Raw genomic sequence first — 277,787 nt, 5'->3', positions numbered from 1 at the left:
TGGCTAAAAAGTTGTAGTTATGCTTAACATGGTTGTTTTTCAAACTTTTTGGCACCATTTTCTTTCAGTAAGAGCAAAGTTTTCAAGCCTTGCTCTAATTCACATTGGAGGTAGTATTCATGTTGAAGATAAAGTAGCATTTATGAAAACCCAGTGGCTTAATGGTGAAATAGATGACCTTGTTTCTCTGTGAGTAACATACTTCGTAGAAGGATTATGAGCCAAACACTTCAGCCAGAGGCGAAAGGATTAGGCTCAGACTAGGGCTCAAAAGCCTGAAGGTCTTTAGGTCTGCTTTTGTATCTTTGCTCTGGTTTGTTTTCGTCTCAATTTTTTAAAACTCCCTCCTTTCTCTCCTCAAAGGGCTGAAAACAATGAAAGGAGAAGCAGAAAAAAATATTTTTTTTTCTGACAAGGACTTTTTATGATACCTGAATTCCAGTTAGAAAAACTAATTTGGGGTATTCAATATAATTTTGGATCTCAAATCTAATGTGCTAAATCAAGAGCTTCACCTTTGTAAAAGTAAATACATCCTCTTCTTATTGAATAGAGAAGTGATGAACTGCCTTTTCAAGCCTACTTCTCTCAGAAAACAGGCCCCTGGCTTACAGAGTTCTCCCTGCTCTAACTACAAGGTCTGAAGAGCCATATAACTCATGCATATTCTGCATGGCACCTTGAATGCTTGGGCAGCAATATGGGTGAACCTACACTCCACAGTTCCTTTTCAGATTGCTCAAATGAAGGGATAGAGACATAAATATTGATTTCCTCTAAAGCATGCTTTTGGTTTCATAAAGCAAGCTGATGCTTGCCCACCCAAATTTTCAAATATTAGTAGGTCCAACACCCAAGCTGCCATATTTGCCATTCACCTTAATACAGATAGGCCTGTACCAGTGTCTAAAAACTGGAGTGTTAAGATAAGCTGTGACAACTGCTTGCAGCTGACTGCACAGGGAACTCAACAGTACCAGCTCTGCCTACACTGCTGATAGAGCTCCTTTGTGCCATCTGCCTCAGCTCTATGGCATTCCCTCTGTCAGGGGGTTTGAACCTCAGTGTTTCTTACTGTAGGTTCAATTCCCTGGGATTGTTGTAGAAGTGGTAGAAATCTGCACTTTTTTGGCAATATGTCTAATACCTGGAAATATCTGGAGTGAGATTGTGCTAGACTAAAGTTAGCAATATGTTGTAATGGAAATTGTTTCTCTGATCCTTTAGGACCTATGGAAATCAGGAACTGGTGGGGTTTAATGTGAGTACTAGTTTGGAGAAAATAGCTTGCACAGAAGTTCCTATGGGAAGATCAAAGCTGCTGCTGAAAATGGCATGACACTCATGTATAGCATGTGCAGGGGGAATGGCTGTAGAGCACAGGATGAGAAACAAGGTACTAAAAGAGACACAGGCACTGAGCATTTGGATTCCTGAGAGCTACAGCATCCCAGTTTAGGCAGTCATGCTATTCTGACCTGTAAAGAGACAGGAAATTTGTATCAAATTTAGAAATACTAGTTTGGGTAGAAGTAGAGCCACAGGTGGTCTTCACCTGACCATGCTAGGAACCAAACAGAGGACACTATACTCTGCAGGGAGCAGCATGCACTTCAGTTTTCTTCAGTCTTTTTTCCTCCTATCTTTCCTTTGGAGATGAAGATACCCATAAAGCTGTAGGTGTTCTGCCAGTTTTTGGCTAGAAAGGGAAGGGCTCAGACTGAGAATCTCAGCAGATGGTAACGACAGAAAGCCAGCTGTATCCTGGGCTGCATCAAAAGCAACGTGACCAGCAGGTCAAAGAAGGTGATCCTGCCCCTCTACTCTGCTTTCGTGTGACCTTACTTGGAGTATTGTGTGCAGTTCTGGTGTCCTCAACATAAAAAGGACATGGAACTGTTGGAACAAGTCCAGAGGAGGGCCACAAGGATGATCAGGGGACTGGAGCACCTCCTGTATGAAGATAGGCTGAGAAAGTCGGGGCTGTTCAGCCTGGAGAAGAGAAGGCTGCGTGGAGACCTCATAGCAGCCTTCCAGTATCTGAAGGGGGCCTATAGGGATGCTGGAGAGGGACTCTTCATTAGGGACTGTAGTGATAGAACAATGGGTAATGGGTTAAAACTTAAACAGGGGAAGTTTAGATTGAATGTAAGGAAGAAGTTCTTTCCTGTTAGGGTGGTGAGGCACTGGAATGGGTTGCCAAGGGAAGTTGCAACTGCTCCGTCCCTGGCAGTGTTTAAGGCCAGGTTGGACAGAGCCTTGGGTGAGGTGGTTTAGTGTGAGGTGTGCCTGCCCATGGCAGGGGATTTGGAACTAGATGATCTTAAGGCCCTTTCCAACCCTAACTATTCTATGATTCTATGACAGACGATTAAAAAAAAAAATAATAATCTTTGTAACCCCTTCTTATTTAAAAGGTACAAAAGAAGGTAGAGAAGCATTGCTTTGTGATGCCTGGATTTTTATGCTGAAGGTTGCAATGCAGGAATTCAAAGTATAGAATAGGTACATTTTTCTGAACAATATGTATTTTCACTTGGCTTAAATTATTTCAGTCCATAAGTGAATAATTTTGAAACAATATGTCATACTCTATTATACAAAGATGCAGTAATTTAAGTCACTAAAGGGGTCAACTTGGCCCTTACAAAATAAATATCTGAACTGACTTAAATAACATATTGGGGTAAGGATAAAACTGAAATACCCCTCAGGAATAATTCTGCCGTATCACTGCCATATCACAGTAGGCTCTCACACCTGTCCATTGCAAAGCATACTGTAAAGAGAATAATCGGTCCAGCAGAAGAATGTATTCATTACACTTTACTGCGTTTCTACTACAATCCTTTTTCCTGCCTAATTTTCTTCATTGAAATTGTCAGCTGCTGTTTGCATAATTAAAGAGTTTGCATTCCTGTGGGTTTAAATATTTAAAGCTGCAAGTTCTCAAGAGCTAGACCTGGAGACTCATAAACAAGCTGATACATGTGTCCATTGGAACTTTCTACCGTGCCAGTGCCTAATAGCAAATATTGAAGTTTAATTTATTCCTGTTTTGGTTTTTTTTTAATTAGAGGATTGAAATATTTTATTGAAACTCATGGTGTAAAAGAAACAAAGATTCAAGCAGGCAAATGTAGGGGTAAAAATTTTACTGCACCTCATAAGTCTGGGCTCACTGCCGTTTTGTGACTGTTAGTTTTATACAATCATCACAAACACAAAGCTGCAAAAAATTTCTGGAAGTTAACCCTTTCTCAGAGCTTCTGTATGTCTAATATACAGAGATAGACACATCCATCAGCATTACTTGACACTCATAGTAAAGCAAAAGCAGTTGCCATTCCTATATTTTTATAATTTCCATCTAAACTGTGTTTTGGTGGAAAAATTAACAATATCTTTTTTATAGCACTTTAATTTAAAAAAATGAGAGCTTATTTCAGGTATATTTTTTTTCTTTTATCTGCTAATTGTCTGCTTTTCCCTAATAGCTGGCTAAGTACAGCTAAATACCTTGTTTCCAAATATCAAAAGGAAATACTTTCAGAAGTATATAGGAGAGCTTTCCTGGGGAGAGAATTTCTCTGCACTTCAAAGTAAAATCCCCACCGAGCAAAAAAGGCTGTATAAGCTGACTCAGTCTTGAGGGTAATGTATACTTAAGAAAATTTTCAAATCAAAGTGTCTTCATTCTTCCTCCTATCTGCTGCATATATAAACATTTAACAACCTACTGGTTTATATTTGTATTTGTACCTTATATCTTACTCTGTTCATCTATTAAATCTATAGCTTTTACCTTTATCTTTTTATCAACGTACTGATGTAATCATTGACTCTTACTTCGTAAGTTCATTTTAAGGTTTTATTAGATATTGCTTTCCAACCAACAGCCAATACTGCTTTCTATTTAATGATCTCCTTATCTTTCATTGGACACAATATATTTATGTTACAGTGGTGTCATGAAAGCACTTTGAGAATACTTTTTTTGTCTGAAACAGCCTTCTAAGTGGCAGGTTTTAAGGTTTTTATAATGGGACTTAATATGTGTAGGGACGAAAAGATTGTAAGATGCCTTTTATAGTAGCAAAATTCTGTGTCTCAGGGGGTGTCTCCCATTCCTATATCACAAAGAAAGGCAATAAATGAAAGTACTGACATCAGAGACTGAGGTTTGCAAGATGGGGTTAAAAGGGCCTTAAATTTCACCTACTTTTGAAGAGTTCCTTCATCTCTTCAGATCCTGAGATTAACTTGTATCTCTCTTACATGAATTGTGCGGCTGCCAGGGAATATTAAGCAGGCATATGGTATATTTTTTGGTGATGACCAGGCACAAAGAATAAAAACACTGGTTCTGAACACTAGATCTGAACCATTTGATGGTGGTTTGAACATGCCAAATGACACACAGACCCAGGGTATGTAGCAGACTGGCACAGCGCATAAATCATAAGCTCATATTTGCCGCCTGAATGATAGGAATACATTTTTAAGTTCAAATGGTGTTGAACTGTTCTTGGTGAGACTGTATTTTGTCAGGTTTTGGAATTACATTGTATTCTCCCAAATGAAATAAGTGTAAACATGATATTGCTTGAATTCTTGCAATTAATCCACAGGCTCATGGATGAAGGGACACCAAACTGAGGCCAGGCTTCTGAGGGAAATAGCTTATTCTTCAGTGTCTGATACCTTGGGCCAGCATAGACAGCACTTTCTTAAGCCCCATGCAAATTCTGGAGAGTGGCAGAGTTAGTGTCACTGCTTTACTCAAACAAGGTTTTGGACTGAAGGATTTTTCTAGTCATTTTTCATTAAGACTTGAAGGCATTACTTATAGTAATAATCTGAAAGCATTTTCTTTTCAGTGCTCATTATCATCCACTTCGAATAATAACAAGAATCACTGCTTGAGTCACACTCTTTATCTTTTCGGCACTTTACTGACTTTTAGGGAAGAAGCAAGGAACTCGGAGTCTTATTATCATGAGAAAAAACAGTGTATTTCAAGCATGGCTTCTAGTTCATTAGGCTAGAACTGAGCTAGAATCTCCCTGTACTCAAGAGATCCTGGAGACCTCACAATATGGTGAAGACTAATGTGCTTTGACAGAGAAGTGAACTTTGTTTTCATATATGTGTAAATTATTATTGGAAAGAATAGAGATGAATTCCAGGCTGGTTTATGTTTGAAAGCAGGGAACAATGCTTAGAACTCCCAAAATTAAATTATATGCCTTTAAATTTGTAAACAGAAATGAAAAGCAGATGCCAATGGAAAAACTTCTCTGAATAAGTCAGGGATGAGGAAAGAAACCTATATTCTTAACAGAACTAGTGATCATGGAAATGACAAAAGCTCCTGGATATGACTAAAATGTAGAATCTAAACAGAAGCTATCCTAGAGTTCTGGAGGGAGAAATATAAGGCAAAATAAATTAAACAAAAGAAAAAGAAAGTGAGTCCAAGATGGTATGATGAGTGACAAAATGTATCATGCAGCATACAGATACAAAATTCAGAGCATATTTTCTTTCCCAATTATAAAAGAATAAAAATAAAAAAAGGGGAAATAAATAGGACTATTTCCAGATATGCAAGACAAGCCCACCTGGGACCTGCAAAAAACCTGCTGCTTCAGGTGTAAGCTCAGAAACATTAACCCTTTTTTTAGTGAATAAAACACAGTCCTTTCTGTTTTCATTATTTCTAATTTTTCCAAATAAAATAGTGAACTGTGTTATTAATGAACATTGATAACTGGGGAGGAAAGGGAGGGCAGACATGGGGATGAGGAAAGAGGGACAGAGAAGAGCAGAAGAAAAGGTATGTGATGTTTTCAGTAGACTCTGGTGGACTAGGGAGGGCATATTACAAGGCATCTTTCCAGTTGGTGTTCTGCCCAGAATAGAAAACCCTAAACCAGAACCACAATATGTGAAGCTGGTTCAATAAATCTGGCTTACACAAGTGTTTAAGTTTACTAAGACTTCACTGCTTGAAAGCTACTTGGAATTATTGCTACAGCTGGGTTATAACATTCTCTCACTGGTCCAGTATTCTTTCCTCCATGGAAATCTCATAACTTATGTCTACTCCACCATGATGATTGCTTGCTTTGAGCCAGAGGAGGCACATGTAGGATAATATTTTTGTCATGAGGAATTTTTATTTTTAAATCAACTTAAGGTCTAATAATAACTTGCAACATGATATTTGCAAAAGATCTCAAGGAAGATGAGATCTAGTCAAAACTTCCACTAGAAGAAGCTGTCTGTATGCTAAATCTGTCATTCCTAAATAGAATTTCTGTCACTTGTTAACTAAAGAAGATGCAATGGTTAACAAGCCGAGTTGGAGGTGACCTTGAGAGTTGACTTACTCTCTACAAGATTTAGCACTCTTCCTCACTGAAAAATGTAAATTTATTTTACCTTCTGGCATACAGTCCTAAGAAAGAAGGGACACAAAGATGGGGAGAGAATTATGAGACTTGCCTAGGCACAACAAAATCGGTAACATCACAGCTTTTAACCAAGCTATTCCAATCCTACCACACCTTGGAAACTGCGTTCTGGTATCAGGATTCATTGTGTTTCTCTGGCTGTAGTCTTTGCTAAAAAATGTGTGCTCTCCACCTTTTTACCGAGTCCCCGTGCAAACTGGGGCATGTGAATAAAGAGAGAAGTGCAGTTTGTTTGATTAGGCTGCCTGTCTGGAAAAACAAAATTTGAAGTGGGAGGAGAGCATGTCTATTCACTTCATTGGCTCACAGTCTGTGAGATACTAACTGCCAATATTAGGGGCACAATATGAAGTAAAGACTGTTAATGTTTTGCGATTATTTTTCTCCAGTTCTAGACACATTTACCCATACAAGGTTTATGTGCAAGATTGAGTGAATTCAAGCAGCTGTTCTTGAGGGCAGTATGTGCTCCTTACTAATATTAATAAACTTTAACTTTTCCATGATCTCACTTATATTTTGTCTTCTATGCTCTCTATATTCTGTATTCTGTTTGTGTAGAATCTGAAGTCACATTTAGACAGATAACAAATGGCTAACAGACTGATCTTAAAGGAACTGTCAATGACAACTTGCTATTGTGAGAATTGTTGAAAAAGGACTGTAGCAATTAATGCTTTTAAAGCCTACTAAATTTTTTTGATTTATGATTTGGGAGTATAAAGTTATTGCTGGTAACAGTCATATTAAGTAACCATAAAAATGTGGTAATCATCATATGGATTATTTGATGACCAGACTGATTTAGAAGACTGGCCTACTTTAATGATAGCAAAACTAAAGCTACAAGACTTGAAATATGGAATACAGACCATAAATACAGAGTGAAGGATTACATCCTGCACACTCTAGGAAGAGTTCTAGATTCTTATTAGTTGTGGCAAGAAGCCTTATACTGAGAGACAAAAGAGGAACTACCTTTGCAATATGTTGCATCACAGTGTTTATCTTATCTTTATAGCCCCATATTTGTAGCCTATCTGCCCAGCTCCAAGGTATGCAGATTTCTTTCATAAGTGGAGAGAAAGCAGGGAAGGAATACAAATGTCTGGGAGCTGGAAAGTATATGTTAGAATGGCAGAATTAAAGGGCTTAGTCTGCCTAGTTGATTTTTAAAGGCTACCAAGTAATGAATGGATTTCCATGTTTAATTACTTTCCCAAGGGAAAGGCACAAAGGGACTTCATAAATTTGTATGGAGAGGCGCAATAAAGACCGAAAAGCTGGAAGCTGGTGTTATGCAGATTCAGATTTGGAATGGCCCTAAATCACTAATGATCTTTTCAAAAGGTATGTTGGATTCTCTGGAAATATCAGGAAAGAATTAAAGATGGAAGCTTTTCTAAAAAATGTACTAGGCTAATTCATAAATTATTAGGCATAGTAAACAGCTAAATATATTAAGACATCTTGGCCTACAACACATAAGTTAGTCTAATGATCCTTTCTGGCCTTAAACCCTATGCTTTTCACTCTGCCTGTTTCTTTCTAAATAGGACTTCAGGAGGTGACTGGCAACAGCTATACTCTATAATTAGGTAGTCCTGAAAAACATGATAGGCCTGCCTTTTTCCACAAGAAAATGCAGTTTTATTGATGCTGTACTTATAGAATACAAATAACCTTGATGTATCTGAAATTTAAGAGGCAAAAGCACTTCTATCAAAAACTACTTTGTTGTTGCAGGATAAGAAATAAACTAGTTTGATTGACATTTCTCCCCTGTTACCTAAACTATTAAAATTAAGGTTCTTTCTTGACAAATTTGTTCTAGCTACAGAACAGAATTGAAGAAGCCAAATATCCCTGTTACATCATAAAGTTTTGGTTTTCCCTTTTTGTGTCTGTGTATGGGACAGGAGATAAGGTAGAAGAAACAACTGTTCTGTGTAACTTATTCTGAAGTTGACAGAACACAGTGAATGTTTCTTTTTTAATTTAAAAAGATTTGAAACACTTCCATGCTTTCCCACCATTATTCTAATGCTATACTTGCTGTGTGTCTTTTGTGGCTGACTATGAACAGCTATGTGAGCCCTGTACCGTTGCAATGGAGAGAGAAACGGAAAAGACAATGTCTCTCTGCAGTGACCCAGGCTACAAAACACCAAGGAATTCTTGCTGTACTGTGACATTAAATTGCCTGAGGATGAAAACTAGGCTATGATTAAAAATGAATCCAAGAGTTTTGTAAATTTTCTGGTATTTTAAGAGTTTTCTTTTTTGTTTGTTATGTTTTTTTTCCTCTACCTGTCGTCTCTACTATTACATACCTGGTCACTACAGGAGAGGAAATATCAAAGTATTGCCAATGAATAGCAATGTGGCATTTTATGCACTGAATTTATATATGTCACATATATATGGGCAAATATCTCTGATGGCTAACATAAAAACAGAAAAAAGGGAGTCCTGCTAGCACTATTTACTTTGGCTGTCATGGAATAGGTTATGCATCTTCTTACATGCTGAACTTCTACATAAAGGTCTGCTAATGTCTAGAACAGTTCCCACAGTCTTGGCTTGTGATAAAAGTAACCTTCTCTCTGTGTCCTTCATGGCCTGCTTCCCATTTGGCCAGATCTGTGTCCCTGCATGCCAGAGATCTGTGCTATCTATCCTTTGTATATCTGAATCATGACAAGGATCAGCTGATATAAAACATGAGGACAGACATAAAGGCCATGTTCACAGGAGTCTTGTGACTGCAGGGGGCAGATTTGCACTAATTCACATCAGCGGTGTGTGCCTTCAAAGAATGTGAAGCTACGGTTATGTGCAGAAGAATATCACATTAATGTTATGTTTATGCCATCTGGCACTCAGCAGCACTTGTCCACAATGTTTGCTAGACCTATTTTGCAATGCTAACATGTATCTTTATATCTTTACCCTTTGATCTTATGGATAATTATATAGATCGTCACTGCAGAAAATGTTTTATTCTGTAGCAAAGACATGACTTAAAAACAGATTAATCCAGTGGTCTAGATCATCAGGATTGACTGCATTGCCTTATGAAGGATATTTTGATATTTCAGAAAACTGCAATAGGTAGATAGTCTGAAAATTATAGCATAGTGTGGGTTTGAGCATATCATTAAAGAACAGCAATGCATGTAGTATCTGAGTAGTTCCAGAACTTGTTTTGGTAACCTCCACAGAAGTTGTGTTTTTGTGTTTTAGTTGTGTCTTCTTGTGTGTTATTGTCAAGCAGAACTGTTTGAGTACAGCTGGCCTTTTGCTACTGATATTTCATGTAGCGTAAATAGTTTACTTCCTCAGAATAGATCAATTAAATGCTAGTGAGCTGCTAGAAAGAATATATACTACATAAATTGAAGTCCTGTTTTTGTTTAGCTACTTCCCCCTATTTTTATAGGAATGATTTGCTTCTTCTGTGTGACCAATGCTAAATGTTTTAGCTGCTATTTCCAAATAAAAGTCTGTTGTCAGCCACCACTTGTATTTTAAAGTAGTCTGGGTTTATCTGATCAGCTCAGAGTACTTTCCTGCTATATCATAGCAGAGGTGGAAAGATTAGTGTCTACTTTGAAAATGGTAAGGAAGTTTAGGAAATTAGCTTACACAGTAGACAGAATTCAACACACTAAAACTTTGTTTCCAGATATCTTCAATGAAGTATAGGAAAGCTGAATCCTATATCTGTGTAGGAGAGCTATTGTTCAGTATCAGAAAGGTACCTGAACATGGTCCAAAAATTTCTTTAACCTGCCAGTGTACGTAGAAATTATTGCCAGTGTAGTCCATTCTGTGGGTGCTCAAAAGGAAGTGAATTCTTTTGTCGCTGATTTTCTGGAAAACCTTTTGTACTTTTGTGAAAAAGAAGTAGTAGCATTTGTTTCTTGTATTTATACTACTCTAGTTCTTTTAACAATCTTTGAAAGAACAAATTTTTTTCTGTGCTCTGGGCTACAGAAATAAAAAGCTCATGCAATTTGAATGCTTTTATTTTCTCTTATGTGTTACTTGTTGAATAATTCATGATGATTTATATGACGGGAAAATTATGTTTCCAAAGTCCCTAGACTGTTTAGGTTAAACTTTCAGTAGTGTCACCTGACTTGTTGCCCATCTTGAGAAAGCTGTAAAGTCTGACAGCACTTAGTTACTTTTGTCACTGGCTGCTTTACCCAGAATCTATTAGCAAGGGTGGAAAAATAATTTGGGCATTCCTTCTTTTGTCTATGTCTATCCTCAAAAGAAGTACTTCAAATTCTATAGATTGAAATGCATTCTCTAATTATCAGCGTTGCTGGGGTTGTTGAGTTTATTCCTGGGATTTGCCCATGTGTTTAAGGCTGAATGCATCCCACAAGGTTCACTTTGTATCCTTGGCACCCCTCATATCCTACTTCCTCCTCTACTTGTTTTCTGCATACTTATCCATCAGTAATTTTTCACATACACATACAAATGTATATGCATATGTATACACATCTCTATGGTCTAGATCTGACTTCTGTGTTTACAGACCTCATTTAGTACTGTCAGTAACCCAGCTCTGAGAGACTGGACTACACCTACAGAAGTTCCTTCAAGCTAGGGTTTCTGCGATTTTTACATTTTCATATGCACCTCACTATACTCAGTTTATTGTGCAATGAAATAACTTCAAACAGAGAGAGAAAGCTACCCATGCTGAAAGATCCTTGTGAACAACAAGTATGGATTCAAATCTAGTAAGAAAAAGTGAAGCAGTAATACAGATTTTTTGTGGGGGATATATGTAAGATAAAGCATTTTTGTCTACTGGAGCTTGATAAAATTGCATCTCTTTCTTACCACCTTGTGCTTTGTAATGGAAAGGAATAGGCTGGTGGCAAAATCTTCCAGGAAAAGTCTTGTGGGTTTGAGTCGCGGTTGCAGACAGTGCTCTTCCTTTGTAGGAAGTCTGTGGGGAAGTTTTCTGCTTCCTAACCTTTGATACGTAACTTAGATTCTCTTAGTAATAAAGGGAGCAAGTAAGTTCCACTGAGTGTTGTTGTAGAGCACAGTTTGTCTCCATTTGCTTTAAAGGAAGTGTGAGGAGACTGGCTTATTACATTCTCTGCTTAAAGTTGTGAAATAAAGTTATGAAGTAACTGTGCGTCTCAATGACTTGAGAGGCGTCAGGAAATTCACTACAGTTGACTCATGCTACTTGAATTTTTACTCAGCTAACATTTTGAAAAATATGTATTTTGGAAAAGTAGGAGTTTAGAAACCCTATTGTAAAAACATGTTTTTAAAACAAGTAAGTGAAATAGTTCAGGGCTAAACTCAACATATTTTTTTAAACTTTGCTCATATGACTTTCTATGATGAAATTCTGTAGGCCAATGAGGAAGAAAACCATGATGCTTTCCAGGAAATGAAGATTGAACCCTGTTCTTATAGAGAAATGAAACATTTGAACTGAAGCTCCCGGGTTGGCGACTGGCTGAAACTCCCCATTTTCTGCAGAACTGGGTGCTGCTGTATGGATAGGTGGCCACAGAGTGATGAATTTGCTCCTCTCATGCACCTGAACCAACCCCCATGACACACTGCACAAGGGAGGAGAGGGAAGGAGAGAGAACATAGATGTCATTGGTAAACACTGCCCTTGACAACACATCTCTGCTTTGGGTTTTTGACATGCTCACTTTTGGACGCATACTACTTTTTTTATGAGGAAAACCCTTTTCCCCCTGCCTTTTATATGTATATATCTATATATTTATATTTTTTACTTGGAAATTATTTTCCTATCTCTAGACTGATCTAGAAATACTTATTCTTATGTAGAAAAGTTGGTTTGCCACTGCAGGTACCTGAGCTTTATTTGAGCTCCTGGCATCTGAGCTTTGCTTTGTTACTAGGCAGAAGAAATCATCACATAACTTTTGCTTTTCAGTTTACGTTATATTTTAGAATTGACACAGAATCTGGTTTAAATGCTGTTAAATATATGGTAAATCTCAAGAGGAATCATCATAGACTATTCAACATGCATTTGATAAAAAGAAAAACTTTCGTGATATTGTCTTAACCATTTTATGTGATGGAGTGAGATTCACAGAGCTGATGAAGCCAGCTTTATTTGTAAAGCCGCTTGCCTTCTGTGAAGTTTTTTAAGAGGATTCTAATTTATTTGGTGGAAGGAACATTATCTCTGTCAAATTTCTAAAAGTTTAGACCTGAATTTCAGATATCAAGTTTGAAATAGTCTTTGGTGAAGGAAGAATTTTTGTGTTGAGTGGGCACTTCCCCAGGACTAGTGTAGGACTGTGTCAAATGAGACTTTGCTTGAAAGCCATCTGAAGGTCTGTTCTGGACAGGTTAGGGATCAGCCAGGCCAGGGATCAGCCAGGCTCTAATTAGCTGTTGAGAACAGGAAAAACTGAAACCGAAAAGAAGTTTAGGCCTGTCAAACAGCAATTAAAATTTCAGTACTGAAGGGATGTTTGAAAGTTGTTTTTTTTTTTGTTTTGTTCTTGTTGTAGCTGTTTTTTAATTTTGAGTATAAAAGTTCTTGAATCTGATTCTATAACTTTCAGAATGAAGCTGAAGCATAAGAAAATAATATATTGAAGCACAATTTCAAATTTTGTACAGAGGAAAACAATATAGACTTTGATGCAAAATATAGTGTGTGTATCTTAAGACTCACTTGAATCGCTACTCACTTGTTGTCTTCTCTTCAAATTCAAATGTGAAAACCAGTGTTTGAATTAATATTGTTATAATTACTTTGGCAAGGATATAAATTTGAAATCTACCTAAGTGCTGTAGGCTTTATGTATTTCTCAGGGGAATAATTCTACCACAATAAACACTTGAGCATGGATTAAATTAATAAGATGAAAATAGGATAACAGTAATATTTTTAAATACAATAAACCCAAGCTTTTAAATTTTCTTTCAGGGAAAAAGGTACTCTTTCTAAAACATTCAAAGGGCATAAAATATCATTCAAAACAAATACAGTAAATCTGGGCAAACCGTCATACATATGGGGCAATGGTCTATCTTTCATTTTCCATCTCTTCTGTGGATGTTTACCTATCAGAGATTTTCTTCACTTGTTTTCTTTAATTTTGTATCACCAGTTTGTATAACAGGATCTCCTAAATAGGCTTTTTACATGCAACTGATACAGGATTTTGCTTATGAAAATTTATAAAGCAATTTGAAGATACCAACTATGAAGAACAGTTGGATATATGCCAGCAGCTTTCATAGGGCTCTTTGCAAAAGAAACTATTTTTGCCACAAAAAGCAAGCTTAGGGACTGGGGAAGACAGCTGAAGTTGCAACCTTACTAGGTGAAAAGAACATTTCTTGAAAAGTGGGGAGAGAATTACACTGAGTTTACTCTTTTAGCTTTTTGCTTACACTTTCAGGGACATGGTAAGTAACTGCATATGCTGAAAAAGATGCTTGTTTGACAGTGAATAAGGCAGATGCAACGTGGTTTTTCATAGGGAGTGAATACCAATATTTGGGTACATTCTGCTAAGTCAACCTTTCTTCTGGCCTTTTATTTCAGTCTTTTTACAACTTCCCAGCTTCTGTGCTTGTTCTGTATCCTTCATACTTCAGGGTATCTACTTTGTTTCTCCTGTCTTATGCAGATTTGTATAACGCTATACAAGTATCTGCACAGGAAATATTGCTATATCAGAAGCTGACTTTCTAGGGAAGAGTCCTGTGCTAAAACTGGCCCTAGAAGTATTGACAGGAAGATATAAAGAGGCCAAGAGGTTTTTCTCTGTTTAGCATTCTTCAGCTTCTTATTTTTCCTCCTTTGCTTCTCTCTTCAGAAGCTGACTTGGAGCTACAGTGAAGTGTTTCAAAAGCAGCATAATGTTAAAACCATTGAGTGATACAACTGCCCCTTAAATTTTTAGCATTTGTATGAGTATCTTTTGTTTTAAATTGGGGAAAGAGGAAAACCATAAAAACTAAAGGAAAATTGTGAACTGAGGTAATTCAGTTTTTCATTTTGTAGAGATTTCTGTTGAATAATTTCCCAAGAAACACAATGAAAGACTTACTGCTTGAATATTTTAATCTTGATTGAATAAATACTCAGGAAAATATATTGTAAGACACACTCCTGTTACCAAAAAAGTGGGTACCATGATCAAAAAGTCATTGCTTCTGAATTAGATTCTGCTCTCAGAAGCTCTTATCACCAACAAGATCTTGCAAAACCTATCTCTGCTTCACATGTTTTGTGCAATGGACTTGATCTGGGTATGAGTCTATGATTTAAGTGTTATTCAAAATAGTAGAGTATCAATAGAATGTGTTGTATACAAAAAGCTCTGTATGTGAGTTTAGAAGGAGCCCAATGAATTTTGTATTAATTTCGTTTAAATGTCTTTATTTTCCATGTGATAGTCCAACAACGGCAGCTGATGAGTGGGTGACATGCAATGTCAAAAAATAATAAAGATAACAAACACATCAATGAGCCTAGGTGATTAGAACTTGAGAGGATAAGTGTTATTAGTATATTTATGATTTAAAGACAGATGGTGCGGAGTTGAGCTGAGAGAGAATGAAAAAATACAGTTGGCAAGTAATGTCTCTATTTTGGTTGAGACGTTCAAGATTGCACGTGCTATTGCAGAGCTCAGTTTGATTACATAAGAAACATAGAAGATGGATAAAGTTAAGCTTTTGCGCACACTGGACTCATTTCTCATCTGTCTTCACAGAGGCCTGGAGATAGATGCTCTGTTCTCATCCCTGGCCTAAGTCGTCTTCCCAGTTCTTTCCCCAATCCCCTCCAGTCCCTTTTCCCAACCTGCAACAGAAAATGGACCTAAGGAGTGATTGCACATGCATTCCCTTGCCTTAGGGCAGGCTAAAAGGATTACAGGACTCTCCCAAGCTTTTCTGGCCATTTTTCTTCCCTGCCCAGGATGCAAACCCACAGAAGCAACTGGGCAAGTAATGGCAGGAAGGAGAAACTGCTGTTGGTTGCTCTAGAATCTTGTTTCACTCCTTGGAGCACTTTGGTTTCTGTTCAGTAATTTGGCCTGTGCTTTGCCCAGAGTTGTAATTGCTGCTTTAGTTCTAGGCTCACAGTCATCATCTCTACAGTGCTCAACAGTAGAGCAAACACTTAAAATATGTCTATGTTTGTATCATTCAAACTGTATGCTTTAAAGCTTATAATAGCATAGGAACATAAGAAACAGTAGGGGAGCAATGCTTCCTATAATTCGGTAGGAATCTGTTAAGATGCTCATTGCTCAATAATCTGTTTCATTCTCTAAGATGCCTCATGGAGGGTTATGTTCCTGAATCTTAGTAGCAGTTTATTTTCAGTTGTATCTCACTGGTACTGATCTCCTGCAAAAACATTGTCATATTTTACCTTAGACTGCAGATCAACTCGATCTTTTGAGTATTTTAAACTCCAGTAGTCAAACCCTTGGGACCAAGTATATGAATAGCTTTTGGCCAGCTTGACAAAATGTTGGATGATCAGATTACACTAGTTTATACACTGTTTATAAACAGAATATTTAATCTAAATCCTATTCAAGGTTATAATGCATTAATGTGCCTTTAATCTAACGTTATTCAGCTGCTTAACAAAACTATGGAGTAGGTGCACAGAGGAGGCAAATATGCTCTTGTTCTAAGCACTTACCTGGCACCCAAACCCATTCCTTTGCCTGCAGAAGACTAGATTTCTCTAGGTACTAGAGTTTTTAAGCAGATACTTCCCAGGGATGCCTGTCCATCTATTGCCAGGCATGCACAGCACTGTTGGAATCTTGGCAGAACTGGTGAACTCTATTAGCCTAAATAGCTGAGGGACTTGCAAACAGAGGTAGGTCTCAAGAAAATACACAGGCAAGTGATCTTGTGCTGTCCATACTGCAACTGCCTATGTTTACCAACTGCAGTCTAGAAGCCATCTAGATGTTAACACAGCTCTGCTGAGGCAAGAAGCTTTAGTTTGTGCCCAGGGCCATGTTAAAATGGATGTATAGATACCAGGCCCCAGCTGGCTTCTCTGTGAGTTTTGAGGGCTGGAGGAGGAACTCTCAGAAGTCTTAGGCAAATGTGTATGGTAGATTTGTGTTTCTCCAGATCCTGTGGAGAAGAGAGTCATTCTGTTAGATAAGCATATAATGCTTACCCCCAAATAGAACTCAGGAGGGGAGAAAAATATAACCTGTTAGGTCAGTTCTGATCACTGTAAAGCTCATTCTATAATCACTCAGTTTCTTGGGATGATTCATATTCCTCATTGCCAAATTCATACTCCTCGCTGCCAAGTTAAAGGGCAAAGTTGTATATGGACAGGGCCTCAGCTCTTTTGCTTGAAACTGTTCCATTTAGGTGTGGGCTAATTCCACAGAGAAAAACTGAACTCAGTGATTCAACATCTAGAGTTGCTGGTGTGGTGTGTTAGGTGTTTCACGTAGAGTAGGACAGCTTCACTGATAATGAATAAGCCCAAAATTGACAGCTTTTACTAATCTGCACATTTCTTCATATGACATTCAAGAGTTGCACACAAACTCTTGTTTAAAATGAAAAGAAAAAGATGCTAGAAGCTCACCTGTAATTTTCTGTTAATATACAGCTTTCTTTTCATTTTAATGAAATAATATACTACATATGATTTTAGGAAAAGTAGTAAGAAAAGAGAAGTTCAGCAGTTATTTCCCTGCAATAGGTTTATATAGCTGAGTGGTAAATCTATTTCTTTCCATTATGCCAACTCTAGTTAATCATGCAGGGTTAAATCCTGCAATAGATGTTTTAACCTATACCAGCTTAGCATTTTACCCCAAGGCTTTCATGCAAATTTTCAGTATTTTGAGAACATTACAGGGCTCGACTAAAAGCTCAATGTGGTCTTTATTAAACAAGAATGTTTGCCTTAAAACACTTCAATACAAATAGCTCTCTAGCAGCCAACATGACAGGCCTAGTTCTATAAGGTCTTTAAACTGGCAATCATGCCATTCCTATTGCCTTTCATAAAGCAAGGACAGCACCATCAAGTCCTTTGTGACATTGTCCATGAATATAAAGTACCTGACACTTCTGACATGTTCAGACTCTCCTATAGAGCTTAATACCCTGCAGCACCACTGAAGTCTTAAGAGTTGTCACGCTTATAATCTGCTTTCCACCATCAAGAAACTGTCCTTTACATGGTAACATGGCTAAGTTTCAAGTGCAGCTTTGAAACACTGATAGGACCTAAACAGAACCGTGAACATTGAACATACTTGGAGGAAAATAAATATTCCTTTTTCTTTAGCATTGACGAGGAAAAAATCATCGTTTCACATGAAAAAAGCTGTCAGGTGCCATTTGATCACAGAACTAAGTTACTGTTGCAAAGTGATGTAGAAGTATCCCAGACAAAAGAATTTATCTGCCCCCATTTTCACACTCACACCTGAAAGAGGAAGTGTTATTAAAACAAAAATGGTATAGCTTCATGTTATGCAACTTGACTAAAAATTATTTTTCCACTGGCATGAATTCATGCAAGTCCTTTTCTCTTATGATACACATTTATAGTATTTCAGACATAATACAGTCATCTATTTATGCTAAGCATACATGACTCTGCAAAACCACATACTGTGTTTATAAAATGTATTGTGAATAAAGTGTGTGTTACAGCAGGGAATCTTCAAGAAGAACTTGAAGAGTCCTGGTTAGAAGAAAGTTAGTTTTTTTCCTTTGTGTGTGGTGGATATCTGCTCTTGAAGTATCAAGGATTTCCAGCCAGCACATTCCAATAAAACAGATTTTTGAAAAACATATGAATTCCTGGAACCCCAAAAAGCTACACTCTAAACCTCTTGTAAAGTCCTGGAAACCCCAAAAGGTACATTCTAAACTTCTTGTTGTAAGGCAAGAGCTGAATGAAGTCTGTCTGGCAAGTTTAATTCATGCCAGAGGAAAAATAGAAACTACCTGGTTCAAGCTCCATATCTGCAGCCCTCACTAACACAATTAGTATATTAGTATTAGGGGCAATTCAGTTACTTGCAGAACAGAGACTCCATGTTTCTTTACTTAGAACCTGTGTTTTCTTAATGGAGGGTTTGAGTTTCAGTGCTGCAACTTACAAATGACTTCTATAAAATTAGGGCCACAAGAATGATCAGGGATCTGGAGCATCTCTCTTATGAGGAGAGACTATGGTGCTGAGGATGTAGTTCAGGGGAAATGAATGCACATACAGGTAGAACTGGCACAGTATTCTTAGTGCAATGAAACTGTGAATATATAAAATAAAAATTTAGCTGGATGTTCAAGTTTAGAGAGAATAAACAGTTAATAAATGGATTTTTAATGATGGAAAAAATCCATAATATATACTATACTGTAGGAAAAATATCCTTTAACTACTTACTCAAAGTGTGAAGCTGCATGTATTTTTGGACACTTTTAAAATGAGAATACAGTTTGGCAGAAGAATTGTTATACAGGAAAGATAGGATTACTAAACTCTAGGAGGACATGCTTCATTCTGAGAAAAATTTTTGTCAAAGGGTCAAGTGTAGCTTGGCTGCAAAATTCATATATAGAGGAAATGTGTAATTGTATTTTCCTAGGGATAGAAGATTAAGCTTTTTTGATTCATTCATAATAAACCTTTGATTTTCTGCTTCCTCAGGCAAACAAACTGGAGAGGAGATACAGGTGCCCATGGGAGCAAGTGGAATTTGGTACAGCTTGCATATCCGTACAAAAAATGAGACAGCCCTTGGTGGGTTCAGAAATCGTTCAAAAAAGATGCTTATAAGACCTGGTTTATTCAGAATTTTAGTTTCAGCTACTTTTGTGTTGGAGAAGTAACAGAAGTTAATTATGTCATTTTCCCATATTTTAGTGTTTAATAAGATAAGCACTTCTTTTCAAGGTGTGAAATTCGTTGGTGTTTACAAGATAGATGGTTTTGGAAGGGACCTTTGGGATTATATAGTCAAACCCAATAGCTCTTCATCACTAACTGGTTATGGAGACAGAACACAAGGAGGAAGAAATGGTCTTAAGTTAAGAAAATGCAATAAGAATATTAGTTAAGTTGGAGTAGAAAATGAACTAATCAGTTGAAGTATCAATTTTTAAACATGATTGTATTTCTTACAAGGGATAAGTAAATGGGAAGCAGGGTTTATAGAATAGAAAAGCATAGCTATCTGCTCCTTACAAGGGCTGCACACTAAGGAGAGGAAACACCCCCAAGTCCTTCTCCACAGGGCTGCTCTGAATCTCTTCTCTGCCCAATCTGTAGCTGTGCCTGGGATTGCTCCCACCCAGGTGTAGGACCTTGCACTTGGCATGGTTAAACTTCATGAGGTTGGCATCTGCCCACCTCACAAGCGTGTCAAGGTCCCTCTGGATGGCATTCCTTCCCTCCAGCGTATCAACTGAACCACACAGCTTGGTGTCATCGGCAAACTTGCTGAGGGCGTGCTCAACCCCCCTGTCCACGTCACCAACAAAGATGTTGAACACGACCGATCCCAACACCAATCCCTGAGGGACACCACTCGTTACTGGTCTCCAGCTGGACCTTGAGCCATTGACCACAACTCTTTGTGTGCGGCCATCCAGCCAGTTCTTTATCCACCAAGTGGTCCACCTATCCAACTGATGTCTCTCCAATTTAGAGACAAGGTTGTAAACTGACGACATGCAGTGTCATTCCAACGGTGGCAGAACAAACATAATTAGGGTTCATTGATTACTCTTGAAGGACAGACATCTCAGACTGTTACCCTTCGGGAAGAAGAGGGTATTTTTAAACTTGTGTATCTAATATTGAACTATATGATTTAAAAAAAACAATTAAAAAAATAAAAGCTTTTTCCTGTCCCTGTGAAGAGTACCTCCAAAATAATGATTTTATTGTTATATTTTCTTGAAACCATGCAAGAATTACTAATATTTAAAGGTTCTTCCACTGTGCTATGGTATATTTCATTGTTTAGAGTTTTTCTGTATTTTAAGTTTGCTACCTGTATGCCTGCCTTCAGTTGACTATTAGTGCATGCATTTCCCTACATTTATTTCTTTGGCTTTGGTTTAGATAATTAGGCTCATCAGACCTACTTAGCAAGTATTTTGGTTTCTCAGTCAAATCTAACTCTGTCCCTAATACTTTTAAATCCATTAAAATTGCATTCTCAATTGGATATTTTTTTTATTTAAAAAATGTTTAAAAGCTTTTAAGAGTCATGTCTCAATGCATTTTCTAAATACACACATTATTTTTATTATTAAAAATATGTAGCTCACAAATATGAAACATTTTTCCTCTCCAACTAACCTAATTTTTCATTGAAGTTACATCTATTTTTTATATAGGCTATATTTTTCCCTGATTTTAAAGTCACTGATTGTTTAAATATAGAGCTTCCTCCTAGATACTTATTTGAACTCCATTGAGTTTTATTCAGCATTTTCAAGAGTTCAAATCTTACTCAGTTATTCATTTCTTCCTCTTGGTAGTACAACATCAAGCAATCTCCCAAGGCAAGCTGCTTAGCGTGCATGCCTGAAACATAATGCGGTCAACTGCCTCCACGTGACTTCTTCTGAGAGTTTAAAACTACCCTTTTCAACAAGTCGTTTTCCTCATCCACACATGAAGCCAAGGAGACAAATCTTAAAAGCTTTTTCTTCCTTGCATAGTTAGTGGTAAGTATGTGCCAGCAAGGAGGGAAGAACCAAAATGGATCACACGAACAGATGAAAAATTACTGCAGATTTTCTCCTTTTGTTTCTTTTATATTTCTGAAATTGTTATTAAAACAGTTTCATTTTTCAAGGCAAAGGATGTAGAATTTGATTTTAAAAAGGTGCTTGATATGAGAGAAAATGACATATTGAGACTACAAATGACACCTTAAGAAACTTTGCCATAAAGCTTTGTAATTGTATGAGTTCAACTAGTTAGAACAATTTATAGAAAATTGAAATGTAACTGCAAGAACAATAAAAGGTTTTAATTTTAAATCAACTGAAATAGTTTTCATTTGAAAAAAATGAGTTCAGGAGGTTCTTAAGTTCAAAAAATGTGGATAATCACACTTTGACATCATCAGAATATAAGCTCTCTCATAACTGATCTTAAAATGAAATAAAGACAAAAATCTGGAAGATCTAATAAGAAGAGTGCTAAAATTGGAAGTTAATAGCTTTTTTCCAATGATGAGGAATAATTTAGATTGTGTTTTTCATTCTGCAATTTATTTGGCCACATATCTAGTATTTTGTGTAATTTCCAGTTAGTAGTTTAAAAAGCAGATAAAATAATTGAGGAAATAATTTATACAGAACCTGGAGTCTTAAAGGTATTTATTTTCTAAGCTGTGTGCTAGGTGAAGTAGATTAAATTGTACACCCATTTCTTTGAAGAACTTTTAAGGAGTGATGACAAAATCACGAAGGTCAGCTCAATTTAATGTGGAAAATAACAAAATCAACCTCCATGATTTTGCCTGAAGAAATTTCGAAGAGCTCACAGAATGCCTTCCAGCAGTACATTGTATATAGTAGAGGACGGTTGGGAGATGAGGGAAAAGGAGAGAGGCAACAAGCATCTGGGGAATGTGCATTATTCAAGCAACACAATTAGACCTCAGAGAGGGCATGAGTCTAAAGTGTACTGGCTGGATCTGTGTGTGGCACATCCAGCAACAGCTGCTAAAGGTGCAACTACTGCCAGATGACACCACAGTCCAAGGAAATTGAATGTATGGGGTAGGGAAATTACTGCAGGAGGGAAGTAAAACTGAGCAGCAGGAGAGTAGCTGTCTCTATACCCCATTCCAGGAATAAATATTGTTGTTAATGAGCTCATTCCTATGCCGATATTCCTATGTCACTAAAGGGAATTAAGTGCTAATCCACCACCAATTGACCCTTCAACTGCACAATATTTTTGTAGAAATTCATTTTGAGAATTCTGATACGTTCTTGGGGGGGGGACAGAATTAAGCCACTATGGCTAAGAGGCACTTGCTGCCCCTCCACAATGCCTGCTTCTTCTTGTTGACCAGATATTTTTATTAGCTTGATTGTATAATAGATAGACCAGACAGATAAAGATGGCCTAAAGGGACTAACCCAAATCCTGATGGCCAATGGTTAATTTCCTTGGGAGCGTATGCAGAAGTGGTTAGTCCACTTCCCTGATTTTGTAGATGTTAGAGGGGCTGCAGTTACATTCTGATGTCATGTCATGACTTTTCTTTCTATTAAAAAAAAATAAATCATGTTGGTCTTAACTTAGTTTATGAAGCAAGGACTGTTCTCTGAATCATTCAAGCAATCAAAATCCACTGATGGAAAGATGTGTGTTCGTCCATGAGAGATTCGCACTCGGTGCACCTTATGATCTAACTGAAAGGAAGATGTGTCACAAGGGGTAACATGATGTTCACTTGGCAGACCTGTTTTCTGCACTCTACCTTCATAACTTAGCTGAATTAAATCTAATTTTCAAATACAGTTGGTCTCTTTAAAAGAGAATTAGAACCTAACCACTATTAGAAAGTGGCAGAAATCAAAAGCCCAACTCTTCACACCCATCACTGAAGACCAATAAGTTTTGATTCTCCAAACAAAGTAATCACTGAAATGAGAAATCATTAACAAACTGCTATGGAGTATACTGGATTATTTGTTTATGCCAATTCTGGCAATGATCTTTTGAGATATTTGTATGAATAAGCCATAAAAACAGTATTAAATTTGTGCATGCATTTTAACACCTGTACATGTTAGAAGAGAGTTGGTGTTACTGGGAATTTTTTTCGGAAATCTTGGAGATGTTTTAGCACTTCCCAGTAAAATATGATGGAAAAGCGGTATTTGGTGGCTGCTGGCCTACAGTATAGAACCATCTGTAAGTAACTGAAAGGCAGAACCAGTAAAGCTCATAAAGCTCATAATGATGGAAACAGCAGTGACAAGTGGATTTGTTTTTTATGTTAAAATTTACAAGAATCAAAATTTTTGACCTACTGTAGTGAACAGCAAGAATTAAGGCAACAAAAGAGTGACTAAAGTGGAATAGGTTAGAATTAAGAATAAACAGATCTTTATTCTCAGTTCTCAGGGTGCAAATATGCTTGCCAAGAACAGTGTAAATTCAGCAGAACGTACATCTGAAGAAACAGTTTCTTCAGCAGAGATTACTGTCACTTTGTGGCTTCAGTTGTTCTCTGTTTTATAAATGCCATGTTTTAATTAATTCCAATAAAATTATAGTTGTTTTAGAGGGAATTTTTCTATTTACTGATGACATTTAAACCTTATACACCAGAAGCCCAAGAGTTTATAATACCTTTAATTGGTTTTCTGGATTTTATTAATAGTAAAAATATGGATGATGATTTGTCATGGACTTAGAACAGGAGAACAAGATCCTTTACTTATATTTGAGCAGTAACTTTGGAAGTCCTGTTTTAACTTGCTCATGCAATATGCTCTAAAAGACTGCGTAGAATTTTGCTTTTTTGGATTTCGTGATCTCAGGATAGTTAAGCCTTTGTATGTAGATTAACAGAAGAGACAGAGAGCAGTTCCTTTCATGTTTCTCTCAGTCTCTCAACAGTGTTTTCTTTTTTTGTCGTACTTTGTATCTTGCAAACAGACATGGTAAGCTAACATTAGCATGTTAGCATGTACAAAAATGCACTACTGTAATTTCAAGGCTTGATGAAACAATGAAAAGGCTAAGTCAGTTTGTATCTATATCTTGGTGACAAAGATCCCTGATGCTATTATGATAAGAGACATGCAAATTCTTGAATAGAATAGGAATCCAAATCAATCTGGCTTGATTGTACCAAGTAAGTACTGACATATAGTAGACCAGCACCAGTTAACACATATTCTTTTGGAGCATTCCTGTACAATTCCCAGTATTTTGACACCAAAATATTAGCAAAAAGATGAGTTTCAAGAGTTAACTGAAGGATAACATCAAAGATTAGAGATTCTGTAACTGAACAGCTCATGAGTTCATTCTGTATTTTCCACTTGGTCAGATTTCCATTGAGTTAATGGGAACAGTTCATTTAAGTGTGAATTTGATTTACAAATATACTTAGAGACTGTATTCAAATGGTGGCATATTCAAACTACAGTCCTTTGCATCTTGATTTGCTCTGGTAAGTAGCAGAGACATACCTACTTTTCAGTGCTGCTAATGCTTACTGCAGTTCTCTATCCTCCTGTCCTGTTCATCACGCTCTACCACACATTCACAAAATCACTTTCTTCCTTTCTTTTATCACTTCTTTCAAATATATCTATGTGGTCATCTTCAGCACCTTAAAAAAGAAGTTTATAAGTCAGTTTACCTTAAGGAATTTTTGCCTGAGCTCCTACAGAGCATTGAAAATGTAGTAAATTCCAAAGCAAACCCAAGGTACATCTCAGTGTGTGCATCTTGATCTTGAAGCTGCTGTTGTCAACTTAAATATTTAGTGAGAATTCAAAAGCTGAAACGTTGAGGTATTTTATTTTTGCTTCCAAAACAAGACTTGTAGTTCTGCTTAATAACAAGACTTCTTCTTCATAACTAGACTATGTTTACTTAATCTCATATTTTTTTTAGCCAGGCAAAGCATGATATGTTCATATATACTAATATTTAGGATTATACCTCATAATACACTTCTTCCCTCAGGTATAACTATTTCAAACAAAAAGGCAAGTCTTTTGAGCATGTTCTTAAAATATGATCATTCCCTCCCAGGAATGCTTTGAAGTCAAGTGTTTATGCTTAGTTAGATTTAGAAGTGTCTAACACAAATACATCAGTTCCCAAGATGTATGTTATGCTTCAGCAAAATGATTCGTTATGAAATTGTGCATTAATAAAAACAGTTGGTTCTCTTTGTAGCTCAACTCCCTTTGCCCTCACTCTGTATACAATAATGTCAGATAGCTCTCTGCAGTACTTCTGAATGACTATAACTATACTATAATCATAATATGTGAATTTATATTATGCATGAAAGGTCATGGCCTATGAGGAAGTCAGTTTCTTTTCATGCATGTACTCCTTAAGAGTTAGCACTTATGGAAGTGAGGCAAAAGTCAAAAAAGAACCAGGCACTGCAAGGAGTGTGATCTAAAACCTTGATCCTGTAAAAAAAGCACATATATAACAAGATATTTCATGAATAATGAAAAACATGCATAAAAAGATTCCCATAGATCAGGAAAAAAATGAATTCCAGTACCAAACACAGGCCTAGATCTTGTAACCCAAATGAAAACACAGGACTATATCATACTTCTATGAGATTGCCCATGTCAGACACAGAATTTACCTCCCTCCTTACTAGTGTAAGAAATGGAAAGATTTACACTTGCATCTCTTATTCAAAGTACATTAACATCAGAACACCATGAAACTTGTAAAGAAATAACAATTCGAGAAAGAACAGTAATAATTTAAAGATTTTGGCATGTTGTAAATGGTGTGATTTTAAGAGAAGTATTACTCCTCTTGATTTGAGCTGTCAGCTAAAAATTTTTATATGTATATAACCTGAGACCAAGACAAAAGATGTTCTTCTGGCAAAAGGTATCTATGTTGAAGCACTTGTGAAGGCTGACATGACAGGTGAGTTGCAAACTTCTGAAATATAATGCAAGTCAGCATTGAACAATGTGAGTGATGAAGCCCAAATGTTTCTGGGTATCTGCAAGAGAACCACATACATATGCTGTTAAAAGTGGCTCATATGGAGGTCCTGAGACCAAAGTATAGCTTGAGACCTTGTCTACCACATCTTGGAGAATGAGAGAGAACAGTTATTAGCCTTACCTGATGACGACTTTGTGTTCAACAGATAATAAGTTGTTTTCTTCAGGCAGCTCTGCAGAGTAAGACCTGTGGCCTGTATATCTGCCATAAGCTGGAAACCAGCTATGGTGCAGGAGCCAGCCATAAAGGAGGCAGTGAAAATGTTACTGCTGGCATTCACTCATGGAAAAGTTCAGGAGTAAACACTGGCATTTTGTAGAAAGAAAGAAATATACTGACTCAAGCAGCTTGGTTAATCCACCTCTAGTTTCTGGTGGAGACAACAGCATATTACTGTGGCTTGCAGTCACTCTCAGTGGCTCAGCTTCTTTTGCCTAAATACTGCTTACTGCTTCCCTAAGAAACAGAAGAATTCCCTAAGAAAAAGAAGTATTTCTTTCAAAATCTAATCTCATGACAAACAAATATTCTATAACAGAGATATGCCCATCTCCCTTATCTATAGCAGGAAAGATTTGAACTGTGACACCTTCCACTTGCCCCTCATCTTCTGCAAATATGTGGTATTCATTTTGCTCTTGTGGATCAGGCCTTCCTATCAGTTCAGCTGATCTGTTGTTTCCCTCCCATTTTTCATGTCTCCAAGTCACCCAGTCCTTCTCCTGATCTTTTCCTCAACTGAGTGGTATAAGATGGCTTTCATTATTAAGCCCACTTCCAGTCTTACTACACATCCATTTTTAACTTTCCATATTCTCCTCCCTACTCTTGTTCCCCACAACAGAATCTCTTTCAATGATTTGTGAAGCTTATAAACCTCATTAAAATTCCCCTGCATGGCAGAGAGCAAGTCTGGGAGGTTGTTAGCCTCATAACACGGGCACATATGTGTTTTTCTAAATTTCTTGCAAATGTTAGCTGTAATAGGAAATGTGTTTAAAAGCTGAAATGAGTACAGAGCAAAAAAAGGAAATGAAATTGAGAAAGAGTAGTAATCCATAGATCTCATACGAACTACTAAAAATCCTAGGCAGAAAATACCTCAACATTTTTGCACAGTTGAATGACTTTTCCCTAATGAGACTATATCTCAGTCTAACACTTACTCTACATGTATGTCAATTAAGCAGTAGAAGAACTTGCAGCAACATGTCCCAGTATTCAGAGGCTGGGGGAGACAGCAGATGGAGGAGTCACTTCTGTGGAGATGAGAAGGCATTTATGTTTTTATTCACTGTCAGCATAGCTCCTGAGTATTAAGGGACCACCTGTATTTCATGTTTGCTTCCATGCCTCTTAGGGAAATCCCATCTCATTGCAGTACTGAAATGGAATATTTGATCTGGTGAAGAGGCTGGAAAAGTGATAAAGACAGAATCTGAAAAAGGTCAGTGAGTTTTTGAGTGAGAGCTAGGTGAAGAGGGTTTCACATTAGTAAAAGGAGCAGATTGGGTTTTGTGTGATGGAAAGAGCCATGGTATGCTTCACTGAAGACAGGGTTTCAGGGGAACTAAAGATAGGGTTGGTATCTCCTCTCCCCTACCAATTCCTCTGCCTGTGTAGGGCTCATGCTTTCATCCCTTTCTTGCTCAAGCCTGCAAACCTTTCCATCTCCATGAATTATGATCTTCCTTTTTCTCTTGCCCCTGACTTTTACTCACCTTCTTCAGATGGCTTCACACACTCTTCCAGGTTGCAAATACAGAGCTAGGGAGGCAAACAACTTGGACTGGGCCTACCTTTGCTGGGAAAGAGGCAGAACCACACTCATATTAGCTGACTGGTAGGATTGGGTTCTTTCTCCCTCTCCGCACTGCATCAGCAGGAGCTAGACTGCAGAACCTTTCCAGGTATCACCCTCTTGGTATCACCAGCAGAAGTAAATACCTTGCTGCCCAGACAACTGCCTACTTTACCCATCCCTGCATCTGATCCTATTGGTAATAGTCTTCAGGAACTTTGCAATGCATTGCCATGTTATGACTATGAATTTGCAGTATTAAAAGAAGGTAAACTTTGTTTATATGTTTTCTGTGAGACAAAGGTTTCATTTTAGTTGGTACTGGTGGCTTTTATACAATAACCTCAACAGTGCCTTACACTTAAGTTTATAAAAATACAAATTATTTTGTAAATTATACAGATGGGAATATATGCATTTAAAGATAAGAAAGGATTCTCTTCCAATTATATAAAAACACAAGCCCTCTTGATGTTTTGAATCTCTGGGTCATACTTTTCGTTTCAAGCAATAACTTCTCTGGCACTTACATTAATGTTTTAACCAAAACCATTAAAGTCAGGAAATAAACAAATGAAGGAAGGAAGCAATCATATTTTTACAGGCAAATATACATAAGTGCCAACTCCAGAAAAATTAACTAGCAGATTTTGGGTCTCCCTGTGACTGGAAATGCGCCAAATGGTTTGGCAGATAATGTGTAGGAGCAACACCTCCTGCTAAGGAAGAGGTAAGTGATATTCATTGGCTAAGGGACAGAAAATTTAACTTGCATCTAGTGTAAAAGCTTACAAGAAAACATTTTTACCATTATTTGAGTTTTCAAAGCACATGTATTTCAAAAGCTCACATTTGCATGCATGTATAGAAAATACATGAATACCTAGCTAGTCAGAGTTGTAAATTCCTTTTTCTTTTTATCTTTAGATAAATAAGCATAGCAGGTTTAAAACTGTATTTCAGGTAAACTTTGAATGTTCTTCCATTTGAAAATTTATCAAAAGTAACACATAAATTTAACTAAATTACAAAATAAACTAGATAATACATTTGTTGAATTCAACTGTATTTTTTTCTTTCTTATTAGGAAAATCCCATATTTATGTGGTATAACATTATTCATAATCGTGATTTGTCATAGGATAAAAAAAAATATCATTTGAATAATTACTAAAAAAGCAGTATAATATTTATTTTTGGCATTATATTAGAAAACCTATGAGGATATTCCAGTTATTTACTTTACTGTTAGTAATCTCATTTTAATTAATTCCTTTAATTTTCATTATTTCTTTATGTCTTATCCATCATTTTTCCAGGAAATCATTTTCTTTGTGTTAATGAACCTAATTTTTTATCTTCCCTTTTACTGTTTTGGTACAGTATTTTCCCTTCTAAAGCACAGAAGTAATGTTCAGTTCTTAAAATTCTGGTTAAAATTCAGAAGATGTTGCCAGGTTTTTAGCATATTCTCTAAAGCTTTTAAATGCAATTGAATATCACGAAACTTAGAAATGGCTTCCCAAGGAACTCACATGAGGTTGAAAACAGGTGGGTCCTATGGCAAACCAGGTCCTCCTTCTTGTCCTTCTTCAGGACAGATGTGATGTCATCATCTCTTAATCATCAGGACTGAGAAATTACTCCCAATTACTCTGACATCTCAAAGATGATAAAGATACAAGAGCCCCAGCAGCTCCTCTAACACCCTTGGATGCATGGTCATCTGGGACCACAGTTTTGTGTATGCCCACATGGGCTAAGTGATCTCTTTCTTTCTATGAATGCTGCTTCACTCCCACATCTCAGGGACCTGGGAGGCCTGAGTATATGCCTTATCAGTAAAATCTAAGGCAAAGAAGCCTCTTTTAGCTCTTTCTCAATCCCTTTTCAATAAGTACACTGCCCCACTAAACAATGGACTGGTTGTGGTTTAAACCCAGCCAGTAACTCAGTAACACGCAGCCACTCACTCGCATCCCTTTTTCCCCCTCTCCAGGTGGGATGTGGAGGAGAATAGAAAGAATGCAAACCCCACAGGTTGAGGTAAGAGCAGTTTAATAACTAAAGTACAATATGCTACTATTACTAATGATAAGAGAAATAACAAGGGGAGAAAATATAAAACCAAAAAGGGGAATGAAGAAAACAATAAATACAAGTTATGCACAATACAATTGTTCACCACCTGCTGACTAACACCCGGCCCCACCTGAGCAGCAATTGGTCCTTTCCAGGTAGCTTTCCCCCCAGTTTATATACTAAGCCTGACATGGAATATCCCTTTGGCTAGTTTGGGTCAGCTCTCCTGGTTTCCTGTGCCTGTCCTCCCTGGCAGAGCATCAGGATAAGTACTACTGAGCAACAACTGAAACATCAGTATGTTATCAACATTGTTCTCAGACTAAAGCCAAAACACAGCGCTGCGTCAGCTACTAGGAAGAAAATTGTTCCAGCTGAAACCAGGACAGGTCCCTTCCAAACCAAACTATTCCATGATTCTTTGATGATCCTATAACACAGCCTAGAGCTGTAGAAATATCCATCACAAAGCACTTGTTACAACACTGCCTTCAAAGTTATCCTGGTATTTCTGTCATTTTTTTTGGGAAGTCTCATGTGTAAGAGTAGGTCAGAATTCATGTTTCTTCCATTCATGCTGTCTTACAATAGACTGCCTGGCAAAACTGAGGTAAATAGGATTTTGTAAAAATTTTTAAAAGTGGCTTTTCTTTGTATTTGTATTAACACGCAAGTAAAGATAATTGTTGATAAGCAGGATCGCTTGCTGTTCATTTTTTCCATATATAGGTTCCCTCCTCAAGTTGGAAAGTTGGACAGATGTGATGTGCATAACCAGCAAGAGGCCATGAAGATGAGAACTGTGAGTTGAGAAATGAGGTGTTCTCCAACCAAGTGTAAATTATTGAGTAGTTAGAAAATGTGCACATTCACAAAGCCCATAAACAATTGAAAAGAAAATAAACATTAATTAAGCATTGCATTCAAAACAAAGTCTCACATATTGTAACTACTTCTGTGGAATAAAAAAATTGAATAAAACATACAGTTGGTTTCACATTTCTTCTTTAGTTTCTCCATTCAATTTCAGCATGTTAGGTAGAATAGTGCGTGGTTACTGTTTTCTTTGGATGCTTAGGAACTGTAGGTCAAACTAACCTTGTGAACTATTCCAAAAGTTTATAGTACTCAAATAGAGAAAGCCAGAAGTGAAAGTCCAAACCTTACATCCTCTTTTCAGAACATATTTGGCTAGCACCTCCGCTAGTCAAACAACTCTTGAACTCCTATGGTTTAGTATCTCTTTTGAGCAGTGCTCTGAATGACCTCTTTCTCCATTCACCAGAGAGAAACCTAACAAAAAAAGTCTATTAAATCACAGCTTGTCCTTGTGAATACCTCCCTAAATGAGTTACAGCCAGGATTAGGCTTTCAAGGCATAAAGGTTGGATCTGTAGAGGAAATTCGTGCTTCTAGTTTAAAGGAAACCATAAAGTAAATATCCATAACTGTATGGCTATGATAACATGACCCAGCAACACTACTTTCAGTGGATAGCATGGTCTAAAAAAGCCACTGGAGCTGCCTTTTAGACAGACTTGTAGGGAATTGATTTCATGAGATATTCAGGTAAAAGCTTTTGTACTTTGGAAAAATGTCTAAGAAGACCAAAAAGGTTTTTCAGTAGTTGCTGTAGGGACATAAGGTATTTATAAGATAAGCTAAGAAAGTAATAAGATAAGCTAAGAAAGTAATAAGAAAAGCTACACTAAAATCCAAAATATATTATTTATTATAACTAAATGATAGTATTCTCTAGCACTTCAAAATACTTCTGTACTCCTTTGAGGAATATATGCTGTGCATCATTTGTGATTTGATTAAGTAGTGTTAGATACATATGACCAACTTGCTCTTTTGGTTCATAAAGAATAGGGCACGTGTTGGCTTCCTGATTTCCTAAGGAAAGGAAGTTTGCGATCACAGTGTCTGGAAGGGACTGGACTATCTACTGTTTAACTTTTGAACTACCAGTTTCAGTTAAATTATGATATTGTATCTTCTAACATCTTCATTTACCACTGTGACCTTGTCTAGCTTTCTTGTTCTTTAGATTTTTTAAAACTATATAACAGCGACTCAGGACCTATTTTAAGCATTAGCAAAAGCACAGACTGCAAAAATCTTTTGGTTTTGTTACTTGTTATAATAACTTTTTTTTTCCTTCCTCATCTTCCAGGTTCATTGCTTAGTAACTTTTAGCTTCCAAGTAGATGACCCATAAGATCTCTGACCTGCCTGTTTCCATAATTAAATCTCTTGTAGTTGAGAATTATTTATCCTGCTTACTGAAACTACCTTTGCTAAAATTTTTCTCACCTAGCACTTTTGTCTCTCATCTTTCAGTAACTCAGTTCTTCCTCTCCAGCTGCCTATGAAATCTCTTCACAACCATTCATTGAGCTCCTGCCACTTCTAGCTCAACACCGAGTTCTTATTTTTGCACTGACCTCCTCCCACTCTCCACTTTCTTCCATCAATACTTAGCACAGTCATTTTCTCTTGTAGTTAATGAATGCAATTGCTGATCTTGTTTGTCTTGATCCCTCTTCATTACAAGTCACCTAGCCAAAGTAATTGCAAATTCACCTCTCATAACTATTTCCTCTCCTTGTTTTTCTTAACCTTGTGGAAAACTCAAATTGGGTGACCCTGCTTTGACTGTTCTTAAGTGTGTTGCCAAATTCCAAGCCAAACCCCCTATTTATCCTCAATAAGCTTTGATCTTTCATGGCATAGAGGAAGATTTGAAGAATGAATGTTTCTCCTTACAGAAGACTTAAATATCTTCTTCCAAGAGCAAATTGCTAAAATGCTAAGTAACTTTGCTCTTGCCTTTGTCTTGCCTTCCCTCTACTCATCACAGTTGCTAATCTGGTAACCTCCTAATCCAATCTCATGCCCCAGTGTTTTTGTTCCTCCACCTGATCTCTCTCATTCTCTCTCCTTTTCTCGGCCTCTCTGTCTCTCCCTTGCCTCAAAATAAAAGCAATTTTAATATCTTTGATGTTTTTGTACTAACAAGCTTCCCAATTTCGTGTCCAGCTACCAGTTCATCTTTGTTTTTTAAGCTCATAAAAAATGTTGTGCAGAGAAAAAATGACATGGTAAATCCACCAGACCATCTGCAGTTTCCTGAGTCCACTGAAACTACTTTTAACTAGTACTTTGGATCTAACTAATGACAGACCTAGGACTCTTTCATTAGTACCACTTGACTTTTTATCCTGTTGAATTTACTTCTGAAATATTGTTCTCATTTCTGTTTTCTTTTCTTTTTTTTTTTTTTTTTTTGTTGTTCACTGTCTCAGTCACCAAAAAAAGGAAAAATAATTTGGGTGGATTGCTACTTATTTTTGTTCTCAGAATGAATGTCAGTCAAATTCTCAGATGCTTGCTATGTTTCTGTCATATAATTTAAAGTCTATTCCAAACTGTAAACTTTATTTGAAAAGTTTTTGAGAGTCCATATTAGTCAGTTTAGTTATATGAGCTGTCTGTGTACTCTCTTTACTGCTCTATTTCCTTAGAAACGCTTGGTGTTGGGATGAAATTTGCTGTTGATTTTCACTCATTTCCCCATCACTTCAATGTGTTCTTATGAAAAATCCACAGACTTGATTAACAAACTTGCATCACAAAAGATGAAGCCGAATCCTGACAAAGGATAGTGCTGGTGCTCACTGGTAGATCATTTGTATTTACTTATCTGTGTCTCCTCCATCAGTTGTTTTGATTTTGGGGGGGATTTTTTTATTGTGTTGTTTTGTTTATTGGGTTGTTCTGTTTTGCTTTTCTCCTGGGTTCAGCAGTAGCAGTCATTTTATTCCTTCTTAGTACCTGATGCAGTGCTGTGTTTTTGACTTTCAGCCTGGGAACAGCGCTGATAACACCAGTGTTTTTAGTTATTGCTGTCATGTTTACTCTGACCAAGGACTTTGTGAGTCTCATGCTCTGCCAGGGAGGAGGGGAAGTCGGGAGTAAGCAGAGACAGGACACCTGACCCAAACTGACCAAAGAGGTATTCCATACCACAGCACATCATGCCCACTATATAAACTGGGGGCAGTTACCTAGAAGGGCTAGATCACTGCTCGGTTGGGCTGGGTATAGGTTGACAGGTGGTGAGCAGTTGTATTCACTTCCCTTGTTATTTCCCTGGAAAAGAGAAAACTAGGAAAATCTTGCAAACTAGCTAAATCTATCTGGACAGAAATTTCTGTAGGGAGAGCTTTAGTATGAAATTATAGTAGTCTATCCTTTGTTTATTAAGAAATGAGCAAGAAAGTTTGTATGATTGTATCTGCAGATATTAGCTTCATTGTGTTCATCTTCATGGACAGTTTGCCACCCAAAAAAACGTTAAAGTTGAAATAAGCAATAGCCACTGCTTCCCCTCATTCACCAAGCCAGCAGTCTCATTTTAGAAGGCATAAAGTGTTTTGGAACCACTGGTTGTGGGAGTGAAACAGCAGATTAAAAATCACTGGTTAAGTGTTTTGGTTCCTTTTTATGTCCTTTTCAAAAATATCTATACAAGAAGACAAGCTATTTGTGAATGGTAAGAATTATTGGCTGAATTCGGCAAAGAATGCAAATTATTCTATTTTAAAATTGAATTTAAGTCTCCATATTGAGCTCTGGGTTTATATTCTTAAAAGCTCTTCCTGTTCAACGTTGAGAAATAGGCTACTGACTACTTTTAGTGTTTTCTTTCAGAGCATACTGTAGTAGTGTTTTTCCCAAAGCCTTTCTAAATAGAGAAGAAAAATACAGCCTTGATTTTTATTTTCCATAAGTGGCTAACGTGGTAGCACAGCATTTAGAGAGAGATTCTGCTGCTTAACCAAACTTCTGGTTTCATGTCTTTCAATCTATACTTTGATAAATGCATTTTTAAAATGTTTTCCTTCTGTGTTTGTCCACAAAGACATTACAACCTTTCTAAGGTGTGTAAGGTTCCAAGAGGTAGGAAATGTGTATTCCATAATGCTCAAGGGGAAAAATTAGATTTCACTGAAGCCACTGGCTCAGAGACTTCAAAACGTTTGGATGTAGTTTGCCATCTAAAACTAGATCACCTAGAAAAATCATTAAAAGGAGAGAATGATCAAAAAATTAAAACCAAATAAAATATCATAGAATCATAGAATCATAGAACAGTTAGGGTTGGAAAGGACCTTAAGGTCACCTAGTTCCAACCCCCCTTCCATGAGCAGGGATACTTGACAGTAAACCACGTCACCCAAGGCTTTGTCCAACCTGGCCTTCATATCTGAAAAGGTTTGCTAATCTATCATTTACCTGTATATCTGCATTCAATATGCTGCAGACTAAGCTGGGAGGACCCTTGCAACAGAGGCTATCCCAAAACCTGTGATTTGCCATTTAGTCAGCTGCTGATGATTCTCAAAACATCAATGTGATTATATATTATGATATAATGATGATTAAAACATCTTGTGCTGTTAGTTGTGAAGTGTCTTCCAAAACAGTGATAGTTTGGCACATCTAGTTTTTAGTCAAATTGGCACTTCTTCCAGTATTTTATGCACATATTTATCCCAAAATCATGCAAAATGTATCAGTAGCTACTATACATTGCTGATTAGACTGCCAAAGCACTTACTTTTAGATGCTGACTGAAGTTTCTCTGGCATTTGCCACCTTTAAGAATCTAAAATGTGGACTGAATGGAGAGCATAACTGAAGAGACAGCTTCTCTCTGTTTCCAATTTAGGTTTTTTTTTTCCCTGAATCTTACTTCTAAAAAGAATGGACTTTCTGGATAGTAACTGCTATTTCAGTTTCCTGCTGCTGCTGACATTAGTTACTGGCTTCATTAGCTTTTTCTTTCATAACCATGTTCCAGTCTTTGGGAAAGCACCACATGTCATTCAGGGTTCAAATTGACTTTAATGGTTAGTTAAATACTGAACTGTTACAGCTGAACTCAGGACAAATACCTTCCTTTTTTCATGTGACAGACATGACCCTTCAATAAAATAAAGATTTCTAGTCCAATTCCTTGAACAAAACTAAAAAAGTGAAAGATGTGAAATAGCTTGCTCTCTGAGCAGTAAGAAATACTTGTAAATCTCACTTTTCTCAGGTTAGAAAAACAAATCTCTACTTAGGAATATATTTCTGTGAATAAGTCACAAAATATTTCACATATAGAGAAATCCCATCAAATTAAAGAATAACAAGCATTAAAAAGATTTCTCCAGACCCTTCAAAATCTCTTTAAGTTTTCTGAGCTATTAAAACTGGTTTTAATTGTTTAATAGAATTTTAAAGCAACTGTGAGAAAGTTCTATGATAAAGTGTACCATATTTTAATGATACTTGATTGATTCTTGTTCAACTTAATGCTATGAATTTTTGCAGTACTGCTTTTAGTATCCTGATTTAGTCCAAAACTTCAATTTACTCTTGAAAAGCCTTTTGAAACTTCACACCAAGAGCCCTGTGGTTTAGGTAGATCTAGTTGGAGATCTAACTCCATTAGATCTAACTTAGATCTAATCTAAGAGTTCTTAATATCAAATTTTAATCTCCTTTGTTGCAAATTTTGTAAATTATCTCTTGCACTGTCCCGGTGAACACAGACAACAGTTGATAACTGTCCTTTATTGAGAGGGCATTACACATATTTGTAGACTGTGATCATGGCCCAGTTCAATCTTTATTCATCTAAACTAAACAAGCTCCATTATTTCAACCTTTCCTCAGGTAATTTCTTCAGCTCTTGCAATTTTTATTACTCTTCTCTGAACTCTATCTGTCTAGTTTGTTTGCATCTCTCATAATCACTCAAACTTGGTTTGTGTTCACTAACAGAACTACATTCTTCCTAACGTAGTCAAGACCTCATTTTAAAACAAACAGTTAAGATTAAATGGTTTGTTCACAAAGTGACTCAGGTGTAAAACGTTTGTGTGAGACCTATCATTTCCTTATTTAGGCCTAAACCAATACTTGTACAATTCTGATAAGCAAGACAAAAAAAAAAAAAATGTATGGTTTGTAACATATGGGAATGATTAAACTAATCTGGGAAAAATTGTGAAGTTCATTCTGTCATTTCTGGCTACTTCTGTCAGACAGGATCTGTCTACACAATTTTACTTCTTTTTTTGTGAAAAATGATTGATGTTACTCCTGACCTACTGCAGTACTTAGGATTTGCTGCTTAAATGCAGACAGAAACAGCCATTGTCCAAATAATTATAGCAATCACTTTCTCTGTAGTTATTGAAAATTACGTTTTCTTAATAATATATATTAATAGAACAGCATTCTATTGGGTCCTACTTATTTAATGGTTGGGATTTAAAGCATGTCTATATGAAACAAGATTTACAGAACTCCAAAGAATTCCAAGACTTCGGTTTAGCAGAAGTTAGCATATCCTGTACAAGTATGCAGTAGATAACACCTGGGTACCGCAAAGTATAACTGTTTGTGACTACTGTGGTTGTGACGTGTTGTTATAATATTGTGTGCAGTTTCATCCTGGTGCTTTGGGAAGATAATTATTGGAAATGTACTTGCCTGTTTCACTTTCTTGGTGACTGCTTAGTGAGAAATGCTTGTAGCAGCTGATAACAGACCATGAATTTTTATCCAGAAGATATACTTTGGATTGAGAAATAATTACCAATCATCTCTATTTCTCTCCCCATATTATGTCCTAACTCATCCTTTTCTCTATATTTATAACCTGCTGGTACTTTTCCAAACAATTTAGCTACAGACTGCATACTACTCAACTATCAATATCCTCTCTCCCAAACACTTATTATCTTATTTGAATCAGGATGGTACTGCACCCCTTTCGGATTCATTGGGAAATTTGTTTCTGAAATTATAATACATGTTCAGATCCTCATAGGGCACAGGAAACGTATAGCAGACCACTAGGATGTAATAACTTTAAACTGAAAGAGGGTAGATTTAGATGGGGTATAAGGAAGAAATTAGTCACTGTGAGAGTGGTGAGACACTGGAACAGGTTGCCCAGAGAAGCTGTGACTGCCCCATATCTGGAAATGTTCAAGGCCAGGCTGGATGGGGTTTTGAGCAACCTGGTCTAGAGGAAGGTGTCCCTGCCTGTGGCAACAGCGGTTGGAACTAGGTGATCATTAAGGTCCCTTCCAAGCCAAACCATTCTATGAGTCTACGATTCTACTAATGTTCTTCAGACCTTACAGCTAGTAAACTGGTCTGATGAAATCCAATGGTCAGTGCAAACTACAGCCAGAAGTTTGGGAGAGGGGCAGAAGGGATTAGTGATTAGCAGAACAAATAAAAATCACAGAAAAGGAAGAAAGGGAAAAAGTCTGGAGATAAAACTGCACTGTGATTTATTATTTTTTTTTTAGTTATTACTGATCACTTCTTGTTTAATATTTCTGGTCTTTACAATTTTACTAATTACTAAGTCATTATCATTGCTTTTTACGTAGAGGCAATCATTTAACTTTCAGCTGCCTGCTAGTCATACGTATGTATAAGACATAGGACATGACTTTTTTCTTTTGCTTTTCTTCTTTTAGCAATCACTTAAGAACTAGAAAGCTTGGCTAAGGCAGAGAGTCAAAGGGATTTTATAACATCCTAGTTTTGCAAATATTTAAAAAAGCTAATTTTCCCCCTGGTCTCCAAAGCTCAGCTTTTGACCCTGTGAAGCTGGTAGATTCCACTGAAAGCTAGATTCAGTGTTTTACGTCATTATTCCTAGCTCCCCTTATGTTCATCCTTGTTTGTGCCAGGCTTAATATGCAATGTCGGTCAAATTTAACTGAGTGCAATTGCACATACTGAGTGCATGTCCTTGGGAAAAAATAAAAAAAAAGAATATATTTTTTTTAATCATACCTAACTGAAACTGTGCTTTATTAGTCTGGTGATTTTTTGGTTGTCTTTGACCTGTGTGTTGGCAAAACTGGTACAGCACTGACAGCTACCTAACAAGTTACACGTCTTTTGCTCTGTGTCCAGTCTAACATGGGATTCAGCTTGAGACTCACAGCTGAATTTGGTTTTCCAAAGCATCATAGCTGTCTGGGCTTCCAGTGCGGTGGAGATAAAGTCATTATCAGTGAGATCTTAATATTGAGCTTAATTCTGCCCCTAATCTTATTTTTTTAAAGCATTTTTTCTGTATGTGCTGAGGCTTTAACTTGAAAGCCATTCCTAAACTGATGAATCTTTTCACTAGAAGAAAAATATTAAACTGATGGAGAAGAGAAAGCTTTGGAATTTCCCTTCATTTAGACTAGGGACCCAGAAGTTATATACCCAGCCAACACTTCCACCTCTCTCAAACCCATAAAATTAGAATAGGAAACTCCTGCCAAGTTCTCAGAGTATTTCAGCTTTTTCCAGCTCAGTCAAAACTGTAAAGGTGAGTTCAACGATGGAGGAAAAGTCTGAAGACAGTATCAGTCATCTCACTCACAAATGGTGATGTTTCACAATTTCAGTGGAATGTATCTGTTCATGATACATGGGTTTTTTACAATATCATTTAAATAATGAAAGTGATTGATTTTTTTGAACTTTGTAAAGTACAGCCTCCTTTCTGTTTCCTTGTCCGCATTTACATTTCAGAATATCTTGCAGCTTGGAATGGTGTATGGCATATTCTTGCATCTGAAGAGCTAACAGATGGCCTGAAACAGAGGCAATAGATTTTGAGACACTGTGTACAAAATGAAAAAACAACAAAAGAATCTGAGAACAAAGAAACACTTTTTTCTAACACTATTTGATCAGTTCCTGGGAGAAAAAAGTCTATATAGATTTCATAGAGTTCATAATTTCTGCTGGCTCATAGCTCAGTACTATTATTTGAAATAAAGCACCAGGTTTTCCTTGAATATGTCCATCAGGAAAGATTTAAAGGAAGTGTATACAGGGGTATATTCAAGTGTAGTCAGAAGCTTAATGATCAGGCAGATTTTTTTTCCATTACTGTTAATCAGGAGGTAGTTATGCAGGCCAGTGATACAACCAGGCAAGCTCATGTGTCTTGTAAGCAAGCTTTTTAGTCATGCTCTAAACCTTAAAATAATCCTAAATACTCTCTGTTTTTAGCAAGAGGAAGGGGAAAAGAGGGAGAAACAATCAACCTAACCCCCAAGCTCATCAGAATTTTCTGATGTTTCCCATTCTTCATTCCTCAGAGTTTTGGAAAGAAAGACTTACCACCTTCTGTCAGGAAACATGTCAAGGGATTCTTATCCTTTTTCTGGCAGTTTGCCAGAAAATGGGTTAAGAAGAAAAGCAGGCTAAAGGTAGGAACGAGCCAGTTTTGGAAGCCTGCCCCTTGCTAGTAAGGTGCTGGGCAACCAAAGGCACCCTGCTGTCCTGAGCCCTGCAGGTTGCCATCACAGGGCTTAGGGCCTGTACATTAAATGCGCTTTGCCTATTTATCTCTTTTCTCACAAGCTTATCCTCTGCAGTGCATTTTATCCATAGATGACAGCTGTGTATAAGACCCACTCAGCTTTCAAAGAAAGAGACATTCCATGTACTATTTAACTCAATGTGGGTAATAGGTAAGAACAGCATGCCCTTTCATAGTACTACCAGCAGACCACCAGATGTTATACTATGATAAAAAGGGCAATTTCTTTATACCTGGAAAGTACTGCAGTACTAATCTTCCAGAAAAGGCACTATCTGTTCAGGCATCTTCATCTTAAGATGTTCAGACAAGCAGAAGGCCACCCTTGAGCAAGAATGTTCTGAGATCTATTGTAATCTCTTGCTGAGCAATGAGTTACTAACTTGATTTCATCTCTAAATTACTAAAAGAACGTGAACGAATGTACCCTCGAGCCCTAAATCATAGCTCTCCAGAAGTTGCAGACTCAGTGGAAGGGAAAGGAATTGCACCAGATCATCCAACTAGAAATTCATTTCTATCATCTATTTTCAATATATTCTGTGGTTAGCAAGAGTGGACCATTAATGTACCAAACCCAAGAAAGTTTACTGCAACTCTCAAACCTCTCACTCCATGCAATGAGTACGTCTTTGAGTGTTTCTATAACTTACTGCTCTTTTAGATAAAATGTGCTTACTTTGCTGCGGCACAGTTTACTTATCAGAACAAATTTTATTTACTTTACCTTTAAAAAGATTGTAAAGTTTTTCATTTAGTTTGATTTTTGCCCTGTGTTGAGGTTTTGTGTTCTTCATGCATTTATAGACTGTAAACTAATTTCTAATAATTTTACAACTTGGCTGCAAGAAAACATTTCTACAATTAAAATATAAATACTGTGTGGAATTACCCTTTCTTTAGTGTTTGTGAAGAGAAGGAGAAAATTTCAAAGTGGAGTTGTCAAACACTCATGTTCTAAAAGTACTAGAGGAAACATTTTGTGCTAGTTAAATAGCAGATCTGAATGGACTTGTAAAAAGGATCAAAACACCCTGTGACAGCCAGCACAATGGCTTTGAGCATCCATCTATGTAAACACTCCAAATCTAACTGCATTTCAGAAAAGCCAATGTTCCAAACAGTGAGAGCTATGGTGCACTAAACCTAGATGCTTTGGGTAAGATTCGTACAAGTTGCACATAGTAGGTTATAAGTGAGATGATGAAGACAGGAATGGAAATGAATGCAGAACCAATGGCATGAGATTATAAAAAATAGTTGCCAGTACCTTGGGTTCCATACATAGTAGTTTTGTAGAAAACTGGGGGAAATGGCAAGTAAAAGTTAATGTCAAATGAAAGAAAAATAACTTTATCGTTGAACGCTTAGATGCTTGGCTACACAAGAAATATATTTTTAGACCATTCTAACAAACTTATCAAGTTTTGTTGGGCTCTATTGTGTCTTGGGACTTTGTTTGCTACTTTCTTAAGGTTTAGAATGTAGAACATAGTAATTAAATGTGAAAGGAGGTAAGGGGTAAAATGTGCTTTCTGTGTCAAGATACTTAAAAGGCATATGAAGAAAAAAGTGTCTTTTTCTCTCCAAAGAAATATCAAATGAAGTTGAGTAAATGAGAATCAATGCAATTATCTCCTCCACCTTTCTATTGGAAAAAACTTTCACTGAAGAATTCCTTCTTTACTTGAAACTAACAACTACATCACCGTTGTCAACAGTACAAGAATGGCTAGTCTATTTGTCAATAGGTTGGAGCAGAGCTGTGAAAACCTGGAGATAAACTTTGATGTTCTGTAGGACAAAAAAATAATTGCTGAACTGCCTTTGCTCTAATTTTGGATCCATTGCAGTAATCATTGTAATATTTATTTTACAAAATCCCACAATATTTTCATCAATATATTATTACTAAAATTATTTTCCACCAACTCCAGAATAATTCTGAAGAACTCCTTACCCCTTCACTATCCTTCAGTATTTGTTAGCAAGTTATGGATGATTTTAAAAGACACTATCACATTTTTTTCTAAACTGTGAGTTGAAGAACTGTTGTTAGAAGCTATTACTCAATGTGTCAAGGGTTTTAGCCAGATTTGACTCAGGTAACAATAGCTATTAACTCTAATGGATCTACCTAGAGCTACCTAACCAGTTTGCGACATCTCTAGAAAAGGCCATTGAAATTTCATTGGAAGGGCTTATCATTCTCCCTTGTCCTATTGCTACTGTCTCTGATGAAGAGTCTGTCTCCGATGTCCTTATAGGCCCCTTCATGGCAGGGGGTTTGGAACTAGATGATCTTAAGGTCCTTTCCAACCCAAACCATTCTATGATTCTATGTATTCCCTGTTTAGTCTGATATTTTGTAGATTGAGTAGTGTAATGACTAAGTACTAACGTACTGACTACTAATACTTCTTAACAAGATCATTTAAAAAACAAAAGTAAATGTAGAAACATTATAATGAATAATTCCTGACTTTAAAAATATATCCTTCCTATTTACTATTGTGGAGTATGATAGGGAGAAATAAAGGTTTGAATGGTCTGTTTACCATTTAAAATGCTGGAAGTACCTTAACCTACACGGAAGTCAAAAGAATGTAGTAATTGAATAAGAAGGAACAAAAGTTTACCCAGTGCAAGGTAAATCTTTCTTCCTGTCCTGACCGCTCTTTCCCCTCTCATTCTTTGACCAGATGTACTCTATCTTGAAAAGACTTATGCTATTCAATGATGTTGGTAAATTAACTTCACACTTGAGAAAACAGGAGGAGATAGCAATGTGCTAATTATATAGTGGTCATTATATATGGCACAGGGCAGGATTAATTTGGTTGGAAAGGGAGAATGAACAAAAAGCCCCTGTTGAAATAATTTATATTACACCTTTTATATATTTCTAACTATATACTCATGAAAAGGAACTAGAGGAAATACTTTAAGTGATAGTTGCATCTTTCTAATGAATTAACTTGAAAATTGACCTTTATATGTCGGGGGGGCATTTATTGTTTATTAAATATATTTAATATTTAATAAATGTTCCAGTGAAATTTTCTGAGGATGCAGGGCTAGGAGGTGTGATCCATATAAAAGACATCTGAGATGTAAAAGATGAAGTAATATTAAGATGATCTTGAAGCCTCAAGTAATAGAATTGGAGTAGAAGTGATTAATATATAATGTACTATATAAGCTAAAAAGTCACTAACAGCAGATGTAAAATGGGAGCTTTTTGGCTTTCAACAGCTGGAGAGAAGGACATGAAGTAGTGATTCAGTTATCTTGTGAGCATGAGTCATGTCACAGTGCCAGGAGATGGTAAATTTGATTTCAGTTTACCTCAGTAGAGGTAAGCACATGTAGCATTGTTGCAGGAAAGGCAGATAGGAGTTCCTCTGAAATGCTTTGCAATATTATAGCCACTGATACTCAAAAAAAGCCCAGCAACTCAGTTTGGAGTGACTGTAGTGAAGGACTATTAGGATGAAGCAGGGAAGAGATCTGAAGGTTCTTGTTTGACCAGATGTTTATAAAATTTCACTTTTTGTTAACACTGTCTATAAATACATTAGTGGAAGGAGAGCTATATGAGATAACATACAATAAGCACAGTAGGAAGTGTGTGATAACTCATCAAAAATTACTTTAGCCTGAAAACTTGATAACATTACACAGTTATCACAGAAGTGAGGTTCCAAACAATCCTCTACTGAGAAATTTGTAAAAATAGGACATAATGAGAAATATGGTCATAGGCAGTAACCAGGAAATCAGTCAGGCAATCTTAAAGGGACCTTTCTTAGTCATTTTAACAAAGGTAGATGTATGGTTCAACATGCTTTTGGATTATGTAGGCATCCTCAAGCTTCTCCCAGTTCGTATTCTTAAGAACTTAGTTTACATTTCTCAGTATTTCAGACTACTCAAAAACTGTCAGTGCAGAACACTAAACAAAACATTAATTACAACATGCCCTCCTTCTGTCCAGACAGCCAAAGTATATACTGGGAAGAGACTGACTTAAATGGACGAATGGCAGTCTTCCAAGTCACAAGAAAATAGAGTGCATGACTCATAATTTGTAGTTTACTATGTAATGACCAGGATTACGAGAACAATGACTGAAGTACATTTCACTGGCATATGTAAATTCCTAAGATTTTAATTTTCTGTCTTTGAGACTTCCAGTTTCATATATATCCAAGTATCTGTCAGCCTGAAAGTAATTCTTTGACATCCTGTGCACTTAGAAAAAGCACCTCTAAAATAGTAGAGATATGAATTGGGTGACTGATCACTTTAGAAATATTTTAAAAATTACTGGCAAAGGTCTGAAATTCAAGTTTTTTATCTTGTTGGCTGAAAGCAATTTTAGCTTGCTTGATGGTTTTTCTTATGACTAGAAACCCCCTTGAGTGGGGGTGGAAGGTCATGATTCAGATCCCTGGCCCAAAGGATTAAAGAGCTTAGTTTAAACTCAGGTTTCTCATCTCTCAGACAAGAACCCAAAATCTGAAGTGCCGTTTAAGATTATCCATTAATTCCTTCTGTGAGGGCTGTTCCACAAGGTAGTCTTAGGAATTGTCAGAGGTTTCAGTAAAAGTTTAATACTTAAAGTTCAGAGCAGAGTCAGTAGCGGCAGCTGAAAGCTCTCAGCTGGCCTATATGTTGAACAGTGCTTTCATGCAGGTTAGTTTACCACCATCTAACAGAAGCTGAACTCTGACTTCTTGTGTTCTGTAAGGGTCCTTATCAGAAAGGTACAAGCTGAGGTGGAAAGGTGTGCCTTAGTCTAAAACAGGGAGAGTTTGTTCTTTTTGTTTGTTTTGAAGAAAATTCCAACATTTTGAACTGGGGGAATTAAAAAAGAAAAAAAGACCACCAAAATTACAAAACCAAAATAACAAAGGCAAAAACTTCCTAGTGTTTTAAATTAAGGTGAAGGTGTTTATTCCACTAAATATTTTGGCTCTGCAAATCTTGTCATAGTATCCATCTCAAATGTGTTCAGAATCTGTTAAAGAGACTTCTGAGGAAGCAGTGAATTTGTTTTAACTGAAATTGCTTCTCCAGCCCTATACATACACCAAATGCAACTAGATAATTTAACAGTTCATTTCTTCTTTTGGTTTCAGCACTGTTTTATCATTTCCATATAAATGAAATTTGAAAGGGTGTTAATGTAATAAATTCAATATTTAAACACATAAAAGGAGATTCTATTTCTTTTGTCTTGCATAAAATCGCATTGTTTTCTTATCATGTCTAATCTAGTATTAAAAAGCCCAAACAACAAACAAGTTTTATACTGAAAGAAAAATGCTGTACAGGAAAATGGTGTTTAAAGCTGAATCAATAAGACAATGTATTTACCTTTTTACCTTTTTTTCTAAATAGATTGGATATCAAGTCTTCCTTTACAGTCTTTTTCAATAATGCAGAAAACTTCAAAACTGTAATTTATATACCACACTTCTTATCATTTTTGTAACGGAAAATGTCAAGGCCAGGTTGTTTTTGCATCACAAAAAATAAGAAGAAATATTTAATTAATGCTTATTCTGCTAGATTTTGCATTTTTGCTTTAAACTCTTCCTTAGAACAGTTGAGAATCAAATAAAAATTTTTTCATTAGTGAAAACAATGTTGTTAACAAGTGAGGTGTTATTCATCCTCTTAGAAGTTTCATGACTCAAAAATTGTAATATCCTGACTGATGGTGAGACTACCTTGAGAACCTGTCCTTTGATCTATTCAATAGTTATTTATTTTGTTGCCAAATTATGATGTAGTAACTATTTTTGATGGACCAGGAGACAGAAATAATTGCTTTAGCCTGCCTGCAGATGGAAAAAACCCCTCTGGAATGTTGTATTCCAGTCTGCCATCCCTTCTGTATAATAATTTTTATTGTTTACTACCTGTCAGTCTCTGAATAATGGTGAATTGAAAGAACTAGCCTCTCTCAATTTTTTTTTAAATGTAACAAGTGGGTCTGAACTGCAGTATTTATAAGGAAGTTCCAGTCCATCAATGTTGGAAGTTTTTTGAGGAAAAATTTCCATTTTTAGAAGTGTAATAAAACCACAGGGATTTTAAAAGGGTCTACCATTGTAAAAAGAAAAAGGATTTCATATTTCTAATGATTCCTACATAAAACTGGCAATAACAGGGAAATGGGCTGGAAAAGCTGCTGAATTCTTATGATGACTAGAAATCTGAATTAAGTTAAAATTTGAATTCCTGTTCAAAAGATTTGATTAACGTTTTGGAGCAGAGAATCTTCTTCAAAACTGCTGGTAAAGGTCCCATTAAATAAATGCCATGTAAGTGGGTGGAATGGTGTATTTTTGTATTATAAAAAATGGTGGTGGTGGTGGTGGGGGTATAACAATTCCCAGAATAAATTCCTCTTTTCTATAACATTTAATATTTTTAATTCTGGGTATTGTATCATGGAGTCTTTGACTGAGAAGATCAGACTAACTTCTGTGTTTACATAAAGGTTGCAGTGTCTTTCCTTGTGTCTAAAATGGCACCCTATGGAACTTAAAAACAGTAGGTGAATTTATAAGAGATTCTTTCTTGCAAGGATTTTAATCACAAAGGAATGAAATGGTATAAGCATCAACACACATTACTTGCACTGTGTAGGACCTCTTTTAACAAAAGTAGCAATCAGCCACTCACCTGCATTTTGGGTACCTGGACGGAACTTTCACCTCTGGTGTGCTCGCTGGTATGAAACTCTGCTATAATGAATGACAAAAATTTTTGCTGGAATCTAAGTGGGCCAGAAATGTTCGTGCAGAAGTTGATTTTGGCAGTAACTCTTGCCAGGCGTGCATCAGTTTTTCCTCTAATGCAGCAGCTCTTGCATCACAGGTACCAGGTAATGTTGCTGAGCAATTTTAAAGCACCAGTTAGTTCATTTTCCCTGCTCCCCTATGCTACTCTGTAGACCTCTTGACTTTTGTAATAATGTTCTAAACTGCTTAAAATGTTCTGCTGCTGTTAAGTCCATCTGTTCCTTGCTGACAGTTGTCTGACCCCTTCTGTTCACCATATTGGCAATAGTTAAATTAATGCTAAAAATGGCAAAAATGTGTTACCTTGTTCTCCTGCCTAGCTGTCTATCTTTCCCTTGTTTATCATTCTTTAAATTGGAAAGCGAAATCCTTGCTCCAGATGCAGCCAAATCCATCACTGATCCTACTAATAATAGAAAAAAAAAGTAATAAGGATGATATTTCAGTAAACATGGACCTGATTCAGCAAAAGGGTTTAATTTTCCCAAGGACTGATATCACAGTAACCCAGAAGTATAATACATAAATAACATAAATAAAACATGGAATTTCAAAGGCATATAAATACCATCAACTCACACTTTTGTGGAGTAAGGGTACAGAAGGCACGACCAAAATCCCCTGAAACAACAATAACATGGATAGAGAATTGCTCTGACTAGTTTGGGGTTTTAATATGAAAGAAATTCAAATACAGCATTTTGCTTTGAATCAGCTTTAAGTTAAAATTTCTGTCAGTTTAAGGCTAAATCAGACAAGATTCTGATTTGGCTTTGGCTGAATCAAAAATCTCCTGAGATCTTTTCCAGAGATTTTGGTCATCTTGAATAGCCAAAATGAAAAAGAGATTATTATTTACCTTCTAAACTTCTTAAATGTCAGCATTCTTGAAGAATCAGATTTAAAAGAAAAAACACTTTTTGTGATTTTAAGATGTATTTCAGGCTGTATAAAAAGAGGAATTCCACAATAATGATTTTTTTAAAATGCAAAAATCAAAGAAAATATGCTGAAATACTCTATCATTCTTCTTCTGGGAAAGCTTTTCAGAATATTATATTAAAATATAATGCTTAATGTTAGAAGTGGCTTACAGAGAATGAATGATGAGCTGACATACTCTGTTGTTCTTAATATAGTTTTTAAAAAGAGAAAAATTAAAAGTATGAAAAATGTGTAAATGAGTAAGACAGTTCATGTGCTTTTTCTCATAAAAGATTCTAGACAGCTCAGGTTTCTTCCATTCAGAACAGCAGAAGTAAATGTTGTTTTCTTGGGCTTTAGCAGTTTTGGGCTTCAGCAGCAATTTAACATTGGTGCGTGGCTTTTTTGTTTGGTTTAGTCTGGGTTTTTTGTATGTGTTTTTCATCTGTAACGGTTGAATACAATTTTAAGTGTGCAGGGTTCAGTTGCTAGGTAGAAAGTATGATTTTAATTCTAAGTATCAAGAGATCCACAAGTTTTCATCACTCTTTCCTGATTTGTTGGACAGCTTCCCGGAAATCTTGGTGCCATTACTTTCTTAGTGACCTTAAGGAGAATGAGTGGCTGTTTAATCATTCTTTCTTCATTAGGAATTGTGAAATATTTTTTTTCCCTCTCCTGATGAATTTCCACCAGTCTCATCAGGAGTTTTTCCTTCACTCAGTTGTTCCAAATCCAAATTCTTGCTTCCCATGACACTCACGTTTCAACTGTTCCCTAAGATCAACAATCAAATGCTGATTGCTATAGGGAATACTTGGCTTTTACCATCAAGTTTTGACCAGCAAAATAATAGTAAGAGATATTCTTCAGGCATATACCAGAAGGAAAGGGAAGAGAAATTTGCCTGTAAAGGATCTTTTGCTCTAATAGGGCAGTCAACACACTGCCAGAGCAGAGTTAAAAACACTTGTAAGTATAGGAAAACAGTAAATTAGAGAATAATTACTTCATCTAATGATTACTTGACCTAATGAGATTCATTGCAGTTTCAAAAAACAATACTGGAAATATGAGGCATACTCATCTTAATGTCAGTTACTTCATGTCAGGAAAAAAACATACTGGATAAAATCATTGTGAGGCACTTTAAAGACCCTCCACTTTTGTCTCCATCATTTTCTTAAATGCTTAACATAATCTAGCCTACACGTATGCTTGTAGCATATTTATTTTTAATTGGGATAGTCTTTGTCTGGAGTTGAAGGGGTTTGGTTTTTACCCCTACTTCCATCATCCAGCCAGTGGTACTAGAACTGCATGTGGCTTGATAGTGTTAATAAATATGGTCGGCTCTCCCTCTAGTGGCATCACTTGGTTTGGATTTATTTGGTGAAAGTTTCCTCTGGCCATTGAAGTCTGATAGGAGGGAAACTGGGGACAGATGTGCTGTAACCTCACGTGAGGTCTGCATTTCCCATCAAAATTCTTATTGTCCTATATGCCACTGCTGTGATGACCCTTAGAGACCAGTCTGTGACTCTTGGTTGAAGCTTTATGTGGAAGGTTTTCAAAATTCAAGTTCACATTAGTCTTCATAGCAACATATAGTATCTCATACTTTCTGCCCCAGGCTTTTTAGTTTGAAATAAGCAATGTAGCTAAATCTGTTTTTTTTTAGAAGCCCAGCCACAAAAAAAACAGTGTTGGTCAGAAACAGAAGAAATTGCAGATGGTCTCCAGACCCTGAAAAGTAGTTTGCAAGTTAATATTAAGGATTAAAATAGTTTGACAAACTACTCAGCTCAGTTTTCCAGTTTCATTTTCAGTGGCAACCCCAGATGCTTTGCCAGCAGCTTGTTCCTTCTGGCACCCAACCGTAGAGGGAGGCGGTAGACCTTGCTACTGAAAGCAAGTGCTCACCATACACGCCTTTCAACATGTCAGTTTGAACTTGCTAGGAAAGAGGAGATATCTAGTTATCTCTTGGGGGGTTTTATATCCTGTTTTTCACGTCTTTCACTACTCAGTTCCCTGGGTTGTAAGAGCAGGAAGTTTCATAGTTTGGCTCTTCAATTTCTCAGTAAAAGTGTAGCACTGTACTTTTAATTTTGTACAGTATTCTACCATAAAGGATTTGTACCCAGTACAGGGAGTTAGATCTGATTGAATATGTTAGACAATATGCTTGTCTGTGTTTGACTTGGGGTAATGATTCAGAATTTCTCTTGCTGCAGTTTACTCTGTACTTTTATTAGGACTATTTTGCAGAAATCTGGAGGGGGGAAGTAAAACCTGCAAACCAAAAGAAAAGATCTGTGAGACTAATCATGTTTATGCATTGCTTCTTTGCAGCAAGTTGTAGTGAAATTAATCTGTGGAGACATTATACCTTGATGGAAAAATGTGCAGTTTAGAAACTGTTCTGCTACCAAGTGTTTTTTTTGTTGTCGTTGTTGCTTTTTTGTTTTGTTTTGTTTTGTTTTGTTTTGGTTTTATGTGGAAATGTAGACTGGTTCTGAAAGTGTAGTTGCTGTATTACTCCACAATTATCTTTTGCCTTTGAGCAGTGCTCTAATTTAAAGCAAATTTTTTGTTTGTTTCTTTTCCTCTACGTTTGGCAAAAAAGGATAAACTGAACTCTGGAGTGAAAAGAAGCTCAAATTGGAAGAAGAAGTTTTCATAAGTTGTACGATTGTTTAGCTCAAACACTGTCAAATTTTTACTGAGCTTCTAAAAGAAGTTGAGTATTTAATATTTTTAAACCTTCTACTGTGCAAGGGTTTCAAGAAGAATATGTTCTTCTTTAGTAAGGTTCTGTGTTTTTACTATTCACTATTATACATATAATTTATAAGGGGAAAAAAATTAAAGTTTCACGCATAAAGTCAAAGCTTCGAAATAACTACATATCTGAGTCTTATGTTAAAAGTAAGGAAATTGTAGTGTAAACCAAGCCTTTTAGACAGCGAACTGCAGTAAAACTTACTGTAAATGTTTGAAGTATTTTGTATTCTATTACTGAAGGTCAGCCTTTTGACTGAATTATTTTTTTTAATCTCACCCTAAGAAATTATTATTAATGAGTCATTCTAGCAGTTAAAATTGACAATGCCTACACCATAAACCATATTTCTCAGGCCAGCTACTATCTCCTATGAACTCTGTTTCTGTCATCGTCTTAACAGAGTTCAAAGAAGTAGTGTTTTCTGATTGCTGAACCCAGTAGTTTTTGGTTGGCATTTCGGCAAGTACAAATTTTCCTTTCAGATTTCAAATCCTGCGCTGGGCTTCCACAGAGTTGAAGTAATATTATGTATTAAAATTTATTTACATTATACTTCCAAAGTGACATGAAATCAAACAACATGTAGGCTGTAACAGTTTAATAGCCCATTTGTATCATAAATAATGATGAAAAATCCTCAGTAAATGATGTTCAAATGATGATCTGTTTTGTAGGCTCAGAGATTTTGTTTTGTATAGGAAAGTTATTTCTGATTGAATTACTTGATAATTATAAATAATTTTGCAAATGAATGCTGAATAAGAGAACATTACTTTCTTGTGACCGATTATATTAGTCATGCAGACTATAAATTACCAATGATTAATATGTGCCTGCTCTGAATAAAATAGAGCAAGCCTTTTATCAACACTTGCTAGAATCTTCTATTAAAAATATGGAAGCATCCTTTTTCATTCTCCAAATGTATCTTTAGCACACTTTAAATATTTAAATTTAAATTACCTTTCAGTAAAGTGAAATGCTTTCACTTACAGTGAAATATGCTGGATAAATTAGGATTAAATCATAGGATCTTGTAGGTTGGAAAACACATTCAAGATCGTTGAGTCTGACCATTAACCTAGCACTGCCAAGTCCACCACTAAAGCACGTACCTAAGTGTCACATTTATGTGTCTTTTAAATACCTCAAGGGATGGGGACTCAACCACTTCCCTGTTCCAATGCTTGACAACCTTTTCAGTGAACAAATTTTTCCTAATATCCGACCTAAACCTCCCATGGTGCAATTTGAGATAACACTGTCTGTATTGTTTCAACACAATAAACTTATATCTCGGCAAATGAAGTTTTGCTATGTGTTCCTCAGTATTCTGTTTTCATTATAAAGTGATCAAGGCATTGCACATGCAAGGTAAACTTCAGACCTATTGCAACAGGGCAGAATCTCAGGACCATATGCAGGCTTTCAATTAGTGAATTCAGAAATGGAAAATGCCTTAATTCATAAGTGGGGGAAAAAGATGTAGGGAAGTCTAATGTTCTGCCTATGTCTTGTTATGCTTATCAACAACTTAACAGTGCCTTCCAATTTTATATCTTTTGTTTATAAATGCGTTTTCAGCGGTAGCAGGGAAATCTCAGATAACAATTTCTCAACTTCATGGTTGCAGGATTAACCCTTAAAATGAGACTTCAAAAGATGGATGACAGAAATACTCAAACTCTTTTCTTCCTTAGTGCCTTAACTATGGCTTTTAGGAGATGGAAATTCTTCTAAGCTTAGCTGTCTAAAAGTTGTGTGTCTAAGCTATATGCCATGTACTTTTGGTCTGTAGTCGCAGAGAAAGTGATTACCTCCGGAGAATTAGAATCTATACTACGATGGAATAAATCAAGCATAAATTACAATTTATATTGCTAGTCAATTCCAGTAACTGAAAATACACTAGGATACAGCTTGGAATCCTTGTGACCCCCTGGGTCATTTTGAACAATGTGTGTGAGCTTTCAGTACCAGTAAAAGCCACTGGAAGACACTTTTTCCTGTCTTGACCCCTGTGGTGTTTGGCCATTGCCTGGCCTCTGCCTGGCTCACACAGGGAATGCTGTTAGATGTAGTGAAGAGCACACTGGGTTGAGCGCTTGTGCCACAGGCTTGGTTGAAAGACTCACCACAGCCTTGGGTGAAGGACATTCTTTGCTTTCTAACTTGAAAAATGGTTCTTTACCCAAGTCAAGTTAAAGTCTAAATACTTATACAAGCACTTGATTACAACAACTAAAAGAGCGAAGGCATTTATGAATGTCAAACTTTGCAAAGCAATGCAGGTGGATAAATAGAAGAAAATCTGTGTTTGTTTTGCTTGTACCAAGTGAAGAGTCTTCTACCTTCCCCCAGTCCATCTCTTTCCCTCTTGGTCCAGTAATGCTCAGGGTGTCAGTCTCTGCACTCCTCCTTCCTCTTGGAGGATATCATATATTTTATACTCAGTCTTCCCTTTCAAGCCTTCTAGGCAGCATTGCTACTGCTTCCTGCAGCTTACATAAAAGGCATAGGTTTTCTGCTATAGTTAGAATCTTGTAACTTTCCTGGTTAGTAAACTTGCTTTTGCTTCTCTTTTTTATAAAGTGACTATTTGGTATACCTCACTGAAGAAAGTGTCTTTCACTGGGCCTTATATATCCATATATATAGAAAATAATGAATCTGTATGTACATTAAAAATATACAGAACAAAAGCAGCCAGTTTATAGCTTGAAGTTCCCTGCCCTTTTCTGGTTAGATATGATGTGAAGTTAAGAAAAAATTATTTTCCATTTAATCAAGCCATATTCTTTGTATTTTCTATAGTGGTTTACAATTCACTTTTCTCTATTTTTAGCATGCAAAATAGTAATAGCAAAAAACCAGCTTTCACTAAACCCTTTCCATGTCTTTTTCATGTACACTTTGTAATGTATAAACATATAAGGAAGTTGTAGGACAATATCGTATCTGTCTAACTATCCATCAATGACTGTCAAGAAAAATGGACTGATATCAGTTTAAAACAAAATGAACATTTTCTGTTAATAAAATAGAGATCTCACGTTTAATATCAGAACTTCATCCTCACTGAGTTTACAGAAACTATAAAAAAAGTCCATGGTAGACAATTGCAAGATGTTGACAACCTTTGTTCGTTGCTTTTAAATGGTAGCTGGATATGTAAAACCAGTGAAATGCTGAGATCTCAGGTTTTGCGTATAGGCAAAGAGCATTTTCATGAAAAGGAATCCTGTGTACTTAGAGTAAAATGATCTGTGGAACTAGACCTTAAATCTTCCTATTACACTTTTGGCAAGGTATGAATTCAGCTGTAAAACCTTACTAATCCTTGATTTACTACTCTTAGGGCTAAGAGTTTAACTGCAAAGAGTGCATCTGAGGCAGCTTTCAGATAAGCTGAATTTAGAAGTAAATTATAACTAAGCACTATTTCAAGTCAAACCAATAAATTGGAGATGTGCAAAAGGAGTTTTCTAAAAAAAAAAAAAAATACAAACCAAAAAAAAACAAACCAAACTTGAGCTGTTGTGAAAAGTATGGTATGTGCCCTTCTTGTGAGCATCCTCAGAGAATCCTGATGGGGAACTCAGATGTATTTTGAATGAACCTAATAAGAAAATAATCTATTTAATGGAAACTTTATTTTCTGTTATACATTCACAGCAAAAGAAAACCTGAAGCTGAATTTTTACTGCCAGTTTAAGTATTACACTAAAATCTAGTACTTCCTTTATAGTGTAACTTACTGGTCCACACTGGGTATAATGCTGAAAATCAAAGATAACAACACTAACAAGGGAATGTTTTACAGTTCTTGTTATGGTTTTTTTTCATAGAATCATAGAATAGTTAGGGTTGGAAAGGGCCTTAATATCATCTAGTTCCAAACCCCCTGCCATGGGCAGGGACACTTCACACTAAACCACACCACCCAAGGCTCTGTCCAACCTTGCCTTGAACACTGCCAGGGATGGAGCATTCACAACCTCCCTGGGCAACCCATTCCAGTGCTTCCCCACCCTTACAGTAAAGAACTTCTTTCTTATATCCAATCTAAACTTCCCCTTTTTAAGTTTTAATCCATTACCCCTTGTCTTATCACTACAGTCCCTAATGAAGAGTCCCTCTCCAGCATCCTTATAAGCCCCCTTCAGATACTGGAAGGCTGCTATGAGATCTCCATGCAGTCTCCTCTTCTCCAGGCTGAACAGCCCCGACTTTCTCAGCCTATCTTCATACAGGAGGTGCTCCAGTCCCCTGATCATCCTCGTGGCCCACCTCTGGACTTGTTCCAACAGTTCCATGTCCTTTTTATGTTGAGGACACCAGAACTGCGCACAATACTCCAGGTGACGTCTCACAAGAGCAGAGTTGAGGGGCAGGATCACCTCCTTCGACCTGCTGGTCACGCTCCTTTTGATGCAGCCCAGGATACAGCTGGCTTTCTGGGCTGCAAGTGCACACTGAAGCCAGCTCATGTTCATTTTCTCGTCGACCAGCACTCGCAAGTCCTTCTCCATATGGCTGCTCTGAATCTCTTCTTTGCCCAACCTGTAGCTGTGCCTGGGATTGCTCCAACCCAGGTGTAGGACCTTGCACTTGGCATGGTTAAACTTCATGAGGTTGGCATCCCATTTTAGTTTAAAAAATAAAGAAGTGAAATATTGTGCTCTCAAACATCCTATAAATTTAACAGTAGTTGAATTATTAGTGCTTAAGTAATTATTAGTGCTTAAGTACAAAAATATAAAAAAAATCATGACAAAAATGACATAATTAACACAATCCAGTTAAAAAAAAAAATCATCTGTTTGAAACTACAAATGAATACTGGACTTCTTCCTTAGAAATAATGAATATTGAATTCAGTTCTTGTGATTTACTTTCACCCAAACCATCTCAGACATCAAAGGAAATACTTCTACATTGATTTGAAAGGGAATCTGCTTAGAACAGATTATTTCCCGATTATACCAAGGTTATTTATACATGTCTCACTTAAATAATTTGTGTGAAGATATTTCTTGTGTGGTGATGCATAGTCTCCACCAACAGTATATTGCACTAATTTCCTAACAAGGAAAATATGAATTATCAGAGTCCATTGAAGGTCTGCTAGCAGTTCATGGAAATATTGATGAGTTCACTATTCAGACAAGGATGCTTATGTTTAATGTCTTAATTTCTCCTTTCTTGGTATTACTAATAATCTCTGAAGAATGTGTTCATTGTGCTTCCTGTGGTGCTTGGATTCCCTGCAATATTTTCATTTATTACTGTGAAAGCAGATAGGTCACACACATACAATCATGATTTCAAAAAGAAATAATTGGCCTCACTAAGAAAACTAAAATTCAATGAACCAGCAAACCACCAAATAAAAACCAAAATCCTTTCCATCTGCAGTATCTAAAACCTTTTAAATGGTAACTCCCCTATATATTAAATCACTTCAGGATACATACTTTTGATATATCCCAAAAGTAAGAAGTTATAAAAGTACACTAGGTTGCAAAACATCGCTTTTTAATTTTTTTTTTTTAAATCCAATGTTGACTGATCGACATTTGACGTAGAATTATTTCTCATTGTGTTCAAGTTCATGCACTTGTTCTCTGGTTCCAGGGCTTTGACTACTAAGTGCTGTGGATGGACACTGGTGCCTAAAGCTGAAAACCAAGACCGCCAAGATGGAATTAACAGGCTGCTTATAAATGATTCAGTATTTTGAAGCTTCTGCAGCTTTTTTTTTATTTAAAGCTTTCTACTATTTAAAGAGATTGGACCATGATTTAGGAGATTAAAAAGTATTTTGGTCTGTCTTCTTTTCCTTATTTGTAAATACTTACATGTGTGTGATTGACAAATCTTCTAACATCTGCAGATTCCTGCGAACTGAGATTTTGTCTTACTGTGGTGTGTTCTCCATAGAGAACCCACCTGTACAAAGCCATAAGGAGAGAGTACCTATCTGGAAAGCTGCACAGAAGTTACAAACATGGTGACAAGTCTATACTGTGGCTCACAGAAGTGAGAGGGACAGTAATCTTACAGAAGGCCCTGCAGACATCTATAAAACAGACTAACTAGAAGAGATTTTATCAACAACTTTAACACTTGAAAACTTTTATACCTTTTAATATTACCCTAAAACTCAGGTTGTTCATCTCTCTTCCTCCCACGTATGCTGACATAGAATCATAGAATAGTTAGGGTTGGAAAGGACCTTAAGATCATCTAGTTCCAACCCCCCTGCCATGGGCAGCTTTGAGAATGAAAGAGAGGCTTATTAAATTGATGTCAAAATTTTATGGAACTCCTGAGCTTGTGTTGAAATGAAGAGTGTATCTGTGTATTTTCATTATATTCTTACAGGGAAAATGCAAGTTAATGATGTATATACAGCAAAAAGTCAATAGCTGGATAAAAGCAGATTTGCATTTACTTTTAAATATCATGTTTTGCACTTATAAGATTTTTTTTTTAATCTGGAAATTTTGTTACAGTATTGGGACCATAGCCTTCAGAAAGAAGCTGCAGATAACTTCTTTCTTCTTTGGTGTTTAAGTAACCTTTGGGAAAAAGCAGGCAGTTACCATCTGAATGAGATAAGCCATTAAAGGGTATAATGTAGGCATTATTAGGCAGTTATAGAATACTGGAACATAAATGAAACACTGGGAATTAAAAGCTTGTGGAACTGTTTAGTTATCGCCCTGTTATATGTTCTGTTTTGTCCAGAATGTAAATATCTAGAGCTAATTTGGGCTTTAAAAAAGGCACTTTTTTAAAATTTAATAATTTGTTTCTATGAGGATCCTATCCACAGTGTGGAAGGTTGTTCAGTCTCTTCTTTCTACATTGCCAGCTTGGAAACTTAGGTGTACCTGTGTATGGAAAAAGTTGTGGGAGCTACTAAAGGTAGTTGCAAGTGATTTACTTGCGATGGCTAACAATTGCCAAGTATTTGCAGAATGCAATTATCTAATGAATAACCCGATATGCTGAAATAACTTGCATCCTGTGAGTTACAGATGGTAGCAGAAGAATGAAATTAGGTGACGAGAATCATGTTTTTACTAAAGCTTGCCTGTTCAAGCTGTATACACCAGTTCTTGAACACATATGATCCAAAATGTTACTCCAGACAGCAGTTCCCTTTGCAACCTCAGCTGGCATGCCATCGCTACTGGTGTTTGACTAGGAAAGCTGATGCTGGGAGTGAGCTACTGTGCTGTTTCTCATAGCTGCCCCCAAGGAGCTTATGCTGGTCCACTAGCACCGCAGAATTTTGTCAGAGGCTTTTAGCAATAATATTTTGAAAAAATGAGCTTACAACACCTATATGATGCACTTCTGGTGACTATCTAGTTACTCCAGTGTCTAAATATACTAAATATAACTGAATATACTAGGGGCATTCAAAGATGAATGACCAGACACAAGCAAAACTATCACCACCCCTTGCGAGAGAGGTAAAAAGTTTGACAATATCAGAAGCGCCTGACTCAGTAGAGAGAGGTTGTAAATATTCATTCATATAATTAATTTGTCAATATTGTTGTATATTTTCTCATCAGGTATCAGTCCTTTCTGAAAATAAAGGTAAAATTTCCTCAGTATAGCTTAGTTTCATTAAGTTTTAGTCTTAAACATTTCACCATTTAAATGTATGCACCCTGCATCATTGTGGTAACACCTGACTAATCTAACGTCACTCTTTATTGTGTGTATCTGGGTGAGAGTGACAGAAACAAGTAAGAAGAAACATTACAGAAAATGAGGTTTTGATGGAGGAAGAAATGAGCTGGAACTGTGCCAGGCACACTTTGTCAGCCTTAACAGTCATTTTGAAAAAATCAGAAACCCCAAATCCCACCCTACAAAGCATGGAATGAGTGAAATAGTGTTAGCACCATTTATGATGTAAAGAGTTCCAGGAACAAACGACAGACCTTCATCATGTATTGAGAGATGCAAATGAGAGCCCCATGGACTAGTCTATTTGAGAACTAGTGAAAGTTTAAATGTACAACAGAAATGCTGGTAAATTACATGATTAGTCCCATGTAAACTGCTGCTACAATATTTTGTTTGCTATTTAGAGAGGCTTGTGATGTCCTTAAGAGGTATATAAAAAGTCAGTTTCAGTATGTAAAGGTTTATGATTCTGATTTCTTTACTGACAGCGGGAAATGCATAATTCATTAATTCTAAAAGTAAAGGTTGTTATGCATATCTGTCAAGGAGCCTTAAGCCTCATTCTGCTTTAAAATCAAGAACATAGAAAACCATTTCTTTTCTCTTTAGTATTATTTAATGCTTTCAAATTATGTATTTTCTTAATTAAATTTCTAACTAAAACTTTTATATTTTCTATGTTTCTTTTGTATTACTGATGAATATATAGTATTTAGATTCTATCTGAGTTCAGTAAGAAAAGAACTATATTCACTTGGAGTCTATTCTGTTTATCAAATTATTTTTTTCAAACCACTATAATTTAAACATCTTTAAAAATCTCTCAGGAAAACTTTTTGAGCTTGTTACAGTATACAATGTCACATAACGTTAACCTTAAGCTGTATACAATATTGATATATATGTGTAATATTTTTAAGAGAAGCTAGGCTTCATGCTAACTCTATATTCGGCTTCTCTGTTTTACTCCAAGCTTCTGATCACAGTGATTTTTTAATTGAAACCAATAATTTGTATATCATTGTAGAAGAAATTAAAATTTGATTTTCAAAACCACAGTATGAAATACTTGTTCAAGTTTATCGGTACCTCAGCTCCAAATCAGGAACCTCAGAGCACTTGGTTATTAAACTAAACTAAGGAATTCTATGTGATAATACACGAAGGGAAACAGTTCAGAATTACAAGCCAAAGGAGAATTTATGTCTTCTTAGGGAAGAAAATCTGCCTCTCTACAGTGCATTCCATAAGCAACTCAGGTAAACATGCCATAAATTAGCAAAAGAAGAGGCCAGAAAGGGTAAGAGTTACACTGGCTAACCACGCAAGCAAACAATTTTTCCGCACAAAAGTGGCAGAAGTGTCTTTACTGTGCCAGATCTGTTCTGTATTTAAAATGTTACCTTCTTACACAGTGCAGTGGGGAAAAGTAACAGGAAGGGTATCTGTTCTTTTGTTATTTGATAATATCTGAAACTGTATCTCTAACTGAAGTAAGATTATGTACCTGTGAGGGAGAAGGGATAGCCAACCATACATTTAATGTCCTCATTTTTTTGTCTGCTTCGTGGTTTCTCAGGGTCATAGAAGCACTGGTGCTTTGAATCCCTAGTTTTCAAGCAGGGGTTCAAACCTACTCAAAAGTGGAGGTCATATTTGAGAATATTAACTCAAAGTTCATACTTAGAAAAGGAGGAGGTATACAGATCCTTCTCCCATCTACATGTTTGAGTAGGTCTGGTAACAAGAAAAGTCCGCTGCAGTGCTATTGCCAGATAGGTAAGCAAAAGGATGAATCCTTCCTTCCTCCTTGTAGATCACAAAAGATTAGAGATTTTGAAGAGGGTTGTGTGCTAATTTTAGCCACAAGAAGTAGAATATTTTATCTCCTATAATAATTTAATTTTTATGATTTTTTTATGGACTAAATTGAATTTTTAATGTCTAATTAATTTATCTAATTAGTATTTTGGAGGGCTAGGTAAATGAAGTTAAGATTCAGAAAATCTTGTCATTTATTTGACCTTTCCATTAATCCATTGCTCCATTTGGGGAGCATTGCCAACTCCCCAAAAAGTGAAATAATGCTCTTTAACTGAGGGAAGAATTTTTATATGGTTAATGATAACGAGATGTTATACCAATGTATTCCTGCTACTTTCTTCTCTCTTCAAGGTAATTACCTGACAGTTCCTTGTTCTGATCTCAGACACCTTAATTCCTGGGCAAAGTCTGAAAGACTTTTAATAACTTTTTAATAACTGTTTAATATTGTACTTCTTGTCCTAAGTTCCTAGGGTGCCTTTTGTAAATTTATGTAGCATGCTGCAGCTCTTTTTTTTTTTTTTTTAAGAGACTGGGAAGAATGATCATATTTCATTCCTCACTTAAGAAAAATTACTTCTTTTGGTACTTTTGAGAAGCAGTTCTGGAATTCCAGCTGTAATAGGCTGGAGAATCCGATTCACTATTTTGAGGTTTTGGTTTGCACTGTTTAGCACAGGTAGCGAGGATAAGAATCCAATCTGCTGCTGACAAAGAGCCACTTCCTCCCAGAATAACATTTCACTTCCTTCTCTTTCCAGATCCCACAGAAGCTTAGACATTGCAGAAGCTGTCAGTTACTTTCACAGATATGTTCTTGTTCACCACAACAAAAAATCTGTGGGATTATCAGAGGAGAACAGAAATAATAAAGCAGGCAGGCCTGTCTGATTATGTCACAGTTTTAAAATACAGGCTTTTCCTAAGCAAGTTTTGGAGTGATTTTAATGAAATCTGTATATGTGTGATTTATGTTGATCAATGAATTCACTCTTAAATCCAAACCTTAATTCATCTTTACATATATATGCAACTGAGTTGCACAGTATTATTGTAATTATTTGTTTTTAAAAAAAATCAGTGTGCGTACAGCCTGCCTACTTTACAAAAGACTTTCTGTTCAATTGCATTTCAAGAGATGTGTACTCTCTATAGACACCTGGTCTTTAGATGTTAATCTCCAGTATACCGGTAGTTCCTGCTTTCTCCCATGTCTTTTCTAAAAGCAAAATCCACAGCTGATTTACATTTATTCTTGTTTACTCATTTTTACCTTTCACTACTGCATTAACATGTTTTTACTTTACTGCAATACTTGCTTCTCCTTTCTCACTCTTCTATTTTACTCACTTATGATTACTTGTTGTTTTCTGTTCATCTATTTCTGTAGTTGCTATTACTGTTACTTTCAAGTGCCCTTTAAGGAAGTTTAGGTTAATACAGATCTTCATTTGAAGTTCCACCCTCCCTTTTTCAGTGATTTCTAACACCCTCATTATGTGGTTATTACTATACCATGCTCATTATGTAGTGAGGCCTGTTACTCTTGTTCCTATTTATTACTTCAGGACAATCACTATTGCATGTGCTGAAGGGTTTAAATAATACATACAGTATAAATCTGCAGAGAGCTGGGAATTTTGGTTAGTGAAGGTTAGAATAAGATTATCTGACTAGTTCCCTTCTGCCAATAATGTGAATATGTCTTATTCTGTCAGTCATTCTCAGTAGCGCTACCCAGAATGCTGACTTTTTCCCCTCACAGTTATTTCCATGGGAAGTTGTGTCAGTGATCATTTGGTGATAGCCAGCACTACACCAGGACTTTTATGACTTTTGAATGATGTCTGTGAAAACAACCACTGAACACATAATCACCATCAATGCACAACTCTTCATGCAAATACTGTAGGAAGCAAATGGATGTTTCAGCTATTATATAAAGGTATATTTCCTAATTCCTGATTGCTACAAATTTTATTATATTAGAAGTCTGTTTTCCCAAATCCCAAGAACATGGATCTCAGTAAATTCCTTATGCACTGGCCCACTCTGGTTCTGATGTCCTGATTTCCAAAATGTTCCACTCATTATCTTATAGGTTCCTCTTTCATTTAAAGACCCTCAGTGCTGAAGACCAGGAAGTTTCTTTGACCAATTTTCTCCTCTCAATTACCTTTAAAAGTGTGCATTTGATGGAATTATACTGCACCCTCCTCCCTCCTTTACTGTAGATATTAAATCACTTTTAATATTTAACTCTCAGGAGGAAATTAGAAGACTTCAGATCAAAAATCTTTTCTAGCCTTTGATATTTCTCAGTAGCTGAAACATTTGTTACATTTTCATGGTAATGAACATTGCGATTGTGGTATGACAATACATAGTTATGCTAAGTTGTGCTTATGGGATAATCAATGGTTTTGTTAAGAAGCTAAAAAAAACATAAGGGGGCCTATAGGGATGCTGGGGAGGGACTCTTCATTAGGGACTGCAGTGGTAGGACAAGGGGTAACGGGTTAAAACTTAAACAGGGGAAGTTTAGGTTGGATATAAGGAGGAAATTCTTTCCTGTTAGGGTGGTGAGGCACTGGAATAGGTTACCCAGGGAGGCTGTGAATGCTCCATCCCTGGCAGTGTTCAAGACCAGGTTGGATGAGGCCTTGGGTGATATGGTTTAGCGGGAAGTGTCCCTGCCCATGGCAGGGGGGTTGGAACTAGATGATCTTAAGGTCCTTTCCAACCCTAACTGTTCTATGATTCTATGATTAAGATTGTGAAAATCCCCTAACCTGACCTTTAATGTGTGACAACTTTTTTACTTTTTAAGGTAAGTAAACACAAAAATGTTTGCCTGAGATCACCAAAAAATTCCAAGAAATTGCTGGCACCCTAGAGTTTTTATCAAAGCACAGGGAGCTAGAAGACTTTTTTTGTCATGTGTTATTGCTCGCATTTCAATGAAAAACTGTATTCAGAAGACCTGGTGTGTGGTTGTTTGGTCCTGACAATTCATCTAAATGTCTATATTTGGAGATTAAAGATTAATTCCCTTATTTTATCTGTAAGGAAACACTATAAATGAAAACCTTCGAGGGTGGGGGACAAGAGAAGGTACAAACCTCTTTAAATTTACTATCTTTGAAATTTGTTCCAACATTTCTCACGTTAAAAAACTAGCGATTTTGTGTCACTCACTTTATGTGTAAAATTATCCAAAGTCTGTGTTCAACATGACTAATAAGACACTAAACATAGCCATAGTGCTGGAGAGCGGAGGAAGTAGTACAGAATTTCAGACATTACTCTTCATATTTGGGTTCTTTATATGCAACACTTTCAGGAAAACAAATGTTATTTGAATTCTTCTGTGACAACTTGTATTATTTGTGTAAACAGGGTGCCTAAGACACACAGTGATGAAACTTCTTCCTGTATGCTTTCAACAGAGAAGTGAAGTTTACTGTAAGGGGAGACTCTTCACATGGAGCCTATTCCAGCATTGTCAATGTAGAATTCCTGCTTATATAGGTTTTATATCAAACTATAAGAGAGAAGTCACTTCCAAATCATTCTGAGCATTTGTAGATATTACAGAAATTCTAGGGGGACTAAACTGTCAAACGTAATGCTGTATTAGCCTATGACTACTTTTAGCTGTGGCTTAATAAGAAAATTTGATGGAGGCAATTCTACTTACTGATATATGAATAAGGATGTATGACTGTATATATTTTTTCCCCTCTAGTTATGTTACTCTATACCCATAGGATGTGCCGTGCTGTTTTTTAAATTCTGGTGTAGACTAGTTTAGATATAAAAAGAGTTCCCCAAAATAGAATATATCATTAAAGTGTATGTGTGAATTTGTGCTGTTATAAGCAGAAGTGGACACAAAAACCAGTCAGGTGAAATCAGATCATAGCTCCATGATAGAAAAATTCATATTTTTCATATTATGCACCATATGCATAATAGCATTTGAAATTCAAAGTTCATTAATCTTTTCTGCCCCACATTTCTCTGAAGAATTTATAATAAACTAGATAGGTCTGACAAGTAAAAACTAGTGGGTGGGAGAAGAAAGTAAAATGAGGGTTTTCTGAGGGAGAAATTATATCTCACATAAATCAACTATAAAATTAAGTATTAACTGAACTGCAAAATTATTGTTTTGAAACGTATTCAATGTCAATTGTAAGAGAATATGAAGTAGACATTTACATTTCACTTTCAGATTTCAAAGTCCACTTCTAAAGCAGTTTACAAGAATATTATCCCAAAAAAGTGCCATGGATTTTATATTCTATTTTTCCTGGAATATTTTAATAAAATCAAAGGATCATTTATGTTGGAAAAGGCTCCAAGATCATCTAGTCCAATGGAAAATCAGATTTTAAGTAATAAAAATTTAGTTGCATTCCTTTCCGAAGATGTAATACCAAAAAGGGTACAATTATTTGGGAGAAAACTCTTAGGGAAATAATTTACTGCATTGACATATGTAAGTATTTTCAGGGCTGGAGGACTAGAAGTAAACAATAAAGATCACAAAGAGGAAGTAAATGCAAAATACTTGCATGCAGTACGTAAATCTGTGTACATTGGAGTGGAAGTTTTGAATATGAGTACATGAGAAAAGGAGAAGCTGCTGCTGAGGATAAAGTTGGTCACATGAGTTCAAAGTTTGTGGAAACTTTTGTGTGTATGTTTGTGTAAGGGTCAGGTTTTAAGATCAGAGTTCTTAAAAGTTTGTCATTATAAACTTCCCTCCCGCATAGTATCACCGTGCCCTTGGAGCTGTTTTTCTAACTTCTAACAAGTAAGACTTTTCTTTTTCTTTTTAAAGGAAATAAATTTAGGGTGAAATGGTGGTGTTACAGGTGTTTAAAAGAAGAATGGAAGCCCGGGGAAAATGCTAAAGAAAGAAGGGGAAAAGTTAATGTAAAACATAGCCTGGTGATTCTATAATTTCATGACAGAAACTTTAACACTGTCTTTGGTTTTTGTAGGCAATTGTAACGGTGTTATGGAGATACAAATATGTTAAATTTTCAGAATGGAAGGGATCTGTTTTTTCCACAGATAATAAAACATGAACACATGACCAAGAGTGCTGGATTGGTAACTTCCCCCTTGGATATCAGTGAAGGAAAGCTGTACTTGTTTAAACTTTTTTTTTGATGGGTAAAAGCAGAACCTATCTCTTGGAATTGAGGTGGTGGTTCAGACAGAGTGAACTGAAATAGAAAAGTGTTTTCAAAAGTGATACGAGTGATTCTTCTTTTGTGATGTTGCTTTTGTCACTATGCTGCAGTCCCACATGAAAATTTATGAATACCTGAGGAGAGAGGGTTGCCCCCCGGGCTTCATTCCTTTCAAATAGTTTGAGAAATTTAAAATGCTTTCCTCACACTTAAGGTGTAAGTTTTATTTTTGGATATCTTCAGAAAAGTGTCCATAACACCTCTCAGAGAAAACTGTCACATTGCCAAATCCTTCATGATAAAGAGTATTTGTAGATTGTGCTTTCCTAGAATTTTAATCAGCCTTCAGTGGAATTTGCAAAAATCTTTTTTTTTTTAATATATGTTAACAGATACATGATTTGACTTATTGAGGAGCTCATTCTCATTATTACATGTACAAAGCATGCAGATGGTGAGTTTTCTTAGGAATTACTTAGATGTTTGCCTCAAAAATGTTTGTTTTTTTTTTAATTTTTTTTTTCTTTCACAAGAATGTATCTAAAAAACATATGGAATTTCATGAATGGTTGGAAATGCCACTCCTGGCAATTCTTGGACCAAGTAACTACTGAGGAACATAAAGAGGCAGGCATGGCTGGTATTTAGTTTTCTCCAATTTTGTTCTGAGGACAGTTTAGTTGTACAGGACAGCCCAGAGTTTCAGCTCCAAATAAAATGAGGTCAGGGATCTTATCTGGGTTTTGCATAGCAGCAGTGTTTTGCAAAACAAACTAGCCCTCTCTTTTTTTTAAAATCCATTCTGAGCTATTGACTCTCCTTTTTGCATTATAATCAGAGATGAAACCACATTCACTGCCAGCCATATGAAAATGGAAACTTTACCATGCTCTGCTATCTGCACCTATTACCTTTTTGTCTTGGAAAATCTTCCTCATCATATGGTGCAGGATCTCAGAAATGTTACTTATACCTGCAGATAAATAATTCTGTGCAGCTAAGTGGTGATGGTAAGTTCCATTTTTCTTAGTGAGTGTTTGAAAGGAGGAGTCAGGAAATTCAGTTTCCCCTGACATCAGGCAGCAGCAGGATGCGGTATTCTAATTTGCCAGCCAGGTCAGAAATGTGAACGATTCAAATTTGTATTCCAGGAAAGTAGCAGCTGCCTCAGCTCAAGGTCACCACAATGAATAATACTTTGGCACCACCTGCCTTCTAAGGCTGGGCTTTGCTTTTTACTCACACACGTATTTGTATCCACAATATCTGTTGCTGCTGTACTTAATTACAGAGATTGCCTCCTTCTTTTCTGATTTGCCACCTGTTGTCACTCTAAGAACAAGCATTGAAAACATCTCCCAGTCCTAACATCAGCTTTTCTTAACTAAATTCTCCCTAAATTCTCCCTCCCCTACAGAGTTTAGTTCCTTTAAACTACGCTATTCCTCTGAAATTCAAATTTATTTTCTGATATCTCACTGTGACTGTAGCAACTCTTTTGTTTTCTGCATATATTTTTTGTGTTACTGTCTTTTGGGACTGGTTGCTAAGTGTTCAAAAGGAAACACATGACTTCTTTTTAACCTTGCTTCACAGTGTTTATTATATGGTATTTGATCTCTTCATGCATAGGTAGGTGTTCTGGTAGGACTTAAAAAACCTGGTCCTACTTAAAAAACAAAACAAACCAAAAACCTCCCCGTATGTGATCACTTTCCTTCCTGAGGGCCCAAAGGAAGTTGAGATTCCAGGTAGAAGCAAGCAAAAACCTCTCTGTATGTGATCACTTTTCCTGAGGGCCCAAATGAAGTTGAGATTCCAGTTAGAAGCAAGCTCCTTGAGTGCAGTTTTGTGCCTCATATATTAAAACTTCTGACGGTCTCCTCTGAATAAACTTTTCAGAGGTAGTCTTCTTTCATTTGGAAAAGGAGTCAAATGCTGAGAGGGAGAAATAAATGTCAATACATGGTTGTTTATATTTCACCCAGACTTAAATGCATTCTTCAGTATCAAATATATGCCCTTAAAAGAGAATAGTTTGCTACTTTCCTTGCTGTTCTTTTCCTGAACATCCTGAGTGCTTCATTTTCCCCTGCCAGTTCTCTGAGCAGTCAGCAGAGGCAAAGAAAGAGTAAAGGGTTTTATAAAATAAAATAAATACCTTTATATTTCCATTCAGACTTTCAGACTTGTCATTCTTCCTTCTTAACAACTAAAAGAGGTGACCAGGACAGGAAGGAGTGAAGCAGAATCACATGTAAATCTCTCTAGCTTATCTTGGCAGGGCATAAATACCTGAAATCTGGCGAAGTTCATCTTTTTCTAAGCCCTTTCACTATCTGCACCTTTTAACTTTATCTGTAATTTTCACAGGAAAATCAAACTTCACAAATGTGGGAAAATATAAGAAAACCATCCACTTGTACATGAGGACCTCACGTTGTGTGGTTGCTTGTGTTTGCATATGTCTCTGTATAAATATGTCAAAGAAAATATCTTATATATTTATGAAGGCACTGAACATGATTGTGTATGAACCAGCACACTCCAGTGTGTTTTCTGTATTTCTTCATGTATTCTCACTAGCAGAAGTGCCTGTATTACCTGCCAATATTCATGTAAAGGGTTTCTGTATTGTCTCAACTTTAGAGAAGTTCATCCTAAGAAAAGAAATTAATAACTGTCATGAATCCCAAAAATCATTGCCACGTCCTCTGAGGGTGAAATTTAAAGTGGCGACATTTGGCACCAGGTGTTGTATTAAAGGATATAATTTCTCTTGAGTTGTAATTGGGGTCATGATTAAAAAGATGCTAATTCCCTGTCTCGGCTATTATTCTTAGGTTCAGCCCTATCCTCTTTCATCAAAGTCTGGCTCTATTACTCTCACTGGCAGTAGTTTGTTTACTGGGAGTTATTAGTAAGGCTCTAGTCACTGTCACAGCCTGTTAGCTCAAAATTACACTAACTCGGAGCTTCTGCATTAGCAGGGCTTGAAACAGACACGTGGTAGATCACCAATCAATTTTGAAATTTTGGGAATAGTTTTATTAATATCTATTAATAGGCTTTTATTAGTACACAATAATTTTCTTCAGAAAGACACACTGCACCACACCACACCACCCCATGCCCCCAACCCCGTTCTGTCATTGGGTTTTACTTTTGTTCTTTATTCCTGTTTTCTTTTTTTTTTGATTCTTTTTGGAACTATGAGGGCGAAGGGTTGACAGTCTTGCTGTGTTCCTCTGAGTGAATGTTCAGAACTGTCAGTCCTCTGGTAAGAAGTTAAAACAGAGAGAATTCTGCAGTTAAGGTCAAGCTTGGATTTATGTTTGATCTTTGCAAGGAATGCAACCCCTATCTTCAGGTCACAAAACAAGACTGTGCCACAGAGAACCAAGATAGAAGACAGCCAAGGAGCCTGAAATTTCTAGGCAAGGCTGCTCAAGGTCTAACATTTTACCCTACCACAGAAACAGAAAAAGTGCTGCAGCATTTCCTTTTCTACTCTTTTGACTCAGCCTGGCATCATCCATACTGCAGTGCCAGGTCCCTTAGCACTGATCTCTTTTAGCTAAATCAGTTTAGATATGCACATGGAGCAGTTGAATCACATGTGAATCATTTAATATATGGAGGCTGTCCAGCAATTCTGTTCAGCTTCTTCTCTTCATATGTGAAGTTATTATAGGGAAATTATCAACTTGTGGTTTAAATCAAATTGGAAATTAAGTATTTTCTGATAAATTAATGACATATTAGCTTTCCAGTTAACTGGAAATAAGCAAACTGATTCCAAATCAATGACAGCAGTTGAGCAGGTATGCCTCACTTGATATTTATAAAATGTTAATAAATGCTTACAAAGTTCTAAATACTCATTTAAAAAGTATTTCCAAAAATTTGTAATCTTACACACGTGTTTCTTCCACCTCCTCATATACACACCTTATATGAATGGTTACTCGTACACCCACTCTCACTGGAAGTGTGGGTTTCCCTGTTTGCCTACCCTGCTGGAGGTGGGTTCGCTCCTGCCCTGTGAAGATCCCTACAACCTCCTTGTCTGTGCACTGGTGAGATGACCAGCCATGGTTTTCTACATGCATCCTGAGCTGTGGGTCCCTCTGCTACTGCACCCCATACTGTCAAGCCTGTCAGCTGAGGCTGTCCTGCACAGAATTTCATTTTGCATAACAGCACAGCCTGGGAACCTACTATTATTTGCTATACTGTATTTTCTGGGATATCACATTTATATACTGATAGAAAGAGAGACATATTCATGGACACATGGAATCCTACTGTAGATGTGCTCTGATTTGACTACAACATTTTTCTTAAGTGAGACAATAGCCGTGGTGAGTTAACCTTGTCTAGCTGTCAGATGCCCACCCAGCTGCTCTCTCAGCCCCTCTTCTCAGCAGGACTAGTGGTAGCAGGGAAATAAGATGAAAAGGCTTTTAATTTGAAATAAAGACAGGGAGATCCTTTACCAACTCCTATAATGGGTAAAACTGACACAACTTGGGAAAAATTAGTTTATTTAATTCATCTGTCTGGGGTGAAAGTGAGCGTTATAAATGATTCATTTTGCTTTTTGTTCTCTCAGATCCAGATTTTGAAGAGATGCTTTCTGAAGAGGCCCTGGGAAACTTTCTTCAAGCTCAATGGAAGAGAAAGGAACAAAATGGCAATTACAGCAGAAGCCTGGAATCCTGGGTCTGAAATACAGGTACAGTTGGTCAATAACTAGCTTTATAAAAGCTATGGTACACCTGCAAGCACACCCTTCAAAACTGTGCTTTTGTAGTGCTTTTTTTCAGCATTCAATGTGCTTGTACTTTTCTAATTAATTTATTGTGTTCAGCTGAGCTTTTTGACAATAGCTCATTATTCACTTGCACTTATACTGACAGAACGGGAAGGAAACCTTATGGGTCATCATCTCCTTATTGTTGCTTGAAGTATGCCTACCTTTGTCTATTTTCACTCAGAGGTTTTGCTAGAGGAGAAGCAAACCTGATGTAGGTTGGAAAGAAGGTGGAAAGAAATATGAAGTGACTCTTTCTGGTGAAAAATATCTTTGATATATTTAAGGGTGATCCATAGGCCTGGAAATACATACATCATGGAAACAAGAAAAACCCACTGTGGAAGACAGGCAGAGGAAATTTGTGTTTTAGTAAATAAGGGGATTTCTAGGGTCAGTAGGGGATTGATGTCATACATGGTGGGTGATGTCTCTCTTCTGAGACTTCTCTTTCCAGACAAATGCTGCTTTTTATCTGTTCACACTTCTTCGCTGCTTTCTGACACATCTTAGAGAAGTTGTGTTTAAGATTTACAGTAAGTGGGAACGCTCCTCGGTGGTAAAACATGAAAAAAAAAAAAAAATTAATTAACAATCATTAAAGATGACAGATATAATTTGTCTGTAATATCTAGATGTAGGTCTCAAAACCACATTTAAATTCATGGCTTCTCTCAGTTTGTAATGCCCTGTGATAATTTTTTTTTTTCTTTTTAGAGGCAGGGTACATTTATAAAGCTCACACTCAAGTTTAGGTTCTAAAGAACCTGGGGCTTTTAGCTCTAATCCATCTATCTTCTCTTTTTTATTCTGATATGAAGTTTGGTTTCTTTATACTTGGCATTTAATTATTCACCATAGTCATGTTTCTACTATATTGTTAACAGTACTCTAAACACTGCTAGTGGTTTCTACTGTAGTGTTTAGAAGGTGAAACTTCTTACAGAACTTTCATAAGCATAATCTTATTGTTTACATTGCAGGGCTTTACCTTATTTGTCAGGTTCTCTGTTTAACACTAACATAGTAAGTATAACACAGTAACATAGTAAGTATACACTTGCAAAAGTATTGTAGAGCTTGCCTGAAATTATTTTTCTCGTCACATCAGTATTTCAAGTTTATAAAGAAAAAGTCTTCGTAAAAATTAAGATTCTGAAAAAAAATAAGGGAATCAGTTTTCTTTACACTGTTTTACTATCACTGGCTTCAAAACAAAGTGTTTCAGTGATTTCAAAGCAAACATTAAGCTAAAGTTGGTCCTGATGGAGCTGCATTTTACTTGTCTTCTTTCTTCCCTTCCTGTTAATGTGTTTCTGTCAAGAAAAAGCATCTTTTCATTCAGCCCTCTGAGCAATTTATTTTCAGCTTTCTAATTATTGGTCACTTTGAAATCTATTACAATAATACTACAAATCCTGATGTGGAAATATCTCAAAAGTCTGCAGGAATTTCTTCCAAAAGGATAATTTATTTCACTGTTAATATGTGCTTTTGCAAGGCAGAGCAACTTATTATGTTAAGGATCTTTGAGAACAAGTTGAATAACTCCAGAGTGTCCTTTTTATGTCCTTTTTAAAAGAAACACAGCTTTATTGCATTTGACCTATAAAATGGAGTTTCTGTACTACAATCATATACAAGACAAACGGCTTTCCTTATGTATTCAAACATAAAATTGTTGAACATTATCTAGTGTTAGCTGTCTACTAATGTTTATAGAGAGTGCCATTCACTTGAAGAACAGGGGAATATAAAATAATTTTAAGATAATTAAGCTCAGTGCGATGACTGCAGGGAAGGGGCTGCCTTAGTTTCTGAATAATTCACATTAGTAGTACTTGTTTTGCTTTCTACCTTTTCTGCTTTCCCTGTTGCATTCTTCTTTCTTTCCTATCTTGTTCTTTAATCAGTATAGATTGTTAAAAATTAAACAAATATCAGCTTCAACAGGTGCCAGAACAAATACATTCTCTAGTTCACCCTCGTCAAGTACAATTGCTGAATTAATTGTTTGCATTCATGTGTTGCTGTCAACAGCAGCAGTCCAGTACCCCTGTGTTTCCTTTACCTTGATTCATATCAGTATCAACACTGGTTTGCAAATGCTTCAGGATATGTACTGCATCCTTTAAACTGTTTTGTGAAGTATTTAACAAAACTGAAGTATGCTGCAGTGCTGGAGCATTTGACTGGCAGCTCAGGCACCCCAGCTTCAAAAGTTGTAGAGAAATTAATTTCAAGGCATTGGCTTGAGCCAAACCAAATTTAGAGCTGTCCATACACCAAGTGGGTATTCTCTATTCTTGAAGACTGTGCATTGTTCCATTGCCAGAAGTGTATGTACAAATTACTAATTCTGAAATTTGATATCTATGTTAATATGAAAGAACATTATCCACCTAGCTGAACTTCTTTTCTCTTAGTTATAGAAGTATTCATTTTTATCATGGCAGTTTTAAATACTTCCCCTTATGGCTAAAATAAAACACTGGTCCCCTAAGTAATCTAGCAAGATAAATCTAATGGGAACTAACTTATCTTCTCCACATCTAAATTCCCAGGACAAACTTTTCTCATAAGAAACCTTAAAAGCTCAGCTTTTGTATTATTTCTTCAAATGTTACTTAGAATTTTCTGGTATATTTCCTTCCTTGTACCTCAATGAAAGTATAATGTCCCTGAATTTTAATTGTTTTCTATAATTTGCTGGTGTGGAGTAGAAACTCCTCTGTGTCAGTCAATTCAGCTCCAGAACTGGTTCTGTGTTCATGAGAACAAATGGACTAGACAAATTTCCTGGGAAATGTCATTTACAGGATTTTAAGGCTTTAGCTTCTCTTTTAATGGATAAATTATGTGCCTGTGTCTCCCTCTTGTGGCATGGAAATATTTTGACCTGAAGCTGTCAACCAGAAGTGAACCATTGGCGCAAACTTTGCTGGTTTTGACCATTGCTATTAATATTCTTATGCTCATCTGACATGATATTTTAATTGAACTGTTAAGGATCTTAAGATCCAATTACTATGAAGACCTCAATCTTGCCAGAGAAAGAAAGGTTTATGAGCTCTGTGCCATGTTTGACAAACCCCGCCATCCTGATTCTGGACCAGGCTGGTTTCCATGCAGCTTGCTTTAATGGCCCTGCAACGTTCCTTCCAGGACTTCTGTTTCCAAGGTTGTATCAAATACCAAGTCAGCTGTCTCTACTCTGCACCTATAGCAGAGATATGCTAAGATTCAAAAAAATCAATCCATCTCAGATAGCTAGGAAAAACCCTTCAAAATCTGGTTTCATTTAGTTCTTAAACATTTTGTTTTGTTTTAACTTTAGTTTCTGGTTTTGTAGTCCTGAAGACTCAATAGTCTATCGACTCATCAACACCCATCAGTTCTGGCCTGATTCTCTATCAGTTTTTACACACTGAGTAGTCCAAAGTGCTTGCCTATGCAAGTGGAGGAGTATGTTTTCCCCAGGGATGGCAGGCATCATCTCAGAGATTAAGGAGCCTTCAAGAAAACTGAGGACCCTATCTCAGTGTGTAGTGGTATATAGTGGAAATTTCTAACGAAGATCCAGACATGTAAAAAGCTATCCAAGAAAGTAACCGCTAGATGTTCCTGTTGTTAAAGTCCATGTTATACAGAATGCTAAATGTTTTCAATCATTGTCTTACGAAAGTGACTGATAAGGGATACATCCTATCAGAATCCTGGTAGACCACATTCTTGACCACAGTGACTTAAATGCACTTGTTCCCCAGGCAGACAGGACTGACAGTTATTAAGTAAGTATCACATTTCTTAAGAGGCTGGAGATGAGCACAAAGCACAGCAAAGACAAAAACCAATATAGATATCTCTGTTCAAAGTGGTCTTCTTTAAGTATAACCCACCTTTGGAAAAACAAATCAGGTCTTGAGAAATCGCTGCTATGTAGCTGAATATAAAGAGGGCCCAAAGGTAGTAAAATGTTTGCAATTGCTAAGTCCGTTGGAGCTGTTGTGCAACCAGGAAGAATAGTTCAGAACAAAGTGAAGGCACTGTCCTTCGAACATGAGACTGATCAGCATGCAGAATTCAGCAGCATCAAATTCTTAGACACCTGAATAACATCTGTGCTTGTTGGTTAGTGATTGGGTCAGAATAACCACGCATCCAGAGTGGCCATTGCAGTCACAGTTTTAGCCTCTCATTTCAAAATTGCCAAGGAAGTTTTTGAGGTGCTGTTTTATTCCAGACTTTGGAAATAACACAACAAACAAGAGAAAATGTCTTTTGACTTTGAACTAGAGAGTTTTCTATCTCTATTTCTCTAGCTGCAGTCCTAAGGTCTCACCTGGTCTCTTATAGCCAGAGAGAAGACATGTCTTCGTATTCTGTAACCTGACCTAGAAGTGATTCTTCTTGTAACCTTTTCAGGATTTATGGTTGGTGTGGGGTTTTTTAACTACATGAGATAAGTGGCATCCCCTGAAAGAATGAGAGATGGGTTTCAAAACACTCTGTCTTATTACAATAGAAAAAAAGAGTTCGAATTTTCTGTGTCCCATCAGAAAGCTATAAAGTAGGCAAATGTCATCTTATCTGGTGAATAATTGTCATAAGTACAATAGCTCTTAGCAGAAGAAGCTGCTAATGAGCAAGTACAGACTTCCTAGTCTGGCAGTATCGGGTATTTCAGAAATCTAAGCATAGCTTGCTCTAAGTGAGACAAAGTGCAGATTTGAAAACAAGAGTAATGCCCCCAAGAAAAAATATCTTAATTGCAGTCAGACATAAAGTATTTGTACCCTTGTCAGAAAAAAAAGAAGGGACACCCCCACCCCCACTCCCCCCCCAGTTACCAGTATTCTGTAAAATCTGGCATACTTCATCTGAAATTGGGATTTCCAAGATTGGGCAGTACAGATGAGAAAGACAGGATAATATCTAACTCAACATGAGACCATGGGTTAGGTGTGAGTTATGCTTTCAGCAGTTTAGGTGTTTTAGGATCAGAAATCCTAAATTTTTGAGTATTATTATTATTATCTCAGTTTTCTAAGCTTGAATAATCAGCTATTATAAGCATTCTTATGATGAATTATTTCTGTGTTTTTTCCAATTTTTGGTTATAACACGACAAAATCTAAATTGAAGTAAGCAGTTTTAATATGTTTTGTGTGAAAAGCTTTTCGATATTACCAGTTTGTCCTGATTCACAGCTTGGTAAAATACTAGTTGCTTTTTTTTTTGTTCCTGTTTAGTTCCACTTTCTGATTCTTGTGTGCAAAAAGGATGTTTGAAACACTGTTTGAAATGTTATTTGAAATGCCGTAGAAGACACCTAAAAGGACAACCAGCCAGGAAGTCTTGACCAGTCTGGATGTTGAACTGTGCCTAATTTTTTTTTGTCAATACATGTGGATTAACGTTTCTTCCTCACCTGTCCTGGCAGGATTTCAACACTCATCTAGATGTTTTATAGGTATGTCCTCTGTTCTTGCTGTATATTTTCATAAGGCAGTGCATTTTTTGCCGGTAAAACTACATTGCTAGTGATACCATCTGTGTAAAAGCCATATATTTGGCTATAAAAAGCAATAAAACTGCTAAAGATAAGGTAGAAGAAAAGATACATTATGTCTGAAACAGTAATGTAGCAGGTCTACTGACATTTTATGCTTAGGAAGTTTATTCAACTGTCAGTTGAATATTGATTAGTTTTATCCTGATTCTAATTTAGAAATTTTTACTGGTGTATATGCAAGATGAAATTTCAGTCTGACTGTAAGATCCTAGCTTAATATATAGAGAAGCCATGTTTGAACCTCTAGATGGAATATGATGGTCCAGAATAACTGGTCTGCAAGAGGGAATAACACCATTAAGGTGTCCCTTTTTCTGCTATTGCTTTGAGAACTACAGAGTCAGCTGCCGTGACTGTGAAGGTAGATCAGTGCAAAATTGGTACCTACGTCCACTGGGTGGCAGCCCAAGCTCTTAAACATGAAAACTTTCTCTTTACATCAAAAAAACCCCAACAAAAAACAACAAAACCCAGCATCATCCTTACATCTCAGCACTTTGTAAAACTCATGAGATCTTACTGTACATCTAGTGAGTCAGGTATTAGCCCCTTCATCCTCTGGGACTCTCTGATTACCTACAGCAAGATGCTGTCTCTGCTGGTAATGGCAGTTCAGAATGCAGTTTCCGTATTGTGTTTTAATTAGATTGTGATTAGATCAAGCAAACTGTTTTTTTTAAAATGGGGATTCCTGAAATGAATACCTTCATCATGAACACTCTCTACTCACAGAATTCATTGGAGACATTTAATGGATTTAAGTAGCCTATTGGATTAAGGGGAAAACTATGTACTGTGTGTCACACACAGACTTGTATTTTAAAGCATGATGAAGCACCACTGAAGAAAGTGGATTTTTACAGCAGAGAGAGATAGCACGTTTGAACTTCTCCTCTGGGAGGTTTCTGCCTGTGAGTGCAGTCATTACTGTTGTCAGTTCAGCTGTAGTCTTTCTAAGTCTCAAAAGCAAGAGTCAGTGTCCTGTTCAAGCAGGAGAGAGACTTGCATGCCTCTCCTAATCTGCCTTGTGTGACACTGGTGAGAGATCCACAGCTAGAATTCCCTCCTTCCAGACAGCAAGAAACAATTTTACAACTGCTTCAAGTGGCAAGGATCCTATAGTATTTTCAGGATGGTAAAGAGAAATTGAAGTGTCCTGGCCATACTGCATAAAAGTAAATTTCCTTTAGGTACCTAAAGTCTTTATGGACTTTTTGTGGTACACAGTTTAGTTTTCTTTTCTTTACAGTATTTTTAATGGATTTTACAAATAATTGCTTTGCCTTACAGCATATATCACGTTTTAGTGACTGTTTCACCACAAAAAAACAAACAAACAAACAAAAACACAAGAAAGAAAATGTATTAGAAGTCTGTTTATTTGGAATGTAGCCTTGGATTATTTCAGGCCTTTTCATAGATTCCTTTAGGAAAGTTTGCTCTGTTTGCCTCCAGAGGATAAATAAGATAACAGATCCTTTTTTTCTATGGACAGGCCCAGTAAACTGTGTAACACTTAAATAAGGTGCTAGGTTTGAAGTTTGCCCTGGTTTGATCTCAGAACTGTAAGTCAGTGCGCTAGAAGCTTCAGAGCTGCGTCATGCAGAAAGAGGCATTGTACACCACTTTTCAAAGTCTTTTCCATCTCACATACTCAAACCCAACACCTGAGAGATCTAAAAAATCAGACCAAGGTAATAATTACCTGGTAGGGAAAAGAATAATCTCAGAAGGAACCTAAAAGGATGATCTCAGAAGGAACCTATCTGCACTTTAATCTAGAGCATTTATACTAAGGTCAGTGTCTCAGTTTGAGAACCTAAGAATCCTAGAAATGTTTTCTGTAGAGTTTATCTGGAGATTTCCACTGAAGCAGGTGTTTCATATTGGAAACATAAATGAAAATGAAAGTTATCTTTAGTTCACAGGATGAAATTTCAATTCTGAAATAGAGGTGTTTCTCACAGAGCTATTCTCAGGAAGTTTTTTGTTGTTGCAGCTAAGCTGCAACATCCTCTTACACTAGTGTTTTGCTCTCAACAGATGGGAAGTATCAAAGGTTCTGCATTGCTTTCATGATGTAGGCTGCCTCAGAGCGCAATGGCCCTGATGGTGCAAGCTGATGTAGTTGATTGTAGCCACCAGGAAAGGCAGAGCTCTTCACACTCCCTCCTTAACTGCACAGGAGATATCTCATACTCAAAAGAGAGATATATCATTCCTAATTTAAGGATTGGTGCCATGAGCTGGGTTAAAATGCATCCAGAGCAAACTACAGACCATTCTCTAGCAGCAGAGATCACTATGGCCTTACCATCAGTGGCGACTGCGCTGGCTCCTTACTACAAATGCAGAACCTTCTTTGGCAGTTTTACACAGCTTTGTACAAGTTATCTGGGATTGTGATCATATCTGTAATGGTGATTGCTGCCAGCATTTTGAAGGAACTGGGTCCAAACAGTAGAAGGATTGCGGAGTTTTCCTAAGAGTGAGACCTAGACTGTAATAGAAAGGAGAGTGAATACAGACCTCAGCTTTATCTCTGGAAATTTCAAGCACACTTGACATGTTTTCCACATAGACAAGTCACTTAATACCTGCAATGAAATAACATAGCTCACTAAGGGGAAGAATAACCTTTCCATGCCTGTTGCTTTGTAACACGATGTGCTGTCAGAGTCTTCGTAGAAACCAGCTGTACAATGTGGTCTCTGCCTGCATGTGAGTGGGTCTCTGTCCTTCACCTACCTCATGGAAGATGGCTGTCAGAGTTAATATTTGTGAAGTGCTTCACAATTACTACCTGACAGATGCCTAAATATGGTCCATGGTTAGTATAATAGTGCAACTGAAAGGACCTTAACAGAACTGTTTTTGCTTTAAAAATCTCTCCCTCAGTGCTCTCTGTTTTAATGTTCCCATCTTCTTTACATTTAATCATCATCTACTACCTTTTGTTTCTTTTCATTGGCCCTTCTGGACAACGGTTTTTGGGAAAGCCTTTTTATATCTCTTTCCCTTGCTCTCTAATAGATACCATCATCTTTTAAAGAGCAGCCACTCCCTCCCTAAGCTAAGTACTATCTTGGCAGGCAACTGGGGAGGAGGAGTCTTCTTTAAAAGGCTTTGAAATTGTGTTGTTAAAAAATATATAAATAAAGCCACAAAGCTTTTAATAGGGCTTTGAACAATCATCCGTTTCATTCCCTTATGGTGAATTGTGCTTCTGGCTTTTTTATTATTTAGTGTGTATCAAAAAAAAAAAAAATCCAAATGTCTTATATTAAGCCATTAAGAGTTTATTTGGGTTGAAAATAAATAAATAAATGTGTTGCTAGCAGTTGGGACTGTGAGCACATGCACAGTTGCCTGGCAGAGGCAACCTGTAGGAGGCACATCAGAAGGCCAGAATATGCTTTAGTGAAAGACCAGAACAAAAGCATCAGCAGCATTTGTGTCTGGTTAAGTACTTTTGCATGAGCCTGGGTACTGGAGTGGTTTACCCAGCTTTTATCTGTTTCAAATTCACCTCACTCCCCCCAGCCCTCTCTATACCACCACTCCAAATTGTAACTCATGGTAATTACATGGAAAAGGGGGAAACATGGGATTTTTAAAATCTTCTTTTATTTCATTTGTTTTAAACCACCTGATGTGCTCATATGACTGGTTCTTATCCAGTGTTGTTCCTGCAGTTATTAGACACTGAACTAATTGGTTTTTTTTGCATGGCCTGACTAGATTTTTTATACATTTGGATTTGGTTTTTTAAGTCCTGGGCATATTTTGTGGATAGCCAGAAAAAGCATTTTGCTGCTTTCTTTCTTTCTATCCCTTTCCATTTTTGTTTGCCAACTCTGCCTATCATCCCCTGAGAATTCTGCAGCAGGCTGGTGACTGCAGCTAGGGCTCCTCAGTGTGCATAATTAGTATCAATCTTACTTCCCTGGTGGAGCTGTTGGGAAGAGAGAGGAGTCTTTGCCATTAAAAGCATTATTCGGTTCTCATTTTAGCTCCCATGTGACCTACATTGGGCAAATCAACATCAGAACTTCAACTTTATGGTCTTCTTTCTCCATGAGACTGAAGTATATGGTAATTTTTGAAAAGTACCCATATAGACTGCTGTTAGTATTGTTAAAGAATTAATAGATTACAAGAGGTGGATAAGAGGAACTTCTGAGAATCTGAGCTTGACTTTGCAATATCAGTTTTGAGACTCATAAATAAAACAATACAAATGGAGCCACTGACAGTCCAGATCTCATAAAATGAGGGGAGAGTTGTTCATCTCCAACCAGGCTCTAGAGGAAGGACAGTGCCTAATGGGTGCCCTTTGATGAGTGCCATTCTATGTGTGGGACACGGGATGTCAGGTTGTAGATGACAGAAAGAGCTTCTAATTCATGCAATCTCAGGTTCATCAAAGACACTGGAACAGAAATGTACCCACAGCACAGAAAAAGTGAACATGAAACTATAACACTGTGTTCTCTACAACACGGTGACATTTTCCGTTTCTTGCCTATTTTAACAATAACAAAGGATAGTCTCTCATAATAGTATGCAAAAAGAGTATGATCTGAACTCAGATTTAAATGCTAGACTCCTTTAATTCACATAGTTTGGTAAATTTCCCTATAAAAGCAAGGTCTACCTTTTAAAATGTAGTTACAGTATCAGTAATAGAGATGAGAAAAACAGCCTCGATTTTCCCTTACTCTTATCTCAGTGCACTGAGCTCTTACATACAGCCTTCTGTGTGCTTATTCTGACCTACTCAAAACCAGATACCAGAGCTCAGAAAAGGCCTGAGGAAGACTTAACTGAGGTCTTCCCAGTCCATAAAACAGGGATTATAAACTTTCTGACTTCATAGTGATACTGTGAAAATAATCAGCCTACTGTATACTGCAGTATTTTAATAGGTGATTATGTTTTCCTGAGATACAAATAATCAAGTGGAACAGTGAGGTTATTGGGAGAGAAAATATGTATACTGTTTTCTAACACAGTACTAATTTTAATGAGATGAGAAAAACTTATAATGTAAACTTGGAATAAAAATAAGTATACAAAGATTAGTTGAAAACTTCCTATTGGGTCTAGTGTTTTTCAAAGTCTGCATTAAAAAACAGGAGCAACTGCTTTTGAAAAAGACACAACTGCAGACTCTGACCTAAGACTGGATGTTTGTTGTACACTAAGAAACAGCCACTTTTGTTTAAAAATCCGGAGAGTTACTTAGGCGTTTCTACTTGCCAGTTCATTCACCATTCATATTTTAAAGGCATTGTTTTCAAGTATTGCTAAAAGATGCAGCTAGTTATTTTAAAGTTTTGTGTAGTTTTAGAAAAAAAGTACATTTTTGAAATCTACTTTTGTCATCCAATTATTGGTCATGAATCATTCAATTGTTAAAGTATATAAGCAGTTGAGTGTTATTTATGTCATAGAATCATAGAATGGTTAGGATTGGAAAGGACCAGAATACCAACTAGTCCCAACCCCCCTTCTGGGGGCAGGGAAACCTCACAATAGATCATGTGGCCGCAGGCTCTGTCCAGCCTGGCCTTGAGGACTGTCGGGGTGGAGCATTTACCAGTTCTTTGGGCAACCTGTTCCAGTGCCTCACCATCCTCACAATAAAGAACTTCTTCCTTATATCTAACATGAACTTCCTTTGTTTTAAGTTTAAACCTATTACCCCTCGTCCTATCACTACAGTCCCTGTCATACCTCAAATGATCCTTATTCCTAGAACAAAGATTTGGAAGAACCTTTATCACAAACCTGTGAAAGCTTATAAAGGTATTTCACTTGCGATGAGATCAGAATACACATTCACACTGCAGAGTCAGAGAACACAAAAGGAAAAGCAGTCTATTGTTTATTTTACAACATAGTGGCACCATGTCTCATGTTGCCCTCTCACAAACACACATGGCAGGTGTTTCATAACACCTGTCTTTTAGAACTCTCAAAGAACAAGAAAAATATTTACAAGGGAGTTGTAAAAGTTAAAAAGAAAAAAGAAAAAAGAAAAAAAAAAGAAAAAAGAAAAAAGAAAAAAGAAGAAAAAAAAAAGAAAAAAGAGCAAGGTCAGGAAGAACTGCCATAAAAAGGAAGGATGGTTTGGATTGGGTGGCAGAAAAAGGATTCCAAAGCTGGTCTGAAAGATAGAGAATGAAATTACAAAGCAATCACTAATAATTTTCCTCTTTCAATATCTGGAAATAGCTGTTGTCTGTGATTTATTGTAAGTATAAAGGAAAGTACTGGAGTTGCTTGGTGTGAGCGGAGGCCAGTGGTCAGTACTAGAAGCAGAGAGTCTATATGGAACTCATCTTCCTATAGGGAGCTGGAAAAGACATTTCTGCTTCTTTGCCAAAGTATGGCTTTGAGATTATGCATTTTCAAAGAACAGGTGGGTTTAAAACAATGAGAATAGGTGGAGAGGGTTTTATGATTTTAGGAATACTTGAAATTAATGAACTGAAATGCAAAATCCAAAGTTCCCCTGATGTTTAGAGCACCCCCAAATGACTAAGAATTCAGTTGTATAATCAGGCAAAAGTAATAAAGTTGGATCAGAATTCCCACTTTGCATTATGGAAATACTGAAGACTTGAAACTCTGGTATGACTTTTATAATTGAGGCCTATTTTTTTAATGAACAAAAAAACCAGACTTGCCACAGGTGGGTTAAGTTTTGCTGGGTGTGAGTTAGGGTTTTTTTCTGTGATGGGTCTGCCACATTCTGAACTAGTTTCTGCTGCTTAACCTGGCTCCAGGGCTCCAAATCTAGATGCTATGCTAATTCCAGATGTTCCTTTCAGATCCCTTCTGGAATAAAATGAAAGTTATAGTGAGAAAATACCATGCAAAGACTGTAGCAAATGCACTCAGTAGACTAGAGTGAAGTTATGCTTAGAGATGATAAAGCAAATACAGCTTAAAGTTAAGACAGAGGAAAAGTAACAACCACCCCAGCCTCCTCCTCTGCTCACACATACAACTTGTTTACAAAAGTGCCTTGTAGTGACTGCTGGTGGTGTCACTCCGTCCCATGCCCCAGAGCTATCACCGGGCCTCATGGGAGATGTGACTACAGCATCGGACATGGGACTGTTTGTTCACTCACTTTCTGTGAAGAGAGTTTTGAACTGTGTTTTGAATAGACAGCATTTTCTTTGTGTGGTTGGTAAATAACACAGAGCAAAGTTAGTCAGCAAGTTGCATAGCTTCTGCATTCTGATTCTTTGGAGCCCTTTTGTACCAAGCTTGACAGGATGTTTTTAACAGAATGTGATCTCACTGGGATACCAGAGGTAAGGAAAAAAGTTATTTGGGCTGTTGTGGTATATTATGCACAGAGCTGAGCAAAGTTCTGCTTTAAAATACCTCTTGGAAAGAAGATGGTTTCACAGTGATCTAGTCAACACCTTGTTCAGTGAAAATCTCTGTCTTTCACTCCTTCGTAAGTTATAGGAAGTCTTCATCAGATTTTCTATTTCCCACTTACGGAAAAAGACACCGATTTGCAAATCTTGGAAAGATTATGTACTTACACTAATGTGTAGAGCAAAGGCCCAGTTCTAGTGACAACATAAATTGCTTTCTTTCTGACACAGAACAGAATAAGCAGATCAGATCCAGCTGTTCATCCAAGTCCTAGAAGCAGCAGTGCAAGAACTGGAGCTGTGGCAATCCCAGCAAGACCAGGCAACAGCAACCTTCTGGACGCCCGTGTTCCATCAGGAGGTGAAGGTAAGAAGTAAAAGGAAACAAACCGGTATCAGGGTGTTTCTGTGGAAGATCATGTGCAGGTTTTCATAGCAGACTTTAGAGCTGAGGCTGCTCCTTGTGGTTTTGCTTGGAGGTAGAGCAACAGGGGCTGTGGTACCAGGGGGTGCAGGGCTGGGCGGGCGCCCCCTCTCCCTCTGCTGGCCACCGCTGGGGAAGCTCCTGCGTGGCCGGAGGGAAAGCCCTGCTTGCTAGCGGCTCCCCAGGGTTTCTTCGGTGTCTTGCTCGTGATTTGAAACACTGACAGCCTTAGGATGTAGTGCTGCAAGATTCAGCGGCGGTAAAAGAAGGGTGAGAAATCCGAGTCTTCAAGAAGCCTGGGAAGATGCTTAAAATAAAAATAAAAATAAAAAAAAAAATAAAAAAAAAAGGTTGTCCTTCACATACTCATTATACAAAATAAAAATGCCATCGATTCATGCTGAATATCAGAGTGATTTGTTTATATTCAAGCTCTAAAGAGGTTTTCATGAAACATGAAGGAAAACCGCATTATTACACAAAATAGCTTCATGAATAATAAGCATCTTGCTGTTCTGAAATTGAATTAACAATATCTGAACTGTTTTACTATGCTTATCAATAGAACAACAAAGCTTCATTGTTCCTGTGGTCAACAGTTATTATTTTTTTCCAGCCAGCACAGGTGACTTACAAAAAAAACCCCTAATGATTTATTTGGAGTCACAGATAGAGCAGTCAGAGGAAATGAGGTTCTCACAATATGTTAAACTGTTATTCATACCTAAAGACTTGCATAACAAAGAAATCTAAAAATAGGCTTTTAAAATTGGAAAGTTTTGAGTGTTGCTGACAATGAAAGTGTTCTTTGGTAAATGAGGATGGAAAAGTTTGCTAATTTACTTATGACTAATTGGAGTTACTTTTTACTGTGAGGCACATAAAGAACTAGAATTTGTTTTTTTCTGGTGATCAGTTAAGAAGTGGATGGTTTGAACTTCATTTAGTAGCATAAAAAATGCTGTGAGCAACTCACTGCTTCTATCACCAGTAAGACAGGGTGATGACTTTGGTTCAAAGAAGAATTTACAGTGATGCTTTTCTAATGTCAAACTTGCTACTGTACTTTATTTGCTACTGTACTTATCTACCACTGGCCTGTGGCAGATAAGGTGCAACCTCTGCCTTAATTAAAGCAGGTATTTTGTCTGAAGAAGCTTTTAGAGACAAACGTGTTCTCTGAAACAGAAGTCTGTCAAAAGGGGGTGACCGAAGATGATGAATTCATATTCAAAACTTCGGTAATTGTGTTGCAGCGATAATTCTCGTCCTCGTCATGGGTCAGATGCTGACTATTGTACAAAATCAGATTTTATATACCAAATAGCTAACGATGCAGACATGAGACAGCAGTTGAATAAATCAAGTGTGATAAATTATTCAGTCGTAAAAAATCACCCAAAATGTCAAGACAGAGTTTTCTGATTTTTTATCTTTCTACAGTTGTATACATACTGTTAGGGCTTTTTCAACTGATGATTTTTCAGTGTCTCGCCCACTACAGGTAAACTGCCATCAATAACTGGAAGCTTGATCGCTTTTTGACCTTCAGTCAGACAGAGGTTAACAGGGTAGGGTACAGTTTACTTTATCCCTGAATTTGAACAAGAGAGTGCAGAAGTTCAATAAAAGAAGGCTAATATTTATGGAAGTTGCGATGGAGAAACCAGTAGAGGTCAGCACAGCAGAGTGCCAAGGCTTTGTGTCTTTATGCTCTGTACTTTTGATCTTCAACTTTTCCTTTAAAATCTGGTAAAGGCTTACAGTGGCTTATTGTAGTCAATATTCCTTTCCTTTTAGAAAAATAAATTAGAAATACTTGGGATAATATGATAATGGCAGACCACTTAAACAGAGCAATTTACACAACATCATGCACTTTGTAGCATGTTACAGCTTGCACAGAGATGCTGGAAACCTTATTTTGTGGAATCATTATTAAAACTATGTGTTAAAAATATGTATTACATGCAGTGACAAGTGCATCTAGCTGATGATTATATAGCAAAAAATTAGGAGAAAGAGGAAAATTTTTAGGTAATAAATTTTCACCTACTTGAAGTTAAAGTAACAAAAGAATTTTTCTCATTTTAAGTAACAAATCTGGATAATTATCATCAAGTGTTGTTTTATAAATCTTCTTTGTGTATATACACATATAAACAGACAGAGAGAGAGAGGGAGAGAGGCAGACAGACTCTGTATATAAAGTTGAATAATCTTTTGTTTCACTTTTTAAAGCCGTGGTTTGCTCGTGGTTTCCTTTTGTGATTTAAAGCAAGGAAGAGAATCACCATGTACAGTCTGCGCATGAAAAGATCCTTCAGCACATATCAGCTGCAAAAGCTCATTTCTCAAAAGCTTCTGTTCAAGCTGCTTTCTGTAGATCTAGAAGGAGCAACCTGCCTCTCCCCGGTCTGTTTCGTTGCACTTTGACTAAAAACTTTGAAAAATACCTTGCTATTAAATTGTAATTGTTGAACGTTAAAGAATTACAAAAAAATATCACCAGATAAAGGTGGCATGTTCTACTTTGATTCCAATACAAACTTAGCATCTGCTGTCTATGAGTTTAAGGAGAAACTTCCCCATACCTTCAGAAAAAACTGTGTAAATAGAGAATATTTTCTTAAAATCCTCTTCACTTGTTCTGCTTACCTTTCATTAGCTTCTTTAAACTGATTATAGAGGCACTGGAAAGCACCCAGCATCTCTGAAAACTATGCTTTCTTTTTATTTGCTTTAACATGCACTTAGAAGTGTCAAGAACTAGACAGAGACTCTTCAATCTTTTGTAATGGCACTTGTATTGCATGCCGTTAGTCAGACGACATAAGTGTGACCACAGTTTAGAGAGCTTTAAGGGAGGCTTACTGCAAGGGAGGGATTCCCTGATAACTGTAAAAACTATCAGCAGTATAAACTCAGGTGGGAATGAGATGGAGATATCATAAACCTCTGTTGTGTATCTGACCCATGACATTTTTTTTCCCACGCTTCTGCTACTGTAACATCACACAGGTCTTCCAGTCCAGCATAGCTGAATTTTCTTGTGGAAGATGTCTTTTTACATGTGTAGTGTAAAATCCTGGTTTTGGTACAGTCAGTGGAAGTCTTGATGTTTGAATCACTGGGGAGACCAGGAACTCTACAGGCTTCTTTCAACATTTTTATTTTTCCCTTAGGCAAAGGCAACTTGCAAATAATTTCATTTCTTTCACAATACAAGGTCCAACCTAACAGTGTGACATAAGAGTGATGGCATGTTAAATGACAAGTTCCAATTTGAGCCCGAATTTTTTCTCAAAGATTTGAACTCAAAGATTCTGATCAAAGATTCTTGGATTCAATTCCATGATTCAATTCAGTTCAGAACTGATCCAGTTCAGATCTTCTTTTAAAGGGAAATGGAGAAACAACATCTACTGCTGATTTTGCTCATGGCTTTGACTGTGCTTTGAGATAAAAGTTAAATCCACCATCTTTCCCCAGGTAAACTTCTGATGCCTATGCCCTTTTGGCACACAGTATTTTCCAATTGACTTTTTCTCATCTTTCTCATTTTGTGTTGGGTAAAAAGGGTGTGAGAAGTTGCATTTTGCTGAGCCATAATGGAAATGTTAATTTACAGTAGCTGATAATCTTTATTAATTTTGTTGTTGGAAAGGAGGAGTCCTTCTCAAATGCTTTTTTCAAAAAGTACTGCAAAGATTGAAGTAAAGGTGTTTCTAATACTCAGTGGTTTTAGTCAGTCAGTGTTGAATTCCACAAGTCCAAGTATTTCCATTTCTTCAATTAAGTTTGTCTACATGCTAAATTTGATGAACATCTGTTGTGCTTTTTTTCTGTAGCATATGGGATATAAACACCCAAAATTCAGAGGCCAAAATAATGTTTCTGGAAATGTGTAGTTCAATCGAGTATAGTGTTATGGTAGAAGGTTGCTATTCTTATCTGTATCCAGACCAAAGATGGAAGATTACAGAAGAGCTTTTAATGATTAAGGAACAGAAGGTCTATCTTAACACTGAAGTCCTCAGTCTCTTCGTAGATTGATGTTTGATATTTGTTTGATTGTGGTATTACTGTCATACATTCTTACAGGTACACTAATATTTTATTCCCATTTTGTCCTTTTCTGATGTCTTTATTTTATTTTTTTGCTGGCTTTTAAAAACTGTTCTTGCAAAGCAGCTATACATAGTTAAATTATCCTACCACTATATAGTTAAGTTTTATGTTTGTTTAAGTCAGGGATAAATTTCTTCATTCTTAGTGTATGTGTGTACAGGGGTGACTTCCAGCATTTTGACATTACTTGATAGAGAGTTATCTGTCACTTGACTATAAAGCTGTGTGTCCTGTTCAATCATATTTCAAAAAACTGTGGGCTTGTGTCCAGGTGGGTATCGTATTAATTCAGACAGTGGTGATCTGTAATCAAGATAATGGCACTAGTGAAAATCTCTTGCTATAAATGTGGAATCTATGGCATTTGCACCAGCAATTGAATAAATTATGGTTCCTTTCCTTTAATTACATTATCAACTTGTAGACTGCAAAATAACCTAAAATAAGTTAGAGTAAATAAATTAGAATGATAAATATGTGCAAATAAATTGTAATTTCAAACATTTTACAGGGAAAAAAAAACAATTTTCACCCATTTCAAGAATAAAAGTCCAACCTAAGGAACTGGTATATTTCTGGGAAATATACTCCATATAATAAGAAAACATCAAAATAACAATTTCATTTTTGGTGATTCTACCATTTCAGTGAAACATATCTATGGAGGCAACTTTGTTTCTAAGGTGCTTAAGAGGTCAAATATGGTGCTTTTTTCCCTGACTGTATTAGACTGGATGGTATAGGTGGGTTTGACTGTTTTCAATTTATCCAAAACAGGAATTTGTTACCTGTCTTTTTCACTGTTTACCTCAAGTCAATACTAGGCTTTTCTTTTTCATTTCCTCACTTTCTTATATTTCAAGAATAAACTTGACAAATCTCTTCTTGCTATTCTTTAAATCCCACTGAAATCAATAGGATGCTGAACCCAAGTCTTGAGTGTCTTGTATCTCCCAGTAATATTAAAAATCTGTTTGTATGGGGTGACTTGAGGCTGGAGACCTGTAGCTTTTACAATGTCAACATTAAACCTAAGGTATAGGCGGATTTAAATCTCTCTAGAAGGTCTAAAAATCACTTCATTTCACAGAAATTTTCTCAATAATTTTTCTTATACCTCTGTGTTTCTAAGAGGTCAGTATTCACACTATCTCCTTAACTGTAAATCAAATAAATGTTAATTCAGTTTTGTAGCACATATTCATGATTATGTTTACAAGCCAAGCAATTTCTGAAAAGCTTAGGTTTTTAACAAGTCTCTTCTAAAAGAGAATCTTATGTTTGGCTCTTCTCTACATACCAACCTTTTTATGAGCAAATTGTAATACATCAAAAGATTTTTTGTAGTATGGATTTGTGCTCAATATATTGCAAGGGACTATTAAGCGTAGGTTTTGCAGAATAGAAAATGTTTAGTACATAGTCTTACTTTTTCTTTTTATCTTTTAAGGGCAAATATCAATTTCAGTTGTATTAAATAGGTTTTCCCAACACTTTAAATATATTTGATTATTCTTTGGGGGTTTTGTGTTGGTCTGAAAAAAGAAATGTGCCTTCCTGGAAACCTTTTACCTATGTTTATATATGTTGTCGTTTTAGCAATACATGCGTATTTTATATCTGTATGTAAAGATACACAGAGCATTATAAAACTTCTGCAGGAAAATGCTACTTGGGAGCTCATTAATATCTTTTATAAGTCATATTGACATTAATTTTTTTCCAGAAATGAAGATGTTAAACTTAAGAAAATATTTAATTGAAATGAGATGGAATATGGATAAAAGTCTTAGAAAATATTAACTGCTGCTTTAAACAGCGTGAAGCAGAAACACATGTTATTTCCCATGAACTTGATTCACAGAAATATTTTATCTATTTTTCACAGTAATAATTTTATTAGTAGTGCTCCTATACAAGTGTTAATCATGTGATCGCATGTGTCAAACATATTCCATTTTGCTTGCAGATTTATTCTACTTCAGAGAAAATGTATGAGTAAAGATTTTCTGGTAGCTTAATGTTGGTAACAAAGATGACCACAGAGAATGTGTGGTGTAAGAATGCTTACACCAAGTTCACGTGCAAAAAAAAAATGATTTAGAGTAGCACAGTTTTTTATTCTTGACTAACCCTACTGTGCTGTATGATGAGATGACTGAATTGACTGGATTCTTGGTTAAATGGAGTAGAGGATGTCATCTGCTTTGACTTTAATGAGGTTTTCAGCACAATCTCTCACAATTTCCTCATATTCACCTAGGGTCGTTATGGAGTAGATGGATGGACTAATAGATGAGTAGGAAACTGGATGAATAATTGGACTTAAGGGTGGTGGCTAATGGTTCATACTCACCTTGATGTCTGAGCTCCTCAGGGCACTGTCTGGAAACCCATCCTGTTTAGTAACTTCATGAGTGTCTTGGTAGACAACAGGTTAAACATACTGAAAGCTGACAAAGCACTCGACTGTATAAACAGCAGAATAGCTAGAAGACTAAAGGAACTGGTTATTTCCCTTTATTTGATACTAACTAGGCCACATCTAAAACATTAAATCCAGTTCCAGGCACCCCCATTCAAGACAGATGTTGATCAACTGGAGTGTGTTCAGTGGAAAGCTACCAAGAGGGTTGAAGCAGGAGCAAATGCACTGTGATGAGACCCCAAGGAAGCAGGGCTTGTTTAATCTGGAGAAGAGATGCTTAGAGGAAAAAAACTCAAGTTCAGGTAGAGCAATCCTGAGAAAATAATAGTGTTGCATCTTCTGAAATAACATTTTCCTGTGAGAGAGTAGGGCCTCTTACCTCTTAAAGAAGCTCACCCATTCCCATGCATGAGGAACGTTTGGGTTGTTCAGGAGCTCTAATGAATCTTCAGATGTTGCAAGAAATTCCCAAGCAGTTAGAGAGTAGATGTAATGCTGCAAGGGAAAAGTATAGTTTTCATATGAGTAACAATAGAAAACATACAAAATTGGCATTCCAGGTATGATCTGCTGATTTATCCAGGTCTCTGAACCTCCTGTACTTGCTGGGAGGTTTCTTCCTGCAGAGCAGTCTTTGTCATCACTCCTGGGATGTTGCAAATTTACTGAGTAGAGATGGTTGGCCAGGATGATGAAGGCTATTGGCAGGGAACCAGTGGCCCATGGGTTCTGAACCATGCCTTGGTTTGATTTGATGGTGCTTATACTCTGGTTTTGGTCTTTTTCCCTGAAATTTGATGTGAATATTTTTGTTTAGGAGGAAAGAAATGTGTCAAGGCAGTCATAAGAAATCTGATGCACTTTTGTTTGGAAGTGAAAATAGTAGAATAAAACGAGTGATTAAAAGATTTTCCTTATGCCAATTCAACATGACTTACAGTGAGGATGGAGGGATAAAAGGAAAGGGTTTGTGAGCTATCTTAGGTCATTGGCAGAAAATACTCTACTTGGGAATGTGGAGTGCATTGTAATTAACCTTGTACTGTGTGGGTTTATATTCCAGAAGTTATTATGAAGTGTCTGGGAAGATACCAATGTGATCAGCCCTGGAATGGACACCAACAAAGTGGTATAAATGTTCAATCTGTCCTATCCACATGTTCTCACATTAGGCCAGGAAAAGCACCTCTCCCCACTTGTTTCTTTCTGATTGCAGAAGCAAGTTTGATATATGCATCGTATGCTTACAAGTTTGGTTTGTTGTACTGACTCAGGCTGGGCTGATCAAATGCAGCACTGCTCACAGGACTTGTGTAACCATTTGTTCTATTTCTTATCTTATTAACTTTTATATAACCCTGGTTAACTTTTTCTTACTACATACTCCTCCCCCAAAAACCAGCCTGCCCAATTTCTTTCCCCCCCAAGGGTCCCAGGCTGTGCTATATGTCTTTGACAGTTCAGTATTTCTCATAACATTGCTGATGTACTTGTGGCCTTGCATAAAATTTCTGCTATGTTTGCCTGACCACTGTTGGCCTTGCAAGACTGGACTCATCAGAGGGTCCTCGGTGGTGCCCTTTGCTATCTGCCTGAGAAATCCAGCCATTCTTCACTGCACTATCTATAAAGATTGTTAGCTTCTTGTTTTTTCATCTCTCAGCAGTTTCTCATTTTCTGTTCATGTTTGAATGGGTAGTCTTAGCATGTCCTGTTCAATTAGTTTTGACTCCAGATAGGGCCCAGGCAGCAGACTCACTGCTTTCCTGAGCCCTAACACTTATAGTATCATCCTTAGTTAATGCTATCGGTGTACAGTAGCAGAAATACTAGGTAGTACACCAACAATTTGGTAGTAATTGGTGTAACTATGTAGTGTCTTTGTTTCCAGAAAAATAGAAAAGCATTTATATGACCTGTAAGTTTTAAACATAGAATTTAAAAAGTAACAATGCAGTGGGACAGCCATATTTCAGGACTCTACATATGTGATTTCCATGACTATGTGTTCACCAGCCAGTGTTGCATCTAGGGCAAAATGTAACCTGGAAATGAATAAAAGTGAATGCATGCTCTCCTTGATGCGTTCATTCATGACTCTCCCTGATTCAGATGACAAGGCAGCCAGTTACTAAAAATCTGTCCAGAAGAAAGAGAACATGCAGCGCATCCTATTCACCTGTTTGTATAACCTTTTGACTAACACTATCACAAAGGAATCATGTTTATTCAGTGATTTCTGGAGGTCAGATTTCATGAGCAAAATGAATGAAGGGCAGTGGACAATGATGACTAAAGATGAAAAGATAATGCTTGTTCTTGTAGTGAAAATAAAAAAAGTTTTAGAGATTTTTGTATGAATAAAACCACTTCTGCTTCTGAAACAACACCAGAGATGCCAAGATTTCAATGGAATTATACATTTGGAATATGATGATATTTTTGGATAGCTTTTGTTTTGTTGTTGAACCAGAGATCTAACACTATCCAACACTCCATCAAAGATATATTGCATTTGATTAGTTTTAAGCCTCTTTTTTAAATGCTGCTAAAGAATTGGCAGCCCTCATTTAATCAGCTGGAAACCTGAGAAGTGCTTGTACAAATTCTACAGCTGCATCAAAGAATGCCTGAAAAGGACAAATTCAAAATTCTGATTTCCACAGGTTTGAGGTACAGTTGGTTTAGTAGCTAAAGATAGGATCTTGGAATGCCAGTGTTTTATCTAGTGACTTGTTTCATTTGGATGGACTTAGAGTCCTTTTTTGCTGATCTGCTCCCATTCAGCCCTGGATATTTGGTTACTTGCATTTGGTGATCGTGAAAGAAAAAAACTATGGCACATTAAACTCTTCTATAAGATGTTTTCTGTGGTATGTAGCCATTGTTATGTACATAATCAACAGAGATATAGTGAACATATTAAAGATAGTTCAGTGTGAGAAATCAGTGTCATGTACAGGTAAAGAGCAGAAATGCTTTGCTTATTTTTGGAGCTCAACAGGATGCAACTTTTCTTTCTGTTTACCTGGACTGCAAGAGAGAAGCAGATTTTTATTATAACTCTTTATTAAGCTTTTTTTATTATGGGGACATTCCTCAAATAAAAATATACCTGGAGTCTAACAGATTCCATCTCCAAAGGAAAAACACATCCTATTCTTAACAGACTAGAATGAAAAACTCAATATTACTTTAAATTATCTCCATTTTTGCTGAAATATCAAGTAGTTTTAGTTAGCTGAATAAAAAATGGTCCTGAATCCTCAAAGTACTTTTGTGAAATAAAATGTATGTTACGCATGTACAGTGACAGAGGGAAAGGAAGAAACAGACATTGCCAAGGACATTCTGAGAACATTTATTGATTGGAAACAAATCACTGGATTTTTTTTTTGTTTTGTTTTGCTAGGGTTTGGTTTTTTTTGCTTCTCCATATTACATGAAGTGGTCTCTGTTTGGGTGTAATTTTTACTTTTTAGTGCCATCTGCACCTGTGGCCTTTGGACTTAATGTTTATGACAGATGGACTGGACTGTGTTTGCACCATTTAGTGTATAATCCTTCAGTATGTATCTATGCCATGCTAGGCAGTGGCACTGGCCCAATGGGCATATTTATTAGTGCAGACTTCCTGTCTGCTTCCATTGTTCTGTTGCAGTGTCCTTTGAGCCTAATGGACCTTGCTTTGTGCTGGGCCCTCCTACAAAATATTGTTCCTGATTCATGCCAGATTATCTGTTGCAGACTCTCATCTTTTCTTTTTTTTTTTTTTCTCTAACACGTTTGCCAACTAGAGCGCTTTAAATGGATCAATTCCATATTGTAAATTCTCTTCCTTTCCTCTCAGCCTGCAAGCTTCATTTTGGAACAAGCTTGCTAGCTTTGTTTGCTAGTATTGAGATGCTCGATAAAAAAGAGAACCGTTTCCTCCAAAAAATTTTGCATCTCACGCTGCCTGAGGTCCAATTCTGCTGGAAACGGAAGTTCTTCCCAGGAAAGCGATGGCCTCTGTAAAACAGGGTGTAATAAATACAGCCCCAACTGGAGGAGCCTGCTGGCCCAAGGCTGGTAGCCTGGAGCTGTGTGGCACATCCATTCCTGCTGAATTCATCATGGGCGTTGTGTGGCGGGTGTAGGAAAAAGAGCAGGCTACTGTTGCACAAGGGTTGTTGCCTTCTGTATCAGTAGAACAACAAAACAAATGCAACAGTTAGGCGCTTGCAATTTTTTAAGTTTTTTGAAGGTTTGAAACAATTGAGATATTATGATAGCAGAGAACAATTTAGTATTCTTCATTTATCTCATGAAATCATGAGGTTGCCTGTCTTAATTTTTTGTGCCTCTTACAGAAATGCATGAAATGAACCTTGCAGTTCAGCTGTCATCACAACAAATTAGTGGCAAATTTCAGAGACATTTGAGAATCAAAAGCACCTTTTTGTAACCACCAACATTGTATATTCCTAACAGTTAAAAAGGATTTTAAAATACTTCCATAGAAAGTGATCATGCCCTTGTTAAACCCTCTATAGAAAGAATGATCACCTATATAACTTCTCATGTTTTATGGCAAGACTATGCATTGTGCTCACACTATCATGATCAAGAGAAAAGGTAGAATGTACTGTACCATACACCTGGATTCTACCAGGGATAGTTTCTGGGATAGGTATACTTGCCAACCAGATTTCTGTAGGATGAGAATGAAGACCTGGGAGGCAGAATTTATATTTCATAAATTAAAAAAGCAATTATCAACATCATTTTCATATCTAGAAAAGGTTTCTTTGTTGAAATAAAACTGTATAGTAAAAAGCAAAGATATTTTGATGTCATATTCGTGACTAAGAAGTAGAAAAGGTAAAAATCCTCTCTTTTCCTGTCAACAATTTTAAATTTAGCATTTTTGATTTGCAGTAAAAACTTCAACTATAAAATATCCATTTAAAATGTGTAACTGAGTGAACCTGGGCTTGAGAAGAAAACATGTTATACAAATACTCATGTATGGTTTGAATACCTTTGTTTTTCATTCAACTTTAATTCTGTTGAATAGTTAGCACTTTCAAAGATCAGGTACCCAAACTGCACTGCTGAAACTCCATATGGGCAGTTTTATAAAGGAATATGTATATTTTCAACCCTGAATTTGATGTTTATACAATATGATTGAGATGTGAAAATCTCATGGCAGTATGTTTGGCAATCATCTTTCACACACCATGCTTTTTTTTTTCTTTTGGGATATGTGAGTTTCATCAATTTAGCTTCATATTTGCACATCGTGAAGGAATATTTTTAAGAAAGCAGTGTAGAAAATGTGCAAGCTAGTTGTGGGCAAATCCTGTTTAATACCCTTCAATTTGAATTAAGTCTGCGCCGGTTCTGAATTCTTTTTTCTTGCATTTGCTGTGACAGTATCACAATTTGTTCCTGATAGATTATTGCTCACCTACTCCATGAAAAAGCAGTTTTCTAAGTTGCTTTTTCATGCTGTCAGTCAGTGTGATAATGAAGTGTCTTCTCAAAACTACCATAAAAGCTTCAGTGTCTCTGGTTTGTAAAAGACATTTCATAATTTTAAGGTCAGAGCAGAGGTTGGCACAGAGTTATATGGTGGAGAAGACAGGATATTATTGAGTGCTAATTATTTATTTGCTTGACTTTCTTTTGCTTTATAGAGTTCATAGCCACAGCTCAGTACCACAATAGAGATATTATCTAAGTTTGCCTGCACAGTGAAGTAATCTTCTGCTACAAAGGTCTGTTTGGTATATGATAAGATTAGCTTTAACATTATTGTAACGTCTGAGTTTGATTGGAGTCTTCTGCAAATAATGACCTGAGGGTTTGTATCATCATGTAGACAAGCTGCATGACCATTCAACTGTAAGTTCAGTGCCAGTAATGTACAGTGCCCCACAACTGTGGAGCTAGGTATTATGTCCTGCAAGTGGAATTATTCAGTTAATCATGGCTGAGCCTCGGGGCTGAGCTGATGGAAGCACATAATAGCAAGGTTATGGCTATCAGGGATATGCAGCCTAAATCTCCCAAGTGTGAGGCACACTAGAGACAAGTGTTGTGTGATGGCATAACACTCCCTTGTGGATCATCATCATATCCCTTCCCTAGACACCACTTGATTACTAGCCAAGCCAATATACCATACTACCATCATCTACCCTTGCATCTACAATGCAAAAAAACCAAAGGGATTTTTCTAAATTGCATCTATCTGTGCCCACTGGAGACTCAGCTTTATCTGGTCTTGACTGAATTCACACTTCTGTTAGAGGAACTGTGAATCCAAAGAGCTTTGCAGAACACCTAAACTGGTCAATAACCAACTGCATGTCCCTGGAGACATGAGACAGGAGACTGTGGTCATCTGCAAACGTTAGCTCAGGAATACTTGCTTTATGTATGTGAACCTCTGTTTCTGCATGTGCTTACTGAAGATTTGTGACGCCTCTATTCAAATATTATTGTGCGTAGATGCATAGCCTAACTAGAATCCTCAATCGTTTTCCGTCACTGAAGCCATTCTTGCCTGTTACGCCTCTGGTATAGTGGAACTCCTTGTCTCAGGCCTTCTACCTACTATTTTTACCTATGGTTGTAGTGTCTTCATAGCTGCAGCATTTTTCTGATTTGTCTGACCTACAGGAATGATCTGTCATTTTTCTGATCCACCAGTTTTGGGGTTTTGGTTTTGGTTTTTTTTTCCCTTCCAAGAAATCCAGATTTTTGGTCCCACAGACAGCCTTAAAAAGACTTGTTCACCACAGACATCCACAAAGGTCTGGATCAGTTTTCCATCTACCTTTATGACTATCTGCATTCACAAAGAAATAGGACAGTGCCCTGGAGATTTTCATTCATTCTGTTCTAGACATGATTTTCATCCAAGAGGCAGATAAACTAATGGCTTTCCCTATCCCTGACTTGTCAAGGTCCAAACAATGGACTGAGCCACTAACTTCCTGATGTCTCTAGGCATGTTTGACTGTGATCTTTAAAAAGACCTATCACACCACCCCAAACCTGTTGGGGAATTCTAGTGATGTCATTCATTGTAGCGTCCATAGGCAAAACAGCTGTTTGTTTTGCCTGCTGAAACACCCTTTGTTGCTTCTAAATTATCTGGGACTTCTGTAGGTCCCAAAGGCAAAGGATGATGCAGGTGAGCCATTCCTGGCATCTCCTAGAGAGTTTTTGAGCAATGACTGACTGAAGATCTGCAACTTTCTGCTTCTCCATTAATTTTCTTTCTTAATATGTCTGTACATATTTTTTACTGCCATTGCACTACTCTGTTTTTGCATGTTTTTTTATTGTTAATGCAGTTCTTGTGCTTTATACCTAGATGTTAAGACCAACTTAGTCTCATTTGTGTTTCAATTGAAACAGTCTTCACATCTGCTTCATACAAAACCAAAGATGTTCTTCAATGTTGAACACTAAATAAAAGGATGCAGTGATAAATTCATGAAATGTGGTAGGTAGATTAGAGCACAAAGGGTTACATTTTGTTCCTTATATGAGGTTCTTACAAATATAAAAATGGTGTTGATGCTTTCCTCTAAAAGTTAATCACAGTTTGTGCATGCAGGAAGCATACTTAAATTCTAAATAAAAGCTCCTAGTTGAAACTGAAAGGAAAATATATATTTCATTTATTAATAAACAATGTAAGATGATGCCATTTAGAATAAAAGAATCAACTAGGTTGGAAAAGACCTTTAAGATCATTTGTACCTTTTTTTAATATTTTAGAAACAAAATCATTTGTTTCCTTTATTTTTGTTTTCTTTTTCTTGTAGACTAATATATTCAAACTACAATATATAAAAAATTCCAAATTGTAGTAAAATTATTTGAAAAATATGAAAAACAAATGCCGGAAAACTGCAAATACTGCAATAACAAATGTTAAAAAAATGAGTGTATTTGTAGAAAGCTTTTTTTTTAAGATTCCCATAATATCCCTTTTTTATTTGATTAAAGGCCTTTTTGCTTAAAGACCTCCAGTTTTCATTGGTCCTGTTTCTCATTTTGTTAGACATAACTGGGTCCTGCCTACAAAACCCCCTGTGCTCATGCAACCCTCCTGTGTTCACTTCCTTCCTTCACTGATGGGGAGAGTTAAACCACTGAATGATGTGAAAGGGGAGCCTGTGAATTAGTTGGAATCAGTTACTCCTCTCTATAAGGACTAGCATAGACAGAGCTTGATTAGTTTCTTTAGCCAAACCCAAGAAGCAGTCCGACAACTGATTTTAAAATCTGTTCTTGTGGTAGTCTGCAGGTGTAGGAATAGTAGTCTTTCAAGTGGTTGACAGCCTCGCATGTGAACCTCACAGCGCAACTTCTGTATATGGCTGAGATCAATTTGGCTCTATGTGGGATTATTTCATTTGTCCCTCTCACTGCTCTGAATCCTTTTCTTCTGTCTGTTAGTTGTATTTCCATTCCACCAGTTAATACTGCAATCAGTGAGGATGAGAGAGTAATCCATCCTTTGTACAGGTCTTATGTCTTTCTTCCATCTACCTACTTGTTTTTCCTAAATCCTGTGATTGCTCAGGAACTAGCAACAGAGACAGATGGAGGATGTCACAGCTACATACAAATGATAAAGAAACGATGGCTGCTGGCCATTGACTTGCAGTGACAGAGCCATCTTTAACTTGTACATCAAAGAAACCCTTTTTAAGGATAGTGTCACCATCAGTGGTTGTTGAAAATGGAAAAACAGATCCTCAGCTGTCATGTACTCTATCACTGATTCACTGTGCTACAACAGCAAGCTGGTTACACAGTAAAACCATGACATAAGACAAGCTAACCCAAAAAAAAAGTGAGAGACTAAGGAGGTGTATAGTACATATTGAAACTGTCTTGCAAAATGTAATGTTAGTATAAAAATCTGAAATTAAACATATTTTTCAGATGGGACAAATTTTAAGGTGGTCATTGCTGTACATATGTATTACCAGAAATCTGACTTTGAGAATAAATGACTACCTAATGTTTCCTTAATTGAGGCTGATATCAAAGTTAGATTCTTTGTAACATTACTGAGAGATTTCATGAGTATCTGGGTAATTCAATGAAGGTGTCTTCACAAAATTATTTAAACTTGTAGATAAAGACTTAGCATTGATTGTGTAACATAGAAAAAGATAGATGATCAGGTTGTTGTGGGAAAGAACAGCTCAAACCATTGATTATAAAAGCTGCAGCATTAACTGCTAATAGATATGTTATCTTCCCAGATTAATAGTTTCTTCCATTTAAAATGGTAACTGCACTGTAATTTCCCATTTATTAGTGGAAAAAAAAGAGGTGTATTTTGGGGGAAGAGGAGAGAAGAGAAGGTCTAAGACTTAGAATTTCCTTTATTTAATCAACTTCATTATAGAAAAATAATGGGTGAAATAGCATGAAAAATAAGATTTGCGTGTGTGTGTGAAATAAATGCAAATACATCAGAAGACTGATTAATGTTAGGTTCCCAGCAGTTAAAACAACCCTGTTTTTTTGATACTCTGACACTTGAGCTTGTAGAATATATATTTTCTTCCTTCTGACTACTCTGTAGTCATTTGTTAATTATAATCTGAAAGACTATATAGTCCACTTCTAACTGACATAAAAAGGCAGTAACTCTTAGAAATTGTCCCACTGATGCCTATGAAGGTATTTGCTAGAGAAACTGCTGGCCAGAATAAGTAAGGGCTCCATTAAAGGGTTCAAATGGAAGATAAAGTTTAATTTATGTTTACTTGCTCTACTCTTATTCTCTAACATTCCTCTTGTTTAAATCTTTATTTCTTCTTCTACTTATATTTCTAACTCCTTCTAACTCTTTCTTATTCTTCTTTTATTTTTCTCTTTCCTCCTCCTAATATTCCATCTTAACAAGATTTTGTGAGTCACACTGATTCCAGGCAAACAAGCTGCTGTACTGTAAAATAAATAGCCTTGAAATGCTACAAAGTAAATCACTTGCCTTCAAGATTAAGCTGAAATGTTTGCTTCAGCTTCATGTCTGAACATCCTTCCACTTAACCAGATGATAGCAGACTTTTTGCCAACAAAACATATCTTTACTAAACCAGGGCCATCTTTCAATAAGAACAGAGCAGTACGATGCCCTCTGCCATCAAAACATGCCTCTAGCCCTATTTATTTATGAGGAGCTTTGTACTGGATACAAACTGATCATGAATGTTATCCAGCTTTATATAAGACATCACATGGTATTGGTAATCTGATACAGGGTTTTAAATGGATAGCAACATTGCCAGTTTTAAGTGCCAGCTTTTTTTTTTTCGCTTTTGCTATCAAATGGTATAGCATGTACTGCTAAGAAATAATCTAGCCTTCACTGAGTTTATGCTTCCTGCAGAAGAATTGCTACGTCTTTATATTGCCTTTTACTCTTCTGAACAAAATAAACTATTTAGTATTCTCTGAGTGAGCATCCTAGAAATAGATTGTTGTAGGAAGAATAATCTACATTCTACTTCTTGTTCCCAAATATACTTTTTTTTTCCACAAGCTTGTGTTTCAGTATCTATTTGCTGTACGTTTATTAAAACAGATATGTTTTACTGTTACATGTTTGGCTAGTCATAAGAAAAAGGTTTTCAGACAAGGTATATTGACTTTTCTTGGTGTTTATTCTTATAGAATTCCATTTAATCACCTACACTTGAATTTGTGCAGTTAGAGAATTAGCTTTATTTGCAGATTGGGTATATAATTGACATTCAATCCATGCAGGTATGGAAAAATCTAACCTGGTGTGAGAAACCTGAACTGTGACTAACATCCTGAATTTTTCCTTTGCAACTTGATCTAGAGTATGGATAAGCATTAACATGGAAAATCTAGCCTTTTTTTTCCCAGAGGGCCCCTTTGCCTCATTGTAGCTGAAATGCTTCATGCACTGTATCACTTTGATCTGAAAATGAAAACCTGATGAACACTTGTTCGAGTATTTTAAAGGTAAAGAAAGCTTGGGTCAATCCCTTGAATCCCTAGTTTCTCAAATCAATTAAGCACAAGTTAAACTGAGGTTCTGGAGCTGGTCAGTGCATACTTAAGGGAAGGAAAATTGGTTAATTTGTTCTTGACTTACTGGAAAGCAAGTATGGGAAAGAATATAACAGAGGGAGCCCCTAAAAAAGTGAAGAGAACCAAGGTAAGCAATTACTTTGTAGTACAGATAGAGGTGTCTCAGACTAATTTTGGAAATAGTTTAAGCAGAGATGTGACTTGGAGGGGGTTGGACTGGTATGGAGAATTGTAAACTGAAAATTTGTTTATATGTTTCTTCTACCATGAGAGAGAGATCTAGTTTTGTATGCTTCCTGAACTTTGTGCATTAGAGAAATTGAATAGCATGACTGAGCTTAAAAGCAGTGACTTTAATGTGAAGGGTAAGGATTCTTTATGTGCATAAACCCACAATGGTTCACTCTGTGAACAGCTGCTAGCCAATAAGCCTTTTAAACTACGGCTGAACCCAGGACAAGTCTTTTGGAGACAACACTGAATATCCAGAGCTCACACTCACTGCAGGATTTGTACACTAGATTTTCAGAAGTCAGGCACCTCCAAATACATGTTAAAAGGTAATATAAATGACTCTTAGGGACACAATGTTATATTAATCCTATATCCAACCGTCATCATTTAACACCAGACAGCAAATAACCACCAGACCGCTGCTTGCTCGCTCATTCCACCCATTCCACCCATTCCACCCCAGCGTGATAGGGGAGACAATCAGAAGAATAAAAGTGAAAAAGCTTGTGGGTTGAGATGAGGACAGTTTAACAGGTAAAGCAAAAGCTGCACACTCAAGCAAAGCAAAACAAGGAGTTAATTCACCACTTCACATCACATTTGTGATCAACTCTATCCCAGCCAAAATCAGCCCATCAACATACCATTGAAGTTACTGGAACTTTATTTAGTACATAATAGAGAAGTTGTACAATATTAAACATTAAAACATGATTAAATGTATGGTCCAGTACATCTTAGTGAATCTGGCTATTGGATATTTTCACTCTAGACTTTGTGCAGGCACAGTTTCTGTGAACATAGAATGATGTATGTAACAACTGAAGCCCACTAGTGAAGCTATATTAAAGTTTCAAGTAACAAACTTCCACTAAGCTATTTATGTTGAGGTTATATTGTAAGGTGTTTTTTAGAGACTTTCAATTTGTACTCCACCTGCACATTGGTTCTATTTACTGATTAATGTTATGTTATAAGAAATAAAATAAATGGGAAATTGCTTAAGATTCCATAATAACACTCATTCTCAGGCAAATGGTTATCTCTGCAATTAGAACACATGTATCTTCTTTCTCTGTTTCTATCCTAGTACACTCAGTGCTAAGGACTAAGGAGCCATAGTTTAATTACAGAGAAATGAATGTGGGTTGTCAAAGTTACTACATCCACCTGACCTTCATACAAATATAAACACAGTGAGTGTTTATCTATACCTAAGCAAGATACTTTAAAATGTGTTTCATTTTTAATTAAGTTAAAGCTATTTAAATTGTAAGGGTTTCTGGTACTGGTGTCCTACATGTCCTGACCAATGCATGGGAAGAAAAAATGTATTCCACTTTAATGAAATTACAAAACATTTCCTTGAGATTTGATCCTGTTGCTTAATAGCATTGTCTCCTCTTATGGACAACTTAGCTAATGCTGGTGTAATAGGAGATGGCTGTTGTAGCACGAGTTGGAAATACGTCACTTAAGACTGTAACAGCTGCACCTTCTGCTTAAATTTTGTCATTATATCTTGAACTATAACCATTCAAAATACAGTTTAAAATATATTAAAACTTCAGTTAGGTAACTTACACCTCTGAAATGGAATGAAAAATAATGATGCATAAACAACTGAACTGACAGACTATCAAAGCAACTTCATGTTGAGTGTTAGAAATTTATCCAATTGTGTCATATGACTATAGTTTTCAGGGCAGGAGAGAAAAACTCTAAAACTTTAATCACAGTCTTAAAATATACTTTTTTGCTTCCTTTTGCATACTTGATTTGCCTCTTGTATGCAAATATTATATTTATTCTGTCTTTGAAAAATGTTTTCTATTAATCCACATTGATCTTCTTTTATTTTGCAGATTGACTAACTTGATTTGTGTAAAGTTACACTGTAAGGAGAGCTTTAATGGTTGAGTTAGATGGTTTACATTTTATTAGTCTAAATGTGAAGTAGCCAGGCTTAAAACCGATACCTACAGGTACCTTTTCAGCACAGTGCTCAGGAAATTAACCATGGAGCTCTCATTAGCATTAATGGGTGCTTAGTGGTTAATTTACTGTGCACCAGGCTTAAAACATGCCCCCCCAGGGTGCTCACCAAGCTGCGTGGGAGATTCCTCCATGCTGATGGTGCTGTAATTGTTTTTTATTAGATCAAGCTGCAAATGAAAGATTTAGATTTCTATGTCATCTATACCTAATTCTGATTCAAAGAGAAAACACACACACAACCTGTGTTCACTATGAATTAGCTGGGACACCAAGATAATCCCATCAAGGATTTCTGACAGAAAGATATAGTAAAAAAATATCAACGCTTCTAATTTCTCATAAAACCAGAAAGTTACACAGAATAACTTCTTTTTATGCTAAATATTAAATATGAAAACCATAAAATTTCAAAATAACTATTCAGGAATTTGGAACCGTTGTTGCAATTTTATCTTAACCTTACTTTGCATCTGTTTTCAGTTACAAAGGGAAAACTTAAATATATTAAGATAAATCAACTGGAATCAGGAGCTCAGGAACTTACATGTCTTAGAAGCTAAAGCTTTCCCAGTTAAAAATGCAAAAATTCCTTAGAATATACACATCAATTCAAGGAGAAAAACTGTTGGGAATGCTTCCAAATTCTGTTCTGAATAATGAATCTTAAAAGAACATTAACTTTAATCCGAAAACCTATGAGGAATGGGGCAAAGAGAAAACAAAGAATGCCATGCTTTGGTGCGTAGAGAGCAGTGGGATAAAGTAAGACTTAAAATCAACCTGAGTTTTGCTTTAGAAAGAAACTTCTTCATTTCTTAATGAAGGACAAAGAAGTAAAAGGGTTGCCATGTAGTTAAAATTGACTTTTACCTAAAACTGATATCTGTTTCAGTGTTTAATGGGACCAATGCTGAGTACAAAAGCAAAGGCAGGCTTGCTAAAATAAAGCTCACTGAACTTAATGTGTGTACAGGAGACAGGGCGAGAAGATTGTAACATGCTTCTCAAAATATTGGAATACAACAAATCTGAATGGCACCATAAAATTGCAGAGTAGTATGAATAGTAGCTACAATTGAGACGAGAAAGAAAATAGGTAATTTAGGCTAATATGGACTTTCCAGTGTGAGTCAATCAGGCAAAAACTTAGAACATACTAATTTATAGAAGACATCAAAGTAAACAGCATAAAACAAACGGCTCGTAGATCATGACAGATAAATCTCTTCTCTATTTCAAGTAATAAAATTAGTTTTGGGGGTAAAAGAAATAACGGTCTCATTTGTCTGAACTTCAGAGAAGCACGAGAAATTATTTGTTACATTGAAAAAAATGGGGATCAATAGGGACCGCTAAAGTGAGTAAGGACCTGGCTAGGAGAGAAAGGAGTTGATTTTATGTAGCAGGAGATTGCCATCATCAAGGGCCTTTGTTAGTAGTGCATTGTTTAAGCATTGCTTACTGTCTGATAGTAAAGATCCAAAAATGTTACTTATCACACCACTTTTTAGCCACAGTTTTTTGTTTTTGGTGTTTTTTTTTGACATCTATTTCTCTATCACGATCTATAATGCTGTACTAAAGAACATCTGCTACAGTTTGTCACTTAAACCCATGTCATGAGTTACACAGATTCTCGTAATTCACACTGGTGAGATTATTCTTGTGCATTACACTCTTTAACATCACTAGTCTGTGGTACCCTAATATTATTATTCTTTTTACACTAACCCTCTTCCCCTTATTGCACAGATACATACTGAAATGTTTGTTACTGTAAAGTGATTTGTTTATAGTCTGGGTCAACATCACATCAGAAAGGTACATCAATAATGTTTAGGACAGTGTTTTGCATCCTAATACCTTCTATGAATGTTAAGAATAAAACTGAACTTGGGTAACCTTGTTTAAGGCAGAGAGTGTGATTGCCTGAAGAAATAGGTCTTTTATTTTTTCCAGATATGCTTACAGAATATCTTTGTGGAATCTGGCAGCATATTTACAATGGATATCTGCCCAAGGATAACTAACAGATATATTACAATCTCCAATCGTGGATGAACTGTAACAGATGTAATGGAGGGTGCAGGAAAAGCACAGGATAAAACACGATATATCACAGTTGGAAGGCTAACGTCTTTTTTCTCACAGATACACAGACTGACTGCATGTAGTAGTACATAGCAAGAAAAGAAAGCTAGACATGGTTTCACTAGAAGAAGGTAACTCCAAAACAGCTTTGCTGGATTGGGAATAAAGCATCTCTAGTGATACAGAGGAAAACTGAAGGTCTTGCCTCCCCTTCTTTACCCTCATGTGACATTTGTGGCTGTTGTTGGTGAACATAATCATAGTCATCTGTTTCAAAATTTTTCAAAAGGAAAAAGTGACTCAATGTAGCAGTAGGTGTCCATTATATTTTATTTCTTTGCTATAAAAATGCTAAGAAAGAAACTTCCACCATTCATTTTCAGAATTATTTTCTATTTAAACACTGTAAACCCATCAATCGATAGTCCCTTGCAAAACTGAGTCAAATTTTTGCACCAAGTAATGACAAAATATATTAACTGTTTTAGAGGATTTGTGCTTATGCTCTTCTGTAAAGAATACAATTTCCAACCCCTGTTCTTCAGTATTATCAGTTTCATTAATTTATTTTTTCTTAGCTTGAAGGAAGACTGAAAATGCTTGTTAAGTGGCTGAGGCACTGAGCAAATAGCACTTGTAGGAAAGGATAGCAAGCAACAGCCTGGTCTTAAAAAGCGTGAAGAAATAAACCATTACTATCATGAAGAAACACAGAAAGAATAACCTACCAAGAGAGGATCTTAAAATTACAAAATAATTTTCTTGAATCTGAATATATTGATATATATATATATAGAGAGAGAGAGATTGAGAGAGAGTATATACGTCAGAATGGCTAAAACTGTTTTCCAGAAGGGTGGTGATTCTGCAGTAGGCTGTGTATGAAGGGGTATCTCTAGCTCCTGGAATATGCCCGCCCTTATTTCCATTAGATGAACAAGTTCTGCCCCCTACCAGATGTAAAAATCAAGTTCTACCAAGGCCCACAGGAAGGCTTCAATGCTTTTGGAGAAAGTAATAATTCCAGAAGTTAAAAGAGAAAACTCCTGACCCCACTGAAGGGAATGGAAACCTAGCCACTGACTGCTGCAGAGTCTGATTTTTCTCTCATTAGCAAAAAGTGAACTGAAACTATAGATGAGACCTGAGGTACTTCTTATCAAAGATCAGGCCCATCTTCAGCTTTTAGAGGAAGTGAGGACTTAGCACACTATCTGCAATAAACATCAATCTTTAATTGTGTGAGGAGATGGAAATGAGGTACATCTAATGGTACACAAGGAGGGGTAGCATGAGTCAGCATATTTTGTGCATTCATTTTGACACTGAAGAGCCCTCAGGATGAAAAAAACAGTTAAGGAACCTAGTGTTATACATACTAATTACAAATACAACTCTCTGTGATATACTTCCATATTTTACCAGTATAAAAAAGTTTTGTTGAGTTGATCTGGCAAGGGAAAAAAAAAAAAATCAAACTTTTCTATCAGAACCTGATCATCTAATGAAATTGAAGCATATCAGGGGATGTACAGATACATGACAACTAAATTATGTAAATCAAGACACTGATCTGTACCTACACAATATTTTTTTCTAAATTGCAAGATACTACTTCACAAAAATAAAGTCAAAATAATTTCATCTTAATGACAAATAATACTTTAAAATTGTTTTGGCTTTGCCTCTTTTTTTTCTTTTATTTTCTCATAAATGGATTTTAAAAATGTTTTGGCTTTGCTTCTTCTTTTTCTTTTATTTTCTCATAAATGGATTTTGGTTGCTCCTTGCAGTGTGGGCTTAAAAGGAAATTACAAGTTTTCCAAGAAGTTAAATTCTAAGAGTGGTCAAAGTCTCACTTAGAGGACTGTACTAAACCTACTTTCTGTGGATGCAGGCTTCCCTCTTTGGTTTTCTTCATGGACCTTCAGGCAGAACATGAGATTGGGTAACCAGACTATGTATTGTTGACACAAGTTGTGCAGCCTTTCTACCGCAACTGCTGCAGATTGGTTACCAATTGCCTAACAATTACAATTTTTATCTTCAGTGGTAACACACAAAAAAAATCTTATCTGGTCTCATCAGTGCCTGATAAATACAGAACACAGAGGTGGTTGGCTGGAAAAATGCATGTTAACAGATCTTGAGTACTAGGTACCTCTGGGCCTATAAGGATGCTGGGGAGGGACTCTTCATTAGGGACTGCAGTGGTAGGACAAGGGGTAGCAGGTTAAAACTTAAACAGGGGAAGTTTAAATTGGATATAAGGAAGAAATTCTTTACTGTAAGGGTGGTGAGGCACTGGAATGGGTTGCCAAGGAAGGTTGTGAATGCTCCATCCCTGGCGGTGTTCAAGTCCAGGTTGGACGAAGCCTTGGGTGACACGGTTTAGTGTGAGGTGTCCCTGCCCATGGCAGGGGAGCTAGAACTCAATGATCTTAGGATCCCCTCCAATCCTAGCTATTCTGTGATTTTATGAACACCAGTAAATGCTTAGGGGGGTCTCTTAATTCTTTTTTAAACTCCATCTACATCACAAACTGCTATCCTGCATGGAGCTGCCAAAACTTTCTAGTACTGAAATATGGGCAGAATATGAGCTCCCTTATATTTGTGTGACTGATGCCTTCTGAAACCACACTTATGTTGCCTCATGTACCTCCTGGCCAGCTCCTCATTTACAATTTCTGTATCTAACTGAGGAACATCAATGCACTGTGTGATACGCAGAAGTCTTGAAATCACTGCGCGTGGCAAGTTCCTGTGCAAGTCACTAGCACACAGGTGCCTACATCTTAAATGCTGCATCTCAGAGCAACTTGGCTCAGGTGATACTTTTTAGATGTCCCTAAAACACCTATGTAACTTAAAGAATATTGCAGTCAGGAAACACAAACCTGTATAAAATTTCCCTTTCTTCTCTTTTCGATCTCCTTTACCCCTTTCTCAACCACATAATAAATTGTAAGTACTAGCTCATAGCAATAAAAAAGAAAATGCCAGGTAATGTCATATAATGTCTATATACCACATGTATATCTTAGGGGCTGTAGTCTCATAACAATTTTCTGCTTCTATACTGCAAAAACTTGTGCATCTTTTACACATAACCACAGATTTATAACATTCTTTCTAATGAGCAAACAAATAGTTTTCTGCCTATATAAACTGATGCTGTAGCTGCATACATATCTCATATATTTACAGGGAGCAGAATATAGTCTCATTTAATTATACAAAATATTTATCTCTCCCTTATTACCATATCTGAAAAGTTTATTTCCCACTCCCACAGTTAAATGTATCCTCATATCAATTTCTCATATGTAGTGCTCACCACAGTGCTTTACATTTTCAAACTGTTTTAGAAACATTAACTAATTGACTAATGCATGTCATTATGGGCCTGTGAACCTTGTATGTCAAAAGGCAAAAGACAAGGCAACCATAGTGCTTTAAAAAAAATAAAATTGCTGGCATAGCACCCCCAACATAGCAAATTTCTTTATCCCATGCAAAGCTACTCTCTGACCTACTCTACTGTTTCCTTCTTTTTTCTTCTTTGTGAGGTATCACTGCTCAGTGATAACCCTTCCCTTTGATTTAGGTCCCGTAATTCATGGTGCTAGTCCAAACTACATGACACATGTCTGTTCCTGCTTTGATGCAAATTAAAGATTGTACCATAATACATACAAAGATTGTACTGTCCTTGAGATGTGGTTAAGATAGCTTTTATTCCAAGATGTACTCACTTCACAGTCTTAGATTTTTTTTTTCTAAATAAAAATCCTATTTGTCAATTTAGATCAGGATCATAGTGTGAAAATGAAAATCTAAATATGAGACTTAACTTTAGGAGCTTTAACTTTAGGTGCTATTCAAGTCTTTTGATACAGTTCTGATTTCTAAAGGACTATCTGTATAAAGGTGTTTGATCCATTTCCTGGGAGGATGTCTGCCATATACTGGATGCAGGGAAAAAAAAAAAGTCATTTGACTCAGCTTATTTGTCATGCTTCTCTTTCCTTGGATCTCTTCAGATAGGGGCAGTGAATGAATTGTCTAAATGAATTGTCTAAATGAATCTAAAATCCTGGACTCCTTTTTCCAAAATTCTTCATTCCTACACCTACACGTGGTATGTTCCTCATGTGGTCCAACTACATGCTTTGCACTCGAAGATGAGTTCCTGGTATGTAATGGTGCTGTTGTGTCCCCTCATGGCTGGAGCCATGTTTTTCATGTGCAACTGAATGCAACCTGTCAGTAGACAAAAATACCGACCTTTCACAGTGTGACTGGACATGTTCTCTTCCAGCAACACTGAATAACAGAATTTTGTGCACAGGATTGATGAATTCATATTCCTGTGACATATGAGAAAATTGAGGATCTGGTCCTTTCATAAGAGACAGTGAAGCCATTTTGCTTCATGAGGTAGGTTGATGGTTCAGCACAGCTCCACAATGTTGTGCTTCTCCGCTGCAGGAAGCAAAAAGCATCAGGTCTTACATGGTAGAGTAGTTTACTGATTTATTGTGAAAATCAGGCTGTATTTTGCTTGGTAGATTCCACTTAGCAGAATAAAAGACTCTAACAGCTCCACTAAAGGAGAAAGCTGCAAAAGGAAAGGGAGAATAGCAGAACAGGCAAATATCTAGGTGTGGTCATTAGGACAATCACAACAGGCCTCTCTGCTTTTTGTAATGACTATATGGGCAGGTTTGCTGAACTGATGTGATTCTTAAATTTCCTGAAAAATCAGATTTACGGCAGTGATTTTATTATCTTCCATTCTGTATCCACAAGTCTAACTCTTCTGTATTCTTAGGGGGCAAATTAAAGTTGCAGGTAAAAGGCGTCATAATAACTGCTGGATAATAACAAAAAGTTCTGACAATTTAAATTCATTTTTTACCTCAGTATTAATAACTGCACAGCCATTATACAGCTATTAATGATGATACAGCTATTATAATTACAGCTATTGTAATAAATGAGGAAATGATTTCACTGGCTTAAGCTGAAACATTATAGTATCATCTATATGAAATGGCAGTTTTCCCCCTCCTGCAGATACTTCATTAGCACAATCATACTTCTCTAGTAGTAGCACCTAAGAGTCCCTTATTGGTATGAAAGCATTCCTGACAGCAGTGCCAAGTCGCCTTGCAGTTAATGTGAAGAGGCCTGAACTATAAATATTTTCATGACCTTTATGAATGCAACCAGATTGCTAATTTTAAATGATAAGTATTTAAGCAGGTTGGAAAAGCTGGCCTGTACCACTGAAAATTTGCTATTAACATTTTTTTTCCACAGAAATGTATGTTCAAGTGATTAATTACTTTATGTTACACTTGTCATAAATCTCCCCAGTGCACAGTGCTCCCCCATCTGTCTGTCTCATCAGCACATTATCTCTTGCTATAGGTGTAAGTATAGCACCTTCCTCTCCGCATATATGGATAAAGAGGCACCCAGAAGGACTTCCTTATAGGAAATGTGTGCAGAGCTCCATCAGACTATGATGTGCTGTTGATTGGTTTGTTACACAACAAGCTTTTAGACAGGGATTGTCTTTGTATGGTATGCATAGTGCCTCATTAAATAGGCTTCTTCCAGACTCTGCCACCCACAGATGATGCCTCTAGTCTCTACTATAATGCAAAAAATAACTGTATTCAGTTCAGTCCTGTTCTCTGTTTTAGTCTATCTTTAACAGAAGTTGATAGATCAAATCTGCTTTTTGCATTATGGCTAATAAACAGTGCCCTAGTCTAGAGGTTCTAAATGAGTTATTTTGGCTGCTAAGATGGAGACACTTTTTCCAGAGCTAATGATACTTTTATAAAGCTGGATTGGTCTCTGTCTATCAGATCTTAGGGGAGAATTTTATAATCAAGGCTTAATGATATAAATGGCTATGGTTGGTACTTTCAAGGACATCTTTCCCAGCTTTGTGAATAAAAGATATTATCACCTCATAAAAAGTAAGAAGGAGAGATGAGGTGCATGAGCCTGAACTGTACATCTGGGGCTAGTTTAAGGCACAGTGCTTTGTAAAATCTGATAGTAAAACTAGACTTCCCTGAAGCTTTCTTTGTCAGTTTAAGAAAAGCCTGTTTTACTTCTTCATGTAATATGTATCCCTAGGCCACTGCTAGATAGAGGGGTTCAATTCATTGAAAACAGTTTGAGATTCTTATGATAACTTTCAGAAGCACATGGGTAGATGTACAGTTAGCCATATACCTACTTATTCAAAAACAACCACTGTGTTTTACTCCTACTAAAAATAACTTGTGCCTTCTCATTGCCTTAACCTTTGAAATTCATAATTAAACAGTCTTGTACAGATCAGCAAAACTGGATCTTCCATCTAAACTAGCACATGCTTGTGTAGACAAACACTTCCTTAGCATACTGCTTGAGAATCAGGGGTGCTTTTTGCAGTTCATATTTTGGGTATAATTCTTTGGCACCCACCTCTTTCCCCCCCCCCGCCTTTGTCCACTAAAAAAAAAAAAAAAAATCAGAAAGAAAATATCTGTGTTGGTACAGTCTGAAGAGGAAAGTCATTTACAATCATGACAACACACCCACAAAGACCTGAGTTTCCCCCATCATATTTCTACTTTATTCCACTGAAGTAAGAATGCAAACATATATTTTTTTCCATTTTCTCCTTAAAAATGTTCATTCTTATTTAACTATAGAGTATGTATTGAAATGCGGTACATGTAAATAAGTTTCAATGACAGCTATGTTCATAAAAAGATTAAAATGAAATACCAAATGTTTAGTCAATTGTTATTCTCTTTGATTAGATTCAATAGATCAATAGCTTGTTATTTTCATGAATTACTATAATCCTGGCAGTTTCCTGTTTGCTTATAGCATATGTTGTTTGCATTTACATTGTAATTTGCCTCACAATTTGTGAAATAATCTTAAGGAAACATTGAATGTTTCCTTGATATATAGGGTCCCCTACAGTTAGGTTTTCAGCCACTGAGCTCAAATAAACCATTTGGATTTAAGCAGAAGAAAGGAAGTTAATAATAAGATATTAATAGAAACTTTTTCAAGGAGTTTTAGAACTTTGAGAAGAAACTGTTTGAAATGCATATGTGTTGAATACACCCACAGCTCAATATGACATCCCTAATAATTACATTCTTGAAGGCTGACTATGTAGTATTTAAAACAGAAGGAATTCTGTCATTGACTACTCTGAGGCATTAATGACAAATAACTACACTGGGTATTCATGTGAGCCACAATCTCTTACTGCAAAGGTCATTGAGCATGAGCAGGACTATAACTAGAGACCATCAGGACTTCTCAAGAATACATCAACTGGAAAAAGGATTCATTATAATCGAAGTTTCTGCTGGGAGAAAAATCCAGACAATACTTTTGTCAGGAGTGAACTTTCTGATGAAAGTGGAGATGCAGGATTCTGCATCAAGTAGCTAACATCTCCTAAATTAGGGAGTTCCCCATGGAGGTCTAGCGTTCCCCTGTGGCTGATTTTTACTGGGGACTGGAACCTGGGTAGCTCTGTGTTTCACGCATGCCTTTAACAGGGAATTACAGTGTATCTGTGTGAAAAGGTATAAACAGATGAGAGCTCCTTTGCCTGTTTGCTAATATATGAGGGAAGATATTTTCATTCTAGCTCTATATAGAGTGTGATGGCAACAATGAAACTCCTAAGCCAGAAATTTGTCTGCATAAATTAATGTAGAAATACCCTGTCTGCCCTTTTCAGAAACTGTGCCCCTCTTCCACACACCACCACCAAACTAGAATTATAAACATGGTATAAATTGTTATATATTTATTATCTTAATAAGAAGCTGTCTAGAAAGCTTCTTATTAAAAAAAACGTTAAGCGTATTTATTATCTGGCTTGTAAAAGACATAGTTTCAAATCATTGTTATGAATCAGATACCAGCTTCAAGTTTCCTGAATTTTTTTCCTATTTTCTCTGTCTCTTTCATCTCTAAATATTTTTTTAGTTTCATTATTTTTCTGCTTTAAAATAATACCATAACATTATTAGGTATCAAAGAGAATTTTGATTTTCTAGGTGGGCAAGTTCAAAGATAGTCTTCGTATTACATCATGCAAGGCATCTGAAGTGCTCTGGGTTGCCTTCTGCAGGCTGACCACTCTCCAGCAGTTGCCTGAGGAAGGGTAACTCTGCTTTGAAGTTCAGAGCATTTAACCAAACTAGATTAAATGTGAACACCTTCTTACCACAAAAGCATTAAAGTCAAACTGTGAGGTGCTGTAGGATAATAGGATGGCCTGCAATATGTACTGAGCTAAAGGAGGAACACAACAGAAGAAAGAAAGATAGTATTATACTTGGAGAGCAGCGATTTATAGAGGATCAAATAAAACCCAAGTAGCATCCAAGCACATTGCAGGAATTGCAAAAAGAAAAATAAAAAACTGTACCTCTTGGGATATTTCTGTATACATTTACTATTTAAGGAGTTTTTACTTTAAGAATTTAAAAAAAATTAAATTCATAGTTTTATGATTTCCATTGTAGAAGCATGTGTTGGATATCTGCCTACTTGAAGCTCTTTTCAGACAGTCAGTTCCTTCTTATTTACCGGCTTTTTATTATTTTAATTACATGATAAATAGTACAGATTACAGATTTTTCCTGATTAAAGTTGCTACTGAGGCATTCACTCTTGGAATGCAGTTACAAGAAAATATGTATTTACTCCATCTTTAGGATTGCTTAAATAATAAAAAAACTTGTCACTTTGTAGATCTCTTAGAAAAACATTTTTGTTTTGCCAGATCTTATGTTTCATACAGACGGCATGCACCATGCTACCAGTCAAAATACAGTATCCTTGTAATATCAATATTTTATACACAACCATTTCATAAGCTATAACCTTGCAACTTAAAACAATGATTCTCTGTCATAATAAAGATAATTAGGGATGAGCATCCCCATTCTGTTCATTTTCAATCTCTTCCTAATCTCTGTAAGTAAGAATATTAAACTCCAGTAATCCATAGATAATACGGTGGAAGTGACTCACCACAGTTGAGTATTGTGATGAAATTAGTTACTGCAAAGGCATTTCTTTTCCTACAAAAGAGAAATGCAATCCAGAAAAGGAAAATAACTGTCTAGTTGGCTTTTTTTTCCCACTCTATCTGAAGAACAGCTATTTGTAACAACAAATCTAAGTGTAGTTCTGAATGTTATTTGGGGATTTAAATTAATTCTATCACAAAAGAGAAATGAATAGATTATAGAATTTTGACAAGTCAAAATCAAAATCAAAATCTAAAACTGCTTTGGCATTTTTATTCTCCTCTACTGTGCATGTAACTGCTGAGGTGCTTTTAAAAAAAATGTTCATCTCTTATACTCCAAACACTTACTTACATGCTTAAACTGACTTGAGTTTAAGGGGACAGTTCAGGTGTGTAAAGCAATGCACATACTTAAGCATTTCAAGGATCAAGGCCAAATATTCCTGTCAAGAAGTTGTGGTAAACCAAATTGAAGAGCCAACTTGAGTTAAATACACACTAAGCCAATAGCAGATTTCTCTAATATAATTAAATCTTTCCTGATCTGCACTTCACAAGTGAAATCTAAATGTACAATTTTACAAAGACTTTAAAATTATAACATTAATATTGTGCATCACCAATCTGCTGTTACTCCATGAAGAGAGGGGGGGAAATGATTTTATTTCTAATCCAGTTTCGGTTTACTTTTTCAGTAACTGGGACATATTTTAACTCACTGGCTTGCAATGTTTTATTAAGATACTAATCAAATTTAAAGCAGAGTGTCGATTAAAAATTTTACAGAAATGCTTCTAATATTCTGGTAATAGTTTATAAGCAACAATGGATTGCTCAAGTAAAAGGCTTTTATTTCAAATACACTTCAGGAAAAAAAAAATCAAAATAATATCCTGTGTTCAGTTTTCTTTGTTTTTGTCATAACACAATTCATTAGTTGATAGAAACTGCAATAGTAATTGTTAATTTATTTATTCATGCTATCTCAGGTATGTAAATTTGGATTTTTTCTCTTCTTTGTAAATACCTTGATACCATTTTTTTACAGACACTGTTAAGATTTTCTTTTCATTGATTTTTCTGGATAATTAAACCAAAAGCCTTTAAAAATGGTATTGCTTGTTTTATTTATTTTGACATCTTTACCTATGTGATTATGTATATAAATATTTAGTTAAAGGTACCATTATTGAGCTGCTTTTAAGGATGCTCAGTACACAACAGCTGACCCATCATGATGTGATTACTCATGTTGACTTCATTTTCATTTCAACCAGAATGCAGGGTTTTCTTGGTCCTATTGTAAGAGCAGAAAAACAATTATTTTATGCATGACTGATGATAGTGATGGAGACTCTATATGGGACACAGCAGGAAGCTGAGGACTGCTTGATGCTTCAAAACGCCTTGTACTTACAGCACATTCAAATGTTGTAAACCCTAAGTATGCAGCTTAATTTTAATTGTAACTTCAAAATTTCTTGTCTTCTGTCTATTTTTTTTTTATTATTTGTAATGGAACACTGAGAAAATAATCTTTTCATAAAATGTATGATGCTTCAGTTTTAAAGCACAAATGAGTTCTGACTATGTGGATGCTTTACTAGGCAAACTGGTGTTAGAAGTTAATTGGGTTTGACTAGCAAGTCCAGTTATTGGCACAATTTATAAGCTTTTGCAGAATTGTGATCATTCTGCTATCATACAGTAATATGCACAATGTGAGGCCTGACAGTAAGTGCTTGCTATCTGACAGTAAGTAATGTATCCTAGTAAAAAATATCCTTATAAAATAGACCCCTTTTTGAAATGAAATGTAGTACAAGACTATTTTTCAGGATGCCTGAACATTTATTACATCAGCATATAATTAACTTTTCATTGTCTTTGCATGCTGTGCCAAATCTGTTACAGGAATGGTCAGTTGTTGCTTCTGTGTGAAGAAAAGATCTCCCTAGTGGAGAAAAGATTTGTTAGAAAATATTATTATAATTATAATAATTATTCTGTAATTTGGGACACTTTGTTATTCTTTCTGAAAAACAATGTAATAACTTTAAAACCCAAAGTAACATTTCATAAATCATACTGGTCTCTTGCATAGTAATTTTTTTTCTCTTCCTATGTTTGAAGTAATTTCTGTAAATGTTTAGACATGCAACTGATTTAATCCCTTTAGTTGTTCCTTTAGCATCCAGCATAAATTTGAAATCACTGAAGAAAATCACGCATCTCCTAAATGCTGTGTGATGCTTTTATTTTTTTATTTAGTATTGAGTTAATATGAAGAAACATTTAACCACTGTAGCTGTACCAGTTACTGTGAAGTGCATAAAGTTTTGCAACTAAATGCAGTTTCTTTTAGGAGAAAAATTGCTTAATTTGCAACTACCTGAGTGACAACAATATTTCTAATTCTATGCAGGCATTGTGAGCATTAGAGGTTGGGAATACATCTATCCCCCACTATGTTTCCTTTAATTATTTGAAGCCTGGAAAAACCTACCTCCCTTGAGAGCTTAACTATTGTTAAAATCCCTGTTTTCCTGCAGGATAACTAACTCCTGGCAATTGCCCTGGAGCCCAGAGTTTGCCTTTGCAGGCTCATGCGTGCAGATCACACCACCCGTCTCTTCCCCTGACTGCCAATTCCATCCCAATGAGCTGGCAGGGTGCTCAAATCCACATCAATTCTGTTCCATGATATTTTCATCAAATTGCCAAGCCTTAATTGCATAAGTGGGCTACATGGTTTTTTTTTGTGCTTGCACACCATTGTAACTAGGACTAGCTACATGATGCTGTCTGTAGGATATTTTAAATTGCAGCATTTTTATTTTTTTCTGGGGGATCACTTTCTATTCATCTCATCATAGATTGCTTTTCTAAGTTTCTCCCTCATATTTCTACCAGGGAGTTTAGTTTGTCCCTCACTTTGCATCTCAGAGAAAGCCGATTTTGTCACTTTATCAGAGAATTCAGACGACCCTCAGAAAATCTGCAGAAGGCCAAGTTGTTTATTGTCTGATTTCATTGGCATTTGGTGGATCACGTGAGTCGACCAAATGCTCTTATAGAGAGGGACTGATTCGCCATCCACAGCTGTACCTGGAATCGTGGTCCGACTTCTCCTTCGCTGTGTATGCTCAAGCCTGAAATCAGCTGCCAAGGTGATGTCAGCAGCAGTTATGGTACTTCAATGCCTAGGGCTTGGGAAGGGTAAAGAAGGAGGGGGGCTAACTGCTGAATGGGAGAGACTTGAGAATTAGGTATAAGAGAAATGCAGTAGGGCTTGTGTTCTCTGCTTCTTTTTTCTGGCTTGCTGCTTAGTTCCGACACTGATGTTGCAAAATGTGCTTATCGTGATTTTTCTCTGGTGCAACATTTCTAAATCAGTAAGGGGAATAGCCATATTGCAGTTACATTTTAGGTGAGGAAAAAGTAGACCTGCAGATTCTGATAATGATATTGAAGATTAAATCAAAGACACTGTTTGCAATCTACAGTAATGCATATAATAAGCATTTAATAGATCCTCAGTGTAAAGTTCTGAAGAAGAATTGTTTCCAGCCATCTTTAGAAGAGAACAGTCACTGGCCATTCTTTCCATGCTACATAAAACTGCAATAAAATGAGAGATTGGGGATTTGCTTGGATGTTGACCTAATAGCAAAACTCCAGTTTATACAAAGCTTAAATGCAAGGCTTGTTTATTCAAAAGTCTTCTGATTACCCTGAAAATACATTACTACAGGCCTGTGAATCTGACCTTGGGGCCAAGAAAGATTACAGAGCAGATCATCTTGAGTGCCATAATGCTACACATACAGGACAAACTGGTGATAAGACCCAGTCAGTGTGGGTTTATGAAAAGCAAGTCCTACTCTACTAACCTGATCTTCTTCTATGACAAGGTGACCAGTTTAGCGGATGAGGGAAAGGCAGTGGATGTTGTCTACCTAGATTTTTGTAAAAACTTTGACACCATTTCTCACAGTATTCTCCTAGAGAAAACAGCTGCTCATGGCTTGGACAAATGTACTGTTCACTGGGTGAAAAACTGTCTAGACAGATGAGCCCAAAGATTGGAGGTGAATACAATTAAATCCAGTTTGGAGCTAGTCACAAGTGCTGTTCCTCAGGGCTCAGTACAGGGGCCAGTTCTGTTTAATATTTTTATCAATGATCTGCATGAGGGGGTTGAGTGTATCCTCAGTAAGTATGCAGATGACAATAAGCTGGCCTGGAGTGTTGATCTGTTTGAAGACAAGAAGGTTCTACAGAGTGATCTGGACAGGCTGGATCAATGGGCTGTGGCCAGTGGTATGATGTTCAACAAGGCAAAGTGCTGGGTCCTGCGCTTGGGTTACAACAACCCAATGCAACACTATAGGCTTGGGGAAGGGCAACTAGAAAGCTGCCTGGCAGAAAAGAACCTGGGGATGCAGGTCAACAGATGCTGAATATGAGCCAGCTTGTGCCCAGGTGACCAAGAATGTCAGCAGCATCCTGGCTTGTATCAGACACTTGATAAGGCTGCACCTCAAATACTGTGTATTGGGCACTTTGCTACAAGGAAGGCATTGAGCTGCTGAAGTCAGCACAAGTCCTAGCAGGGGTGGCGGAGGAAACTGGGTTTGTTTAGTCTGCAGAAAAGGAGGCTGAGAGGAGACCTTATTGCTTTCTGCAACTACCTGAAAGGAGTTTCTAGTGAGATGAGTATCAGTCTCTTCTCCCAAGTTACAAGTGATAGAACAAAAGGAAATGGCCTCAAATTGCACCAGTTAAGGTTTAGATTGGGGATTAGGAAATTTTTTTCCCTTAAAGGACTGTCAAGCATTAGAACAGGCTGCCCAGTGAAGTGGTTGAGCTACCACCATTGAAGGCATTTAAAAGATGTGTAGATGTGGCACTTAGAAACATGGTTTAGTGGTGGAAGACTTGGCAGTGTTAGGTTAGTCGTTGGACTCGATGATCTTACAGGTCTGTTTCAGGCTAAATGATTCTGTGCTTCTGATTCTGAATAGCCAAAGGTCTAAATATGCTCCATTGTCTGCAGCTGGCTGCAGGTGAGGAAGATACTGCTGTCCTGTTACCTCTGGTTGCCCATCACTAGCCTTATAAGTGAATATAGTTGCACTACTTCAAATGAAATCTTTACTTACATTCAACAGAGATTGAATAGAAAGAAGTGTTGATCTGAAACACATGCTTTTATGCTGAGTATTGATTTTTAACTGCAAAAACTTGTTAATTAATATGTTTCCATGGCAATACGCAATAGCAACCCATAACTTTTCAGTTTTCAGTAACTGGGTTTTTTTTGTATTTCTAAGTTTCCCTGAAGATATAATTGCTGATCATAGATCAGTGTTTCCAGATCAGTCATCACTAGGTAGTTTAGAAGTCCAAAGAAAGATCCCCATCAACTGGCTGGTTTAGACAGCAGCATTAGACACTTCATGAGAAGACCAAGATATTGCAGAACTGTAAAGAAGCACTTGGTGACTTCAACAAGCAATTCAGTCTTATAATATGAATTTAATTTTCTGCTTTCATTCATTGCTAAGAAGTACTTTATGGTTCCACATTCCCAGGCAGTAATGTCCTAAAAAAGATAAAAAATATCTCAAATGCTGATCTCACAGCCAGATAGCCAGATTATTTTCTTCTTATAATTCCCATCTGTGCTCTTGGAGACATATATTGAAATTTCACTATATGGACATATTTAGAATTTTGTTCTGAATCCTGCATGGAGAACTCAGTGCCTCTGGACACCTGAACATGTTTGGAAAAGTGAGTATGTTAAAAGTACAAGACAAAGAAATTAGACTAAAGAACCCAGCTCGACGGAATTCTTTGTTCCTTTTCAGTCACTGAGCAAACAAGGAGTTGTGCAAACCAGGAAGTGCTCTTTTTTGCTCAGTCGTGTTTTAAAATAATTATTGATTTTCTTCCTTGCTGCTGTTTATTTGGAGACACATGGCACTGTATTTCTATAGTGCATAAGTGGTTTTCATGAAAAACTGCTGTTAACCTCTTCAGTGCTGTGAAGAAAGAAGCACAACCTAGTAGTGGCAACAGCTTTGAATAAATTGCTCATTTGTTTGGACGGCATATCAAAATGTACAGTAACCTATACATCGACCTGCATCAGAGGAATACGTTTCAGATGTCCACTGGGTACATCACGTAACACTGAAGTGATCAGAATGACAACCACTGACTATATCACTTGTCCTACTGTCATAGAAATGTACTCATATTATTTAATAATTTACTTTGGGGGTTCAGGTAACATATAACAGTATACACTCATGCTACAGAAGGTGTGTACTGGAAGGTATTATTATTCTGCTTTGAGGCAGCATTCTTGTTAGTGTATAGCTCTGAGTCAAGGAAAGATACATGTTTTAGCACCAGTTCACAGTTTAAAACTTTAAGTAAACTCTATGCCCTTTCTCTCAGTGATTTGTCATGAGCACCATGGGTGCCAGCAGTACCCAAGGTTTGAATGGTTCCTGCATAACTAGTCAAAGAGTGGCATTTGGGGTTTTTGCAGGAGTGAAGCTCTGGCTGGCTGCCCAGCCTTCCCTCTCTTTTCCTGGGGGTTGGAACTGTCAGGGGATTCCCCAATAACAATCAGTGACCTGCTGGCTCTTCTGGCAACATGCCACCAAGTTGTGAAACTGCTGAGAATTACATGTCCTGATTCACCCCTCACATATGCCAGGGAGCTTCCAGCCAGGAGAATATTCTAACCTGTTAAACAAAGATAATGCACATATTCTACCTCCAGTCAATCATTTTTTCACCCTTTTAACATGGGGGGAAAATACGTGCTTTGGCTGTTGGATGATAATGCAAGCACATGTTGACGTCTCTTTTCATGTTATGTTTTACTGATTCAGTGAGGATTTTGTGTAGTATCTTTCACACCATTTTTTTTTTTATTTTCATGCGAATACCAACAAAATCTTAATTCAGATTCCTACTTTTTGTGTTTGTTTTAATGCTAAACATTTCTTGGCAGATTTTAATCAAAGGTGTGATAATGATAGCGTCTATTTTATCTCAGCCTTCATTTCTCATTTTAACTATTACCTACAACTGTTTCCTGGCTACAGATGCCAACTCATTGCACTCTGCATGCAGCTCTTCTTTGTATTCAATTCTTCATACAACTTTTTGCAGTAGAATCTTAGGTCAAATAATTACTATCTTGTGTTTATCTTGACCTTTCCCACACAAATCTAGTTTACATAAGGACTGCTGGATTAGCCTTTATAAAAATAAGAGTGTAATGAAACATTTTTCTAAGACCAGGACTAAGGTTCCTATAAAACCTGGTCTGGAACTCTTGTATATCTCCCATAAAAGTGATCTAGGAGAAGACTGAGCTATAGGAGTTCATGGAGATCTAATGCGACTTTTTGCTGTGTAAGTTAATACAGCGGCTTGGAGTTAATCATGTCTCATCCTTCAGGGCCTAGTTAGGTACTATAACAGTGTTCAAAAAGATTTTCCTTAATGAAATATTTTACAGTTTCCAAACAAAATTGTAGAAATCTTTGAGCCTTTTTAATTGTAATAGCTATAGTTCATATATACAGCAGGATATGATATATAAGTGGATTAATACTATAGTCACATACAATCCATCACATATATTTAGGGTTATTTTAAACTTTTAGAACAAATGATGCTGCAGACAATTGTGTTTAGTGCTGCCTAATAATACCTTGCAAAATACCTTAGAATGCAAATCCTTAAAAGATTTCTAACACATATTTTATTATGGGTTAATTTCTGGTACAATATTGATTGTTAATGCATAGCTTAATATTTTAGTGTTTTTTAAATTAATGCCATTTGCAAAAAACTTTTTTAGAGATCCTTCAGTAATTGTAATCACACAGATTCATGCATTATCTAATTCCTTTCAACATGTCAAACAAACACTTTTGCATTTGTTGTAAACGGAACATCTTGATAACTCTCCATTTTTAGTCTTATCATAGATCCAAGAAGACACATAGTAACCATTTTATCAATATATGTGAGTAATAAGTCCTCATTGTCAAACTTACAGATGTGGTCTTTAAGCTTGCTTATTTTTTTAATCAAATCCCCCTACTGCCAATTGGAGTTCTGAATACAGAATCAGCTACTGAACATGAGTCAGTGAATAGTGGTAAAGAATAATGTTCCTCCCAGTGTGTTCATTAAATGGTTGGTTTGTACCTTCCAGCTATTGACAGACATTTACTTTTAAAATTGCATCTAAAGCAGTTCCTGCCTGTTTTAAAATCATTGTACCACATTTTATAACAAACATTTTAAACTGATCTGACAACAAGCTGCAGGTGATCTTACACTTCTGGTGTATATAAACCAGTTCACTGAAGTTTATTTGTGCCTCACTAAAGAAGCAGCTACCTACAGGTGCATGATAAAGACAGGTATGTAGTCACATTTACTCCTTCTGAACCAGCATAATGACAAATATTGCCTCTAAAAAGGGACAATAACTTGTGAATGAAACCTGATTGAAAAGACTGGGAAGCGTAAAACTAATCCATTAAGTTTAGTTAAAACCATGTTCTCAGGTTAAAGGATTTTTTGTCCAAAATCATTCAAAAGCCTTCAAGCCATCTAAGTGATTTCGCTAATCTTTCGGGTTTTTGGTAAGTGTGCCTGTCATTAATAAATGCATATTTTGCCTTTTTTTTATAAATGAGTGAATTTTCATCATTCATACTTTTGAAGAAATTAAGGTGAAACTAATCAAAACCCCACCACTTCTATTATTCTACATTATTCATAAATTCTGATTTAAGAATTTACAAAATGCACAAATTAAAATAGAAAATCCCACAAGTTGTGTTTCTAAGTGGTGATAAAAAATGTGCATGTGGACTCTGCAAGGAGTCTCCAAACCTTTCTAGGCTTATTGTGCTAGGTTTTGTCTAACCATTCAGAGGAAAAGGTAGGTTAGTAAAATCCAAATCTCTTCTAACTTCCTGATTTATGTTGCAGATGCCAGACTGTGTCTTGAACACAGGAGGAAGAGCAAATAGTGTGCTTTGCACCATATGTTTTCCTGCTGGCCTCACACCTTATTCCACCTAGAGAAGTTTACCTGTGAGGGCATAGGTCTGTGACTTCATTCTCCTTCCATATAGCTGTTGATTGGAATATGGCAACAGGCCTTTACAAGTTGCCAGCCTTTTTCTCCCCATATATGCATGGCTAGACAGGGAACCGTAATTCCTTTGAGTCATACATTCTCCCCAGTGCCGTTCCTCACATACAAAGTTGCCCTAAATAATTTGACATTGGAAGATCTACTGGAGAAAAGTTCTTAAAAATACCTAATAGTTAATGCAGAAAAGTGAGTCGTATGTGCCTTTTTTTTTCCCACATAATAGCAAACACTCACACACAAATGAAATTCACATTTGAATTGAGATTTCATGTATCTGCTTTGAGACCTAAGCAAATGATTAAGATCACCTTGCAACATACTGAGAAGAGAAACCCTAATGAAAATCCTGAGCTACTCTAACGTACTGTGACACACACTGCATTGTAATAATTGGGTGTGTGAACAAACTGACTGCAACTGTATTGCTGTTTTGCTGTCACTGACAGAGATGGCATTAAATACCTCAGTGGCTTTACACATCGTATCGTTGTTACTAATACTAATGATATCTACACAGCAACCCAGAAGCATAATTACTTTGCCATCACCACTCCCATTATACTATATAAAAGAAAAATGAGACCTTAGCTTCTCTATATTCCAGGCATCATAATACCATGAACATGAAGCATAGTCATGGAACTGAGAGAACACATTGAATAGAATGCAATTCAAGAGCTCCACGACATAGGCACAACTCTTTCATGTACTGAGGGAGGATGTCCTCTGTGATGACCTGCACGCTATCCTGAGCGAAGTGAACTTTTAGTTTTGAATGCACTTTGCCCCGCAACACAGACCTGAATGAGCCTGACTGGTGATGATCTGAAGATGCGTGGTATTTAGTGATATATCATGAATATCGTCTCTCTAGCTTTGGCAAATTTTAAACACTTCTTAAATATCATCTGCCCTTGTATCATATACTACCTACATGTGAGATTATTCCAAAAATATGCTATTACCTGTTCAAAGAGCACAGGCATGATAGTAACTAACATCCCAAGTGACACAGAAAGGCTGCCTTGAAGTTACAATGCTAGGTCACACACTTTGTTGTTTATGATCAGATGTGTAATTTCTCTTGGCCTCACTGGGCATTCTGTATGCATGACACTTGATGTAACTTTTCCTACAATTGTAAAAGTTCATATTTTCTCCTGAGTAATGGTACCTTTGTACTGTGTATTTGTTTATGTGAGTGTGACATATAATCTGCCTCAAAAATTTAACTGGAAAGCTTCCTTGCCTGCACAGGAGATAGTATAGGAGTGAAATTCAACATAATACAGTATAGCATGCTTTTCATAGTAGAACTTATCATCAGCCATATTAGAGGTCAATGTTAATTAGGCAAATTGATCATAACTGTAGTTCACCACTAAATCCACTAAGAAACCATTTTACCCCTCCCCCCCCTTTTTTCTAAGGAAAAAAAAAATTATATTTCTGGTACAGCTAATGCAGTGACAAGGACAGTCTAGCTGCATTTCTTCAGTTATCATGAGCCCAGGTGTTAAACATGGCACATGACACCAGTATGCACCAAGCAGTGAGGCAGCGGTACTGTATGCTGACAGAGAATTCATAATGAAGTGGAAAAGACAGTGACACTCAATGGCATTGTCTCTCTTCCTGACAGATCCGTTCAGCCCCAGAAGTATTAATTCAATTGCTTCAGTAGCACCAGACTCTGATTTCATTCAGAAGTCAGCACTCATAGGGACATTGAGAGCAGCATCTATAATGCATAAATATGTTTTGTGGTCCTTTCTTTGTAAATACTTAGTTATTTAAATTGCTGTTACAACTGGTGAAGCCATATTGGGTTCCAATCTTTACTTCTCAAAGATAACCATTTCTGCAACAGAAATCAGATTTTAAGTCAGGGCTCCCCCTTGCCTTAACTCCATACTTCAGCGTTTTAGTGCTAAATTTGGTTAAAAGTGAATTAAAAAAAAAAGTAACTATTTTACTAGTAACTATATAATAGCAAAGTTGCATTTGCTCCTTTTTTTTCTTCTTGCTCTGCTCATTGTAATGACTACCGTAAATGTACAATGCTTTCTGATCTTTTTCACCACTGCAAATACAGTTACACAATATTTATTTGCTTCCCTGTCCTTGTTTCCCCCAAAATGACAGCATGAATGTTTTGAGAACTCTCAATCCTCAAATCCAGACCAGGAAACACCTGAGTAATATGCTGGTAAAACAGAGTTGAAGTATGTAGGCTGGAAGAACTTAAGCAGCTTCTTCAATCAATGTTTACTTGTTTTACAGATAAAAAGAACCTGAGCACATTCTTTTTTAGCTCACACAACTTTCAGAAGCTAACATCAGTTATTTAAGCTTTATATCAAAGTACCTAAACTACATTTTATTTTCATTCATTGACTTTTCAGTAGTTGTTGTGGGCATTGCATGCTTTCAGCATTTCTTTTTTTTTTTAATTAAGCTGTTTACACCAGTTACTTTATCTTTATTTGTGTATCTGACATTTAAGGGTCATTCTCTGAATACTTAGGCCTCTGTTTTTATGAGGGTAGAGACAGAGAACTAAAAATGGTGAATTTAGGCTACTACCATATAACCAGACCCAGTAGTGCTTGTGAACTGCCAAGTTCAGAGTGAAATGACAGTGGGCTTCAGCTTTACCATCTATCCTCATCATAGAATCATAGAATAGTCAGGATTGGAAAGGACCTTAAGATCATCTAGTTCCAACCCCCCCCACCATGGGCAGGTACACCTCACATTAAACCATGCCACCCAAGGCTCTGTCCAACCTGGCCTTGAGCACCTCCAGAGATGGAGCATTGACAACCTCCCTGGGCAACCCATTCCAGTGCCTCACCACCTTACAGTAAAGAATTTCTTCCTTATATTCATTCTAAACTTCCCCTGTTTAAGTTATAACCTGTTACCCCTTGTCCTGTCACTACAGTCTCTAATGAAGAGTCCCTCCCCAGCATCCTTGTAGGCCCCCTTCAGATACTGGAAGGCTGCTATGAGGTCTCCAAACAGCCTTCTCTTCTCAAGGCTAAGCAGCCCCAACTTTCTCAGCCTGTCTTCATACAGGAGGTGCTCCGGTCCCCTGATCATCCTCGTGGCCCTTCTCTGGACTTGTTCCAACAGTTCCAGGTCCTTTTTATGTTGAGGACACCAGAACTGCACACAATACTCCAGGTGAGGTCTCACAAGAGCAGAGTAGAGGGGCAGGATCACCCCCTTCTCCCTGCTGGTCACGCTCCTTTTGATGCAGCCCAGGGTACGGTTGGCTTTCTGGGCTGCAAGCGCACACTGAAGCCGGCTCATGTTTATTTTCTCATCAACCAACAACCCCAAGTCCTTCTCCACAGGGCTGCTCTGAATCTCTTCTCTGCCCACCCTGTAGCTGTGCCTGGGATTGCTCCCACCCAGGTCTAAGACCTTGCCCTTGCCATTGGTTAAACTTCATAAGGTTAGCATCAGCCCACCTTACAAGCATGTCAAGGTCCCTCTGGATGGCATTCCTTCCCTCCAGCGTTATCAACTGAACCACACAGCTTGGTGTCATTGGCAGACTTGCTGAGGGTGCACTCAATCCCCCTGTCCATGTCACCGACAAAGATGTTAAACAAGACCGGTCCCAACACTGATCCCTGAGGGACACCACTCGTTACTGGTCTCCAGCTGGACACTGAGCCATTGACCACAACTCTTTGCGTGAGGTCATCCAGTTCTTTATCCACCGAGTGGTCCACCTATCAAATTGATGTCTCTCCAATTTAGAGACAAGGATGTCATCCAGTTTTTACAGGAAGAAAACTTGGACCCATGGGGTACTAGGTTGCTTTTATGCCATACCAGAGTCAGATAGCCTTGTTCCAATATTAGAAAGTAAAAGAATACCGGAACTGGAAATATTTTAGGGTGTTTACTCACAAAGAAACTTTTAGGAATAATCTGGGATGTAAATATAATTTATGATAATGAATCATACAGGACATTTACTTTCTTTATGAAGAATATAAATGAAGTATTGTTTTACATTTACCTATATTCTGAAGACCAGAATTGATGAAAAGGCATACAAAACCAGTGTACAGCTATCAGTGTTTGAAGGAATGTCTGAAAAATCTAGGGAGAGGATGTGATTTTCAGCCAGCATAGAAACTTTATTTAAAGTTAAAAAGACACACTGAGGTTCTGAAGGCAAGTTAGGATCCTGTCTCATTACTGTTTTAAATTCTGTTGGGTATGTTTGTTTTCTATATTGAAAACATATACTAATGTGGAAAGAGAATGTCCACAGAGGAACCTGGTTGGAAACAGTATTCCCATTAAAGTCATTATTGGACGTTTCTCTGAGCAAAATTGCCTTAATGAAGCTTTTTTTGTAAGAATTCATAAGTCTTAAGAGCTATAATTCTTTTTCTCATGCTAAATCAGCAATCAGGTAAGATATGCTAACATAAGATGCTATTTTGAACTATGAGTAAGTACGAGAAGTGGATGTTTGCACAATTTTGTGAACATGACCCTATTTAATGGAGGAAAACAAGATCACTTCTCACATCAGTAACTCCTTTTTAAAAAATCATTTTGCCTTTATTTACTTTTAAAGGAGTCTCAAAAAATGCCTGCAGCATGACCCAGTGATAGGAAGAATTAAGATCACATTGGAGACAGGGAAAGAGATAGAAAGGAAATAGGGAAAAAATGTGACCTGCTATCATTTTCCTCTTGAAGAGATAGTGCATATTTTCAATCTGTATTCATATATTTAATGCATAAGCTATTGAAAATTTGAAGTCGTCTTATGGGCAAACATGTACAATCTTAATTCTTGTAATAGAGAAACAAATATTGCTTAAAGTATCCGAAGGCTGGGTGTACTACGTATAGCATGTTACTCTGACAAGGGTTTCATGTCAAACTGGGGAAATTACATTGTCCCAGATTTTCTCCAACAAGACATCACAGTGGATTATCTGCCTGCCACCACTCATCAGGCTGCAGCTGCTACCCTGCTCTGTTTGTCTGAGCTAGCTCTCTGTATCTCTACTGAAGTCAGGCGAGATGCAGAGCATGCTCAAAAGCAGGTTGGATTAGCAGTAATAAGGAGGCAGAATGAACAGCGAGTAAAGTGTTGAACATGACTGGTAGTGCAAATCCAGGCTCACGGAGGCTTTTGTTTGCTGCTTTGGTACAAGGGCTGCTGGGGTTTATCCATCACAGCATTTAAAAAAAAGAGTACATTGATGGTTTTGACCTCAACATTATCCCTTTGGTTTAAGTTTGACCTCCTAATTTTGCACCAAAGGGATATGGTCCTGCTTAAGCATGCCAAGAATTGAGAATGTAGGGAGTGCTAACTAGAAATTTGTAGTAATGTGCAGAAGCAGTGTGTTGCTGGTGAAATGCTACAGACTCTCTGTACTTCAAAAGATTTCTTAATTCTGCAGCTGTACACAAATGATCAATTTTGTTAATCTGAATTCCTAGGGTCATTAAATTTTTTTCTCTCCTCTCCGAAGTAGTTTATTACTTTGAGAGAAAAAAAATCCGTTTCAAGCCAGGTAAAGGAGGAAAGCTGACAAAAACATAAATTAGAGGAAGAACTTAATTTAAAAAGTGTCAAAAAGGATAGATAGTCTTAGTTCAATAATAAAGCCTGGTTCAAGAGCCTTCTATCTTCAAATAAAGCATTTGAGCACTCTATTACCTGTATACAACCAATCTTTGATTTCCAATCTAAGCCTATTTTTGTTTCTTATGTGATTAGCATACAAATGCAACACACACACACACACAAAAAGCGGCTACCCTGGTGGCACCTAGGACAGGTTTTTGACTTTCATGTCAGTGTCAGTGAGAGATTCTGTATGAGCGATTCTTTTGAAGGTGCATAAAATCCTTCTGTTTTGCTTGAATCAAAATTTGATGACTGAGTCAGGTTATTTCTATATTCCCTGGAATACATCACACTATACCTTGTGTTGCTTTACAGACACACTAAAGAATTTTCGAGAATTTGACTTTTTCGGGGTTACCATACTGTGGGCTGATCCTAAATATCTATTGAAGTCATACATGTGCGAACAAGTCAGCTATACTTGGAGAGTAGAAACAGTATCCACAATTGCATAAGCATCTCATGCTTTCCATAGGATTTGATGGTTCCTGGAGGTCTCCCTGAAAGAATATCCCTCAAGGTAGTACCTGTAAGTTACAGTCCATTATGGACTCTTATTTCAAGATATTATATTCAAGTATAATAAAAGCAACATGCTACAAAGTTGAGGAGACATGTTTTGCATTATTTTCTGATAAACATTTTGCTGCTTCTGATATTAAAGACTAAGCATAAATTTGCCTCCCAAGCCAAAGATCAGTGCCAAAGTTCAGCGCCAAAGATAGAACCTGTAATCCCAGAGGTCAAAATTATCATGCTAAGACAAATCTGAGTTAACTCTACTGGAGTCAGTTGATTTCCTTTGAATATATATTGATTTGCAGTATGTGACTCAGTACATTCACCATAATCAAAATAAGAAAAATAACAGTTTTTGCAGTTCCCCAATTTGGTGTAGAGGGATGATGGAACCTTGAAAGTCAGATGTGCTGTCCACTGCTAACAAACAAAACAAGTCGGTACAGATACTGAGAACTGTGAATTCCTTCTTCCTGATTCAAGCCATCAGCTTATTTTCACATAGTGGGGTCAATTGTAAGGAGCAGAGGTGCATAATTACATCTCTGTGGTTTCTTTTGGCTTTCTGCTGAGATTGAAAACAAAGATGCCTGTTATGATGGTGAGATTTGTGGGGTCTGTCATACTTTGTTTGGAACTGGACTAAGACAACAAATATATTTCACATAGATTATGAATCGAAATTGTTCATTTTTCAGTACCAAGAGCAGTGGGACCTGAGGAGTTTGCAGATAACTCTAATCTTCAAATCTCAAAAAAAAAAAAACAAAAAACCATACCCCAAAACAGCACCCAAACCAAAATTGAAGCTGTTGGCTATTTGGTTATTTAATTATCTTTATAGCAACAGCTGCATCATTTGCAAACACTCAAATCTGATTAAAATTAAAGATACTGAATTTACTAGCCAAATATTTCAGACTAATGATCACTGAGATGGCAGTTAGCCAAAATATTTAACAATTTAATTTCTGGTAGTGCATACTGTTTGAGTTCTCTAGGACGCCTCATTAATATTTCATTTGTGATGAGTTTCTTAAGTTCTTTGTAACTAAGTGACATCATCAAGCTGGTTACTCTGTATTTTTTCTTATGAAGAAAATTCTCTTGGGGGATGATAATTGACTACTTGGGTTGTTCTCTGAAGATGTTCAAGGTCTTCCAGGTATTTTAAAAGCTGCTCTTGTGTCTCTTTGTAATTTCTGTTGTTCTAAGACAATATGAGTATCCAAATGGACTTGCGCTCTGAAGTCACTCTGCTGCAGTGAAGTGGCAATCCTCTTGAGGGAATGCTGAAATCCACTCTTCAGAAATACATGCCTTGGTATGGGGGTATTTGCTCGTTTTTTCTCTAGTCTATCAAATCAAGAAATGCAACTAAGAAAGCGATCGCCTTCTACAAATACCTAGGTCAAAACAGCTTGCATAGGTTCTACCTAAGTTTTATTTGGGTGTCTGTATTACTGTTGCTGTATGCCTTTACCTTACTGCAGAGCTTTCTTTGCACAGTTTTGTTCTTTCTTTTGCTTTAACTATCTCTTAGTTCCTTAGATCAGGAAATTTGCATGTATTTTTGTTTGTGCACACTGACTGACATAATCAGATGCTCTCAGAAAGAGACAAATAAGTGCTATTAATATAGAATTCTAAATAATGAATAATAAATAAGTTTCTCCTTTCAATCCTTTCTTCCTATTTCATACACCATTTCACTTCTCAAACATTTACATTTTCAGAGACCAATTTTTAACATTATTACATTCTTTCATTGGTCCTGTAGTTTTGGTTGACGGAACTTATGCTGATGGATGCACAACTATGAGAAAACGTGTACTTAAAATGGCAGTCTAACAAAACTTTTTCAGCATTTTTTTTTTCCTCCATTGTTTCTTCTGGGCTTTTTTTTTAACCTCTAGGCTTTTGGTGGTACAGCAAAATGCCACAACCTTCTTGGAAGCTTGTTTGAAAAGGGTGGAAAATAGTTTTATCTATGGTGTACTTAGGTGGAGACAATATTCTTACTCTGCTCTGTTCTTATCCAGTTTGCAGTGAGCTTTATGCTTACTTTTTGCCATTGCACTAGTTGTTTGGGGCTAGGAAGAAATGTTTCCCTGAGTGCTGAGCTGGTAGATATAGATGAGTCTCCTCTTTTTCTGGGTTTAGATGTGTGAAGTTATGTTCAGATAAGTAGGTTACAATCTGTAGCAGAGATGCTTGCTCGTCTATCTAGTATGTAAAAAAAAGCCAACCAACCAACAACAATCAAACAACCCGAAGGTGGGAGAAAACACAGAGGGTTTACGATGCTTATACTGTCAAGAGACAATTGTAAGGGAACTTGTTACAATGGGACTTAAAAGAGCTTACTGTTGTCCTTCCCTGTAATAGCAGTTTATGAGCTCTTACCTGATACAGCAGCTACCTAGCTGTGTAATTCATGGCTCCCACCTAGTCATTCCGACCTGTACGTAAGTTGGAAATTTCCCTCTCACTGATATCTTATAAACCAAGTCCACAAGTCAGATGGACTCTTAGAGGCCCAGTCAAGGAAACAATGTCTTGGAGGGTATGGATGACAGCCAGGTGGATTTCCAAGATGTGTTACCAAATTTATGGCTTCAGGAAGCTGCATTTTTGGCATCTAAAGGTGCACTGTCAGGTTTCTAGTTGCTAGTGTCTTGTAGGATCCTGCATTGTTTGTGGAGGCACCACCATTTTTTACTGCACAATAGCAAGAGCTTCATCTCTCTTAACTGAAAAATAAAAATAAATGTGTCCAGGTTCTTTGTAGTGGAATATTTTAAGCAGAATATAGAGCCTACTTTCAGTCTAAATAGCTAAGTTTTGTACTGAATGCATAGCTAATAATAGTAATTTCTGCATTTACAGTAAATAAGGAAGTTTTTAAATATAATAACTCACCGCATAAATACAATACCATCATGAACAGAATGTAGAACAGAAAAGAGGGTTAATAAGGCAGACATTATAATAAGTACAGTTTTATGTGCAAATCAAAAGATCTAAAAAGTAAAAAATTACCATGCAGGAGAATCAGTGGTAGAAACAACAGAGCTTTAATCTAAAGTACACTAATGCAACCCAAGTGTAATCAGGGTTGAATAAATATTCATCACCTGTACTTTATTATACTGTACTCTGAAGACGAAGGTACAGAAAAAAAGTACAGGGCTATATTAAAATTCAGGTTTTGGCTTTGCAAGCTAGTTCAAGTCATTCATTTATATGCAGCTATATAGCTAAGGGCTGACCAATATTGCTGCTCAGAGAATATTCTGTTCTGTCAAAGTCAAAATGCTCCACTAAAGTGGCCAGTTTTGCATGAATTCTATCTGAAAGGGAAAGGTGTGGGGGGAGATTCCATTTCTGTCAGAACAAAAATGGTTAAAACATTAAATTCAAGCTGATTTTTCTTGTTGACATTTGGTATTGTGCCTTAATAAAAAATAACACAGTTGCAACTGAATTCTGAATAATCAGAAATTAGCATTTGAGTTTTTGGTTGTTTTAGCCTTTGCTTTTTTGGAAAAAAGCTATACTTACAATCTTAATATTGTTCGTGTAGTTTTAGTTTCCTCTTCAGATTAAAACAAAGAGACATCTGACCTTATGAGAATAAAATTAGATTTTTTTCTCAAGGCCTGAGAAATAATTTCTTTCATTTTTATTATTTTACAGCAATGTTGTTATTTTCTTCATTCTGGTTCCCTGCTGTAGTTCTGGTAGCCTCTTTCTGCTGAGTAACAACAAATAGCTTGCACCATTTTAAGTCTGTTTTATTCTTAAGAGCCAAGAACATGAACAGTAGAACTGAGGTTGCTGAAGAGAATCAGGCAGGAATCCTTTACAAAAATGACCCAGTACTGTGGCCTGGAAAGCCTTTTTTTATTCACAGGCTAACTAATAATAATTAGAGATGAAGCACAGAAAAAAGTAGTAAAGTTGTTCACCACTTTCCAAGCCTCTACAGATAACATTAATAATGAAAGCATACTGCATCTTCCAAAGACTGGTGTGTACTCATAAGAAAGGACATTGGGAGCCTGGAATTTTCAATAAGCTGACATTCCAGAAGGAGGGGATTTATTCCCTACTGCTTCATCACCTTGGCTCCTGCATTGCCTAAGTGAACCTGAAGAGTGCATAAATCACCAGCTGAGCATGGTTTTCATGGCTTTACATTTGTCCTTCCAACTTCTTTGGTTTCATGTGTTCAGGCCGATTATTTATTGTAAAGTGTCAAGTAACATCAACAACAGCTAAAGTTACATACATTTAGTCACTCATTTCACTCACTGGTGAAAGCTCTTCTCACAGGGACCTTTGGGGAGCTGAAGCGAGATACCTCGCAAGAATATTGTTTCTTTCTAGCGTTCTATTCTTCTGAGCCTCAGGAGCTGCAGAGGAATATTTGAAGGAAAAAAGAGGCTTATAAAAGGTGGAAGCAAGGATGGACGGCCTGGGAAGAATACAGGGGTGTTGTCCGGTAAGCTAGGAACCAGGTTAGGAAAGCTAAGGCCCAGTTAGAATTAAACTTAGCTAGGGATGTTAAAGATAACAGGAAGGGATTCTATAGGTACGTAGCAAATAAAAAACAGACTAGGGATGACATAGGCCCCCTGCGGAAGCTACCAGGAGAACTGGCTACACAGAATTTGGAGAAGGCCAAGATTCTGAATGACTTCTTTGCCTCGGTCTTCACTGGCAAAGGCTCTGATCACAGAACCCAAGTCTTGGAAGGCAGACACAGGGACTGTGAGAATGAAGACCTTGCACCCACTGTAGGAGAGGATATGGTTCAAGACCATCTTAAGAACCTGAACGTGCACAAGTCCATGGGTCCTGATGAAATCAATCTGTGGGTCCTGAAGGAGCTGGCAAATGAAGTTCCTAAGCCACTGTCCATCATATTTGAAAAATCATGGCAGTCAGGTGAAGTTCCTGATGACAGGAAACAGGGAAATATAACCTCCATTTTCAAGAAGGGGAAATGGATGACCCAGGGAACTACAGAGCAGTCAGTCTCACCTCTGTGCCTGGCAAAATCTTGGAGCAGATTCTCCTGGAAGGCATGCTAAGGCACATGAAAATCAACAAGGTGCTTGGTGACAGCCAGCATGGCTTCACTAAGGGGAAATCCTACCTGACCAATTTGGTGTCTACAGAACTGATGGACAGGAATAGAGCAGTTGATGTCATCTACCTGGATTTCTGCAAAGTGTTCGACACTGTCCCACATGGCATCCTTGTCTCTAAATTGCAGAGACATCAGTTAGATAGGTGGATAAAGAACTGGATGACCTCACGCAAAGAGTTGTGGTCAATGGCTCAGTGTCCAGCTGGAGACCAGTAACGAGTGGTGTCCCTCAGGGATCAGTGTTGGGACCGGTCTTGTTTAACATCTTTGTCGGTGACATGGACAGGGGGATTGAGTGCACCCTCAGCAAGTCTGCCAATGACACCAAGCTGTGTGGTTCAGTTGATAACGCTGGAGGGAAGGAATGCCATCCAGAGGGACCTTGACATGCTTGTAAGGTGGGCTGATGCTAACCTTATGAAGTTTAACCAATGGCAAGGGCAAGGTCTTAGACCTGGGTGGGAGCAATCCCAGGCACAGCTACAGGGTGGGCAGAGAAGAGATTCAGAACAGCCCTGTGTAGGACTTGGGGGTGCTGGTCGATGAGAAAACGAACATGAGATGGCTTCAGTGTGCGCTTGCAGCCCAGAAAGCCAACCATATCCTGGGCTGCATCAAAAGGAGCGTGACCAGCAGGGAGAAGGGGGTGATCCTGCCTCTCTACTCTGCTCTTGTGAGACCTCACCTGGAGTATTGTGTGCAGTTCTGGTGTCCTCAACATAAAAAGGACCTGGAACTGTTGGAACAAGTCCAGAGAAGGGCCACGAGGATGATCAGGGGACTGGAGCACCTCCCGTATGAAGACAGGCTGAGAAAGTTGGGGCTGCTTAGCCTTGAGAAGAGAAGGCTGTTTGGAGACCTCATAGCAGCCTTCCAGTATCTGAAAGGGGCCTACAAGGATGCTGGAGAGGGACTCTTCATTAGAGACTGTAGTGATAGGACAAAGGGTAATGGGTTAAACTTAAACAGGGGAAGTTTAGATTGGATATAAGGAGGAAGTTAGTCACTGTAAGGGTGGTGAGGCACTGGAATGGGTTGCCCAGGGAGGTTGTGAACGCTCCATCTCTTGGTGGTGCTCAAGGCCAGGTTGGACAGAGCCTTGGGTGGCATGGTTTAGTGGGAAATGTCTCTCGCCATGGCAGGGGGGCTGGAACTAGATGATCTTAAGGTCCTTTCCAACCCTAACTGTTGATTCTATGATACTATGACTCTAATTATACCCATGTTACTATGGTCACCCTAACTCAAAGGTAGTTCAAGGGTACTCAGTTATTCACTGGACTATGAATAAAGCTCATAGCTTTTCCCAAGGTGAATGTAATTAGATCAGAATCAGGTAATTTCTAGGTAGGGAGGTGAAAACACTGTGAAAATAATTGATTATAGGACTACAAGTAAAAACCAGGTCATCTAGTTCTTGATCCTCTACCTAAAATACGAGATTATTCTTCCTTCTGTGCTTTGAAATGTCATCCCATTCATCAAGTTAAATATACAGTGGATTAATGATATGAGTGTGTCCTAGCCAAATTATTTCCCTTTTGAGGTTCTGTCATTGTTAATGACAATATTATTCCAGTAAGCTTTCATATTCTTTGAAACAATAGCAAAAATTTTTGACAATATTACCGATATTCATCAGATCCTTTTAATGCAGGTCTGATTTACAAATTGTTTATTTCCTTTCTTCTGTAGACAGATGAACCTATTATTGGTGAATAAATGTTTCCATTATTCAATTAGTTGTATAGATAGTCAAATAATGTTTAATTATGTGATCTATTCACATTTTTCCATCAATTGATACTAAATCTTCATGAGTAATTATTTTCATCATTCAACCAGCTCTTTAAATGATCAAATAATATTATTAAGTTAAATTCAGTTATTATCAGCAAATGAAGCAATGGGTATTAAAGTATTGTTTTTCTTTATTTGTCTCAATGCATTTACCTATGCCATGAATGTGCTTTGGTAAAAATAAAATCGTTTGTACATTCACACCATGTTTCATCTTCAGTTCAACCCTAAGATAAACTCAGACTGAGGAGGCCGATGAGAGAACTACTGCAGTCCTCACTTGTCCACTGTTGGTATGGAGGTTTGACAGTTTCCTCTGACCTATGATTCTTCCAGTGGTTTAACTCTTTTTTTTTTCCAATATAAAGAGCTGTAGGCAATCATTTCAATAAATCGGCACCCAACATTTGTATCTTAATGATGTTAATGCAGTCAGTTGGAATTCTTTGTTTAGCCTAAAAACAGTTTCCTATGCCAGTTAGTCTCTGTTTTGCTTTTCCAAACCTGTTTCCTGGATTTTCCCACCTCTATTTTTATTTGGTATATTTTGCTTTCAGTCTGACATGGTGCTCAAAACCCACTGCTATAAATATGAAATGATATTAGTAGAGGCACAAGAATGTTGCAGTGCACTTGGCGGATGGGAAAGGTTTACAGTGAATCTATCATTACCCTCTGGTGGAGAACAACACTGTTGTTCTCCAGTTAATGTTCATTTTATTACAGCCACATCTTACCCTCAATCTGTGTGTAGATTTCTATCTGAAGTCTTTTTGATCTGTGAGCACCAATCAAGGGTCGTATGTGACACTTAGGACCATATCTTTAAATGTCAGTGCCTGAAATCTGGAAATCCTGCATCTCACTCCACATATTTATTTATATGTGCAAATATGGGTGCTTACAGAATGTTTTAGTGAGTGAGATAATTAAGCTGGTGGATTTGTAAAATTCATTGATTAACTATTTACGTTAAGTTCAGGCACAGACCTAGGCAAGGTGTGGCTGATTTGAGCAAGTTCCACATTTTTTCCACTCACAATTTCATTGATAGCTATTTCTACATATTTGTATTATTTTACTACAATAGAACCATCCCCTAACTACTTGGTTCAGGATATTTATTGTATAGCAATTTCATATATATATATATATATATATATATATATATATATATATATATATATGATTATTATACACTGCTTTTGGCCCCACGTTGGGCTCCAAAAAGAACTGTCATGGTTTAAGCCCAGTCAGCCATGCAGCTCGCTTGGTCCCTCACCCCCCTCCCTCACCCCCAGCTCCAGGAGGATTGGGGAGGAGAATCAAAAGAATGCAACTCCCATGGGTTGAGATAAGAGCTGTCTAGTAACTAAGGTATAACACAAAACCACTACCGCTACCACTAATAATAATAACGATAAGGGAAATAACAAAGGAACAGAATACAACTGCTCACCACTCGCCAACTAATACCCAGCTTGACCAGAGCAGCGATCTAGCCCTCCTGGGTAACTGCCCCCAGCTTACATAGTGGGCATGACGTGCTGTGGTATGGAATACCTCTTTGGTTAGTTTGGATCAGGTGTCCTGTCTCTGCTTCCTTCTGGTTTCACCTCCTCCCTGGCAGAGCATGAGACTCAGAAAGTCCTAGGTCAGACTAAACATTACTGAGCAGCAACTAAAAACATCAGTGTTATTAACGTCGTTCCCAGGCTGAAAGTTAAAACCACAGCACTGCACCAGCTACTAAGAAGGAGAAAAATGACTTCTACTGCTGAACCCAGGACATACACAAATCCAGTTAGCAATACCACAGTTTTGAACAAAATCTTTGGGTTCTATGAAGGCTTATGTTAACAACCATTTCTTAAAACTCTTGTAAAATTTGAGAGTTTGACAATTCCTATTCTTTTGATACAAGTAACTGCTGTTTATCACCATTGCTGGTAGCTCAGACCTAAGATAATGTTGATAGAAAAGGGGTCCCTGAAACAAGTCTGTGATAAACTTAAACAGGGGAAGTTTAGGTTGGATATAAGAAGGAAATTCTTTCCTGTTAGGGTGGTGAGGCACTGGAATGGGTTGCCCAGGGAGACTGTGAATGCTCCAACCCTGGAAGTGTTCAAGGCGAGGTTGGACGAGGACCTGGGTGATATGGTTTAGCGTAAGGTGTCCCTGCCCACGGCAGGGGGGTTGGAACTAGATGATCTTAAGGTCCTTTCCAACCCTAACGATTCTATGATTCTATGATTCTATAATCTCATACTTTATAGCATACAATGAAATAGAATAACAGTTTTGCCTACACTTGCTTAGTACGACCTCTACACTTTTTTAAATCGGCAAAGACATAAGATTTTGTTCTTCTGAATCAATATTACTAGAAAATTCCTCTAACTCTTGAGATTTGAGAGAAATTATTTACCGTCAATATAATTTCTTGTATCTCCCTTTATGATGCTGTAATGAAGTTATTATAGTTTGGCCCTTCAGCCTATGACAGATTGAATTTTCCATGACTTGATGACGTGACAAAGTCATTGCTCAAAAGTAAGCATACTTTGTAACTGATAAACTAATGCAAATTAATTTATACTTCAAGTGAACTTTATAAAAAGGCTTCTCAGTTTATTTTTAACTCTATTTAAAAGCCAGGCAATATCATAATTTAGTGGTCTCAAGAAAGCAATAAGTACAATCTGTGATGTGAAAAGGAGTATTATTGCAAGATTAGGGAAGTTTCAGAACTTCAGTCTTTCATTTTCTGTACTGTTAGACTATGATGATGACCAGTGTCCTTTTAAGAAACTTGAGTTGTATCATAGGCCTATTTAGTACAAAATGAAGAACTGGATGCAAAAGTAATTTTCTCTTGTCATGTTCATACAAAGAATATGTGAATTATTGCTCTCAACAGCAAAAGCTTTGACCAGATCGTCAATTCACTCATTGCCTTTAGGCCAGAGCTCTGGACAACGGTTTGGTGCTGTCACATATCCTTTTCCATCTCATTTAAGTGATCTGGCTTCTGTTTTGGGAATGCATTTTTATTGTGCTGTTAAGCCCTGTGTCCCTTACATGAATATTTCATATATCTACTAAGTGCTTTCACTGAATATATTAGCCCCTGGTTTTCTCTGTTTATTTATTTATTTTTTTTTTGGTCATGCCTGTTGCCACAAATAAAATGGTAATCATGGCCTAAATATATATGAATAATCCTTTATGGGATGGGAATTTTCAGATGCCAATAATAGCTACTTTGTCTGGTTTTGGCTAGGCTATTGAAAATGTTTAAACAAATCTGTCCGTCATATTACGTAAGCATTTTTCTATTTATATCTGCCTTTACCAGTCCACAACAAACATAATGAGCAATAAATGAAGCAGTGGCCAAAAGACACGTTTATGACTCATGCAGATGCCAAGGGACCATCCTAATATGGGCACTGCTTGGCATTTCTGCTAGTAACAGACCAGAGTGTAACTCTGATTTGACAGCATTTTTTAAGTTTACATTTAAAGCCCGTAAACTTTACTCACCTTAATGTAAAGTAATGTTCAGTTTCAACTGACTTATTCCACTTAATATGACAGATATCAAGGGGCAGACAGCACTGGCAGTTCAAATTAATATTTTGCATCCAAATCACAGTATAAACCAGAACAGAATTTGTCCTGTACCATGGTAAAAGGAAAACATGTGAGAGCGTCCATTGCTACTATTCCAATTTCATCCTTTACATTGGACTCAAATTAAATTAACATTGGACTTCAGCCACACTTATTTTCCAAGAACTTATTTTGTTTATGGTAGCAGCAGAGATTCATAACATCATTTCACCAATTCTTGTGATGGCTAGACTATTTCCTAACAGTGAATCTGCTGATGGTTTATGCAGATTGCATTTGAGTTGAAAATATATGTGCACCTCCAACAAGAGTTTTTCAGATAAGGATGGAAATGGAACAAAGAACAACTTCATAGAATTGCAACAAGGATACCTCATGTCAATTTGAGAGGAAATGGTCTATGTTTTTCTGCCTGTGCAGAAACCTCCTTCCCAGGTATGCTAACCAAAAGTTTACAAAGAATGTGGTAGGGGACTTTCAGCTCTTCTTTTTCCTCTGTTCACATATTGGAATAATGAGTCAAATGTACAAGTGCTCCAAGGGATGTTCTTGGACTATCTGGATGTGGAGTGCATGAGGGATGAGCAGATTTACATAAGCTTTTTATCCTATGAACTATTTCTTATTTTGTAAGTATAGTTAAGTGTGCCTTTACTGGGAAATGGTGCCAGTCTCTCTCTTCAGAAGGCATTGCAGGAACCACTTCACCATTATTTAAAATCATGGTAGTTTTCTCTGTTAAATGAAAGCTGCATGTGCAAGGCTTAGAAGTAATGCAATGAGTTTACCAATGCACAGTTCTGAAATAACGTATTTCTCGGCTACACAGAGGAAACCTATGCGGACTTTGAGTCCTCTTCCATAGGTACAGAACTTCAGAAAAATGCCAATTATATGATAATACATCTGCCTGACAAATAAAGTGTTTTTTGTGAAGTCCACTTATGCTGACAGAAACTGCTTGGTTGATTCTTTGCTCTTGCAATGAAACTAGCCTCCTTTATTTAACATGCAGAACCCCTTCAACAATTTTACGTGAAGCTGTACAGTAGAATGCGATCTTCTGTTAGTCAGGGAGTCAATTAAGCAAGATAGTTTGCCAGAGAAGAAGAGCCCATATATTTACCACCATCCACCTTCAGAATTAATTGACATCTCTACTTCAGGCTGGAGTTTTCAGCCAGTTTATACTGAAAGCTTGAAGCATGCTGAGTTCAATAGAAGCTTTTTTCATGAAAACCTGAGTGCTGTGCCTCACACCCTAGGTGTTTATTTGTTGACTTTTCAGAAATAAACACACCTCCCCCCTCAATTTTAAGGATGTTGAGAAGCTCCAAATAATCAAATTACATTTTTATTTATATGTTTCATTTTGTATTTATTTTTCAGTCATCTGCATTTTAACATTTGATTAGCAACCACTTGTTTAAGAGAGCATATCAGGTTATCTGGCTGGAGATAACAAAGCGTGTTTTCCGTAGAGGCTTCCAGACTAGAGGCTACACAGATGTGCCTGAGTTAAAAGGATTTCACTGTCTACTTTGAGAAGTGTAGATGGCTTCTGTATTTAGAGAAAACTCATCTGAAGCATCATAAAATAAAATGTACAGAAAATATAATATTCCATAATTAAGATTTCTAATGAATTGCCTTGTTAATCCATACAGTGTATACATGTTGCAAAATTTTCCTGGCTTAATTAGTGCACTTGCTGATTATGTTTATTTCCTGATGTACACACTGATTAAGCATTGTCCACACACTGAAGCTTGAAGCGAGATCAGTCTACAAAGCAGTACCTAGTCGTTTAACTGGAGACTCAGAATGCAAATAGATCAACTTATGTAAAATTAAATTAGTTCTAATAGAACCCATTTTGACTGAGCAGCTGGTGACACATTACAAACAGAATTCTCTTGTTATGTGAAATAGAGGGCTTCTGCTAACAGATGCTTATATACTTTTAAGCCACAAAAAAAGAATGTCATATTATGTTTAAGGTCTAAAGTTAATGAAAGAAAATAAATTCTGAGCTTGTTAGGTAACAGTTCTGCACTAGGTCTCAGCATTGCCATTTAAATAGTGTGTAAGGTCAGCTAGCCCTTTGCAATGCCTTATGCCGAGAACTTAAATGTGAATAACTGCTAAATCCTTAGTCTCACAGATAGCACATTAAACCTGTTCTCTTCAACAAGCAGTGGTTATCAGCTGACTTTTGGAAAAAAAACTACCAATTTTTAAGATGTTGGTACTGTCCCTTAAATCTTAATTATCTTGTTCTTTTAATAGAAGAGGACTACATTGCCTTTATTATTCTTTAGGAACAAAATTTTGGCCTGGTTATAACACTCAGACTAGCACCTAAGAGGTAATGGTGTGACATTCATAGTCAATACTTCACAATGAATGGAACTTTTTTCCTAGGAATGGTGTCAACCACACTGAAATGTGTTCAAGTCCCAGTGACAGGCCTTAGTGACAGAAGGTCTAGTGGATTGTATGAATGAGGTGTGTTTAAACTCCTGAATGTACAGTTTATTTATGGAAAGTTTAAGCCTCCAAGACAAAGAACAGAATAATTTCAACATAACTAAGTAATTAAGCGAATAAGACATTAGAAGCCTAGATGTGCATTTTGTGGCTTTAATGGACTTAACTATGATCATGGGTTTATTTGAAGATGACTTTACACTGAAACTTACTGGCTTTTTGGTTCTTGTTCTGTGTTTGACAGTGCTTGCCCCACCAGAACTTCTGTCCTTAACTGACTTTCTAAATACAGCAGCATGCAAATTAATGCAAATGGATGCTTTAAAACATCATAAAATTAGTCATATCTCTAGTAAGTTAATTAGGAAAACAATCAAGTGCTCCATTTTTACTCCATTCCTGGTGCATTTCTGATTTTATTTTGGTTTTGATTCAATGGCACCTAGTATGCAGAATTAAAAGTATTGGTTGATCCATTCACAGTCTGGTAGTTTTTTCTGTCCTTACTCAGTTTTACTTTAATATCAGTGGACTCTATGGAGTTAGATGTCTACAGAGCTTAAATCCTACTTTAGGAAACTCTTGCAGAAGCTAGACAAGTATAGATAAATGCAAATTGTAGTGATATAAGTCTCTAAATCTTGCCACCATTTAAATAAATGAGCAATAAATCTGGATTCAAAGAACTGCATTTGTACTTATTTTCTTAATGCAAGGTTGAATTACGAAATTGTAGATTTTCAACTAGAATAAATCTTATGCTAAATTTGCTATTTTGGGACAACCCACAAGATATGTTACCTTCACATTTAAATAATATCATCTGAAAGGATATTTCTTCAATTACCTATTTTGTGTATTTTTTTTAAAAAAAGAGAAAATTATATTTATTTTTTAGTTAAGGGACCTAAATTTTTACTCTTCTAATTTAGGTTACACAGGTTTCATATGGAAATGGGAAGTCAATATGGTACATACATCACCAGACATTATTTTCACATTTGTTATATAAAATTATGCTTTAGATAATTATAAAAAGTGTTGAAACATTCTGCATATAGAACTGATTTATAAAACAAAAAAAAAGTATAATGTGGTCCTTGTGTGGTTTAATATTTTATGACTAGCAAACGGCCTTTCAGACATTTGATTTGAACAGAAAAAAAGTTCTATTGCTTCTTCAAGACCTGACACATTATTTTTTTTCACTTTGAACGCCTAAACCAGAAAGAAAATATTCTTTCTGGGTATGCAAAAAAGCATGATTCCAGCTTTCTTTGCTAGTAGTGTAACAGCACCCTTTTTCAGTGTGAAACGTCACTTCTGTTTTCTGAACAATACTTCTGAACAACATTTCTCTTTTCAGTCATATTTGGAAAGGATAAACTCAGCAAGAAAGGCAATACTCATGAATACATGGTAACAAAATACATGTGTTATAGGTTTAGGAAGTAATGTCAAGAGACATTTTTAGAAGTAAAATGTAAATATTATCTTCAGATACATCTCTTTATTCCATAGTTTCACACTGTATGTGTGTGATAATTACATTTTTAAACAAATTTCCTCTATAGTCCCTTGCTTAAGATTTTAATACTTCAGAAAAGAATTAAAATGCATTAGTCTTTTAGCAATATTCACTGCTACATTATAGTTCTGCTCCAAAGAGTTTTAAATCAATAAGAAAGAAAATGCCTCCTCTGTACAAGTGAAGTTTTTTTGTCTACTGTCCCGAAAATGTTGAAAGCCTTTATACCCAGTAGATGCGCTTGTAAGTATCCTAGGCTCTTAAACTTAATGCCATAATGCAAAGTTCTTAAATTTGGAAGGATGCTCTGACCTATCAATATAATGAAAGCATTTAAAAGTGTTAGGTTCACTAATAATAGACCTAACATAAATCCTAGCTTGGTAGGTTTTTGCAGCTATTAGTAGCAATGGAGCAACAGATAAAAATGGAGCTTAATCTACATCAAAGTTTTGGCGACCAAGCCATAGATTTATATGCACTTAAATCTTTGCTCAATGGATGTCTAGTTTATCAAATCTTATCTTTTTTGCACTCTCTTGAAGACATAGAAAAAAAAAGAAACCAAACTGGCTTTAAATTATTTAAAAACAATCTGATTTTATGCTTACATAATCTCATTCACTTAGTTGCTGCTGGTCATTTTTCAGCAGCTTTTAATGGTGATGAAGCAACCAGCCAACTAAAAAACATTTAATGCTGGTTAAACCTTTGTACTATAGAAACTGAGGCTAATAATCTCATACCTGTGCTCTGATTATTATGATCACAGTTTACATTCCTGAGAGAGTCTCTGTGGTCTCCCCCAATTTTATGTCCAGAAAAAGCAAAAACAGCCAGCACTCATTCCAGACTGAAATTTAAACAGCCAAAAATCATTCTACCGTTAAGCAAGGAGACAATACAAAGCAAGCAAACTAAATCCAAATATGTGTAAATTGCTCCTTTAGACTGCATGGCCTTTTCATGTGATCCATACAAAAAGGAAAAGGAAAAAACAAACTAAATTAGGATCACGGCTTTGACAAAGTGCAAAGCTTCATATTTTTCCTCATTTCTAAAATGTATCAGCTGCAAAATATCCGTCTGCTGTATCAAAATTAAAACCACATGAAGTGAAATACCAAACTTCATGCTCAAAAGAACTAAGAAAGTTCCCAAGACACAACCTTAATTTAAAAAAGCAAAATTACAAGAAGTCATGCAGAGCAGCATTCTCCTCCTCTCCTTGGAAATGCGAAGCTCTTTATTATGGAAAGGCAGTAGCCCCTCTATAGCTAGGGTTGCAATCAGCTTCCATTATAAATCCCTGTTTTAGACCCCTGTAACTTTGGCTTGAAAAATTGAAATACAAATTGCCATATTTTCTCCAAAAGAAAAGAACAGATGAGGATTTTTTGTTTATTTGGTGAGGTGGGAGGATTAGGTTTTATTTTTACATTTTTTGTGTGAAATTGAGGAAAAATTGCTTAACTGTTGCAAAGTTTAAGTCACTACGAAAAATCAACCTGATGCAATTATTTTTTGTTTTGTTTTGTTTTGTTACCCCCATAGCTTCCCTTATTAGTTGAAATTATTTGCAAATAATTTTGCAAAACAGTCCCATTGCCTTTTCTCTATTGGAAGGGATAGGCCTATTTTTTTCTATTATTAATGGCAGTAAGAATATTTTGCTGATGACTGTTATGGACGTAGGATTAGATGATCTGATCAATATTTTCAAAAACAACTCGCATCTGATAGTTTAGCATCTACCTCAAAGTGAAGTATAAAGCACACATTGATCTACCTGTACTTTTTGAGGAAGTGCTAGCTTCTGGAAGTCTCCACATTATTCTTTGTTGAAATCTTCAGTATAGAGGGAATAACTATTAAACTAAAAGATTGCTTTTAGAAAGGCTAGAAGAAAACATATACTTAATTAGTGAGGGCTACTGCCTTCAGTCTAGAGATTGCCTAATGACACTGTGGTGAACACTAGCCACTCCCAACATTCAGCCTTATTTATCATGCTTGGCTCATTTCCTAGGATTAGTTCCAGAATAGCCTCTGGCCATGTAGGCTGTTCAACAAACTGTGCAAGAAAATAAAGCAAGCATAATCCATGGAAACATACTTCCCTCTTTTCTCAGATAGTTGTTATCCCATTTTGGATCTAAACATTTAAAATTCTTCATGACCTGGCATTCTTGCAGATCTAATTGATTCATGGAGAAAAAAAAAAGGGGGAAAAACTACACCTTATGTGTTACCCATGTTTAGAACAGGTTTATAGCACTATTTCTAGTCTATTCAAATGATCTCTTCAGTGTTGGGAAAAAAAAAGGTTTTTCTTCCCTGAAGCCTTAATTATGTTATGTGTAAAAAGTTGCATATATTTGTATTCATGTAAAATACACATTTATGTAGAGATACTTGAAACCAGAGCTTATATCACATATACTCATTCATAAGGGTTGGACAGTCCAAAGTTTGCTGTACACTGTGTTATAATATTAATTGTTATAACTATTTAGTGTATTAATGTGGTAATTTTAAATGCTGACAAGATCCCCCACTTGGGATCATATGCAAACAGCATTGCATACACAGGTTAATCTGACTTTGGGCTCTTTTCATGCAATATTTAAGATGTCTGTGCGAGATCTTTGTGTGTCTTATGATATAACTTGAATCTTAGAATATACTATAATAAAGTTATTCAAGTTTAGCAAGGCTATTGCAATATTATTAAAAAATACACTATAAGTTTGGAGATTTTAACAAACAATTAATCTTGACAAGTTTTTAAAATTTAACAGAAAAATCTATATTAGGAAGATGGTTCTTCTGAACAAATCGGAACTTTTTAAAGTAGAATACCTCTATAAAGTGAATTCTAAAAAATTAGGTGCAGAAGAAAATGTATTCATCCTGTGACAAAATACTTGAGAGTGAAAGAAAGAAAAAGATGTCAGTATTTTCTCTATATCCATACAAGATAGTTAAAAAAAAAAATTTTTAACCAGCATAGTAATTAATGTTCAAACCCATTTGAATTTTGCTTTGCTATTTAGAACTATGAAAACCCAAGAACACTAAGATCACTGTTTCTAAAATGTTATTAGGCTTTTCTTTGGATAGCAAGTATGTGCTGCATATAAGCAGAGAGAAGAGAAAATGTTGTGCAGGATTTCCCTGAAGGAAGCAGCTATCAGGGATCAGGTAAGATGTTGCTGTTAGTAGCTGTTGGAGTTTTGTGTGTGCTGCTGAGAGAGCAGCAGAAGAGGTTGCCTACACACTTTTCCAAGACTTTTCTATTGGAATAAAAAAAAACCCACAAAACTGAAGAGCCACAACTGGAAGCCTAGGGAGATCTGAGGACAAGAATTTTGGCTGTAAGGTGTTCAGCAGATGAGTGTTTACCTGTTGATTTCTCAGGTTGATTTAACTGGAAAGCAATTTGAGCAACAGAAACAAAGGCAGGATCTTGCCTGCAGACAAGTGCAAATCAGAGAAGGGATGTTTCCTGAAGGGAAGCTGGAATGCTCATACTTGGAGTCTCATAGGTGGGATTTAGTGAAAAGGCTGTATGCAAGGAAAGATAGGAAGGGAACTGAGGGAAAGACACAGTTGTAACAGCTCAATATATTTATACAACAATGCTGAGTTTTGTACTTCTCAGGACTACATGGACAGTGAGATAAGTGAGAATAGTGTTAAGATTTCCACGGATTTCATATAATCATAGAATTGTTAGGGTTGGAAAGGACCTTAAGATCATCAATTTCCAACCCTCCTGCCATGGGCAGGGACACCTCACACTAAACCAGAACCCCCAAGGCCTCGTCCAACCTGGTCTGAACACTGCCAGGGATGGAGCATTCACAACCTCCCTGGTCACATTTCTGTTGGAAAGAATGATTTTCCCAAACAAGATTTAGTCTGATGTTACAAAAACTCATGCTGAAGTTTTCAGAAGCTTATGCTGGAGGTGTTAGAGGTGTCACGCGTACCTCTAACAACATACATGCTGGTGTATGAAAGGTAGGAATGGCACGTACAGACATAAATGCATAACACTGGCAGCAATCAGGTAAATAACTTTAGAGAAGTTCTCTAAAGTAAGGTTCACTGAAACAGTAATTTTGCTTTTTGAGTCAAGGTGTGTAATAACTAGAGTTATTACTACTAGATTATTATACTACTAGAGTATTACGTGATCTGACATGGTGACTCAAAAGAATTTTCTAGATGATCAGCTATCTAAATTGCAAATGAAAATCTGGTAGTATCCATGATACAGCAAAATGACTACTGTTTCTTTTATTTATGCATTTAATAATACAATGATTAGGAGAAAGATGTTTTTGAGGTCTTTTTTTAATTAGCCACAAGAGATGAGAAGATTTGTTACTCTTAACACTTAGCCTTATTATGGGATATTTTTTTTTGAAAGGCTTAATCCATATTTGACATCACCTACACCTAATTTTCAGTGCTTATTCAATAACTACTTTCAGTTACTTATTAAGGCTATATATTAAAATAAATAAGACTGTGAAGAGAAAAATATTTTCATTTCTCAGTTTTAGATCAGCCTGAATTTCATAAAATTGTAACTCAAAACAGCAATATTCTAATCTCCCTTTCAGTGAAGTATAATCCCAACAACAACAGCCTTTATGGATGACTTTTTTACAGCCTTTAAATGGAGAGGTGTCCATAGTCCCTTGAGTACTTTTGTAGGAAGGTCAAGAGACTTGGAAGCATTCCTACACTAAAAGATTTTGAGAAAACTCACCTGAAATGTCTGTTTCCAGCTTTCTGAGGTAGAATCTATTGGCAGATAAGGATTACTCCAAAATTTGCTGGCTTTCTCTAGGGTAAGAAGAACGTGGCTAGAGGGAGAAATCTTTCTGTTATTTCAGTGAATAAAGTATTTCATAGACAACATGATGAAAACCTTAACTTTCCCATAAGGCAATATATAATTTTATTTGGATAATCATTCCCTTATTAATATTAGGTCATGTATCTTTTCTTCTTCATCCTGTTTATTCCTCTAAATTGATGGTTTTGAAGTAATAGGTTGTACAAACATGCTTAGTGCATTTTCGAAATGTCATTTCAAAGTTGAATGCTTAATGATTTGTAGTTTTTCTGCTATGTATATATCTGGCAAATTTCCTCAGCACAAGCTTGCTAACATAACTCACTCCAGGCTGATTTATTATTTTTATTCAACCAGGTGCTACATGAGTTTGGCAACTTCGGCAATGCTTTTGTCTATAATGACTCTGCACTTGGTATTTGATGATGCCAACACGTGCAATCAATTTACTGGCACCAGCAGAAAATATTTCATTCCCTTACCTCTTTGTAAAGAATCAAGCTTCATCTCCCATATTGCTTGTTATCCAATACGTCTCCTGTAATCAATGATTCTTGATTTCCAGAATGTTCAGTTATGATTCTGCTGAGCTAATAGCTGTTCACAGAAGTAGAAATAGATCTGCTACATTGAAGTTTCTTTATAATTGTTTTAACTGTTTATTTTTCCTCTAATGAGATCTCTTAGGCATCTCTATTTTTATTTAGGAGGTAGTATCCCAAACAAATTTTGTCTTTTTAAAATAGGTCTGGAATATCATTTGGCAAGATGCAGGAATACAGGGAATATATTTATTTCTGCAAAGGAGTGAAAACTTTTTTTTTCTTGTGTCAGTCTCTTCTTCCTGACTGTGAAGATAAGGTAAACTTGGGTGAAAACATTGCAAACTTTACTACTATTTGATACCATTTTCAAAGCACTAATTTATAGTTTTGTGCCATTTTTGAATTTTCCCCCGAACCAGAATAGCAGCCAAATAACTGCTGTACAGTCTACAAGCAAACTTTCTCTGTCAGCCTTTGCTGTGGCTTATCTGGTGTATTACAACCATGAATTTAAAATTTTGTTTATACTCTTTGAAGAGCATTTTATTTATCAATAGAAGGCTATAAATACTTGGACCTGAGCATTCATATTAAACCTGCACAATTTCTTACCACTACAAGTCTGAATGGTAGCTACTACATATTACAATGCACATTTATTTCTTTTGTGTTTCTGCAACAAGTCATCCCTCTCCTAATAGATTTCATTTTATTTTCCAACAAAAGCAGTCTGAGGAATAATTTAACCCTTTCTTTATAATTTTCTTGTAAACTCTGAATGTCATATTGTTTAGAGGGTCAAAATAGGATAGCAGTTGCAACTTAGGTTTTCTAACTTTTGAGCACTTGCATCCTTAGTACATATTTTGGGTTTTAAATGAATTGTCAATGCAAACAATCCAGTCTTTGCCAGTGTGTCATTACTTACTAGATTGCAAACAATGAAAAAAAATGGAAGTTGTGCTAAATCTGAACTTATTTAAGACTGATTTGATGACAAAGATTTTTTTCCTACTTATGTGTTCCAGTAGAATGTAAAAATACCTTCCAAATCCTATTTTTCAGAAAGCAGTTTTTAATGTGCATAGCACCACAACCATAGAGATAAGAATCAGAGAGGAAAAGATAAACTTTATCTACAAATTTTACTCATGTCATCCCATGTTCTTCTCATGATGTGAGAGGATCTGATTAGCTTTGTTAAAAGAGCTGTACCTTTAAAATAAACAAGACAGTTCACAACCCAGGACTATACTTAACACTGGAAAATATGAAGACAGTGACCTAAATGCCAATCTCACTCCATGATCAATTAGGGCCATGCACAGCAGATCATATACACACACACAGACAAAAAAAAAAAAAAAAAAACAACTAGGCAAAAAGCTCCATCTGGTTCAGAAGACAGTGGCCAGTCCCATAAATAACACAAGCTGTCAGGAAAACATCATTCCTATAGTACTCTGTGTATTAGCTTTCTGTCCAACTACAGATCCAGTACAGAGAGCTTCAGAGCTTTGCATAGGCTTGGACCACACTTACCTCTTGAGCTCACCATAACAGCCACATTCATGAGTTATTCCCAGATTAGCAGGATGGGATATGAACTGTACAGAAGTAGAGAAAATGGACATACACAATGTTAGAATCCTATTGCACACACATGCACACGCTGACAAACACAACATCAATAAAAGAAAAAAAAAGAAAAGAAAAAGTCCAGGTTTTCATGTTAGCTGAGATTTCCAAAACAGGAAAGTAAAGCTCATCAGTAACATTCTTTTTTTGAAAATCTAATTGCAAACTCCACACAATAAGCTCTACTTTACACCTGTATGTATTTTAAATACTTCTGTTAGTAGCTAATAAGTAGTTGGCAATACTAAAGATAGAAAAGAAACACCTCTAGTTTTAACTGGCTTAAACCAGCCATACATTATTTTCATATTCAGATTTTTTTTCACAGTGGAAAGGGAAAGACCATTCAGCACTGAACATTCATATTCTGGTAACACCTGTCACTAGGTCAGAAGGTGAGAGTGCTGAGTGCTGTACAGGCCTATAGTAAATAAGTAATAGTTCTGGAAGTTTTTAATATTGATGCACAGCAGAAATGTGCTTGCTTTTTTAGATGGAAGTTTTACCTTTGTAAAAATTGACAACTTCTGACAACAATTTGTCAGTTTTACTTAACTATCCTTCCCTGTACTGGAGAGGGAGAAAAAGGAATCTCGGTTTTCCTAAGGTCTCCTCTGGGGAAAAGAACAAAAGACAGAGTTTCTGTATGTATATTTTGTCAGTTAAACATCCAGTTCAGAACTGAACTTTGTTTATGAGGAATTAAATGGTCACTCACATGCTCAAAACATGAAAGGGTATAGAAGTTGTGGCATGGACAGGGTGAAGAGAGGCTGTGGATACTTTGTTTGCTCAGAGGTAAAATGGTGATCACCACTCCTTCCTGTTAATCTGTGTGAGGACACACAGAAAATTCACTTTGAAACACTTTCTTAAAGGCACATGATAAATCCCTAGGGAGAAATTCACAACCTGAAGAAAACCTTGTGCTTGGGTTTGATAGTGACAGATTGCAGTGGAAATACAGTACTTGGTGCTCTGAACTAAGAGGCCATTATGTGTGCAACTCACAGTGAGACTATGGCAGAATAAAGCTTCCCCCAGCCCCACCCAGAAGTGTGGCTGCCTTTGTAATTTTAATTGGTCTGTGTTTATGGAGTGGGGCCTCTATTTACTTATGGCTTGGGGCTTGTGTTTACCAAGCCTGGTGGAGGCCAAGTGTCATATCACTGAAGCTTAGTTCCTGCAAGCTCTCCTGCTATATCTTGAGGCACTTTTCTTTTCAGTATCTGCGCCTGTCTAATTCGCAAGCTTCTGTGAAACAAGCACAGGAGGGTACAAGGCCTACAGGGAGGAATTACACCTAATTACTCAAATAATTGCTAGGCTGTTGCCTTCTTAGTCACTGAAAATAATTTCCAGGTCCCTGGCTTTTATAGATAGTCTTCTAGAGGCAGGAGGACACAGCCCCCTTTTTAACTCAGCCCATTCACTCACAAAATCAGAACACTCGAGCCTGCAAAATTAATAAGCACCACTTCCATTACATATATTTTAGGTTGTTGTTGCCGTGGCGATAAAGTCAGGGACATTGAATCTCCTCTGTTGAGCCATTGTTATCATCCCTGGCCATCTGCTGCAGAGGAGTGATATTCCATCTCATTTGCATGATGACTGATATATGGGAGGTTTGGAAGGACATATGCCACAGCAATCATGTGATGAAAATTAAAGTGAAAGTTTTGGGCCCAGAGCCGAAAAAAATCTGTGTATGCGCATGAGGCTGTTGATGTGCAAATGTGAATCATATTGAGAAGGTTTGAATAGGGAGGTGTGACGTAAAGAGGGGACACAAACGCAGGTGCTTATCTCTAGGCAGTCAAAGGCACTGGATGTCATATCATGGGAACTACCTTTCAAAGACACAGCTTTAGTGCACAGTTCAGCACACAAGGGAGGAGAAACATATAAGTTTTGGAAACAAAAATAAAGTAAGTTTAACAACTTTTTCACACTATTCTGAACCCATTTATGTTTAAGCAGCTTGTACTATTAGTAACTTTCTGTCTTTTCTATTGTATGTGCTCTTATTTTTACAGAAGTAAAAAAAAAATCCTGTCCATATATCAATGTTTAAAGCTTCAGAGATTTGTATTAAGAACTTTGTGGGGTTTTAATCCATGTTTAGAATGTTTTCTGCAAACTTTTCTTTTTGTTTAACTGACACTAATTCTGTTTCTTCCACAATGTATGCTTGGTCATTATCTTAAATGCTATTTTGGGCCTCAATTAAAAAATAGCTACTTGTAACTGCTTTGAGAAAGCTTTCTGAATAAAATGTCATGGTGTAATTGCATTTATACTGCCTCAGTAAAGCCTTTGTTCATATACATTTTACAATTGTGCAAATTTGCTGCTCTAGCTATTTGATTTGAGGAAATGATCACAAGGACACTTTTCCTCTCATTTTGAAAAGTTACTGAACTTAAATACTACCATTGAAAAAAATAGAGAGGGGAAAAAAACGAGACGGGAGAGGGAGAGAGTGGGACCAGTGCATTTGTAGGAACTGTTCGATAGATGCAGGCTCACTTGCAGTTATGTATTGCACACCAAAGAGCTTTCTCATTATGTTTTTGAATGCTTTAAAATAATGTGTGATGTTTTTAAAATGAAGACTGTTGATCAACATATTTAATAGCATCGTTCTAAGTGAAAAAAGGTCTTTCAAAGCGTGACATTTCAGTCCTTTAAATTATTTGGTATTCAGAGAGTGAATTGAGAGCTTCTGATTAAAAAAGCGAATAGTATAGTTTAGAATGAATGTCTGTGTCAGGAAAATCTTTAGAAAGTTAAATGACAGTAATATCAGGCAAGGTTGATGAATGAAATGGACCTTCTGGGACAACATTTTGCAGGAGGATGATTTTTATGAAATAGCATTTAATGCTAGAGAAAGTCTGTTTAATACTGATCAGTAATAGCTTTCTCCCTCTCTGACTTTCTTTTGTCTTTAACAAAGAACTTAGTTCAGATGTTTGTCTTCCTTCATATGTAAATAGCAAGACAATCTTCTGCAAGGTGCTGTGATTTTTTCATTTAGTAGATTATAAAAGCATAAATCCCAGATTTTATCTTTAAACTGTATTGGGTGAACTTTGTCAGTTAAGGATCCTTTTAGGATTCAGAATGACCATTTATTATCTCTTTTGTACATTAAATTAGTTAGGTTAATTGCGTAGATGTGTCTTCTTTCCTTTGGCAGTTTTGTAATTCTTTGTAAAAGCATATGTGATGAAAGGTTTCTCTGAGACAATAATATATTTCTGCTATAAGGTGGCTAACAGATAATCCAGATTTGGAATGAGGAATTTCTAAATAGAGGCTTTTTCTCTTAACTTCCCAGTTTGGAGCATTTTATTTTTACTTGTAAATATCATCTGCGTATTATAGTACTTTCATGACTGCAGGCTAAGATTACCAGTCTTCCTTTTTTTTCCTCCTCCTTCTAAATATTCAATTACTCAATGGTAATTATTATTATGTGGCCTTCTTGGCTTACTGCGTTATTAGATTAATATAGATTTCTTGTGCCAAATTAGCGGAAATCGCTGTTATACACAACAACGAATAACTTTTTTTTTCAGTTTTATTTACTTTGTTGAATAACAGGAAGACTTTGGCATCATGAGGTTTTATTCTTCAGGTTTTTAATATAATATGCCTCTGAAATCTAAGCAGGGGGGCGTATTTTTTGATTTGCTTTTTCTTTTGTAAGTATAGTAGAAACTTTGGTTAAAGTCATTTAGTTCGTTCAAAGTTCTATAAATAAGGACCTTTGTGCATGAAATGACAGTTCAAGTCCCCTGATCCTTGGTTACTGATGTAGAGGAGTGCACTAGAGGTAAGAAAACCGAAAATAAAAGAAAAGGAGCTGTCCAGGGTACTGCAGCTGATTGATATTTCCTGTTGCCGTACAGAAAAAATTCTTTACTGAAGTGCTCACGAAACCGCCACCATTTGTTACTCCCCTCCCCCAAACTAGACAAACCTGCCATAAAAGTTAACTATATAAAAAAAAAAAAGTGTCTGAAAAACTTATTTCAGGAGCACGCTGAGTTTCTGTGAGTGGCGAATACACCCTAAGACCACAATACTGTTCAAAAAATGCTTATTAAAACTAAAGTTTTGTGTGAAGTTTTTTGTCAAAGTTACAGACTATAAAACTTTTCCCGTCTAAACTGAGCCTTGAGTATAACACAAATAGTTTCTATGGTAGTACTGTAATATAAACAAAGAAAACAAGCACAAAAAACCCAGATCCCAATCTTGCACTTGATTGCTTTTGAAATGAATTCTTGTCCTTATGTGACCTGAAATGTGTGGTTACAAAGCTATAGAAATCCAAACGATCATATTTGTTTGGTATGAAATGAAAAAAATAGTTAAATTGAAAGTTTAACATCATGAAATTCAAAATCCCAAGCGGTATATAAACATTAAAAGAAACTTTGGACTGCTAATCCTAGGAAATGAGTTTTATGGATTGAATTCAACAAGGCTTCAGAAATGGTTCCATCTGCTGCCTAGCAGCTGGTGAAAGGATAAATTTAATTCATTAATTCATTTGGAAAAAAAAAGATCCAAGTAGTAAAGACTTCATTGCTCATAATGCATATAGGTGGAAATCAAAACTGAAATTAGGTCCAGTGCATCCTCTTTGATAATGAAGAACATTTTCTTTGAGTTGTTATAATGATCTTGATCAGGGGCTTGACAGTATATTGACTATATGCTGTTAACTGTCATTTTTATGTGTCAAAAAGTTGATAACAGTTCTGAGAGCATAACTCCTCTCGGGAGGAGCATCCTTACTTTGGGAGTTACAGATTATGTGGTTTAAAAAGCTGGAATGTTTCACTGGAGCAGTATTGCTGTCTTTCTGTGAATATTTGCAATTTCTTTCCTATTTTCTTATTTCCTGTTAAGTCAGTTTAGGAATATAAAACAAGGTACTATTAAGATTAGAAAATGAATTTATTCACTGTCACTGTTATAATCCAAAACCAGAATGTCAAATGTGAAGAGTTTATTACTTTCCTTTACTTTTCTATTAGTCACATGCTTTATCTTTTCTTTCTTGTCTTCACCCATTTTTTTTCACAATAAGTGCTAAAAATTTAGAGTAAGAGGGAAAAACATAACTTTAGGATTGAAAAAGGGCAATATTGAAATATCCAGAGTTTTAAAAGAAAAATTAATTGGACAACTACTTCAATAATAACTTGACATTTAAGTTATAGCTATAAAGTTATCCAAATTATCACAAACTCCAGATACAGATTTTTTTCCTAAAGTGTTTGCCTCTTTTTCTTTTAATCTACACCACCAGCAGTGAGTGCAAAGTCATCTAAGGCTTTTGAACCATGAGATGGTCAAGCGGCAAAGGCTTTTCTTCACCTTATACACAGGTAAACGTGTGCCTCAGAGTTTGCTGAGGGATACACAGGATGAAGCTGTTATCCTAAAACCAGTAAATAACTGCCAGTACCTTTTTTCAGTGTTTCTGCTTGAGATGATGATTTCAGGAATGATATTTGGCTTTTCACATTTCCTCTGTAGCCCATAGCTCACTGTGGTGGGTTTGTTGGATTTGCTATAAAGGTTCTGTTCGCACCCTGTGGGTTGGGTTAAGAATTAGGATTTATGCATTTACTTCTACTGTTGCATTGTTTATACAGCTTTGGTTTAGTTTTGATCCCTTTTTTTTTGCCTTTGAGGCTCTTCCACAGTGTCAGCTGCTGACTGATAGTAGGAGAACAGCCTCGTGGTGTGAATGAAAGGGACCTAGCGGTTGGTAAACAGAGATAAGGAATAAATAGAGCACAGGCAAAAGGAGATAGTTCTGTGGGAGCCCAGATTGCTGCCAGTCTGTTCAAGTGAGATGCAGTGCCTGTCCTTTTCCCAGATTAAATTAGTGTGCAAAATCTCCAGTGACCTCCTCCCCTTCTCCCCATACTCTTTAGCCAAGCTGAACAGCCTCTGCTGTAAAGTATTCATTTTATCCAGGGACAAGTTGGACAATAGAACTCTCCCTGTTACTTATGGACAGCTGTCGTGATTCATAGGGCTTTCCAGCATTTCATTTTTTGTAAGAGTTAAAAGGGTTTTACCTTGTAACTGACAAGAGGTTAGAAATGCAAAGACACCAGCCCTGAGGTTGCCTGTAGTAAGGAAGTTAATAAATAAATATCACCCACATACACACATATCCCCTCCCCAATGTGTGAAAGGCGGTGTATTTTATTAGTGCTGCTTTTCTTATTTAAAGGGGTTTAATTGTGATAACGTGATTACACTGAAGCATGAACTGCATGGAGAAATTAACAAGCAGAGAAACAGTGATATGCAGGGCCCCCAAGGTTCCCCAAATTGAAGGTGACCAGTGCAAACCCAGTGAGTATCCTTTTCCCTTCTTTGCCCTTGTTTTTGCCTTCATCTCCTATCACTTTATTACCTGAAAATAACTCCCAGGAAAGAGTAAACCCTCATGAGACACCTCTGTGGTCCTGTATTTTTTTTAGTGATTTACTGCAAATATATTCAGCATTTTGACTGATTAAATAGACCTTCCGCAACCTTGAGGGTCACTGTGTAGAGTATGTACATAGAAAATGCATCAGCCCATTGTACCCTGGCAGCTAATGAGATTGGTCGTTAAGTAAATGACACAAAGCCTACAAAAAAAGCTTAGCAGCTCACTAGAGTATCACAGAGTGTCCCTGCACACCACACAACGACACAAACAGTGGACTAACCTAGCCCACCCCTGCTTTATTCTACATCACTGCTTCCCTGATGTCAGCGTGAGAGGCAGAACAAAGGCTAAAAGGCACACGGTAAGTCAGTCTGACAATTATGCCCTAGGGAGAAAGTAGAGCAAATCTTAGCCTAGCCATGGGGTTGAAAGTCCGTTTCTAGACAAGTAGGTCATAATGAAAGGATTTTTTTTCCCCCCATCACTTCACGAAGGGGAGAAAAATGTCTCTGGAATCAAGGATGGGTTTGTTTGTTTGTTTCATTTTCTCTCCGTCTGATTTGCCAGTTTACAAAAGTTTGTGGAATTCTGAAAGTAATGTGAAACAGTGTGTTTTGTGATCTAGATATTGCAATTATAGTGTAATGGAATAAATACTCTTTGTAAGAACTGCTGCAGAATAATCACTGATTCAGATGTACATCAACATCTGACAAACTTTGCAAACAGAAAGTTTCTTTTTACTTCTTTGTAAAATTCTGCTGAAAATGTGTTCTATGTATGAATGCACATTTAAATCCACTAGCCAGCTACTTACCCTCTTAAATACCTAGTACAGTTTTTACAATTATGCATATATAAATGAGTTGTTGTTGTAATTTTGGGGTGGTTTTTTTTTAAAGCAGATTTTTAACTGCTATCTATCTCACTGTTGTTTTTTGTGTGAGATGAAATTAAAAAGTTGAAGATAGCTGTTAAACAGACAATACTTATTTTCTTTGCACAGGAGCAAAATATTCAGCTGATAACTTAGAACAGCAGATACCTTCTTGTGTAACCAATAATAAAATCATTTCTAGCTGTGTTTCAGTTTAGTATCTTAGGTGTCTTTATTTTGCTGAAAAATGGCAACAGGAAGTTGCTAGAAAGTCTTGTTTGCATCGCTAAAATGTTTCTGTCTGCTTTGCACTCTAGAGGCTCAGGGGATCTTTGGTTCAAAATGGCATGATATTACTGATATTATTGCAAGATGCCTGTGTGAATTCAGTAATGCTTCTCCCCACCCCCTCCCCCCCCCCACAAACCACTGAAAACCGTATATTTCAAGCATGTTTTATCAAATGCAGACAGTTAAAGAAGTGAAGTTTAGATATAAGCCTGCGTTACAGTTGGTTTTGTGGTGTTTATTTTTATTTTGTTTTATTTTGGAAGAGTTATTTAACTCAGGAAAACACTTGTCAATGTATGTGTATTTAGATGTGTCAGGATAACCTGTGCACTTAATGAAAACTCTGCATAGGTCACAGAACTCAGTTCACTGGGATATTTTGTTTACCCAGGGACATACTTTTTACTGTATGGGCAATAAAAGTACCATCACAGCTTATAGGAACTGAGATAAAGTGCAATATTTTAAGATATGCATTTGATAATTCCTTGCAAAAGTGCATGTATCTATGCATATATGCAAATCTGCGTGTGCATAATTATATAAAATATGTACATAAGCAAAAAAAATATGTTTGTCTATACAATATCCCAGTTCACTTAAACTTGGCATATATTAAGTAACAGTTACATCTGCTTTTGCATTTCAGAATAATTCCAACTTAGGAAATTCGATGAAGTAAACAAATTTGAGTAAAATTTTGTGTTTAATTTTATTTTCAATGTTTTTAAGATGTGTGTGTCTCAGCAACGTTTTCCTTATGTTACTTCAGAAAATATGAGATATGCAGGCATCAGAAAAAGAACTTGCTTTCTTAGCTAAGCCCTATAATTCATACCTAATTGTTAGATCAGCAGAGATTCAGTAAGCTATAGAGTTAGAACAAAGTTTTGCTTTGAACTTTGTAATTGATTGTAAGTTTTTGGATCATTTTAGCAGGTAATATTTGAGGATATTTTATGTTCAGGCGCATTACCACAGCTTTTTAAAAATGAGCATATCCCTATGACATTCATCATGGGTTTTATATGTCTATGTGAATGAGAATAAAGGGTATTTTAGCATTTACTACAATAATGATTAAGTTCAGCTGTCCTTTATCTTATTAAAAGAAGAGAGTGATTTTATAGGGGTAAAACACATGCAGCAGAGATACAAAAATCATACTGCTACTGTAATCTGACAGGTTGAGCCACAGTGAGTTTCAATATTTTTTTATGACTTCATTGTATTTTCTCTTGTCTGTCATTTCTTTGGTACTCTTAAGAGAAAAGAAAGCTTGATTTCTGATAATTAATGCTGCTCATCTGATCTACCTGATAAACTATATAACACACCAGATTTTCAGAAACCACTTTTCAATAGACTTTTGGGACCTTACAATCCAAGGCCTTTGCACATATCTTTGTGCACAGCTCCAGGGTACAACAGTGTGAGTTGTGCATGTGGATCTGAAGAACTTTATGGCATTACACCGTTGATTTTAATGGTTCTAATTCAGGTTTTGTATGCTTATAGATTTTCAAGACAGTAATCCCAAAATATCTGATATTCCTGATAAGCAAGTATCTCTAGGTTCAGTCACAGACAATATTCCAAAGGTCTCTGTCTCTCCAAAAGAAAGCATATTAAATAACATACAGAGTCAACTTTATACTCTAGTACATCCGTATCTATATGGAGCATCTAGACCAAAATCTATCTGTTACTCAATTGTTTAATTTTGGAAGTATATATATATGGAACTGGGACTGAGTCAGTTCTTGTAGTTTATGTTTGCATAGTTGTGGATTATTAAAAACTGCATAAGCAGAATTTTAATTATCTTGAATCACTTCAGACTAAAGATACTGTTTAATTAGAGATAAAAAAAAGATTGTCTTCCTCTTAACTCGTTTTAGTGCTTGCATAAAAACTCTTTGGAGAAGAATCGCTCTCATTTATGTTCGCAGAAGACTTCTATTAATACTAGCAAATTTTTGTCTTTCTGAATGACAGATTTCTGGTTCAAGAAGGTGATAACCTAACAGCAAAATTTACTTTATGATGAAAAAGAGGCTTACCTTCTTGGGTAGGTGAACAGCAGGCATGTAAGTGTTTTGAAGATGAGGGGTTTATTGATTTGCTTAATTAAATTCAGGTAACATTTTGCTAGCTCACTTTTCAGGTTTGGTTTCATATGTTAACTTTTCCCTTCGTTAAGGAACTTTGGTTAAAAGGAGCTAGCTTTTCATTTAAAGGCATGTATTTGAACTCCGCTTCATGAGGCACTAGATTAAAAAATAAAAAAGCTTTAGAACTTTTCCAAAATATAGTTTCATATGAGGACTGGAAATCCCAATTTGTTCTTAACAATGTTTCTTCAGGTGGTAGGAAAAGTCACTAGGTCAGCTCTCTATATCTCAGGAGAAAACTTGACACCTTCAGTGTATGTCCGCCCCACAGCACATGTACAGCAGCTGGATTGACACAACATAGTTGTAATGGCTCCAAAGGCACTGTTATGGACTATCAGGTCAATAACCTTTATGCTAAGAAGGATTTACATGATACAGAGTAACGGCTTTGTCATTTCTGAAGTAAAAATCTGCTTTTTAATGAATATTGAAATACTCTTCACATCAGAGATATTACAGTAGTTAAAAAAACCCAACACACATACCTCCTTCCAATAGGAGTTTATATTTGAATATTTGAATAAAATAAATGTTAAAATACTGTAGGTACACAGCTACAGTATCCCAAAGAGAGACTTTTCTGAAAATGTGCTTTCACATATTTTCTTCTTTGCTGTAGTAGAAGAGTGTAGAATATTTTCGTCCTGTGTTCAAAGAGCATTTTTATGATGCAGACCAGAAATAGATTGGGCTTAAGGGGCTTTTTGGTTGTTTTGTTTAATTTTTCTCCTGTGTGATTTTCTCCTACTTCAGGCAGAAGTTTGACACAAACTAACACACACAATATAAATCTTGTTACAAAAGGAAGTTCGAAAGTAAGGGCAGTGGTCATAGAAATCCAAGGTTGTGATTTTTGTCTTAATTTATTTTTAATTACTTTTCTATAATTCAATGTCCTGTGTTAAAAAAAAAAAACAACAACAAAAAAAAAAAAACCAACCTCAGAACATTTAATAAATTTCCTGCATTTTGGAGAAAAATATTTTCTTCATTAATAATGTGGTTAACTCAGCCTGCATCAAGATATGGAAAGTCACAAAATCCTAAACAGAAAGAATGACCATCATAGTAAAAATGAAGAGGCTGAGTACACATGATATTTTAATTTTATCTATCTATCTATCTATCTATCTATAACATTTTATAAAATTAAACACCATTTTGAAGTATGGGTCTGATGGGAATCATCCTACATATAAGCATTTGAGATTTAGTGAACAAAGTGCAACTGAACACATAAATCACTCTAAATAACGTTGACACTTTTTCAGAAGAAACACATATTTAAGGCTCAAGTGTATGGTCAAGCTATTTTATGGAGAGCTTTCCTATTGTATTTGTGAGAAACAGTAGTGTCTACAAAAAGGGTTAAAGAAAATGCATTCTGTTGCATCTGCTTACTAAATCCCTTACTTTAGTAGAAATTCAAATTTTGTAAAGATTATTCGTTTTATTGATGCATATAATTATAATCACAAGCCATCTGCTGATTTGGCAGGCATGGTTAAAATTCTCCAACTCTCATAACCTTTCAAGTACAGTGCCCTTGGGACTCTATTTCACTTTTATATTTTGGAAAACATGTAGGGACAAACAAGAGAGGTCATCTGTGGAAAGTCAGACCTGTAAAACATTAAAAGAATAAAGATCATGATGACTGCTCTTGTTTTAATAGCAAAGAAAGTATTTCCTATTTTATTTCTGACTTCAGGAAGGATTATACTGGTTTCCATCACGCACTTTGGGAATTTGAATTTTTTCTAGGGATTAAAGCTCTCTCCTAGCGCTCCTGGGATCTGGGTTCCAAGTCCAAACTAGAAGAACAAATATTGTTCATTTTGGTTGTCACAGGTGAATAATACACATTTGACCTTGTCCTTAATTTTTCTTTTCATGCTATTTCCATTACATTTCTATTTGAAATGTTTTAATAAATACTATTCTCTGTTTCATTTTTTTTTTCAGAACTTAGCTGTATTGAGTTTCACAGAGAGGCACCTATCACATATTTAGCTTTTACCCATGAAGCTCAAAAGAGAATTTTAATTTAGAGGGCTACATACATATATATATAAGATATAACATGAGTGGCTAACTTTCTTTGCCTTTATAAATGCGTGCCTTTATTTATATTAGCCAAACATTGACTGGTGGCTAGCCACAGTTCCAAATGTTTGGGCTTTGTGCCTATGAGAACAATTCCTTGTGTCCTTTACCATGTTTAGCCAAACTATTTTATACTTGACAATCCTTTCTTTTTTAAATCTTTGTTGTTGTTGTTCTGTTACATGTGGTGTTACTGTGCTGCTTCTAGCAGAAAACATCCATGGGGTGGGGAAATAATCTGGGAGATATTTTCTCTGTCATAATACAAAAATTATCTCATTTCACTGATTTGTAAGGTATTATCAAAGCTCTGAATTAAGATAAAGGGTGTTTTAGAAAGAAAACAGATTAAGGTGGAAAAACTTGATGCAGAATGGCATAGTCCAGTGACTTCCTGATATTAGCAGAAGGCAAAGACAATCATCCCTCAACAGAACTGTCCTGCTGAATGTTGTATTGATGCGTAACTTGCAGGAACAAAAGATGTTACTCACTTCTGTTTAATTAGTGTATCTGAAGGCCTGTATACAACATGCATGCTGCTTTACTCCTTTTGGAGGTTTGATTCTCACCCTGAACCCTCATTATGACAAGCAGGAGGGAAATGCACATGTTTGAAAGTGTCTTCACAGCTGAAACTAAGGAAACAGGCCGAGAGTAGCTCTGGTTTATTTCACAACCAATTAAGTATGACATCTGTTGAAACTCAGGAAATAAGTCTCCCTTCCCCCTGTTCATATACTTACTTAAGCTGACAGTCTTTTGTTTGGATATACTGAATTTTACTCACAAGACTTTTTTTTTTTTAATAAACATACTAAATAAAGAAAACAACACAAAGGCTGATTTTTTGCAAAACTAGGTTTCACTGAGTGTGTGTGAAAAAGCCCTGCTTGACTCACAAATCAAGCAAATAATTGTGTCAATAGTTATTTGCCTAAACACTCACCTTCCATGCTGAAAAAAAGGACATGTTTGTTCCAGGCAATGTAGGCACAATTACATTTTCATTTTTTAAAATCTGGCTCTTTTTGGTTCCCAAGGCCCAGCAAAAGTTGCTAGAAGGAATACGGACTTTAATTTCTTTAATTTTATGGTTGAAAACTTGGCACGGAACAGAAGACACCAAAGTAGGACAGGCTAAAAAAACCCTCTTGGTTGTTTAAAACAAACAAACAAACAAACAAACAAACAAGCAGAATTAAATGCAGAGCCACTGTCACTGGTGATATCAGTTTTCTCAAGTATACAATAGCTCATAGTAAACCAAGCAAAAAACACAGGTAAACTTCAATAGCAGACTCAGACTTAAGAAAACTACAGTATTCAGCATCAGAAGTTAATAGTTCAAGTTGAGAGACACATCCCATTATTAGACATTGATCCACGGGATGCATTTATTTATCAGGAAATTCTGTTCCTTCATAAAAAGCTGTCCAATCCTAATATTGAAAAGATGGTATTTCAGTCCATATTAGCTCCCAGTGTTCAGTTTTCCTCTGTTGTGCTAGGAACTTGATTGTTTTAATTCTTCTATATCTAGATAAAAAATATTTGCCATGACCTTTTTCTTTCTCTGCCTCAACACTGTATTCTCCTGTGCCTCTGAAGCCACACTCTTCATAGGAAAGCTGTGGCTAACTCTCCCTTTCTTTAATTTACACCATCCACTAGTGCTCCCTTTTATTTGTTCATCAGCTTCATTTTGTTGCCAGTTCTTTCTAACAAGGACTGGCACTGCCTTCGCTCCTGGAGGATGGTTCCCTACTTTATTTCGCTTGCTTTTTCATCTCTATTTTAAAATACAGCTCAAAGCTGCATAGTGTACGAGTTATTTAAGCTGCAAGATGCTGGTCAGCAATTGTTGTAGGTTCCCTGGTTAGAAACCCTCTGGTGAAATATCAGTGTGCGCAGTAGAAGTGTCTAGACCTGAGCCAGTCATCCAGGTTCTCTTTACAGTCAGGAGAAAGAAAAAGACATTTGTTGGATGCGATTCATCTCACCCTGAAGTAGAGGTATGAAGTAAGTAAGATCACACATCACACATCTATACAGCAGCAGAAATGCCTACACGTTTCCTACAGGCTACCCAGAGGTGATGGGAGGCCAGCGGTTATTACTCAGAAATATGTATCGGCATTTCAGGCATGTGAAGGTAGTGAGGTGAATCCTGTCTTTTCTGTACAGCCTACAAACTACTAACAGAGAGCAGAAAACAAAACTGAATATTGCTGTGCAGATCAGAGGACCAAATTTTGCCCCTGAAATGTGATATTTGCAAAAGAGAAGGGGGGCAATTCCCTTCATTTCTTAGAAGTCTCTATATGTACTTTCAGAAAAGGATTTCTTTTCTCAAAACTAATTCTTGAAAAATAAGAAGAAATTGTCTATAAAGATTTAATGGTATCTATTAATTTCAAAATGCAGTAGAGTTTTCTATGTTAAGCCAGCTGGTTTTTTTTGAACACTGCTGATAGAAACATTTCCAGACTCAGCTCCACATTCTCTTTCTCCTGTTGGTCTCTAATTGAGCTCTGCAGGCACATGCAGTGGTGCCTCTGTGATTTCTTTCTCTCTTGGCTTTCAAGACTGTTTCTCAAGCTTCAAGGTAATAGAAGAATAGATTAGATGATGGTTTTGCACTATATCTATGAGTGATTACAGTGATTCAATGTTTCTCATGCTATCATAAAAACTACAAGCAAGCTTTCAATTCGAAACTTCAGTTGCTGTGCATCCTTTTCATAGATATCAATTATCGCTTTCCATGTTTGAAGAGATTTGGTGACACAAATTTTGATTTTTTTGAGGATTATTTTTTATACACATAGCTTTAGCACATAGGTGTTTGTTTTTTTTAAACAAATCTTCATCTTTTAAAGCTCTAGGGACATGTTCACAAAGTTTCATCAGATTGTGAGATGAAGTGCTTAAATTGTATTTCTAAGTAAGCAACTCAGAATTTCCTCAGGAATCAGAGCTGGATGGAGCTCCATTAAGCTGTACTAACCCTTATGTAGTGGATGGTACCTGTGGAACATCATGTGGCTATACACTACCCTAATTTATACCATGAGAGGCACAGGCTGGCCTTGAAAGCAGGGCTCCATAGCAAGGTCTCTGTCAGTCCCTTGCTTTTTCATACTCTTTCCCTGAGTGGAACATAGCCACAGCAGTAAACTCTGCTGTAAGATTACGTTCAGCTTGACCTAATTTTATAACAACAAGTTTTACAAAAGGTTAGTACCTTTTTGCCTCCAGTAGCACTTTCACAGATGAGACTTAAAGTCAATGAAAATCATGCCCAAAACTGTGGGCATGCAAAGTTCATTACAGTATAAATTGGCAGCAGTTCAATAAACATAAATCTTTAGACTGATTTAATGTTTATCCTGAAAAGCTTAACCTGCTCAGATATAATGTTCTCAGAATTTTCTTCTCAACAATCAACATTTCATTGGCTGCCATTAAAAAGTGTCTTCCTAAATATCCCTAACTCTTTTGAGTAGCTTGAGAAAATAAACAGCTTTGGCCCTGAATGCTTTGGACCCAATGTTATTTATAGCACCAATATTAGTAATACCTCTTATTTTTATTGTTATTAATGTGAATATTGTGCTACCAGGTTGGGATCACAGGGAATAGTACTGTAATATTGAAGAAGTGCAAGTTGCTTTCAGCCTCAAGCAACAGGTTCAGCATTGTAGACACCTTTCAAATTATGTAGCTTCCTTTCCTATATATTTGTGGGGTTTTGGTATTTGTTGTGTGATGATTTTAAGTGGACACAGTCTGGAAAACAGGATTTTTGACCCTAAATTTGTTTTGAAGATGCCATTTAGTTTGCCTCCTCCCTCCTGAATCTCCAAGAGGGATCTGCATAGTAGACTATCACCAAGCCCACTGCCTCTTTAGAGAAGCTGTTTCTAGCATCCCAGCTGCTTCAGTGTACAGCCTGAAGTCTATTTCCAGCAGAGAACCAGCAAGCCTTGTTACTGACGGCTCAAGTTAAGCAGACTGCATCTCAGGAAAGGGTGAAACTCAGTCCAAAGGGGTTAAGTTTTTATATTCACTAAGTAGAGATAACTTGTTCCCTGTTTTCCTGTCTGTGGATGAAGAAGACATAATCTTGAGAACTCGGGAAAAGACAAGCCGCTAGCACGTGAAGACCATTGAGTAGATGGAAAATACCTGTGCTATCCCTGAGAATTCTTCCTTTAACATTGAGTGAGATAGTGTATTGGAAGAAGGAATAGTCTCTTAAGCAAAGGGAGAAACTGAGACAAATTGACATTACATAACAGTGTTCCCTGGCCTGACCTGAGTGGTCAGAGATTTCTGTGAATCATTAAGCCCAGTTAATGCATCTTCAGGAAGTTTGCTTTCACATAAAATTACAACACTGAACAAAATTGATTCTAATAAAGCAATAAATATCTTCCTTTTAAAAGACTATAATTACACAGCCCACATTTTCTCATTGCTTAATGTCTGAGGTTGTCAGCATAGCTTACACAATTTCAGGTGCCCAAGAGGAAGGTAGCTAGCTATAGTGACGTTCAAAGGAAATAATACTACTTCTTTTCCAGATGACTATTCAAGTAATCCCTTGAAATCCCATGGTGGTTTTGCCTTGGCATATTCAAAAGCAAATTTATCATATTTTGAGCTGCCAGTCCTGCAAGGTTAATCTGGACCTGGAAAGCTCAAGTTTCTTCATATTTCTTCTTTTTTCATATTTCTTTCATATTCAATGACCGTATTCCTGCCTTAGATTTTTCAGTCACCACTATCTCATATGACAGCTAGCAAGGAATTCAGCCTCAAAAAAGATCTTCATGAGCAAGCCTGTTGCAGGTACAACTGCAAATAGTTTAGCTCATTCTCACATAACATGTACTGTGTTGTGTCCCTGTGGTTATGGTGAAAATTTACTTTCTGTACTAACAGCTACAGATCTCACTCCTAGGAAATCTGCTCAAATCAGGGCAACCTCTATATAAAAGCTTTAGCACAGAATTATGTTTTGAAGACTGTGCTAGCTTAGATTCCTGCCTTTAGTTATATGAAAACCAAGCATTTTCTGATTGTTGACCCAAACAAGCTCTGTCACATTGACTGTCTTTAGCCACGGCCTTTGAAGCCTCCCAATGGAAAGCTGGAATAACCAATAGTGAGTAACTGTAGGTGCTCACTGCTGCCGTGGAGGAACTCACACTCTTAATTTCTTGACAATAAAAGGCATGAAACCCCTCCCTGTTAAAAGAGTTAGCCTTTCCAAATAACCCTAGTTTTTTTAAAGCCCTTTAAGAGGACATATAAAAATTACATATGACGATCAGTCTTGATCTTTTACAGCTATAAAGATTATACCCTGTTCACCCTGGCTAGAAAATTATGTTCTATTTACTTGTTATTGAATTACCTTCTAGAATTATGTGAAAACATTAACAGGTCGCTGAAAGCTTTAGATCATTGTCTCATTAGAGTTTGCCATAAAAATAATGCAAACTCTTTCCTTAAATGCATTACTTTTTGCACTACTATCTCTTCTACTGCTTAAAACAATATTTTATAAAGAATTAATAAACATCCTCAACTGACAATCAGGTAAGACAAGCCAGATAGCTACATGGATCTAATCTTCCTTCTATAAGCTATTATGCAATAGTACAAAACAATGAATTTTCATTATTTTTCATGTCCTTAGATTCCTACTTTTGTTTTTTAACTCAGTAACTTTCAGAACATGGTATTGGTCTGAAAAATACAGTTGTTTCCATGAAAAGGGACATGGGAATGGAAGGAGTTTTATGTATTTTTTTAAAAACTGCTTTGCAAATTCTTTGCACAACAAACCTCGCCAATATGTAAACAGGGCTCCAGCTACTGTGTTTGTCCACAGCTAGAGCTACAGATGAACACAGTGTAGTTGTGTGATGACAGGAACAGCTGACTCATTAGTAGACAGCAGTGAAAGGTAATTAACCCTGGGAAAAGTACAGCTGCCATGCGAGCTGTTCCTTTCTGTAGGATCTGATTAGAAATTAGTGTTAAACCACTGATTCTTTAAAAAAATGTCATTGATAATTCACTTTCTCTCTCAGGTGTGGCCCCTAAAAGAGGCCTAAGATAGAGCGGGTGTACAAAAGCTCTTCTATCTAAAGGCCTTTTCTGAGAAAAGTACACACCTGTTTGGCTGCTTTTTGACTTTTCTTAACCATGAATATTGTCCCAGCTTTGAATGCTTCTAGGACACCCTTGCAGTCTATGGCCAATGCAAAGAATGCATTGTCAAAATGATTTAAGGTAAAACATTGTCGGTTGCCATAATGGCACTTTTAGTGAGGCAGATTAAAACTCACAGCTACTACTTCTTGTGTCAGGATGTAGTTCTGATGCAAAATGATGCACCCCACTTCGAACGAAAACAAAAATCTGTCTCCTGGGGTAGGTGAGCACAGGATATGAAAAAAAGGATTACACCCTGAGCATGAAAGCCATCCCCGAAGCCCACCCCTTTTTCCACACACGTCTTGGCATTTGAGGTGCCAATAGGAGAGGCAGAACCCATGATTTAATGTGACATCCAAACAACAAGCCAGTCTATGACATATATTCAGACACCTGATACAGGGCTACTTATCAAGAATGACATAGCTATCAACTATAATGGCCAAATTTCATTAATGTGTTATTGGAATTTCTAAACTGCTGTTTATTATTTACAGTTGTTGTATTCAAAATAATTTTTAATCATCTTATTTTGCAAGATCTTCTGGCCAGGACTGTATCTTTATATGCCTGTGTGAGTAATATTAAGTGTATGTGAGTGCTTTCATATGCAAATTGCATGTATTATTGCAGTCCATGAGAATGCTCTGGGTGTTTTCAACTGAGCCAGGCTTCAACTAGGGAGTCTGAAGAGCAACTATGTTTAAAATGATAAAGTTTGTAAGACATCTCTCTATAGGACTATATTTTTCCTTTTGCTTAAGTCAAATTTGATGAAATGGGATGAGTAATGGATTAGTATTATTTTACCAGTGCACAGTAATATTACAAAGATATTCATCTTTGGTGTCATTTTTAATTCAATATTGTTTAGTGGTACAATGGACCATTTTCTTGCCATGCATCTAATATGCTCCCATTGAAAGAAACCTTTCTCTTTCAGTTTTTTTTAAATAAAATGTGGTGCTTACTGGATATGATATTTGAACTTAATGCCACCATGAACAGAAGTTCATATATATATATATAATAAGTATATATATATAAATATAAACACACCTTATTGATATTTTTAATGCTGAAAACAAAACCACTCAATGCAAAGTGGTGAAAGTTATTTCCTAGGAGAATATTTCTCTTCACAGGAAAACAAGTGAAACAGATTTTTAAGATGAAGATCTGACACGCCAAGAGTACAGTGATCTCTGGATTGCAAATAGTTAGAATAGAAATGTGTTTTAAATTATTTTGCCATTCATCATGAATTAGTACCCATTCTTCTCAGAACTGTCCTTTTCTATTTGTTCTTTTTTTTTCCTTTTTTTTTTTTTTTAGTAAAAAAAGCTCGAAGAGAAAAAGGAAACAATATTTTTCTTGGAAATCCTCAGTAATAGCATAGGCTTGAAGTATCAGGTTGGGCTTCAGAGGAAGTGAAAGGATGAGCAAGCTATTAAACTGATGAACGCATGAGGATGAAAATAATATTCACTACCTTAAAGCACGGTTAGAAATGCACAAAAGCACTTCACAGCACTCTACACCATTATCCTCCTCTAGCTGAAAGGTGAAGAGACTTGCTGAAGGTCACAAAACAGATCAATGGCAGAGGCAGGAAGGGAGTTCCAAAATTCCTTTTTCTCCCAGTTATTACCCATGGTTCCTCCTGTTTATTCCTCTAGCAGAAGACAGGTGCCATTTTAAGAAAAAACTTCATCCTACTCCATAATCATATGAGGGTCTAAAAAGAGAATTTAGACTGCCATCCCTGCTGCCACTGACCTCTAAGCATAATTTTGAACCCTCTTTTCATTGCTCCACACACCTGACCCAAATATTCACTGAGCAAAACATTTTCAGATAAGAAGTCTGTCCCACTGAACTTTTTACATGTGCATTGGTATCTGACAAATTTTAATCTTTTTTTTTTTTTTTTCATATCCTTTGCTACTTTGATTTTCAACATGTTATTTTTGTTCTTGGTTTGTTTTTCCTTGTACTCTTCAGTGTGTTCCCGGGATCTCCAAGGGCAGTGCATAGTGCAAGCAAGCCCCATTATATTTAGCAGTTAGGGTCATTACAAGTCTTTTAGGTGGTGGCAGACTGTACTTCACATGGCACTCTTGAAGTTAATGAACATATGTGATTTGCATGTTGAGGGAAGGCACACTTCTTCCCTTTGTGTGACTTTCGCTTTCTTGGGACATGTCTGTCATGCTTAATGAAGAGACCTTGTTCAGAAAGGGGATGAATGCATAGGGTAGCAGAATGGTAGTTATATTTCTTTTTATAAAAACAGTTTGTATTTTTAGGTTCATTGTTCCTTTTGACTCTATGTCAGAGTACGTTCTATGAGCTAATTAGCTGTGAGTTTTGTTCAATGTAAGAATTGTGTTGTCCTAATTCTGGGTATTAAATCATTTCCCAAAAAATTGGCCGGAACTGTCAGGAATCACAGGGAAAGAATATAGCAATCTAGATTAAGCTTGTAGGTATTTGAGAAGTAACCACTTTTACTTGAATCTAATCAGCTTCAGCACTTCTGTAGAGGTTCAATGCAATTATAACAACACCCCTGTAAAATCACCCTTCAAACCCACTGGTTCATGTGACTAGCTTGCTGGAAACAGTGTACAGTACAAAGGCTGTAGTAGTGGTGGCTAGTAGTAGGTGTGTAGCAGTACCACAACTGGACCAGGGTCTTTCTGGTGTTGAAGGAAGTTATAGCAGAGCAATTAAAACAACACAATTTCATAGTTCTTAGACTGATCTGTGTGCTCAGGCGTCTCCCACTGGCCTCAGTCCTGAAACTACTGAGCACCCCTTTGATGAGCAGAGCATAGATGAAGTCAGTAGCAGCCGTGTTCCCCCAAAGTACCTCACAACAGAGATGACTCCAGGCAGGGAAAGTCATCCAGGCTGAAAAACAGTAAACATGTTTTAAAAGAAAACAAACCCTGTGTTCCAGAGTCAATGATGCATGCTCTTTGAACTTTCTTTTAAAATTGCTCTGAAATCATAAGGTTGTTATGGTGTGGTTTTACTCAAAATAATGCATATCATTGTAACACAAGCCTTGAAGTTAAGTGGCTACTTTAATGAAACATAGTTACCATAGTTACAGCAGCAGAACAGAGAATAACTTTTAGTTCTTTTGAAGCTATGAATTAGTTTAAAAAGAGGAAAAGGAAAAAACAGGCATGCAGAAGTTTATTATTCAGTGTTTCATGCCTGATCAACTCTAAAAAAGAAAAACTCTCCCTAGACTAGGCCATTAACATTTTCCAACTGAAATCTGTAATTGCCCATCAACAAACACAAAATTGCATTTCAACACTTCAGTATGTCTATTTCCATTTTTTCTTTTTTTTTTTTCATTTTTTCCCCTAAAGAAACACATTTTTCCAAATTTCTGCTTTCAGCGTTTTTTTAATAACTGACACTTTACAGCATCTTGGTTAGGAAAAAAAAAAAAGGTAAAAAGAAAGTCCTAAAGGCAAAAGTACGTTGATAAACACAAATCATGAAAACTATGGTCTAGCTCTATTATTCGTCATAAACACTACCCTAAGGCTGATGAGAGGGGAGTGAGAATTTGTCATAGTGAAGATGTCTTCTAGGACCAGCTTTCTTGTTTTTCAGTTTAGAATTGAAATGTGCTCTATCCCTGAAGCGTTAATGGAGGTCACTGCTGTTACTCTCCTTTACTGTGTCAAAGCAAAGGAGTTCCTACTTAGTTGACTATTGAGAAACAAAATGATTTTCATTCCAGTATATCACCTTCAGCTTATGCGCCTCAAGAGCAGTGGTGATTAACAGGACTTTTACAAAGTTTCTGTGTAGTTACAAGGACAGCTTCAATCTTCTGTCATTTTTTTGCATTAGCTATGATTATGCTTTTACCACCAAAATGCATTTATTTTAAAGGTAACAATACAGACTCAGAGAATAGCTTATGTTTCATCTATATTTATCAGCACTCACTGTACATTTGTGTCTTCATTACCAGGAAATATTAAGGGACATTGTGCCATCTATTCCTGTTTACAGTTTATTATGCAGAGATAGGAAACACTTAGCATGTAAAATGAATGTAGAAATTATTCCTGGATAGAAACACGGACATTTCCCACTCGTTGGCTCTTTCTCCTCCATCACCGGATCAGAGTGTAATTGTCAGTAATCAGGCCTGCTTGCTGCTGATAAAACCACTCTGAATGCTAGCAGCCTTCTTTGTGTGATGACTCAATTATTCCAGAAGTGCCTCATCAAATCTGCCCCATCAGCTGGGCTAATAAATAAGGAGAAGAAACTGGCCCCCCAAAGCAAATTATAAATCCATTTGCATTAACCATTTCACTGGTCCATGATCTAGGCAGAAATAAGCATGGCAGATTGTGTTAAGCTTATTTGAATATGTTTATAATGTTTACAGCATGCAACCTTTTTTTTTTTTTTTCCACAAGGTGTTGGAATTATCGGTCATGAATAGCATCTAAATGCAGTTATGTTAATTACAGCAAAGCCTCAGGCATCTTTGAGGAATAGTTTGTTGCTTAAACCAGGTGAAAGTTAAACCCTTCTGCTAGGTGAAACACAATCTTGCACATGGCATTGGAATCGCTGCCATGTTTAAAAGACAGGATGAGTGCACGAGATGTGATTTTACAGGTACTGGAAGGACAACTACCTGTGTTAACAGGCTGTCTGCATTGGTAACATGACATGCTCTTCATATCATAGTATAAGTAAGTAAGAATGATAAAGTTTAGCATTATACTTGGGGAAAGAAAATACAAGTTGAAACAGCAATAATTCTGATCCATGTGTACTATGTACCTGACAAAACAAGTGGAAAGGGGAGTACTCTGCCCCATGGAAATACCTTTCTGAAGTTCAAATTGTATAAAAGATGATGTTTCCAAGTAGACTGCTTCAGATTTCCAAGGCTGCCCATGTAGTAGTAGTGCAGTGAGGGTGTTATAGTGAAGCACTGGAAGGCCAAATAAAAGTAATTTGTTTACTCATGTGCTGAACATCACACATGCACTTAAGGATCTCAGTGAGGTGACCCATAGGTTTGTGCAGAACTTCATGTGTAAGGTTACGTACTGCAATCTGTTCGGGATAAAGATCTTACTGCACTCAAGAGCTCAATATTATCTTCATTCATTTGTAATGGCATTTTTGCTTTCACATATAATACTAAATGCAAATACTAAATATCTTGTGTTATTTTATCTTGAGAAAGAGAGATCACTGTCCCTGTAGAAACACAAAAAAAATGTTCAGGGCTCATAGAGGTGACCACACTGGATTTGGTTTCCTTCCATTCTCAGTTAACAAATCACAAACTGTTGTGACTGTTCATTTTCATATTTGCAATATACCAACTAGTGAGGTGGTAAATGAGAGAAAATCAGATTCATCTGTTGGAAATGATATCCATTATACTTGAAAAAGTTTTTTTTGGTCTTTTACAGATGTAGTACCGCTTTGTGTACTGCAGCTCTGACAGAGAATACAACCTCAGACTTATGGTGAGATAATTTGTTAATGTACAGTATGTCTTTATTCATTATTAAATGCTCAGGAACTCTCTATTAATCTGACATGAATGAATGGACTTTTACCCATAGATGATGGGTCAACAAGAATGGTTGCTTGAAGGGATTTGTCACACTCATCAGATGTTAAGGATCAGGGCCCAAATGGTGATTCACATCAGTATCCTGAAATGACTCACAGATCTCAGTAGGATGGCACTTCAGAGTCAGCAGTACAAAATTATGTTGCTCTGGAAATGGATATAAACTTAAGTATGAATTACAAATGTTCCAGGTGAATTCACTGAACAATTATATTGACAAATCAAGCAACTTATTTATTCCATGTTTTAGGGTTTATAAAGTTTATTATTCTAGTTGAATTGAGGTGATGGTTGAAAAGGGTAAAGTTTTTTTTTGCAGGAAGGCAAACTTCACCTTCAGGATTAAAAAAAAAATCTGTTCAGATGTATAAATCCTTTTGAATCTTTTACTAAAACAGACAAATGAGTTAATGCGAGCTGTGACTTAATCGGGCCAAATTAAGATGCATGTAGACTTAAGGGGAGTGATCCCACAAGAGAACCTTGATTGACAAATACGTAAGTTAGATCTACCAGTTTTTCATCAACAATAATTTTATCATCAAAGTCTCCTATAACATAGATGTTCTTTATGGGCTTTTGAGGCTGAGATCCTAATTTTTTGAGTTGTTATTGCAGACTTCTATCTACATTTCTTGCAATGCAATTGCAACGCAATTTGGCCCAGGATTAATTTTATAGTTCATAAAATATACTAAAAGAAAGTATTTCACAGTAATTTATTGTATAAGATCTTGATGTTGCAGTGAATTCAACACTAACTCTTGTTTGCTACCTGAAGTATTAGATTTGAAATGTAAGTTGGTTCTTGGAGAGTGGACAGAGGTGACGCATAGTTTATGTTCCATTAGGGGTATGTCACATCCCATGACACAGCATAATCCTACACACTCTGTTTATAACATGACAGATGCATGACATTGTATTAGACTTTTTGTGAAACATCATACCTTCTAGTGTGGGTACTCACCCGCAAATCAGCTGTATGGCAGCCAGAACCTGTTATGTGAAAAAAACAAAAAACAGCACACTTAAATTTACTGACCAGCAACTTCTGTTGTGATTAAACCCAGAGAGGTTCAGGCTTTACAGGTTTTATAAAGTCTCACTTTTGTCCTACTGTAGCACTCTCTACTTTACAAGATATCTGATGATGTTGCATACAAGGCAGATGGGAGTAAAGTAATAAATGGCACTGTTGCATGTAGTTTTACAGCACAATCTTAAAATCTTTGCCCCAGCCCAGGCCAACCTCCTTTTCTTAAAAGGAGGATTTTCAATTTATTAGTTTATCATGCAAAGTTAAATGTGAAAAGTTTTGTGTATTTTACTGTCTTTTGTGCACTTTTGCAAGAGGATCTCAGCTGTGCTCTCTTAACTCTCAGTCCCTTAGGATGAGAGAGACAGCAGATGGGGTTAGGGCAGAGGGCTGATGCTTCTGACAGCAAACGGCCTGGTTGTTGAGTGGAAGCTGTGAGCGTCAGGAAGCTCCTTTTCCCCAGAGAACCAACTAACCACTAAAGAAAGTTGAAAATGAGCCCTTTGAGAAACGCTATTAAAAGTAGTGAAAAATTGCAATTGTGCAGATGATGTGCTGCTGTGTGGTTATTCGGATGCTAATGAGTTTGACATTAGGGAACTCAAAGGGTTTACAGCTACTCCCTTATGTGATTTAGTGCTTTATTGGCAATCTTTGAGAAAATAAATGAAAAATATATTGCTAATAGATACATAACATGATAGGATTTTACACAAAAATACTGCTAAGTTTTAGGCTTTAGAAAGAGCTTTGTTCCCCCTTGTAGCTATTTTCTGATCTTTTTTTTAGGTTAGTGTGTTTTGAACAAAGAGGAAGGGGTAGGTAGAAAGCTTTAAGACTCCTTTTATTTTTGTTTTTTTATGTGGTTTGTTTGGTTTTTTTTTCCATGGATGTTGAAATAGAGTAAGGGGGAAAGAAGCCTTTGAGGATAAACATCTTTTTCCAGCACCATATTGGCTAGGAAACTGCTTTAAAAAATCTTTTCAGTATTGTTTTGTTCCAGGTTTTCCCCTTTCTTTATGATCTTGCATCTGTTGTCTGCTTTGCTATTCGATAAAAGTGTACTTATTTTGATTAAAAGTTATTGATGCAATGCAACTAAATATTCTATCTATTGGGACTCAAGCAGAAATTAATCAGTCAATAAACTCGAGCTTACCTGAAAATCTGTTTAGAATAAGATTTCGCCAATTTCAGAAGTGTAACAACACAAATTTTACTGACAAAACTTCATCAGATATCATTAAATAAGTAGTTAAAGTTTCACCCTCATGTTCCAAAAGTTTATCTGCAAACTTTGGCATAATTGGAATACATTAACTGAATAAATCATTTTTACTAAATACACTGTATACTTTGAATTTGCAGGTGACAGTAACCTGTAAGTGCCTGCTAAGTACCTTTGAATTTGCAGGTGATAGTAAATTTTTTATATTTTGGTCGCTAATGTGAGGAGTGTTGCTAAAATAAACCCTGTCCTTAATAACTGCTCATGGTCAGATTTTTCCAGGTTGCAAGTGCCTACAACTTTAAGTGTTTGAAGTGTTTGGCTATACATTATTTCCGAGTGTGAGATTCTCAGCATTGTACACTCAGATATAAATTTCTACAGCTCTTCTTCCCTCATTGTTACTGTTTTAGCCTGAGTTTCCTCACGGAAAGTAATAAAAATTGGTCATGGAAAAATGTCAAGGATTTTCTTCAGTTTGATTATGGTGAGAACATTATCAGTCTTCCAAACATTAAACTCTGATATTCAAAACTGGAAAAAAAAGAAAACTGAGGGGTTTTCTGCTATTACTAAAATATTTCATAATGTTTCTCATTTATTTCATAGCATTTACCAAACTGTTTTACTCAGTCAAAGGGGTTCTTATGCAGTAAAAACATTGACTAACGATTTCTACAGATAGAAACAGGATATTTGTCTGTGTAAAAGAAGAAAATAATTTCTTTGAGCAGGTCTATTTCAAGCTGTTGTAAAGGGCATTAAAATATAAAGAAATTACCATGGCAAAAGAAAAATTGCTATTCTTTCTGTCTTTTAGAAGCATCATCGATGCCTTTATACTACACCTATAAAAGCATACAAGAAAACAGTGCATTTAGTTTAAAGAGTCCTGTTTCACCTGTTACATCTATGTTTTATTTAGTAGAGCTGGTTTTCAGTTTTCTTTCTTTTTTGTTTTTTTTTTTCTTTATTTGTTTGCTTGCTTGTTTGGGTTTTTTTTTTCCCAGAGAAAGAATTTCAAGATTATCTGTTAAATCAGGCAAGGCATCTTGGGCTGAGTGACGAATTTGGTCCTTTGGAATCTGCATATATTTTCACCAGGAAACACACAAAGGTGGGATAATATATTTACAAAAAATTAGTCAAAATATATCTATATTAACACTAGAATATTATTTGGTTTCATGTATAGTGTCTTGTACAGGAGTCTAGGACTATTTTTCTTGCAGACCATTTACTGTTATGAGATCAGCAATCTTCAAGAGTTAGGTATAACAATATTGAACAATTGAAAAAGATATGAATCTTTGTAAATACCTCAAAATTCTAGTTTTGAAGTTTCAGAACTACACTGTTGGCATTACATACTGATGGGAACACAATTATCTTTGAATATGTAAGACTCCAGGAGTAAGGATATTTTTCATAACGCCATGCTTAAATTTAATCTGCGAGAGATAGTATATTTGTGATTTTTCTTTTTAATGATGATTATTAAGTTTTTTTACCTACATATCAGATGGGTGGCATAAAAACTTTGGTGTACTTGTAAAAAATGTCAAGATGCCAAAGCATTTCTTTTCTTTTTGAATACTGCCAGTTTCTCTCTTCTAAAAAAATATATTTAGTACCTAGCCTAGGAAATAGTGACAAGACATTGAAGTATGTACAAATTAAAAATCCAGAAAATAGATCCTCCAGAAAGTACTATTACACATTGGCCTGGGTTGAGCTGCATTTCAGCACTATAAACTATATAATATTTCTCTACATTTAAAAAGCTAGCAGTTGCCCCTTAATTTCACAAAGCTGTGACTCTGCCCTCTAAACCCTTGGTAAAGAAGACTAATAGAAATACTTGGCACACATTGGTTACCTAAGGGAATAATAGAACTATTTGCTGTAGTAGTTTGGCAAAAGGACATAAACATATGGCTTTGGTTTATATTCAGCACTGCCAGTTGTGCAAAGTTGCATGGATGAAGTATACAACAGCAGTGACAACTCAGAAATCAGAAGTGAGAATCAAAATAAATCATCCTCATTACAAAGCTACTCAAGCTTGCCTCTTATTTAAGGTTTATTTTGTTTCTACATATTTTCATTCAGTGACTTCAATAAAAAAAGTCTACGTCTCAAAAATATGCATACCATTAAATCACACTATAAAATACGAAATTCTCTATTCTAAATATGTATTATACACATGCTTTAAAGTTTACATTCAGTAAATGTGCTTACCTATTTTAATTCCTGAGAATGAATATATCTGAACCAATTATTCACGTTATTCAACTTTCACCTAGAGAAATTAGGAATAACATTGTGTAAACTGAAGCAAAAGTTTCAAAAGTAAAAATGAGATGACTTCTTTGTTAAGAATAATTAAAATCGCAAAACAGGGCATATATTTAGAAATAGTGTTTAAGAACACCTAATGTGCAAATACTTTTTATCCTTCTGGCCATAAACATGTTATTAATAGAAAGAAGAACAAGAAACTTCAACAATGGCACAAGCAATCCTCCTAAAAATTTTGCAGTTGGATTTTGGATTTTTTTATTGTCAGTAATAAGAATACATCAGCTTTATCTAGAAGATGCTTTATATGTACTTTGAATTTCTTTTTTCAGACCATAGTTCTCAGTCTGCCACCAATACTTCATACTAAAAAAAATCCATTGTAGAGTGAAACAAAGATTCAGTCATCACATATGTACAGAAAGAGACAACCAAACAGCGCTCCATACTTCTGGACAGGCTATAGGAAATGTTCTTGCTTTCAGATTTATTTCAAAATATCCTTATGACATATTTCTGTGCGTTAGATTCTTAAATGAGTTATTGAAAAAAAAATTACCAAAAGCACTGAAAAGCTTGCTCTGAGGTTATTAATTATTGTAGGGAGAGGCACACACAGCATCATATCACCCTAGGACACAGTAGAGCACAAACCTGTTTGAAGTGTTTAGCAAGTGTCTGACTTCAGCTTTGCAATTTGAGATTTGAGGATGGATTTGTGTGCCTTAAAAATCATCAAGGTGTGGAGGTTTTATGCTGAAGTTCAGTAGTCTAGTGTCAGATGTAGCTGTTGCTGCTATACAAACATTAGTAGTTTACAAATTAAAAATAGCAAAGACCTCTAAAAATCAGTTAAACTTTGTCCTAGAGAAAGAAGATGATGGCCAATTTCATTTTGAAAATGAGATGCAAATTTTAGTTGGAAAATCATAACAAAATGTCAGCTTTTATACCCCTTACCTCTAGATAAACTGGTGATATCTTTTCCTCTAGCTAGTTATGCAAAAGGAAACAGACTGCCACTCCAGCAGTGTGAAACCCACTCCAGTAAAGTCATGCTTGTATAAAGATTACAATAAAAATTAGAAAATGCACTGCTCTTATATTACCTCTTTCTGGGAGATGTATTTCACTTTAACCTATGTCAGCAACACTGGCTCCCCCAAGTCATAGTTTATTTCACAGTAATGTGCTTTAAAACTATCTTACCAAAATAGTGGTATCAATTTAGGTTTTGAAATTCAAAACTAAAAATGTGCAAGTAAACTAAAATAGTTGCTATTATTATTATTGTTACTATTATAATTTATTGCATATGCCCTCTTTTCAGCTGCTAGTCATATTCTTGGATCCCATTATAATATCACTACATGCACATGTGCACAGATAGACTCCAGGCACAGAAAAACCAAACTCAGAGCCAAATCCTGATTCTTTCACTCAGGGAAGTATTTCCAGGTGCTCCTCTCGAGTCTGCTGACTGCAGTGGGATGATACAAACAGAAGAAGTAACATTTGGTTTCTGCAGCCAGAAACTCTGGAACAGTTTGATCAGAAAGTATGATTGCTGCTATTCCACCAGTAAATTCATCTGGAGAAACATGAATATCCTGTAGCAGCCACACAGCAAGTTACTCCAGTTTCAGCCAAGCAGAATTTGTGGTACCGTTGGTGACTCAATCAATTTTGTGGGATCCAGTTATTGACTTACCCTGAAGTATCAACCAGCATTGAAGGAAAGTTGGAGAAAGGATCAAATTGAAATTCATGAAGTCAGGCAGAAAGCATCCATAAAATTAGGGAGATTTGTTCAGAAAATAATTCAATACTAACATCCTCGGTAAATTTCCAAATTACAGAAACAGGGCACAACTGAAGCAATTCTAAGGCAAACATTTATTTCTTAGCCTGGTTCCTAATGATTTGGGACTTCATAATGACCCCTCTGTCACTGTGTTTCTGACTGTGTACCTCTCATTAATTCCTTTTGAGTCTATTAGCTAGTTTCAACTAATTTTGAAAAGAAAATGTTTAGATAGCTTTAAAAAACTATCAAATCAGAGAATGTTGGTACAAGACACAAAGATAAAGTGGAATTCATTCCACTATTCACTTGTCATTTTTGTAAAGCTTGCCCTTAAAAAATAAGGACTATAACTCCTGATAAGAATTTCTGGGCAAGGACTTAGATATTATCCCAATACTCCTGATGGCTAAAAGAATTAGTAGTGAGACATTGTGAGATTTTGTGCAGGTCATTCTAATTCTCTCTTATGGTTTCTTGTCTCAAGATAGTGTGTGTACTGGGAGGGTTGACCCTCCCCAACTTTGAAATCATGGAGCACCTTCCAGAATCCATCCAATCTTTACAGTACACAGCAGTAATAAGATATGCCTCTCAAATTAACACCTTGGTAATAATTACCTCTAAAACTTTGGATGGAATTTTTCAGAGTGTAATTCTTTTGTTGTTGCATAGGTGATGTGAAAGTTTGAATGCTTCTCGCTGACCATCTGTGGTTGTAAATTAATATAAAACAATTACTATGTAGATTCAAATCAGAAATAAGAAACTTTGTTCACTTTTCACAGTCTCTGAAAGAACTATGGAAACCCAAAGATATTATATTTAAACTTTGAGCAAGTCAGGTCTTTTGGCTGACATACTTAAAAGATTTCACAGTTTTATTCAATTCCTTCTGTATAATTTTCAAGTTAATGCATTGGACTTTTTGTAAGTTGCTTTTTATGCAAGAGAGACATGATGATTATTTTAATATAGGATATGGAGCAGGCTATAATTTTAGGTTGGAGCTGAGTAAACATCTTTCATAGTTTCAAATTATTACAAGAAAAGCAAATTGATAGAAAAATCACCTGCATTGATTTTATTGTTGGTTTTCACTCATTGTGCAGTTTTTAAATATTCATCACAATGCACCATGCTATTTAGACCAAAGTAACTGCTGTTCAGTAGAAGCAATGGACACTTTTTGTTTCATAATTAAAAGAACAGCACTGTGATTGGTGTGGTATTTATTATGAAATGATGACAAAGGAGTACCAGTGGTTTTAATAGTTTTAGCTTACAGGAGCTGTTGTTAATTTTGTCTGTAGAGTTGCAGGTGAAATAATGCACAGTGGATAAATAGTCTATATTGGTTTAACTGAACATAATATATAGTGTGTTCTGGAGTTGTTTGTCTCAATAGACTATAGTAATCAAAAGTAATGAACCTATTATGTGCAGGACCTTGGAGAGCATAGAATGGCAGTAAAAGTGTGGCACATAAAAGGTTTATTAAAGGAAATTAAAGTCCATCATTGCCACACCTGCTCCCCTATTATAAGTCTATGGCAGGTCAGTGCCTTCAATCACAACTCGGCATCAGAGAACAGAGCCATGTTTCCCATTACCATTGCAGTCACATTGCAAAAACTCATTCTCCAGGTTTTAAGGATAGTAACAAGTAAAGGCTGCCATCAGCCACACTACATAAACACAAGCCACTTATGTTCCTTCTCTGCTAATAATCAGCATTGGATGTAAATTTAAACAGATAGAAGATATCATTGTCTGACTTTGAGATGCATTTTGATCAATCTATACTTTCATTTTAGATATTGCTTACCTGTGTTCTAGAATTAAGCTTCTTCAAGTACGTGAATACCCTTTGCAAATGCTTTTTTTCTCTCCTGAAAATAGGTATTTTGATTCCAGTAGTTGTATACAATGTGCAACCATGTGTAAGAACAAACAGAAAAAAAAACAGGAAATTAGAGAAATGTTCTTTACTTTTTTTTTCTTTCTTAGGTAAATTTTGTCATATTCTTCAATGTTCTTTCAGATAAGACCTTCAAAACATCAGCTGTCTGAGTCATAAAGCTAAAAATAAAGCACCCTCAGATCCTCAGACCCTGTAAATGGAAAAAGACACAAACAGAGCTTCTCGCATCTTCCCTCAGTAGGGCAAATCAGTTCTGCCGATCCTGAGAAAAGTGAAATAACAGACAGAATCTTCTGTTGACATTATTTTTTATTTTGCGACCTTTTGAAGGGAAAAATGCAAGGCATAGGCAACTTCTGGTATCCACAGAATACATTTATCTATTGCTCATCACAGTTCTACATATCAGATACATGTCTCTATTTGTTCCTCCATATTGATCTGCAGAAGCACATGGGAATTGCTTCATTTACAGTATGTTTGATGATCACCTTCTTTCTTATGAACAGGAAAAAAGAGATTCAAAGCAAAGATGGAAAGTAAGATATTAACAGAGACTAAAGAAGAACTTCAGAGTTCCTGATATTTTTCTAGACAAAAATCCCTCATGAGAGAAACCCCCTTACAAAAATTAAGAGTTACTTTTAGAAAGAAGAGGATTTTGCCTCCCTGGACATGGTCAAAATTACACCATTGTACAATCTGCTGTATGTCACTGCAGCTCTCCACATCAGAACATGAAATCTTAATCCCTTTGAATTTCAGGGGTTTGTAATAAAATCCATGGATTGAAAACCTGCCCCTACGATTATGGGTCTGGGCCAGATCCAAGAGCAGAAGGTGCATACTTCCAGTGCTGGTTTAGATGTAGCCAAAAGTGTCATGAGAACAGCTGATCTTAAAAGGTCTTTCTTATGCCAGTTAGAAATCTTACAGCAATAGCTGACTTTTGCAGGAGGGGTGGTGGTGGTGGATTTTTTGGTTGGTTGGTTTTGATTTTTTTCATATGAAATACAAGCCTGGACACTACATTCTCCCAAAACCTCATACAAATCTTTAACTGTCTCTTTGACCAAAACTTCTGTAAGAAAGAGTTGATTAAGTGGTGAAGTAATTCAAAGCTGCACATGTGCAATTATGCACTTTCAAGCAAGACGGTTTCACATTTTGAGGATGAAGTTGTCAGAAATGCAGGTTCTAATGCAGCTATTAAGATATGCTTCAATTGCAACAATAACACAAATTGCCTCTAGGCACTGTGGCTTATTTGGACTTTTTCTTCCAGGAGGTGGATGCTGAAAGCAGCACTCAGACAGCATTGCTGTTTCTAACCTTATGCCTCCAGCTAACACCTGTAGACCTTGTCATTAAACCTTGCAGAGTCACTCATAACCATCACTTTATTAAACAAATCTGTATCATTAAAGGTATCTCCTAGGTATTTACTAGATATTCACAGATGGCTTTTTATCTCTTTGACAAGATTAATAAGGCATGATTATTCTTCTTTCTATTACTGTCTAGCCTTTGGAAATGTGGGGGGAAAAAAAAAAGCTTTGGAGACCTGGGTTGGTTTTTTTTTTCCTCAATGGCAAAAGGAATGAATTAAAGACTTTGTGTTAATATTACAGATGGATGCAGATGGGGAAAATAAAAAGCTGCGCACACGCTCAAAAGGAACCAAGGGTGAGTTAGTAAGCACGTTCCACAACCCTGTGCCCAGCACACCATGAAATATGATAGTTCCTGTGCACAGTCCCTAATGTGCAGTAACAGAGTGTGTAGCTTCCTTAGGGCTGCTTTTTTAATCAAAGCAGGACACAGACTGCCAGCATTACGAGGCACAATGTTATTAGGTATGGTTTAAAGAAAAGCAGAAAAAAATCTACTATATGCTATTTTTTTTGAGCTATTTATGAAAGAAAATAAAGATTATGCTTTTTATTATGCAAACAAAGATTTTCCATACAGGGTAGGGCCAGACAATATTGAATAGATGCTTTCAAAATAATTTATAAAAGTTTGTCTCAGCCACCTGAACGTTTTTATACCTATTGCCATTAATTATCTGTAAATTAGTTGCATAAATGGTCCAGAAGTAAATTTACTTTAACCAAAAGGTACAGCTATATGCTGCAGAGGAGAACCCTGCACTTTTTCTAAGTACTGGTGCTCATGTTTTATTTTGCAAAGTTATAGCATAGTTGTATTTCCCAGCTATTCTTCTCTTTTTCTAAGGAACAGATGGAAATGCAGTACTGAGAGATAAACAGGCCCTTAATGATCTCAACATCTGGAAAACATGATTGACTAGCAACACAACCCTTCCAGGAAAATAACTTTTTATTTTAATTCATAACACATTTTGTGACTCTTGATAATGAGTAAAAAATAGAGATATTTAAAAATAAATGTCAAAGTTTTGCCTGCCCTGTGAACATTTTTGCTTATGACTGTTTTCAGAGTTGCAAAGCACCCATTCTTCACACTGATTTTTGTGTGAATTGTTCACTCTCAGGATTGTGTAAAACAGACTGATTTAATTCATTGTCACAACTCATATGTTCTGGATTGTTAATATTGTGCCTTCAGCTTCAAGTTGTGGTAGAAATGAAAAATTGAAGTGTGGTTTGGCTTCGTTCTCTAGCTTCACCCTGAAGGGGTGAAAAATGCTAGACTTCACTCAGTAAAAGACAGAGGAAAGATGTGGGAGTGTCACAAGCCACCTGCAGACAAAGGGATAAATACAGACAAGCCTTTCTAAAGAAACATTATCATATCCAAGTTTTGATGCATCCTTAAGTAATGTTCTCTGAAATGAATGTAAAATTCATATATATTTCAGAAGTACCAAAACAAAGGATTTGAACAAAGTTATTGAATAAGGAATTTATTCACATCTTAGCATGAGAGCATGTCTTCTCTGTTGGTCAGGACTGTGAGTTATAACATTCTGGCTGACTTAGCAGACTTTAATTGTATTTAAAAAGGGATTCAGACCCTTTCCAGTCAAAAATCTAATAACACATTTTTAAAATGTATGGATTTTTTTGATATTTTGTATTTTTTATATTTTTATATATATTTTTGTATTTAACGCATGCACACACAGTTGTAGGAATTAATACATTAGGAACATTTTCCAAGTATTGGGAACAATAAACGTTACCTGTGAGATGTGAGTAATTCTTAGAACCACCTGTTGGCTTTGTCAGTATGCTCTATATCATTGTGTGTGTAGGTATCTCTAAACACCAGCTTTTGTCATTCCCAGATTTAATTAAAATTCAGAAAATCAAAGGCTTGCCCTTCTATTTTCAATAAAACCAGGTGCCTTCTGGTTTAGTTTTCTAAATTATTGTTCCACTGAACATTACACTCCAGGTTTTATGCATCCTAAAATAACTGAGATGTTCAGTTAATGTTTGCCACTAGTAGCTACATTCCTGTGGTCAGCATGTAATAATCACCTGTGTTTTGCTAGCCACTCCTCTGTCATCACAGATAGGCAGGTGCAAGGTTGCAGAAAGAGCAAGTCTGGAAGTGTAAACTAATTAATTCTTTCCTGCTTTTATTAACAGTTCAAGTGGACTCTATAGCTCAAGAGCTCAGGTAAGAACTCAAGCTGTTTATTTTTCAGTATTATTTTCTGATTATATTGATAAATTCATACCAGTGGCATTGCTATAAAATAGAGAATCCAGTAAATGATGTATTATGTAAAGATCTATCATAGATCTGAAAAGGAGTACTTGTTGCAGATTCATTTTTTTAAGTATACCTAGAAAAAAGCAAAATGTTAGCAATAATTATGCAAGCATAATCAAAAGTAATGCAAAGTGGGCAGGATTTCTGTATGCTATCTTTATTTTCAGCTTGTGACAGGATACAAAACAAAACTGTATTTTCTGATCAGTCTTCAGTCTTCTTTTTCCTGTAATAAGTATCATATTAATTTCAATACCTGAGCATTCTAAGAGGCAATAACATTTATAAGTTTTTGTTAGATGGCTTTCATAAGTCTCATAGTCTCTGTACATTAATGTAAATTCTAAATGTACTAATGGCTCATTCTTTCTTAACTTGCTGAGGCTTCATATTTTATTGAAGTAGCAGACAGTACTCCTCAAAATTCACATAAATCACGGCAGTCCATTCAAGCCCAGAAATTGTACAAAGATATTTCAGATCACAAATAATCTAGTTAAATTTTAACATTACTACTTTAATCTTAAGAAGGTATGCACCAACTATTAATAACTGTTCCAGAAGCTTAGAACAAACTCTGGAAAAACTAGCATATTATTCAGAACCAAATCATCAAGAAAGAACATGTACAATCAGATTCCAGTTTTCTCTGGGTCAAGTTTCTTCATGTCCATCAAGAAAAATATTTACAGGTAGCTGCAAATTCTTAGAGTTATTAATCAAAATTACAATGGGCTACAGCTGCTATATAAGCACGGAAAATATTTTTGCAGAAACTCTTAAGAGTTTTCCTTAAATTTACTTATTTTGCCTACACTCACTTTTTGTCACTCACTACTGAACTGCTTTCTTATACAGGCAGGCATCTGAAGAATGTGCTTGTGGGTTCATCCATCTAGGGAACAGAAACTTCATCATGTGATTTATTTGACCAAAATGCCACTCTCTCTTAAGACACAAAATATTTACAGGAAGTTATCTGCAGTGAAGATATACAGTATTTTAAGGTTTTTTTTTTATAATAAAACTGAGAAAATTATAAGCTTCTTGTAGATATTCCATGAACAGAAGTGGAGGCTAACTTTTTGGATAAATTATTCGCGGTGAGTCAGCCATTCAGTTCTACTGTGAATCTCATTTTTCTCTATGGCTTCAGTTTCCTCAGATTTAGTGCTTCTACTCTTTCCTCTGTGAATCCCTAATTTATGCACCAGAAGGATGCATTAATCCGAAGAGGCAGTCATCCAAAATTGAGGATGGTCCATGTGTTCCTAAGGGAAAAATGTTTGAAAAATAGAAGATGTGCAAGTTTCTGCAACATCAGGGAAGCTGTAATTTATGCATTATCAATTACTATAGTTTTTCTGAAGCAATTTTGCTTTTCCCTGTGAAATACATGGTATCTTAGGAACTGCTGTGTAACAGATTACTCTCTGTCAGAGGTGTGGACTACCTCCATAAGGAAACATCCATTTTACTTAAAACAGTGAGCTAAACAGCCAAAAAATCCATTGCCCAGTCATCAACTTGGTATCTGTAATTTTTCCAGTACCAAATTCCATACTGGGTATCTTCACAGTCAAGTGGCTTTACTGGCATACAAGTCAGATGATCAACTGTTATGAATATATTTGTTTATGAAAAACTAGTTGAAGAGAGGCAGGAGCTACCTTATGGAAATGTAGTCTATTAACTGAGTTCCTATTACTCATATACATATTATTGTGGAAAAACTACTGAACATTCCTCAAGAATTAAAGACTGAAATAGTCTGTTGTATTCCCTGGATACAGACATTGAAACCACTGTCTTTTCTGACCAAGGTTCTAATGCTGTGTTGGCTGACAAATTTAAATCCAAGCTTAATTAATTTCCCCTTCTCCCCTGGCTTATCCTATCTGACAAAGCACTTTTGCACTCCTTATTGAGTTTCTGTTACAAAGTGCCTTGGGATACTTCTACATGAAAGGCACTACATAAGCTTACATGCCTATATTGTATTATTATTAGTTTCATAACATTGATTAGTTCTAGAGCAATTGTTAGCCTTTTCTTATTCTGCAAGTTGTGTTTCACAAAAGTAGAGAATTAAATAAGTGAACAGCAAGACAAAGAGTTGCATTCACCAGTTAGACTCAACAATGAATGAAAACATCTCTCTTCTAAATTTCAGGGGTTGTATTCTTGCTTAAGGGAATTCAATGCCAAAAAATCTATTGATTTCAAGAAAGAGAAGATTTCACACAGAAATGTGGCTAATGGTGTTGCTATCATCCATCTTTTCCTGGGAAATAGACCCACTTTTCTGCTTAAAATGTATATTTTCAGAAAAACATGAACTTAAGGGACAAATTGGGTTTTATGTTTTTTATGTCTAGTAAATTAACTAAAAGGTCTCTTTCACTACACTGAGTATTCAAGGGACAGCATGTCTAGATACTGACGACGTATACACAACTCCTATTTAAAGTGTCAAACTTGCACTGATTTTAAGTAATTATATGATTTAAGGAATCCCAGATTTCAGTATCATATGAATAATTTTCTTTATACATTGTTATTAATAATTCTGCTGTGTTATTAGTTCAGATTTATAAGACTTTATCTACTGTATCTGTTGTACTGTTGAAGTGTAATATGCCAAACTTAATAAGTCCTTCAAAACAGAATTGCCCTTTCAGTCTTAATTATTTACTTATGAAAAATCTGGTTTAATTTTTCATTTAGGAGTTAGTGCTATGATTATTTCACTGGTAGCTAAACTACCCACAGGAAGAGATGAACCTTTTATCACAACCTAAATATAGCAAAATACTATGTGGTAGAAGTGAATGCTGAAGACAGGGGATCTCTGTCCCATACATTCAAGCTTGAATCTGACACCTTTTGGCATAACAACTCTGTTGTATCTATCTTCTGCAGAATCAGAAAGAAGAGGTCTTCTCTTAGGTGATTTAGTCATGGACCACTGAATGGACCAGGACCTTCAGCTGTGTTCAGTATTAGAATGAAAACCAAAGGGAAGTGAAGAATATTGGTGTGATGTATTCTCATTACTGTGTTCCATTTAACAGATGGGATACAGTACGATGAACCATCTGTAGGTTATAGAGTGGCATCTGGGTCAGACCATGGAAGAGCAAATTGGATCGATCCGAGCACAGGAGTACAAAAGCATAGATCAATTTGACTAAGTCCATGTATGAACAGAAAGGGTACCTTTTCTGGGTTAGGTACATGTGGAACCAAGTCTTTCTGGCTTATATCACTAATGATTAATGAAGCCTCCACAAGGTACTAGTGTTTCAACTCATGGAGAAAAGTCCTACTCTTTGGTGGGAATAGTTACACTTCCTTTACACTCTGTAGTGTTGGATCACTTTTTCAGAAGGACCATTTCTTCAAAAGTAAGGAAAGTTACTTTTTATCTGAAACTCTTGGTCCAGATGTTGTGAGACATTTTAGATGTTCAGATAAGTTGAACTGTTCAGTGTGAATGAATAGAGATGTATCTTGAATGTTTTAAAAGAGAGAGAAGTAATCAAGCAGAGCTTTCTAGATGTCTCTTTGATAGAAGGAGTAACTGGACATGTTACCCTTTGCTGCTGTCTTGATTAGGATGCTTAGAAACCAGCAAAACAACCCTGCAGTCAATGGTGCTGAAGTATTTCAGAAGGTTATGTTACTAAAATGTATTCTTTAACTTTATCCAAAATGTCTGAAAGGTATGTTAATACAAGTAACAGTATTGACAGCATACTAAAAACTATTCTGCTAACTGAAGTACTTATTCTACATTCTGCTAACGGAAGTAGTTATCACTTATTCTACAATTATATGTATCAAATTATATCTGAACTCTTGTTTCAGACAGTAATGAACTGAAGGTAGACAGTTTAGTAGACAGAAGATTCAGGAAAGCTTCATAAATAGCTGCATTTAGAAAGGAATGATTCACTGGTAACTTTTTCTGGGCTTCATAAAATAAGCAGGTTTTTAAGAAGTATTGGCATGAAAAGAAAGCAATAGTCTGGCAGATGACCTGAGAAAGAAGTGAAAGCAGTACTTAAATGATGGAAGAAATAGGCACATGAAACAAAATCATACAAAAAGGCTAAAAGATTTTCCGTAAAGAACTGAGATTACAATTGATTTGTTAGGTATCACCTTCACAGTATTCTTGTCCCATAACATTGCTTAAAAGTGAGATAGAGACTGAGAAACCTGTTTGTTCCTAGCCTTCATTTGGAAAATCTTCAGGTTTGTCCTTTGGGCTTGGCTTCTATTTCCACTGGAGGTGGTCATAGACCGATTTTCTAGAAACCACTGGCAAAATGCACGTTTGTCATAATCCCAAATAATCACATTTGGAATAAAATCGAGGTGGACCCTTGCATTTCCTGGTGACTCATCTGTCTCCCACTGGCAGAGACTGTGGGACCTTTGCAGTCTTTCATGTTCTTTGTGGAGAAAAGTGTGTCCCTGCATCCAAATAGACTTAGTAGTAAATGCTAAATGAAGATGGTCAATAGTTATACCTAATGCTAGGAGATTCTGATTTTGTGCAGACATATCTAAGCTTGACAGAAAGCCTTCTTTTGCAATTGAAGATTAGGTGCTGACAGCATAAATTCCCAGCTTTCCTCCCCAGTGTTGCCCATGATGGTGGCTAGTTGGGACAGAGTTTGCCACTTTGCCATTTAAATATTTCTCCATGACACATCTAGATTAGTCATTTCATCTGAGACAAAGATTTATATCACACTGTTTCTATTGATAATTGATCTTCTATTAAAAAATTGGCATTAATCATAACAGTGCCTATTCCCAAGACCTGTTAACTGAATGAATTAAGAGTATCTACTAGAGTATCTACCACTTGCTCTTTAGCTTTGAAAAGGAACTTCCTCGCTAGCCATTGTAGGAATTGAAATGATTATAAGTCTTTGAAATATTGACCTCTGCCTCTTACTCCATGATTTCTGATGTAATCCAGTCTGTCATGTTGTCATCAATCATACTTTCTTAAATTCCCAATAGACCTTGTTAATTTCTTTTTCTTTTCTGACAGCACTGTTAGGTTCTTAAGGCATATAGGCTGGCATGCTGGTCAGTATTCTCCTTAAAGAATCTGTAGAAATCTATGTTTTATGCTAAGGAAAAATGGTCTTGTAATTGATGCTTGATAGAAAACATTGAACAGTCAAGCATAAACAAACACTGAACAATCAGTACGTGGTGCAGTTTACATGGTGAAGCAAAGGTAAGTATATGCTGGTCACAGAACTAATAAAATAATAACACTGGAATTCACCTATCCTTATTATTGCATCCTGCATGTCAACCATTCTCACCATGACTAATAAAACAAGCATTAATCTCAATTGCAATGGAAATCAAATGTATAGGTCTGTCATGTTTAAGTTCCTCCCTTCTTTTCTTTTTCATCTTCCAGGCCCTTCTAATAAGCTATCAACTTGTGAAATATACAGTGCTGTCATTATTCCCATCCCTTCACTCTACTTCTTCCTTTCCTCTCCTCCGCTCCCTTACTTAAAGCTCTGAGAAGTTGATGGACTGCAAGCTTTCTGCCTTTTTTGTACTCCCATGTGCTTTCATACTTCAGAAATAGATTGTTATTTCTGTAATCTTAACACAATAAAAAAGAAACAGTAAACAAGAAACAAGCACAAAAAGACATTAAAAATTCAAACATTTCCCACCTCAAGCTTTATACTTTCAAACATTTATGTGAATGGGTTAAGGCTTGCATAAAATGTTTGGAACTTGTGTATAGAGAACATCAGATAAAAGGTTTTTCTTCCATTAAAATTTTATATTTTGAGTGAGATTATAAGAATTAATAAGAACTTCCACTCTTAAAAATATTGTCATTGTTTCTGTGGAGAGAAATAACACTGTATGGCTCTGGGCTACCACAAGTAAAATGGCTTTAACATTTTGCAGTTAACCCTAAGGTTGACAGTTATTTCACTTAAATATTCAGTGAAATGTTCTCAGTAACCACTAAGATGATTGTAATAGGAACTGTATCTCATAATCCTTTTGAGACAGCTGTGGTTGCAGTTGTTAATTGTGATGAATCATTTGCCAAATTCCTGTAGATATGAAGACCTTTAGAGGTATGCACTGTGACCTCTACCTTTATCTCATGGATTTATTGTGAACATTTAAAAATCGTATTTTACCTTCAGACATTTTAGTTTGTGTTAGTTGATACTTTAAGTGTATTTGTTTTGTAGGTGAGTTTTATAGCTATCTTCAATAAGAAGTGCATTAGATAAGTTTCCAGCATTTTATAGGCCTCTTTTAACATCTACTATGATGTTTTTCTGTAATAGTTTTATAACATATGTCAAATCCACATCACTATAATTGTGTCTGCTAGATTGATAGATAGTTGTTTGCAATCTTTTTCTACTTGAGAGCTTGTTGCATCTTAGAATGTCTCTATCCTTGAACTAAAATTTGTACATTGTTTAATATATTACATCAGTCGTCATCTTCCCCATCACAGCTTCTGTGTTCATCAGCACACAATAAATGTTATCCTCCCAACCCTACACAGGAATTTAAAGTTGCTTATGCTTTAATACCTTCTGCTGCATGACAGTACATCAGAACATTATAGCCCCAAAGGGTTGTTTCCTCTATGGCAGATCTTTTCTCTGTAGATGACCACAGGCCATACAGAGATGGAAACACCAACTGGTGACTTCTGTCTCATATATATCAATCATGAGTTAAATATTATAGCTGGCTGAATTGCTCTGACTGATGTCAAGGATGTATTCAGCCAAACAAAAGCAAGCTGAAACAGACTGTGGCTAGCCTGGAGATAGCAAGGAAAGGAAAAGAATGCAACCATGAGACCTCCTGCTACATTAAAGGGAGGTACTGGCTCCTGACAATGCATTACTTACAGTCCCATTCTCTGTTGTAAAAGAATAAATAAATAAAAAGAGCTTATCTTCTTTATGTCTTCTCTAACCAGACTGTAGTTACCAATATGCTTTTAATTTAGCATTTACTGGTATTATCAGGATGACCACTCACGTGCAATGCTTTCTGGATGCAAAGGTTGTGTGGATGATCTGTAGATTTGCCTAGAAACTTAATCCATTCTAAGCTAAATTCTTGGCTTTGGTCCCACTGGAATTTATTGACCTACTGAACCTGGACAGATTGAGTGAGTAAATAAAAAAGAGGCTAGGTAGACTGGATTTGGCACAGATCTTGGGCATTCATTCATATTGTTGTGTTTAAGAGCATCTTGAGCTCCACACAATAAAAATTAAATTTCTTTCAAACTGCCTTTTACTAAAAATAACTTATCTCTTAGAAAAGAGTCCAAATATACAATATCTATATAGAGAGTTCTTAATCTATGAACTATAGAATGGCACCATGAAGAAGTCATCCATTTCATTAACATAGTATTTCAGTTAAAGGCTTTATGTGTTATTTTTTATATGATCTGAATATCCTTATGAACCTACTAGCTTGCAAACTGAAAATAAGAAAAAACAGCGAAGAGAATTTAAATCTGTACTGTCCTGCTCTGAGTTCCCTTTCCTGTGGCGGCAACCCTGCTAAAATAGTAAACTAGAGTTATAAAAGAAAAATAGGTTTTAAAAAAAACCTTTTCATGAGCCTATTGCAGCCTTTATCATCCTTTAGCCTCAGGCATCACAATGAGCTTGAAACATGGGTAGATTTCACCATAACTTCATGCCGTTTCCTATGGCATTGCTGACATACCAATACTCCTCTCTTTTTTACATGCTTCTTTTCATTTGCTCAATTATTTCACAGTCCGGTTGTTCTTTTTGGTCAGGTGGCCTATAACATTTTACATTAAGAATTATCTTTTAACTTTTTTTCCATTTATACCCCACGTGCATTCTTTTCATCTTGGTCCAGCCCTGGCCTGAACTTCTCACAACTTTGGCATTTTAGGAAAAGAGCATTGCTCAAGTATGGCAGTAAACTTTTTTATTTGCAGAAAGCCCTTTAACCATGGAATGATTGTACAGGGCCCAAGAAAAGCCTCTGCCCCTTTCACAGATACAACTTGTAAGCCAAGTGTATGATTTTGTTAGAAAGAGGTAAATGAATTTTTTGTGTTGTGTGCTATGGTAAAAAAATGAGAAACAGTTTCTTTTATTATTGTTGGAGTAAGTTGTGCTAGTTCTGAGTTTCTAGTAAAAACTCATTCGGGGGTGTAGATGACTAATTTTTTTCAACACAGTTTATTAGTAGAGGTTCTTACCATTTTAATGCTTAAATTTCGATGGAAGGAAATTACTTTTGCCTAATTAATTATCTCCCAAATTCTTTTTCAGGAATTCCCAGCCAAAGCAATTTTTCCAGATTATTTTTCATCACCTAGGCTGAATCAGTGAAATACAACAAACTCAGTCATAGAGTCCAAATGTTATAGATTATCTAAAAGTTACTGAGGCTCAGTTTTACTTTATAAAGTACAAGAAAACATTAATTTCAATAACTCTGACTCCAGAATAGCAATCAGGGCAAACACATGCTCAGCTTCTTGTCAGTAATAACAACTCAGTGGTCGTTTCTGAGACTAGTCTCCAAAATTTCATCTGCTAAAACTCACATCACAGTTCTGTTAACAAATGGCCTTTTAAAATATTTTTACATAAAACTATTAGTTTTTATTGGCATAATTTTCAGCGTATTTTAATAGCTATAAGATTATGTAAAATAAATAGAAAGAAAACTATTTTTCCTTGTTTAGCTCAGTCTTAGATCACCAGCAAACTGTATCTCAAACTTTGATTACAATTTTCTCAGTTGTGCAGTCTTACTGGGTTACTTAAGGAAATGGAACATAAATCTGAGTGTCTTAACCTGAAGACAAACATGATGAAGACAAACAATTGAGTTATAGTCTCTCTCTGCCTTCCTCCCTAACCACTCTTGTCCATCTGAATTTGCTGAATTAACATCACTCATTTGGGTTTTCCATTGCAGTGATCAGACTACCAACACTCTTTCTTTGGACTCTTCCTGCTCCTTTTATGAACCTCTGGCATTCCTGCTTGATGTAAAGAATAACATCAATGTCATTTCAATTGACATGCAATCCATCCTAGGAGCAAATCATCTCCTTTCTGTATCCAGTGCTAGTTATTTCTCCTGTTCATTGTCAAATTATAAGGAGCTCAGAATTTTTTATGATTCTGGGGAGTCAGATCTTTTCAGCTAAAGCCTAAACCTTTGGAAACCATTGTGCTAGAGTGTTAGAATCTAGATCATCTCTTTCTTAGAGAACAAGCTTACATAAAAGAGGAGTAAGATGGGAAGACATTCAGAATTTCTGTTCTTTTTAAGTACCTGTGATTCAGTATGGTCTTAAAATTCTTAGAAGAAAGCCCAGCCATGACAGACATTTGTAAGCTACTGGTTCACCTGTGAGTGGCAAGTATCCCTGAATTTTAGAATAACAACTTTTCCCTCCTGTAGCATCCGACTTCCACAGTGCCCTAGGGCATCTGCAAGTTGTGAACAAAACCTGATTGAGGCCTAAAGCATCTGACAACATCTTTAATGTAATATGATTGAGTAGTAATTAGATTAACCTTCTCCTTGTAACTGTTAGTGTGAAGTTAAATTGTTCTGCAGACCAGAAGGATGATATCTCCTTTAATTGCAATTCAATATGCTAAAGCTTACTTTTGTAGTACAGTTAAGCAAACAGCCAAAAGGCAACTCAGGTAAAGAACTTAAATTTTTCTCAACAATTAAAATGTACCACTAATTATTCTTGCACAAACTCACATGAAGAACAGGCTCCTTAAGTAGTGTTAGACAATAAATGTAAGTGCCTTGATATTCAAAGACATTTATTTCCTCCCTTGAAACTAAGGACAGTATGTGAGATGAAGTGTGTTCTAGTTTTATTATTTTATATGACATTCATTACAGGCATTAGTAAACACCAGTTGTCAGGCTGAATGTACCCATGGTTTTACCCACTATGGCAATTCTTAGCTTTGTTATCATGCTTTACCAATCTGTAGACTGCTGTGAATAAGAAAAAAATCCCCAGAGATCTGGAAGTCTTGCCAGCAGATTAACAACAACAAATCCTTGCTGGTTACAAAGTGGTTAAAGGTCAGGTTAAAGGCTTGACAAACACATCACTTAGATGAGCCAATTACAAAAGAAGTCTAGCATGACAATTTCTAGCATTAGGAAAAGATGTATGTGGTTAGGGCTGCTTAAAGCTTCTCTTTCTTCTGATGCATTGCACTGTGGTGGAGAGTTAATGTACTGTTCTGCCTGTATACTACCACTGTCTGCAAAATATACTTTCAGCAGATGAAAGAACCCAGTAAGTTCCCCCAAAAAGTGTTTAAGTGTGAAATACGTACAAAAGATTTATCAAGATGAACACATGCAACCAGGTTCTATATGTCTTAGACTTTAACCTCTTGGCTCACACTCTGATAAATGACATAAGTCTATTTTTAGTAACTGAGTCATTGAATAAAAAAATAATTGTAAAAAATCTGCTTATTATAGATAGTACCAAAATGATTTATTGCTCATAAAATTTAAGCACAGTTAAACTGGGGGAAAAAAATGCATTGGCTTTAGACTCATAACAAAACGAACTTCTCCTGTTTTATGAGCCTCAGATTACCCAATAACCTTGACAGCTGAATCAGTGTTCCATGACAACAAGCAGGCCATTGATAAATAGCAACAAAACTATTAGACTTTGAATTTAAGAGATGAGTAATAGAGAAGCTAAATTATAGGTTTACCATTTGACAAACTGCAGCTTGACAAATCTGTGCTAACTTACATGAGTGTATGTGTGAATGTACATAAGCAGAAGAGAGCAATAGAAACTTTTAAAGGCAAAGGTGAAATTGACATGCCATGAATGTTAAAAAGGCATAAATATATTCTTTTCCTAGTAGTTAAATTCTCAGTGTCCTTTAGCAAATATTTAATAATATGTGTAAGTACTTAAAAAAGCTATGACTTGTAAAGTTGTTTTTCTGGTTTGATTTTCAGTTTTAATTTTAAGCACTGTAAGGTAGAAAAGAAGGGCTGGCACATGGTACATCTTTAAATTGGTTCTTGCAAACTATAAGAATCCAAGTAAAACTCAAAACCAGCAATCTAAAAGGTCTACAGCAAAAGCAAGAATATATTCTTCTGGAGCTGAGAAATCTCTTCCTGGCCTACGGAGAGCAATTTGCAATTTGTAGATAAAAAAAAAACAAACCTGTGTTTTGTCATTTACCTGTAATCAGAAGATAAGATGTCAGGAATAATTTTACTTTAAGTTGTATCTCATGTATTCACTTATTTCAAAATGGTGGGAACTACAGAGGAGATCTGGGTGAGTTGTTGCTCACATACAGAAAAAGATATAGCTAAGGAGAAGTTAATGCATCAATCTTTCATAGAAGAGAAACTTTCTACCATGAACAACGAGCTCCAACAGTGCATCCAACAGTGATGCAGTAGCTTTTGATTGACTGCTATAAACTGTGGTGGTTACAGTCAAGTGGTGTTATCATTTCCCAGAGCAGATCTGCAGGTGGCAGGTGGCAGCAGCACCCCTCGCACTGGTCTTGACCATGATCTGAAAACATCTGAGTTTGACTGTCTTTCTGCGGTTGTGGTGAAAAACTGATATGCTTCATAGCTGTTATGCTAGCCCACAGTAGTGGATTAAGACATTATGTCACTAGATAAAGACTGTACTTAGGGAGCAAGAATATAGAAATCAACTTACTGGTTTTACTGCATTTTCCCTTGACTGGAAGATACACAATAGTCAGACAAATTGCAGGATTAAAGCTGAAGAGCCAGATGAAGTTCTGTGACCTCTGTTGCACAGGGGGGCATACTAGATGATCTAATTGGATCTTCTGTTTTAAAAATCTATTAATTATGCTTGTGTAAGAAACAGCTGTAGCTTCGTCACAGGGGAATTAAACACTGTAAATTCATCTTGTCCTAAAAGGTCTCACTACTACCAATAGCTACTGGAGGTAAACTTGAAGCTCGACAAATAAATGAGAAAGATCAACAGCAAACCTAAGGAAAGTTTTGGTTGGCAAAAGCAATTGTGTGTGAAAGGTTTAAAACATTTGTAATTTATTCAGTTTTCCTGAAACAGCATGAGTGGTATGAACTGTCACTTCACAAATACAAATCAAGAATCTTTTGATTGTATTTTCTTAGAAATAAATTATGCATATTTGTCCACACTACATCCATCCCTGATTATCTGTTATATAGGCATCATTTCCAACAGGAGGCTTACACCATTGTGATTCTGACCTTTAATATGATATTCATGTTATCCTTTATTCATAAACAGAAACACAGAAATCATAATATATTCAACTACAGCAGGTGCTTAGCAGCCAGCATTTCTAATGCCCACAGCATTTTAGCTTTGAGAAGATCAAGAATATCCAGTATTTAAGATGCATATGGTAGAATTTTAACATTCCTCCTAAAATGCAGATGTTCATATTTCCATGTCCTTCATGTTTGCAATGATGGATAGCCAAAAAGGTGCTTAGCCAAAAATGGGTATTTTTTTTAACAAAAAGCTCAAGTTAGTCATATGCTTTCATCCAAAACAATCAGGACCTGAGCCAATTCAGTGCACATAAGATACCTTGGAAGGATTAATTTATGCTGTTGAGCTTGTAATATGTGTAACCAATAGGAGTTCTCTGCATACATGGATTTTTTGCAAATCTTGCAGCTAAGACAGTGAGCAAAATGCAAAATCCAGCACCTAAGGGTATCATGTAGATTTGTAATACACCCCAGGGGTGCCTAAGGTCGAGAAACCACTGAGTGGATTACACAGATTCATATATGTAGTTTTTTCATCTCTGACAGATATATGAGCACTGTTATTTGTACTACATAAATTTCTTAGTATACTGTGTGCAAGAGAACAATGAGATCATGCCAAGTCGCACAAAAAGGTTATTAAAAAAAAAAAAAATAGTTGAAAGTTCAATCCTCTTTAGTGAGGTGTCGAATGATGCAGCATCTAAATGCCATACAGATCAGCTGCATGGCAGCAAAGGCTTTGCTAAATATCTGTAGAAGAAAATCAATATGCAGATCAAAATATGGATCTTAAATTGGAACTTAAAGTATATAAACTCTGCTAAAAATCTTCCTCTCCAAAATACTGCAGTCTCTTCTCATGGCAGTCATCTGAAAGTTAGGCATCTAGACTGGGTAAGGCATTTCCCAGGGGATGGCTCACCCTGCTTATCACATAGATCTAGTTTTAAGTCAGATGAATAGTCTTCTGAAGGAGCCTTTTTCCAGGTCTATATAGAGATGTGAGAAGAGCTTAAACTGGGTGTTTATGGCTGGTGTTCATTAAATGAAATCAGCACTTGAGACTGAGATTGAAAGAAGGACCCATATTGCAAAATGTTCTGAAGGGACAGTGTTTCACACAGGGTTTCTGCTGTTGAGCTCAAGGTGCATGATTTGATATCCATACTGATGTAAAGGTAATGGAGCCAAAGGCTCAGGATGTTATAGTATAACTGGATTTCTGTTTCTCTGGATTATCCACCCAGGCCACAGTTTTGTTCATCCTTTCCTGGATGTATTTATTTTACTCCAGACCAGGGCTTAGATTAAGCTATGCTTATTTAGCATTAAGAATGATAGGTTATGTGGTTTTTGGTTTTGTCTTCTTCCTCATTCTGCTTTCCTCAAACAGATTTTGGCAGCAGTGAAAAGCAAAGGCACTTGCCTTTGCTCTGCATTTCGAGTACATGAGCTAAAATTAAATATCCACTAACCACAACTTGCTGAATCTGCAAGTGAATCAAAATTTTGTCAGGTCCTAACTTTTAAACATAGAACTAAACTAGAGCAAGGTACTACTTTTTAAACAATTTACCCTTCACTTCTCTATCTTTTTTTCTCTATCTCTGGCTACTGATCATTGCAGTGCCTACAAATGCTCCATGGCTAAGAAGAGAAAAGCCGAAGAACTGATATCAGGCGTTCCCGTCAACAAAAGGAAGTCCCTGTTAATGAAACCCCGCCACTACAGCCCCAGCTTGGAATGCAAAGAAGAAAATGAAGACAGGACTGGTTTGCAGGAAGAGATCAGTGTCCCTGAAAACAGCTCAACTCCAGGTAGTCGTGCAGTATGTCTCTGCTTGAAGCTGAATTCCACAGGAAGGGAGATAAGGAATAGTATTTTCAAAGAGTATGTGGAAAGTATTTGGTTGCTAACAGAGTTGGAATGGTGCATTTCTGTCTAGCCTTAATCATCGTACTTCAGATTATTTTGCACAATAACTCCTCCTGGGATCTAGTAAACACTTTGTAGGTCACACAGAGACAACTACTGCAGCAGGTCAGATATGGAGCAACATCTGCTTCTCCACTAGCTCTGTGAAAGAACAAGGTTCAGCCCACCACTTGGAAAAACACATTTATGAAGAGCAGATTTTCACTGGAATACTTAGAGCTCTTAGGAAGAAAAAAACAAAACAAAACAAACAAAACTCAAAAAACCCTGCTTAGCAAAACGTTGACTTAACATTTAGGAAAGCAATTTCATGCGGGTGACTGCTGTGTGTGTTCTGTTTAACACGATTATTAGACTCAGCACTTTTATACTTATTCCTACTCTGCTAAGCCAAACATGTCCAATAGTTTATAGAAACTTCTACAACATGTATAATGGAAAATATGTAAGAGAATGGGGAGACAGAAAGTTATAACTACAGTATGTATTTATTGCTCTTTCTTTCTATGTTCAGATATATTCAAGATGAACAAAAAAATATCAAACTAAATTGGTTGTCACATATTGGTTTAAGATGTCCTGCACAAGTCATTAATCAGGCAAGTGAGAAGCTATCAGTGGAATATCTTCTGGTTTGTTTTAATGGCAGGTGTCACCAGTAGATAGCAAATATCAAGATAAAAGCAATGTGATCTGGCACTGGGAAATCAGTAATCACAGATTATATGAAAACAGAATGAATTTATATTCCTCTCAGTTGCTGGTTGCTATGGGAGTTTAAAGGTAATATATTTCCCCCTCAGCTTCTTCTTAGGAAGTATTTTGGAAAGATGTGCTGCTTAATAATTTCATTTAGGCTCCCTTTCCCACAAAAGCTTGGGCCAGATGACCTTTTGAGATCCCTGGGCTGTTCAATGATTCTGTGAGGAACTGAGATTAGGGATTTATATCTTTATCCACTCAAAATAAAATTTCCTTAAAACCAACCCAAAACAAACTTTATACATATGAACATTATAAAACACAGAGAAGAAGTCTCTCTTTCAAATTAGAGAGTCAAATCCTGGTTTTACTGAAATAAGTGGGTGTATCATTTCTATACTGCTGAGATTTTATTTAGTTGTCACTTGTAAATTTTTCAGGGGTCTGAACAACATCAGTGTGAAAGCCTAGAAGGGAGCTCCTTCTTTAAACAGAACATTAATTAACAAGGTGATACCCAATGCTCCTTTTGGGTGACTAAATCTTTTATTTTTTTTTTTTGGGGGGGGGGGAGTGTTGGGGTGGTCGTCATATTTTTTTATTTTTTTAGATATATAGATTTTAGCTAGTTTTTCTTTTATTGATTCAGCCTGCTTCCTGGCCATCCAGAGCCAGGAACTCAGTAATGTGTTCATTTTATCCCGTGTCTGTCCTCTGCACAGCTTAAAGAACTTTGTGAAGGAAAGGTACTATGATGAGTGTAAAGGCAGAACTTGTGCCATTTACAGATGAACATAAGTTATTTAACTAGTTCTGTTTTTAAAAAAGGGCAAATGTTGGGCCAGATTCATTGACATAAATGTTGGGGAACCTTGTTTGCACAAAGGCTTTCAGTCAAAATTAAAAAGACACATGAATTCAAAATGATTTATTTGATACCAGTGAGATTTCTCCAAACCTGCTTGTGTCAGTGATAATACAACTTATCCATTTTGCAGTAATTTTCCAGCTACAAAACAAATTTCATTTAAAGCATACAGCTGATCTGGGAAGGTGAGTTTATTTGTAATTTTTCAGTGTAATATTGCTCATTTTATTATGCACTCATGACTCTTGTCTGTTGATCAGTTAATGCTGATCCAGTACATGGATTGATGCAACTGTAAACCAAGCTGAGTTTTGGTTATTTTTTAAGTAAATTTACAGCCTGTAGAAGTGAAAAGCAAAGCTGGGACAGCTGAACCATTAAGACTGGTTCAATAACAAATTTGTAAACACAGCATTTAAAAATCACTGATTATTAAAGGAGTAAAACTCTCTTATCGTGCATTTATATTGCATTTGCCTCACAAAGATAACTGAGAAGACCTGTTACTGTTGCCAACTTTTGTTTGGGTTGTTTCCTTTGGAAGGGTGGGAGATTTCTTTTACAATTAGAACTTCTTACTTTTTCAAATGACCCACTGGTGGGATTCTGTTATTTTCCAAACGGCAGAAGAGAAAATAATAGAAACCCATCAGACTAAAGTTGGTTATAGAGCCAAATCATCTTTCTTACTTGCTGAGACATGAAAAGACAGCAGTTTTCTTTATTCAGAATACTGCAATGTGTGTGGTACTAGACCAGCTGCTAAAAAGTTACACCAAGGTTTACAGACATTATATTTAAACATAACTTTACGTACACAGTGCACAAGGCCACGTCTCCCTGCATGAGTCCAATTTTCTGAAGAAGAATAAGAATTAATCAATATTTTCTTTTAACATATAACAAACAGTTGAACCAAACAATTATGTAAACTGGAAATGACCCAAAATGCTAACAGTTTGGCAGCAGTAAAGTGAAATGCATTGTGGTGCACATGTGCATTTTTGTCCCCCTTTTCCCCTCCACAATAATCTGCACTTAATAGGAATATTTTAAACTATGTAGCTAAGCAACAGAGGTAATTGTTGCTTTCTAGAGCTTTTGTTAGGCACTCTAACACAGCCCAAATATGCATAATTAGGTATAATGTCTATAAATCATTATTGTACACATGTGGGTAGTTAAGTGGATTGAGAGAATAGTTCAATGAATTGGACATATTCACTGAAAATGCTTTTTATTTGTTTTCTGCAGTTCATAATACTTTAAAATTATCATAACCCTTTACACTTTCTCTTAATAGCTCACTGTGTTACTGAGAGAAACTTCATTTGCATTTTAGACTATGCTTAATTTATTATTTAAACCTGGAGTTCTTCAGATTCAGGAGAGGACAGGCACATCTTATGAAATAGTCTGTGCTTGTTTATTCATCCTCCTTTCTAGGAAGTAAAATGTTAAATTTTTCAGTTTATGTTGAATAGATCCCAACAAAAGAATGTACCCTATAATCAGCATTATTGAAGGGGCTAGTGTTGTGACTAAATTCTTCCCTTCATCCAAAAATGCTTTTAGTTACTATGGCAATATTTACTTGATCCTGGCAAACCAGTGTTGATTTTAGAGAGATAATTGCCAGAAAGGAAGATGATGGAGATGTATTTTTGAGTGTCCTTGTCAGAGGAAATGTTTATAAAAAATTAAATGAGATACAAAAGGCGTATTGTCTTCTTCACCGACAGCCTCTCTTATATGCAGCCTCTATTACCTGCTGGCTGCTGCTTTTCTTCTGAAGAAAGATGTTGATAAAGACAGGATGCACTTCAGTGGTGTCTTTAACAAGTCCTTTATGAGTCTGTACATAACAACCATTTCTGTTTGCCTGTGCATGACCTGATCTATCACTTAATGTGGCAACTGCAATGGTGACCAGGAGTTTGCCTTTTGTGAAGCACTGAGTTTTTTTTTCCATCAAGGTCTTTCATGGGATTTGGGGTGACTGGGAAAGTAATTAGGATATATTATGAGAAAATATTTGGGAATCTTAGATGAAAGAAAAGTGAAAATAGATCAGAGAAATTTTAAAATGGAGGTGCGTGTGTGCATGTATATATGCATACAGTATATAGATTGTGTATATTTATATCTATATATGGCACATCATACTTATATAAATGTGCATGAATGTGCATGACTTTAAAGGTAATGTATGTCTTCAACATCAGTGAAAAATAGCAACGTATTTCTTTCTCATATAGCTTTGAAGTTATAATATAAAGTAGACATAAACTTAGAAGGGCTTTTCGTGATACTACAAGCAGTCATTTCAAACGCAGCCTTGGTGTGAATTCTGTCATTTCACATTACCTCTGAGTAAAGAAATGATGACTGGTAAGTAAGTATCTTCATATCACTTCAACAAGATACAAAAAGCAGTTATCCTTATCTATTTTTCTCTTGCCTTTTTCTCATGCAGAAGAAAGTGCTCCAAAATCATCTGAGGAAACCCCTCATTCGGGTGAGCAAGAAAATTCCAGTCAAAGAAAAGATAACTACTCCAGCTATCAAGAATCCATGGCCAAATCTTTGATGAAAGTGGGAAAATTAGCAAAAGATGCACCTAGTCAAAGAGTGGGAGAAAATCTAAATGATAGTGGCATTCAATCCTTAAAAACAGAAAGTGATGACACTGATGAATGTTACATGATTAACTCAACTGAAGGAAAGGAAAAGACTGTCATTTCTGACTCAAAATACTGTTCATCTGAGGAAAATGAAAGTAACTCTGAAATTATGGACAATGAGTGGGACAGCTCCTCGAATTTCTCAGAAGAAACTAGTGTAAAGCTCCATGTAACTCAGAAGTATATTGTAGAGTGTAATCAACCTAACATCCTGGAAGTCCCAGAAATTAAGAAGGAAGAGGTAGAATTTGGCCTTTGTGAAACACTTTGTAACTCAGAAACAGAGCTAAGAACATCCCAGGAGTCTCACCCAGATCCTTTCGAGAAGAGAATTCAGAATCCCTTCCCTGAAAGTGAAGAAGACGACAACGAGTGCCTGTCAGAAACCACAGACGTGTCGGTTGAGCTGGACAAAACAAAAGGGAACTTGAGTTTGCTAGAACAAGCAATTGCTCTGCAGGCAGAGCAAGGGCATGTGTTTCACAGCACGTACAAGGAACTGGATAGGTTTCTTCTGGAGCATCTAGCGGGGGAAAGGAGACAAACCAAAGTTATTGACATTGGTGGGAGACAGATATACAGCAACAAACGTAAGGAAGGATTTTTGGCTGTTCTTACTGGCTTAGAGCATTTATCCTGTGACTGATAGAGGTTTCTGAGCTGGGGTTTATAACAACAGTAAAGAATCTGGAATTTAGCTGCTAATTTTGTTAATTATGTACCTTCATACTAGTGCCTTATATCTAACCTGGTTAAACGGTAGGTACTTGGCTTTCTGCCAAACCACTATGTGAAATGATCAGTAATGGGTACTAAAAGGGCTGTGTAGCTGGCACTGACACTCCTTCTCCTCCTTTTCCTCCTCCTCAGCCTTCTCCTCCATAGGGCACCTCCTAAATTTCAGCAGCCAAAAGAGAAGGCATTAAAAGATGATTAAGGAAAGGTTAGGGTGAAAAATTGGCCTCTTCCATACATACCACCTAATTCCTAAGCCATGTTTTTTACTGAGTTCAGCCTACGTCACGTATCAACACTGCATTTTTCTACAGCCAGCATTTCTGAGCCAGGAAAGCACAAGCCATGCTCTTCTGCCTCACTCACCATCAGCAGAATTACCAGTAAGTTACAAAATCTTCATTTTTTCTGATGGTTTGTGGCATCCTACCAAGATGTAGGAGCATTGCTCCATTTGTGGTACTTTATCAGGCTTCCAGAAATGGAGATTTAAAAGATTTAGGTTTGATATGTAAACCAGGCTGTCTTGCATGAAACTCCTCAATTGAGGATAATTACAGAACATCAGGAGATGTCACTTTATAAGCACACTCTCTGCTGTGGTGACTACATTCATCTGTCCTTTGACTTTTTGTTTTGGGCTTTCAAATATACTGAGGTCACCCCAGAATTGCTGCAATTTCTGCTTTTGATAAATGATTTTTGTTTCTAGTGTTACTTTAGAGTAGTCCCTGTGGCCATGGCATATATTATAGTAGTTTTGTTATCCAAAGCGTTTAGTGTATAACTGACTAGTTTTTCTAGGAGTTGCAACTGTAAAATATTACCTGTGGTATTTGGGAGGAATATGCATGCATCAAATTTTTCTGTCTCAAGCAGTATTTTCATTAGCATGTCTAAACTTGTGCATGCATGGTATTAATCTACCTCCTTGCTAAAGTACATGCACCTTTATTTGCTCATATGACTGTGATATATGCAGGAATTTTATAGATACCTCTTCTTATCCTGAGACCTGCTGTGCTCACCAGGTTCACATTGGTGTCAATGTGACTTTCTCACAGCACACATAGGAAGGAACAGCGGTGGTAAGCATGGCAGAACCTGGCCATGTTATTATTAAATGTAGTTTGCAAGCGAATTAAGAGGTAACAGTCTTGTAGGAACAAACTCAGCTTTGTTCATGTTGTATAAACAACACATGTTTTTAGTCAAAGTAGCATCAGGCACATAATTTTTCCACTTTACATAGTAAACTAGGCTTTATTTCTAAAATACCCACCACTGAACCCCTCAGCTCTTGCTTTTCTTTCTTAGGTGCTACATCAGCAGAACATGGCTTAAGTTGACATTTTTCCATTTTTTAATGATAAACCTTTCCAATCAGTGGTGGAAAATTTAAATCGTATTTCAGGGTCTCTCTTTAGTTCCTATCCACTATTGCAGCACTTCCATTTGCAGTGATTCTAAAAAGCATATACTCTCCTGTTGATGCCTAGACTACTTTCTTTCCTCCCTACTAATTTTTTTCTTTCTTTTTTTACCTAAAAACTTGCCAGGAAGTTTAACCCTCAGCTGTCTCTGGTGATCCTGTCTCTGAGCAAGTCCTACCTCACAGTCCAACAAAATGAGCTTGAAGGAGGCTGCTCTCTGTGCTGGCTACAGCTGTTTTCTCCCCTGGTGCAGAATGCTGTTGGCAGCCAATCACAGAGCTAAAACCATCCTCAGCAATTTATGCAGCCACTTCTTCCAGATTTCTCACAAGAGAATTTCTGGACCAGAATTCATTCCTATCTCGCCCAGACTCTTAATCCTGCATTGGATGTCAAATAAAGGCTTTCTGACCAGTGCTTCTTGCACAATTCTAGGTGTTTGAAATAAAAATTGGGAATGCACCGTGGCCATTACAGAGTGGTAGCTGAGGGGCTGGGCTGAGACCTCGCCTTTGAAAGGGTATCGGCTGCTCCATGTTTTCACTGTCATTGTGGGCTGCTCCACAAAGCAACATTGCCATGTGTACCGGAGGGAGCTGCTTGCCTTGCCTCTCAAATGTAAAGTGGCATGTATTCAGTTTCCTAACAAAGAACCTACAGCCTAGAGATCTGCGATATTTAAGGAATGGCTTCTGGTTGAAATGCTTTTTGTTTGTTTATTTGTTTCATACCTCAGCTTTTATTTGGTTGTCCCAGCTTCCCAGAGTCTGACATTAACAGAGTAAAAGATTGTTTCTGCTTTTTTTATTTATCCCTTTATAGATCTTGCTGTTGGCTGATGATGCAAGTTTTCTGGCTTATTGGATTGTGGCTTCTGTCCTGTTTGAGGCACTGAATGGAATAAATGACACTGCAATCCTACTGCTCTACAGTTTAGCACATAACTGGCATATTGGGAGGGGGGAGCCATTGTTCAAAAGACACTGTGAAAACCTAAAATGATGCTTAAATCACATATGTCTCTGTTAAAACTCTGTGTAGGAATTACATCTGAAGTACAAAATAGAGGGTATCACGCTGATAGGGTCGCTCAGCTGAGTGCAGACAGCGGCTAAAACCAAACAAAAACTTTATCTGATTTCTCTGCAGATTCACCCAGGCCCGAAAAGAGAGAAACCAAATGTCCCATCCCAGGATGTGATGGCACAGGGCACGTGACTGGGCTGTACCCTCACCACCGCAGTCTCTCAGGCTGTCCACATAAAGTTAGAGTGCCACTAGAAAGTGAGTATCATCACCCTGCAGTCCAGAATTAACAACTGGATCTGGCCTCATATTGTGGGTAGTATGTGCTCATGCTGGAGAAGAAACTCACTTTTTCTGGGTGATATTGTAGAGAAGACATCACCCCTTCTTTGCTGTCCAGGCCTTAGTTACAGTCCTACTTCTCACACTTGTGAAGCTGAAATACTCCTTAGCAGCAGAGCATTTCAAACAGCAGTAGGTTCCTCAGATGGCCTGGGAAGAAGAATACTAGAGTCTAACTATCTTCACTCTGCCAGCAGACCTGTTTACTGTAGTGTCATGGCTCTTCAAGATCTTGCTTGCCCATGCTTTTGCTAAGGTTTGCCCACAGAAATCATGGGCTTGTTTTAGAGCTGCTGATTTTCATTGCCAATAAGTGATACGCCTGGGCATGCTTATTCAGAGATATTTCCAGTGTCCCCCTTACCATTGAGCTCAAAAAGGTTACTTCCATCAGTACATTCCAGCGTCTGTCCACAGCACGTCCCTCCTGTACGACTGTGTTGTGCTAACCCTTTTTTTGTCCAGTCTAGACTGTTTCCCTACTTATTTTTAACTGTGCTGATCTGATTACATTGGTTTGTGTGTGCGTGTAATCCTGTGATGTGATACAATGAAATGCTGCATAATAAGCCAAAACCTAATGCGAAACTATTTGTTTAAACAATCTAGTTAGTCAGATTTTTTTGTTTGTTTGTTTTGTGGTGACATGCATAACAGCAAATTAAAAGGATACTTGTGCTTTACCAATGTCCTTGCCCTAAGTGTAGCTCTGTCTGTTTTTAAATCTGATAGTAAACTGTATTTATGGGAACACTGGCTGAGTTAAACAGGCTTCTGCATTTGGAAGAACTTAACAGCATTAGCTTTCTAAAAAGTTAAAATTAACAGGTCTTTGTTAATTATTGTACTTCCAATCAGTGTTCTGCTGATTGAAAAACCCCAAAACATTGTAATTTTGTTTCTAGCAAAACAAACCAGTCAACTGAACAGTCAGCTTTTTTGAAGCACTGTGCACCCAAAGGGGTAACACAGTACTGAAGTCATGAAGGCAGACATACAAGAAATTATTCTGTTTAACACAGTTGTACATCTCAGTCTTAGTAAAGATGAGCCATACCAAAGGGCATAAGAAATGTACATGCAAGAAGTTGTAACCACAGCTGATAGCATAAGCCGCTGCTTGGGAGCATGACCAACTCGTATAAAGTAGTTTCAGCACAGCTCAGATGATCAGAAGGTATCAGGATATACTCATATCAGATCGTCTTTCTCATTTGTGAGGCATAAAAAGCCTCCTGTATCTGAAAGGTCATCGTCCTGAGCAAGAGGGTCTGCAGCTATATGTAGCATGACTGTGTGGCCCAGGGCTAATCTATCACACTCCTTTTCTAGTTGTCTGTGTTAGTTGTATATAAATCAGAAGGCAAAGAGCTTCATGATGCAACATCCTTGCTAACTTCCACCTTTATTCTTTTAAAGTCCCCAGAAACAATGATATGCATGTGGAATGCCACATTACAGTAATATAGGGTTAAACTGGTATGTGCTGGAGGCACCAGCTGTGCTGTGTTGTAGGTTCTTCGCTTCTCCTTTTCTTTCGTGATTAAATGGGGCAGAATTGAGAATCTGAGTCCAAAGAAAAGTTTATTTTTTTCAATATATGTATTTTTAATTGATGCATGTTATTATTATTTTTTTTTCCCTTCCCTTATTCTTGTTTAGTTCTTGCCATGCACGAAAATGTTTTAAAGTGCCCCACCCCAGGATGCACTGGAAGAGGACATGTCAACAGCAATCGCAACACACACAGAAGGTAGAAAAGTTCCTGTCCACTTAAAATATAACATGTTCTGGGGAGTAAACCAATGGGCACATCTTGGAATTAGATGTTGTGTAACTACACTACAGAATGCGTATGAAATGCAAGGGAAGCCTGTATTATTTATAACCAAATAATCGTGTTTAATTTCATTGCATAAAAAATGGCTGCAGCAATGAGGATGATAAATTCCATTAGTATTTTTCACAGATGAGATTTCAAGCTACAATTTCATCACAGTCTTCACAGTGAAACATCATCATGTACAAGGGCTAGGAATGAAATTATTATTGCTACAACTGGAAAATGGATTGGAAATCAAAACTTCTTCATTCTGCATCACATACATGGTAGCCCTTTGCAGGAACTTCCCAACAAGACGCATTGCATTTTAGCAAAACAGAAAATTTTAAGTGGAATATTTTAGAATTGTTTTAAAAACTACCTCCATTTATTACCCTCAGGAATGTCATCTTCTCACTTCGAACACTCCTGTTTAACTTGCTTCCTGCAAGGATAAAGTAAAATTGAGAAAAGCCTTCCAGACAGGCAGCTGAGGAACCACAGCTGGGCTGCAGGTGAGGCAGAGAGCCGATACGCTCTGTCTTCAGCAAGCCACTGCTGTTGGCATGACTCTTGTCAGTACAGCTTTCTGCTGGAAGCCAGCAATCTAAAACATTCCATCAGTGCTTCTTGAAAAATATAATGTCAGTCTTGCAATTAAACTTGAGACATAAATATTTCAAAACCAGCTTTCTTTGTTGAACTGATTTTTTGTGGGATTTGCTTTTTTTTTTGATGCTCATTGACTGCTGTTATTGTGTGAGTGTACCAAAACCAAGGATTATCATATTATGTTACTGTCTTTAATACAAGAAGTTAGTCTTTAACAGAGAGATTACAAACTCAGATCAAAGAATAAATAAGGAATATTTTTTCACTGTGTTTCCTGTCATCTTTGCAGCACATCAGCTGTATCATAAGCAACTCAAGAATAGGAAAAGAAAACGTTCTAATCTAATAAAGCAAATACAAAAAAAAAGCAAGCACAACTTGAAATGGCAAAATGTGTTATTTGGCAACAGTTGCTCATATACCCCTATTTTTTTTTCCCAAATTCACTTTCCTTTTAGTCAGCAGGAGGCTTATATGCATGGCTTAGCTGACAAAGTAAATGTCATTTATCAAAAAATTTACCAGTGACTTGCTAGCCACAAAACATCAAAGCCAAACTGTAGAAAACTCCTACATGATTCAGTTTCCAGATACATCACCTCAAATATAGAGATTTTACATCCTTTGCATTAAGGATTGCAAAACATACAAATCTGGGCTACAGTAGCAGCAGCTTCCATTGACACACAGGGCACCAGAAAAGTTCAATGTCAGTGGGTTCCACAGCACATATTTCCTTTACTTAAGATTTTATTTTAACATGTGTTTGGGTTTTTTTCCTTCTTTTTTCTTTTCTTCACTTTGCTTTTAAACAGCCTTTCTGGTTGTCCAATCGCTGCAGCTGAAAAGTTGGCAATGTCACAGGAAAAGAGCCAGCTTGATTCTCCAAAAGCTGGGCAGTGCCACGATCAGACTCACAGGTAGGAACTCTCAAAAACTAGTCTATCCAAAGTATTTCTGCACAAATTCTGTTGATCAGACCTCAGTCTTTTTCCCGTTTCAGATTTCAGCTGCAGGAAGTAGCTTGGTTTTCCAAGATGAAGCTCTCTAAAGCTAAATAACTTTCTGTATCTCAAAATTCACCAGCAGTTTTCTGCTGGTTCTTGTGCGTGTGGCTGGCATTAAAGACCATGAATCTTTTCAAAAACAATCAAATCTGGTGTACTAAATCTTACTTTAACACACATAGCCTACTTAATGGTTCTCAAATGTCTTTCTTTTGCAAACCAAATTTCTCATCTTGCTGAAATGTTTTAAGTAATTTTCAAGAAGTGTTCCTTGACCACAATATTGTGGCCACTGAAACTTGATTAAAGATCGCTTTGACCTTACTAAACTTTTAGCAGCTGAGTCTTCATCTATTTTGTGATCCTTTTTGGAGGTATCTTCCAGTGATCCCATAAGTAGAATGTTACCTGAAAGGGTTGAGAACTCTGCTCGTTCTGTTTCCTTACCATTAAATAATTCATATTTTGAGCTTCTTTATTTTAAGTTTATTGGTTTAATTAGTTTAATTTATTTTTCATATAATGGCATCAAAAAGAGGAAACATTTTTTATTGCAATTGTGTTTTGTTTGAGAGTTATATGGACCCTACAGACATGCATAATTTGCACATCATTGGCACCACAACCATTACAACCTATTATATTCAGGTCTATTTAGGGACACTTTAATTTGTGGATTATTGACATGATCAGCTCTAATGGTTCCTTCAGAGCCATTACAGAATATTATGTCCATGTGTCTGCCAACTGCACGTGCCTTAACTCTACATATGAAAAGTCCTTAGGAAATTACTAAAGACAAGTAGTTACTGAACAGTAGCTAAATGAAATAACACACCATCTATCATCTGTTCCTCCCAAATAACAGAAGCAATTATTTTGGATCATCTTATGTTATATTTATACCATACTCCTTCACAGTAAAGTGGGAACAACGGTGATCCATAAATCCACAAGTCCTTTGCCTAGTAAAAATACAGACAATTTTTAGAAATAAAGGAAACACCATGCTGTAGTAGTAATCTAGAAGTATCTTTGTTGTAAGTAGCCTACATTATTACTAAAGTGTACTAGACTTTTTTATGTCCTCAGCTTTGAACTTTTATAAAGTCAAAATACTCTTTAACCCCTAGGTCAGCCACCACATGTACGTTATTTGTTTCTTATATACACCTACCATTAAGTTTTACATGCAACAATACACTTTCTGATGCTGAGATGCAACTGTATCCTATTTTACAAGAAAGGGCTAATTAAAGATATTCTTGTCTTTCTCATCCATTCTTTTCCTCCTCTCTGCAGGGTAAATTTAGCAAAGCAGCCTGAGGTACCTCAGTACAATTACAGAACTTCACAGTCAGTCACCTCCTCCAGAGCCACTCTGGCGAAAGAACAGGAGAAATTTGGGAAAGTACCATTTGATTATGCCAGCTTTGATGCACAAGTCTTCGGCAAACGCACAACAGCACCTGCCGCACAAGGACGGAAAACACCCCAGTTCCTTGAATGTAAGCTTGAAAATCCATTATCTCTTGGAAAATGGGCAAACTTTTAATGACATTTTTGTTGTCATTGTTTGGTTTGCTTTCAAATGTCTAGAATTCAAAAAATCTCAGTAGGTATCATATGTAACCACTTGTGGCCACAATGCTAAATGTAATCACTTGTTTGTTAAATATAGAATGCTAGAATGGCAAGTATCATCACTAGAAGGTTTACTTTTTTGATGTTAATTTTAAAAACAATTATCAGGGAAAAAAAGTACTAAAAAGAAATAGTTTATGTCATATCTAATACCTTCTTCCTTGACTAAATTGTGATAACTTTATGTGATTGATAAGATGCTGCCATGAATGTGTCCTATGGAATGTGTCTGCACAACACATAATGAGATGTAGTACAAAGAAATCCAAGTTAGGTTTTAAAGGCATTTCAAATATGTTTTAGGTGCATCCATACAGGTATTATTTCTCCTAGATGACCATGCACCTTGGCTGCATTTCTTCCAGGCCTGGATTGAATTAATTTTAAAATTTCATATTTCTGTACCACATCATATTTGTATTGCAGACATATTCAATGCATGAAATTGTCACCAAGTTTCTTCTGCTTGCATCACTTACAAATTTGCTGAGGTACTACTCTGTACAAATGAGATACCATGGTGTGAACACTGAATACTTATTGCAGATGTTATTCATTATCTGCATGGGAAACTTCAGCAAGATTCTGTCATTGTATTGACCATTATAAAACACTTTTTAGTTCAGAGAAACAAAGGATTCTGTTGCCATGAGGGAAATGGGAAAAAAGTGTTTCATTGCACTGTATTTGTGTTCAGAAGAAAATAGATCCAAAACAATGTGACAAAAGACACTTTAGTTGTTTTTTCTTTTGTTCATGACAAAAAAATTTCATAAAGAGAAGCAAAAAGGAAAACCAAATTGCATCACACTTATCCCATCAAAGGAGAACATTTATAGGTGAACAGAAAAGCAGAAAATTATGTATACGTATATATAATTAATATAATTAGTACAATATAATTAATGCAATTAATACAATAGGCTTCTAATTCAATATAATATTATATATGGTTTATATATTTATAAAATTTATATATCTATATATTTCTTAGTGTATCTGTCCAAGAAAACACACACACACACACACACACACACACACATATATGTTTGTAGGCATCTATGTGTTTCCGTGTATACGCAAATACCCTCTTTAAAATTGCAAATGAAAAGTAGATATTTATCTGGTGTGGAAAATAGGCTTGTTCAGATGAAAGTAAATATGTGCATTGCCCCTTTCTTGGGTGGTAGATTTTCCAATTTTGTTTGTAAAATTGAATATCCTCTATTAGCTGTCTCTTTGCACAGATGTATGACTATTTCACAGGTTCATTTCAAGGAAAAAAATGACTGAAATGTTTTTATACAAATGCAAATACATACATATGCAATTTATGTATAATGTATATTAGGGATGAAGTTTGCAGCCTGTTGTTCTTGCAAAGATTGCAGTGTGCAGCTATTATTTTAATGGAAAGGTGAAAGCAAAAGAGCAGGTGAGTGCTTTAACTATGCAGATATACAAAAGTCCTCAATAAGAAGCTGATGATGTGGTGTCTGGTTTAGCGTACTATGTAAATATGTAGCTAGCCAAAAGCCCATCATTAGTCCTGTGTGGATTCTGCAATTACAAACTTGATTTGTTAACAAAACATTAACCTTTCATAGCCTGTTTTTTTAACTTTTTAAATCTTTTAGGGTGCATAATGGAACATGCATTTTTTTTTTTGCTCTTTAATTATAACTTGAAGTTAGATGTGGTAACTGCTAAAAATGTAGACCTTCTTGCTTGTGCTACAGTTTTACAGCAGCACTGGAGAAAGGGAGAACTGAATCATAAGGCTTTTATGTATTGCTCTAGTGAAATGCCTCCAGTACTTAGAACAACTGAATATGACATTCAGCTACAGTCAGTGCATGCAAACAAGCACTTCTTTTAGAGCATCCCAAGTTTGAGGATAGATGAGTTCTTCAGTGTCTTGTGTAGTCTTTAGCATTAAAATGTACTCATCTAAAGCTCTACATCCAAAGGGATCCAGAGCTTTGGGGCTCAGATCTTTACAGAGTGAGCAGATGGCCACATGCAGAAATGTTCTTGTTTTATCTGGGTGTAGGCTGAGAAATTAGATTTTACTTAGTTTATCTTTGTAGGACACTGTGAGAGCTACAGACAAAAGAAGTGACTGTTGCTTCCTAAAAGCTGAAACCATGGTGCTGAGCTTTTCCTGTAACAGTTAGCTACATCTCAAAATCTAAAATCCATAGAGCAGACTTCTTTGTACCTGTTTTAGAATAAATATTTACAATAGAGCAGAAAACAAAGAGCTACACACACCCCTTCTGTGAAAGTGCTTCTCTGTTCACCTGTTAATTTTTTATTCTCAACTGATCTCTTTGTGCCTAATAAATCTGTGTATTATTCAAAATAATAGCCAACATAAGACAGAGAGCCAAGATCAGTAATATTCTGGATCTTAATTGTCAATACATTTTTTAATTTATTAAAGTGTGGACTTAAATTCCTAAAAATATCCACAAAATAAGAACTGAATATTCCTAACAGGTAATGTTCTTATCTGATTGCTCTGGTTCATCTGGGCTTGTTCTCCTTACTTACATAAGCAAAACTATTTAAATAACAGACTTATTTAAGTAGGGTAAGCAGTGTTGTTTTAGCTAAGACTGGACAAGCCACTGTTGTTTCTTTACACAATAGAGCTCCAAGAGGAATCCTTTATAAGCATACATTTACAATTGCATTTGCCCACCACTGTTTTCAGGTCACGATGGGTAACGCACTCAGGCTTGTTCAGTCTTTCCTTGGACATCATTGCTTTCAGTGCCTGGGTAAAGAATGAGTAAAATCTACGTAAAAGTCTTGGGTTCTTTGTTGAAAAATGTGTATTTGTCCGATAGAAATGAAATTATTGTGCTTCTGAAGCCATTTTTACAGCAAACCCTTACTGCCAATAGGAAATGTATTGTCTTAAATGTATTCTTTGAACATTTTAATGCTATGAAATTGTAGTCTGAGAAACAAAACTATTTAATGGGTAAAATCTCATACGTGCGATTGCTAATCAAATCTCTCTTCAACAGCAAAGCATTTTTCAAATCCAGTGAAATTTTCTAATCGACTGCCTAGTGCTAGCGCCCACACACAGAGCCCTTGCCATGCCAACTCTTATAGCTACGGTCAATGTAGTGAAGACACCCACATAGCAGCAGCTGCTGCTATCCTGAACCTTTCCACCCGCTGCAGGGAAGCAGCAGAGATCCTCTCCAACAAACCGCAGAGTCTGTCTGCCAAGGTAGGGTAGTCCAAGAACCTGGAGGGTGTGCTAGCTACTGAACTGTGCGAATAAACTGTCTTTCATGTTAGTGACTGCATTAATTCCCCAAAAAAGAGGCTTCTGTTTGCATGCTCTTTTGAAGAGAGACAGAGAAAAAATTAGTAATGCAGTGACCAGTTCTGATAAAAATAAATAAATAGCAGGAATTATGTTGTTAACTCTTTTCATAATTGAGCCTTAAATACAAGGGGGGAGTTTTGTGGGAGGAAAAAAAGGTTATTTGAAATCCATCAACAATCTGTGGTAGATAATGAGTTAGATCTATTTCAAGAGGGAATTTTCCTCCCTCAGAAACCTGCCATAAGCAATCAATTTGGAGGCTGGTTAAAAAAAAAAAAAAAAATCATGTCATTAATTAAAATGATATTTTGCTAGCAATGGAACAGAATTACACCTATCGAGTCTGTTGTGTTTGGAGTTCATGTCAGTTTAACAAGGTGTAGGGAAGGAAATAACAACTGACTGGTAAAATTCTCCTTTCTGCTGGCAAGAAAGGAGAATCAGGCCCACAGCGTTTGGAGATAGATAATTTGGGCAAGTCTGTCATAATGGAAAGCTGCCTAATATCGTAGATGTTTGTGTGGCTTTCATGTTTTGGTTTCTGCTTTGCCTTTCCTCACAGATCTTTATGATTTACAAATGGTACTGTGTGAGCTATGAGCCTTATTTTCTGTGTTATTACATAGTATTTTATTGCTGATGAAAACAGGCAAGATTTTCTTCTGTTGACTGGTTGTGGGAGCACTGTTGATTATTTTACTTTTAAAGTCACATGTTGTCCACTGCAAGGAAACTTTTTAAAGCTATGTGTAGATGAGAGGGTGCTATTACAAGAACTTGAGAAGAAACCACTGGGGAGTGAAAAGGGGAGTACATGTTAAAACACAGAGTAGGAAGTGTGCTTCTGCTGTGGGACTCTGTGTCATTATGTGTGCTCCACAAGACAAATGACCTATTTCTCTGTAAGTCATTGTCACTCTACCTAATCTATTTTAGCTCAGTGTGGCTAGAGATGGCTTCTCCAGTTATCGGTCTCAGTTTATTTGGGCCTTCATTCACCATTGCTAAGAGGTTGACAATTATTGTTTGAGTGGAACCATTAATTTCACCATCAGAGCACCACCTTGTTAGGTATTCCAAGCCTTGAACCTTTGCAGAGTGTTATCCCCTTTGATTTCTACTTGTGAAGTCTTGGATCTTGAGGTTAATATTGAGAGATGTCAAGGGGTAGACTTTTCAGGGTGTGTCCACATGCATTCCCTGTAATTCAGACATAATCTGCCCTAAGGGTTGCTCACAGAACCTTTCTCAGATGACTGATCCATGTCTGATATCTGCTGCAAAAAGCTCCTTCCACCAGTCTTCAGCAGAGGCTTCTAGCAGGGAAATGGAAACTGATGCCAATGGCTGAATTAAATTGCTGCTGCAGCCTTTGGCTGACCTCAGCAATAGACCTTTCTTGCCAGAGAAGAGCAGTAAAGGGACCAGGCATAACCCAAAGATTTTCTCCTCTGTACCTGCTTTACAGTTGCCAAATCATGGGGAAGGTTTGAATAGAAGTGAACATAATCGTAACGATATGTAGGGACACTTGGGGCACATAGCTTACTCCTTTTTCACAGCTAGGCATCCGGCCTAAAAGAAAATCACCTGCATACCTTGCTATCTCCCTGCCTCCACTTTTGCCAGACTTTCTGGAGGGCATAGTGCTACAAAACATCTGACTGAAGAATCGGAATTAGCTTCTGGCCAGAACACAGTCAAGTAAGTCCCAAACAGATTCAGTGGCCAAAACCAGACAAAACATTTTTTTTATTTGGTTTTGGCTATCTATTAGCTTTATCATACAGGATTCAAACAAAAAATTGTGGAAATAAATCATCAGGCTCTCTTAATATGCTTTCTGATTTATAATATGAAGGACAAAATGAGGCTATTTTTTATACAGGCTACTATCTATTTATTGATGTTTCTGATTTTTTTTTCTTTTTCTTCTTCTTTTTGTGGCTGGTATTGGCCACAAAGGTAAATGTTTAACTGCTAGAATATCTTACAAATTTTTAGATTATAAAAAACATCTCTTGATACTTTATCAGTGCTTGGACTCAAATAATGCAGCATCAACAGATGACTACAGAGTTAATGATTTCCTCTTTCTGATCCTGATAGCACACACATTCACCAAGTCTGAAAATACCTGTAGGGTGGCTGAGTTCAGAGCCCCATAAAACCAGACTTCTCAACCCTGCCCTTTGCCACAGTCTTTTGTTCCTTTGCATAAGAAAGACTGATTAACATCATCTATATTTTAGCAGATCAAAACTCCTGCCTTGTAAAGGTGTTTGTTCTTATAGCAGCAGCATTAGGAAGCCTCCCAGCAATCCAAGCCATGACACTTTGCAGGTGGAAGGCAGAGTGGTGGTAGAGCAAGGACAAGGGGGCTGCAGAGGGTTTCCTGGACTTGGTGGAAATCCTTTGCAAGTTACACAATTGTCAGAGCTGTAAAGATTTTGCTTCTAAGTTTTAAAAGCAGAAGTTGAACTACAAACGTTTCAAGAAAGTGTCATTTTCTTGAATTCACTCAGGGCATGCTTATGTCGCCTTGCTTAAACAGGTGAGGAAAACACCAAAACGTTTTTTAGCACAAGTGTATTTCATAAGTAGGTTTTTCTCTTTCTGTCTCAAATTTTATTTCTTGACCTCCAGTGCTGTCCATTTTTTAGTAAGAATTGGATTTTTTACCTTCAATATTAACTACTTTTCTGTAAATATAGATAATGCTTAGATGAAAAAGTATGGTTTTACAGCACAGTTCCAAATTTCACTACTTTGAGGAACTTTCAAATACATTATGTATCAGTTCAAAAGGGAGAGTTTAAGCCGAAAAAAGAAAGGGAAGTGTAGCAAGGATAGAGAAAATAGACTGCACATTAATAGTACCATTGGGAAGCAAAACTTCCAAAACTATCTAATATACAAAGGTGAGCTGCCAACTACCTCAAGATTAAACTTATGTATTTATAAATTAAGCAATTTAAAGAATAAATTTGTTCTGAAATGAGCATTAAAATGGATCCTAAATTTTATCTATGAATTATCTATCAGCTGCATACAAAATACTAGCATCATCAGATACCTTGATGATACTGCTTGCAAAAATAATTAAAACCACTTTAATATTACATTATCAGCCTTTCAATCTCCACCTGGTACTGGGGTAAACTGTTCCCCTGAATATAATCCTGATCAGCCTAATTCTCATGTGACCAGGACCCCCTAACCAGTCTCCTGATTGCAGTTTATGTAGCTGAATTCAACTTCCTTTGAAGTTAGGAGAAGGATTGCCCTTGACAACTTAGCCTGCAATTTCTAGCATAGTGCAAGAGTCTACATCACTGTAACATCCAGGGATCTTCCCTATTTACAACCCTCACCACATTCATGTCTCACAGAGGTAGCTGCAAGCAATACAGTTTATCTGTATCCTCATCATTAGTGCTTGCCAAACATTTTGTTGACTGTTTTGGTGGCTTTCCCACCTGTTTAGACAAAATGGCATATGCACTCTATGCATTGAAAGAAAACAAAAAAATTACACTTGCTAAAATCGTTTAAAGTTCAGATTCTGGTTTTCAACAAAAGTATGTCATCTCTCCATTCTTGGATATTGATAATGGTGATAATCACATCAATTATTTCAACAATGTAGTTAGTACTCAGCACGTTTGTCAGGCAGTCCTTTACTCCAAGTACCTTAAAGCCTAAATACAGGATGAAAAGTCAGCCAAGAGTATCACCAGGTACCATCCTGTTATACTGCTGTGCATATTGCTCCTTGAGTACACTCTTGGCTAGCATTTTTTAATTTGTGAATTGCTCTGAGCTGAAGTTGTGACTTCATTCTTTTGTCTCAGCCTTTGCTGGGTGTTTACAAATTTTCTTATTTTGACCCAAATTAGTGTTTTAATTTGCTGCAGAAGAGCTCAATTGCTTAAATATAAGTCAGAATAACTGAGGTTCAAGTGCATGTATATTTATTGGCTGGGCATAAAAAAAACTGTACTCTTTTGGATGGTGTTGTATGAAGAATAGTATTCATATAGATGGCAAGATACTAGTTTCAGAATTACTCCAAATACCAGAACTGAAGAGCTCTTTCAAGCTTTCCAAACTAGACTGAACTGCTAATGGAAATGCAGAATCACTGATAATGATGTTTCTTTGCACTCACTTAGTATTAGGTTGCATGGCTGATGCTGACCAAAGAATGCATAAACCCCATTATATGTAATGATACAATCTCTGTAAGGTCACAGGTTTGAAATAAGACACAATAATTCACTCTTTCTGATCCAGATATGAGATAAAACTTAACTTGTAATCATTACCAGAGACATACTACAGAGTATTAAATGTTGTGAGTGATCAGATGGACCAAAAGCATATGAAAAAATGCAGGAGTAATTTGCCACAAAACCCTACTTCCTTTATTGTTCTAGTTGATGTAGTTCAGTTCTAAGAACAAGACTTAATAATGTACTCAAAAATATTCTGTAATATATAGTCATAAAATAAAAGGGAGGTTGAAAAAGTTTTATGTTAAAGTACAAAGAACTTGAAGAATTTAGATACTGTTTTTTGTTTACACAGAATCATAGAATCATAGAATAGTTAGGGTTGGAAGGGACCTTAAGATCATCTAGTTCCAACCCCCCTGCCATGGGCAGGGACGCCTCACAGTAAACTGGACTTGAACATCACCCGGGATGGAGCATATTTATATTAGTCTTCATTTTAGACATATAATCTTAGTATAGTATTAATTGTACTTTATCTTTTCACTGAATAGATTCTGGAATAAAGAAAATATGCTTCAGTCATTTTTCTCTCCTTTTTAATTCTGGAACCTTTTTTACACCTGCTTGTGAAACCTGTGGGTGTGATTACACTGTCACTGATGTGGGAGTGGATAAGGAGTAACCTGAACTTAATTATTGTGTGCATCCTCTCACCCTCATTGATTTTTCATCGTTGCTTCAGTGGATTTTTTTTCTGGTTTTCACCAATGTAAATGTAAATAATATCAAAATCAGACTCCCAAGATTTACACAGCCTCAAGCTTACATAAGTTAGGAAATAATAAGATACATTTGCATCTTTATTTTACTTATGCTTTTAAGGAAGAATCAGAACAGTTTACATTGTTTTGGTAGCTATATTTTAAATATGTCATGCTAAATGGATAAATATAGGCCTGTTCACACATGCAGTAGAGTCAACAGTAACAAGATCTTGCCTTCACTGAGAACACAGCCTTTACAAGTCTGAGCTAAGCATAATAAGTGCCATTTTCTGTCAGCATGTCATAGCACTGCTCTAGGGTTTTTTGCCATTTGCCAATTTTGTCTTTTTAGTTCCATTTTAAAAATAATGTAAAAATAAACATAGTAAAACAAGCAAAGGAGACATATTGAGAGGAGTGTGGAATGAGAGTAGGAATGAAAACTGAAGCAGTATCTCTGACTATCCTCTCTTTTTGCTCTGTCATTTGGAGTTTGCTATGAAGGCAGCAAAGTGATAGTTCTTTTATATTATTCTGAATAAAAAGCCATGCCGTAAACCTGCGATCCATCCTGCAATGGGTAAAAGGGGATATTTTTTCCATGACTATATTTAATTGTTGTGTGCATCTGTGAGCTCACTTAAACCCCATCTGTATGCTACTTCACAAACACACAACCCAGCCTTGCCTGATCAGAATTAGGTACACGATGGACAGCTCAACTTCTACGTGAATTTCAGGAAAGTGCTGAGAAAGCTTTAAATATCTACGTTAGTTAATGCACTGCTTATGAACCAGAGCTCCTTGCTGTTGCTAATGGTACCTGTTTCTCAGACTCAAAGCATTTCCTGTTATTTTTTGATGTCTAGTTTCACCAAGGAGGGGGCCTTGATTCTTTTGGGTCCTTTTTGTTGCCTCTATTGCCCTCTGAGTAGCTGATATTTTGTCAGTGACAGAGAATCTGCACTATTTATGGGGTTTGCACTATAAAACTACTGCAGCCCAGTCACATGGCTTCCTTTCCTAAGCCATCTGTCACAGAGGTCTGGAATTTTATGAGAATGTTGGTTGTGCAGACTTAACCCAAGTTTTTTTATTATGAAAAATGTCATCAACTACAATATTTAGCATTTTACTTTACATTGGACATTAAACTTGATTACTGTAGCTCTGTTTCATTGCTATAGTTACATATCAACTATGAAGCCAAAAAACACTGGGGCAATCATAGCAGAGCTATATTGCCGGATCCTGGAGTATGTACTTGGCACTGATATAGTTAATATCTTGGATTTTTGTAACTAAGGTTTATTAATGCTGGTATAAAAATGTATTTGATATTATACAGATGGCATAAGATGTTGTGGTTACTAAGTTATTATCCAGGATAAGCTGCACTGTCAAATTCAGGGCTTAAAACTATCACAGGAGATTAAACTATTTACTAAAAAGGGGTAGAAAGATATAACCAAAGCGTCTTAGTATGAACATATTAGAAGTGTGTTTACTTCCCATAAATATGATAAAACATCTCTCTCTTTAAGCCGTATGATTGAAAATGTGAACTTTGCTATGCAGGAGAAGCAAACAAGAGATGCCTGAGTTTCTGAATGGGGGACAAGCAGATGGCTTGGTAGTGTTTTAGTCTAGGTGGGCATCTGTCTTAGACCCATGGATATAAAATGGAGTCAAGCTGTCTGTCAAGCTGTAAGGAGAGATTGTTGGGTCCTAAATTTTCATTTTGTACCAACATTTCCCTTCTGATTAAAAAGATCTCATCAGGCACATTTTACCTTTAAATGAGTCACCACTGGCAATGATAGAAGACAAGGCTGCATGAAGGAAGCTTGTAGTTTTAGTCCAATCAGGGTGGCCATGTCACACTTTCAGCTCAGGGATTCCCAATAATAATTCCCAGTTACACCACAACTGTTTTTAAGATCTTCAAGCAAGGAGAAGTTTCACTGCCCTATCTTTAGCTATTAAATGGTTGACTAATCACCAAGCTCCAGCAACAGTTCATGGGAAAAAAGAGAAAGTGACCCTTTGTGCCAGTGTCTAATCTCTTCCTAAGGAAGAGGTCTAATAATTATGGGAAAATTTGTGTCCTGGACATACATGTCTCTTTTCCATTTCCAACCGAGAGTTTAGGTGACTGACTTATGCTAGTGGTTTACTTTTACATTACTCAAGGTAGGAAGTCTCAATCTGGATTTATATGACTGTCTACTCCAGTTAAGCAGCACCTAACACACCTAGCCCCAAATTTTCAAGCTATATTTGAGCTTTGTGATGATACAAATAAAAAATAGTAGTGATGACAATAACAAAAAGACACATAGCAGTGTTAATTACAGCATTTTACATTAAGGGATCTATGACATTACCTCTATAGTCTTAATGTTTTCCACCTTATTCAGGGCAACGCAGAGAACAAGTCTACCAAGTGCTCCTCCAGAAGCCACTTCCTGTACTCAACTTCAGTTATCATTGGCAATAGCAACGACTAGTCTATGCTCGTCCCTGTATACACAGTATGTCAATATGAAATTTTGGTAGCTTGCATTAGTAAGTTGCACTTCCAGGAGCTCTTCATCATTCTAAGAAGAGGAGTTTACAGTCTTTTTCTGCGGTCAGAGAGGGTGAGGCAGAACAATGATCTTTCTTTTCATTGTTCTTGTACAGCTGAACAGGAGCTCCTCTGAGATCTTCTCCCAGACTGGAAAGAGCAGTTGAGTCTTTCGCCTAACTGCACACACCCTTGTAATCAAAGGCTGCTTTTTGATATTCTTCCCAGGTGGTAAAGGCTTTGGCAGCTCGTGCTTAAGGTCACCATCAGGGAGAACCTCCTAAAGATCGTTTTATAGCTCCCAGTCTAGTGGTCTCAGTACAGACCTGTGCCTTAGTGGCCTAGGAAAAAAATGATTAAAGCTTTATGTTGAGTGTTGTACAAAATCCTAGTGAAAATTTTTCCTACTGTTAGGCATATTTCTTTCCCCCTCCTTCTCTCCCCCATGCCGCAGATGTTGTAATGTTTCTGTGGCGTGGGGGGAAGGGAGAATACATAATAGTATTGCTGTTGGTGACCTAAACAATGCATTAATGCTTTTAACTGTGAATTGGGGTCATAGTTCTCTGTAAGAGTGAAAAGATCAAGAAGATTTAAAGCTAAACTTTTTTTAAATAAAACTAGATTTAGGGTGTATAGGTTATGGTTAAGAGGCATCTTATTTAAATTCTACTTGCTATGTTTAAGCTGAGATGCAGGGATATCATTACCGAAGCTATGCTTAAGTCTTCCTAAGAGTTGGACATTAACTGATATAAATTGAAAATCTGGTTTTAGATTCAGATAAATTTAAATAAAAGCGTAGATTTATATTTATCCTTTAAAAGCGCCACATGGTTATGTTGCAGCCTCACCATGTCCGTCTCTGAACATGTCTCTGTTTCCTGTTGCATGTCAGGGAGCTGAGATAGAAGTGGATGAAAATGGCACTCTGGATTTGAGCATGAAAAAGAACCGAAGCCAAGACAAAGTTATACCTCTCACTTCTTCCAGCACAGTGCTTCCCACTCCTTCCTCTTCTCCTTTCAAAACAAGCAGCATCCTGGTAAATGCAGCCTTCTACCAGGCTCTTTGTGAACAGGAAGGCTGGGATACACCAATCAACTACAGCAAGACCCATGGCAGGAAAGAAGAAGAAAAAGAGGTATTTTTATCTGTATCTGGATGACTTTTTCCCTTGGATGAGTGGCCATATGATGGTCTTCTGGATGACCACTCTAGTGCATTTTAAAGGGAATCAATTTCCACAGGTAGAAGTTTGTGAACACTGAGCTGGCTTTAAATCCATCTTCAACGTGACATAAAAAATCACTACTCACTTTGAAAAAACTTGCTCTCAGAGCCTACTTGTGAACGTCTATTAGTCTCTAAGATCAGGAAATCAAAGGTATCCATCAACAGAAACTGATTTTTAAGTTTTTTCCTGATGGCTCAGTTTTGTAGCACATACACCCCAAAGGCCTAGGGGAAAAAGAAAAAAAAGAAAAAAAAAAATCCAAAACTGAAGAAACCCCAAATCAATGCAGCTTTTTACATGCTGAAACAAAAAGTAGTTTTTCCACATCAACTCTTTCTAATTGTAGATAATTTATTATCTATGTATTTAAACACATGCTAGAACCATACCTACAATATTATTACAGTGGAAAACTTTTTATTTTACACATAACATACTTCAAGAAATCTCTGCCAGTGAGTCTTAGATTTCACTAGTGAGTCCAGTGGTCCAGAAAACAGTCTGAAAGCACAAATTCAGATATTCAAAACAGTTAGGAATTTCTGAACCTCTTGATTATAAAAAATAACCCAAGAGGATATGTACATAATTTCCACCAGTTGAGATATTTTGTATCTGATAAGCAAACAACATAGAAAACTAGATGAGTATGTAAGGTGCCTTCCCTTTTCAACCTGTCCTAGGAAATGTAAAAGCCCAAATTTGAAAATGAAGTTGCAGGAACAAAGAAGAGCAACTAAAATTTCACCAAACACTTCTATTTAGCTATTTTTCAACTTTAATATCTTCTGGACTGCTACTTTGAACTTGATAGTTGTGCTCGTTTTGTTTTTGTTTCTTTTTTGTTCTTTCATGTCTGTTTATCCCATCTTGGCAACAAGGCAGCATAATCTCCTTTTGCCTTTCTTTCTTATTCCTCTGCTTTGCTGGTGAGTTTGTTTTTTTTTTTTTTCTGTTGAGCCTGGCTGTCAGAATATGGATTGCTTACATTGTCCTTAAATCAAGAAGGGACCACCAGCACCTTTAAAGGCTAATTAGATAAAATGTCGATAATTAACAGGGACAAGCCTAAGTGATAGCTTTCTGAAACAGACTAAAAGATGTCCCAAATGGGAGATTTTATGCAGTTTTAAATACTTTTTCTCCCTCTTTGGTTTTATATATCAAATAATAGCATTTTTACATTATGTTTATTACAAAATGATCTTTTGTTCAAAACCAGCACTTCAAGAAAACATAGATGGGGTAAATTTATTTGGGGCTGAGGTTAGGGGATCCAGGCCACCAATTCAAAAAATACCTGGAAATAAAAGATAATTCAGTTGCTTGAAGAAAAACATCTGGCAGCACTGCTGACACATCTGTCATAATTGACTTCTGAAACAGCTTGCACCATGGAGAATCATTTCTTGGAGTCTGAGTTGTCTTGAAGAGCCCTTTGCAGTCACCTCTGTGGGCTGATGTTTCTCCTTACCTCAGCAATGAGACCATGATCCCTACATCAGGGTTGTGGAGTGAGTTTAACACAAGGCAGTAAGCTGAGGGCTCATGCTCTTCCCCGTTCATGACGCATATTGAGCAAGTACATTCAGCTTTGCTAGAATGCCTTGCTGCAGGGGATCAATTGGTGCCACAGACTTGGCAGGGGACCTGTCCTGCTACTCCTCCTTCCTGCTGCCACTGCAGCTCTGTGAAAGAGCCGTGGCAGGAGCACCTCCATATCCCCTCCAGTCCCTGATTGACTTTCAGAAGGCTGTAATGGGTGGCTGGCTGTTTCCCTGCCCCTTACTGGCACAGGGAGCTGGAGGCATCGGCAAGCTACCTGACAGGACATAAAGGTCTGTGTTCAGGCAATCTTGCCCCTTGCTTTGACACTCTGCAGTTCATCCCTAATCGATGATCAGGCACCAAACCTTTTTTTATGAGCTTTTGCCATCCTGGGTAGTGTTGACATGTCCAGTGATGTCAGGTCCAGAGGCTCTCTTTTCAAAACCAAAGACTGGCAGTTATCCTCATGCAAAGAAAATGACTGACTATATCTAATTCATTGTTATCTGCTTCATATGCACAACAGTTGCTTAATTTTGGTGGTAATTTCCAGAAAATATTGTCTCTCTCTCTCTCAGAAAAATAGCCTGTCCAGATGCCCCCTTAGAAAAAAAAAAAATCTGAATTTGGAAAAAGCTCAAAATCTCTCCAAAAGGAAAGTGCTGAGAAATAACTAGAGCTGTTAGTTAGTTCAACTGTCAGTTCTCCAAAGATTTCAGGGCTTAAAAATGTTAAAAGTGCCAGATGCTATTATCTGTTATTCATGTTACCATTATGTTCTGGTCTTTGCTGAAATCAATATAAACTTCCATCTGTACATTAATGGAGTTTCATTGCTTTCTTTATTTCTGTAGTGTGCATGCATGAATACACACATGTTTTTTGCAGAAAATAGTAGTTTTGGACCAATTGGGCTGGTTCTGATTTTTATTTTAGCCTGGAATTCTTCAGAACTTTAATGCCATTTAATTTAAATCCATTCAAATGGGAAAGGAAAAAATGTACGTATGGTTGGACTTGACTAGCTGTGATGATCATCACCTAATAGACCAAAAGATGGAAAGTGCTAAAGGTGTTTTTCCAAAGCATTATCTCTCCCTCTAAAGTTAAATTCCTAGAGAAGCACGCAAGCCAAGACATGAAGCTCTACATTCAGTCTTAAGTGCAGAGGACAAAAAAATATTTAGCCTTTAGGTCCAACCTACTCCTTTCAGACAGAGGCAACCCCTTTTGGGCCATGAATACTGATTCAAGTTTGTAGAAAGGCGCAGTTTAATTATTCCTTTGCCTACATTCCCTTTGCACTGTCTTCCTTTTGCAGCTTTTTCACGTCTAAAGATTTCATACTGCTTGAATAATACCAAGAGTTGCACAAGTTGTTAACTCAATGCTGAAGAAATCACCTGTTTAAATGTCTATATGTCCCCCTCATTCCTAGGAAATATACTAAGGGATGTCAACTAGGAAACAAACTGTTTTCCCACTTTGGTCCTTACTAGATTCTTTCTTTTTTGAAAGAGCAGTTACTATGAAATTGTAGCTGTTTGTGTATGTATATGTGTGTATAACTATTGGTAAAAAAAAAAAAAAAAAAAGCCCAACCAAATTTTAGTAAGTCAATTCAGGAATTTTACAATTAAAATTTGAAAAAAAAAGAATTATTTCAAAGATGGAAAATGAAAATACTGCAATTCTAATCCCTCTACTATCAGTTATACTGGTGGCTGTAAATATACTCATGGCAAACTTCATCTTACAATCTTATTTTTGTTAAGTGATTCAGTGAAACATTATTAAGTGAAGCTGTGGACTACAATACTGTAGCATTGTTGCAAGCATCGATATACATAATTCTCGATCAGTCTTCTCTGTGCAGCAAGTGTCAGAGAGTGACATGATGAATATCTCACACACACACATGCACACACATACACAAGTTTCTGGTCCATCACTAGCAAAAGATCAAGAGATATCTTTCATTTGAGTACATACATATGAAACTATTAATATACCTTGCAGCACAAAAAGGGATGGCTACCCTTGTTTGCTGCAGGTGGATCCTAAAGTACATCACACATCTCGGGATCCCAGTGGAGAGCCAGAGTGGTCTTTTCACCACCCTATGCTCCAGGTTCCTCTCAGCTGTACCATTGACAAGAAATGGAAGAGGCTGATGAGTGCCTGGTTTTGATACATAGTTAGGGTCCAGGCAAGATATGCACTAAATTTTTAGAGAAGCAGCATTGGTCCTCCATTCAGCGATACAGATGTAGCCTGACAGAGTAGCTGTTAGAAGGGAAACTAAGAAGCCAGACTTCTTCAACCTCCATTCTGTTAGGTGTAAACCATTTTACCTGTGTTTTTTGAAGTTATTTTGACATCTGATCCCTTCCAGCTGGGTTGCTATTTTGTTTCTTTTCGGCACTTTAGATTTTACAATGACTTACACTGCTGCCGATCCCTCTAGGACCCTGCAATTTATGTGTATAGAAAAAAGGTTTGTCAGAACTTATGGACAGAGGAAAAGGAACTCAAATCCCCATTCTGTGGATTCCAGTGGCAAAAAGAACCCCTCATGCCACTGGAACCAGGATTTAACTCAATGCTGGAAAAAAGCCTTTGACATATCTTGAATCTTGAGCAAAACTGACACCCACTTTTTTCACCTTTGGTTTTTAGCATTTTAGTTTCCATGTTTGGAGTACTTTCAACTCTTTATTATTTCTGTACTAACATTTTAGCACCATCTTTCATTGTTTTTAATTTTCTGTATTACTCCTTATCTGATATTTTCCTTTACAAATAAAATTCTAAAAGCCTGAAATAGATCAGGGTTTTTTCATTTAAATTAATTAATTGACAATCTCTATAAAAGCGTGTTTAGAAAAAATGTATATACGTCTTTTTTATTTCCTTATTTGTAGCAGATTAGATTATTCTGAAACAAAATAACCCCAACAAATGTGGTTGCAAAAATCGGTAGTAATTGATATAACAATAATATGGCATGGTATCTATATGTATGTGTAGTGTAAGTTTCAGAAGACAGTAGGTAGCCAGCACCAGAAAACAGAAGGAAGTCATATTGAGGATCCAGTCTCCAAACAGGCAAAGATGAGCTGCCAGAATAGAGGACCATATGGAAGATTTATCAGAAGAAACACCCCTGCAGAGCTTACAAGTCCCGTTAGGCAGAATCTCCATTTTCAGTCCAGATTCTCCTCAGCCCTCTGCTCTGCATTAACAGCTCTGCAGACATCCCTGACCCTCTGTCCCGGCATGTTCATCAGCTGCACAAGCTTAGAGCATCTATGGCACCAGCCCTGTAAGTTTAGCAGGAGCTGGGAGCTTCTCCTCTCAACCACAGGCAGCAGTTTCTGCTCCCACAGACAGCAAGGTAGGTATCACCTCTGGGTGACACCTTCATGAGTATTGGAACAGAGGCACAAAACCAACATGAAGTCCCAGAAGGGATTAATTGAGATCTGATAATTGATGCTATGGGCTTTGGAGAATTCTTGAATGATACAATGTCCACAGAGCATTCCTCCAGAAAGGAAATACTTACATTTCATAAAAATAATAATAATTAATTCTCAAAACAGAATAAACCGAGCTACTTCTGAGCAATCAAAGCAGACTTTTTAGAAAGCAAAAATAAATTTCCTTTCAGGACTCCAAATTTCCAAACTCCTTCTTGAGGAATTGAATGTTCATGGTCCATACCATCCATCAAACAGCACTGTAGCAGTGATGATTTTCATCTATGAACAGTAGAAATCAAGAATTACCCTTAGCAGTCTGCTACTAAGAAAATTCCAAAGCAGTTTGTTCTTATCACTTTTATTTCAACAAGAATCTGCTCTTTGAATAGTCATTCCAATCTGCAGACCTGAAAAGCTTTGTATTTACATATGATTACACAAAATAGGGGAGTTTTAATTTATGCTTGCAATTTACTAATTCACAGTACAATAGGACTCATTTCAACTGTATACAAAACTTAGTGATATACTTGCACAGAAAAAAACATGAGCATACTTGCCAAAGTCTGTTTTGGTTCTATATATTCAACAACTTTATTCTCTCCTTGTATTTTTCTTTTGCCTTTATCACCATTTTATAAATCTAAACAAAATTTTGCTTATGTATGACTTAATCCAGCATCTGCTTTTAAAAATACTTGCACAACATTTTTAAAAGTCTACCAATGAGAACCTGAAATTATGAGGTACTAAACTTTATTTCTTAAAACTTTTTTCTTATTAATATTTTCCAAGAGGTTCTCTTCTTGTCACAGTAAGTTATTTGTTGAATATTTGGGAGCCCTTGAAGACAGAAACTTTTTGTCACAATCTCATCTAATATTTCAGAAAGATCCAGTGAGCTCTCCAGAAAACATGGAGGAAAAGAAGTATCCAGGAGATGTCTCCATACCAAGTCCTAAACCTAAGCTCCATTCAAGAGATCTCAAAAAGGAACTCATCACGTGAGTCACAAAAAATGCCATGCTTTCCTCTGCCCTGGTAAAAGCTGACTACGCTGTCATTCTGAGTGGTGGTTTTGAGTAGATTTGCAGGAGCTGAACAAGGAGACGCACATGACTATTCGCTATTGGGGTATGCAACTGTCCCAGGGTTCTCTAAACTGTAGGCAATCTATGTTTAAGTCCTTTATCTGCTTCTTTCAAAGCTGAGTTAGTTATTCTGTCATGCCTAAAATCCAGTGGAGGCACAAATTTACACTCTGAGGGAGCAGGCTTGCTCTGTTTTAAATTCCAAAACTTCACTATCTAAAATTGCAAAGAAATTCCATTAATGTTTTCTGCATGCAACAGCTTGTTTCAGTTTAGAATTTTTCAGCAAAACTGTCCCAGCCAGCTCCTAACACTAGTCACTTTTTAAACTCTCATCTAGACTTCACAAAACTCCCTTGGATTCACGTCAGTACCAGTTTGATATCAATATGGTGTTTTCACTCTAATAGTCATCTACAGCTTAGTAATCATTTATGACACTATTCTTTTTGTCCCAACCCACAGTAGGTCTTTCTAAACAAGTGAACTCCGTATCGCTTAGTGATGACAGTCCATAACATATCACTGCAGACTCACCCACAAATAAATGTGTAGCATCCCATCACCTTGTGGCACTAAAGCAGTTAGCTCTGCCTCTGCCTCTAGAATTTACATTTCTTTATGCAAGCTGCTGTGGAGAGAGATTCTTTCCTCTCATGCCATGCAGTCTACATGCTGTCTACTCATCAGATTGTATCTGTAATTGTAGTTCGCAATCTAAATTGCCACAGGTCAGGTTTGTTTTGCCCCTTCTAAATCAAATGTGTACAAAAATCACTGTGAGTTTTTTTGTTGAAGACTAAGGCTTTTCTTTTGTAATAGTTATTCCTTTGTGATATTGACCTGTTTTGATATGTCTGTAAAACACTTTTCTACTCTCCTAAATAATAATACTAGGGCAATGGTCAACTTACAGTGGTTTTACTGTATTTTTTTTAAACAGTGAGTAGAAATAGGTATCTAAAATGTAACTGTGCATAAAATTAAATAAGAAATAGTTTTAATTTATTAGAAAAATCTATAGATAATATAGGGATCATACTGCATTTCTATGGTCCCATTAAAGAACTTGTACAGAACAATTCAATACAGTTGGCTCCATCATGAGGAAGTTTTTAAAATGACATAAACACTTGCACAGAAAAACTTTCTGACATGGTTAGCTTAGCTGCAGTGAACTATTGTGTGAGTACCATTTCCTAGCATGTGCTTTTTAGTTTTTCATGTTAATTCTCTTGCCCAGAGCTGCATTGCTCATATTGAAATGGGCTGTGAAAATGAAGCTCTTTCTTAAGGCTTTTTAACAGATTTGAAATACTTCCTAACACTCTGCCAGCTCAGAGAAAATAGTGAGGTGGGGATCTCAGTACTCCTTATTCATTGGTATGAAGCGCTAGCTAGAAGTATTTGTACAGCTTCTGCTTGCCCTTCTTATCCAAGTGCCCAATGAAAGAAACACATCTCTTTATAAAGTGACTCTGCAGGGTTGGTGTTTTAGAATATTGTAGAAAGGTATAATCAAATCACTTCCCTCTCTCCATCCATGCACAAATTGCATTTCTTGGTATCTCTGCCTTCTTGCAGAGAACTGTATCCAAGTTTGATAAATGAGCTCAGTGTTATGACAGAAGAAGGGCTGAGTGAAAACAGAAGCTATAACATTTTCTCCAAGTCAAACATATTTCCATCTCTTGGAAAAAGAAGTGTGACATAATAATATATAAGTGAGCCTATCTGTCCTGCTAAATGTGTATCACTTATCACTCACCTCTTATCACTTCTCAGTTCAGATGAGAAATATCTTGGGAAACTTTGGTGCCCATTCTGTAATTCAGCTATATGAGCTTGATGTTGTCATGGTTTAAACCCAGCTGGCAACTAAGTACCTCTCAGCCACTCACTCACTCCCCTCTCACCCCATTCAGGATGGGGAGGAGAATTGGAAAAGGTAAAAAAACCTGCATTGGGATAAGAATAGTTAAATAATTGAAATAAAACATAACAACAACAATAATAATAACAATAATAGTAATGAAATATATAAAGAGAGGGATAAAACAAATTAAAAAAAACACAAAACAAAACAGAAAACTAAAAGCACTCAAGTGCTGCACAGTACAATTGCTCACCACACTGGCCGATACCTAGCCTGACCTGAGCAACGATCAGCCCCTTCCAGATAACTCCACCAGTTTATAGACCAAGCATGACGTGCTGTGGTATGGAATACCCCTTTGGCTAGTCCAGGTCAACTGTCCTGGTTCTACTCCTTCCTAATATCAGTGTGCTATTAACATCCAAAATACAGCACTGCATCAGCCACTAGGAAGAAAATTAACTCTAACCCAGCTGAAACCAGAACATATGTTCTGTCCGTTCTGCAACCGTAACACATAATTTCTCACTTATGTCAGCAAATAAATATTGGATGTGTTTCTAAAGAAGGTGCTTTATTTTAGTCAGAACTCAGGGGAATTATTTTGGATATTATTTTTCTCTGGCTTGTGTTATAGGGAGATCAGCCCTAATATTTATGAATTGTTGTCAAAATTTGGTACCAATAATAAAACTGCCCTTTTAAGAACCCAATTAGTAATCCAAAACATTTATGCAAAGCATTATGGTTTCACCTTACATAGATGAAAAAAAAACCCAAACATTTTGACTCACTTGTATAGTGGAAATAGGAATTTTTTTTCCATCTATGCTTCAAGGAGTAATTGAAAACTAGAAGTGTAATGTAAATTTTACCAGTTTTCTGCAGTGTCATGACAGTCTTGAGATGTGTATAGATGAACATCACTGCAGCATAGGGCGAGCTATGTGGTGTCTTATATATGTTCTAATTTCTAACTGCATGTTCTTTGCATAGTTGTCCAACTCCAGGATGTGATGGTAGCGGTCATGTAACAGGAAACTATGCCTCACACCGCAGGTAAGAAACAACAGGAAGCCTAAAACAGGAAATAGAGCTACTTTTAACTATTGTCATCTTTGAATATTTTTATACTACCCATGAATGAATATTCAAAAGTAATTTGCAGAAAATAATGCGTACAGAAATGTGTCTGGTTTTCCTGGTTTTGTAATATTTTCTGAAGGTCTGGACTCAATTGACTGATGGAGTTAAGCAGCATATGCTTATTGCTGTAGCTCCATTTCTCAGTTAAGAACTATAGATAAGTCATTTAGTAAAGTCTGCCTTTTCCTATCTGTACAAGCATTCTCTGTACAGATGCTGGTACATGAGATTTTAAATGAAGTTTCTTCAGATATCTTTATGAATGGCTTTGTTTCTGCAGATATCTCTATGAAAAGCTTTGAAATTCATAGGTCTGCTAACATAATCTGTGAATGTTAAATATTTTCCGCAGAATAGGCAACTGTCAGCCAAGGGGTTGAAATAATAATTTCCTGTCTTTCCCTTTGGGAGCAGGTTGGAAGCTGTTGCTGCTTTTTCCAAGCCTCATGGACCAGGTGCCCCACCTGCCCTTCATGTAGACAACAGAAAGGCAGGAGTCTGTGTCCCAGTGCTTTCCCATGCAAAACTTTACAGAGGCTTATTAGCCTTTGACCCTAACCATGAATCTTTCCAGTAATTTAAGAACTACAGCCTGATATTGGCATCTCCTCTTTTACCAAGAGTGATTATTTGAGGATTTCTTTTTTCCCATTTTAAGTCACAGAGTGTCTAGATGTTGCTGTTTGAGGAAAAGAAAAAAGGTTCTGTTTTAGTAAAACATTTTACATTGGGTTTTTTTCAGCGTTTCTGGATGCCCATTAGCTGACAAGACATTAAAATCCCTTATGGCTGCTAACTCGCAGGAGCTTAAGTAAGTGTTGATAATAGCACAGATGTCATTGTAATTTATCTTTGATCAACATGTTCCCAACGTTAATGCAGTTGTTCATTTTAATTGCTCTGAGTTACATCAAACCTTTGTCTGAAACTTGAAGTAGTTTGAAAGCTTTTGAGGGAAAAAGAGTTTACTCTTCTCCATTTCTCTTTTTCATTTATGTAAAGCTTCATTTTCATGAATAAACCAGGACCTGGGGAAAAACTAAACTCTAGGAGAGATGCTGTTCTATACTATTTCTGAATCAGAGAGAAATAGAAAATACCTAATGTGGGAGACTGATCTGGCAAACAACTCAGTCTGATCCAGTTAGAATAAACTCAGAATTATTTAGTTAGAATAAATTTAGTTAGAATAAGTCTAAAAATGAGACAACTCCTGCAAATCATTTTTTTTATCATTCATTACCATACACTATGAGTTTAATGTCACTGAAGCAGACATCAAGTCATATGATTTTGTGCTGGCATAATTCTCACCATGAAATGTCACTTACAAAAGGACTGTGCAGGCTCTGCTATATAGACAGATGTATAGGGACATATGAATATTTCAAAAATCTGTAGTCAAGAGAGGCACTGGCAACCAGTCATCTAGTTATTGAATTGGCTTTGTCAATAAGGATGTGGGGAAGAGGAAAGGATAATTAGAGTTCTTTCATAGCTTTCCCTCTGCAACTTGTAAATTGGATCACATAATAGATGGCTTGGAAAAACTCATGAATACATGTAAAAAGGGGAGAATCCTGTGACTGTCCTTTATGTCCTTTAGGTACATCTTAGACCAGATAGAAGAAAATAAACTTTGATCATGGCATTATTAAGCTGTTCTGATGGTATTAATAGCAGAAGTGACTACATTTACCTTTGACTCAGTGCTTAGCTTCCCTCCCCAGATCATCTGTTAGTGGTCTTATTCCCTGGTCTGTCAACTTGAATTATAAACAAAATGCTGAATTGACGGCAGCTACAGAGTTGAACCTAGTGGAGATGCAGCAAAATGGCAAAGAAAGGCCATTTGTACGGGCAACTGTTCAATGCAGTTCCCAAAGCCAGTAGGTAAACTGACACATTGGCACAGTGCTTCAATTTTTTCCATTGCTGAGCCTCAAAGGTATAAAATTCAGGTTTAGCTTGTTTTAAAAGGAGCAGCACAAAAATCAAGGAACTGACTTGCAAAAATGCTGACAAATTTGAAATCGTTTGCTGAGTCATATATATTTGTCCCTGCTTTTGTTGGCTTTCTGCCATACATAGACACTCACACAAATATTTTGAATAGTTGCTCTTCATGCAGCCCCCCCCCCCCCCCCCATATTCATGTGTGAACAAGGAAATTTGCATACCAATATGGTTATTTTTCCACTAAAGCTTCTAGAGTTTTGGTCATGCCATAAGGAAAGAGGAGCAACAGCATATGACTTAAATGACAAACTGCACACTGTACGACATGTATAATAAGTGAGTTGTGAAAGGCAAAGTCAAAGTTCATGGACATTTCACAGACAGAAATATGTTGCATAACGCACTTAGCATTTAATTTCAATTAACTAGAAAAAGAGCAAAAATCAAAATCTGTTCACAGACAATTCGCAAAAAGAAAAAGGGCTAAATAAAATTATTTTCTATGAGCATACCACCTTATTTCAGCTCCTGCGAACATAGTTCAGGTGAAATTTTAAACAAAACTCTGCTCCTGATGCACATTACCTAAATGGAATCTCATGCCAAAAACTGCAATCGCGCTTGCACTGGTACTCTATATGATATCAATAGTTAATTTTACTATTGCTATGTGAGCAAAGGGCATAAATGCTCATAGAATCAGGCCACAAAAATACTCCCATGTAGTTAGGCAGGAATATGAAAAAGCTGTGTATTTTTTCCAAATGTTATTCATGTTTAATTTGCCAGAATCAAGATATGATTTTGGCATTAATTATGAAACTCTAAGCCAGCAAAGATACACGACTTCCATGTGATCTACAGTTTGGAAATAAGGAAGATCTGTTCAGAAAGCGAGCCTTTGACTCAGATTCAAAAAATATTTTATCTGAGGATTCTTACTGCACAGAGAAATCTAAGTGGTCAAATTAAACCACACCAAAATTGGTGACGACTCAGATTTTATAGCTGTAAGGGATAATTATGATTGATTATCCTATTTCATCAAAGAGCTTGTTTATCAAGCCTTAAAGAATTTTAAAAGTATGCTTTAGAAAGATATTTACCTGCAGTTCAGAAAATTTGAAGAATAAGCAGTCAGTCCTATCCTTAGACATGTTTGTTGCACTGTCCATTTTTCAGGAGAGATCTAGCAGTTCTTCTCATTAGGTTTCACACAACATATAAATACTGATGGATATTGCCTAGGCAGCACGCCATATTTCATTCAGTAGTTTTCTTAGCTGACCTCCGTGGTCAGTTGGCTTAACTACAGTTAACTACAGTTAACTACAACCATCCCTGTGATCTTTCTAGGCACTAAAAGTACCAGAAAGGCTCCTAGATCTGAAGCGCAGTGTACCGATTTTACGTGCAATTGTAGTTCATCTATTTAAAGACAAAGCAACCCTCTTAGAGAAGGGAAAAAATTGCTTGTACACGGTGCACAGTTACTAGAATTTCTATGTGAAATAACTGAGAGACCTGTTCGTGGGAAAAAAAAAAAAAGATGAATTGTAAAAGAATCTGTAACCTACATCCACTTGAGAGTTGACACCTTTTACCTAGAGCTCCTGAGGCCTCTGGTCCTCCAGTGTAAATCTGATATTCTGCACAGGAATCCATAACAGGGGATGACTCCCTAAGCTGGGGCACTAGTCCAAACTCATCAACTAGTTAAAAGCTGATGAAGATTCACAGTATTACTGACTATAAGGCAATACTTTGTTTGTTGGTGTATCTTGTATTGTGGAATTTCACAGTCCATACAAAGGTATAACCAATATTCTGAAAACCCAACCCAGTGGTCAAGCTTAGCAGTCTTGCTGGTGAAGCTTCTTGTTAATTTGTCAGTAGCCCACCTGAAATATCATCAGTATAGATAAAAATCTCAGCCTCAAATCTTTAATGACCTCAAGAATACCTTGGACCCTAATCTGGTTGTGAAATCTATGTGGTGTCAGAAGTGATAAATACAAATGGGGAGATTTAAATTTAGTTCAGTGTCTTTTTTGAGTCTGTAACACTCTGATTCTCCCACAAAGAGCCCTTACTGAATTAAAGTCCATGTCTAGTCTATGTAGACAACTCTTTCATCTGTGATCATCTGATAAAACAAGTAGCCAAAATTAATACCCATAGTATTTGGCATGGATTTGCTTGTGAGCATTCTCACTCTCCAGACATCTGCCCTTGCTGCCTGCTTCACATGACATTGCGCCCAGTCCTTGTCCCACACTTAGACAGGTCAACATTAAGCTCTACACAGTTGAGCATATCTGGCACTCTGCAACCCACACCTCTACCTTTGCTGTCAGTGTGAGGCATGTCATTCTGCCAAAATATTTTGTTCAGAAAATGTCATCATGAAATGTTTTGACATTATGTTTAGGGAAAAAAAAAGTCTCCTTTTTCTTCAATTGAAATTATTTGCTGAATTCTACTTGAATCGGTGAATAAATCTGGTCATGTCCAAAAGAAATCACATTTTTGACAAATTAATTGTTCACAGAAAAATAGTTTTAAATATTCTGTGAAGAGATACACCTGCACACTCAGATGTGCTATTACAATTCTATTTGTAGGTGTTTCCCATGGCAGTCTACCAATGACTAGATTAAATCACCCATCAGGAAAGATACAGTAACAACTGAGACCCCTAAAAGAGCACTGAACAATGCAAGTTTCCTTAATGGTTCAGTACAAGATTATTTGCCACAACTTTCTGTAATTCTGATACTCTGTACAAAGCATAGCATTTAGAAGGCCCCTAGGGATGCTTAGAATAAGAGCTTTGTGCTGTATAATACAGAAATATAGAAATGGCTGGCATGAATTTTAAAGGTAGATACTTATTTTTTGTGCAGATTTGTGTGTTGAGGTGTTTCTCTTCTCTTAAAAACAAACAAACTAACCAAACAAAATTGAAACCAAACCACAAGACAAAACCAAAAAAAACCCCACAAAAAGATAGAATAGCCTTAAATAAAATAAATAAATTAATTAATGAAAAAAAAAAAAGAAAAAAGAACTTCTTAGAAGGAAGGTGCTACCAGGAAGGCCCCCTCCAAACCACACAAAAGTCAGGAGAAAAACCTACTGAATCCAGTAGGCTTTTGGAGCACATTCTTCATATATGAGCAGCAAGGCCACCCTCCCCAACCACTGGCAAAAACAGAGTAACAGGCAGGTTAGTATTTAGTATTAAACATTCATACTTAAAAATGCTTGTTTGTTTCACACACACACACACACACACACGCGCGCAGAAACCCCTTAACTATGAGACTGAAGTATAATCCAATTGCCAAACTGAATACCCAATTGAATTTAGTGCTAGAAAGATCTGGTCCTGTCATATGCTTACAGTGCTAGAATATACAGATTACTAAATTCAAATTCTGGCTATCATCTACTGATGCCCAAAAGAGAAACTGTTTCTTTGTTTCTGTTTTCCCTTCTGTAAATACTGGCAAAGTGCTTATTTATATCTGTACCTGAAAACATCAGAAGAATAGCAAACAAACACATAACAGTAAATTTACAAATAGATCTATATCAAGCTGGTTTTTGTTTCTTTTTTGTGATGTTGATCATATACAAGGAAAAATCTTTTGTGCAAACAGTGTTATAAACTAATTAAATCTACACATGATATGCAATATATTTCATATTTCCTACTAAAACTCTGCTATAAAAGAAAAAAATATATGAAAGGAGTATGCTCATTTAAGGAAAAATCAGCAAAACTTTCATTATTCAGCAAAGCTCTGCTGTTCTTTCTTCCACCCTACAAAAAGAGGAAAATGTATGCATATTTACTCTGTGTTTTGGAAGCTGAATTTTGTAAGCTCCTCTGTGTTATTCCATAGGTGCCCGACACCTGGCTGTGATGGCTCTGGCCACGTGACAGGGAACTATGCATCCCACAGAAGGTAAAAACCATTCCATCACATGGGGCTACAGAGCTCAGGGATCTTGGCAAGCAGCAGCAGGAAAAGGTAGTTTTTATTCTGTGTGTTTCTTTCAGCTTATCTGGTTGTCCTCGTGCCAGGAAAGGAGGTATCAAAGTGACTCCTACCAAGGAAGAAAAAGAAGACCCTGAACTTAAGTGAGTATAAAAGCAGTGCTCTGACAGAGAAAGAGGGAAAAAAGCCCAAAGAGCTCAGGAACTGAGGGATCATAGGAGATGCCCCAGCCATGAGAGAATAGGGCCTAGAGCTGGAGCTGAACCAAGAGTTTCTCCTTCTAGAGAAGCTGGTGAAGTACATCACCTTGGAGACTGAACAGTGAAGAGCAACTGCTGTCCCTGTTTGCATTGTTCCAATTACTTTAAACTTAAAATTAGCTGAACTCCCACAATTCATCTTGATGTGAATTGGATGCTCGGGTACAGTGTGCCACCAGGGACCAAGTCTTAATCCATTAACGCAAAGTGGCACAGGCACCCGAAATTATTTTCTCAGACTTTCTTGAGACTGTCTTTGCTTGCTCTCTCCAGCGAAAACGTTTTTTTTTTGTTGTGTTTCTGTAGATGTCCAGTCATAGGCTGTGATGGCCAAGGTCACATATCAGGTAAATACACTTCTCATCGCACTGCTTCTGGTTGTCCTTTGGCTGCCAAGAGACAGAAGGAGAGTCCTGTCAATGGGTCTTCACTATCCTGGAAACTGAACAAACAAGAGCTGCCACACTGTCCTTTGCCAGGCTGCAACGGACTGGGTCATGTTAATAATGTTTTTGTCACCCACAGAAGGTATAACTTTGTGTTTTCTCTTCTCATTTTTCTTAATGTTCCACTGTTGAATTGGCAACATGCGAGGTTACAGTCTGAATAAATTGTGCTGAAGTCTTTTGAGTAACAACATAGTTTACATTACAGCTGAAGTAATATAGATCAGATTAACTTTCACAGAGCTGGAATCAACTTTTAACCTCTTCTTCCCAGGACTTTTCTTCAGATTAGCACAGTGTCTGTGCAGTTTAAAATTTAAGAGAGTTCTTCCCTAAGCAAATAGCTGTATATCTTTTACAGAAACTGCAAATATCATTGAAATGTCACCAGAAAAGAGTTAGTAAGAGCAATGGCTGTGTTAATTTCATCTTTCTACCAGTGGAAAAGCTGTTTTCATAAACTTTGTATTTAAATAGCTATAACCACACAAAGAAGTAAACATGGATTACACAAGTTTGAATTTACAACAATCTAACAAAGAAAACTACCCTAAGCAGGAATCACATATATAACCACACATAAGTAACAATAAACACCATGATTTTTTATATCATCGTAAAAACATTTGACCAAATTCAGTCAATATTTACTTAAAGAATCTGTCTATAGAATCTGAATTAATATCTGGTAAAATTTGGTATTCTGTCTGTAGAAGGAATTAAGTCTACATTCTATACCTCCTTTGCTTTCTTTCTTACACTCTGAAGCAACTTATCCAATACAGGAATGTACAAAGTGACATGAACAAATTCAGAGTCCAGTTTTACCCTGACTTTATAATCCCGCATTACATCAGGACATTACTGTAAACTGGTGCTAATTAAGCAAATAACATAAATAGTATGCTGTCTGGTTGCAACACATCCTACAGATGATTTCTGTCCTACATAATGCTGGAACACACTGAAGATCATGCTAGTTAAAATAAGGAAGTAAATATAGCTTTGTGATATGATATCCTTTCCAAGGAGATCTGAAACATAAGAAAACCATGGCTTTCAGACATTCTTCCAGTTAGCTGTCTGCTTTGAACAGAGATACTAAAGCAGAATATTAAAACTGGAGAATTAGCATCTTTCCTATGTAACTTTTAACTAAACCAGTGTGAAGGTAACTTTAACCTGCAAAGATCATTTTCTTTTTTTCTCAATGTGGAAACACCATGTCTGCTAGGATTTTTTGTTTTAGTTTTTACACAAAAATTAACCTTTTTTCTGTGGAACAAAATTTTCCTTCACTCCTTATTTGGCTACATCTGAATACATATCTTTCTGCCAGTTCTTCAGCATATGGGTATTTCTTCTTTGTTATTTATAAAGATAGTATTAAGACAGTGCAATTCATTTTAGCCCTTTAGTGGGCTATAAAAATTGCCTCAGATAATTACCAGTTGATGAAACTGTAAGCTTTGAAATAGCAAAATGCACTTTAATGTGAACAGTGTTTAAAAAGCAAACTGACTATATAATAGAACCATTCAAAAAAAGCTATTACAGCCTATAGGGTGTATTCAGAGTTATTATTGTATTGATCACTACTACGTATCAAAAAAATGATGCAATAGTTGTGCACCGCGGAAATCGTCCCATTAACCAAATATTTTTAGGATTGTAAATTTGCCATTTTAAAGGACCCATATTGGCCCTCTCCTCTGGAGCACGAGCCATTAATAAAAACAATAAAGAGATTTTATATGTAAGTGTTAGAACTTCAAGAATTCTGTAAATGCATCTTCACATAACAGCGTCTGCCACCTCTATTTTGAATATTCTGAAATATACTTAAGAGTTGTTTGCTTATAGGCTGAGATTTCTGTGCCAGTTTTCAAGCTGGAATATACAGTTAAATGGCTCTTTATGAGTTTTGTCATTTTCCGAAGCTGTGCTATAATGGAGATACTGATATGACCTTAGGTACAAAGGTCTGTCCAAGTGCATGATAATATTGCCTGAAAGGATTGTTGCCATTTTCAAGTGGGTGCTAATGTTTTTTTTCCTATCCGTTTCAGCCTGTCTGGTTGTCCTCTGAATGCACAAACCATAAAAAAGGGCAAAATTTCGGAAGAATTAATGACTATCAAGCTTAAAGCAAGTGGCGGTAAGGAGATTTGTAAAAGATGATGACATTTATTTAGATAGAAGGGCCCTGACTCCCATTTATACTTATGCCCCTTTGTGCCATTCTGGCATTAATTCTCACTCCTTTCAGTTGTTTCCCGCAATAACAAATCTTGAATAACAAAATCTTTGCATAAGAGATTATAAAAATATTCTCATTTACATCATGATAACTCAGCATTAAGGGTATCCTCTCATCTTGTATTAGAGCATTTTTTTATTTGGAGATGCTTTCCATATATTATTACTAATAAATTATTAGTTACAGATCAGGAGGACTTAGCTGTCTGATGACTAAGGTAAGAAGGTATAAATATTGTGAGCAAAAATTGACTCTTCTCCTTACCTTGAACACTACATGGTTTAGTATCTGTGCAAAACTTGGACAATTTTCTAACCCAAGTGTACAGGAACAATTACCAAATAGTTATAAGGGGAAATATGTATCATTCTCTTTTCTTTTACAGCATGCTTTAGAAAGTTGAGTCTTGAGCCAGGAGTCAGGGAACTTAGTCTTTATGCCTTCAACTGCAGAGCAAAACAGCAGTTATATTAAGCAAAAGTTTGCTTCCATGTGTCTATGTTTTCACCGTGGCAGGGACTATTGTTTACAGTTTTCCCAAGCTGGCTCCACAGCAGACTCAGTTCAGGGCTCTGGGTTTTAAAGCAGTAACAACAGTGGCACAAATCTCTAGGCAGAGTTGGTCTCAGAGTGATACTAAGACGAAAGAGAGACACGCACTGCCAGCAGCGGTAGCTGCTCAGTATTTTTCAGAAAGAGTCTTTCATTAAAAGACCTGAGGGTTTTGTTCTTCACGATTTCTCTTTGCTGCTATTTAAATTTCACTGTTTATCACATGTAACTAAGGCTGCGCTTCTTGAAGTTATTCTGCACCGAGACCTGTCCCCACAGAACTTCTTGCAAGATCAGAAGCAGATACATAAGAGTTTACTAAAGTCAGCAATTAGAGCTTACTAAAGTCACCAATTACACTAGTGGAGATGTTACCCTGGAGTGTTACCTGCAAAAGATGGTTTGCTGTTCCTTTTTTTTAAAGCAGAAAAAACCTCAAACAACATTGTAAATACTCCCTCATGTTTTTTAATAATCTTTTCTCTTTCTGGGCAATTTTTCCTCTCTGTTCTCTCCAACTTGCACTTGTATGTTGCACTGGAAGAAAAGAATTGTGAAACATGAAGATTCAGAAAACCCCCTCTATATTTCAGCTCATGTATATCTTTTACACCTAGGAAACAATTTTTACAGTAAAAGGAAAGTAAGAGGCAATTTAAGGATCAATCATTTGATCAAAAGCTTGTTATCTTCCTCTTGATCAGTAAAAGGTAATGCAGTTTGTTGCTCATGCATCCATTTATATGTGGACACTTTAAATCTAATATTGGTATTTTCAATGATTTGCAGGTATTGAGAGCGATGAAGAAATTAGACACTTGGACGAGGAAATAAAAGAACTGAATGAATCCAATCTTAAAATTGAAGCTGATATGATGAAACTTCAAACCCAGGTATGACATTGACATGAAAGTTTTACCTTTTCTTATGCTACACTTAAGCAAAATCAATAAATGAAATGCTGTGCAAATGCACGCTTACACACAGCTAGTGTCCTGCACACTTGTTTTCCATCCTTCTGTGGCACTTAAAAATACCAAAGTCCTACATGCCGTTTCTTCAAGTTTCTCTTTGTTTGTTATCGGTAAATAAGCAGCAGATTCCTGGGTATTGTCTTAAAGATCTGACAAATTCAGAGCAGTTTGTAGCTAATCTTGGCAAGCAGAAAAACTATATTTACCGAACAAAACATTCATTTTTCTTTGTTAACCAAACTGCAGAATCCCTTGACTGTGCTTTTTAGGGAGGATATTGCTTCTTACCTGCACACTATAACTCTTAATAGAAGTTGACTTTGTTCTCATGTGTAGCTAAGAAAATCTCCCTAGTTCAGTTCACCCATTGTCAGTTATTCAAATAGTTTGAATTTTGCCCCATGGTAAAGAACGGATACCTTTTGCTTATTTGTGTAGCAGAGGACTTTGAAGTGAGCTACGGAAAAGAGTCATTCTCTTTCATTCTTTTTTATACTAGAGAGATTAAATTGGCTTTAAAATGCTGATAGTGGTTCTACAGAGTGATCTGAATATGCTCATCCCCACAGGGGCTACTACAGTTCAGGTGGGAATTCACCTGGGCAAAGCAGGTAAAAGCAAGAGCTGAAGCTTAGTCAGTATTTTAGGAATAAAGAGTTTAAAAACAAAGTTCCTAAATGAGATCTGGCAACTGAATATAAGTCTAAACTGATCTAAAGCTGAGTGTAACCATACTCCTCTGTATTTGTACCACACTGGAATGTACAATGTTGATTAATTTTTTTGCAGTAATCACTGTGTGTATGCTCTAAACGTGGGTGAAGTGTATAGCACCTATGCTGGATCTAAATGATCAGGCTTCACACTGCAAAGGTTGTGGGGATATCTATCCCAAATTGCACTGTGTGGAGGGTGGTGTTTAGTGTCTCCGGAAACTTATTTCAGCTCTCTCTGGTGATCACCACTATGCTGTTTGCACAGAGATTGCACAATTTATGCAGCCAGATTTCTTATCCTCAGACTTGCTCCCTGGTGAAGGCAGTCTGACCAGTAAAGCCTGAACTGAGCTACAGCTGAAGCAACACATCCATACGTGGTTTCCTCTATTGCTTATAATCTAGCCTGGGCAGGTGTTAGGCCACGCTGCTGCAAACACCTTCCAAAGGAGTGGCTGTAGTGGATTGCAGGCAGACAAAAAGGGATCCTTGGGACCTGTTTTGCTGTGCCACAGTGTGTAAGGAAGCGTCCACAGCAAGAGACATTTAAGCAGTGCAGAGAACCTAACAAGGACAGGGTGGGTATAACAGCTGTGGATGTGACTCCATCTCTCTGTGCCTTGTGGAGCTGTGGCCAGGCACAGGGATGGCAGTCCATGGTTCTGCCCTGCCCCGCTGCCTCGCTGCCTGCTGCAGGACAAGGAGATGGGCAGCAGGGAACCATACCCAGCCACTGATGCCTTCTGCTTTTCAGCATTGCTTTTGACATATAAGCCTTCAGAGCTGAATATATTCCCAGTGGGCTCATGCTAAAAGTATATCATTTTGCTACCTCTTTCCAAAACCCTGGGTTCCATTCTGTTGGTTGGACATCATCTTTGCAATGATCGGTGTGCACTCAACCACTCAGTTTCCTTTGCACTCTATTTTTCTCTTACTGTTTCCAGTGCCAGCCCTGTTGCTGATCCCATCCATCTCACAGCTCTACCCTCCCTCCAAGAGCAGGGCAGGAAAGTAGCATGACATCTACTACACATGACTTCTCTGTTGTGGTTGATCAGCAGGGATGATGCAAGAGCAGGACAGCAATGTAAACATCAGCCTCCTTTCTCCTCCCCTCCACCAGCCCTGCATCCACACTCTCCATCCCAGCTCTGCCCTGACCTTCCCACCTGAGCTCAATTCCTTCCTCCCAGTGCCTGGCATTCTCCAGTGCCTCGTTGCCACAAGGTTTCTTCGTGAACCAGCATCAGAGTCCATCAGTTCATAGCAAATACAACCTTTTCCTTGCTCTGAATATTCTGTGGGGAAATTATAATTATCCTAAAAAGAGCATACCTGAGTTTTAGATCCAGCATGACCCCTCTTACTACTGCCATTTGGAGTTCAAACTGCAGTTGCAGTGCTGCCAAGAGTCTGTTTGTTTGTTTGTTTGTACCTGCCTCTGTCTTTTAGATCACATCTATGGAAAGCAATTTGAAAACAATAGAAGAAGAAAACAAACTCATAGAGCAGAACAACGAGAGCCTGTTAAAGGAGTTAGCTGGCCTTAGCCAAGCTCTCATCTCCAGCCTCGCTGACATTCAGCTTCCACAGATGGTAAGACCACAGCCAGCAGCTTCGCACCTTCTTTGAGACTGTTTTGCCAGCACTTGAAGTAGATGAGCAAACTCAGGGACCAGCAGGAACACTGGAGCTGCATTAGCAGAGCTCTTTTAGGCTAATTTACTTTGCAGAGATGCTGGATCATGAAATCTGTGTGATAGCAAGCACAGTTTCTTCCAGGACTGAACCAGCCCTGTTATCTCTGCCATTTCGTATGGTGCAGGACAGGCTTTTCCCTCATCCTTCTCTGCCTGTCCATCCTGCACAAAGAGTGAAAACTTCACACAAAGAATCCTTATTTACTCTGCTTGTAGATCAGAACTTTAACCTGTTTCATACAAGTGATTCTTCTGGAGCCAACAAAGCTCTACTTTCTCAAAACTCCACGTCCTCTATGTCTTAGTTGCAAGTTTGCACAGGCCAAACTCACAAAGGTACTTGGGTTTCCAGAGTTACAATCCCCTTGCCCAGTTTCAAGAGTGCCACTGGGAGATTACATGAGGACAGTTAAGGGGATGTCAGCCACAACCTCAGACCCAAACAGGTCACAATCAAAAGCAAGTTACACTGACAATATCCCCAACCCCTTTTCTTGCTTGGAGAGTGTGTGGTTCCCCCAGCACATGCAATTCCCTTAATTTCTACAACCCCTCCATTCATCCCTTAATTTCTACAACCCCTCCATTCATCTGGACGGCGGCCCTGACTTCTTCCCAGTTGCCATATCGCTGCTTTTCCATGTTTTAGGGTTGGGTGTTTGGGTTTTCTTGGCCTTAATTTTCTCTCTTACAATTGTAATCTGTTTTGTCTTCATTTAGGGGCCAATCAGTGAGCAGAATTTTGAAGCATATGTAAATACACTCACAGACATGTACAGCAATCTGGAACGGGACTATTCCCCCGAATGCAAAGCTCTGCTGGAAAGTATCAAACAGGCAGTGAAGGGCATCCATGTGTAGGATGTGAAAGCTGCTGGGCAACAGAAATTACTTAACAGCAGTAAACTCCAGATGGATCTGTTAGGAGTTCATGTACTGCTAAGGGGTGTAGGTTGCCATGCTGCATTTACAATTGCAACATTGCACTAATTTTTTTCCCAGCTGACATAAAAAAAAATAAATAAAAGAATAAAACCACAACAGACTATTTGTATTAACAGCAATGCACTCTGTTAGTATATTGTATTTATTTCAGTATGATTCCCTTTTTTTTCTTCTTTTGCACTCAGTTTTTTGTAAAGTGAATGTAAAAAGTGTGTGCGACTATTTTTTATATTTTTTATTTATTTCTAATCAAAGAGTTGGTTTTTTTATCTTTTAACAGCATTTTTGTGGCCTGCCATATTTTTACAAATGTGTTTATTAATTTATTTTCCAATGGGATTTTAAATAGACTGAAAGTTATACTGTAAATTATATAACTTGCTGGGTTTGTACAGGAAGAAAAAAAAAAAACTATGAAAGTGACAAATGACTGAACCGTGGTTCTAGTTTTATTTTCCTCACATCCTGCTTTTTTATAATGGCTTTGTATCAGAAAAGGTTTTGCAGTAACATGAGATGTGAAGATGCATGGAATGAAAAGATAAATGGTGCCCACTAGTGGGGGACTTGGGCTCTTAAAAGCACAGTATGCTGGAAAACAATGTGTTAAAGAATACGTTAGCAATAATGAAATATAGCAATCAGCAAAGCACTTGACTTGGCTGTGTGATTTAGCCTATGCGAATGATTATTTAAAATGTTTCAAGAGAACTTCAGATTTATTTTACCACTGCAGTTTTTTTCAGAGTTAGTTCATGGAGGGAAATGACAATGATCTCTAAACAAGAAGGATAATTTGATAGGACTGGTACTTTTTTAGTATGAAACGTTGACTTTTTAACCAATTGACCGGTATTGCTATGGATTTGGATCTGAAAAATGCAAACACATCCCAGGCTGAAGGCTTTGTACATAATGAATCGAACACATCTCCCCTGAAATGGCATTTAATACTGGTTTGAACTTAACGGCAGCTGAGAAGGCAGCGGTCTGGAGAGGAATAATACCACTCCAGAGCAATGGTGGTTGCTTTTCCCTTTGAACGAAAAGTAGCAACACCGTGACTGGTTTCTCCCATCCTTCTTCACTAAGACTAGGCTGATACTAAATTTGTTACCAGTCTTTTGGTAGGGTACCAAGTGCTACAGAGCATATAGACAGATGGAGGCGTGGACAGATGAGCACTTACACAGAGGTGCTGGCATGTGCCTCGGTATCTGATTAGCCTGGATGAGGAACTTCTGAATCTGTCAGAAAGAAGCAGTTGCTATAACAGAGGCAATGTCTATTTCAGGGATTGTAAGTAATTAAGCATTGTTTCAGAAGTTTTTTTTATATTTATTTTTTTTAAGAAAAAGGTATAAACAACCAGCTAAACTGCCTTTTTTGTATGCACACACACCTCATGTGCATATGTGCCTCAGTGTAAATGTATACATGGATCTAGCGTGTGTTTAATTTTTCCGTGCTATAATGAAAGTGTTTATTTTTATTAGCAGCATTTATATCTAGATTGAATATGATGGCATTCACAGGCTTGACATATACAATTATATTATTACTGTTCCTGCACAAAAGTACTATTCAAAAGTGATTCGACTCTCATGCACTGTGGTCACTGTTCTGCGTTAGGTGGGGCTTGCTTTTTGTTTGAGGGTTGATTCAACTCTCCAATCCTAGTTTAGACAGGGGAAAATGTATGTTCTTAGAAGCTGTGTTTATTTTTAAATTGATTTTTCAAAACCTACCATACGTGCTGTCTAATATAAATAGGAGGACACCAAACAAAAATTTGTTATTAAAGTTATTGTTCTTGCTAAAAAAACAATAAGCGAGCATTTGTTATACTTGTTAAATGCATACAAAATGAGTTCACTCATTACAAAGACTAAAATTTAATTTACTAAATATTTTAACAAATTTGTTATATATTTTATTTAAGTAAAAAAAATCTCTTATTGACTTATGTATTTATTATTATGATTTACTATGGCTTCAGGTTAATTTATCTGTGTTTGGTTGTTTGATCAGGATGTTCTGTGAAGTATGTATTTATTTGCCTCCCTTGTACTTGATGTGTTTTGTAATGTGCACTGATTTTTTTTTTCTCTTTTTGTTTTTCCTTTTTTTTTGTGTTTAAATGCATTGATGAGCTATACTGTAAATTAGACCTTTTGTAAAGAGCAATGATGTATGCATTTTTTAATTTGGAGTAGTTTGTATACTGTTTCTTCATACAATTAATATTTCTTACATCAAAACAACAAAATTGTGTTCTGTGCTGTACATTTGGTGTATGGTAGAAAATAAAATTGATAATGAAACATTGCAGCAAGTTTGTCGGGTTTTTAGCCTCTCGATGCCGACTTGTATTACACTTTCTTAACTGCACCTGGCACTATACAATGTGTCAGATGTTTTTCTTGCTTTGTGTACAAAATGTGTCATCCCTGTAAGTAAATTTCTGGTATAAATAATTTAATTAGTGTTTTACTTTTTCAATTTTAAATAAGGAGAAAAAAAAACGAAACTGCTTAAGGGGTCCTTTTCACTTCTGAATGGGGAAAAAAATCAAGATTATAATCACTGCATTATTTAATGCATTCTTTTCTTGGCAGCTATAGACTTCATTTATACTGATAAAGTACAAGATTTGTGCTGACCTTTAACAGCTGCTAAATGATGTTTAAACATAAAAGCCATTGTAAAGTTTCCAGCAATTTGGAACCGCCCACTGTTCCAGTGCAATTTTCTGCTGAGATTTGCAGTGCTTAGATGTTGCACAAATAAAAATCTGCTGGTTTTAGAAAGACAATATTTCCAGTATCTAATGGACTTTCTTTTTTCACTGCCCATTGTAGCAAACACAGGCCAGTTTTATTTAGAATGCGTGCTAATGATAGAGGAGCATTTCTTGCCTCAGATTCCAGCTTCCACTGATAGACCAAGTATAATTTTCATTTAGAATACATGGTAAATTTACAGCCCATAAAGTAGCTGGTAATTATTTATTTGAATAGACATAGACAAACTAAAATGGACTCTGACACTAGAAAAACTAGCATACATTGCATTTAAATAGAGCAGAGGCTCAAAATTTGGATCATGACATGAATCCTGACTACTCACAAATCTTTCTGACTTTGGAGCCATAGAGTCAGCAAGAGGCTGGGATGGAGACAAACCTGTCTTGGAAAGCTCAGTGCAGACTCTTCTTTGCTTTAGGACACTAATCCAAGGACAGCACAAACTAGTTCTTAAGTGATTAATAGTTACTTAAGTAATATTTCTTAATAATTCTTAATGAATATAAAATAATATTTTTTCAGGGTCCTTTAAAATTACTGTTCCTGCATTCATTATTAAACACTTGCTTTGACAATGTTTATTCAATGCTGAAATGATGGCCTTTCTCCATAAAAAAGAATAATGGAAACAGTCATTCCATATTTATTACTAAACTAATATAAACCATTTAGGGGTGGAGGGGAGAGAGGAAAAACAAAACCCATTGTACTTGAAATAAACTTTCAAACCACTTCCATCTTCTGAAGTTTCCATTTTTAATAACTGTGATTTGTCTATAGAAGGGGGGAAAGTGCTTAATTCAATAAAAATATATAGATTCCATTGACTGAATTACCTTGAATGGAATTGAAGATTTAAATATCAAAAAGAAGGAAGGGAAGCAAGAACACCCAATATTTGCTGTCCTATAAGCTCATGGAGTCTACCATGTAACTAGTCATGACAAAAGTTTCTGAGCCTACAGCGTAGAAAACATCCTGTTTTCTACTGCAATTGTATTTCTGTTTACTAATTAAGCTCTTCTTGTCTCCTGCTGGCTTTGTGAATCTATCTAATTATGTCATGGCTCTTCCACTCAGCACCCCTTCATCCTACTCATATTGTACTTAATTTTTTTCTTTTATTTAATAAGTCACAGGATTTCTTGATGGGAATTTGGTATCAGGCAATGATGCAGAGTTACAACAGAACACATCCCCTTTGTTTCTTCCTGCGTTCCTTCATTTCTATACATTCGACCTGTCCTGGCATTTCTGCTATGCTTTAAGGTTTTTTATGATTTATGCAGCTGTATTACTTGGATGCTGCTAGGAGATTTGCACCAGACAAAGTCCTTTGTTCATCTCACTTGGGATATTGTGGGATGATAGAGCTTCATTTAGCTTTTGTGTAATGTAGGACAGTGACCTAGTTTCAGGACTTTTCAATATCTCATTCTGGCTTGGTTTTCTTCTCTTTTGCTCTAGTAAATCTTAGACAGCCAAGCTTACACATAATTTCATCAAGAATTAGTTTGATTTCCTGTCTGACTTCATGTTACAAATTGCTTCAACTGCATTTCATTCTTAACGAATGTTCCCAGGGACACTGTCCAAGTAAATCTCAGGACTTTTCAGTTATGTGATAACAATTACTATTTAGGTTGCTTCTATCTGCTCTTAAAACTGTTACTGCACAAGAGTTTTCCAAACCAGCTTTTGGTGCCCAGCACCAGATTTTGGTGCTCAGCTTCACATCCCTTGGAGCTTCATTTTTAGAAGCTAAATGCATAGCTATTTTTGCCAAGCAGGTCTTTTTCCAGATTCAGTTCTCTGACCAATTGAAATGACTAGCTACAAAGTTTTGTATTTATTATTTCATAGAATTGTTATATATATCTTGTTAAAACCTATTTGCATGTACCATAAAATTCCAGGTGGGTACTCTTACCCACCCCAGGCATTGAAGAATAAAACATCGTTGGTGTTACCCCGAGCTTAATTCTGACCCTTACCAAACTCCTCTTTTACTTTGTGCACAATTGCTTTTTAAGGTTTAAGATTTATTAAGGAAAATAATACAAGAAGAAAAAACAAAGGACCAAACAGAATTCTTTATTTAACTGAAGATATTATGTGTCTCAACAGTCCCGTTACTTCTGCTGAAGCTGGGGCTTAAAGTATGTGGCTTTCAATCTTCTTTAATTACAGTCATATGCAGCATATCATGCGCACCCCCTGCTTACTTCTGACACAGTAAGCAAAATCTGGATTAGGAGCTGGGTTCTGTGCTGATTTCAAATTTACTGAGATGAAATTTATTTGATCCTTTAGAAGCAGGATGAGCTTAGTTCCCTTGGGAAGGAAATCCTGATGTCTGCTCAAAACGATTTTAGGGAAAGAATGAAGGCTTTTAAAAGTTCACAAAAAAAACTACCAGGAAAATATGTATAAACTGAATTCCCACAAAGAAAAATGCAGTGCCATCTCCATAGACTAAAAAGCTCAGCTCTTTGCACAGACTTATGGCAGAGGCATCGCATGCAAACAGCTTTGGTATTGAAGGCTGTGAGGGGATGTCTTGTGTTTCCCACCTGGCAGGAGACAGAACAGCACATCAAGAAACCAGCCTCTAGGCCCTAACCAACCCTCCTCTAGACCGTTTGTGTAACTCTTGGCAAGTCATTTGATTCTTGCTCTGTTTTTGTATCTCTGAAGACTCTGAAGCGTATTAGGAATGAGCAATACGTTTTACACAGAATTACGCAGTACACGCATGCACATACAGTGAGGGAGAAAAAGCACAGCATGTGTAAGAGCATATAGTAGATATGGCAGTATACTAGTAGACTGGCAGTACTATCAATTTCAAAATAGCTATTTCTGTGTTTGGTAAGAGATATCTACAATACCACACTATATATTAAATGCCTTGATGGCGGTCATTATAACCCTGATGCAATCACTTCATCCCCTGCATTTTAGAGGCACTGCATGTTACCAGCTAAGATTATTCAGGTCTGCCATCTCTGGTTTAGTTCCTCTGCCTCTCAGAACTGGTTCTGCTCTGCACACCACAGATTCAGTAGAAATCCACACATTTCCTATTTCAAACTCATTCAAATATTTCCTATTTTGGCTTTTATGCTGAGCCCACAATGTAGATTTAGCTCTTTCTTTTCTCTCCTAAGACATTATTACAGTCTTCATTTTATTCCTATGCGTCTTACATTGTTTCCCTTGAAGACATCTTCCAGTTAGAGTCGCTGGTCTGTCTGAAACTAAATTTTCAAAATGCAGAAGCAAAATTTCAAAACAACAGAAGCAAAGGCTATAAAAACAGAAGCACTTTTACTGAGATAATGGAGCTCCTACAGATTTTGTGAAAAATCAGCTGATTGCTATGAGAGCGAAATTATGATTCACCGTAAGAGGGAAGAGGAGGGAGGCTCAGCTGTTACATATTCTGTTTGGCAAAGGCCAGCTCCTGATTAGCAAGATGTACAACACAGGCTAGCAGCAAGAGTTAGAGCAAGATTGGCCATAGAACTGCACTTTTATCCCTGGTGTGGCGTCAAAGTGTATAAACCATACAAGTCTTAGGCATGACTATAAATATTTGAGAGAGAAAGCAGGTGGGCAAGCAGTGACTAAAGCCCCTATGTTTGTAACAACACTGATATGGTCAAGGGCAGAAATCCATAGGAGTCTATTGGGTGCCGTGCTACATCAGCTCCCCCCATTGCAGAACTGGTTCGTTTTCCAAATATGGGTTTTTTCTTGTTTCAAACTAAATACTCTCTCCAGCTTGCTATGGGACCATCATGAGCAGTGCTACTAACCCACCTTTCTGGGGAAACACACACTACCTCTGAGCTCTGACTCATCCTGGGATGGGTTGGAAGAATGAAGGTGAATATTTCGCAGCAGCTGCTGGGAAGGCAAAGCGTTACTGGGGGAACTCCCCAGCAGTGTGGAACTCCTACTGCCAGTGCGTTTGCTTTCACAGGCTGAGATTCCATAGGGATGGTTTGCGGCAGGGAGGAACTAAGGTGCTTGCTATGTGCCTTTTCTACTCTGCCTGTTAGCTCCTCCTAGGTGCTGCTGTCCCCAGACTGGTTGCAGCAGCCCAGCTGCACTTCCTTCTTTTTCCCCACTCCCTATCCAGGCCAGACTGAGGCAACCCTTGTGTTTTTCCTTTCTGTGAGAGGCTTAAATCTCCTTTCACCATCTTGGGAGCATAGCGTGACTGCAGCCATTGCTGGCTGGCCTGGCTGCCGCCGTTCATGATGCCCTTTTTATTACCAGATTAGAGGACATTGTCATGATGCGTATGAGGCCTTTCAGATAAGGCGCTGTACAAGTTCCAGCAGGTTCCAAATACAACAGCGTGGCTTTCGCATCCAGCCTACGGGATCAGAGTTTATTTCCCCAATGCAGACAGCTTTGCACTGCCTTCCTGTTAATTAAAGTAGTGATTACAATACCACACTGTTTACATGCAAGATTTTGCATGGTCTTGGGCATTCACGTGCAAATGAACTTGTAAGCCTTTCTGTGCTCTAAAATCTGCTGATGTCAGTCTTCCAATTCTAACTCCATGTTGTAGGACATGTGGCTTTCTATAGCTTAGCTTTGATGCCCCCAAGTCATATTATCTCAGTTCTGAGGTTCATTATGATAAATCTTTCACTGGTTTTAAATAAAAAACTTTAATTGTACCATACTTATTCAGCTTAGGGCTTGGCTCCTGCAGGCAGCAGTTTTAATTGCATCATTTGTATAGTGGCCCAATATGTTTTGGTGTGAAAAGTGCATTATCACGTTTAATTTTGCATTATTTTTCCCATATGTTTTAGTTACACTAAAACTTCAGATGGGAAGTGATGAGGCTTTCCCACTGCTCTCTCATTCTCTCTTCAGCATTTTTTAATGAGCTAAGGACACACTATTTTCTTTTGTTCTCATCAGTTGAGGTTTTAGGGAGCTGTTTATTTGTAGGGTAATTCTTGTATTTATGTAGAGCAAGGCATTAGACATTTTTATCCTCTACTTATTAACAAGCCAGATGGTACCGGCTGCTACCCACACAATTCCAATTATCAGATGGCAAACTGAAATATACGTGGGGCAAATGAGAAAATGTATATTAAAGAAGCATCATGGAGAATTGGCTTCTCAGAGATGTTGATTCACAAAGGGGTACTAGCAATTAGGGTACGACAGCCTTCTGCTGAACATACAGCACTGGCCTGGGGGCATAAGTGTTCAGCCTCCAAAATTTTAATACTATATCTCTCTTTCATTTATAGTATGAATACTTTGAAATCTGATTGAGGTCTTTCATCCTTTAAATTTCTTGTCCACTTCAGAAGTATATGTAGTAGCAAAATCAGTCAGTAAGATAAGGTATCCTGGAAAGCTGCAGAAAAAAATGAAAGTTAACATAAAGTTTGTGCATCAGCTCTCCTAATACACCTTCATGCACCTCTTGGCATGCACCTCAGTGATACAGGTATAGCTCTAACACTGAAATGTAGGACCCAGCCAAGTATTGCTATTCTAGGTCTCAAATTGACCTAGAAAATACAATTTACACATGGATTTTTGATTAAGGTCAACTTTCAGCTTAAGGTTTAAATATAAGGAGGTCTGGTTATGCTTATGGTTGGCTTCATGGTCTTTTACAAACAACTTTTGTAAATTCAGAACCTGGACCCAGTCCTTACTTAGGGCTGCATCCTTACTTAGGACCTTGCATCAATGACACATGACAGTAATAAAGATCCCTTCAATTAAAGGTTTTATAATGGTTTTTTTGTTTTTGGTTGTTTCTTCTTTTTTCCTGCCAGAATATACAACCAATATAGGAAATATCTGGGGGTAAAAACTGTTCTCTGTTGTCAAAACAACTCCTTTTGTTTTGACATAGAAATCATATGCGAGTTGGCTGAGAAGATGGTGAATTACATGGGAAACCTTTTGTAGGGCATTTCTATTCCTTTTCACCACTGGCTCAAGCTGAAAGCACTAATCCAAATCAAACTGTGGAGAAATTGATGTCCTCAGGTCAGATCAGCTAAAGGAAAGAGTTATTCAAGCTAAAGTAATGGCTTTCTAGTATCCTTCAGTTGTTCATATGGGCTACCAGGAGGTTAATCATCTATGTGAGAAGATTTTGCAAAAGTTCTACTGTGAAACATTTCAGAGTGTCTCTAGTTTCTGTGCATAGCATCTAATAAATAGAATGCCTTCTCTTTCAGCAGCTGCTCTCATGATGCCAGGGAAAACCTAGTCTCTTTGCAGCTGTTCCTTGCTCTAACACTTACAACCTACAAATCTTGCAGGAGTCTCTTAACAGGATGAGTCTGAAAAACAAATATGCATGGTTTAAACACCATTTACACTTCACTAGGTTTACTAGGTGCAAATAAACCTATAAAATAAGCCTAGGTGCACCTAGGTTTACTGGGTGCAAATTCTCACTCCTATTGATGAAGAAGTGAAAACGTGTGCAGGCATTTGTCTGCCATTTGGTTGCATGAATCGCAACTGCAAAGAAGCAGGTCATTCTTCTCTCTCACCTTCCAGTTGTGAAATGGGGGGATTAATAATGCTCCTTTTAGTTTGCTGTTAGCAACAGGCGAGCAAGATCTGCAGTAGTCTCTAGGATGCTCTCAATGAGATCCTAAGTGTAAATGAGTAACACAGCCATTCACAGAGACTGGCAGAGATCAGACAGAGCTTTTGTACCTGGTTTAACAGACACAAAAAAACTCGAAACCACTGTCCAATGTTGTTCAGTAGATGCCCATTCCAGTGAAAGCAGCCCATTGCTTACTTTGTGTTACTGATGTTCCTCAAAAAGGTTAGGCAAAGCAGAAAAATTCAAAATAAGCATCCCATTGAAGTTCCAAGGTGCAACTGCCAGTCTCTCCCATTCTACACAGCTGACATGGAGGTTCACATTTTTGCTTTAGTTCTTCAAAATCTGCAAGGCGAAAGTTTGATTTGATTTCTCAAAATGAGAAAGCCGACACTGTATCAGATGCTTGAAGATCACTGACATCCAAATTATTGTCAGGTCTGGATTGCAAAGAAGTGATTCAATAGCTGAACATCTGTGTACTCACTCACGTAGAGTTGCTGTTTTACCCACAAGCAGCTGTGGAGTAGACAGGCAAAATTCTCTGATAATTACAGTGTGCATTACAAAGCAGGCATAGTCATAAGAGCATGCAATCAGTTTAGGTTTTTTTAACTTTGGAACAGGGTAACACTGCTAGATCCAAGGCTAATAAACATAAAATAGGTTTCTCAGCCAACATAGAGGAACATTTAGTCAGATCTGAACAAGATTAGGAAATTTACTTACTAAGCAGGACACTTTTTCCAGTCTCTGTATGGCTTCTATAGAAGCAATGGTTAAGAAGCACCTGAGGCACTCAAACTCTTCCAGAAGCTCAAATACAATTGATTCTTTACGGATTTGCAGTTTGCTTTAATACGCTTTTATTGTTTACTACATGTGCTTGCCTGCTTTATTTTAGGCAGTGGCATCAGCCATTATATTATTATTTACCAGGTTAGTGGTGACAGCTGAGTATCCTTATCAGAACTCATTATCTTTTCATCTCTTACCTCATGCTCTTTCAACCTCTTGGTCATACCTTCATATGAACACTATTGTAGGCAAGACAGAAAAAAAAAAAAGAAAAAAGAAGAAAAAAAAGCCTACAGTGAAATCTTTCTCTCACCCAAGGCAAAAGCCTATGGAGTAGAGCTTAAACAAGCCAAAATGGGATTTAATTAATGCATAAACCTTGTGTGCTTGTACAGGACTGCCTCTTCCCTGCATTCTGGATCTATGAGCTCACCTTTCTTTTTCATGGCTGGGAGCTGAAAGGCATTAAAATATAAAACAGTGCCTTCCTTGGATTAATTCTGACACTTTGTGCTTGTTGTTTCAAGGTTCACAGGTAAATATGAGTGCGCTGGCATGATATTTTGGGAATCACTGCCCATGCAGCCAGAGAGAACAGTCTCACTGCAGGTAAACAGAGCATCCTAGACTCTGGCAGGACTGAATATATCATAAAACATAAGAATTATGCCAAAGTACAAAAAAAAAGATTAAACTATGTTGGGAGTTCAATCCTGTATCTTTTTGTAAAATTATTATCACAGTGGGTTCTGTACAGTAATGACTACATAGCAAATTCCTTTTTGAAGCAGTAGTTTGGTTCGTTTATGGGACATGTGTGGTGAAGAGAATAGGAATCAAGTTACCAGTGTGGGCTTTTTTTACCAAAAGCAAGCCTTGGTTTTGCACCTGAAATATCAGTAACTCTATTTTATCCACTATCTAAACAGGTTCCAAAATGTCACAAATTTTTCTCCAAGGGAAAATACTAGGCACAGCAAGACTTGTGAGGAAAAAAAAATGATAGGTCACTCTATAAAAGCAAACCAGCTGTCAAGGTTTTGCTTGTTCCCTTAATAGGTAGCTGTGGAAAAGCATTGTTTGGATGGAATTATTGCAAATCTGGGATTGTGGCATTATGTGATGTGCACGGGAGGAAAATAAAGAAATTGAAGGTTTAATTTAAAATGAAAAAATTAATTTAAAGGGAAACCCACTAGAGAAGGAGAGGGAGTGAGCTGAAGTGTAGTAATGGAAACATTACTCCTGCCTGCAGTCAGTTAGGTAGAAGACATGGCTGGGCACAGACTAAGGATAATTGGTCCTTGCTGAGCCTAAATATAATTTCCTGACAAACCTGGCACAAAGGTGTTTGGGCAATGGGCATCTATTGATAACTCTGGCTGTTTAAAGCACAAGACAGCTGGCATTCACGGTGTTCCTGCCCCACACAGAGAAAAGCCTATGGGGTGGGTGCAAGCAGCCTCTTCCTCCTGGGAAAAGCAGGATGGGTTTGCTGGCACTAGAACAGATCTCCAGTGCCCTGGTTTGGCCTGGAGGGCAACCCCCTTGCCTAAAGCCTTCAGAGAAACATTGGTCCACCATTGCCCATGCACATGGATGTGTCCCCAGCGGCACTTGAGACTCTAACAGCAGCAGTCCACAGGGCTCCAAGGGGCTTGTAAGAATTTCCACTAGCAGGGATTCATCCCCATGTATTTTAAATCCTACAACAGAGAATAAAAATTTGGCAAGATGCTTCAACATGTTAGTGTGAGTTGAACACAGTTGTTCTGCTGACCTTAATGGCGCTATTCATACGCTTACAGCAAGGCGCGTGCTGAAGTACATTGCTGAATCAGCTCTTATGTATGTACTAAAATACAACAGTGATTTCTGCAATCAAGGCCAGTGCCAAGCTCTGGTACATCCCTGCCTAGAGTCAAGATATTAGACCATTGCTGCTGTGTGTAGTAGCTGGCATTGTAGCTCCTCTTCCCGGGCCTGCTGAAGATGAGCAGGAAGCATCCACACAAATTGGCTCATGCCGCTTCTTTAATAATTCATGTATTTTTGCTCTCTTCTATAGTTAATGAACCTCCCCCACTTTCACCCTCATTCTCTCTCCCTCTCCCATTCAGTCAGTTTGTTGTGGTTTCATGTATCTAATCCATCTGTCACTCGATTATAGCTATCGAGCACCTGTTATGGATTTCTAGAGTTTCATTCAAGCTGTTGACAAGTTATTCACAAATTGGCCCTTGTCACACTGTCATCGTGTGGAGTGCACTTTAGTGAATTCTTTTGGGTACACAAAATAATGAACAGAAGACAGCAAGGCTTGTGAATTAAGCAGTTTCATATCACCAATATTTAAAAAACTGCTAACGGATTTCAAGATTCTTGTTGGTTATATATTTTTCAAGACCTTTTCTTAAAGTATTTTGTCTTCTCCATCCAGACCCTTTTTCATGAATAATCACAACACAAGTTGCTTGAGTTGTCACGGCAAGCTATGTTGACAATGGCGCCTTATTTTAGACAGCCTATGTTGCAGCTGCAACGAGTTCATCATTGCTTCCTCTGCACAACCCTCCTTGCCTGAACTGCTTTGGTACTAGCAGGAAAAGCAGAGGGCTGGTTGGCTAGCCCTCATTAGCTGCAAAGATCATCTCCTCTGCTGATTATTTGTTTTATTTTGCCTTGGAGGACACCAGGCAGAAATCAGGTAACAGAGGTAACAAATGTCACTATCGAAACATGAAACGTCTCCTGCACAATGCCTCACAAAAAGTTGATGCTGAAAGCAGGTTCAGCTATGCCTTGAAAAATTCTCACTTTCCTAATAAAATTTCAAAAATCTCAGTACCAGAAGGTCTAGAAATAAACTTTTTCACCAAATTTTTACTTCCAATTCCATACAGTTATTGCTTAATCCTTACTGCTTAGATTTCTGTACTTCACTGCTCATGTACCTCTTAACTTCTGTCTCTGCTCTGCTGTCATTCCCCAAGTGCTCTTGACATTGTGAACAGTTTTTGAGTGTGTAGTAAGGACCTTGAAAGTAATGTGGTACCAAGACAACACAAGCTAAAAGAGAATTCTAAAATATTCTCACAGTGCAGCATGCTGGTGGTGTAGAAGAATGCATCTGCAAATAAAAGCAGTGATTGATCTGTTTGCAGCTATGAAATAAGTTATTTATGTGCAACTTGGCTCGGAACAAGTAAATGTAGTGCATGCATAGCTGCATATTTAAATCTATTTTGCATCAATAAACATGTACACTTTTCTAGTGTAGTCTGCAAATCCTGTGAATAAGATTCCAGGGCTTCAGTGTTTCAGTCTTCGAAGAGGATTTGTTTGTTTTCCAAATTCAAAAGGATAGAAATTTAGCAATTGCCTTGTCCATATTGGGTGCTAATATAGCAGTAGAAAATTATCTGGCAATTGTAAAGGGGCTAAATTACTTCTGATCTCTTATTAGATTTCTTACTGCTCAGGGGTTTGAGGTTGTAAGATCATTTTTCTTTTTGGTTTCACAGGGAAAAATCCAGCCGGTCTGATCATTGCTGTGATAAACCAATAGGTGGCAGAACTTCAAAGCAAACTCTGAAATAATAAAGCCGTGCTCCGTTACAGTGAAGCTTAAAATAGTGCAGATGTCTCAATAGTTAACAATTTAACAGTTAACTCAGAGAAGAAGTTCTTCTTAGAGTGCTTGGAATATATTTATTCAATGTTCAGTCAGTGAGCTGCAGTTCAAATACTCACAAAAACTTCCTGCTATTTTAACAAAACAGTTTCAGGGGTATTATGCACTGAGTTTGTAAGGGCTTTTAGGTATTAGAGGACGCTGATAGGCACCCATGATTTTTAAAGCATGTAACATTCAGAGTCACAGAAATATTTTGATACTGCAGTGTTCAAGGCCAGGTTGAACAGAGCCTTGGGTGACACAGTCTAGTGTGAGGCATCCCTGCCCATGGCTGGGGGCTTGGACCTAGATGATCTGAAGGTCCTTTCCAACCCTAACTGTTCTGTGATTCTATTTAGTTACTTATGCTGATGTGGTACTGATCAACTCTAGTGGTCCCAGCAAAAAGAATTTACGATAATAAACCCCAATTAAAAAAAAAAATTATTTCCCTTGAGCCAGATCATAAGACCAAGTTATGCACCTGAAAAGGCTTCACTGGGACTTTTAAAATCACATCACAGTGAAGCCATCATTGCAAATCAGTAATAATACCTCTCCACCTGCTGCTATCAAATGCATTCAAATCAGCCTAATCACAACTTCAACACCGCAGTAATGAGCTGCTCTGAGCCCTGCCTCAAACTGAGGTCCTGCAAGCCCTGACACAAGGGTTTTATCTTGAATACAAAACCAGTCCTTTCATTAGTGGCTTACTCATCCAGCAGTGTCCTCAGCATGCCTGAGGCATACTGTCTCCCAGGAGCACAGCAGAAAAATAAATACATGCCACCTCTAGATGGAAGGAAAGCCCAAATCCAGCCTATGACATGGCTGAGAGATAATGAGAATAATAGAATAAGCTCAGCAGAAATGGCTTGCAAGACAGGCAGAGGTTTTGACAACTAGGCTGCTTAAGTAGTTGACTTGGCTACAGTGCCCGCGTCCGGCAGACAGCTCACAGCCAAGGATCCTGAGCGAGGGGAGCCACCTCTAAACTGGCATCACATCAGTTGCTTAGACACATAAGCCTCATTCTTCAGCCTTGCACTACTGGCTAATTTAGGCAGCTCCCTGCTCAGCTGTTTGCCTTAAAAAGCTGAAAATCCCTTTCTTACCAGCTTAACAATTCCCATATAGGGATCACAAGCTGCAAACAGACACTCAAGTTGGTACTGAAATTCCAAGCTGCAAGCAGCTGAGGAGTTGTGTTATACTCCTCTGCCAAACAACGCTGAAAACCATCTAAATAAATCCCTTCAAATCCTAAATCTTGCTGGCTGTGAGAAAACTAGGCTAGGGAGGCTTAAATCACTTCTGAAAATTATGTAGGATCCTAAGTCACTTTTGTGCCTTTGAAAAATTCACCCTTAAAGTGGGATGCTACAAAGTGATCTCCTTCCCAAGTACCGCTATTAACTTTGTGAAATTATTCCTGAAGTGTGCATGAATAAAAATTATTCATAGATATAAGGGTATCACCATCTGTCTAAATAAAATTGAAGCATAAAACAGGTCCAAAACCATATTGGTGTTTGGGCTTTTCCAATGAATCACTTTAAAATAAATAGGTTTTCATTGGGTTTATAAAAAAAAACATAATATGTTCCTTCTATTTTTATTTTTATTTTTTTAACATAGAAAGCCAGCATGTTTTCCAAGTATCTCAGATGGGTGTTATGGGGATTCAGTTAAAGGATCCTGGAAAGGATATCCTGGATCTTTGAGCTGTTTTCTTGGGCGATGCCAAAAAGAAGTCTCAGGTGTTTTATAACTGCTCAAGCATTTTACTGTAAGAGCAGTGCTGAAACCCCAAGTCTTATTCTGTGTGAAAAAAATTATAAAGGTCTACAAAAATGATATGTTTTACCTCCATTTCAGTAGGTGCTAGTCTTCTGTCCTCAATGATGTGATTTAGGCGTGCTCCTTCCTGTTCTGAAATGGTTCAAGGAATTAGTATTTTTGAGTAAAAGAAGTATCATTCCCGTAAGTAGCTGCTAAATATCATTGAAAGAAATTGATAAATTTGGGATAGATTCAAGTGTTGGTTACACCACTGAAAAGTCAGCAGAACTCTGATTTTCACACATGCTCCTAATATTGCTGCATTTCCATAATATGCACCTGTGGTGGGATATGAGGCTCAGAACAGCACCTTGTCTTAGTATTGCTGTTTCCTGATCTCTTGAACAAAAGCAACCTTTGCACATCTATTAATTTCCTCCAAATGCTTCACTTCTCAGCAGCTCTCTAACATTTTAAAATGGGGCACTTTTTTCTTTAATAATTTGGGGCCCCCTTACGGTCTCCTATGTGAATATACTACATGTATTGTCATCTCTAGCACACCCCAAACTCTACATCTCAAACTCCACCTCACTTCCCATTTTCACAGTGTCTATTCCCCTTAAAATGACCTTTTTTTTCCCAGTACTTTAGGAAAGCCACCACTGCCGAAGCAATGTGCTCTGTTCTCTCCTGCATTCCACATGGCTCTCAGCAACCTAGGTTAGAGTCACCTTTGAGAAGGGAAATCTGTGAGAAGGTTGGTAGTACAAAGCAGCAGGGCAAAGTGAGCCAAGACAAAAAAAAAAAAAAACCAAAGAAAATGCTTCTCAGGTCTTCTCCTGCTCTGAAGATTTATGGAGTCATTCCTGTACGACACTGCTTGAAGCACTATTAGTCTAAGTTGTTGTCTCTTTGAGCTGTACAGATGCTCGTGGGGCTGAGGTTGCTTTGTGGCAAGCAGTTGTACTATTTCCTCCACTTGACAAGTATAATCTCCTGCCATGTCTTGTTCCATTTGCTTCTTTTATTACTGAAGAGATGCTCAATCTCATAAAAGCTGACATGCCCTGAGAAATCTCGTGTGCTCTTTCTTTTACAGAGCCTGAGCATGTCAATCTCTGAAGGCATGTAGTAGTTGTTTGACTTTGTGTAGAACAAAGTCTCCTAAAATCATTGCTGGGAATACCTGTGGGGGAAAATTACACCAACAAAAATCATTCTACTGGCCTTTTGACATGTACTATAAAAAGACTGAGTTAGTAAGAAATAGCTTATGCGCACAAAATAAAAATGTACTGTATCAGCTTTTTTCTTTGGAGAGTAGCGAAGAGAAAAATTGATTTATTTTTGGTGGCATTTCTCCCTCTGGGCCCAGAGAAAATCAAACCTCCAGATTATGCCTAAGTAAGGTTTTTTAAAAAATGTGTATTTTTTTATTCTAGTCAATATTGCTAAATGTAAAGCTTGCATTAACTAACTGCTACGTCTTACATGTGGACTTCTTGTTTGTAAAACTACCACAAATCTTATTGTTATTTAAATAAACATTGAAATAAATGTTTGCTATGGTGCTTATTTTACCTTCTTTCATTCAGCTTCAACCACAGTCTTAACGAGGTTCATAGTAACGTAAATATGTAACAGCTGAGGACTAGAACTATTTATATTCAGATGGAAGAATGGATCATTGCTCACAGATATATGTATGTATATATATGTATACATTGGTTGAACAACTATTGTATATGTATTAGTTATGGCAGTTTCCTAGTTTTATATATAAGTATAAATAAATACATTTTGGTTTTGAGGAAAATTATTTTGATTACATCTGTACCTTAGACAGTTGTCAACAGTTGAACAAATAGCATCAGAGTAGTAAATTCTTGCTTGTTCTGCACAAGGGCATATAAAGAAGATCAAATCCCACACAAAAATGATGAATCATGCTTGTCAGAGGAATTTTGACTCATTAGTGGAGCAGGCATACAGGAGGATTAGTGCATTTTTCTAATAAGATTTGAGAGCCCTTTAAAGAAATGCACAAAGTATTAAATTTAACTCTGTTGCAGAAGAGCACAGCATCAAAATCAGTCAGGTATTGGCAAAATTCTCTTTCAATGACTTCTTATATCAAAATGCTGCATTTCTAAATAAATCTCCTTGCAATAGGCTTTCACTGTCTTTATGCATTGACCTTTCAGCAAACATAGGGTGAGTTGTCACTAAAGGGTTTTTAGGACATTATTGGTGAGTGTAATTTTTTTACTTTAATTTTCATGCTACTTTGCTTTTGACTATGCACCAGGGATATTTTTAGATTATTGATGACTGCACCATCTGGCTGTATTCTATTAATACCAATATAACTGAGTTTTGCAAACTCTTTCTCCTTCAGTTCAAACCCTTAGGCAACTTCCACAGCTACAGCAGGTACTCAAGTGAATGACCTTGGTTGCATTCAGCACAGAAAGTATTTGCTCATGGGTTAAGCAGTATTTCTACCTGTAGTTTCTGACTGCTTCAAGGACTTCAAAGTAAGAGGACAGAAACAGATTTCAAGGTTAATTATCTCATATCCTTGAATTGTGAATCCATCTGGATTTTGCTGAATGCAGAAACATCACAGTTGGGGGTTTGGTGGTGGTGTCATGGTCCAAAGACATGCTGAAGGCCCTTGCCTAGTATGAAGATCTGCAAGAGGGCCCTCATCAAAGTGGGAGGTCAGATTCTTTGGAGGTTTGAGTATTTTGTAAACTCTTTTCCTCATGGTTTCAAACCACTGCCTTAAGGGAAGGATTCAAGTATTTCAGTGTTCACGTCTTTGCTTTCAACAACAGCTTTGGCTGACCTGCCTGGTAAGATTTAAAGTTTTGGTTACATTACATGCTATTTTCAGTGCTTCCACCATTTTTTAAAAAAAGCATAGTAATTCACAAAATTCATAAAATTCATGAATTAAATATTACCATTTCATTGGTAATAACACAACCATTTAACCACAGTTTTATAATCACAGAATCATAGAATGGTTTGGGTTGGAACAGATTTGGGATGTTGGGATGATGGTCGGAGGGAAGTCAGGGCCAGTCGCTGGTGACCTGAAGACATCTAGTTGGTGGGCTGAACCCAGGAGAAAAGGTCATCTAGTCCAACCCTCCTGCAATGAGTAGGGACATCATCAACTAGATCAGGTTGCTCAGAACCACATCCAGCCTGGCCTTGGATGTCTCTAGGGATGGCGCATGTAATCCTTAGAGCTGTGATGTTTTACTGATTTTTTTACTGAGAATTTATCCTTGAAAGAAAAAAAATGTTAGTGCAAGGTGTTTTGATACTACAATAATGAGTATACATTAATCTAAAACCAAAGCCAGTTGCAGAGCTATAGAAAATGAACCACAAATAGTGAATGTCCTGCTTCTGCTGCAAGCAATATGCTAGGGAATATATTGTTTTTTTTTAAATGAATATGAAAAAAAACCTACAGAATTGTTTGTGGCAAATTTATTAAGAGAGAAAAGGATAGATTAAACATTTCTAAAAGTGTCATGAATTATTTGTCATGCTCAACGCAGAACAAAAACCAACACTGTAGTGTTATTGTCAGCTGGATATATGCATGTGAGTCAAGAAATCTATACAGTTAGCAACACTTTTTAGGGATGTGACACTAGGACTTCAAATAAAGATATCTTTGCTGTGTGAGCTGCAGAACAAAGTCCATTATCTGAGAGCAGGAGCAGAGCTTTACCAACTTTTGTTCAGGCACAGTGGAGAAACAGTTGGCTAAGAACCTAATATGCTATCTTTGTGAGGGTTATAAGCCCTTGACTATAATTCTTATGTAAATTATTTTTATCTTCTCCAAAGGAAAAATGTTTTGGAAACTCCCTGTGGGTTTCTCAGACTGTTAGTTCATTACATGGATTACTCCTGCAGTGTTCTGGGCTCCCACACTCTGGACTGAGTTGTGATTCTATATCTATCTGCATTTCTTTCTTTCATTGCCGTTTTCTTTCTCCAACCCACATTTTTCCCCACCGGGAAATAAACTGTTTCATATTTTTTCACTTGAAGCTAAGGCTTCTTAAATGACTTCCACTGAGTTTTTCCAAATCGGGCTCCATTAGCAAGACAAAAGTGAAAACAATTCCTGCTGTGGTGAGCCTTAAGAAATGGGATGTGTAATGAACCAAGACAATGGGTGATTGACAGTCAAGAATATAGTTGAGTTTAGCCCATTTAACAAAGCCAGGATACATACGAAAAAAATCTCACTAATGAATAGACTCCCATGTCTTTCTCAATGTTAGCAAACAGTCAACCTTATATACTAAGGTAAATAAATACCCAGGTCTAAGGACTTTGATAGCGTATATCCCTGACAATGAAAAAAACATAGTTAATATTCTCTCTTGGGGTTAAAGAAGCAAAATTAAATTCAGAGCTACTATTGTCAGCTCTGTGATTTTGGACTAGTGTATAAGCAATAACAGCATAGAGGAAGAGCTAATAGGGGTATTGAAAAAGGCACAAGGGATCACAGACTGGTAATATAGTACTGCAATAGCAGAACAGCAGAAAAGTAGGAAGCATTAAGGTGCCCAAGGATGTCTGCAAAAACGATGCCATGGCCCACCTCCGGTTCTTCAGGACACCAGTGGGGTTCTGCAGAAACACTGTGATGTGTGGTTCTCCCAGGAGTCAACACTTTATCTTCAGGGTAGACTGACAGGTAGTGTTGAAGCACGACACCTGCACAAGGAGCGAGTTCAAATCATGTGCTGCCCTGAAGCGAATAATCCTCCCAGAATATGTGTCATTCTGGACTGTTGTGCTAAGGCAAACCAAAGGTTCTTCACAAACTGGGCTCAATCCAGTGGGAATTAGGTAGTTTAATAGATCTCATCCTACTAGCTCTAGAGTATTATCAGTGACAGCAGACACTGGCTGACTCTACAGATAGCTGCTCTACAGTGTCTACACAGGGGTCCCTAGAGGATTAGCAAGGAACCCACCTCATTCTTCATGTCTTTCTTGGATGTTTGGTCTCCCAGGTCAGCAATGCTGTAAAGTACAAGGAGAAATAATTCTGTGCTTTATCAGCATGGGTCTACCCCAGCCAGATAGTAAACCTTGCTGGACTAAATGATGCCTTGCTTGTTTAAATGATTCCATGTGAAATGGCTAAGTACATCTTGTCACTGCACTGCCTATTGTGCAGGAATCTCACTCAAAATGTTCTGGGGTAACTAAAGCAGTCCGTATTAAACAGATCTGACTTCTTAAAGGAAAGGTTGCCCTTTTCTGAAAGTCTGCTTTGACATGCCTCAAATAGTCACGTAAAACCTGGGGTGGCAACGACTACTAGATGACTCTGAAAAGTGTGGTCTGGGCTTTATGAATTGCCACAGTCCTTATAACTAACAGATAATGTATTAAAATTATGATCTTCCAAATATGGTGTATAGGATTTTTCAAAGCCGTTTAAAAGTATTTAATAATTTTCTTTCTTCTTTTTTTTTCCTAGTAAATGACAATATAGTATTGCAAGTGGAGATTAGCATTTGAATAGGAAAGGAATATTTGGAAGGAGTGTGTAGAATTTCAATTATACTATAGTGCAAAATGTTCTATACTATCCTACAAAATTTTCCCATGGGGTCTCAGAGTATATCATAGGCCCACCTATCTTTTCTAGGCAATGAACACTTGCAACTGCCATAGATTTAGGGGGACCAGTAAGCCTGCAGCATTTGCTGTGTTTTGGGTGCTGGTTTCTGGATTCCTCAAGGTTCCACCTCAAAATCTGGAGAGACTTGGCACTGAAAGTCAGCCTTTACCTCACAAGCAAGAGGTCTGGTTTGCACTGAAAATTACCTGTCCTTTGCTTTTAAGTAATTTTTTATTTTAGAAAAATAAGGTGCTTTTTCAAGCCTCATCCTGCATGTTTTTTGATGAAGGCAAGATAGAAACATTCTGATCTGGAAAGACCAATGAAGTTACTATACCATGAACTGCTGTGGAGGGAAATTATATTTTCTGGTAGTCCTGCAACATGTTTTGTGTTGATAGCACCTTTTAGATATAGATCTAGCCTGGACAGTTGGACCACAATGCCTTTATCTGGAAAAAACGAGTGCTATCAAGTGTTATCCTCTCTCCCCATTCTCCTTCAAAGTATTACTAGGCTGGGTTGATGAAAAATTAGATAACTGTAATAAAATAGGATTGCCTTAGAAACCTGTGCTGTGCATAGCAGCATGTGCTCTTCTCAGCCTGGAGCCTGTGACCTTAAAGAAAGCTGCAGCACTTACTTCTCAGCTAACTATGCTAGTTTGATATAAAACCAGGACCAGTAATCAATCAAAAAAGTAGGTTGCAAAAGGAAGACCACCAACCTAGGTTATAGAAATACTTCTTTTCCCCCTAATAAATTTATTTTTACATAAATTTTAAACTTTTTTAGTAGCTGTCTGTAGTAAGAGCGAAGATTAATGAGTAGTTCATACTCATTATCCATAAGTTTTGGATTAATGCTTTGTGGGGAGGCATAAATCACAAGTGATTCCACTTTCCATTTGTGGTGCATCTTGGGGTATGTAGGAGAGCATTCAGGTTTTTTAATCCTAATAATTCATACTCATCTCATTGTCATGATTAATTAGTACTGCAGGATGTGCTCATGCAGCCCCTGTTCACCACAGCTGTTATTTTATTCAGATCACTGGACTACTACAGCTTTTCAAGGAGAGCTACTCCACAATCCCATGGTACTATTGAAAAACATTTGACAAGTAGCTCTTCTTTTCTCCTGCTCCATTTAATTTCACCAGGCACCATATAGAATTCTTTTGTCTCTAATTACCCTTTAAAAGTTTACAACCATATTGATTTCTGGAAGAAGTCAGGCAACTGTGACAGGTAGAGAGTCTTCAGCATAAATTATGAGTGAATTAGGCTGTAATTGAAAGGAAAGCATAACCAACCGTGAGGAAATTCTTGTTGTTATTAGCCCAATATATCTCAACCACCTCAACCACTTTGATCTACATTTGCCACCTGTAAGCAGGCCTGCAGAAAAAGGCTTTGTCCTTGTAACACCAGGGAAGTGGATGGTTCCCTGTAGAGATGGTGTGCGGCTGTCACCTACAGAGATACTTAGCCCTCTAAGCTTTGGCACAGCTTTTACCACTTCGTCCCATTTGCTACATCCTGTGATCACAGCTGGTTTTGTGGGGACATTCCACACTCAAGACTTCCTGAAAGAAACACGTTCAGGTTGGCAGAACCAGGGTAAAGTGGAGTCAAACTTAATTTCTGGATCCTAACAATATTCTGGGCAGAAGACACACTACATTGCACAATTAAAAGCATTTCTGGGTACCAGAAGCAGAGTTCTAGTTGCCCTAAAAACTTCCAAGTCAAACAGAGTTAAAGCTATCAAATATAAATATCCCCAGGATTAGGGAGGGCTATTTTAGGTCTCAATTTGGGATTTGGGAATCCTTCACTCTAGCCAAGTCCTTCTGGAGGGTTTCCTAGACTCCATAGCAGGTATTTATTTCAACTAATTACAGACAATCTGTTCCAGAGAAAATGAGTATTAGTACAGGACTGAAATGTAACAGAAGACACTACTGAGTGCCTGTGAAGCATTCCCATTTCCAAACACATCAGAAATTTTGCTTATTATTTTTACAGAAACCTGAAGTCATCTGATAATATAAGTAGCCCTTCCCCACACCTACAAAAGCCACCGACTAGCTTCTGGCTCACAGGATCTTGTCTCTTTTGAGAATTTTCTGTGATTCTTTTTCTGCTGATAAATACCAGCTCACAAAATGAAAACAAGGCAACCACGAGACTGCCTCTGTTTCGAGTGGCAAAAGCAATCATGTGCATCATGCAAAAGCAATCATGGTTGCAGTGAAGGATCTATAAAAAGCCCATCAGTGGATGTGGAGGAGTTAGACTAATCTGGGTGTATTACCCACATCACGACTGTGGGTACTGTGCAGGTGTGCCTGGATACAAACTGCTAATATTTTTAAAGTTTATGCTTCATGAAGTTAGAAAAAACAATAGTGACAAAAATAGGACTAAAATATCACTTGTTCTTGAAAAAAATCCATTGGAAATTCATTTTATACCACTAAAATAACTTACACTAAGGTAAACACAGGCTAAGGAAAGAGATCTAAAACCAAACCACAGACTAGTGTTTTATTAGTCTTGTAGTATATTCCATGAAATGTCAAAAATTATTAAAGTTAACAGTTGACTACAGCAGCCTAGTAAAACTTCAGGAGTAAATTTTAAGGATCCTTTACAAATCTTATCAGAGTGCATATTGTAATGCATTACATAGATTCCTCTTCAGCTTGGATCATTAACAAGCACAAATATTTACTTTGAAGGAAGTGAAACAGTGACGTTTAAAGCATCAGATCTAGGAACACTATTGTTTCCCCAGGCAGGCTGGCACTACAGGGCTCCTAATCATCCTTAGGATAACAGTGTACCATAAACTGCAACAAGCAGTGATAAAACACGCAATCTTGTGTGGATAAGCTATAACATAGTACTAAGGGAAAAAAAAGTTAAAACACAGTGTGGGCTGGGAAATAAGACAAAATGGGGATAAACGTTGATTTATTAGAAACAGAAATTAGTAAAATTTAGGCTATAAATTATGCCTGTTAGTTTTCTTTTATGGTTTTTGTAATGTTCTTCACAGCCAGGAATAAACTTCTTAAGTACCATATGAGGATTACTCATATGATGTAAAACAGTGAGCCGTAAAGAACAATCTTCATATTGCTGCCCAACTTTAATCCTGAATTTCCTTACTTTAAACTAGACACAGAGTTCTTCAGCTATAAGTGGATTATTTTTTGTTTGTTTGTTTATAAAAAGGCATTGTGAAACATATACATGCTGTAATACTAGGCCATGGCGTATTTAATTTACTTTGTTCAATGAGGGTGTATCCAAGTCAGAAGTAGAATGCTAATAAGGTAAGAATACTTGTGCTACAGCAGCCAAGAATGGATAAAGATGTACTTTACCACCAGACAGGAGAATTTCCTCAACATTCCTTGGCTGATCTGCAAAGTCCGTCATCCAAAGTTGCATAAAAATTGTCATTTTACCTTTAATACAGATCCTCAGTCACTAAGTCAATTTTTTCCTACCTGTGTGTGTGTCTCTCTCTCAAATATCCTGAAAATAACCTTCAGTTTCTTTAAAACATAAAGCTTTGGCATTTTGGAGAAATTCAAATGAGCCAATAAACCCAATTTGGAGGCTGGTTAGTACCACATAAATTAATTTTCCTGCTAAATGATCAGAGTCACATCCACCTTTTTCACTACCATCTGCCTCACAACAAAGTTGGCACTGTAGTCCTTTGAGAGGTGGACTGTAAAAGTGTCATTTAGGAAAGGCTTATTAACACAATCCTTTCTAAGTTCCAATTTTCCTGTTCCAGGGCAATGAACACAGGCAGAATATATATACTGTTAGGAGGAAACACTCAAATGTCCATATGTCCACTTAAAGAATTAAAATGGAAAAAAAAAAAAAAGTAAATAGATATGTGGATGGATCTATACAAATATTCACCTCGTTTTCAGGTATTCTCTTCAGTATTTGATCATAACAATTCTGCTAGTTGTTAGTTCTGTCTATGAAGGAAGAGTCCATGCCAGATGGGGTATTTTCCTTTTTTGCCTTTGGACTATATAATTAACCATTTCTACAATTTACACCTATAAAATGGTACTGGAACAGACCACTTTTCTGGACTTGCTCTTAATTTCCTTCCCTCTCTCATCTCTTCTGGTGTGTGACAGACATTTGGGGTCAGCCACTCAGTCACCTCATTTCACTCCTTAACACAGCCAGGTTCTTGGCAAGTACTTTTGAGATAGTCTGATGGCAGGGAATATGCAGAGAAACGGATGTGTACCTCATCTCCCTGTAGAAAGTTTTCTTTGCTTCTGAAATTCTCATTTCTAAGTTCTCAATGTCAAAGAACATTTCTAAGCATAACAATGCAAAGCTTTAAACAGGTCTTCCCCAGTCAAGAGGCACTGCCCAGAGTCTGGGGATATGTGGCATGTTCACCCTCCAGCCCAGTGGAGAAGATGATGCACCTATGCAGGTGAGGACTGATTCCCTCAGCAGTTTCTGGTGGAAAAGTTAAGGGACAGACTCAACCCTGCTGCTCTGCAGCATCAGAGCAGTGCTGCTGGGTACTCTGGCTTTGACTAGAGCTGCTCCTCACCTCCTGGGAGCACCTCACCTCTGAAGCACCACCCACAGGTAGCAGGGACAGGGCAGGCCATCCCAGCTCTCTGAAGACAAAAAAGTTTAGCTTATACATGTGAAAAAGAAGACTCTCTGAAACCTATTCAGCTTTCTAGTGCCCCTATTTCTTTGTACAGGTTTGTTTGCTATTTCCTGCCTGTTTTCTTCCCCTCACCACATAAATGCCTTTGTTTCTTCTCTGTGTAATGTAGAGAAGCAAGCTGTCTTTGTAGTTTGGAAAAGCCACAGAAGCTCTCCGTGCTTTGTGTAGCCCTTATGCTTAACAACTGTTGTAAGGGAGGAAACCACCCAAACATGGTTCCTAAATTCAGATTAAAAATATCTTTCTGGATCTTTTCACTCCTGAGTTAATGTACATAGAAGCTAAGATTTCCTTTGGATTGAGAAGCCTGCAGTGAAGACAAGTTTTGAATTTAGAATGTTTCCGGTAATGAAAAAAATACGTTGACAGAAGTGGTTCATGGGATAGTGGGGGTAATATGTTTTTCCAGGTGAAGAAAGTGAGGAAGAGGTTAATACGTGAGATAAAATGTACGTATATGAGTTTCCCTTGTAGCAGAGTCAGAATTTACCAGTTCCATCAAATGGAACTTTACCAGTGTCATTTATTTTGCAATGAATGGTACTGTCCCTTCCTGGGCTGAGGTACCACTGGGCGATGAACTTTCAGACAAGGAAGCAGTATCAACATGACATACACACATCACATGAAGTTATTTTCTTTCACTAAATATCCTGAAGCCTGCCATTGCTCTACCATATACAATGCACACAGTAGCTTTGGTGAATTTTTAGGAATAAGACATATTTTTCCTCCAAATTCTCAAAACCTTTATTTTTTAGCCTTCAACACCGGCCATAAATCCTGATGTAGTAACAGGAATTACTCAGGTTACAATGATCTCTCCTTTCTAAATAACTGGGAAAGACACAGTTTAGACAGTTTCCATAATTTGCTATCTTATTAAGAGTAACCAAATTCCTTAGTTTTGCTTTACCCTCTTGATATTTACTTTGTATGATTCAGTTTTATAGGTGTTCTAGGAAGGACTGGCTGTTAAGAAAGTATTTTCTATAAATCTATATGGGAAACTCAAGCAACAAAACCAGTAGCAGTAACAGTGTAAATAAAATTTCACTTCAAAGAAGTTTTTGAAACCACACTGTATTTGTGACCTGTTTTCTGTCCTCAAGATGAAATCCAAATGACTTCAATGTAAATTAAAATTAGCAAATTGTATGATTGTAAAGGTCAAAATCCAGATCACTGAATAACGAACAGCATTTCTTTCAGATCTATTGTCTTCCCAAATTTAGAAAGAACTGAAAACTTCCTTCTTCTCCATAGAAATTAGCACTGCCAGTAGAAAGTTTATAAAATCTTTTATTCACCTTTCTCTAGGACCTAATAACCTG

The 277,787-nt window shown here is 36.9% G+C and overlaps 1 protein-coding gene and 1 long non-coding RNA gene across 11 annotated transcripts in view; one reads left to right on the top strand and one right to left on the bottom strand.

The window, feature by feature from the left end:
- Positions 1-83,339: 83,339 nt before the first annotated feature.
- On the top strand, positions 83,340-252,668 carry ST18 (ST18 C2H2C-type zinc finger transcription factor). Of its 10 annotated transcripts, none has more exons than XM_057397769.1 (23): positions 153,932-154,124; positions 175,837-175,893; positions 179,281-179,387; positions 185,934-185,988; positions 187,884-187,914; positions 202,028-202,221; positions 206,383-207,180; positions 209,908-210,042; positions 211,789-211,879; positions 213,376-213,480; positions 214,870-215,075; positions 218,250-218,461; positions 227,033-227,278; positions 233,293-233,408; positions 236,368-236,430; positions 237,260-237,328; positions 242,388-242,450; positions 242,546-242,626; positions 243,050-243,271; positions 245,259-245,347; positions 246,791-246,894; positions 249,147-249,290; positions 250,115-252,668. In XM_057397769.1, the coding sequence occupies exons 4-23, from the start codon at positions 185,934-185,936 to the stop codon at positions 250,253-250,255; spliced, it is 3,165 nt and encodes a 1,054-aa protein (XP_057253752.1). In that variant the 5' UTR covers positions 153,932-154,124; positions 175,837-175,893; positions 179,281-179,387; the 3' UTR covers positions 250,256-252,668. The 10 variants fall into 10 exon arrangements, with proteins under 10 accessions (XP_057253754.1, XP_057253752.1, XP_057253749.1 ...); XM_057397768.1 differs by lacking the exon at positions 153,932-154,124 and adding an exon at positions 158,913-159,032; XM_057397771.1 differs by lacking the exons at positions 153,932-154,124; positions 175,837-175,893; positions 179,281-179,387 and adding exons at positions 83,340-83,558; positions 83,862-83,997.
- A 14,189-nt stretch (positions 252,669-266,857) lies between these two features.
- The window catches only part of LOC130592978 (uncharacterized), a 20,683-nt gene continuing 9,753 nt past the window's right edge, over positions 266,858-277,787 (bottom strand). The window contains exon 3 of the long non-coding RNA XR_008970728.1: positions 266,858-267,219. This is a non-coding gene — a long non-coding RNA (uncharacterized LOC130592978). The remainder of the gene's footprint in view (positions 267,220-277,787) is intronic.

The sequence above is a fragment of the Pezoporus wallicus genome, unplaced genomic scaffold (assembly GCF_028554395.1).
Source record: "Pezoporus wallicus isolate ANWC-B61680 ecotype Strahan unplaced genomic scaffold, APGP_CSIRO_Pwel_v1 contig_227, whole genome shotgun sequence".
Lineage (NCBI taxonomy): Eukaryota > Metazoa > Chordata > Aves > Psittaciformes > Psittacidae > Pezoporus > Pezoporus wallicus.
Note: the sequence above shows the minus strand (reverse complement) of the source record. Positions and strands in the feature narration are given on the sequence as shown.

Bases quoted from the DNA above. Each gene is read 5' to 3' on its own strand.
- ST18 (XM_057397766.1), top strand. The intron at 185,989-187,883 runs GTGAGTTAGTAA...TTTTATTAACAG, and splicing joins ACGCTCAAAAGGAACCAAGG to TTCAAGTGGACTCTATAGCT. The intron at 215,076-218,249 runs GTAAGCTTGAAA...TCTCTTCAACAG, and splicing joins AACACCCCAGTTCCTTGAAT to CAAAGCATTTTTCAAATCCA.